Source organism: Saccopteryx leptura, chromosome 6 (genome assembly GCF_036850995.1).
Source record: "Saccopteryx leptura isolate mSacLep1 chromosome 6, mSacLep1_pri_phased_curated, whole genome shotgun sequence".
Classification (NCBI taxonomy): domain Eukaryota; kingdom Metazoa; phylum Chordata; class Mammalia; order Chiroptera; family Emballonuridae; genus Saccopteryx; species Saccopteryx leptura.
This window is the reverse complement of record NC_089508.1, coordinates 68,212,631-68,465,356: the sequence shown is the minus strand read 5'-3', so window position 1 is coordinate 68,465,356 and position 252,726 is coordinate 68,212,631. Positions and strand designations below refer to the sequence as shown.

The 252,726-nt window shown below is 39.8% G+C and overlaps 1 protein-coding gene, 3 non-coding genes and 1 pseudogene across 6 annotated transcripts; 4 read left to right on the top strand and 1 right to left on the bottom strand.

Annotated features, from left to right (window-relative positions):
• Nucleotides 1-17,548: 17,548 nt before the first annotated feature.
• DMXL2 (Dmx like 2) lies at nt 17,549-220,854 on the bottom strand. Of its 3 annotated transcripts, XM_066341820.1 has the most exons (44): nt 220,369-220,854; nt 173,698-173,823; nt 170,872-170,943; nt 167,578-167,656; nt 166,648-166,783; nt 165,552-165,618; nt 113,842-114,020; nt 110,657-110,840; nt 107,393-107,567; nt 100,394-100,630; nt 99,283-99,554; nt 97,654-98,350; nt 97,189-97,310; nt 87,971-88,060; nt 84,989-85,106; nt 79,661-79,780; nt 75,845-76,072; nt 72,254-73,930; nt 70,002-70,112; nt 65,883-66,052; nt 62,287-62,384; nt 60,251-60,416; nt 57,991-58,255; nt 52,512-53,590; nt 51,507-51,698; nt 49,917-49,993; nt 47,203-47,333; nt 44,051-44,299; nt 39,008-39,186; nt 37,440-37,570; nt 36,467-36,552; nt 35,811-36,012; nt 34,161-34,278; nt 29,159-29,221; nt 28,295-28,381; nt 28,091-28,212; nt 26,485-26,617; nt 25,761-25,821; nt 25,288-25,415; nt 24,321-24,398; nt 21,674-21,765; nt 20,948-21,000; nt 19,690-19,907; nt 17,549-18,960 (listed from the first exon to the last, which is right to left on the bottom strand). In XM_066341820.1, exons 1-44 carry the CDS (start codon nt 220,453-220,455, stop codon nt 18,751-18,753), a joined length of 9,165 nt encoding a protein of 3,054 aa, XP_066197917.1. In that variant the 5' UTR covers nt 220,456-220,854; the 3' UTR covers nt 17,549-18,750. The 3 variants fall into 3 exon arrangements, with proteins under 3 accessions (XP_066197917.1, XP_066197918.1, XP_066197919.1); XM_066341821.1 differs by lacking the exon at nt 29,159-29,221; XM_066341822.1 differs by lacking the exons at nt 17,549-18,960; nt 19,690-19,907; nt 20,948-21,000; ... (7 more) ...; nt 29,159-29,221; nt 35,811-36,012 and having other exon boundaries at nt 33,967-34,278.
• Nucleotides 206,747-206,853, top strand: LOC136377793 (U6 spliceosomal RNA). The gene has a single exon (XR_010746423.1). It is a non-coding gene; the product is annotated as a U6 spliceosomal RNA (small nuclear RNA).
• Nucleotides 220,855-227,801: 6,947 nt separating the features above from the next.
• TRNAA-GGC (transfer RNA alanine (anticodon GGC)) lies at nt 227,802-227,877 on the top strand. The gene has a single exon. It is a non-coding gene; the product is annotated as a tRNA-Ala (tRNA).
• A 5,930-nt stretch (nt 227,878-233,807) lies between these two features.
• Nucleotides 233,808-235,257, top strand: LOC136377077 (large ribosomal subunit protein eL42-like; annotated as a pseudogene).
• Nucleotides 235,258-248,474: 13,217 nt separating this feature from the next.
• On the top strand, nt 248,475-248,582 carry LOC136377840 (U6 spliceosomal RNA). The gene has a single exon (XR_010746462.1). It is a non-coding gene; the product is annotated as a U6 spliceosomal RNA (small nuclear RNA).
• The last annotated feature ends 4,144 nt before the right edge of the window (nt 248,583-252,726 follow it).

The following is a 252,726-nucleotide window of genomic DNA, read 5'->3' as shown; positions in this document are numbered from 1 at the left end:
ATTTCTCTAATAACTAATGAAGATAAGCATCTTTTCATATATCTGTTGGCCATTTGTATTTTTTTTTTTTTTTTTTTTGTATTTTTCTGAGGTTGGAAATGGGGAGGCAGTCAGACAGACTCCCACATGCGCCCGACCAGGATCTACCCGGCATGCCCACCAGGAGGCGATGCTATGCCCATCTGGGGTGTCGCTCTGCCACAATCAGAGCCATTCTAGCACCTGAGGCAGAGGTCACAGAGCCATCCTCAGTGCCCTGGCAAACTTTGCTCCAATGGAGCCTTGGCTGTGGGAGGGGAAGAGAGAGACAGAGAGGAAGGAGAGGGGGAGGGGTGGAGAAGCAGATGGGTGCTTCTCCTGTGTGCCCTGGCCGGGAATCGAACCTGGGACTCCCACACGCCAGGCCGACGCTCTACCACTGAGCCAACCGGCCAGGGCCCATTTGTATTTCTTCCTGGGAGAAGTGTCTGTTCATGTCCTCTTTCCATTTTTTTTATTGGATTGTTTGTTTGTTGTTGAGTTTTATGAGTTCTTTGTATATTTTGGATATTAGGCCCTTATATGAGCTGTTGTTTGAAAATATCATTTCCCATTTAGTTGGCTGTTTATTTTGTTGTCAGTTTCTCTTACTGAGCAAAAACTTCTTAGTCTGATGTAGTCCCATTCATTTATTTTTGCCTTCACTTCCTTTGCCTTTGGAGCCTTATGGAGCTTTGTTCATAAATACGTGTTATACTAAATCAGATATTTGTAACTCGGGTACTTACTGTGCTTAACCCTGTTGTAGCTGAAGACAATCATAGACAATATATATATATAGTAAATGAGTGAATGACTACATTTCAATAAAACTATTTATGGCCTGACCAGGAGGTGGCACAGTGGATAGAGCGTCAGACTGGGATGCCGAGGACCCAGGTTCGAGACCCCAAGGTCGCCAGCTTGAGCGTGGGCTCAGCTGATTTGAGGAAAAGCTCACCAGCTTGGACCCAAGGTCGCTGGCTTGAGCAAGGGGTTACTTGGTCTGCTGAAGGCCCGCGGTCAAGGCAAATATAAGAAAGCAATCAATGAACAACTAAAGTGTCACAATGTGCAACGAAAAACTAATGATTGATGCTTCTCATCTCTCCGTTCCTGTCTGTCCCTGTCTATCCCTCTCTCTGACTCTCTGTCTCTGTAAAAAAAAAAAAAAAAAAAAAAAGTTATTTATGGACACTGAAATTTGAACTTCAAATTTTCAGGAATTTCAAATGTCTTTTATTTTTATTTTTTTAGCTATATAAGCTATATAAAAATGTAAAAACCACCTGACCAGGCAGTGGCACAGTGGATAGAATGTCGGACTGGGATGCAGAGAACCCAGGTTCGAGACCCCAAGGTCGCCTGCTTGAGCACGGGCTCATCTGGTGTAAGCAAAGCTCACCAGCTTGGACCCAAGGTCACTGGCTCTAGCAAGGGGTTACTCGGTCTGCTGTAGCCCACAGTCAAGGCACATATGAGAAAGCAATCAATGAACAACTTAAGGTGTCACAATGAAAAACTGATGATTGACGCTTCTCATCTCCATTCCTGTCTGTCCCTATCTATCCCTCTCTCTGACTCTCACTTTGTCTCTGTAAAAAAAAAAAAAAAATGTAAAAACTGTTTTTAGCTTGTAGACTGTACAAAAAGAGGTAGTACGCCCAATCTGACCTACAGACCAGTTTGCCAAAGCCCTGGTGTGTTACAGATTAGTAAGAAGTATGTTTGGTCTTCCTCCCCATATCTGGCACAGACCTCCTAAAACCCTTAGAATTTCCTGTGATGAGAGTCAGAAATGTGTCTTTTCTTAGGTTAATGAGGAACCAACCACTCGATTGGAGAGCTGGAACTTTCAGTCCCACCCCCTGACCTTGGGAAGGAAGAGGACCTGGAGGTTGAATAGATTGCTAATGGCCATTGACTTAACCAATCATGCCTGTGCAGTGAAGCCTCCATAAAACCTCAGAAGGACAGGGTGCAGAGAGCTTCTGGGTGGTGAACACATGGAGGTGCAGGGAGCGTCCTGCGTTGGGAGAGGGTGTGGTAGCTCCACGCATTTCCCCATAGCTCATCCTATGAAGCTCCGCCACCCAGCCGTTCCTGAGGTATATAGCCTCTTGTAATTAGCTGATGATCTAGTAAGACGTTTCTCTGGGTTCTGTGAGCTGCTCTAACAAAATAATTGAACCTGAGAATGAGGCTCTGATCTATAGCAGTAGGGTCAGAAGCACAGGTGATAACCAGGACTTGTGATTGGCATCTGAATGGTGGCAGAAGAAGAGGGCAGGGCAGTCAATTAGGACTGAGCCCTTAACCTGGGGCAGCTTGTGCTATCTCTCCGTAGAGGGTGTTGGAATGGAGAGGAATTGTGGGTCACTCGGCTGGTGTCCAAAAATTGCTTGGTGTAGGGAAATACCTTCATCCATCTGGTGTCAGAATTACTGTGAGTGTTTTTATAGTGTGAGAGGAAAGGAGAAAACACAGGTGGAACCTGGGTTAAGCTCATGCTCCTTCCAATGGTGCTTATATTTAAGAATATTCTGTTGCCCACTCCTAGAGGGTGGGGTCACCATATCAACTTAAGGATTGTTGCATACATAGGGTATGATAGTTTTTCATTTTATTCAAAGCCTAGAAAAGGAATACCATAGCCGTGGCAACATCAAGGTAATCATCATGACCACATTTATTGAGTGCTTACGATGTGCCAGGTACTTTACAAAATGCATTTGTTTTTTATAGGCAGCATATATTTGGGTCCTGCTTTTTTCCCCCAGTCTGACTTTGTATGCCTTTTAATTAAGGTATTTAAACAAGGGACTGGTAAACTATAACCTGGTGGATTGCCTGTGTTTATAAATAATGTTTTAGTAAAATGCAACCACATCTATTCACTCATGTATGCATTATCTATGGCTGCTCTTGTGCCACAACACCAGAGTTTTATAGTTGCCATGAAACTTTATAGCCTGCAAAATGAAAACATTTACTCTATAGAGCCCTTTAAGAAAAGGTTTGCTGACCTTTGGTTTAGCTAGTCCATTTGCATTGGATGTGATTGCTGACATGATTGGTTTACATCTACTCTTGCTCTTGTCTCATCCAGTCTTTGTACACTTTTTTTCTCCTTTTTTTTTTTGCGCTGGATATTTTTTATAATTCCACCTTATTTCCTTTCTTGGCTTGTTAGTTCTAACTTACTGTGGTGTTGCTTCACAGTAGAATGAGGTATGCATCTTTATCCAGAGGACCTTCGAGGGATACAGCACTGCACCTGTGTGCCAGCTTCACAGCATCCCTCCCCTTCTCTCTCTCAGCCTTGGCGTTATTGCCATCACACATTCACCCACATCAGATTGCACACCAGCAATATATTTTCACTATTTTGATTCAAGCAGTCATTTTTCTGTAAAGAGGTGTTTTGGATTTTTGTTTTTTTTTTAGATTTTATTTTTTGATTTTGAGAGAGAGAGAGAGAGAGGAGAAGCAGGAAGCACAATTCACAGTAGTTGGTTCTCATGTGTGTCTTGACTGGGCAAGCCCAGGGTTTCAAACCGGCGACCTCAGCATTCCAGATCAACACTTTATCCACTGTGCCACCACAGGTCAGGCGAGAGATTTAAATAATAAGGAGAAAAGTTTTTCTGTAGTTTACCTGTGTAGTTACCAAACTGGTGCTCTTTATTCCTTTGTGGATAGCGAGACTTCCATCTGGAATCATTTCCTTTGACTCGATGACGATCTCTCACGCCCCATTCACAGTTCCCGTAGGGCGGGTCTGCTGGGATGGGCTCTTTCACTTGTACAGGTTTAAGTCGTTCAGTTTTCTTTTTTTACAAGGTGATCAGTTGTTTTTTTCTTTCCAGTTTTATTAAGATATAATTGACACATGACATTGAATTAGCTTTAGATGTACAACATAATGATATATGTATATGTTGCAAAATGATCTCCACAGTAAGTTAACATCCAGCACCTCACATAATTACATTTTTCTTATAATGTGAATTTTTAAGACCTACTCTTAGAAACTTTCAAATATACAATACAGTATTTTTAACTATAGTCACTATGCTATACATTACATCCCTGGAACTTGGAATTTCACTTTTTGACCCCGTTCATCTATTTTCCCACCCCCCTACCCTGGCAGCCACAAATCTGTTCTATCTGTGAGCTTGGCGTTTTGTTCTTGTTTATATTTCTCATATAATTAAGATCACATGGTATTTGCCTTTCTCTAACTTACCTCACTTGGCATAATGCCCTCAAGGTCCTCCATTCATATTGTGGCAAATGGCAGGATTTCATTCTTTTTTATGGCTGAGTAATATTCCATTGTATATCTATACCACAATTTCATTACCCATTCATCCATCAGTGAAGACTTATGTTGTTTCCATATGTTGGCTACTGTAAAAAATTATGCAATAGCCTGACCTGTGGTGGCACAGTGGATAAAGTGTCAACCTAGTATGCTGAGATTGCTGGTTTGAAACCCCAGGTTTTCCTGGTCAAAGCACATATGGGAGTTGATGCTTCTGGTCCTCCCCCCTTTCTCTCTCTCTCTCTCTCTCTCTCTTTCTCTCTTTCTTGTCCTCTCTCCTCTCTATCTCTCTAAAAATGAATAAAAATGGTAGAATGCGATGAACATAGGGGTGCATATATCTTTTTGAGTTAATGTTTTTCTGTACCCAGAAATATCATTGCTGTATCATGTGGTAGTTTTAGATTTAATTTTTTTGAGGAAACACTATACTGTTTTTTATTGTGGCTGCACTAATTTATAGTCACACCAACAGTGCACAAGTGTTCCCTTTTCTCCACATCTTTGCCAGCACTTGTCATTTTCTTTGTCTTTTTGATAATAGCTGTTCTGACAAATGTGAGGTGTTATCTCAATATGGTTTTGATTTGCATTTCTCTGATAATTAATGATGTTGAGCATCTTTTCATGTTCCTGCAGGACACCTATATATCTTCTTTGAAAAAATACCTATTCAGACTTTCTGCTTATTTTTTAATTATTTTTTTTGCTAGTGAGTTGTATGAGTTCTTTATATATTTTGGATAATTAGCCCCTTATCAGATATATGATTTGCAAATATTTTCTCCCATTCAGTAGGTTGTTATTTCATTTTATTCATGGTTTCCTTTGCTGTACAGAAGCTCTTTAGTTTGATGGAGTCCTATTTTTTTATTTTTGCCTTTGGTGTCAGATTCAAAAAAATTAGGACCAGAACCTATGTCAAGGAGATTACCCCTTATATTTTTTGCTAGGAGTTTTATGGTTTCAGGTTTTACATTCAAGTTTTTAATGTTTTAAGTTAACTTTAGTGTATGGTGTAAGATAGTGGTCAAGTTTCTTTTTCTTCGCATGTGCTGTCCAGTTTTCTCAACATTATTTATTGAAGAGACAGTCCTTTTCCTCCACTGTATATTTTTAGCAGCTTCTTCATTGTAAATTAATTGACCATATATGCATGGGCTCTACACTCTCTTCCATTGACCTATGTGTCTGTTTTTAGGCAAGTAACATATTGTTTTAATTTATAGCTTTGTAAATAGTTTGAAATCAGAGAACATAATGTCTTTATCTTAGTTTTTCTTTCTCAAGATTGCTTTGGCTGTTCAGGGTTTTAAGGGGTTACATACAAATTTTAGGATTGTTCTACTTCTGTAAAATATGCCATTGGAATTTTTGATATGGATTGCATTGAATCTGTGAATTGCTTTGGGTAGTATGCACATTTTAACAATATTGATTCTTCCAGTCCATTAGCATGGTATATTTTTCCACTTATTTGCTTCATCAATTTCTTTTATAAATGTCTTAGTTTCAGTTTATATACCTTTCACTTAGTTGGTTAAACTTATTACAAGGTATTTCATTCCTTTTAATGAAATTCAAAGTGAGACTGTTTTTCTAAACTATCCTTTCAAAAAATTTTCTATTGATTTGAGGGGATAGAGGAAAGAAAGAATGAGAATCAACTTGTTGTTCCATTTAGTTATGAATTCATTGATTATTTCTCTACATGCCCCGACCACGTCAAACCTACGTAAAACCTGCATGCTCAACATGCCAGTAAGATGCTTTGTCCACTGAACCACCTGGCCAGGGCTCTACATTTTTCTTTCTGCTAGTTTGTGATTAGTGTATAGAAATGCAGCAGCCTGACCTATGGTGGTGCAGTGGATGAAGCGCTGACCTGGAACACTGAGGTTACTGGTTTGAAACCCCAGGCTTGCCTGGTCAAGCCATGTACGAAAAGCAATTACTATGAGTTGATGATTCCTCCCCTCCCCTCCCCTCTCACTCCCCCTGTCGGGAGCCGTTCCACTAGTGCTAGCTAACAAGGTCACAGCAGAAGAAGATCCACAACTGCTGGTTGACAAAGTCACAGCAGAAGAAGACCAATGGCTGCTGGTTAATAAAGTCACCGCAGTGAAGACTAACAGCTGCGGGTTGACAAAGTCACTGCGAAGGAGAGGCACAACGATGCTTCCCCCTTTTGACCTTTTTGAATTAATCTGGCCTTATATCCCCCCTTTTCTGGGTGTGTGCTATCATTTATGGCACAGGGATAATAGTACCGTACTTTCCCTGTAGATTCATAGTAATTTCTTTGGAAATGAGACAGAGGGTGTGAGTTCCACAGAAAAGCCTGTAAGCCCCTTGAACTGGGCTCATAGACATAAGAGGCTGGCTATGATATCCCTCATAAAGGGTTAAGTTGGTAGGAGAACTTCTTCTCATGAATCATGTTAGAAAGAATAGATTGTGACTTATGAATAGGTAGGAAACAGTAACTATACACAGAGCACCTTTCAGCCTTCACTTAATTCATCACTTTTCCTCCTTAGCCCTTTCATGTAGTAGAATAAAGAAACTTTCCATTCTTCTTGCATACCTGACCTGCAGGTGGTGGAACATTCTGAGAAAAGTAAAGTTAAAACTTAACTAGTGTATGAATATAGTAATAAATAAAATTTGATTAGACAATAGCATCATAGGTAAGGTAGAGTTGTTATTCAGTACTGACTTTTTAGAAGTCTGTTCCAACATTGTTCTTGCTGTTCAAGTGATTGTATAACTGTACTTTGAATGACTTACCACCTGATTTATAGATGTGAGAATAGTGATACAAAAACAATGATTGATCAATGTATTCTGAATACCATGTGATTGTAACTTAGTGTGTGTGCATAAAAGGAAAGCTAGACCAGCATTTGGTAGAGATGCCTGGCAGTAAATGCTAACCGGAGAATAAAGAGAAAGAAAAGAATTCGGCTCTCTCACTCGATTCGTGCCGACGCCGTCTCTTCCTGTGGGACCCCTGGATCCTTCCCCCCGGGGCTGGACCCCGGCATTTGGCGCCCGAACAGGGACCCACAGGTAAGCCCCCCTCGTTGTCTCGGGACGGCTAGGACTCCACTCAGGGTGCTGCAGACCCCCCTGTAAGGAAGACGGGGTGAGGATAGGTGGAGGATTTCAGAACTTAAGATTTTGAGAAGTCATGGGCCATACTGAGTCTAAAGAAAGAAGACTCTTTATAGAAGTCATTAAGTATACACTTTCCCTAAAGGGAGTTAGTGTTTCCCCTCAACAAGTAGCTCGTTTTCTGCATTTCGTACAAGAATGTTCTCCATGGTTTCCAGATGAGGGAACGCTTAGTCTTGAGACATGGGCTAAGGTTGGAGAAAATCTAAAACTTTACTATGAGCTACATGGACCTGAAAGGGTCCCAGTTGATACATTTGCTTTATGGAGCTTGATTAAAGATGCCTTAGATCCAGAACATGAGATGCATAAATTTTCTAAGGCAACTGCTCCTCCAAAAGAAGAGACTCCATTAATTAGAAATAGAAGGCAGTCTCAAGATAGTACAGATTATGGAATGTCCTCTTTAAAATTAAGTAAACATCAGGATGATAGTGAAGATCATTTATCTCCATCTGATGAGGCTGAATTAGAAGATGAGGCAGCTAAATATAATAGGGATAATGAGGATTGGAATTCAAAAACAGTCTTGCCCATATTATATCCCCCCAAGACTGACAAAAAGGATAAAAATAAGGTTATTGGAATGTCTTTGCCTCTACCAATACAATCATTAGATGTTAATGAAAAGAAAAAATCATCAGGGTTAACAGGGTTGCAGAAGGCAATTCAAGCTTCTTGCGACCAAGGGGAAACTGATTTGGCATTGTGTTTTCCTGTGGCTGTGGCTGGTGAATTTGATGATGAGGAGACTCCTACATGGGAGCCGCTTTCTTATAAATTATTGAAAGAGTTGAAAATGGCTTGCAGTCAATATGGACCCACCTCTCCATATATAATGTCTTTGGTGGAAACAGTTTCTCATAATTGAGAAACAACTTATGATTGGAAACAAGTCGCTAAAGCTCGTTTATCTAGAGAAAATTACCTGCTTTGGAATGCAAAATATGAGAAGCAAGCCTCTTGTGGGGGTTGAAATGGAGGGATTTTGGCTGCCAATTGTAGCAGCTATTAGAATTTAAGAATGATTAGAGACTGAGATGAGTTTTAAAGTTGTGTTATTATCTGATTTTCTTTAGTAAATAGAAGGACTTAAGAGTTTGGAAAAATTACAATTTTTTCTGTTCTCCTCTTTCTCTTAACTCATTTTATTTCTTTCCTGTTCTATGCCTGAAAAGAGGGCAAAGGGAGCACCTGTTTGGATATGGCTAAACAGAATCTCATAAACGGCCGTTCTCAAAACTTTTTGAGAGAGAGTTCTGTTTGGTTTCTATCCACTATGTTCCAATCAGAATAGCCCTGTGTAAAGATCAAGCAGGCCATATTCTAATCTCTAAAAACCCGGGTTTCTCTCTAATTTGTCTGATTTGTCTACTTTGTCTGATTCTTGTTTGTGTTTGGTCTTTGTTTAATGTTGTCTAAATGTGATTTTTTTAAGTTCTTGCATGCAAAAATTGAATATGCCGGCTCTAATATTATAAAAAATATCATCCCTACAAATTCATAATTTTAATTGAAACAAGTAAAGCGCGCTCATTTAAATTTAAATAGTATGAAATATAAATCCTAAAGACTTGTTGATTTTGACTAAACTGCTTCAAGCTTCAGGCTGCTTGCTGCTGCTGCAGAGCATGAAGCAGAGTAGATTTACCTAACAAAGGTGTAGATTTTTTTAATATAGGAAAATAATAAAAGTCACACTAGAATTTTCCAGCTTTAATGTGTTCTTTAAATTGCCTGTTAACTAATGCAGTAGAAATGTTTTTATGAATATAGGAAAGTCATATACTGGAACTACTGCAAATCTTTATCATGCTTCTTACTTTAAAAAATTTCTTTTGAATGCTGATATATAGGATTATTCAACAGTTGAGAGACTCTGGAATCCTACAGAAAATGCTGAACCTGTTTCTCCTGCAAACTTTTACCCTCTTTTGTTTAATCCAGCTAATAACACTGTTTTGTCTTTTTCCAAATAGCTCTAGATATACAGAAATGATTTATATAGGCAAATAAGAACCCTCAAACCCCTCAACAAAATCTGAGCAAGAGTAAAAAGAAAGGTCATTTGAGCTAAAGCCTGCCTTTAAAAGGTTTTGTAACACCTTTAACATTTTTCATATTACTGGCATCCCTTACAATTCACAGAGATAAGGTATAGTAGAAGGGACTCATCAGACCCTGAAAATGCAGATTCAAAAACTACAGGAAGGTGAGTTAAGATATAGTTCCCCACATCAGCTTTTAAATCATGCTTTGTTTGTTATTAACAATCTTAATTCAGACTGTCAAGGCCACACTCGCATGCTGAGACACTGGAATCTGGATCTGGATAAGCCTAAACCAATGGCAAAGTGGAAGGATTTATTGACAGGTCAATGGAAGGGACCAGATATAATTCTAACCCAGGGGAGAGGGTATGCTTGTATATCCACAGGATGCTGACTCGCCTCTCTGGATCCCAGACCGGCTGATTTGCCATGTCTCACCAGAGGCCTCCGCTGCTACTGCTGCCCCCTCCTTATCTCCATCCTCCTCCTTATACACCACCCAGCCCGGAGGAGACTCCTGTGCCACCCACGTCACCAGTGACTTTCCAGCAAAGGCCATCAAGAAACTCTCTGTATGATCCTGTTACTCGAGTGATGCAGCGATTGTCACTACAGGAAGCTAGATGACCTCCCAATCATGGTCAACGGATGGCTCGCTCTACTCGAACTGTCAACCCACCAACCTGGGACCAGTTGAAGGCATTGACTTAGAAGGCTGATTTAATTTGTCATCGACAAAACATACATCGTAACCCTGTTAATATGTTTATTGCTATGCTCGCTGTACTTTCAGTTCAGGTACTTAATGTTGAGGTTATTGGACAAAACAAATCTTATTGGGCTTATATTACAAATCCACCATTGGTTAAGCCTGTTACTTGGGGAGGAGATGATATACCTGTGTTTAATAATCATACTAAGTTTTTGGGAGGATCATCTAGTTCTTTTATTATGCATAAAACTGATTCAAATTTCTCATTTCATGGAAAAACAGATAATGTACCCATATGTTTTATGTTTAACAATACTCGCAAGATTTCTGGGTGTTTTCCTACTACACTTAAGACTATTTTGGCTGACTCTCCTAAAAGTAATAGACCTGGACACATTACAAGAGATTTATGGTCTCTCACAATTTTAATGCCTGGAGGCCCTGACACCCATGAGTATAATCCTGTTACATTGCCTCCTAAGGAACTTCACCCATGTAAACTTTATCCTCCAAAAAGGGCAACTCAAGAGCCTTATTGGTGGTCTGTAGAGAATAGATTTGGTTTTCCCCCATGGCAAGAGTGTGCATATTCTAATTATATGAATTATACTGCATGTGCTATTAATTTCACTGTACAAGATTGGTCTAGTCCTTATTTTGAATATGATTATAGAAAATTAGTGCAGGAAATGAAAGATGTTTATAATTGGTCAAGTAAATATGATCCTTTAAATAAAATCATCACACGATGGCAGTCTACTGGATGGATACCTGCACAGCTGACTTATCAGGATGGGTCAACCACCAGGTATCAAACAAAGCTTTGGCAGCTAATTGCAGCTGCTGCACCTGCATATATGGTTAGGCCTCACCCTTATCCTGCTCAGAATATTTTTGTTCAGGCTTGTGTACAGGCTCCTTATGTACTTTTGATTGCTACAAGGAACAGTAATCTTTCTGTTAGCAATTATGATTCTATGTTTAGCATTTCCTGCTCTCGCTGTGTTTTAACAAACTGTCTATCTTATGACACCAAAGCTCAAGTCATGTTTATTTTGCAGCAGCCACCTTATGTGATGTTACCTGTTAGTTTGTCTCGGCCTTGGTATGATGACCCAGGGTTGCATGCACTACAGGCTGCTTCTGAAGCGCTTGCTCGCTATCGAGGAAAGCGATTTATTGCAGAATTAATTTTAGGAATTACTGCTCTTATTGCTATTATAGGATCTGTAGCTGCTTCCACCACTGCTTTAGCTCAATCAGTTCACACTGCAAATCATGTAGATAGTTTATCTCGTAATATATCTCTTGCCTTAGCAGTACAGGAGACTATAGATAGTAAGTTAGAAATGAAAGTGAATTCTTTAGAGGAGGCTTTTATTCACATAAGTAATGAGCTGTTAGCTATGAAGGCTAGGATGACTCTTAGATGCCATGCAGGATTCAAGTGGATATGTGTGACTCCTTTAGAATACAATCAGTCTATCATATCATGGAATAATATACAGAATCATTTGTTAGGTGTATGGAATAATAGTGATGTTAGTTTAGATTTGAGGGAATTACATCAGCAGATACAAAACTTAGGACATTCAGGCTCTTTAGTCTCTGCCTCAGAAGTAGCTGATCAATCTGTTGAAAACATTAAAAGTATGTTTTCTATGCATGGCCTGACCTCTTTGGCTACTGATATAGGCATTATAGTAGCTGTGGTAATCATTGCTCTTCTTGTCCTTCCAGTCATCTTCCGACTTTTAAATAACGGTCTCAGGGAAACAGCGGTGAAAATACAAAAGCTTTATTTAAATAATAAAAAAGGGGGAGATGTCGGGAGCCGTTCCACTAGTGCTAGCTAACAAGGTCACAGCAGAAGAAGATCCACAACTGCTGGTTGACAAAGTCACAGCAGAAGAAGACCAATGGCTGCTGGTTAATAAAGTCACCGCAGTGAAGACTAACAGCTGCGGGTTGACAAAGTCACTGCGAAGGAGAGGCACAACGATGCTTCCCCCTTTTGACCTTTTTGAATTAATCTGGCCTTATATCCCCCCTTTTCTGGGTGTGTGCTATCATTTATGGCACAGGGATAATAGTACCGTACTTTCCCTGTAGATTCATAGTAATTTCTTTGGAAATGAGACAGAGGGTGTGAGTTCCACAGAAAAGCCTGTAAGCCCCTTGAACTGGGCTCATAGACATAAGAGGCTGGCTATGATATCCCTCATAAAGGGTTAAGTTGGTAGGAGAACTTCTTCTCATGAATCATGTTAGAAAGAATAGATTGTGACTTATGAATAGGTAGGAAACAGTAACTATACACAGAGCACCTTTCAGCCTTCACTTAATTCATCACTTTTCCTCCTTACTTTTCCTCCTTAGCCCTTTCATGTAGTAGAATAAAGAAACTTTCCATTCTTCTTGCATACCTGACCTGCAGGTGGTGGAACATTCTGAGAAAAGTAAAGTTAAAACTTAACTAGTGTATGAATATAGTAATAAATAAAATTTGATTAGACAATAGCATCATAGGTAAGGTAGAGTTGTTATTCAGTACTGACTTTTTAGAAGTCTGTTCCAACATTGTTCTTGCTGTTCAAGTGATTGTATAACTGTACTTTGAATGACTTACCACCTGATTTATAGATGTGAGAATAGTGATACAAAAACAATGATTGATCAATGTATTCTGAATACCATGTGATTGTAACTTAGTGTGTGTGCATAAAAGGAAAGCTAGACCAGCATTTGGTAGAGATGCCTGGCAGTAAATGCTAACCGGAGAATAAAGAGAAAGAAAAGAATTCGGCTCTCTCACTCGATTCGTGCCGACGCCGTCTCTTCCTGTGGGACCCCTGGATCCTTCCCCCCGGGGCTGGACCCCGGCATCCCCCCTTTCAAAAAAATCAATAAATAAAACCTTTAAAAAAATGAAGACTGATCACAGCAAAGGTTGTCTACATAGGTTTTCTTCAGTAAAAAGTGAAAATTTATTTTAAAAAAGAAACGCCAACAGATTTTTGTATATTGATTTTGTATCCTGTAACTCTACTAAATTTATTAGGGTTGTTTTTTTCTTTTTTGTCTTTAGGGTTTTCTATATATAGTATTGTATCATTTGCAGAGACAGTTTTACTTTTTATTTTCCAATTTGGATGCCTTTTCTTTTGTTGCCTCATTGTTCTGGCTAGGACTTCTAGTACTATGTCAAATAAAAGCAGTAAGAGTGGCACTGATTTGACCTTAGAGGAAATGCTTTCGATTTTTCACCATTGAGCATGATATTAGCCGTGAGCTTGTCATACATGGCCTGTATTATGTTGAGATATGTTTCCTTTATATGTGATTTTTATCATAAATGGTTGTTGAATTCTGTCAGATGCTTCTTCTGCATTTGTTGAAATATAATTTTATCCCTGCATTTTGTTAATGTGGTATATCACATTGACTTGCAGATGTTGAACCACCCTTGTACCCCAAAGTAAATCCACTTATCAATGGTGTATAATCCTTTAAATGTAGGTTGAATGTGGTTTGCTAAGTTTTTGTAAAGGATTTTTGCATCTATGTTCATCACAGGTATAATGGTTTGTGATTCCCTTTTCTGTGGTGTCCCTGTCTGGTTTTAATATAAAGGTAATGCTGGCCTCATAAAATGATTTTGGAAGTGCTCCTCTTCTGTTTCTATGGAAGAGTTTGAGAAGGATATTTCACCTTTATTTTTTCTTCTTTTCCAAGTAAGAGGATGTGGGGAGATAGACAGATCTCGGCATGTACTCGACTGGGATCCACCTGGTAACCCCCATCTGGGGCTGACGCTCTCTGCCCATCTGAGGCTATGCTTGCAAACAAACTATTTTGAACGCCTGAGGAGGAAGTTCCATGGAGCAATCCTAAGCACCCAGGGCCAATGTGCTCAAACCAGTCTAGCCATGGCTGTGGGAGGGGGGTAAAGATCAAGAGGAAGGGTGGAGAAGCAGATGGTTGATTCTCCTGTGTGCCCTGACTGGAAATCAAACTCGGGACAGCCACACACCAGGCCGACACTCTACCACTGAGCCCACCAGCCAGGGCTCAACTTTATATTTTTATTTTTTAAGTGAGAGGAGGGGAGATAGATTCCCACATGCGCCCCAACCAGGATCCACCTGGCAACACCCATCTAAAGCTGACACTTGGACTAACCAAGCTATCCTCAGTGCCTGGGGCCAATGCTCGAACCAATCAAGCCCCTGGATGCAAGAGGAGAAGTGAGAGAGGGAGGGGAAGAGAAGCAGAACATCACTTATCTTGTGTGCCCTGACCAGAGATCACACCTGTGATGTGCACATGCCAGGCTAATGCTCTATCCATGGAGCCAACCAGCCAGGGCCTCACCTTTATTTATTTATATTTACTTTAGTGAGAGAGAGAGAGAGACAGTAGGAATAGACAAGCAGGAAGGGAAAGAGAAACATCAGTTCTTTGTTGTAGCGCCTTAATTGTTCATTGCTTTCTTGTATGTGCCTTGACCCGGGTGCTACAGCCAAGCCAGTGACCCCTTGCTCAAGCCGACAACCTTGGGCTTCAAGCCAGTGACCATGGGGTCATGTCTATGATCCCACACTCAAGCCAGAGACCTCAGAGTTTTGAACCTGGGTCCTCTGCGTCCCAGGCTGATACTCTTTCCACTGCACCACAGCCTGGTCAGGCACCTTTACTTTTGAAAATTATTTTCACTGGGTTAAAAGTTTTAGTTTCTTTCAGGAGATAATGTTGCTCCCCTACCTTTGTCCATCAGTATATAATGTGTCTATTTTCTCTTGCTGCACTTAAGATTTTTCACTTTACCACTGGTTCTTAAGTAATTTGATTATAATGTGATGAATGTAATTTCCTTCATGTTTCCTATGCTTGAATTTCCTTGAACTTCTTGAATCTACAGTTTAGGGGTTTTTTTCCTTCTCAAGAATGAGAAACATTTTATTAATTTTTGTGTCCTTGACATAATCATTGACACATAGTAGGTACACAATAAATATTGCATGAATACTGGCATGATAATAATATTATTCTGCCACAAACTTGTAGCATTATTGTATGCTGGCCACTAGAGTCACCTGGATGATTGCTATTTGAACTACATACTTTAACCTATTTGATTTTATGTTATGCTGAGTTGAATTTCATGACATCTCATACTGTATATGAGTCAAGATTTATGTCAAGATGTACAATGTCAAAACACTGAGTTTATATAGTTTTTATCAAAACTGAAAACTTATCTGCCATTCTTCAATTTTACCTTTTCATTCTCCTTTAGAGATCCCAACTGTACATGTATTAGGCTGCTTAAAGTCATCCCTTATCTCACTGATGCTCTGCTCATTTTCTTCCAGCCTTCGTTTCATTTTGGATAGTATCCATTGCCATTTTCACATTCACTCATCTTTTCTTCTGCAATGTCTAACCTGTGCATCTCAGCCACTGTATTTTTCATATCAGACACAGAAGTTTTTATTACTAAAAGTGTGATTTTATTTTATTTTTATTCATTTTAGAGAGGAGAGGGAGGGAGAGAGAGAGAGAGGACAGAGAGAGAGAAGGGGGGGAGGAGCTGGAAGCATCAACTCCCATATGTGCCTTGACCAGGCAAGCCCAGGGTTTCGAACCGGCGACCTCAGCATTTCCAGGTCGACGCTTTATCCACTGCACCACCACAGGTCAGGCCTAAAAGTGGGATTTTAAAAATGTCTTTCATATCTCCAGTAACATGTTAAATACTCTTCTCCAGCTTCTTGTACATTCAAAATAGATATAACTATTTTAATGCCTTTCTAATAACTTTATTGCCTGTATTATTTATGGATCATTTTTTGAGAGACTGATTTTTTTTTCTCATTATGGCTCATATTTTCCTACTTCTTTTCATGGCTGGTAATTTTAATTGAATGTCATATATTGTAAATTTTACTTTGACTGCTGTGAGTTGCAATTTAGTTATTTGAAAACAGTTTGATCCTTTCCAATTTTAGCTTTCCTAGGTGGAACTAGAGCAGTATTTTATCCAGGACTAATTTTGGCCCATTACTGCAGCAAAACTCTTCTGAATACTATACCTATGCCTATGAATTAGGAGGTTTTCCAGTTTTTTTGGTGAAAATTTATCCCTCGCTTTGTGAGTGAGATTGTCAACTCTGATCCTTTTAGGTGGCTCTTTTAGCAGCCACTAGTTTTTCACACACATGCACTGACTTCAGCAGAGCACTTCAGCAGGCGTCTGCGGTTCTCTCTATGCAGCTCTCTTTCTAGCCTTGAACTCGAGCTACCTCGCACTCCGCAGCCAGCCAGTTCTTCTGGCTGCTCAGAGAAGCCACCAGGGTCTGCCTGGTTTCCCCTCCCTAAGTTGCAAGTTGGGACAGTAACAATGCTAACACCTCAGGAATCACTGTGCTTCACTGCTTGATGTCCAGTGTCTTGAGAACCATTGTTTTATATAGTCTTTGTCTGTTTCAAGCAAGAGGGTGAATCAAGAGCCTTTTACTAATTTTACCTGACAGAGGAACTTCTCTCCATCCTTTTGAAAGCTCTCATTCTCTCAAAGCATGTAGGCTTTTCCCCCCTTTTATATAAATTTTATTTTATTTCCATTTATCTTTTTTATTCAGTGAGAAGAGGGGAGGCAGAGAGATAGACTCACACATGCACCCCAACCAGGGATCCACCTGGCAAGCCCACTAGGGGACGATGCTCTGCCCATCTAGGGCCATTGCTCTGCTACAACCAGAGCCACCTTTTAGTACCTGAGGCAGAGAGGCCATGGAGCCATCCTCAGCGTCCAGGGCCAACTCGCTCTAATTGAGCCCTGGCTGCAAGAGGGGAAGAGAGAGAGAGAGAGGGAGAAAAGGGAGGGGCAGGGGTGGAGAAGCAGATGGGTGCTTCTCCTGTGTGCCCTGACTAGGAATCAAACCCAGGACATCCACACGCTAGTCTGAAGCTCTACTGAGCCAACTGGCCAAGGCCAAAAAGCATGTAGGCTTAAAGTATCCACCTGGCTGGTAGCTTGGATCAGTTTTGCTTTAGGGAGCAGGATAATAGTTTCTTGCAAGTTTTTTCTTCTGGGTCCTCTTATCAGTGTACGTGCTCTGACCTCCCTTACTTTGGAGCAACACGAGAGCCCAGACTCAGATTTTTGAGTTTGGGGTAGGAATCAGGTTAAACATTTTATCAAATGTAAAATGATCTCAACAGTTTAAATATTATCAAAAAAAGGCCGGACCAAAGGAAGGTAAAACTCTACCAAATAACATTTATTGTTCTTTTACATTTGTATTTCACAGCCTGAACATCACAATGCCTTCAGAGAAAGGTGCTTTTATGCCATTATATTTTACTATTTACCACACAGGCATTAAGCATTCTCATTAACACGATAAGACAATTTTCTGGTAAACATTTAAACACATAGACATTGGTTTCAATATCTCAACATATTTTTGGTCATAACCAAGGAGGTACAGCAAAATATGACAATACTGGCTAATATTTTACAAGCAAATAATATTTTATTCTGCATAGTTTATACAATAGGCTGTGGTAATAAATAGTATCACCAATCTCACCAACTCTTAACTGGCTACAAAAAGCCTAACATTCATTTTAATTATGATATGAAATGCTCTATTGGTGTAGTTTCAATGTAGCCTTAAATGCTGTGGGCATTTAACCATAAACATGAAAAGAAAAATTACTGAACTGATATGATTAGATTAACTACAAATATGTCATCTTCATGTTATTACATTCTAACATGAAGGCAAATGTTTAAATAGAAAAACTAGCAGTCCAAAAGAAAATGTGAATGTGCAAATTGTGAGGAAAACATTGCATTTAAATTTCCACTCATTTGCAAGTTACAGTACCAGCTCAGTTTAAACACTAACAGGAAAAGTATTCAGCAGGAAAGAATGGAAATGACCCTGTGGACAGAGAGCTAGTCCCTGCACACCGCCACAGCTTAGGAGGGGTTTCTGGTGATCAAGAGCTGCCACCACTTGACGACTACTCTCCGTTCAGAAAAGGGCTGCAAGCATGCTTCGATCGGCAGTGAGAATAGGAAGAAAAACCTGAACCAGCAACACTTTCTCCCTTAATTTGGGACAAAGGTCCTTCTCATTATTATATCTTACTAATAATGTTTTCTGAATTGGGTTATAAATGCTGTAAAGAATAGCTATCCTTCACACATTACTAGGTTTGATATTTTAAGTATGTCAGCATGATAAACAGTACATGCAGTCATTCTACCAACCCGTGAAGGCAATACTCAGGAGAACATTCTCGTCTTCAATCAGATTCAAATTCTACAGAGATTCTCTGTGTTGTTTTCAATGGGTTCACTGCTTGGGAAGCAGAAATGCCTAATAATTACTGCAGTGTGTTTTTTAATTGAAATGTTTATAAAAATAAAGCCCCAATCTTTAAGTCTATAGAATGTCGAGAATTCTATGAGGGATGTTAAAAGCACTGGGCAAAACCCTCATCTTCAGAGTGCCGTCTGCCCCACAGGAGAAGATCCGATTGCCCTGGATGATGTCAATCTGCATGACTCCTGCCCCTAGGTTTCTGAATATGGACTGTTTAGCATGTTCATGTTTAAATGAATGAATTATACCATGGCCTGTCAGTCTCCAAACCTGGTTTAAAATAAAAACAGAATAAAAACAAAAAGTGTAAGTCACACAAAAAAATAGACCAGAAGCAAAACCATGGCCTTCCCTTTGTTCCGTTGGCCCGTCTGATCATGTGCAAGCCCAACTTTCCCATCCATTGACTCATTCCTAACAGCTGAACTAACTGGAAATAATACCATGCAGTGATTCACTTAGTGTCCTTACACTTCACTGTCCCTTAGTTCAAATTTCTCTCTTCATGTCCTCTTGTAATTTCATATTAACCACCTATACCCCATTTCTAATTCAATTACATATTTAAGTTAATTAATTATGTTCCTAGTGCTAAGCTAGGCCCTGGCAACAGAAAAGAAGAACAGTACCACATCACTTACCCGGAAACCTAACCTCAACTACATACAGCAGAGTACGGTACTGCGGGCAGAGGCAAGGAGGGCGAGGCACTGAGGAGAACTCATGTCACCACAAAGCCTGGTGTAAATTAAACTCATATGTATACTTTACTGAAGACAGAGTTCTTTAACCTGAAAGTCTAATGAGGTTAATGACCTAGTTTAGAAAGAACCACATGGAAGGAAGGGTGTCGGGAGACAATTGGTATCTCCACAAAGCTTTACTTTCTACCCTCATTTCAAACACGGTGGGGTTTTGGGGGGTTTTCTTCCCTATTAGTCTTGGCAGCAGACACAGACAACATACAGCAGTATGTTGTAACCTCTCCTCCTGACTCACCTTTATGTTACCTTCTGCTGAACCTGTAGTAAAAAATTCCTCACAGGGATCCAGGGCCAGAGCCTTAATGGCTGAGTCGTGTGCATGGAAGGTGTGAATCAGCTGTCTCTGCCTGATGTCAAAAATGTAGACACATCCCTTCCTGCCTCCCGAGATGAGGAGCTGGTGTTTTGGTGCATACTGGAGTACCGTGGCTCCCTGATCATGGCATGTGAAACCTGAGGAGGAAAAGCAAGTGCCGTTCCGAAAACATTGCTCTGTCAGCAATTTGGATCATGTATAAATACACATTTAAATAATGTAGAAATTACTGACACACTTTTCATTCTAATTTCTGTAATCCTTTAATAAGTTCCCAAACGATTTCTCTCTCAGCAATTCTGATAATGTATAAATGCACATTTAAATAATATAGAAATTACTGACACACTTCTCATTCTAATTTCTGTAATTCTATAATCAAAGTATTAAAAACGATGTCAAGAGGCCCTGGCCAGTGGCTCAGTGGACAGAGCATCGGCCCAGCATATGGATGTCCTGGGTTCAATTCCTGGTCAGGGTACATAACATATGGGTTGCTGGGTGGATCTCTGCATTTTAACATGATTAAAGCCACAAACACTAAGTGGCAAATCTTTAAAAGATGCTAAATAAAACTGGGAAATAACTACATGTTTCAAAATCCACATCAGCATAGTAAAAGACAGAAGAAATCTTTCTGTAAAAAACAAAAAGCCACCCAGCTTTCACCAAGACTGCCTAGACGAAGCATGGAACACTCTTTCAACAGCATTATGTGGAAGACAGATCATTAGAACATCAATTTGGAAAATACTGTCTTAAAAAACATTTAAATGGTAATGTTCATTCTATATTACTGTGTATATATATAACCTTACAGTAAGGTTAACTTTTATATTATGGTTAGGTTTAATTCTTTAAAATATCTCATTTCTATTGAGCTAAAAAAATACTTTGCAATTAATTCCTTACAGAGCCTTGTTAGTGACAATGGTCTCCACACCATACTTTCTGAGGAGACTACAACTAAAAATTACTCTAAGCTAGCTGGATTTCTATGCACATACATGTGCACCTCAGCAAGGTAGCCAGATAGTCTAATTAACTTTTAAAATTCATTTAAGATATTTCTCCATTGTTAGCTCATGTAATAAAACACTAACTTGATTCACTTGTTAAAATAAAACCAGGAAAGAATTCTTTCAGAGTATATTAAAAATCACAGCTCTTAACTCACCATGAATGAGACTGTTTCCAGGTGATATCAAAGTGTCCCAGAGGCATACATTTCTTATAAAGAAACAATAACAAATACATCATAAACAACTGTTCAAAGTCATCACTAGGGGCAAATTGTATTCAAGTCAAATATCTTATTGAATCTTAACTTTTTTGTTCACTCACATTTATAAAGCAGTGATTCCCAACTACAATGAGGGTAGAGACGGCTGTGTCTCATCTAAGAGTCTATCCTGTCTGTTCACACTACACAGTTCTGTCTCACATGGTCCTGTCTGTCGCTGCCATCTCATCCCCCAGCCCCATCTCTTCTGTTACCACTCCAGGAAACAGACTTGATTTTCTGAGTAGAAGGGATGCTGCTACACCCACGGGGGAACAACTGCAGGGGAATGCGAGATGTTACTCATAGGCATGTGCTGTCAATTAAAACAATGTAAGAATGATGGCTACACAGGGTCAAATATGTATTAGTTCTCTTGAACATGACAGTATCAACAGCAATACAAAGAAATGACTTGGTAGCTTTATCACAATAATTACACATGCTTATTGACAGACTAAATTAGGAGTAATTTTTGTGTTTCTCTTTGGTAAGGAAAACTAAGAATTGAGGAACAGAAAAAGTTTTTGTATTCCTGGGGGCAGGGAGAAGGAAGCCTCCTAAGAACACCTGTCTGTCTAAAAATTGCTTAATTCTTATTTTGCTTCTCTATCAACCTACCTATTGTCATTGGACTGTCCAGATGTGGCAACTAGACTTGAAGAGGTAATAAATGCAAAGTCACTTGTGGCTTTACTGTGGCACTGCCAACTCTACGGAAAACAAAATGCAACTGATGTTATCTAAAAATGCAGCAAAATGTGTTAAAGTAAAAACACACAGTTCTGCTAATAATATACTATATGTACGAGCTAAGAACAGTTTTTTAAAATAGTCTAGGATAAAAAATAAGTGATATTAAGAGGATTAGCTGTCATTTGCATATTACTTGGCTAACATCCAATAATATTTTAAAACTGGAAAGGGATAGTGAGAGGTTATATTTTTTAGAATACATAATAAAGGAATAAGAAACCAAGTACATGTACTTCATATAATTAAATGGCTTGGTTAAGTAAAGGCCCAATCAATGATTTCTAGTGCTAATGACCTCAAAGATACTTTTTTTTTTTTAGCAAGAGAGACATATACAGAGAGAGAGAAGGACAGACAGGAAGGGAGAAAGATGAGAAGCATCAATTCTTCATTGCAGCTCCTTAGTTGTTCAGTGATTGCTTTCTCATATGTGCCTTGACCAGGTGGCGACAACACAGTGAGTGACCCCTTGCTCAAGCCACTGACTTTGGGCCCAAGCCAGCGACCATGGGGTCATATCTATGATCCTGTACTCAAGTTGGTGAGCCCATGCTCAAGTCGGGTGAGCCCATGCTCAAGTCGGATGAGCCCATGCTCAAACTGGTGACCTTGGGGTTTCGAACCTCAGTCCTCAGCATTCCAGACTGATGCTCTATCCACTATACCACCACCTCGTCAGGCTCAAAGATACTTAATAAATTTAAAATAATAATGTAAATCAAAATGAACAACAACTCAAGAACAAAAACTCTTACACACACATCTATCATGAGAGCACAGCATGCAGGACTTGGTCAAGTGACCATAACCACTGCCTTCCTCACCGCCTCTGCTCCTGGCCCTCACTGCCAGGTGAAGAGTTTAGTACTCATAAAAAAAACAAGATCAAAAGTGGTCCTACAAATAATCCAGGGGCTTAGGCTGTCCCAAGCAGCCCCTAAGGGTGTCCTAGCACCATGGAAAACCATTTACTGGGCCAGGAAGAACTTTTCTTGTTGGATAAGCTGAGTGAGTAGAAGTTTGGAGGTGAGGACCAAGGAGGAGGATGTCAGGGTATTTTAATACAAAAAAATGTTTTTCAGTTTGAAATGATCATGGTACAGATCTGACTGAAGGTAAAGGACAGATTCAAGATCACTTCCATCTCTATAAAGACTTTATGATAAAGTTTACAGTGTATTGATTTAAGAGAAATATTTCATATACATAAAAACATCTGTATAATGTAGAAAAGAAAATGTGAAAATATTTTGTACTTTATCCAAACCCTGGAGGTTCAAGACTTGCTGTGTGTGTGTGAGTGTGTGTGTGAGAGAGAGACAGAGACATAGAGACAGGGACAGATAGGGACAGACAGACAGGAAGAGAGAGGGATGAGAAGCATCAATTCTTCGTTGCAGCTCCTTAGTTGTTCATTGATTGCTTTCTCATATGTGCCTTGACTGGGACTACAGCAGAGTGAGTGACCCCTTACTCAAACTGGCAAGCCCATGCTCAAGTCAGGTGAGCCTGTGCTCAAGCCAGAGACCTCAGGGTTTTGAACCTGGATCCTCTACATCACAGTCTGATGCTCTATCCACTGCTCCATCGCCTGGTCAGGCAGTTCAAGACTTCCTATAAAACCAAATATATGAAGCCAGGAGTTCCACAGAGGAGAGTAACACCTCCCATCTCTGCCCACCTCACCTTGCTGTAGGAAAGTGTGCTTGTCTGTACTGCTAAGGGTTTCACTATGATTTGGATTAATGACTAAAGCGGCCTATTAGAATTGGTTACTTGATAATCTAGTAAACAAAATTCTGGAAAATACTGGAATACAGTTGGCCCTCCATATCTGCAGATGAAAAAAAATTTTCTAAATGTCACCCTGTTGCTGACATGTATATGTAGTTAGGCCAGAGATGGTTGTATCAGTACGGAACCTGTACAGATTATTATTGTCTTGTCATTATTCCCTAAACAAATAGCATAACAACTATTTACACAGAATTTAGGTTGGATTAGGTAGAAGTAATTTTAAGTACACAGGAGGATGTGTATGGGTTATATGCAAGTACTGTGGCATCTCACATAAGAGACTTGAGCACCACAGGTCCGGAAGCTGCGGGGGTCCTGGAGCCCATCCCCCACAGACACCAAGGGACGACTCTACATGGAGCCTGTCTGCGTCTTAATATAAGTATCTACAATGAATCACTATGAAATTCTATCATTAAAAATACAAAATGGATTACAAGTATAGTAAAAATGGATCTTATGTAGGGCTATACCCAGAGAAAGCTCCTGATAATTTTCAAATATAATGGTTATCCTTCAAGCTGTGAAAAGTAAGGTTTTTTTGTTTTTTAGGTCATTTCAGTGTAAAACCAGGGCAATGATGGGCTCTGGGCTATGACTGCTAGACAGAACTGTCCCTCTCCCACCAGGTCCACCGTTGAGATTTACTGTCTGAAACAGACACTTCATAAACAAGCAGACTCTACATCCTCTGGGAATGCTGAGTGATACTTACCATGTAAGGTTTAGGATTTGCTGCAGTTTGGTTTACTTGCCAAATACTCAGAAAACCCTCTCCATCTGCAACACCACACTGTAAGAGAGGCACAAATATTAAACATGGATTCTTAATATCTGTATCAAAGGTAAAAACATTTATGGAAAGCAGACACTTAGGCCCCTCTTAACTAACATTCTGTCTATACCTATATTTCTGTTGCTGTAGTTCCTAAGAAAGTGCAAGTAATATAAATATACTGCCACCTTTTAAATGTGTTTCCACACTTATTTTACTGTTTTCCTCCAATCTTCTGTAGTTCAATTTAGTAAGAAACTAGAAGTTTTCTCTCACGTCCTTGGCTGTACTTACAAGCACCATCAAACATTCAACAGAGTTCTTTACCTTCACAGAATATTTAGTATCTTTTTTTTTTTTTTTTTTCTTACAGAGAGAGAGTCAGAGAGAGGGACAGACAGGCAGAAACAAAGAGAGATCAGAAGCATCAATCATCAGTTTTTCGTTGTGACACCTTAGTTGTTCATTGATTGCTTTCTCATATGAGCCTTGACTGAAGGGGGAGGCCTTCAAGCAGACTGAGTGACCCCTTGCTCAAGCCAGAGACCTTGGATCCAAGCTGGTGAGCTTTGCTCAAACCAGATGAGCCTGTGCTCAAACTGGCAACCTCGGGGTCTCAAACCTGGATCATCCGCATCCTAATTCAATGCTCTATCCACTGCACCACCACCCAGTCAGGCAATATTTAGTATCTTTAAGTGGATAATTAATTAACCTATAGCAAACTGCGTGGGTTTATCCTTTTATTAGGAGACAAGGGTTTATATAAACAAATACCAATAGACTACCTGCTCAGCTTAAATACGGTGTCATTGAATTTGCTTTTAGATGTAGTTTTTACTAACCTTTACTCATAAATTCCACAATTATTTTCAGATGAGGATAGACGTAACCCCCAAGAACAAACCTTGTTGCCTTGAGAATTAAAATATAATCTGGTAACTCTCGCGTTGCCGGCTTGGCGGAAACAGACAAGTTGCTGAGGTCGTGACCATTCAAACATTCGTACACTGCCATCCTGAGCACCTGTGAGATCTGAAACACAAGAGGAAAAGCAGAAAATAAGAAGTCAAAATGCTAAAGAAAGAGTTCCAATATTTTCTTATTTTAATTTTTTAAATTGATGGATTTATTTTAGGGAGAAGAAGGAACAGTAAAAAAGAATAAAACATCAATTTGTTGTTCCACTTATTTATGCATTCCCCGGTTGAGTCTTATATGTGCCCCAACCAGGGACTGAACCCACAATATTGCTGTATTGGGATGCTGCTCTAATCAACTGAGCTGCCCAGCCAGAGAGTTCCAATGTTTTCCATTCTATAAATCAACTTCAAAATGATAGTCTGTTTACAATCCTTGGATCACAAATAAAATACTTACAGTATTGATGGACTGGGTGTGAGGTCATTCTCTTAACATTATGTAGATTTCTTTTCATAAGCTTTAAAAGAAGATAATAAAAAGAAATTTATTGTGTGCAGAACAGAAGAGGTGAGGAGAGATATGTTTAAAGCCAACTCTAATTCTGATAACATTTATTCTTTCACAACTGGCTAATTACTGAAATAAACTCCTTAGTGGATTTTCTGAACCACTTAACATATGACCCTTGTCTGAACAGCCTGTGGAAGTACAGCCACTTACTGGCAGAGCCTGGCCTGTGTGGACTGGGAAGATAGTGCGCAGCTTTGTCCTGTGGTCAAGGGAACTCTCCCTGAGGACAAGCAGGAGCACCTCGAGTCTTCACAGCAGAACATGAGAATGGGACCCCTTCACCACCAGGGACTAACAACGTTACTGACACACTCCTCACACACTTCCAGTAGTTATGAACTCCTCTCTGACTCTGCTTTACCACTTTGTGCCTCTCGGTTTGCTCATCTATAAAATGATAGTGGGGGGAAATTATAGCGCCTGCCATCTACAGCTGTTGTGAGAAAAAGCATGCACCTGACACATTCAATGCACCGTATGCTAACTATTGTTATTATGGTCTGCGAACTGCTCACTGCCCCAACCATGGATCATTCCTAGGTCACAGTGATTTCAACTTGTTTTGAAGGAGTCCCTACCCAGAAACGATACCTAACAGTAGGTAACATACCACACTAGCGCCAGTACTAGTCTGTCCACTGCCCAGCCACGGCAGAGATGGATGCACCTGGTTTGCTGAGTGGGCTAATGCACTGGGTTGGTAAAGAGCTGTAGTGGAACCACGATGATCAATATCATCTGAACTGTGAAAAACATTTATGTTATTGTGAAAATTCCATCTTAACACAAATTCCAATTACAGAGCTTCTTCTTTATTTATTTATTTTGTGACAGAGACCGAGAGACAGAGAGAGAGACAGGAAGGGAGAGAGATGAGAAGTATTAAGTCTTCATTGCGGCACCTTAGTTGTTCATTGATTGCTTTCTCATACATGCCTTGACTTGGGGTTGGGGGAGGGCGACAGCAGAGTGAGGGACCCCTTCCTCAAGCCAGTGACCTTTGAGCTCAAGCCAGTGACCATAGGGTCTTGTCTATGATCCCATGCTCAAGCCAGTGACCCCATGCTCCAGCTGGATGAGCCTGCGCTCAAGCCAGCGACCTCAGGGTTTCAAACCTGGGTCCTCCACATCCCAGTCCGACGCTCTGTCCACTGTGCTGCCGCCTGGTCAGGCTACATAGGACAGTCTATTTCTTAATAAACATCCATGAGAAAAACTTAGGTATATGTACTAATCATTAGCAATTACCTTACTGGGTAATTTTTTTCCTTTAGGCAAAATATAATTTAGTCTAATGCCATTTGGTGGTAATTTTATTGCTGTACAAGTTGGAACAAATGTTTATTTTGAAGTAGTTAACAGATATTTTAGATTTATCATATACAGGAAAAGATTATATGCTCTCTTCAAGTATAGATATCCCATTCATACATTTTAAAGAAGTTTTAAAGATTTCTTAATGTAAGGTGCTGATTATCACATAAAAAATGTTAAAGTAATTTTTATGATGAGCTATATCATATTATATAGTTATATCTACCCCCCTGAAGTGTGATACTGAAATCTAGTTATATTATATACTGACAATATAGAAAATTCAACACAACAAGGAGAGAAGTTCTCATGGCACCATTTCTAAGCATATAAAATTTTCAAGAGTCTGGAGAAAAGCAAGAGGGAAGGCAAATGTGGAGGAGAAGCTGCAAGATGCAGAACACAGTGCAGTGTCCACAGCTTTACTGAAAAGTTAGGTTGCCTACATTTTTACCTGTAAAAAGGGTATGCTTAAGGAGCTAAGAAGAAATACTGGAATTTACTCAGTAAATGTGATTCATCAATCAGTCTAAAGAATACATTTGTGTATACTGCTTTTTGTTTTAATTATCCAGATTAGTTGAATTTACTGAATATTGTGTTATTCCTGACATTTCTTTGGGGTTAAATGTCAAAGTGGCAACTGTCAGCACTGGACTTCGGTGTTGGGGATTATTATGACTCAAACACTATGAATAGTTCAGGGTCTAATGGGATAAGTGTGACTAATTTGCTCCCTGATGTAAGCACTGCCTTTTATTTGCAGTTAAATCAATTATGTTTGTTTCCTACCCAAATGAAGGAAGATACAAATATACTTCTGAAGATAATTCAATGTATATAACCAATTTAACCCTTTGAAGAAAACCACATTGAAAACTGACTACATAAAACAATCAAACCTTTTGGATTCTCTGTCATATTCTTCTCCAATCCACATGTATGACTGACAGGCCAGTAGAGAAGTAACATCGAGTTCTTGTACATCATGTGTAGAAGCCAAAACAATTTCATTATGGTTTGCCTGTAAAGTAAAGGCAGAGTCAATAATTTAAGCAATTTCACTAAGAAAGAAGGACATTCTTTATAATGACTAAAGCTTTTACCTTGTTAATGGAAAATGCCATAATCATATCTGATTCCTTATGAATGACTTTTGCCTTCCCACCTGGATAGCCCAGATCAGCTTCAACCTAAAAGACATTGTAACAATTTCAGTCTTGCAGCACAGCGCCATGCAGAGATCTGCACCCCTCCAGCCTTACAAGAAGTGTAAGTAAGAAGAAATGCAGCAGCAGCAGCAAGTAAAAAGGTACCAGTAATTTTAGTGTGTTGAAAATTAGCTTTGGAATTAGGTTTAATTCTCTAATGCCCAGTAATCACCCCAAGTATAAATATTTTCATTCTGATTATAGGATACTGTCATAAAAGCCAGCATAGTTCTCACTAGTATTTATGACAGTAATGCGTCCCTCTTACCTTTTCCAAAAGAGTGCAAAGATGCTATTGTGAGAATGTGCATACATAAGATGCAAGAGTGGAAGAAAAATATATAGGAAGACAAAGAAGTCATAAAAGAAATTAAATATTTTTAAAGAAGGGTGATGAGATGGGAATAAGGAGAAGGTGAAAGGAAAACAGAAAGGAATGAAGGAGATTGATGGGAGAAAGGTGCAGGGCTTAGGGTCAAAGGTTATGGGAAGGAAAGAGGCAGAATCAAAGAGGAAAAAAAGAGAAATAATCATGTTTAAGATCAGATTGGAAAAAGTGGCTGAAGTGGAGATGGAACAGGAAGCAAGAAAGAATGGCAGGAAGAGCAGGCCAGATGCAGTGCAGAGTCTCCTAACATGTGGGAGCAATGAGTATCCTGACTAGTCAGCCAGTTGGACAAGTCATGGTTAGTAATAAGATGAGGCATTAGCCCCCTGAACTTGAAAGAATAAGCTAAATACAAGAGCGTGGAATACTACCTTGATGTGGCAATCTTCTGCTACGTAGTTTTGTTTGACCTGCTCCACATGTTCTTCTACAGACTAAGTAACACCACACCGTCACAAACACAAAACACATGCATGAAACAAAGTTATAAAGAGAATGAAAATTTTCAAATTGAAATGGCCACTCCATCACTTTAAGATGGTAGAAATGAGTTTGCAAGCTTTTCTTTGAAAAGCAAAATATCATGCAAGAAATTAAACTGAGTAAAATGTGATGTCATCAGATAAACACAACACAAAGCAAACCAGGCAAAATTAATGTGACTATTATATATATAAAGGCTATTTTAGAATAAAATTCAGTTATTTGTCTATCAGTTATATAACAAAGTTTTAACTTAAACTGCAATCTTTAAAAATAAAACTTGTATAAGCAGATGCATTCTATAATAGATTCCTATCCTCTAAAGCAGTGGTGCCCAACCTTTTTTGGGCCACAGACCGGTTTAATGTCAGAAAATATTTTCACGGACCGGCCTTTACGGTGGGACGGATAAATGTATCACGTGACTGAGACAAGTGTCAAGAGTGAGTCTTAGACAGATATAACAGGGGAATTACATCTGTTACAGGTCTTTTTTAAAAATAAAACATCGTTCAGACTTAAATATAAATAAAACGGAAATAATGTAAGTTATTTATTCTTTCTCTGTGGACCAGTACCAGTCCGCAGCCCGGGGGTTGGGGACACTGCTCTAAAGGGTTTTTTTCAACTACAAATTAAAACTACTTATTTCTAAACACACATTGAACACACTGATAATTATTCACTCTTACAGGAGTATATGAAGAGACAGAAATTAGAATTCACATCAACCATTTACATAATCATATGATTTTTTTCCTTGTTAGAAGTAAATGTTTGATAAAATGAGTAATGGGGAAAAAAATCACACCAATAACTTGCTCCTGGTTCAGGCATGGCTACAATCAGAAGTAATATTTCTGCTCCGCTGTGGAAACCTCTGAAGGTTTGATCAGATCAATACATTCCTTCTAATGCCTCTTGAAGTGGCTATTTTACTGAAAGCCACGAGGGGCAAATACTCTGGCCATGCCTTCAGCGCTAGCCATGGGCTGCGGCCAAACTGCCAAACAGCCTGCTTGCCTGTCATCGAGGACCTGCATTTGCCACATTTATCGATTTCACAAAAACCTGTTTTATGAAACAGACTTCTTTAATATAGTCAATGGGTTAAACTTTCAGAAGAACACATCTAGAATTTCAGCATTTCTCAGAAGAATGTTCTTTTAAAGTCATTTTTTTAATTAGCCAATACATTAGCACTTTTATGATTAGTTTGCCAATTTTATAAATTAATTCATTGAATTTACCAAATTTATTATCAAAGTCATATTTAATAATTTAAAAATATAAAATTCTCTTAGTAGATGGGTAGATTTAATAATGTTGCACATTTCTGAACTTAATGACCAGTTTATATTTTGTCTTAATGGATTTAACATTTTTTTCCCTAATGAAAACAACTTTTCAGTAGATCTATACTATTCAATACAGTGGCCACCAACTATATGTGGCTACTTAAATATATATTGAAATAAAAAAATTCAGTCCTTCAGTCACACTAGCCACATTTCAACTGCTCAATAACCACATGTGGCTGATGACTACTCTATTGTAAAGAACAGATATAAATTTCCATTGTCACAAAAAGTTCTATTTAACAGCACTGGACAAGAACCAATTCAACAATTTAAAATTCAAAAGGTACAAAAGGGTACATGATAATTCTTCTTCTATCCAAACTCCCCAGCATGTACTTCCCTTCCTTAGAGCCAACCAATGCTTACAGAGTATTTTAAGAAATGGCCTATTTATCTCTGTCCTACCTCCCTGTTCCTGAGACCCTAGGCTAGTAGAAACACAGCAGAGAACACAAGCTTGGCTGCTGATCCCAAGAGCACAGAGACTGACGGCGTAAAGCAGGGGTCTCAAACTTGCGGCCCGCCAAACAATTTTGTGCGGCCCGCAGACTAATCCACGAAGTTCAAAATATTTTGGATAAAATTAAGTAAGCCTAGGGGCCTACTTGTATTTGCCGAAGGGCTGTGATCTTGCTCTGCGGCCCACATGCTGAGTTGAGTTTGAGACCCCTGGGTAAAGAAAGGGAGCAAAAGGGCAGGAAGAGGGAGAGCCTTAGTTAAGGAAGAGGGAAGCTGAGAGGAGAGATCAGAACCTGAAGGGTAAGACAAGAGTCTGAGGGCCCTAACAATCTAATCACCTGGATTCTCACAGTATTCTGAATAACAGAAAATCCTTCAATGAACTGGCTTTCTGTGAGTAAGAGAGCTCTATTTAAACAAGAATTTTTTGTTATTTTTTTAAAGATTTTTATCAATTTGAGAGAGAGGAGAGAGAGAGGGGGGGGGGGTGGAAACAGGCAGCATCAACTCATAGTAGTTGCTTCTCAAGCCTTGACTGGGCAAGCCCAGGGTTTTGAACTAGCAACCTCAGCATTCCAGGTTGACACTTTAACCACTGCGCCACCACAGGTCAGGCAAATATCTTTTATTTTAAATCTATTTCTTAGATTTCTGTATCTTGTTTTATGGCATTTGGACTCAGCATCACTATAGGAAATGGTGTCAACAGTAGAGTAAATGAAAGAGGAAATAAATTTGGCTCTGTGATTCCTCTAACAAATCTTGCATCAATTATTTCAATATCATCAGGGGATTTTTTGTTTGTCATCAAAAAAGCTTATAAGATACAAAATAATTTAGATAGTTCAATCACCGAATTCCTCATTTAACTACATAATTTTTAAATCCACAAAGAAAATAAATGACTGTTCACAAGGGGTGACCACAATTACCATCCAGGTAAGTGGGTGACTAGAGAAAAGAATGAGTTGGGGAGGTTCCGCTGCCCTAGGCATGGGGGGAAACTGAGAAGTAGTTCTGTATTCACCTTGGGAAACTGAAATCATGTACTGTCCCTCTCGGTTTTCACTTTCCTAAGTGAAATATAACTCACTTTTCTTTTCTCATAAATTTTGTTTGCCAAAACTTTAATCCCATCTGATACTCTACCCTGAGAACACTCTCCCAGCTGCCCATTATCTCACTGAATGGCCAAATAAACTGGAATGCTCATGTAAAAGATCTACGTACCCCTCATTTTATAAATAAGATATCATTTTAAGTTCTACAGTGCCAGTCTCCCAAATTACTGATTCTTCTTAAATCCAGAACAGTATTACATTACTAATTTATACATGTGTCCGTAAAGTCATGGAGCACTTTTGACCAGTGCAAAGCGGTGTCACAGGAAAGCAACAAAAGACGATAGAAATGTGAAATCTGCACCAAATAAAAGGAAAACCCTCCCAGTTTCTGTAGGATGATGTGGCAGCATGTGTGCATGCGCAGATGATGACGTAACACCATGTATACAGCGGAGCAGCCCACGGCCATGCCAGTTGAGATGTGGACGGTACAGAGGAAAGTTCAGTGTGTTCTGTGGCTTGCTAAATTCAAATCCGTGACCAAAGTGCAATGTGAATATCAGCGCGTTTATAACGAAGCGCCACCACATAGGAATAACATTACTCGGTGGGATAAGCAGTTGAAGGAAACCGGCAGTTTGGTGGAGAAACCCCATTCTGGTAGGCCATGAGTCAGTGATGAGTCTGTAGAGGCTATACAGGATAGCTACCTAAGGAGCCCTAAAAAATCTGTGCGTGAGCCCACATCGAACTGCACTAAATAGGTATGAAACTGGGAGAGTTTTCCTTTTATTTGGTGCAGATTTCACATTTCTATCATCTTTTGTTGCTTTCCTGTGGCCGGTCAAAAGTGCACCATGACTTTACGGACACGCTGTATTTAGGTTAAAAATCACTAAGCAATGTAGAAATCTCTGCTTCATTTTGTAAAAGCAATCTTTCTGCATTTTGAACGTGGTATTTCTATAGTTTACTCTCTCACACAAAATATTCTGAATTTGTTGCTTCTAAAGTATATCCTGGTCATTTCTAAAAACTAAAATAATATACTTTTAAAGGGCTATATTATTTTTAATTAAATGATATTCATAGTATCCTATTACAGAGTATACTCATTTATATATTAAATTCCCCAAACCATCCAATCACAACACTTACTACATGTAAAAAGCCCAATGGCAAATATAAAGGAAGTACAAACTTTCACTTGTGTATATATAAGGTCTACCGGAAAGTTCTGTCCGTTTCTATCACAACAAGTTTTGACACATAAGCACATTTATTTGGCGCATGTGTGCCTCTCTATTTTTATCACTTAATGTATACATACTGACGTAGCAAATTAACTAAAACAAAGTTGATTCACGTTAGTCTATGTGTGAAGCCATAGTGTACCCATGGCTACTGATAAAGTTCATTTACGCCACTGTAATTTTTACGAATTTCAACAAGGAAGAAATGCTACAGAAGCATGTCTGTCGCATCCACCATATTCCCCAGACTTAGCACCCACCGACTATCACTTGTTTTTGTCCTTACAAAATTTTTTGAAGGGCAAAAATTCAAAAATGAAGAAGATATCAAACAAGCACTGGTTCAATTTTTCGCATCAAAAGATAAAACATTTTTCAAAAATGGGATATACAAATTGCCCTCACACTGGCAAGAAATCATTAATAATAATGGCAATTATATTATTTAATAAAGTTTATTGACAGTAAGAAAAATTTGTATTTTGTTTTATTCCAAAAACGGACAGAACTTTCCGGTAGACCTTATATGATTTATCAAGGACCTATGTTGTTTCATTGTTATGAAGTGGAAACTGTAAGTTTTTAACCTTAAAAAAATTTATTGTAGTTTGGTAAACTATTACCTATGATGTATGAAAGATAGTAAGTTCCAACCAAAAAGTAAGTTTCAAAATAAATCAAGCACAGAATTTGTTAGAAATATTAAAGAAAACTAAACAAAAATCACAATAGAAAAATATTTTTTCAAAATACCTCACTCTGCTTTCTTTTCTTAGTGAAAATATATCTAATAAATGTCTCTTGAAGGACTTCTTGTTTAACAAGGAAATGCCAAAGTCGTTTGACTGGAAGTGCAGAAGAATCCCGGGATCTATAAAGACAATCAACATAGCATGCTTTTTTAGTTTATAGGAAATGTGTTTCATATTTGCAGGTACTATTTTGAAAAACCTCCATTATCTATGGTAAAGAAGATATAGCAGCCCTGGCCGGTTGGCTCAGCAGTGGACCGTCGGCCTGGCGTGCGGGGGACCCGGGTTCAATTCCCGGCCAGGGCGCATAGGAGAGGCGCCCATTTGCTTCTCCACCCCCCCCCTCCTTCCTCTCTGTCTCTCTCTTCCCCTCCCGCAGCGGAGCGGAGATGGCCTGGGCGCTGGGGATGGCTCCTTGGCCTCTGCCCCAGGCGCTGGAGTGGCTCTGGTCACCGCAGAGCGATGCCCGGAGGGGCAGAGCATCGCCCCCCTGGTGGGCAGAGCTTCGCCCCTGGTGGGCGTGCCGGGTGGATCCCGGTTGGGCGCATGCGGGAGTCTGTCTGACTGTCTCTCCCCATTTCCAGCTTCAGAAAAAGTAAAAAAAAAAGAATAAAAAAATTAAAAAAAGAGAAGATACAGCATTAAACTTAACAAATTTTACAATTTCACTTTTAATTTTTAGTTCTTCTAAAAAATCTAGCAATTAAGTCTCTAACTACAGGTTCCCTGAATGAACAGATTGAGTTGAGAGTCAAATGAATCTCTTATTCTCTTTTTAAATCATACTCTAGGTTGGTTCTGTTGGTTAAAGCATATCGCCAATGAAGTCACAGGTATCATTTCTAACATCCTAACAAGCTAAAAAGCCCTGTTCTTTCAATCTTCTGAGCAATACTCTAATCATGACCAGCTGCTTCAAGAAAGAAAGCATGCTGTTTATCGACAGCAGCCCGTATGAACATTTCATTGATCAAAACATCAATGAAAAACAATGTTTACTGTTAAATTACTGACAAAAGGTAAGTAGTACCTTGTTTGCATATGTAAATTACTGTATTTTTTCGCTCCATAAGATGCACTTTTTCCCCCCAAAAGTGGAGGGGAAAATGCCCGTGCATCTTATGGAGCAAAAAATAACAGTATTTTATTAAATATTTTAACACACCATTTGGTTCAGATTATTTTTTTTCTTATTCTCCTCCTTAAAACCCTAGGTGTGTCTATGGTCAGGTGCATCTTATGGAGCGAAAAATACAATACCTCAAAGAATTTCTGTAAGTGTTTTTAAAATAATAACAGATAATAAAGATTTTTCCCTGAATACAAAATGTCTACTGAATTATAGGTAATACTGGGAAAAAGTTTTCCAACAAGATTTCTTATGTTCCCTTAGAATATATTGTTAGAAACAGAATTACAGGTTCAAAGTTATGAATGTTTGGAAGGCTACTGGCATATTTTGTCAAACTGTCTTCCATCCAAGTCCTAACCAGGCCCACCCGTGCTTAGCTTCCAAGATCAGATGAGATCAGGCGCATTCAGGGTGGCATGGCTGTAGACACCAAAGTGTCTTCCAGAAAGATTAAACCAAGCCACACTCTCATCAGCATTAAAAAAGCATTCTTACTAAAAAAAAAAAAAGCATTCTTACTTGAATGGTGTATTTTCAGGTTCTAGCATTGCTTTATTTCGAAGAATAGCTGGGCCAGCTCCTACTGAAAGGTCAGTTGGATATGTGTTGATATAGTTAGGGGGTGGACCTTCAAATTGATTCATTTTCTCTTGCAGGATGTGTTCCCAATTCTCCAAGTTTTTGATCACAGCAATACCTAATGGTGATGTTACAGGCAACTCTAAAAAGTGATAGAATAGGTCATTTTATTTCTATAAAAAATGTTGATCATCATATATTTATCAAATCTGAACTTATACCCAAAACTTCTGAAAATACAAATAAATCTGAAAGTTAATTAATCTAATTCTAATCTAATGTTAATCTAATTTGGATTCTTAATTCTTTCAACAAAGCAGAAAGCTAGCTCTATAAAATGAGCTGAGAAAATGTCTAGCTTCTCCATTCTACTTTTTTGCTTTATCTTTTGATCTTCTAGGAAGACGGCAATTCTTGCTATGTATTTAAAACCATAGACCGAAGCCTAAAATAAACAAGACCTCTTAAATCTCCAATGCAGAAATTTTTTTTAGCACCAAATGCTCTTTTTGTAAAGAGCATTTGAATTTTGTAAAGAAAAACATGATGGTAATTTATTATATTTATTAACATTAATTTTCAAATTCCAAACTTACCAGAGAATTCCAATCCAGCAATAGGAAAGAAATTCTTGATATTGTGAAGTATTAGCTTAACCATTGCCAAATGCAGAAGAGCCCAGCTGTTCAAGGGGGACAAAAAAAGTTATACTTAATTGAATAAGAAAATCATGAGCAAAGCACAGTAATGATCCCTGTTGACTATTTAGACCAATCGCCCCCCCCACACACATAAAAAAGCTGGCTTTTTCTAACAACTTATAATTTTACAAAGGCACATGTATAGTCTTTGAGAAGAAAAGATATGCAACAATATATTACACTTAAAATATCTGGAAATTACTTGATAAAAAAAATTTACTACAGCCTGACCAAGCGGTGGCGCAGTGGATAGAGCATTGGACTGGGATGCCGAGGACCCAGGTTCGAGACCCCGAGGTCGCCAGCTTGAGCACAGGCTCATCTGATTTGAGCAAAAGATCACCAGCCTAGACTCACGGTCGCTGGCTCGAGCAAGGGGTTACTCGGTCTGCTGAAGGCCCACGGTCAAGGCACTTATGAGAAAGCAATCAATGAACAACTAAGGTGTTGCAACGAAAAACTAACGATTGATGCTTCTCATCTCTCCGTTCCTGTCTGTCTGTCCCTGTCTATCCCTCTCTCTGACTCACTCTCTGTCTCTGTTAAAAAAAAAAAAATTTACCAGTCACAGGGAATCTAACAGCACATCAATAAATTATATATAAGTTCTAATAACACAACAATAGGTTACATATTTTTCCTTCACTAAAAATGTTTGTGTTTGCATCTGAATGTAAGCTAGTCTTTGAAACTAGAGGTGAAAGACATGCTGTACTCTCTGGAAATTTATTTCAAAGGTACAGAATCGTAGGCTAAAAACACAAGTAAGTTTTTGTATAAGTACATGATAATGTTACTTAAAATTAGTAATATGAGGATTTTCTACAAAAGAAAAAGAAAATAAGAAAAAAAGAAAAGCCTTATTTACCTATAGGAGTCTGGATCTTGGTGCTCCTGTATTTGTGTGTCTGAAAAAAAAGCATCATCTTCTTCTTCATCACTGTGAATGCTTTCATCAGAATCATATATAACACCACTATCAGACAAAGGGAGAAACGGCTGCAATAAAAGGTAAAGGTGTTTTTAAATATATATAGTTAGGTTTCTTTTGTCCTAACAACACTGGGAGGAGGCATGACAGGAGATGGATTCCCTCTTGCACACTCCCAGCCAGGTGGCAACAGCACTAACACATAAAGAGGGAAATTTTGATGGATGGTGATGAACTCAAAAAAGGAAAGTGCTGAAAAGCAAGTGACGCACCCAACATGATCCTAAATGGGATATAATGGATCTAGTCCCTGTGCGGATTCCAATCCCCAGAGATGTTTCCTCTGCACTGGAGAAACAGAGATGTGTCACAGAGCCACACCATGTCCTGAGAGTCTAACAGGTGAACTGTGCAGTCTCTTGAACTCCGTCTTGTTTGGGCCTTCTGTTCTCAAGGCCTTCAGGCTAACAGCTCTGCCTTAGACAAGCTAATCATTAGAGGAATCCAGTTTGGGGCTTGAGATTTTAAATTATATATTAAATAAATAGCACCTCCTGTTTTCCTTTCCCTTGACATAAAAGAAGCCTGAACTCTGTACTTCCTTAGGATGAATTTAAGGATTAGGGCTACCATCTTCTCAGTTGGCACCTTCTTGATCAGGTAATCTTAAACTCTGATGTTGAGTTTTGCCCTATTGAAGCACTGGACTTTGGTAACAGTAAAACCCTAAATATCTCCTTCTGCTCTAATTCCATGCTGACCAAGGGAACTATGATAATCAGATAAAGGGAACTGAGATGGTAGATACAAGTATTCCAGGCATGAGAAAATGATGATGTTGACTACATGTTAATAAACTGATTTCTGACCCTGGCCGGTTCGTTCAGTGGTAGAGCATAGGCCCAGCATGTGGAAGTCCTTGGTTCAATTCCCGGCCAGGGCACACAGAAGCACCTATCTGCTTCTCCACCCCTCATCCTCTCCTTTCTCTCTCTCTTCTCCCGCAGCCAAGGCTCCAATGGAGCAAACTTGGCCCCGAGCACTGAGGATGGCTCTATGGCCTCACCTCAGGTGCTAGAATGGCTCTGATTGCAACAAAGCAACACCCCAGATGGGCAGAGTATCCCCCCCTGGTGGGTTTGCCAGGTGGGTCCTGGCTAGGCGCATGCAGGAGTCTATCTCTCTACCTCCCTGCTTCGCACTTCAGAAAAATAAAATTAAAAAAAAAAACCCAAAAAAAAACAACAAATGACTGAAAATAAACTGATTTCTGGCTTACACCTAAATCCCATATGATTTTAATTTGTCTCATCCACATCAAGTATCTAATCATCATCAAGTATCTGATCATCCCTGAATGACTATTCAATTTCTGGACTTGAGAGATTAAAATGTCTAAGCTAGGGTGACTCAGTCTAGAAGCTGCGCCATCATTCCTATGTGATGTGTGTACAAAAATTAACAAAACAGACACACTTAAAACCTGTTTTCCTCACATCCTTTACCTTTGCAACAAAATAATCCCACATACTAAGTTCAGGAGGAATAAATTGTTCTTTGTAAGATGGTCTTTCTGCAGGTACTGGTGGTGGGGTAGCATCTTTTACAGGCCTTCCAGGGACCAGCATTCGCATGTTAAATCTCCTCCGGTGTTTATCTATGTCTTCAGAAGGAACAGGAGGTGCTGAATAAAAAGAAAAGAAAAAATTTTTTTATTTTCCATGATTAACTAACTTAATGACTTAGCTTTTATTTTCTTTCCACTTTTGGCAAGTTTTAGTTTAGACTAAATTACTCACTTGCATCTAAAGAGTTTAGTGCCTCTAAACCAGGGGTCCCCAAACTTTTTACACAGGGGGCCAATTCACTGTCCCTCAGACCATTGGAGGGCCGCACTATAAAAAAAACTATGAACAAATCCCTATGCACACTGCACATATCTTGTTTTAAAGTAAAAAAACAAAACAGGAACAAATACAATATTTAAAATAAAGAACAAGTAAATTTAAATCAACAAACTGACCAGTATTTCAATGGGAACTATGCTCCTCTCACTGACCACCAATGAAAGAGGTGCCCATTCCAGAAGTGCAGTGGAGGCTGGATAAATGGCCACAGGGGGCCTCATGCAGCCCACAAGCCGCAGTTTGGGGACCCCTGCTCTAAACTCTTCTAGTTACTGCACCAGTGCTCCAGCACACAAGGATATCTTCCCATGAAACAGCCTTTGTGCTATACAGAATAAGGATTAAAGTAATTCTAGGTACTAAATAAAGGGTGTATTCACTAAGTCATAAGAAAAGTGCCTGAGTGATTATTTCTGGCAAGTGTTCAAGAAAGATTCACTGAATATGTAGGACATAAAACATGCTTAAAAGAAGGAGAAGTTCAGCGTGATAAGAGAAAAGGACACCAGAAATAAATGATAAACGGTTTGGGTAAATAAGAAACAAACTACTTTTGCCAGACCGGCATCAGGGAGGGCAATAACAATGACAATCTAGAGTTAGGCCAGGACTAGATTGTGGAAATGAAGTTGGAAGCTCATCCTATGGGCATTTGCGCAAAATCGTCTAGTCACAGGATGAGATATGGTCTTTTTGATCAATGAAAGAGGAATGTGGACCAAGACTACATAAGGGTCTGAACTAGTACTGTGGGTGGTAAAGACTGAGAGCAAGTATTAGATAAAAAGAATACATCAAAGAAATGTCAAAAAAATTCAAGAACTCACTAGATATGGGAGAGGCAGAAAGAAGCTAACCATGCAACCCATACAGCTAGCTCCCCAGCATAGATGACAATTCTATCTCAACTCCTCCTTCTTCCACACCCCATCCCACACAATTCACCAACAATCATCAGTAACTCCACATTATATTCAGAATATGACCACTTTTCACTCTGCCTAGGATTACGACCCTAAACTAAACTTCCTTTAACTTTTTCCTAATTTAGGTGAAATTTACATAAAATTAATCATTTTAAAATGTATAAGTGAGCGTCATTTAGTACATTCACACTGTTATGCAAACAATCTCTATTTAATTCCAAAGCATTCTCATCACCCCAAATGAAAGACCCATACCCACTAAGCTGTCACTCTCCATCCCTCCCTCTCTCTAGCCCATGACAACCACTAATCTGCTTTCTGTCTCTCTGGATATTTCATATAAATGGAACCCTACAATATGTGACTTCTGTGTCTGGCTTCTTCCACTTAGCATAATATTTTTGAGGTTCATGCTGGTTGTAGAATGTTTTAGCACTTCAGTCCTCTTTTTGGCTGTATAACGCTCCATTATATGTGCATGCCACATCTTGGTTATCCATTCCTTTTTTTTTAAGCCCACTTGTGCTGGATAACTGACATTTAGGTTATATATATACTATGTGTCCGTAAAGTCATGGTGCACTTTTGACCAGTCACAGGAAAGCAACAAAAGACGACAGAAATGTGAAATCTGCACCAAATAAAAGGAAAACCCTCCCAGTTTCTGTAGGATGATGTGGCAGCATGTGTGCATGCGCAGATGATGACGTAACACCATGTATACAGCGGAGCAGCCCACAGCCATGCCAGTTGAGATGTGGACGGTACAGAGGAAAGTTCAGTGTGTTCTGTGGCTTGCTAAATTCGAATTCATGACCAAAGTGCAATGTGAATATCGGCACGTTTATAACGAAGCGCCACTACATAGGAATAACATTACTCGGTAGGATAAGTAGTTGAAGGAAACCGGCAGTTTGGTGGAGAAACCCCGTTCTGGTAGGCCATGAGTCAGTGATGAGTCTGTAGAGGCTATACAGGATAACTACCTAAGGAGCCCTAAAAAATCTGTGTGTGAGCCCACGTTGAACTGCACTGAATAGGTATGAAACTGGGAGAGTTTTCCTTTTATTTGGTGCAGATTTCACATTTCTATCGTCTTTTGTTGCTTTCCTGTGACCAGTCAAAAGTGCACCATGACTTTATGGACACACTGTATATTCTTTTTTATTATTTTTGACAAAGAAGAGTCAGAGAGGAACAGACAGACAGGAAGGGGAAGAGATGAGAAGCACCAATTCTTCACTATGGCACCTTAGTTGTTCACTGATTGCTTTCTCATATGTGCCTTGATGGAGGGGAGGGGGCTGCAGCAGAGCGAATGACCCCTTGCTCAAGCCAGCGACCTTGGGGTCATGTCTATGATCCCATGCTCAAGCCAGCAACCCTCCAATCAAGCTGGTGAGACCACGCTCGAGTTGGCAACCTTGGGGATTCAAATCTGGGTCTTCTGCATCTGAGTCCAATGCTCTATCCCCTGCACCACCACCTAGTCAGGCTGACATTTATGTTAATGCCAGTTTGGAGTTATTTTAAATAAAGCTGTATAAAGATTTATTTACAAGACTGTGTGAATCTATGGTTTCATTTCTTCTAAGTAAATAATTAAAAGTGGAACTGTTGGGACCTAAGGTAAGTGGGTCATAAGATAAATTTATAAAAATCTCTCAAACTGTTTTCCAGAGTGGTTGTACATTTAACACTCCCACCAGTAATATATGAGAGTTCCAGCAGCTAAGCATCCTTGCTAACACTTGTACCGCCAGTCTTTCTTCCAGGTTTACTGAGAAATAGACATGTACCATTATATAAATTTAAGGTGTACAGCATGATGGTCTCTCTGATTTACACATATTGTGAAATGATAAAATCCATTCATTCTTGATGGTAACCCACAATCATCTTTTAAGTGGACTGTAACAATAGCCTCCCACCCAGACTTCCTACTTTTATCTTGTTTCACAGTCTATTCTCCACACAGTAGCTAGACTGGGTCTTCTGAAAACCTAAATCAGATTATGTCACCTCTATGCTTAAAAACCTCCAGTAGTTTCCTATCTTTCTTTAGAAGAACAACTAAAGTCCACACCATGATCCATGAGACCCTAAATGACCTTGCCCCCAGCCAGCTGTTATTTCTGAGTGCCCCCCCCCACACACACACAATAGCCATTCTGGCCTCCTTTGTAGTTCCTAGAAAAGGCCAAATTCAGTCCCACCTCATGACCATTGCCCTCCTTGCTCCGTCTGCCTGGAAGCTCTGCACGGTGTGATCACTGACTTCCCTAAGACTCTGCTCAGATGCTTTCTAATCAGAAATGTGTCTTCTGACTACCCTAACTAAAGTGCCCTCCTCTCCTTTTCCTCCCTCATCTATCTCCACTATCAGAGTTCTTATCACACCTGAAATATTTATTTAACTTAACCTCCACTAGATGTAAGCTTCCTGAAGGTAAAGGATTTGTCTGTTTTGTTCACTCTGAATCTCCAAAGTAGAGAAAACTGTGTGGCAGATAGGTGTTAAATGAATGCAAATATGAATGCATACTCAAGATTTTAAACTTGATGAATGAATTACCATAAAAAAGAATAAAAAATTCAGTAAAAGAAGTGATTTTGGGGGAAAACTTTTAAGTACAAAGTAGATTACAGCAAAGTAGGAAGATAAAGTCATCCACATACAATGGAGGAGAAACAATGGGAGTTGGTGAGATCTCCTCCCTTATTTTGAGTTACATACCAATGTAGTCATTTAAATCGAGCTTGGGAGTAAGGGCACAAGTTATAATCTGTGCCATTAAACTGTGCCACTGATTGCTCACCTGTAATATGAGCACTCCTAAGGATAAATTAATATGATTTTGATGTTTCAGCACCAAGATGGAAACCTTTCCTAGGCATTAGTCTTGATCTCACCATATCCTACCATCTTAAAAAGTAAGATGGAGAATATATTCTAGTCCATAAGGAAAACACACACACACACACACACACACACACACACACACACACATACACACACACACGGAATAAATAAACCAGGTGCATGAGTGAAACAGCTATCTTGTACATGACCATAATAAACTTAATCTGAAACCAACTACTGGTATGATCTATAATGATTAGGAGGATTTATTAAAACCTTCTTTCTCAAAGGTAAGGGGATTAAAAAGTACAAATTGGTAGTTATAGAATAGTCACAGGGATGTAAAGTACAGCATAGGGAATCAAGTGAATAATATTGTTATAACTATGTATGGTGTCAGATTGGTTCTAGATTTATTGAGGTGAACACTTATAAGTTATAGAAATGTCTCATCACTAGGTTGTATACCTGAAATTAATGTAATATTATGCATCCACTATAATTTGAAAAATAAAACAATTTTTAGAAATCTTCTTTCTCTAATTAAAAACTATCCTTTCTCTATAGGGTCTTGCTCCCTAACATTGTCTCCTCACTTGCCTTTACTGTTCTTCTAATTCTTTTTTATCCTTAAATTTTTCCTGGTATCAGAAATTATTCAGCTGAAATTACTGTATCTTATTCTACTGAATCTTATTCTAACATGAGTTTAGTTAGTTACCATCCTAACAAGAGTGATTATACTTTAACCATTGCTGAATTTCAAAATAAAAAAAATTAAAAATCTTAAAATGTTAAAAAAAAATCTTTCACTTTAACAATGGTAGTCACATTTACATACATTAATCTTACCTGAAATATTTTCTGATTGTCTTTGAGGTTTCACAACAAGTTTCACACCTCCTCCAAAAACAGCAGCCCACATTCGATTATTTAACGGGTGGGCTGCAAGTCGAAACAATTCATTGGAGGAATTTGTGGCAAGAGCATGTATCAATAAACTTAAGTAAACAGCAACAACAGCTTCACACAACAAGATGTTCAATTTTGGCTGTTCTTCATCTTGGGCTGAACTCAAAAGATTAATAAGTGAGCTCACACCTGTAAGGGTTAAGGTATCACAAAAAGTTTATCAGTATAAAGCTCCAGAATGAAAAAAAATTCCAAATTTGCATAACCAAAATGATGTACCTATGTTATATGGAATATGTACTTCCATAACTTGAGCAACAAAATAAATAATGATAGGAATGGCTTAAAATCTATAAAACAAAATAAGAATCCATTATTCTATACTGGTATAAGAAATGAGCAAGAAAATTAATTTAAAAGGGAAGAAGGGAAAGCTCTTCCTTACCTACAATTTCTGCATAATTTCAACTAATAAGTAGAAGGAATAATAAAAATTAGAAAATTACCATCTATTGACTCCCACAGTAATATCTGATTCAGGTAAGAATCATCCCTACATGCTAGAATTATGAGTAAAGTATGACATTTTACACATACTCAAACTGTCTGTTCAAATGATACTTATTCATTGCAAAGGGAAAAAACAGAAACTTTTACAAAGGAGAAATCTAGCAAAAGATATACTTTACTAAATATCAAAGTGAATAACACCAGTAATGGACCAATTGACATTATGTGTTCCTTGAAAGGCACAATATCTCTTTTGTAGAATTCTCTGCCAAAAACAGATAACCTGAATCTAATAGTAAGAAAACATCAGATGCCTGCCTGGTGGTGGCACAGTGGATACAGCATTGACCTGGGACACTGGAGTCCCAAGTTCGAAACCCTGAGGCTTGAGTGGGGGCTCATCTGGCTTGAGTTCAAACTTACCAACATGAACGCAGGGTTGCTGGTTTGACCACAGGATCATCAACATGATCCCAAGGTCACTGGCTTACAACCCAAAGGTTGCTGGCTTGAGCAAGGGTTCACTGGCCTGGGTTGAGCCCCCCAGTCAAGGCACATTTTAGAAGCAATCAATGAACAACTAAAGTGACACAACTACAAGTTGATGCTTTTTATCTCTCTCCATTCCTGTCTCTCTCTCTCTCTTAAAAAAAAAAAGAAAGAAAAAGGAAAGAGAAAACATCAGAAAAACAAAAATCAAGGGACATTCTAGGAGATAATTGACCTAGTTCTCTTCAAAAGTGTCAAAGTCATGAGAGACAAAGAAAGAATGAGGAACTACTTCATATTAGAGGAAACTCATGAGAAATTACAACTATATGCTGTATGGACATTTAGTGGGACATACAGAATAATGTGAAAAAAATCTATAGATTACAGTATTATATCAATATTAAGATGCTGACTATGATATGCTATGTTTATGCAAGAGAATGTCTGTTTTTAGGAAAGACTGACACATTTAGATTTTTTTTTTTTTTTTTTTTTCTTTTCATTTTTCTGAAGCTGGAAACAGGGAGAGACAGTCAGACAGACTCCCGCATGCGCCCGACCGGGATCCACCCGGCACGCCCACCAGGGGCGGTGCTCTACCCCCCAGGGGGCGATGCTCTGCCCATCCTGGGCGTCGCCATATTGCGACCAGAGCCACTCTAGCGCCTGAGGCAGAGGCCACAGAGCCATGCCCAGTGCCCGGGCCATCTTTGCTCCAATGGAGCCTCGGCTGCGGGAGGGGAAGAGAGAGACAGAGAGGAAAGCGCGGTGGAGGGGTGGAGAAGCAAATGGGCGCTTCTCCTATGTGCCCTGGCCGGGAATCGAACCCGGGTCCTCCGCACACTAGGCCGACGCTCTACCGCTGAGCCAACCAGCCAGGGCGACACATTTAGATTTAAAAGGTCTCCATGTTTGCAATTAACAAATATTTAGAAAAAATACACATATATACACACACAAAGTGAGTGACTGAGAGGAAAGGAATGAATAATAAAGATGTATAAGGTTAACATTTGGGGAATTCTGGGTAAAAGTTATAGAGAAATATTTTGTACTATTTTTGAAACTTTTTATAAAATCTAAAATTATTTTAATAAAAATGAACACGAAAACAAAATATTCTATAAACATATATAAATGAATTTTAAATACACACATGGAGTTTGTCACTTCTCCAGCCACTCTTCACAATGATCACTTACATGTAAACTCAGAGTCATAACGCAAATAGAGTAAAACTTAAATGACACAGCAGACCAGAAAAAGCTATTAAGAGCGTAGGGATGATTTGAGATGCTAATCAGAAAAAAAAACAGACTAACAGCATAACATAGATGCCACAGAATGATCATTCTATCTTAACATATAAACTCATAATTGTATTCTCTCTAATATACCTATGAGAATATCTCTGTAATATTGCTTTCTATGACCCTAATTCAGAATTTCTAAGCATAAGAAAGATAGTGTGTTCACCATTATGAAAGATAGTAAACCTTGCTTTTTTATTATTTATTTAGTTTGTTTTTAGAGAGAGGGGAAGAGACAGACAGGAAGGAAGAGAGATGAGAAGAAGCATCAACTCATGGTTGCATCACTTTCATTGTTCATTGATTGCTTCTCATATGTGCCTTTACCAGGGGGCTCAAACCAAGCCAGTGACCCCTTGCTCAAGCCAGCAACCTTAGGCTCAAGCCAGTGACCATGGGATCATGGCAATGATCCCACACACAAGCTGGTGAACCCGTGCTCAAGCTGGATGAACCTGCGCTCAAGGCAGCAATCTCAGGGTTTTGACCTGGGACTTCAGTGTCCTGAGTCAATAATCTATTGATAGATTGAACCACCACCAGTCAGGTTAAACCTTGCTTTTATTAATGCTAATAAACACAGCTGCTTTTTAAGTTTCTCAACTTTCTGAGTCTTCAGATAACATTACAATACTTAATCTGTGGCAGAAAACATCATCAAAAACAAAAACCATTCACCAAATCCACAAAAAACAACTTTTAGGAAAACAGCTGGCAGCTTTTTTAAAAAAGAATTGCCAAATAGAAGATTTTTAAAAAAGAAAACATTTAAATTCTCACCAGGCCACTGAGCAGGAGAAGAGTTTGGTGTTGCATGTTCTTCAATGCTTTCTGTTCTTAGTCTTCGACGATCACTTAAAAGAAGTCCTTGATATGCCATTCCTGTAAACTGATTTCCTTCCGTTTGACTGCTAAAATCAATATAAGGGTTCAGTTATTTATCATCCTAGCCAAGATAATAAGCAATTGCATTTTATACATATTTATAATAAAAATATTCTTAAAACTCAATTCACTGCTCTAATAAGAATTTTAGAAAGTTCTTGGCCCTGGACAGTTGGCTCAGTGGTAGAGCATCAGCCCAGCATGTGGATGTCCTGGATTTTGCTTTCTGGTCAGGGCATACAGGAAAACCGCCAATCTGCTTCTCCATCCCTCCCCCTCTTGTTTCTCTCTTTTTCTTCTCCTCCCCTCCTGCAGTCATGGCTCGATTGGAGCAAGTTGGCCCTGGGCGCTGAGGATAGCTCCATGGCCTCCACCTCAGGCACTAAGAGTTCAGTTGCTGAGTAAAAGAGCAATGCCCTAGATGGGAAGAGCATCACCCCCTAGTGGGTTTACTGGGTGGATCCCGGTCGGGGCACATGCAGAAGTCTATCTCTCTGCCTCCCCTCCTCTCACTGAATTAAAAAAAAAAGTTCTTGAAATTAGTTTCAAATGTTTATAGATTTTTAAAATACAAAATTTTACTATATTGGGCAATATCTTTCCTACTGTCATTGATTTGTATTTTTTTTAAAAGTCTGAGGTAAGGAGACTGCTGTTGGTACTAGTATATATGAGAAAGTTTCAGGGTACAATTTTGATGCATTTCTTAGCTCTGCAAAGTTGTGAAAGCTTAACCATGAATTAAAATATGCACTAAACTCTGGAGAATCGTATTTTATAAATACTTAATTCTAAAGCCAAAATATACCTAAATACTTGCTTCCCTCATCTTTAAAGAGCTGAAGAAAATACAAAAGCAAAAGTAAAGCTGACACCCTTGAGAGTTAATCATAGTTAAGGGATAGAAAATGCACATTAAAAAAAATTATTTAAATTCTCATTTGGTGCCATTTTAACCAGGGATTCGTAACAAACAAGTTGTCTTTGAGCATCAAGATGACCACAGTGAACTAAATAAACATTTTTTATTTACATTTCCAAGTCTGTGGAATACTTAGACATGACTTCATTAGGTTAAAACCAGAATACAGGCCACTTTGAGAGAGTAATTTTTTATGCAATAAAAATCTTTCCATAAAAGGCTGCTGAATTTGCAAGGAAAAAATCTAGACATATGTTTAATATAAATTTAGTACATCTATGTATATTACAAACATTTCATTTATTAATTTAACTCATTTAAATGTGGGTCATCTTTCCAAGTGATGCAACTTTTATTACCTACACAATCCTAGTTATTAAAATGCAAAATATACACTGATGAAGGCAATTTGACATTTAAAAAAATTCAAACCATTACTTCTAATTGATATCACTTCCACAGGCTTTTATATGTAAATGAGTAAGTAAAATTGATTTTAATAATTCAATGTTAGGAATGTACCTTTTCATTTTGTTTTGGGTTTTTTTGTTTGTTTTTACAGAGACAGAGAGAGAGAGTCAGAGAGAGGGATAGACAGACAGGGACAGACAGACAGGAACGGAGAGATGAGAAGCATCAATAATTAGTTTTTTGTTGCACATTGCGACACCTTAGTTGTTCATTGATTGCTTTCTCATATGTGCCTTGACCATGGGCCTTCAGCAGACCGAGTAACCCCTTGCTTTAGCCAGTGACCTTGGGTCCAAGCTGGTGAGCTTTGCTAAAACCAGATGAGCCTGCGCTCAAGCTGGCGACCTCGGGGTCTCGAACCTGGGTCCTCCGCATCCCAGTCCGACGCTCTATCCACTGCTCTACTGCCTGGTCAGACACCTTTTTGTTTTTTAAAAGTACTTCCTCTTTCCAGCCCTGGCCGGTTGGCTCAGCGGTAGAGCGTTGGCCTAGCGTGCGGAGGACCCGGGTTCGATTCCTGGCCAGGGCACACAGGAGAAGCGCCCATTTGCTTCTCCACCCCTCCGCCGCGCCTTCCTCTCTGTCTCTCTCTTCCCCTCCCGCAGCCAAGGCTCCATTGGAGCAAAGATGGCCCGGGCGCTGGGGATGGCTCTTTGGCCTCTGCCCCAGGCGCTAGAGTGGCTCTGGTCGCAATATGGCGACGCCCAGGATGGGCAGAGCATCGCCCCCTGGTGGGCAGAGCGTCGCCCCATTGTGGGCGTGCCGGGTGGATCCCGGTCGGGCGCATGCGGGAGTCTGTCTGACTGTCTCTCCCCGTTTCCAGCTTCAGAAAAATGAAAAAAAAAAAAAAGTACTTCCTCTTTCAAGTTAAAACCAGTTAAATAAAGTCAATACAATGCTAAAAGAAATATTTCCTAAGAAAAAAATTAGAAAACTTATTTTTAAAAATTATTTTTGATAGTACTTTTCTTTTCGAAAACAAAAAGATGGTGATGGTGATAATTTCCATTTACTATTTGTCATTTTCTATGTCTCTGTTGTTACTAAATGACAGCTAAACTAAACAAATAATTTGTTTTCATTCTCTCTCATCTGTTAAAGTAAACATGGCAGTCATATTTGAGGATTTTTCAGTCCCAGGAAATAGAACCTTAAGAACTCTGGAGCAGTTTAATATTTTTGCTGTATTAACACTATTTTGGGTGATATTTTTTACCTGTAGCTATGACTGTCACATAATGCTTGGTAAATTGATGCAGAAAGTGATGCTGCTAATGAATGAAGTGTGTGCACCTAAAACCAAAACAGCCAAAATTACATTTTGTACTAACATTTCTACACAACACTAACATCTTAAAAATAAGAAAATACCCAGGAGACTAGCAATATCATAAGACTAGATCTTCCTATATGAGACTACTAACTGTACTTTAAAACTTCTAAAATAAGACTCACCCAAATTTATATGCATGCCCAAACAAGGCTAATTAATTTAACTTGCTGACAATTAGCTTAAAATGTAACATGCAAAAAATAAAGCAGAACCAAAATAAGTATAGACATTTCAAAACTTTTATTTAAACCTGCCTTATGAAATTCTCCTTGAGGAAAAGACTTGATCTTATCAATAAGAATGAATTAAACATTTATGAAATATATCAACCAGTCTATAAATAGCTGATGTTCCAGAAGAAAATAAATAATTTATAAATACTTAGTATTTATGAGTAGTGCATAGTCTTTAGAAAGTTTAAAAATTATCAACATAATATAAAATCCATATCCTAAAATGCCATAGTGAATCAACATCTTCAGACTCATAAAATCTTAAAATTTGAGGGGCTTTAGAAAAAGTTTCATACTCTGAAAGCCTTATCCAGATTTTCAGGAATTAGAAATATTTACTTAGGGCCCTGGCCGGTTGGCTCAGCGGTAGAGCGTCGGCCTGGCGTGCAGGGGACCCGGGTTCGATTCCCGGCCAGGGCACATAGGAGAAGCGCCCATTTGCTTCTCCACCCCCACCCCCTCCTTCCTCTCTGTCTCTCTCTTCCCCTCCCGCAGCCAAGGCTCCACTGGGGCAAAGATGGCCCGGGCGCTGGGGATGGCTCCTTGGCCTCTGCCCCAGGCGCTAGAGTGGCTCTGGTTGTGGCAGAGCGACGCCCCGGAGGGGCAGAGCACCGCCCCCTGGTGGGCAGAGCATCGTCCCTGGTGGGCGTGCCGGGTGGATCCCGGTCGGGCGCATGCGGGAGTCTGTCGGACTGTCTCTCCCCGTTTCTAGCTTCAGAAAAATACAAAAAAAAAAAAAAGAAATATTTACTTAGAATTTATATGCATTTAATGCATTCTTTTCAAAACGGGGTATAGGTTAATTGCCCCTAATTACCGCACAGCAAACACAATCATCAGGAAAAGAGTTACAAAGATACTTTCTCTGGGACTACTTATGACAATCATGATTTCACAATATGATGGCGAAGGCAAATAGTCATAAATTTCTAACTTAATGGTCCATTTTAGGGGAATGGAGAATCTATAGGAATATTAAGTGGCAAGAATACTATCTAGAGAATTAATTTTATTACCAAAAGAGAATCTGCCTGCTTCAAAGAAAGACAACTCCAGAAGTAAGAAGAATCTTAATCTTAAATTACATTCACTGGACAAATAATCTTAAAGTGATCAGGAGTGAGTGAGTAGCACATAAGACCACTTTACAATATTTCCTCTAAGTTCAGATTGAAAGACAGGTAAATATAATTACCTTCTCAGGGTGTGCAATATCAAATGATCATAAAATTTACATTACCTTCACATCTGCAATACTGGGATGAGGTGGTGTTTTCATCTGAGCAATAGTATACAATATATCATGGATGTGATTATTTAAGTACAATACAGGATTAGCTATGACTGTTTTTGTTGATGCAATACTTGCTGAAAGCAGAGGTAGGGTGGTAGGTAACGGTAGTGGAGACTGCAGCTGCTTCACTGTTGTTTCCTGTAGGTAACAGATTATTTTTTTCAAAGCAGTTAAAATGAAGGAGAAAAAAATTAAAGTCATCTGATAAAAATGCTGGTGATTAATATTTAAATATAAGATGCATAATAATGTACTTATACCACCAGTCCACAAAAATTTATAGAGCACTGATTACATACCAAGTGCTATGCTAGGTACAGAAGAAAAGATGAGTGTGACATAGATGTGCTCTCAATCTTTTAAGCCTACTCCTAATTTCCAAAACTTTAGTCTAAAAAGACCTATGTAGGCCCTGGCCCGTTGGCTCAGCGGTAGAGCATCGGCCTGGCGTGCGGGGGACCCGGGTTCGTTTCCCGGTCAGGGCACATAGGAGAAGCGCCCATTTACTTCTCCACCACCCCCCCTTCCTCTCTGTCTCTCTCTTCCCCTCCCGCGGCCAAGGCTCCATTGGAGCAAAGATGGCCCAGCGCTGGGGATGGCTCCTTGGCCTCTGCCCCAGGCGCTAGAGTGGCTCTGGTCGCGGCAGAGCGACACCCCGGAGGGGCAGAGCATCACCCCCTGGTGGGCAGAGCGTCGCCCCCTGGTGGGCGTGCCCGGTGGATCCCGGTCGGGCGCATGCGGGAGTCTGTCTGACTGTCTCTCCCCGTTTCCAGCTTCGGAAAAATACAAAAAAAAAGACCTATGTAGATTATAAATATCTATCTCCCATAAACAGAGGAGTTGAACATATTTATTTAGATTAACTAATAAAAGGAGCTTTTAGAGCTATAACTTTAGAGCTATTGAAATTGTTCAAATAAACAAGGTTAAAAAAAAAATGGAAGTTCATACCTGCTGTGATTCTTGTAGCAAAAATTTGAGTTCCATCCTGACTGAGGCCAGACCACCACCCTGGGCCCCATGAAGGCTACAGTAACTAAGAAACACTCTCAGGAGATCTTGGTTTTTCTGTAACCACAACTTTCGTCTTTCCGCATGCTCTCGTTTAGCCTGCAATCTTCGTCTTTCTATTTGGTGGCGCTCATAGGAATCGATATCTGGTTTGTCCACCATTTCTTCCTGACCCAGTAGATCACTCTCTCCTTTAGAATATGTTCTGCTGGCATATTCCTTAATAACTGTTTCATGATTACATATTTCATGCAAGGCAGCAATTTCCTTTTCAAGCCAGTTATAGAGTTGAAATCTGAGTTTTCCTCCATCTACTTCATAACCTGTAGCCAGTGTTCTTAGTTCCGTCATAAGGATCTTTAAACAAGCTCTGAATTTGAGCTGTTCAGCAATCACATCAACTTCAGTGTCGCCTTCAAGACTATCCTCTTCCTGAGGAGTCAGTAACATATTAGGGTCTGATGCTTTCTGATGTTGTCCATCTTTTCCCCTGACGTCTGTACTTTTCATTACTAAACCACCTCCAACTTCTTCCTCTTCTTCTAAGGCACTATCATGATCTTCGCCCCAATCAAGATTAAGAGGTTCCTCATCAATTTTTACTACTGGCTGACTCCAATCGAACTGTGATGAAGTGACATTTGACCAATCAATGCCGGAACTGCTCTCACCATCACTCAGAGATTTTGATTCTGAGGGTACCTCACCCATCTTTTTAGAAATGAAGTCAGGCTGATCTTTTTTTGCAGGTAAAACAGATAGTTTGGTAACTCTGGGAATTTTGGAGAGTACCTCCAAGGCTAAAACAGGACATCCAACTTTAAAATGAGCATTTGCAGTGGTAAAAAATAATTTTCGTTCTATGAGGTTAATTTTATCAACAAAGTTTTTCTCAGTTTTGAGACCTAAGGTTGTCAAAGTTCCTTCAGGAGAGGTGAGGTTTCTTCGAATAAGCAAAGGATGGGTTCGAAGGTAGTTGTAGAAACTAAACACCACTGGGTTACAAGATTTGATGATAACTATAGAAATCAAGCAGAAAAATCAATCACAAGGTACTGTTAATCTGTATTTATTAAAGAATTAAATATGTCAACATTCCTCAAAATAAAGGATACTGGAAACATTAACTTAGGGTAAGTTCAACTATAGTACATCCACATAATCAGTAAAAGTAAGACTACATAGCTGAAACAAAAAGAGTTTTCCTATATGCTGCTATGGAGTGATACCCAGGGTATATTCAAGTAAGAGATGGTATTAAAATGATATATTGTAAACTACCTTTATTTGAGAAAGTAGAGAGGCAATACAAACACTCTCATATCATTTAAGTGGAAGAATCACACACAACACACATACACACACACACAAAATTTTTATTTGTTCCCTAAAAAAGGAAAGGAAGAACAGGGTAGAGAGATCAGAAAAGACTAGATTTTTCTGAAAATAAGTTGGTACTATGTATTTTACATTAAAACCAAGTTTATATTTTATATAACTTTAAAAGAAATTCAATTTTTTTAAAAAATTCACACAAAAGCAAAATTAATGATTTGTGTATCAAGTTGGTAGCATTAACCACATAGAGAGAAACTATAAGGTCACTTTAAAACAAGTCATTTAACTATACATCCCTAGTGGGGTATTTCATAAAAACAAAAACTGCAAAAAAAGAAAAAGCTTTAACTGCTCTCAGTAATGTTATTATGAAAATATTTGTATCATCATTCTGAAACTATTATATGCATATTAAGTAGCAGGTAGTTATGTTAATGCCGTGAGAATCCAAGTTTTTCATTATAAGACACAAATTTTAAATCGAAGGAGAAAGAACACTATAATCTATATTTCAACTTGATATTTTAGTGTAAACTCATGAATTCTCAAGGGAAAAAAAAGTTTCTCCTAGCTCCATTCATTGAAATAGCCTAGAAATAATGACCAAACCAATAGCAATGAGAATCCCTGTGCCCAGGCCGGGGTCTCTAAATATATATCATTCCATACTAAAAGGAACCAGGATTCTTTGAAGAAATGGCCATGCAGGAAATGTACAAAGTGAGAAACATCTTGGCAAACAGGAAACACAGAAAGTATCAGGGAATAATGTCAAAAGGATTTGGAAGCTTGAAGAAGCTCACATTGGTTATAGATGGGATAACCCGAGCATTGAGAATAACTGCGATGGATTAAAACACAAATCTACCTAAATCTGTGAGTTCAAAATAATCTTTACAAATATAAAATCTAATTTGTCTGCTTTGTAAGATGCTAGGGAGCCAAGCTATTATTTTGAAAATTGATAAAAAGAATCAAACATTTATGTTCCCTTCACCATATATACTACTGGACTTGAGCATAATCGAACAGTAGCTAAGGGAGAAGATACTCTGAGAAGTATACCAGCTCATAATTAGAACATCATCATTTATAACCATTAATGAAATAAAAAATCTAGGTAATGATCAGTGATGGCTGTTAATATCACAAAAAGCAAAACAAACTGACAAGTCCCCTGATGGATACCGCCTATGAAATATTTTCCGCCAAAATATCTGATAAAAGCCTCTAGAACCTTAATTGCCACGTTCTAGGAAATAGAACACAGGAAAAAGAAAAGTTAAATGACACAACAGGGACACAATCAGCAAAATCCAAGAAACTACAAAATTAACCTGATTTATTGTATGTGTGACAGAGAGAGAGACAGAGAGAGGGACAGATAGGGACAGACAGACAGGAAGGGTGAGAGATGAGAAGCATCAATTCTTTGTTGCAGCTCTTTAGTTGTTCATTGATTGTTTTCTCATATGTGCCTTGACTGGGAGGCTACAGCAGACAGAGTGACCCCTTTCAAGCCAGCGGCCTTGGGTTCAAGCTGGTGAGCTCTGCTCAAACCAGATGAGCCTGCACTCAAGCCAGTGACCTCAGGGTTTCGAACCTGGGTCCTCTGTGTCCAGTCCGACACTCTATCTACTGCACGACCACCTGGTCAGGCAACAACCTGACTTACAGATACAGGAGATCCTGGGGTTACAACAGTCTCATCACACAATATTTCGAGTTTACAACGCTCACTCCCATAAAAACTTTAAAATATTGAGACATGAGTGTTTCCGCTTACACCGTTAACATCGTACTTATGGACCACATGGGTGAACTAGTTTGGTTGTGTGCAGCAGAAGGATACACAGTAATGTGGTACATGAGTGAGGAAGATAGAAACCCCAGAATCAAAGAGATTTACTGCCAAGGGTTTGGCAGAAGATTTTTATATGGTGATGGATGGATTAGCAAAATTTCAGACTGAGGACCCCAGTGCTGACAGACTCAGTAAGATCTACAGAGCTATTAAGGATGCCTTGCAATGCTACAGGCAGATTTTGGAAGAGAAGTCATCAACCTTCCAGACTAGCCTGGAACGATTTTTTAAGAAGGTAGAAAGGCCTCCAACAGATCCTATACCCCCTCTATCAGCTGCTTCTCAAAATGAAACACCTGTAGTGCAGGTAGAATCACCCCCAGCGTCTCCTGCATGCTCCTTAGGCAATCCTGATTCACCTGACCCAGTATCTCCAACACCTTCTGCAGGTTCTCCTGCCTCTCCAGCTTCCTCCTCCCAATAGGTCACTCTCTCCCACCTTGCTATGCCCCTTCCAGTGTGCAAGCCAACCACAGGAATAAAGGTAAGGAATTTTTTTTACACTCATTTTTTGTCATTTTTTTTCTGTTACTATAGTACAATATACAGTATATTTATGTCCTTTTCCTTTTTCTGTGGCTTAGTTGTGTTTTTATGTTCTAGATTATGATTTTACAACTGTGTTAGGATAGTTAGTGACTTAGGCTAGAGTGTGTTTCAACTTACACCAAAATTTGGGTTAGGTCACTGTTGTAGAAATGAAACTGTGTTGTAACCTGAAGACTCCTTGTAAATAGAGGAAAAACTATGGATTAAAGTAGACATAACCAATCACAATATAGAGGCCTCATTTTAGATCTTGATTCAAATAAATGACCTGTATAACATTTAATGAGATAACCAGAGAAATCTGCACACTGCATTTTATGATTACTAATAGAATTTCTTTATAATGTTATGTTTTTTAAGAGTCCTTAATTTTTAGAGATGCATGTTGAAATATTTACAGATGGTATATTGGAATATGCTTTAAAATAAAATATGTTGAGAATGGGAAAGGGTGGAAAGGATGAGGTATATATGACACAATGCTGGTTATAAGTTGATAACTATTGAAGCTGAATGATGAATTAGATTTTCATATTATATTATATACTCTTTTGCATATATTTGAAATTTTCCACAATACATTTTTAAAAATTAACCGGAAAACATTAATAAGTTGAGCCTTCCTTCTATAATAATTACCTGGGTAACTCAAATATTTAGTTTGCCTCTAAAGGTTTTCTTTTTATTTCTTTCCTTTAAACATTTCTTTGTAAAGAAGTAAATATTGGGCCTTAGTATCTTCCACATAAGCTATTTTAGCATTTAAAAACAAGTAATAAAAATATACGGCGTGAAAATTATAACTACACAAAGTACAAAATAAAAAGTAAAATTTTAAATCTCTCTATTCCTATTCCCAAAACGTAACCAATGACCAGTATTGTTTCCTGTGATTTGTTCCAGGAAACAACACGAAAAGGAGAGGGAGACCAGACACTGTGTGAGTGCATTCATGCATGCATATGTGATACATGTATGTACAATGCAACAAGACCCACATTGCTCTGCATTTTGCTTTTTCCACTTAATAATATAGCACATATTTTCATATCAATTTATCTCATTTCTAATGGCACTGTTTCTATACTACGGCTATATTATAATTTATTGAGCTATTCTATTGATAAATACTTAGAAAGTTCCATTTTTTAAATTATTGCCAATAATCTGATAAATACCTTCTGGGTGCTTAAAAAATCTAAATTATTTGGAATAAATAAGAGTAAAGAAAGTTTAGCTCATAAGAATAAAGTTTTTCCAGGGCCATCCTCTAAACCAATATGTGTAACAGCAAAAATCTTTTCTATTAAAAAAGAAAAAAAACTGATGATGTAATAAAATGGAAAAAGCTATATAATCCTTCAGTGCAACAGATATAAAATTAGACTTAGCATGATAATCATATTTTATAAACCTCGATCTATCGATCTGAGAGTAAAAACATGCATAAAATCCTCAGCACTATTCAATATAATTAAAAAAATGATTGATTCAATTGCAAACAGTGACTAACCCTTTAGTCACACAAGAAATTTTGATAATTTCTCAGTTGAAAAGTAAATCTAGTAATAATTGTGTTTTTTTGGTTTAGGTTTTGATCCAAGTGAACATTAGCCAGAAACTGTCTTCTTTTAAGAAAGAATAAAAGAAACTTATAAAATATCCTACCTTGATGATGATCATCCTCCTTTGGTGTTTGTTCCAATAACGTATCCAAGGCTCGGGTGTAATCTTTCACCACCCAATAGGCAAGACTACGCAGGAAAGGGTCAGGATGTAACCTTTTGCAATCAAATCCTGAGCCATCCTTTTGGCAACCCAAAACCTTCTGATTTAGGATGGATATATAAGTGGATGAAGTCTCAAATTCAGATTCATATAAACGGGCAATAACCATGGCTAGCTGAATATCTTCCATCTTTTCAAGACACACCTGTAAATTTTAATATTAAGAAATACTTATTTAAGATAGTTATTTAGAGATATAAAATATCCCACCAATAGTATCCTGAAATTATCTATCATTTATATTTCATAGTGAAAGGACAGAGTCCAGAGGTTGAAGGGTAGTTAAATGATTGCCTGACAGGAGATTAAGAATAACAAGTAAGAAATCTGAATTTAGTAGCTTCCAATCTAGAAAAATTATTTATAAAATAAGCATAAAGCAAGGTATATCAACATTATCTCAGACTTAGGTCAATTTAAATTTGTAACATTCATTTTTAAATTAAATGCCTATTATGATATTTGAATTTATATACATCAGTTCCTCTTAATTTCCAAATATATTTCCACTTAAACATTATTAATATTTTAAAAGAACCTTCTACTTATATAACAAATAATGCAGGAAATGAAGCCACATATTTTATTTTACTCTGAGTTTATATTCTACTGTAACTACACGTCTTGAGATTTTGAGGTCATTTAGTCAATATGAGCTTATCTCAATCAACATGTCTCTTCTTTGCCTGAGTATTTTCTAGGCTAAACTTCCCATTTTAAAATTATAAACATTTGTTTTTGTTATTTTTTTTAAGATTAAATAAATTTAATAAAATGAGCCAAGAATGCAGACAGTGTACATGGAAAGCCAATTTAATATAGTTTTAAGGAAATCAAGGAGGGCTTCCTGGAAAGAGGGATGTTTAATTTAAAGGCATTTATACCTGGTAAGAAGAGTGGGCAGATGGGAAAGATTTCCTAGCAGTGGTTTTTGGATGTGATTTAGGTTTCATAAACTAGATGTACTTTCATAAGAATTGAAAGGCATCTGCATGGTGCCATGCATAGTAGAACATTGCTAATTTTCCTGCAATGTGTTACAGCAGGGGTCAGGAACCTATGGCTCACGAGCCAGATGTGGCTCTTTTGATGGCTGCATCTGGCTCACAGACAAATCTTTAATAAAAAAATAATAATGTTAAAAATATAAAACATTCTCATGTATTACAATCCATTCATTTCCTACCACTCATGTTCATGGTTGCGGGTGGCTGGAGCCAATCACAGCTGTCCTCCGGGACAAAACCAAATTTTTATTGGATAATGCATAACATACACGGGTCATTGTATGACTCTCACGGAATTACATTTTAAAATATGTGGCGTTCATGGCTCTCTCAGCCAAAAAGATTCCCGACCCCTGTGTTACAGTATCCAGGCACCAGCTCTGGAGTCAAGAGGCAGGGTGCAAGTGCATGCCACTTATGTTTCAAATAAACATTTGTTATTTCACCTGAGGTAATTTTGAAAATAGGACTAATTCTAAATGTGAAGTCCTTTCACTTTGTTAGGTATTTCCTATTCCTTCTATCATGTATTATTTCCAGTTCTGTTTTTCCCTCACCCATCTGCATTGTTAATAATGATAGTAAGTACCCTGAGAGGAAGATAACATAAACAAACAAAACATCTGTAATTACTCTCTTAACCAGCTGCCAGGATTCTGTATCAAAAAAATGCAGTTTTACTATTCACATTTATTTTCCAATATCTAAAACACCTACAATATAAAACAGTATGAATTACAATTTCAGTTCCATATCTATGAATACATTTAAAAGAAAAAGAACTTAAGGTATCTGCCAGATAAGGAGACTGTGATCTATATATACTTTAAAACTAGTTCAGAATCACAAGATGGCCAGAAAGAAGATATTCATAAACCATTTTCTGCCATTGTTTCATACATTTATACTTGAAATACATATACTTATCTTAAAATGAAATATTCCTATATAAAAATTTTTATTCGTTTCTCTATTTATAATTTCATTTTTCAGAGTGCCACCGTTTAAGCTCAATAACTTCTGTAGTTATTCTGTCCTTGCACACATATGACAAAAAATTACAGTCTCCTCTACAACCTTTTCAGGTTTTCAATCTCATGCAAGTACTGTATAGCATATCTTCTGATTTATACCTCTATAGCATCTTTCAACGAACCAGCTAACAAGAAAAAAGCAGCAGATTGTTCAAAGCGTTGTTTTCCAAGTAAAGAGAAAGCATTTTTCAAAGCAGCTTTACGCCATCGATCTTCATTAAAGTTGTGGCTGAAAAATGTTGTCATTTTTTCATCATGCTGTGACCTGGAAACCAGAGCATAAACATCAGTAGTTAAATCAAATTTTAATTTTTTTATTTTTATTTATCATTTAAAATTTTTTTTTGTAGCGAGAGAGAGACAGAGAGGGACAGGCAGGAAGGGAGAGAGATGAGAAGCATCAACACATATTGTGTCACTTTAGTTGTTCATTGATTGCTGTCTCATGAATGCCTTGAACAGGAGTCTCCAGTCAAGCCAGTGAACCCTTGATCAAGCCAGTGACCTTGAACTTAAGACAGCAACCTTGGGCTTCAAGCCAGCAACCATTGGGCTCAAGCCAGTAACCATAGGTTCATGTTTATGATCCCACACTTAAGCCAGATGATCCCACACTCAAGCCGGTGACCTTAGGATTTCAAACCTGGGACCTCAGTGTCCCAGGTCGATGCTCACCACCCGGTCAGGCCAAATTTTAAATATTTTGAATCCTTTACAGAATGTGTGAAAATGAAAAATAAAAACCTCAAATATCTACCTAAAAAAAGAACAATAGGCCCTGGCCGGTTGGCTCAGTGGTAAAGCGTCGGCCTGGCGTGCAGGAGTCCCGGGTTCGATTCCCGGCCAGGGCACAAAGGAGAAGCGCCTATCTGCTTCTCCACCCCTCCCCCTCTCCTTCCTCTCTGTCTCTCTCTTCCCCTCCCGCAGCCGAGGCTCCACTGGAGCAAAGTTTGCCTGGGCGCTGAGGATGGCTTTGTGGCCTCTGCCTCAGGCACTAAAATGGCTCTGATTGTGGCAGAGCGACGCCCCAAAATGGGCAGAGCATCGCCCCCTGGTGGGCATGCTGGGTGGATCCCAGTCGGGCGCATGCGGGAGTCTGTCTGACTGCCTCCCCATTTCCAGCTTCAGAAAAATACCAAAAAAAAAAAATTAAGGAAAAAAAAAGAACAATAACTTCAGTGATAAGTATTTATTATCAAGCTTCTTTCACTTCTAATAAGCTCATCCTAGGTTACATAAATAGGAAGCAAGAGCATTTTTTACTTTCCAAAGTACTTTTATCAACTTGTGGGGTTTTTTTCTGAAGTGAGAAGCAGGGAGGCAAAGAGATAGACTCCTGGATGGGCCCAACTGGGATCTACCCAGCATGCCCACTAGGGGTCAGTGCTCTGCCCATTGCAACCAGAGCCATTCTAGCACCAGAGGCAGAGGCCATGGAGCCATCCTCAGCGCCCGGGCCAACTTTGCTCCAATGGAGCCTTGGCTGTGGGAGGGGAAGAGAGAGATAGAGAGGAAGGAGAGGGGGGGAGTGGAGAAACAGATGGGTGCTTCTCCTGTGTGCCCTGGGCTGGGAACTAAACCCAGGACATCCACACGCCAGGCCAATGCTCTACCACTGAGCCAACCAGCCAGGGCTATCAACTTGTTTTTTGGTTTATTTTTTTTATTTTTTATTTATTTATTCATTTTAGAGAGGAGAGAGAGGGAGAGGGAGAGGGAGAGGGAGAGGGAGAGGGAGAGGGAGAGGGAGAGGGAGAGGGAGAGGGAGAGGGAGAGGGAGAGGGAGAGAGAGAGAGAGAAGAGAGAGACAGGGGGGAGGAGCAGGAAGCATCAACTCCCATATGTGCCTTGAGCAGACAAGCTCAGGGTTTCGAACCGGCGACCTCAGCATTTCCAGGTCGACGCTTTATCCACTGCGCCACCACAGGTCAGTATCAACTTGTTTTTTAATAACATCCCACTTTTTAGGTAAACTGAAACAGTATTTACCAATTTTTTTAAAGGAAAGGAACCAAAGCATCAAGTAAGCTGATCTGATCAAGCCTATATATCTAAATACTTTCAAAAGCTTTAAGGTTTCTAACTCACAGCATAATCTTCATTCAATTAAATTATTAAGCTTTGAGGCAACTTACCTAAACAGACCCCACACTACTGCTTTCTTCTTCATCGCAAGGTAAAATAATGCAGCATCCAAGGCATCATTGTTCCTTTGAAAAGAAGCTTTGGCAACCTAAATGGTAAATAAAATGTTATATTAAATTAACCATTTGATTAAAATCTTATAACCAACTGAACAATTAATGCTTCCTTGCTATTTCCGTGGTTGATACAAACTATGGAGATGGGAAAAGTTGGCTCTATCTTACAGTCTACAGTATTTTATAATATATGTTCCTCCAGACAATCATTTGCATACCAGTAATAATAAAATAAAAAAATAAGCACCTTTCATTTATCTTATTGAACTACCACAATCCATGAGGCACTATTGTCACCATTTTACATATGAGGTGACTGAGACACAGAGAGGTTAACTGAATTCCTAAAGTCACAAAGTAAGGGGTAGAAAAGGGATCAGAACCCTGAAAGTAATAAAACTAACATAGGAAACAATAAAGAAGGCAGAATGAATATTCAATAGATATGACTTTTTCTTGAAAATTAAACATTTTTTTTTTCTTTTTTGTGACAGAGACAGAGAGGGACAGATAGGCAGGAAGAAAGAGAGATGAGAAGCATCAATTCTTCATTGGGGCACCTTAGTTGTTCATTGATTGCTTTCTCGTAAGTGCCTTGACTTATGAGAAAGGGGGCGGGTGGCTTCAGCATACTGAGTGACCCCTTGCTCAAGCCAGCGACCTTGGGCTCAAGCTGGTGAGCCTTGCTCAAACCAGATGAGGTCAAACTCAAGCTGGAGACCTCAGGGTGTCGAACCTGGATCCTTAGCATCCCAGTCCAACGCTCCATCCACTGAGCCACTGGCTGGTCACGCAACATATTATATTTCTTAATGTTTATAAAAGTTAAAATGGTAACTTCTATGGTATATGTGATTTCACAATTTAAAGCTTGCACCTAATACTAATACAGACATCTGTGAATAAATATCAATTACATACACACATTTATATTATAAGCATGCTTTTCTGGTATTTTTCAATCAAATTTTGACAATTCTGAAGGATTGCTACATTCTCTCTGACATGTAATTAAACAACAGAAGGTTGAAGCTCCATTACTTTAAAGGGATTACAGATTTTAGTTCTTAAAAATGTCATGAGAAAAAGTCTTAATGAGCATATAATTTTCCTTGTATTATAACTGATAAGCTCCTTTGAGTCATATAAGCAAAGTTGCTGAGTATACACAGACCCAATCAACTCAGTGTAAGTTTAAAAATTAAGTTAGTAACATTATATATAATTATATTGTTTCGAACACAATATCAAATAGACCACATCTTATTTTTCAAATCTACTATGTAAATCACTAAGTTGAGAGGCATAATAATAAAAACAATGGATTTTTTTTTTAGCTCACATTGATAGGGAAGCAGGAAGCTACTGAGGCATGGGGGAGAGGGGAACTGTACCATGAAAATGCTTTACTCTCAATACTCTTTTCTCTTCTCCCATTTTAGTATTTTCTCTGCCTTTAATCACTTAACTTAGTATTTCAATGTTTTGTAATATTAAGAGAAATTTTTATTCAACTTCAGCTAAGGATTTATAATACACATCTCAAGGCAAAAAATTTACATAACCTTTTGATTTAATTTTGAGAGAAATTACTTGTGGAAATAAATCATATGTATATATCAGAAATATTTAATTATAATAACACAACACATAGTTGACAAAAAATTGAAGAGATCTCTGTAGGCAGTATCTGAAATATTTCAAACAAAATATGCCCTTTTTTTGTCCATTGCTTTGGGACATAAAAAATGTCATGCAGATACTGTGTTATTTATATAATAAAACAATTAACTTTTCCTATATACCAGAAATAAGATTTATCGGTTGGTGTGAGAAAAATTCCTTGTGACATTTGTGCCTATTTTAAGAGGAGAAATACAGATATCATACTGCTACCTTGCATGTAGGTGGAAAATGACACTTTTCTACTCACACTTCAAACTGTGATCTGAAAACCATGAATACCAGAATCATAGGACATTAATCAAGAGGAAGCGGCCACAGTCCCACCAGCCTACCAAATGAAATGGGAGCAGAACTGAAGGATATGCATTTTTAATAAGCCTGCCAGGTGATTCTTCTGACACTAAAATTTGAGAATTGCTACTATATTAGAATAAATTCCTCTTGGGAGAAATACATTTGATATTTCATAAATGTAGAATCATTCATTTTACTTCAGGAATTTCAATGGACTCCTAAAAGTAAACAATGAATGAGAATGCCACTTTCCTAACCCTGACAGAGTCGAATGGGTACAAACTAAATCTAACAATTATAACTAATGGGCTTTGGGCTGGTTACCTAGCCTCTCTGAGTCTTAGTACCATCAGGTGAAAAATGGAGACAGGACTGACGAGACGATGAAATAATTTTTGAAAAGCAACCAGAGCCAAACCTGACACACAGTAGGTGCTCAGTAACAGTCTCTGCAACACTGAAAGAACTTTCAGCTTCCACTTACAATTTTTAAACAATTTTTTTCCTAAAAGGAATATACCAGAAAATTGATTCCAAATACCCATTTAAAAATTTATAGCATGTTTTATTTGCTGCCATAGGTATGTTTTTCAAGTACACACAAATCAAAACTTAAAAAAAAAATTTCCCTTAATTTGAGAGAGAGAAAGGAAAAGAAAGAAGCATCAACTCATTGTTCCACTTATGTGTTCCATTTAGTTGTGCACTCACTGGTTGCTTCTCGTATGTGCCCTGACCAGAGATTAAACATGTGACCTTGATGCACCAGTACGGTGGCTGTGTCTACTGAACCACCCAACCAGGGCCCCAAAATTTTTTATTGAATCTATTTTACATATGCACAAGAAGTTTGCTGTTTATTAATCTAGCCATGCAGAGAATCCTTTAAACAAAAGGAATGAGTTTTCTATGCAATGTATATAACTGACAAGTACTTAAATTTACTTTCTAAATTTAGGTTTTTGTAGTTTCTTAAATTAGAACACACCTCAAAGGATAGCAGAAAATATTGCTATTCCATAAGTATTATAAACTCAGTATATATGACAAAAGATAATTGATATATAACATTTTATAAAATTCAAGTTTTGAAATTTCCAAAAAATTTTTATTTAAGAAATTTTCAAGATCTCAAGATATACAAAATAATTCCTCATTACAGGTTTTCTGAAAGATACTATTTCTTATCCTTCAAGAAAAGACTTTTTTAAGTTCAAAATCCAATGAAGTAGCTTGATCAGTGTTGATGTAGTGGATAGAGCATCGACCCAGGACACCGAGGTCCCCAGTTTGAAAGCCAGAGGCCAGCTTGAGTGTGGGATCATCAACATGATCCAAAGGTCACTGGCTTAGGCAAGGAGCCACTGGCTCTGCTGGAGCCCTCCAGTCAAGGCATGTAGGAGAATGAACAACTCAAGTGACTCAATCAATGAACAACTCAAGTGACACAACTATGAGTTGATGGCTCTCACCTTTCTCCTCCCTCTCTTTCTTTCTCCCTTCTCTGTCTCTCTCTCTCAATTTTTTAAAATCCAATGAAGTAAACTTACCTTTTCAATGCATCTTCGAAGAGTGTTAATATTCCTGACCCACCAACCAATTCCCATAGCTCTTAACTCAGACCACTGAGGGTCTCCTCTCTGAATTGCGGGAATCATATTAATCAGTTCTTCCTCAGCCTCAGAATGAAAAGCCCAAGCAAAGTGGCACGTAGACACACCTAAATTAGAAATATAAAATAATAACCTTCAGAACTATGTCAAAACAGAGCAAAAACAATTCTTCACATAGTCATGTGTTCATTTATTTGGAAATTCTCAAGCAGAAAAAAGAAGAAAAGGAAGTATTTCATCTTTCAGGATTTTAGACTATAAGCTTCTAAATATAGTATGAGGGACAGGAATATACAAGTCAAAATCTCTCTTTCCTAAACAGATTTGCTTTTGTTCCCCTGCAGGAGAGAAATACAAAAACTTTTACTCATTGGAAAGATATTTGAATACAAAGCCATTCATGTACACAGACCAAATTTATCAACAGTGAAAGCTTTGGTTAAGTCAAAGTATCTTGGCCTATACGCTTGGGTGGGTTTTTCAATTTCGCTCGCTTGCGGACCATATCCTTTAGTACTGAATACTGAAAACTGCCCTCTTCATCCCTCTGGCCAAAGAGCTAAATATCACTTTAAAGGAAGCTCTAAACTTCATGCAAGTTCTAGGGAATAACAGGTAGGAGGTACAGTCCTCTGCATTTAGCACCTTGATTGAAAGTAGTTTAAAGCTGCCTAATATTGATAGGACATGGCAAACTATTTTGCCCTAGTAGAAGGCTGACAGCAATCCAGGCTATATTAAGAGGCAACAAAATGGGTTTAGTGACACCATTAGACTTGGAAGTACAAATGAGTTTATTAATAGTTTAACTACTGATGACACTTAACTTTTTTTTAATTTTTAAATTTTAGTTAGAAAATTAACTTTAATGGTGAAATTGATCAAGAAGAGTACAAAGGTTTGGGCAAACACTTCTACAGCATTTGAACTGTTGATTATGTTGTTGTACACCCATCACTCAAAGTCAAATCATTTTCTGTCACTATATATTCCATCACCTTAGACTTGATAACACTTTATTATTCTGCTTAGAGCAGAGTGAAGAGGAAACATGAGGGGACTGGACCACACAGAGTGGTAACAGATACTGAGAATACTGGGAGGAACCCTGAAAAGCCTAGGAAAGAAGCCAAATTAGTCAAAGTAGTCTTCTACGTGAAGCGATTTTGTAAACAAAGAACTGTCTGGGGTCAATGTTGGTCACGTTCCAACACTGGCCTCTCAATACTACAAGGCCATCAATACTACTACATACAATTTTTTTCATTAACAACTATATAGTTTATAGCTTTTTGAACAATTACTACTTCAAAATAATTCCTTTCAAAAGTATAATGGAAAAAACTGTTATGACCATTTTGAATAATCTTGCCTTTTAAATTTCCTATTGCTAACATTCATATACAACTGTTTTGAAATCATACCACAAAAATCAATGCAGAAAGCCTTGACTGCCACTATAAATTTAGAGGAAAAAATTAACAAAATTTAATAATATCAATTTATAGTTTTTCAGAACCTAAAAGGCAGATTAATTTTCTCATTATTTAAATCTTGTCTGAGTTAAGATAGAATTATTAAATCAAATAACTGACACATTGCTTTAGAAATTGCTACTATATAGCAATGCAAATGCATACTTTTTTGACATAAAATTTATAATATAAAAGAATGATAAACAATATATTATATTCTATAACCTTAAATGAAACTCAATTAAATTTTTGAAAATACACATAGGCATGTAAAGAGAATTAAGCTAAAAGAGCAAGATAAAGAGCAGTGAATGTATTTGGAAACCTAACTATTAGAGGTGAAAAAAGGTATTAGAAAGAAAAAGACAGAGGCATCCATTTTTAATTGTTGACCAAAGGCAGGCTATTCTTTGCACTTTATCTCTGTTCTTCTTAGCCTTTCTACCTATATATTGGCTACTTATCGTTTTCCCTGAAAACTGTTTCCGGTACCATCACCTATCCCAGTCCTTTCTCATCTCCAGTGTTTGAACTGTATTAAAGGGAAAATGAAATTTGACAAAGCTTTAGAAATTTAAGGTGTTTTAAATCTCCCTAGACAACACACACAGTTTGCATTAATTAAATGAGTTGGTACCATCTGACTACCATTTAAGATTAAAATTTAAAAGAACATTAAGACAACATTTTTTAAACCCATCCAAATGGCATAAATTGTTTAAATGATAACAAAGTATTGGCAATGGGTTGTTCTGGCATCATCAAACACTGCTTCTGAGAAAATAAATTAGTAGTCTTTCAGACTAGCAATACTTATCAAAAGTTAGTAATTTTCAAGCCCTGCCCTGGCTGGTTGCTCAGTGGTAGAGCATCGGCCTGGCGTGTGGAAGTCTGGGGTTCGATTCCCAGCCAGGGCACACAGGAGAGGCGCCCATCTGCTTCTCCACCCTGACCCCTCTATTTTCTCTTTGTCTCTCTCTTCCCCTCCCACAGCCAAGGCTCCATTGGAGCAAAGTTGGCCCAGGCAAAGAATGGCTCCATAGCCTTCGCTTCAGGCACTAGAAGGTCTACTGTTGCAATGGAGCAACACCCCAGATGGGCAAAGTATTGCCCCCTGGTGGGTTTGCCAGGTGGATCCCAATCAGGCACATGCAGGAGTCTGTCTCTCTGCCTCCCTGCTTCTCACTTCAGAAAAATACAAAAAAATTTAAAAAAGAATTTTCAAGCCCTATGATTCAGTAATTCTACTACTAGTAAACTAATGTGATGAAATAATCAGATATATACATAAATATTTATATGATGTAATAAGGTCATTCATTACAGTGATAATTCAAATGGAAAAAAAATAGCAAAATGTGTTCAAAAACAAGTAATTGGATAGATTAAATATAGTTTAGACAAATGACAGAGTATTTGACTACTGTATTTTCAAAGTACATGTACTGAGGATAAAGGGTACTAGGGACAAGAATAATAAACTGTGAAGCCTGGTATTCTAAGTCCCACAATACTATAACGCATATTTGAAGGAGGTAAGTCAGTCCAGAATGCTGATTTCAAAAAAAATGTAGCCTAATGAAAACACTGCACTGAATTGAAACTCTAATTCAAGCTCTATTAATGAATAGCCCTATATTTTGGGCAGGTCATTTCAAATTGTTTCAACTTTTTAATCTGTAATTAAGAGTTGATATAAATCCTTATGTCTCAAAGCGGTGTGTGTGGCACTATGCAGGATTACTATACGGGAGACAGTCCTGAAACAACAGCTTTACTTGTTAGTAAATAACTTAGAACATAATGTTTATATTAAAATAAACATAAAAATTAATATGTTGGGCAAAATTTACAGAATTTTTAAAGAAAAGGCATCAAATGTCAAAGAAATTCAGGACCACGTTGGGTTACATCAGGTATTATCAGGTTTACTGCTAAGCTACTAAAACTTTATTGAGGAGTCTAAGAAACTAAAATGGATGAGTAAAAGTCACAGAATAGAGCTGAAAAATACACATAAAAATAGTAAGTGGAGCCCTGGCCAGTTGGTTCAGTGGTACAGAGTCGGCCTGGCGTGTGGAAGTCCCAGGTTTGATTCCTGACCAGGGCACACAGGAGAAGCGCCCATCTGCTTCTCCACCCTTCCTCCTCCCCTTTCTCTATTATCTCTCTCTTCCCCTCCCACAGCCAAGGCTTCATTGGAGCAAAGTTGGCCTGGGTGCTGAGGATGGCTCTGTGGCCTCCGCCTCAGGCACTATACAATGGCTCCCGCTACAGCGGAGCAACGCCCTAGATGGGCAGAGCATCGCCCCCTGGTGGGTATGCCGTGTGGATCCCGGTCAGGTGCATGCGGGAGTCTGTCTCACTGCCTCCCCGCCTGCTTCTAACCTCAGAAAAATACAAAAAAAAAAAAAAAAAAAAAAATAGGGGAAAAAAATAGTAAGTGGGTACTATGTGAGTGGAAGGTCTTAGGTCTAGTGATAGGTATATAGATATGATTTACATGATGCTTCTACATAAATATAAACACACCAATCACATTCTGAATAAAAGTTGTGCAAAGGTTCAAACAAGTACATACCTTGATGAAGTAGCTGTACTCGGTATAAAGGAGGCAGTGATGTCAGAAGGCATGTGTGCAAGCGCATAGCTAATAGGTATCTCAAACCACACTCATCTAATGTGTCTCTTCCTGTAATGTAAACAGAAAATATGTTTAAGGAAAAGGAATGCAACAGGTCACAAACCAAACAAACGTAAGAAAATGAATAAATTTATTATTGGTAATTCACACAAAATATATAAGATAATTTTAAATATATTCCTCTGTGAGTACTTTAATGTCTTTACATAGTGTGACCAGGGAAGAACACTTCAATAAGATGACATTTCAGCAGAAATCTGAGGAGGCAAGGGACTGCGAAAACATGCACAAATCTGGAAGAGCATTCTACACAAATGAAACAATATGTACAAAGACCCTGGAACAGGAATGTGATTAGTGTGTTTATGGGACAGCAGAGGCCAATATAGTAGAGTGGAAAGAAGTACAGATCACATAGGGCCTTGTAGACCATCGTAAGGATTTGGCTTTTACTCTAAAGTGAGATAGGCAGCCACTGGTATATGCTGAGCAGGGGAAGAGATTTAATGTAATTTTGTTTTAGAATAATCACTGGTTCCTACATGAAGAACAGACTGAGATAACAAAAATGAGGCAGTTCAGGAAACTTTGTCAATAATTAAGCAGGAGGTGACCGTGACTTGGACCAGTGTGGTAAGAGGGGAGGTGCTGAGAAACAACTGCATTCTAGATACAGTAGAACTGACCATTATTCGCCAGGGGGCTGGATATGGGGTATGAGAGAGTCAAGAATGCCTCTGAGCTGTCTCACCAGAACAAATGGAAGAACTCATTTACTTAGAATCCATTTAATGAAATGTACAACTTAAAGCTGTCTCACCAGAATGGAAGAACTCATTTACTTAGAATCCATTTAATGAAATGTACAACTTAATCTCTGAGTTTCAGTTTCCCATCTGTGAAACAGAGATATTCACTCTGCTTAACTACCTAATGATACTCTAGTGACCAGGATGAGCCATTTTCATATTGCCTAGCCAATGATACAGTTTTGTATCAGGAAGTCTAAACTATTTTTCATAGATTGTAGCATGCCTGCTTTCTTAATGTCCCAGAGTAAAAACTCTAATGCACGTTAAGTTTGTACCAAAAGCTTAAGGCTACTCTAGGAAAAATGTTGCTCTATTGCATACAAATTCATAATGATTAGGATTAATTAAATTAACATGATTAGGAAATAAGTATGGATAAAACCCTCTAAGGTCTCCAGTTATTTTCATCGATACAAGGGAAAACTTTGGGGATATATTTTAAGAGTATAAGCCTCCTTAAAGATATATATTCCAGGTGGCTTTGAGGAACAATCTTTTTTACTTAAATTTGGAAATTTTATAAAATAGTTAAAGAATACAGGCTTGAAGACAACAATTTATCCACATATGAACCCCAGTTCCAACTTGTCTAATATCACTGTGATATTATATGTCACTTAATCTTCCCAAGAATCAGTCTTCATCTATAAAATTAAATATAATAGCTACCTCCTAGAAGACTGTTGTGATAACTAAATATGATAAAGTATATAAAACTCTCAGCACATAAAACATCTCCACAATATTAATTGTTCCCTTTGTTAATGACACTATTTAGCATCAGAACAGTTACCTTCAACTATGTGCATGAAAGAAAATGCAATCTAGTTTCAGGAGGTAGCCAAAAATCTTCTGGTTACAGAATGAGTTAAGCAAGACATACATTACATTAAAATATGCAAAATCCTCTTTATCAAAAAAGACTTTTTGGAGAAAACTGGGTAATTGAAAAAATTATTTATATCTAGAATGATAAGATGAACAAGTTGAACCCATGAAGTATATATAAACCTCATGGCTCAATAGTAAAATTAACAAATGGGCTATTAATAGGATTAAAAGTAAATAAATAAATAAACCATAGAAATCAATCTGAAAAAGCAGAAGACTATATCCAAAATCCTACACAGGTTTCAGGGAGACACTCATGCAGAAATGCACACAGATATCACGGACCCATGAAGTCCTATGTGTATATCACAGCCTACCCCAACTGTCCTTCCTTTCACAGCTAATCACATTGAATAATATAGTAGTAACTGTCTTTTAAAGGTCTCTTAAAGAAAGACTGCAATTTAATATGAATCATTGCTTAAGTAGGTAATACAAGTAGTTCTACTAATGATAACTTTGTAAATTTTTAGTGAGAATATTTACCTGAGTAACTCTTATCTCTGTTTTCATCAAGCTCAGTACTAGTGGTAGCCACTGTATCAGCCAAGGCTACAAGGAACATCTGCTCCAAACGGGTAAGGCCCGGCAGACTCGAGTGCATAAGATGACTTGAAAGCACCCTCGCATGTTCTTGGCCAAAGTAAGCTGGTCCATATTGGGAAAGATTTATTACTTTGGATTTATTTTCTCTCTTTTCTGGCTCTAAATCAATATCATCTGTTGTTATATCCTGTACTTGGAACAACTCTGAATACTGATCCTCTGGTTGGCTCTCAGTATGATCTTCAGAGCTCTGCGGTATTTTTGTACTTTCTTCTGAAACTCTGTAGGTTGTATCTTGATCTGCAGCAAGCAATGCATGTAATGGTAGTGGAGGAATAGAATCTATCTCAGTGTAATCTCGAGTACCGTCTTTTCCTATGGTGACTGTATCCTTTGCTGTACTGCCACTTACACTAATGGTTCGAGAAAGATGTCGCTTAGTTCCTTCTCCAGCATCAGCATCTCTAACTATTGCAACTTCACCTGCAATACATTTAACTAAATGAGAGAGAATAGCTTTAGCCCTGCGAACTTTCCCTAAGTCCATCAGTTCTAACAGTTGAGTTGGATGATACTGTGGGAGAGTAGGGGAAAGTACATGTGCAGCCTCAAATAAGCCACCATCTTGAACTACAGTTGGTGAACAAAAAACATCATCAGCAACAGCTGTTCCTTCAACAATACTTTTTCTTGATAACATACTAGATTTATAAGCAGAATGATCTTGTATTGCAGTCTCTTCTGCATCAGGAGTATGAGCTTCCGTGTCTCCGAATTTGATACTATGCTTCCACTGCGCATATACATGCATTTCACAATCCATTCCTACTACCAATATTCCATCTCTTACCCAAGAGAGAGATACAGGCAGTGAAGGTGTACCATCAACAGAAGACACTAAGTCTATAGATCTAAGAAGAACCCATCTTGACCTAACTCCTTGCTTGATACTACCACCTAGTGGTAAAGTGATGACAGCTACTCCATCTTTACTGTTGGTTTGTTCAGTCACAATCCCTGAAAGCCGCCCATACATGAAGATATTAGCACCGACCCCCACTGTGAGAATGTGGGAGCCATCTTCTTTTGATACCCAATCCAAATGCACTAAATGCTTGATATTGGGAATGAGATAACTATCCTTGCTCAAAAGGGCATCTGATTTGCTGTACACAAACAGATTACTGTCGACACTGATTCTTGAATCAAGTACACTCCCTACCTTGACCAAGTCATCAAGATGAATTGTTTGTTCTAAAACCCATTCTGACCCTCCCGTAGATTCACATTCAAATATGCAAACGTGCATGGAAAATTCTTTGGAAACAAAACCATTGTGCTGGATAGGTTGTTTGTAAGCCACTGCAAGGCGACCTGTGTATGAACAGCTAACAGCAACTGGTCTTCCCACAATGCTCACTGTACTGCTATTATCTTCCCCTTCATCATTCATCAAGGGCCATCTCTTCCAGTGATAAGTTTCCTTCTCATCACTTCTACATTGTAGGTTGGTTTCCATACTACATTTCCAGAAGCGTACTTTATTGTCAGAACAAGTTGTAACCACTAAATAAGGTGCAAGGCACACTGGATAAATTGAAGAAGAACTCAGATGGCCTTAAAAAAGAAAAAGCATACAGTCAGTCAAAATAATAGAACCAAAAATAATATGCCAATAATCAAATTCTGGAATGTGATCAATCCAAAGTCAATATAAGTTTCTTCAGAATAATTCTGCAGTCCCCCCTTAACTAGTGCCTGACACAATGTCCATTGTTCAAGGTATCTACAGAAGTATTGAACAGCCCATTTATGAAATAAAAATATGTAATAATAATCACTTAATTTGTTTTAAGGTAATTAAGCTTAAATGAGGCAAATATTTCATTAAAATAAATTCCAGTTAATCCTTAATAAATAGGTCTGTGATCTGCTATAATTTTGATATGCCTTTGCCACAGCAGGCCCCACTGGATTGTCATTCTCTAGCTTTTATCACTTTCATCATAGATGCTTATGTAATCTTCATGATTTGCTCTTCAAATGTCCCCAACCTGCCCTCAAATAATACAGACCCTAGACCAGCCCCTACCATGAAAATGTTTTCAGACAGCTAAACGGACCACTAGATCTCACCCTTTTTACCAGGTTTAATTCACACTCTCTTAACAATGAACCAGAACCCTCACATTTATTCCTGGCTGCCAAAGACTAAGACTGCCTATCTATCATCTTAGACTTGAGATGTAACAGCAATATAATAATATAGGGGTAACAGAGATTAAGATCGGGGTCAGAGACCTGTATTCAAGTTCCAGTGCACTGGTATCTTCATAACAGTGGAAAACCAAATTAAACATCTGAGCTTGTTCCATCTAAATAATGTTACCATTTCTTTTGGAGTGTTACTGTCAAATAACATATCTGAAAGTATTTTATAAAGCTCCTGAAAATTATAATTTATTATCAATGCTAACAAACTTATTTAAGTATATCCCAAACTTACCAAATATTTTTAAAAATGAAAAAACTGGCCTAGATCTGCACCTGCCACAAAAGCCCAGAGTTAACACTTAATGTGATCTTTCCAACTCTGAATTCAACCCTGTCTTAGGGATGAGTAAGAGAACCCTCACACTCAAAATCATTTACAAGTAACTGGAATATAGTCTTGAATCTCCAATTTCAGTTCCCCAAAAATACTACTCTAGGAACTCCTCCATTATAATTCTTCAAGTGACAGATCTTTTTTTTTTTAAATTTATTTATTAAATTTAATGCAGTGACATTGATAAATCAGGGTACATATGTTGAGATAAAACATCTCTAGATTATTTTGACATTTGATTGTGCTGTATACCCCTCCCCCAAAGTTAAATTGTCTTGTCACCTTCTATCTGGTTTTCTTTGTGCCCCTCCCCTCCCCCAACCCCTCTCTCCTTCTTCACCCCATCCCCCCTCCCCCCAACCCCCACCCCCCACCCCTGTTGCCATCACATTCTTGTTCATGAAGTGACAGATCTTTTTAAATTTGTCTTCCAACCCTGCCCTCCAAACTATCTCCTACACCTTGTTAAAGTCAGTACAATTATGGACTAGCCAAACTCTAGTTTTGTATCCTACCTTTTTTCACCAAAGTATCTGCCAACTCTAGTTCAAACGTACTTAATAAAAGTGAGACACGATTAGCATATGATAGAGGAAAAGCCTTAATTTAAAAAAAATAAGCTTCAATGATTCACAAATTAACATATTTGTTCTTTACAATTTTGCTATCATAGTATTTCTTTTTACACGAAGTCATACTGCAGACAAGAAACTTCACATTAAAATATTCACACCATTTTGTCAAGTTGATTACATTAACCACAGAAAATTATTCCTTATAAAGATGTTTCTAAACAAATATATCATTCCTAAAAATTAAATCTTTATTTTAATGTTCATATAGCGTATTTCAGAAGAGTCCATGCATTTTATCCAATGAAGATCACGCTGAGGTACAACACCCTGGTCTTAAAGGTACCTTACCTGCTGAAGGTGTTGCTCTTATTACTTCAATTCCTTCTGGGAGATCAAGAGGTTGGCTATACACCAGTCTAGAACTCAGAATAAGCTTACTAGCAGTTTGGAGATTGGCAATGGAGGAAGAATGCGACATGGGGCTCATACTGGGAGAGGCTTCTGGAACAGAGTCTGTGTTCTTCTGTCCCGGGACAGAAAGTAGACTCTCTGATGAAATACCTTCTGAAGCTTTAGCTTTAAATCACAAAATTATGAAATATATTACTATCATCACTATATACATCAAATAGAATACATTTTGTTATCATTTTAAAAACACGGTTTCTTAAAAGTACTTTGGAAACAAGATTACTTTTCAGACTTTGCTCAGCTACCTTGATAATTAAAAATATATGTATATATTTTTAACTCTTTTACTCTTTCTTAGCATCTCCATCACAGGGACAGTGTCAGGGAAGAATCACATTTAAAAACTAGAAAAAACCTTAAATTTCTAATCTAATGTTCTCAACCTTATTTTTAATTGATTGATTTTAGAGAGACAGAGAGGGTAGGGTGGAGAGAGAGTTTTTTCTCCTTTTCATTTGTTGTTCCACTTATTTATACAGTCACTGGTTGCTACCTGTATGTGCCCTTACCAGGGATCAAAACCACAACCTTAGCGTTTTAGGATGAGGCTCTAAACCACTGAGCTAATCAACCAGGGCTTCAACCTTTAAAACACATAAAAAGCTTGAGGAATTTGTTAACATAAAAGTTTTCTGTGCCTAACTACAGAGACACTGATTCAGCTACTTTGGGGTAGATCCCAGAAATCTATATGAATAAGCAGGCCAGGTGTTGCTGAAACAAATGGACTCAAACTTGGAGAAATAACAAGGTTACTGCCTTACTTAATAAATAAAGAAATTTAAACTTGAAGACCTTAATGATTTTCCTTAGGTCATATAATTAGCTGTGACAAAGAGAATACTAAAATACCAGCCTCTTAAATATTAAGTGCTGAAACAAAATAATGATTTCAAGAACAAATACAAAAAAATAGAAGTATCAGTTGACTGGCTTCTTCCAAAGAGTTTCAACCTTTCACATCAGAGTGAAGTGTAAATCTCTAAGCAGATTATTACCTCTGCTTCTGCTACATATGAGGGCTATTTTGCATTATATTTATTTGTATGTGTGTCTCCCCCCGCCCCCATTAGACTGGATTCATCAAGGGCAAGGATGATGTCTTATTGCTTTGTACATCTGAAAAGCACCAGAATACCAAGTGATAATAATCAATCATCCCCTTTTGCTGTTGGCAAACATTAAATATGTCACTCTATTTTATAACGGCAGACCATTCAAGAAGAAATATGAAAACTTTTTTTGTTAAATAGAATAAGACTACAAACTTGAATAAGTAGTCAGAAGACAGAAGTACTATTCCTGGCTCCATCACTAACTAGATATGTTTCCTTAGGCAATGCACTTCACTATCTCTGGCTATTTTCTCATCGGCTAAAAAGATTGAACTACATTTCTCTTCCTAAAACAGGCAATTTTCTAATATATATCTAATATTAAGAAAGAAAATAAGAGCAGAAAAAAAGCAAAGGCTTTAGAGCCAGAGACCTGATTTTGAAACTTGGTTTTGTGACAAGCTAAATGCAGGACTTGGTCAAGTTACCTAACATTATTTCATCAGTAAAGTGGGAACAGTATCTATCTTACATTTATACTGTACCTATCTCAGTGACTGGCACCTAGAAGAAATGCAACATGTTCCTTCCCCGTCTAAATTTAAGCCTATCATTTTAAACTCTGCCAGGATTTTCAACACACTGATAAACTCAAGTTCTAGCTGTGAACGGCAATATACACTAAGTAAACTCTGCTGTGAGTGTTAGAACCAAAAGATAGTTGCTTTCTGTCATGTAATGCCATGAATGAACTCCAAAGGCTTTGAAATAATTTTTGGATTCCTGCTGTCTCAAGATTAGCCTATACTAGCCACAGGTAAAAAATGTTCTATCAAATCATTGGGCTTCTTTTTTTTTTTAGATTGACGGGGGGGGGGGGGGGGGGGGGGGAGAAGAGGGTAGGGGGAGGAGAGGGAAGCAGCAACTCACAGTAGTTGCCTTTCATATGTGCCTTGACCGGGCAAGCCTGGGGATTCGAGCCAGCGACCTCAGCATTCCAGGTAGACTCTCTATTCACTGTGCCACCAAAGGTTGGGCATGAAATAAATTCTTTTAATGACTCAAATATTTTGCATTAAATAGTTTACAAAAGATTCATTTTGATATGGCTATCTATGTAGCTCTTTAAGAATTATCTTTCAGGCCCTGGCCGGTTGGCTCAGCGGTAGAGCGTCGGCCTAGCGTGCGGAGGACCCGGGTTCGATTCCCGGCCAGGGCACATAGGAGAAGCGCCCATTTGCTTCTCCACCCCTCCGCCGCGCTTTCCTCTCTGTCTCTCTCTTCCCCTCCCGCAGCCAAGGCTCCATTGGAGCAAAGATGGCCCGGGCGCTGGGCATGGCTCTGTGGCCTCTGCCTCAGGCGCTAGAGTGGCTCTGGTCGCAATATGGCGACGCCCAGGATGGGCAGAGCATCGCCCCTTGGGGGGCAGAGCACCGCCCCTGGTGGGTGTGCCGGGTGGATCCCGGTCGGGCGCATGCGGGAGTCTGTCTGACTGTCTCTCCCTGTTTCCAGCTTCAGAAAAATGAAAAAGAAAAAAAAAAAAAAAAAAGAATTATCTTTCAGAAAGTAAAAGTTTGTTTTAAAAAGATCTATGATCATTTCTTTTTTGCTTCATACTATACATTTTCTACTTTGTTAAGAAATTAATATATATGTTAAAAAGCATGCCTGAAATAATTTTTTATCAAGGTTGCATTTCCTAAAGTGTTACAAAAACAGTTCTACTTATGAGCTTCAGTTCAGATGCTCAACCATATTGTTCTAAAAAGCAAATCTGCTTCTTCTCTTAATGCAAAAGCTAATGTACATTGTATCAGAAGGCATTATATATCAATATTATCTAACAACAAAGTATATACAATAGTAATTCTATAGCTAAAGGGACTTATAGAGACATAGTATCTAGAAGAGAGTCACAGTAAACATTAAGTACTGATGAAAGAAATAAGTCAGTATTTCTTTATGCCTAACATGTCCATGGTTTTAGATTAACCTGTTTCATTAATGATTTACAACGTGATTAAAAGTTCAGCATACACATACTTCAGTTCATCAACCTCAATTTACAGTTCTAGATCTTCATTTAAAAAAATTAAGTAAACTAGCCTGACGAGGTGGTGGTGCAGTGGATAAAGCGTCAGACTGGGATGTAGGGGACCCAGGTTCGAGACCCTGAGGTTGCCAGCTTGAGTGCAGGCTCATCTGGCTTGAGCAAAAAGCTCACCAGCTTGGACCCAAGGTCGCTGGCTCAAGCAAGGGGTTACTTGGTCTGCTGAAGGCCCATGGTCAAGGCACATATGAGAAAGCAATCAATGAACAACTAAGGTGTCACAACGAAAAACTGATGATTGATGCTTCTATCTCTCTCTGTTCCTGTCTGTCTGTCCCTATCTATCCCTCTCTCTGACTCTCTCTCTGTCTCTGTGAAAAAAACCCCGAAACAAAACCCTGGGCTTGCCCAGTCAAGGCACATATAGGAGTTGATGATTCCTGCTCCTCCCTCCTTCTCTCTCTCTCTCTCCTCTAAAAAAGGATAAATAAATAAAAATAATTTTAAAAAATTAAGTAAACTAAAGAATATTCAATAAAATAATATTTCACATCATCTCTACATAAAAATTAGGGTACAATTACTTACTTAAACATGGCTGTACAGATTTAAGATGAAGGTGCCACATATGGAGAATAGAGTTATTATTGCTGTCCTTTTCAATTACTACTAGAAAGAACTTTTCTGAAAATGGTGGTGGGCGATATCCTGTTGTTTAAAGGAAAACAATATTTAAATTAATACATTTCTATAACATTAAAAACAGACATTTTTATAAACATCTCTTACTATGCATAGAGGTTGGGAGGAAGAAGGAAGAATAGACATTTAGAAGCTGTTTTATATAATCTTTGTGCCAACAGTTAGACAGTTATCAAATACTAATGGGGCTACATCAAAAGTATACAAAAGCTGCCTGGTCTGTGGTGGCGCAGTGGATAAAGAGTTGACCTGGAATGCTGAGGTCGCCAGTTTGAAACCCTGGGCTTGCCTGGTCAAGGCATATATGGGAGTTGATCCTTCCTGCTTCTCCCCCCCTTCTCTCTCTCTCCCTCTCTAAAATGAATAAATAAAAAAAGTATACAAAAGCAAACATGAAGGCACACCTATTGGTCAAAGACGGGACAATATGAGCATCAGAGAGTAAAAATGAATACACTTAAACACATTGACTATAGAAAAAAAAGAAAGAAAACATGAATTCATAAAAATACCAAACAAGAAAGAGAGGGCACACAAGAAAAATGGAAAAGAAGAAGAAAAAATGAAAAGAGGAGAGAAAGGCAGAGCAGGATAAGAAAGTGACAGCCACACAGAGAGCCACAAGGGCTGGGCGGCACACGTGCCACGCCAGTTTCACTGCACGCCCCCCACATATCTGGGACAGTAACTCCTTATTTGAAAAATTGGCAATTAAGAGAAAAAAATAAAATAAACATTTATCTTGTTTTTCCTCTATAAAAGAGCATTTAAAAAAATTCATGGTGGGAGGGACAGTGTTAGTGATACAGAAGGGACATTTCAGAAATAGACAATATTTTTGAAAAGATATTTTTTAAAATTATTTTTTTAGGTGAGAGGAGGAGAGATAGTGAGGCCAACTCCCACATAAGCCCCAACCGGAATCCACGCAGCAACCCCATTTTGGGTTGATGGGCAAGCTATCCTCAGTGCCCGGGGCCATGTTCAAACCAATCGAGCCACTGGCTGCTGCAGGGGAAGAGGGAGAGGGAGAAGGGAGAAGCAGATTGTTGCTTTTCCTATGTGCCCTGATCAGGAGTCAAACCCAGGAAAGACATTATTTAGGGGCATAATTTTCCCTGTTCTTCATATATATAAGTAGTACTCTTCATATATAAAAATGAGATCTACACAGGACAACAAAACTTTCCTTAAAAATGAAAATCCATAATGACAATTTAGTGGCAATGAGCAGTGCTTGGGCTCAGACTGTCTCTAAATCGCATTCCTCATCAAAAGAAACAGTTTGGAGCGAAGATTCCATTCCTGTTAAGGACATCTACAAGAGGAGCCAGGAACATACACTTGTGCCTGAAAGAAAGTAAACCACCAAGACCAACAAGGCTGTGCCAAAAGGATTCCGAGGACCAGCTTGAAAGAACCCTCACCAGTCTAATACAGGAAGATGTGAGCAATAAAAACAATGACTGTAAACTGACTGAAATATACTAAGAACATCTATATCCATGAGTAATATGACATAACAACTAACTAGGCAGAGAAATTCCTATAAAATAACTTTCTCTAGCCTAACCAGGTGGTGGTGCAGTAGATAAGAGCGTCAGCCTGGAACGCAGAGGATCCAGGTACAAAATTCCAAGGTCACTGGCTTGAGAACAGGCTTATCTGGCTTGAGAGTGGGCTCACCAGCTTGAGCGTGGGGTCGCTGCCTTGAGTGTGGGATCAAAGACATGACCCCATAGTTGCTGCTTGAGCCCAAAGGTCACTGGCTTGAAGCCCAAAGTTCCGGGTTTGAGCAAGGAAGGAATCACTTGCTCAACTGGAGCCCTTGGTCAAGACACATATGAGAATGCAATCAGTGAATGACTAAGGTGCCTCAGTGAAGAACTGATGCTTCTCATCTCTCTCCCTTCCTGTCTGTTCCTGTCTGTCCCTCTCTGTCACAAAAAAAGGAGTGTTTTAATCTAAAGTAGGCCCCCTTTATGCTCTCATTAACACTGAGTTGTTTTAGAGAAAGTTTTTTTGTTTGTTTGTTTTTAGCAAGAGAGACAGAGATAGAAAGAGGGACAGATAGAAACAGACAGGCAGGAAAGGAGGAGATGAGAAGCATCAACTCTTCACTGTGGCACCTTAGTTGTTCATTGATTGGCATTCTTGTATGTGTCTTGACCGGGAGCTCCAGTTAAGCAAGTGACCCCTTGCTCAAGCCAGCAACTTTGGGCTTCAAGCCAGCGAACATAGGGTCATGTCTACAATCCCACGCTCAACCCAGCGACTCCTCATTCAAGCTTGTGAGCCCGTGCTCAAGCCAGACAAGCCCACGCTCAAGCCAGACAAGCCTGCACTGAAGCAGACGACCTCAGGGTTTCAAACCTGGGTCCTCTGCATCCTAGTCCAACACTCTCTCCACTGTGCCACTGCCTGGTCAGGCTAGGCCTTTTGATATATAAAACTAGAAAGCAAAGAAAACACAGCGTTATCACAAATACACCAAACCCTGCCATTATAGCTCATTGTGATCAGATGAAAATAAATGATTGTTGAAATGCAAATAAATAAGAGATTATTGATATATAAACCAATAGCTATTATATAGGCTTTTTCTTGTTCACCAAACACCGACAGAAGAAAAAATAATGACAATTGCACAAGATGGTTCCTATGGCCTCTATCTGCAGACAGCTTGCAAAAGCATTTACTTTTGATATCTCAGGTTAGAGTGGATAACTGCTACTAAGAATATTAATGGTTACTAAGACATTATATAACAAGATGTATATGCCACCTTGTGGTAAAAGATTGAATATATTAATAAAATATCAATATATTAATATGAGACTTGAAAGTTACACGGGCCCATAGAGGGATGAATAAAAATACGTACCAACTTTATATAACTATTGTTTTCTAGTAAGTTGACATGTACGTACTGTTAGAAATAGCATGATGAATGGTAGCTAGGTTTGTTGGAAAGCATATAAAAAAGTTAAACCCAAATAAAGGTAAAATGCTAAGGAAAAGCATATTTTTAAATTTAAAAATTTTAAATCTATAAAATAGTAGAAAATAATCTATAAAGTAATACTGTTAAGCTATAGTGATAGTAAAATAAAACATGAAAGCTGAATAATTTATGGCTCAGTGGCAGAGTGTCAGCCTAGCGTGCAGGAGTCCCGGGTTCGATTCCCGGCCAGGGCACACAGGAGAAGCGCCCATCTGCTTCTCTACCCCTCCCCCTCTCCTTCCTCTCTCTCTCTCTTCCCCTTCCGCAGCCTAGGCTCCATTGGAGCAAAGTTGGTCCGAGCGCTGGGATGGCTCTATGGCCTCTGCCTCAGGCTCTAGAATGGCTCTGGTCACAACAGAGTGATGCCCCAGATGGGCAGAGCATCACCCCCTGGTGGGCATGCCGGGTGGATCCCAGTTGGGTGCATGCGGGAGTCTGTCTGACTGCCTCCCCGTTTCCAACTTCAGAAAAATACAAAAGAAAGAAAGAAAGAAGGAAGGAAGGAAGGAAGGAAGGAAGGAAGGAAGGAAGGAAGGAAGGAAGGAAGGAAGGAAGGAAGGAAGGAAGGAAGGAAGGAAGGAAGGAAGGAAGGAAGGAAGGAAGGAAGGAAGGAAGGAAGGAAGGAAGGAAGGAAAAGGAAGAGAGAGAGAGAGAGAGAGAGAGAGAGAGAGAAAGAAAGAAAGAAAGAAAAAGAAAAGAAAGAAAGAAAGAAAGAAAGAAAGAAAGAAAGAAAGAAAGAAAGAGAAAACTGAATAACTTATATAGAAGAAAAAGTTTGATATACTATATAAAAAATACACAAAAGGGAAAAAATTACTGGTCTGAAGGGTGAAAAGATTTTTGAGCTAATAAGCCTCATAGAAGATAAGAACTCTTTCTGATTTTCCACTAAAGGAAATTATCTGTAGAAATTCATTAGAAATACTTTCCTTAAATGTGTATACACAATTCCATGATAAAAACTACACTAGGAAAATTAAATATGTCCATAACCAAATGAAATAAACTATCTGAAAACTCTTTATAAAGTAAAAAAATTCACCATAGAAAGTGAATTATTAAAGTAAAATATGTCTTTCCTACTTTTAAGTAGAAAGTATTCTATTCAATACAGAATATGGTAGTTTTATAATCACAGAGTTATACCTTCTAAAGGAACATTTTATGCAAAATATTAAAGTTTAAAGTAAACTTCATATGGTTTGTTTTTGAAAGGGCTTATGGAGAACAAAAAGAAAAATGTTACATATTCAGAGAAAACGGTAAGACAGTACCATTAATTCACAGCATACCTGAAGTTTCTAGCATACGAAACAATGTATCTTATACCCTATACTCAACAAGAGTCTGTAGCAATTTATTATTATATTTTGCACTTATACTAATATTAATTGTTTTGCTTGAGATACCATAGGGAACTTATTACCATTCAGAACAATTTAATTGTAGAGTTAAACAATTACAATTATTTTTTTAAAAGAATTAAACTAGATTTCATAAATAACATTTCTTTAATTTAATTGAACTTGTTGGGGTTAAAATTTTATAGGTTTCAGGTGTACGATTCTATAATACATCACCTGTATATTGCACTGTGTGTTCCCTACCCCAAGTCAAGCCTCCCTCCATCACCATCAAACCCCCTTTCACCCTCCTCTACCCACCTACACGCCCTTCCCTCTGGCGATCACTGCACTGCTGACTGTGTCCATGAGTTTTCTTCTTCTTCTTTGCTCAATTTCATCACCTTTTTCACCCAGCCCCACAACCCGCCTCCCTTGCCTTCCCTCTGACAGCTGTCAGTCTATTCTCTATGAGTCTGTTTCTATTTTGTTTGTTAATTCATTTTGTTCATTAGATTCCACATGAGTGAAATAATATGGTACTTGTCTTTCTGACTGGCTTATTTCACCCAGTATTAATACCATCCAAGTTCACCCATCCTATTGCAAAAGTTAAGATTTCCTTCTTTTTTATGGCCCAGTAGTACTCCATAAATAACATTTCTTCAATGAAACTGTCTTTCAAAATGTAATTTCAGCCACATGCCTTCTAAATATACAAACAAGCAATTCTGACAGAACTGGTATATTTGCTAAAAATTATGAGTATGATGTGAAAATCTTGTGATATAAAAATCTGTAATCAAAAGCTTTCTGGAGATCTTTTTTTTAAGATTAAGGTTAGTAAACTCAAGACTATTAAAATACCTTGTGATGGCTGGAAAAATACTGCTGTTTCCTTTTTCTCCAAATCTTCCTTATGTGGTTTATATCCTATAATAAAGTCTTCTTGAAACACATGAAGCAACTGTGTATTTGAACCACACTACAAATATGAAAAAAGTGAAGTTTTTAATTTTTGAAATTCCTTAACTCCTATACACCACTACCCCAAGAACACTAATGAAGAAGCAATAAATCTCTAACAACTCTTACTCTTTATCTACTAATTGGAGAGAAAAAACAAAGAAAAATCATTAGAACTGTCTGGGGAGAGAAAAGTCCTTCAAAGATGCTACAGCCAATAGCAGAATGAGGAGGCTCAAATGAAAACAACAGGTCTGCTTCTCAAAAAAAAACAAAAAACAAAACAAAACATAGTTTAGTGGTCTATACCTCTGGGCTAGAAGTATCAGGTCTCACTCATGCCAGTCTGGAGGAGGCAAAGCTAACTACATTAGACACACTAATACAGAACTTCTTTGGTTTTCCTAATTCTACTCTGAAAATATTTATAAAAAACCAAAACCCAGAAAGGTTCTCAAAGTACTACCAGTAAATCTGCCTGGTGGGAATGATGAGGAATCCTAACAGGCAGGGATGACAAATGTCTGGAGAAACGTACTTACACATAACTAGGATTTCTAGAAGGTGGAAGGCATCACTGTCAGCAGTTGTGCTACACGGTCATGTTTTTGGACCAGAGAAGAGTGAAAACAATCACAAATGGCGACTCAGAATCGCAAAAATTAACAAATTAAGAAAAGGCTAGATCCAAACAAAAGCCTACTATAGAAGTGTGTAAGAACAGTTAGATAGCTGTTAAGTAGAAATATGAAAAAAGTCTTCATATTCATAGGATAAAAGGTCCCTTACTCAGAGAAAACGATTAAATGAAATAAAGGGAAAGAGGTACTACTGTCTTCACAACTACATAATCGTATAGTATACTGGGCACAAACCCAGAATGAATTTTAAACTTTATTATTTATAAAAAGCCTAAGTCATTTATCAGTGCTTAAGGCTACCAGCCCTTGTATTTTTTATTATTGATTTTAATTTATTGTGTTTACATAGATTCTAGCATTGCCCCGGATGCATCCCGCCTCCCCTGTATTCCCCTCAACATCTCCCTTGTCCCCCTCCCCATAGTGCCCTCCCCCTTTCCCTTCAGGTTTATCCCATCCTATCATCCCCTTTCCCTCTGTCCTCTTTTCCTCTGGTCCCTTTAATCTCTCTTCTGTCTCAATTCCATTCTTCAGTTCACATTGTTCACTGGATTCCTCAAATGAGTGAAGTCATATGATATTTTTCTTTTTCTGCCTGGCTTATTTCATTTAACATAATAGTTTCCATGTCCATCCATGTTGTCACAAAACGTAAGACTTCCTTCTTTTTTCATGACCCCATAATATTCCATTGTATATATGTACCACAGCTTTTTAATCCACACGTCCACTGACGGACACTTGTACCAGCCCTTGTATTAAAGGTAACCACTGCTGCCCTGGACGGTTGACTCAGTGGTAGAGCATTGGCCCAGCATGTGGATGTCCCAGGCTCAATTCCTGGCCAGGCACACAGGAGAAGTACCCATCTGCTTCTCTACCCTTCCCCCGCCATCTCTTCCCTTTCTGCAGTCATGGTTTGATTACAGCAAGTTGGCCCCAGGCACTGAGGATGGTTCCATGGCCTCTGCCTCAGGCACTAAGAAGAACTCAGTTGCTGAGCAACAGAGCAATGCCCTAGATAGAGCATCACCCCCTACTGGGCTTGCCAGGTGGATCCCGTTTGGGGAAAATGCAGGACTCTGTCTCTGCCTTCCCTCCTCTCACTAAATTAAAAAAAAAAAAGGACTGTCACTACTAGGAAGGAAAAAATTGTGAGCAGATATGAAGTGAAAAGCAGAATGCCAGTGACTATCATCAATTCACAGTCTAATATTCTATAGTAAAGAGTAAAGAATGAGCTAAAGTGGGGGATGAATTTAGTACAAACTCCATTAAAAATTAAGACATCTATGGGAATGAAGCCAGTCCACTCTTTTATATATATATCTATATCCCTATAGAACAGAAAAGGAAATCACAGGATAAATTTGTAAGGCATCATACTAAGGGACATAAAAGTTAAGGATTTCCTAGGAGGCCTTAGTAATTTGTGTCTGACATCCACAGCTCTGTTGCCAAGAACTGATGTGGTAATTTTTCTACATGGTGAAAATTATTACATTTTTTCCCCTAAAAATGTGCAAGGCACCATGGAAAACTAATGACATCACTATAGTTGTTTCTAAATATGGTTGGCTCTTTGTTCATTTCCTGTTTGAAAATATTGGTAACTTTCTCACTAAAGTAATCTTTTTTATATATTTAGAATGAATACATTATTTCTCTCTCTTAGTCCATAAACATGATCCTGAAGAAACAAATATCCTGAGAGCCAGAATGAATTCACAAACTCCCTATAAGGAGAAGGTCCTCATTCCCTCAGTAGGAGCTGGGGAAGAATACTGGCTATACAAATAGACCCGTGGGTCAAAAATAAATGTATATTTTGATCCCATTTTCATCTGCATTTTAATGGACCTCATGGAAATACCTAATATTCAGCCTAACAAGGCAAACACTCTACAGATGAAGTCACCCTCAACTGAGTTGAAATGAGTAATAATATAGTAAAAGAGAAACTGCAAACCAAGCATCTGTGCAGCTGTCTTGTATTCTCCCTCACGGCTTCCCTAACTGAATCAAATGATCTTTACATAAGAAAATATGGTTATAGATACAATTCAGCTGGAATAGAATAATTCTCAGATCATTAGATTTTTTTCACTACAAGAATCAAGAGAAGCTGGCTGTATTTCATATCAAACAAGAAAATTATTTTGAGAATGAAATATATCATATGGCATATAAAACACTGGGATGCAGTATTATTAATATCACCAGTTCAGAAGCATGTTTTTACTTGGTTGGTTATTGCATCAAGCTCAATAATGCAGCCAGGTCGAGCAGTAGATTGCTGGCTCACGATATTAAACACTTCTCCAATAAGTTTCTGTAAATAAAAAACACAGTGTTAATAATAAAAAATGTATGAATCTACTGTCAACATGATATAGCATCTCAGACATTAAAGGCCCTTCTAAATTAACTGATAAACAATGACAATTCAAACATTAAAAGAAATATTTCAACTTGTTATAATCAGTCTTATTCTCATTTTTTAAGTAAATTAAGCAGTTAGAAAAATCAGTAGGTTTATGTAAACAGTGTATAAGCTCAAGGCATCTGTAGTAGTTATCTTAATGTGTCTTCTCCATTTTGCAACCTTAAAGCTCCAAGACAGACATTTAGATACTACTCCTGAAGAAACTGCTTTCATTAATGCCAGAAAAATAAAAATTATAATGAATTTTGTTTTTGGTATAAATGTTTAAACTTAAAATAATAATGTCAGTTTTAATATATTTACTTTGAATTTGAAATTCTATCTAACTACTTTAATGTTCTAAGGGCAAATAAACCATTAAAAAAATAAAGAGCCTGACCAGGTGGTGGCACAGTGGATAGAGCGTCGAACTGGGATGCAGAGGACCCAGGTTCGAGACCCCAAGGTTGCCAGCTTGAGCACGGGCTCATCTAGTTTGAGCAAAAGCCCACCAGCTTGACCCCAAGGTCGCTGGCTCCAGCAAGGGGTTGCTCAGTCTGTTGAAGGCCCGCGGTCACGGCACACATGAGAAAGCAATCAATGAACAACTAAGGTGTCGCAACGCGCAACGAAAAACTAATGATTGATGCTTCTCATCTCTCTCTGTTCCTGTCTGTCTGTCCCCGTCTATCCCTCTCTCTGACTCATTCTCTCTGTAAAAAAAAAAAAAAATTAAAAACAATAAAGAGGCCCTGGATGGCTGGCTCAGTGGTAGAGTGTCCACCCAGTGTGTGGATGTCCTGGGTTCAATTCCTGGTCAGGACACACGGGAAAAGGACCCATTTGCTTCTCTACCCCTCCCCCTCTTGATTCTGTCTCTCTCTCTCTCTCTCTCCTCCCTTCCCACAGCCATGGCTCAGTTGGAACAAGCTGGCTCCGGCCCTGAGGGTGGCTCCATGGCCTCTGCCTCAGGTGCTAGAAGAGCTCAGTTGCTGACCAATGGAGCAATACCCCAGATGGGCAGAGCATTGCCTCCTAGTGGGCCTGCTGGGTGGACCCCAGTCGGGTGCTTGCAGGAGTCCATCTCTGCCTCCCCTCCACTGAATAAAAAAAATAAAAAATAATAAAAAAGATAAAATAAAATAAAAATAAAATAAAATAAACTCGGAAACATGATTATAGGGTAAATAGTCTTCCTTTTGCCTCTGGATCTGACATGATGCATAATGACACTGTTAGATCCTGTCTTTATTTAAAATGTTGGCATCTTCTTCATCATGAAAATTTTGCTTTAATTTTGATTGTTTAAAATATTGCATTAGGCCCTGGCCGGTTGGCTCAGTGGTAGAGCGTCGGCCTGGCGTGCAGAAGTCCCAGGTTCGATTCCCGGCAAGGGCACACAGGAGAAACACCCATCTGCTTCTCCACCCCTCCCCCTCTCCTTCCTCTCTGTCTCTCTCTTCCCCTCCCGCAGCGAGGCTCTATTGGAGCAAAGATGGCCCGGGCGCTGGGGATGGCTCCTTGGTCTTTGCCCCAGGCGCTAGAGTGGCTCTGGTCGCAACAGAGCGACGCCTCGGAGGGGCAGAGCATCACCCCCTGGAGGGCAGAGCATCGCCCCCTGGTGGGTGTGCCAGGTGGATCCCAGTCGGGCGCATGCGGGAGTCTGTCTGACTGTCTCTCCCCGTTTCCAGCTTCAGAAAAATACAAAAATATATATATATATTGCATTAAATTGGTATGTCTCTTTTTTTGTTGTTGTTAATAAGTTTTTTTTCTAGATTTTTCTGATTTTTGGAGAGAAGAGAGAGACGATGAGGGGGTAGCAGCAGAAAACATCAACTTAGTTGCTTCTTGTATGTGCCTTGACCAGGCAAGCCCAGGGTTTCGAACTGTTGACCTCAGCATTCTAGGTGGACACTTTATCTACTATACCACCAAAGGTCAGGCTAAATTAGTATTTATCTTGATTACTGTTCTTTGGCACTCCCTTAAGTTTTTTTACCCAAGGTGAGTGCCTCATTCACCCTAATTCCAGCCCATCTGGAAGAAATATGGCACTAGGTCTAATCCCACAAAACTTGCTTGGGTTTAACCAAGTAGCTCTTCATCTGAAAGGAGGTGGCTTAACAGAACAGCAGAATGCCATTCAAGGAACAGCACCAGCCAGGGGATAACACCTTATATGAGGGGTGCTGTTGTCCATGCTGATGATCAATAGGATGCCATTACTTCATGGCTAAGTCTGCAAATCAAAGGGTGGAGATAGAAGTAACCCTTCTCTATCACACCTAATACCCTACCTATAGAACTTTTTATTCCTGTCTCCACAGTCTTGGGTTCAATATGTCTAGAGAATGCTAGTGCTCAAAAAAAACAAAATATTCTGTCAGGGAACACGATCAGAGGTCCATTATACTGAAAGAGCTGAGACTGGCCCTTGATGATTTTTTTAACTCCTGCTATTTAACCAACATGCAGAGAAGAGTGACTGGTCAGGGTGACTGATCCTGGTTTGTTACAAAATGAGGACAAGAAAGACTGACACTGAAGAAATTTTTGGTATTCCCATAACCTATTTTAAAAATTGACAGGAAACAGCAGCAACTAAAAAAGGAAAACAAAAAAAACAGGACCTCGCATGACCAGGTGGTGGCACAGTGGATAGAGTGTTGGACTGGGATGTGGAGGACCCAGGTTCGAGACCCCGAGGTTGCCAGCTTGAGCGTCAGCTCATCTGGCTTTAGAAAAAAAAAAAAAAAGCTCACCAGCTTGGACCCAAGGTCACTGGCTTGAGCAAGGAGTTACTCGGTCTGCTGAAGGCCCGCGGTCAAGGCACATAATGAGAAAGCAATCAATGAACCACTAAGGTGTCGCAATGAAAAACTGATGATTGATGCTTCTCATCTCTCTCTCCGTTCCTGTCTGTCTGTCCCTATCTATCCTTCTCTCTGACTCTCTCTCTGTCCCTGTAAAAAAAAAAAACAAAACAGGACCTCAAAAGACCTGGATCCCATGGTAATGTTTGGGCCACTCCACCAGGTTTAAAAAGGAAAAAATAAGCCCAGGCCAGGGCACATACAGGAACAGATCTATGTTCCTGTCTTTCTCTCTCTCTCTTTTCCTCTCTCTCCAAAAATCAATAAATAAAAAAAAATTTAAATGAAAGAACAACAAAACAAAACACCTGAGGCACTAAAAAGTATCAGAGAATGCTATGATTATTCAATGTTGACTTTGTGACTATCTATAAACACAGGGGCTAGGACAGTTTTCCTTTGTGGTGTTTCTTTTTTCCCCAATTCCCCTACTGTGACAAGTACTGATGGGACAGCTACAATTAAGGTTTCGAGTAGTATTTATTATGCCTGAATTGGCATCACTACATAAATGATACAATACCAAATCGGAATTTTGTGTCTCCTCTTTTTCTAATTATTTTTATTTATTCATTTTAGAGAAGAGAGAGAGAGAGAGAGAGAGATAGGGAGAGAAAGAGAAGGCAGTGAGGAGCAGGAAGCATCAATTCCCATATGTGCCTTGACCAGGCAAGCCCAGGTTGACGTTTGATCCACTGCGCCACCACAGGTCAGGCATATCTCCTCCATCTTGGAGATAAAAGTTTCTTCATCTAAAGAACAGAAATAGATGCTAAGAGACAAAAATTGTGGACTTTGCTGGCTGTTCTTTGTCTGCATCTAAACCTTGATCCATTCTCCACCCTCATCTGCCTTGTTCTGTACTACAAGAGGCTAACTTCTGAACTCTATCAACTAGCTCCCAGGCCTTTTTTAAGGAGGAAGGTAACTTTATAGTGGAAAAGCCTGGCAAACACTACTTTGGCCCTATGATCAAGGTTAACATTATCAGTGATAAGTCACATTGATAACATGTACCCATTCTAGAATGTGATGAGAAGGGTACTACATATCTGTGGTATTCCCTAAAACTCATGAATCCAGTCTAACCATGAGAAAAATTGCAGACAAACCCATATTGAGAGAAAATTCTACAAACTATCTGACCAGTACTACTCAAAACTATGGAAGTCATTAGAAAGAAAACTGATGAAGAAACTTTCACAGATCAGAGAAGACTAAGGATTCGTGATACTAAAAATAATATGGTTTTCTGGACAAAATCCTGGAACACAAAAAGGACATTAGTGGAAATATCAGTTAAGTCTCAATAAAGGCTGGAGTTTAATTAATTATATCACACCAATAATGGTTTCTTAGTTGTGACAAACATATCCTGGCAATATAAAATGTTAACAGTGGGGGAAACCAGCTGTGGGGTATTCTAAGAACTCTATTTGATACTTTTCTGTAAATCTAAAACTATTCTAAAATAAATTTTTTATTTAAAAATTAACTAAGGCACTAATGCCTGGCTTGTGGTGGTGCAGTGGATAGAGCAACAACCTGGAATGCTGAGACTGCCAGTTCAAAATCCTGGACTTGCCTGGTCAAGGCACATACAAGCAACCACAGAACTAAAGTGAAGCAATTATGAGTTGATACTTCTCGCTCTCATCCCCCTCCTCTCTCTGTAAAATCAATAAATAAAATCTTTAAAAATAAATAAATATATAAAAATTAACTAAGGTATTGAATAAATTATTGTTTTTAGAGTACAGACAAAAAGGAAAAGATAAGATTAACAGAGGCTGATAGTTGAATGTTAATAAAGTCCAGAGAATAAAGAAATAGTTTCCTACTTTGTCTCTGATCTTCCATTTCAAGAATATAGCCTGCTAAAGTAGAAAGAACCAAAAATTTTCTACAATAAATAACTATTACTTCTTAACCTTAAAAAAAAAAAATGGAGCCTGACCAGGCAGTGGCGCAGTGGATAAGAGTGTCAGACTGGGATGCGGAGGACTCAGGTTTGAAACCCTGAGGTCGCCAGCTTGAGCATGAGCTCATCTGGTTTGAGCAAAAGCTCACGAGCTTGAGCCCAAGGTCACTGGCTTGAGCAAGGGGTCACTCAGTCTGCTGTAGCCCCTCCCCCCTGGTCAAGGCACATACAAGAAAGCAATCAATGAACAACTAAGGTGCCACAACGAATAACTGATAATTGATACTTCTCATCTCTCTCCCTTCCTGTCTGTCTGTCCCTATCTGTCCCTCTCTCAGTCTCTCCCTGTCTCTGTCACAAAAAATAAAAAATGGAAGGTTTAAAGAAAAAAGTACCTTGGTAAAGTGAAAGTAGAACACTAAGATAAATAAAGGAATTCAAGAATGAATCTCACTGCTCTAAATGAATTTATATTTTCTGGAAAAATATTACCCAGGTTAGGGAAATTTTGCAAATGAGATCAACGAACAACAGAGGTTGTTTTCTGAGAGATCATGGGGAATGTCACAGCCAAAAGACTAAAAACAGGCAAGTGTTCCAATTTTCAAAAAGAAAAACGAAAAGTGCTTAATGTCTATTTAGTACAATGTTTAGTCATCAAGAGAGATCAGTTACACACATTCAACCAGCTATTTATTAAAACAATGATAACATATATATTTGACTTGTTTTTTCACTGCAGCAGAAGATTTGACAGGGTGTATTTAATTTCAACAAAGTACATAACAAGCTGTCTCATGAAAATCCTTGGGACAAGCTGGAGAAATATTCCAGATAATAAAAATGGAGGAGAGCAAATGTACACTATTAGACTCTTTACACCTGCCCTGGTTAACATTGCAATAACTGACATAGATAAATATGTAGTTACAACATTCATCAAATAGACTGGTCCTGTAAGTTGAAAAACAATAACAAATATCAGAATCTGGTTTCAAAAATATACTAAAAGTTGTTAAGTGGAGCCTAGTGAGATGAAATGTTAACAGGAAAAACAGGTCTATATTTGGGCCCCTAGTACAAATGCACAAACACAGAATGGCTTATTGGCCAAAAACACAAAAACAAAAAACTTTGGGATATTTAACTGAGAGCCAGCTCAATATGAATCATTAACATACAAAGAATGTGGCGTGACTGCCAAAACATAATAGTATCTGATGAAAGAAGCTGTAATACCACCATACTCTAGTGTTCTTTAAAAGCCCAAAGAATACAGATACACTGAAACCTGCCAAGAAGAAACCTAATCAGGGTCAGATGTTTTTACAGAGAAATACAAGGGTTCAAGATAGCTGTCTTCAAATATGTGAGGTGCTCTCATATGTAAATAATATTACACTCATTCTAAACGGAATCAGGACCAACAAATAGAATTTAAGAAATACAAATGTAATTTTGATATAATAGTGAAGGTAATTAAAAAACCGAATGAGCTGCCTTTAGAGTTGAGTTTCCCTTCTTGGAAGGCAGACGACAAATTGGCTGGAATGTGGTAGAGGGAAATAAAGCACCAGATGGCTGGTTAGATTAGGTGACCTTTAAACCATCTTCTAATTCTATCATTTTAAGGTGCTAGACTTTCTCTATGCCAACCTTTGGCTCTAGTCTAACTGGTTTTCTCACTGTTTCTGGACCAACCTTATTTATATATGTTCTTTCCTATATCCACAATTACTTTCAAGCCACTCTCCCACTCAGGAAAAGAGTAAGAATTTGTCTTTCTAAATCTTATCCATCCATCACAAATGAATCCAAACAGTGTTCTTAATAAAGAATTCTATACCTACCCTAAACTGATATCTCTATTCTCTGAATCATGAAATACTTCTAGTGCCATCTGTGTGGCAATAAATTACAAACTATCCTCAGACACCTCTTCTTCTGTCTTAAACTGTTATTTAAACATTTTAAATCATTTATCTCCTCAACTAAATTAAAAACTCCTTAAAGGCAGACCCTGAAACTTATACTCTATGCCCTACACAGCTAGAGGAACAAGGTAGACACTCAAAAATAGTCTTTGGTTTTCAATATTGGAAAGATTTTTATTAGAACAGTTGTTTTATAAAAAGGCATGTTTAATAGGTAAATAGAAAATTTACTATTCAAATATGAATATTAACTAATTCAGACTAACTTCCAGTCCAGATACAGAATAACCAGAGTACAATGCTGCCTCCCACTGGTAATATACTCTATGAGAGTAAAAAATACTCTCATAGCATTTTTTTTTTTTTTTAAATAATGAGTCAAGCACCTGACCTGTGGTGGCACAGTGGATAAAGTGTTGACCTGGAATGCTGAGGTCACTAGTTGGAAACCCTGTGCTTGCCCGGTCAAGGCACACACAAGAAGCAATTACTATGAGTTGATGCTTCCTGTTCCTGCCCCTCTCCCTTTCTCACTCTCTCGCTCTAAAAAATCAATAAATAAAACCACTTAAAAAAAAGATATATTCATGTCTGACCTGTGGTGGCGCAGTGGATAAAGTGTCGACCTGGAAATGCTGAGGTCGCCAGTTCGAAATCCTGGGCTTGCCTGGTCAAGGCACATATGGGAGTTGATGCTTCCAGCTCCTCCCCACCTTCTCTCTCTGTCTTTCTCTCCCTCTCTGTCTCTCTGTCTACCTTTCTCTCTCCTCTCTAAAATGAATAAATAAAATTTAAAAAAAAGATATATTCCTATAGCCTAACCTGTAGTGCAGTAGATAAATTGTTGACCTGGAATGCTGAGGTCACCAGTTCAAAGCCCTGGGCTTACCTGGTCAAGGCACATTAAAAAAAACAACAAATTGATGCTTCCTGCTCCTCCTCCCTCCCTTTCTCTCTCTCTCCTCTCTCTAAAATCAACAAATAAAATCTTTAAAAAAACAAAAACAGGCCCTGGCCGGTTGGCTCAGTGGTAGAGCGTCGGCCTGGCGTGCGGGGCACCCGGGTTCGATTCCCGGCCAGGGCACATAGGAGAAGTGCCCATTTGCTTCTCCACCCCCCCTTCCTCTCTCTCTCTTCCCCTCCCGCAGCCAAGGCTCCATTGGAGCAAAGATGGCCCGGGCGCTGGGGATGGCTCCTTGGCCTCTGCCCCAGGCGCTGGAGTGGCTCTGGTCGCGGGAGAGCGATGCCCCGGAGGGGCAGAGCGTCGCCCCCTGGTGGGCGTGCCGGGTGGATCCCGGTAGGGCGCATGCGGGAGTCTGTCTGACTGTCTCTCCCCGTTTCCAGCTTTAGAAAAATACAAAAAATAGATAGATAGATATAGATAGATAGATAGATAAAAAACCAAAAACAAACAACAAAACACCTGACCTATAGTGGTGCAGTGAATAAAGCATTGACCTGGAATGCTGAGGTTGCCAGTTCGAAACCATGGGCTTGCCTGGTAAAGGCACATAGGAAGTTGATGCTTCCTCTCCCCATCCCCCATCTTTCTCATGCTCTCTCTTGCTCTCTTTCCTCTCTAAAATGATTAATAAAAAAAAAAGAAGTCCTTGGTCCGGCTGGCTCAGTGAACAGAGCATCGGCCCAGTATATAGACATCCCAGGTTTGATTCCCAATCAGGGCACACATGGGAAGCGAACATCTACTTCTCTCCACCTTCCTCTCCCTCCTCTCTTTCTCTTCCCCTCTTGCAGCCAACTGCTCGACTGGTTCGAGCGTCAGCCCCAGGCGCTAAGGATAACTTGGCTGACTTGAGCACTGGCCCCAGACAGAGGTTGACAGGTAGATGCCACTCAGGGCACATGCAGGAGACTGCCTCTCTATCTCCTCTCCTCTCACTTAAAAATAATAATAATAATGAGTCAAGCTCATGAAAGTTCAAATGTTTCAACCTAAACATAGATCTTGGTAAAGCTGCCTTAAAACCATTTTTGAGCAAAGAAAGATTAACAAAACCAAACTAAAAAAAGTAAATATAAAGGTCAAGAAGAAATTGTCATATTTTAGAAAAAGAAAAATGTATTTCTTTAAATGTAAAAAAGAACTGATGTATTATATGCAGACTGTAATTTTAATTCATATAACTAAGAACACAAATAAAAAACAAAAAAATTTGTCATACAGAGCCCAGAACATACGTTCACTTTCTAACCACCAACTAACAAATAAAGACCCTAGACAAAGTATTTACACAAGAGAATTATCAGATTAGCTATGTTAATAAAGATTAGTAAATAACTTACTGAAGATTCTGGATCTGACAATTCATCTAGTAATTTCCTTGCATCTACCACAGCTTGATAGAGTCTGAGATTTTTGCCATCAGAAGCAACAAAGCAAGCACTTGCAGAATTGCAGTATGTGCCTAAGAAAGTATAAACATTTTGTGTTATAATGTAGTTTATTTTAATCATTGGCTGAAGTACAAAAAACAACTATACTTTTCTTTTCAGGCATAACCATGCTCAAGAATCATAATTAAACAGATATAATAAATGGGCACAAAATTATTAGCAAAAAATTTCAACAGAAAATAAATTATGAGAGGGAAAAGATTAAAAACAAACATCTAGAAATTCTAAATGTAAGTCTGGTGCCTACATTCTGAATACTTACTTAAAATCCTCCTAATAATGACAAATATAAACCATTCTATGGATAACAACTGTTTAAAGCTTTTATTAAGTTCACAATTAAAATGAACTTACCAAGACAATAGCTGGGAATAAGAGTTGGAAGCCAAGCTACATTAGAGAAGGCTGATGTATGTAAGGAGTTAATTCGAGCCAATTCTGAAACTCCTCCTGTGTATGACAAAGGTCCTATTGGGTCTACACGCCATAGAATAAGTTCACTGTAGATTGCATTTGGGTCATGAAATGTACGCGTAGCTGCATTTCTAAGAGGTTGTTTTGAGGAACCTTTTATGTGTTTTATAGGATCTGTTATTCTACTTAATTTATTGACCGAGTCCCACTGACAATCTGATTCAGGAGTCAACAAAGCATTATGATGAGATGATGTCAATAACAGTGGTAAAACTGAATGACACGCCAAGTCATTGAGGTGAAATCGATGACCACAATATCTAAATTTGTGAGATACAGTTAGAACAGTGGTAAAGGCAGACTTAACAGCAAAAGTGACTGCCCATTGATTTAAAGAACCATCTATGTGTTTAGAAACCATCATTACTGTGGGAGCTAAAATGTTCATATTTGTACCACGTGAACTATAGTGTGACTGTGATCTGTGAGGACTTCCAATAGCCATCATCTCTTGGTGTAACAGAGTGGAGTGAGACTCTTTTGTAGTATTTGTACAGGCATACATCATGATATTTTTACTAAGAGAGCTTGCGTCACCAGAAGGAAATGCAACAGGAATCCGAGAAGAAAAAGAAACCTGAAAAACACAATGATTCAGTGTCAGTAGTCGTCTGCCTCCTCTCAAAAAGTCTTCCAAAAATACTTCTATTTTCAAAAGCTAAATCTCAGCTTTCTAGCAAAAAGTATCTTTTTCAACCTTTTATGGTCTAATCCAGGGGTCCCCAAACTTTTTACACAGGGAGCCAGTTCACTGTCCCTCAGACCGTTGGAGGGCCAGACTATAAAAAAAACTATGAACAAATCCCTATGCACACTGCACATATCTTATTTTAAAGTAAAAAAACAAAACGGGAACAAATACAATATTTAAAATAAAGGACAAGTAGATTTAAATCAACAAACTGACCAGTATTTCAATGGGAACTATGCTCCTCTCACTGACCACCAATGAAAGAGGTGCCCCTTCCGGAAGTGCGGTGGGGGCCGGATAAATGGCCTAAGGGGGCCGCATGTGGCCCACGGGCCGTAGTTTGGGGACCCCTGGTCTAATCCCTTTCCTGGATTTATGCAATATATTGATATTCATAGTGCAGAAAGAGACTGAAGAAAAAAAAGGAGCACATATAAATGATCACAATTACAAATCTAAACTTGAAAGAGATAACAGATAAAGCCAGCTAGGTTTAGTTAATAAACCCGGGGCCTAGGGAGAGGAAGACTCATCATGAATTACATTTTTAGTTTATTCAAAATATTGCAAAAAAATATGACAAAACCTATATTCAAATATACAGTATCACATTTCAAAGTCAAATTCATTTTACTTTGAATTAACCAGGTTTGTAAAATTTGTGGTCATTGATCACATATTGTGATAGCAATACAAGTATTCTCTTCTTAGTTGCTTATTAAAAACAAAATCTTTTAATAATTCTAAAAACCTGCTAAATCTGCATACCCTTTTATCAATACATGAAATGTACTAATTGCTTTATCAATAAAATATACCTGGACTTGTCTAAATATTCCAGGATTATATTCATCCAAATACTTTATGTGCCACACTAGAAAGGTACCATCTACAGGGTGTATAGTAAAAAGCATGTCAGGATTCTTATTCCATTCAGTTAGCAGCATTTCAATCTTCCGATCAAGCAGGACAGTAGGCAGTGGCATTGGTGCACTAGGTCGTGAATAGGTTCTAGGACTTCCCTCTCGTTCTCCATCCTCATGTTCTGATGATCCTGTACCTGCCTCAGATTCTCTGTCCAGAGATAACTCTGAATCAGAAAATAAATATATCAATATATAAGAATTTACCAGTACATATTAATAATACTATATAAATTCATTTATATACTAGACTATAAATAAATAGTATACCATCTTTACATATTATAAATTCCTTTTCCAACTTATGGTCAAGGAAAAAACAAAGAAGGAAACTATTTTCTGGTCTGAACTGAAAAATTACTATATTTCTTTTTTCTTCTTCTTCTTTTCCAAGTAAGAGTAGAATTTCTGCATGCACCACAACTGGGATCCACCCAGAGACCCCTATCTGAGGCCATGCTCTGCCCATCTAGGGTTGTGCTTGCAACTGAGCTATTTTTAGCACCTGAGGGGAGGCTCTACAAAGCATCCTCAGTGCCCAGGGCTGATGCACTCAAACCAATCAAACCATGGCTATGGGAGGCAGAAAGAGAGAGATGTGAGAAGGGCAGGGGTGGAGAGGCATCAGATGGGCACTTCTCCAGTGTGCCCTGACTGGGAATCAAACCCAGGACATCCACACAGGCCGATGCTCTACCACTGGGCCAACCAACCAGGGCCTCTATTTCTTACTTTTGGATAAAACCAAAATTTAATTCACACTATCATTATTACCATTAGCAAAGCCTATTTCCCAAAAAGGGATATGGTTTCCAAAATAATACATTACTCAAAGCAATACGTTATAACAAAGCATATAGAATTAAATGATAGATATTTCATAAATATTTGTGGAATGAAAAAGTCATAAAGAAGAAGAACAGGAAGAAAGAATTACAAACTACAAGTGACACCACAAAAACATGTTAACTTGAAAACAAGAAAAACCTAAACACAGGACACTAACCATGGTCTAATTTCATATGTAAACCCATCTCTCTCTCCTGTGAATGCTCCTCATCTTCTCTATCTGCATCATCACTTTCATGATCTTCCGGCTTTTCAGAAAGTTTTCGTAATTGCTGCATAAATATCTCAGTAGACAACGTAAAATGAAATTCCTTGTTGTTTAACCAATGAACGACAAAGCCGCCATTTCCATCATCAATGTTAAATACAGTGCCAACCAAGGCATTTGGAATATCTGTAAAAACAAAAAAGGTAAGATTTCAATAAGAATTCTTAATGTCTTATACCCAGTGTGTATTTTACAGAACATCTCTATTTGGACTAGCCACATTTCAAGTGCTCAAACAGCTACACGTGGCTAATGGCTACCATATGGGATGGCACATATCTAAAGCCACTGCTACAGTTGGAGGAACCATACTAAAGATCATCCTTTTGGAACTGTATTTACTGAATATCCTCTTTTTATAAACATTTAAAAATAAAATGTACACTCTGAAGCAATAGATTTCCATTTCAATAAACCATGACTGTAACTTTTTATAACTATAGTTCTACCAGCAATGTAATGAAATTTATAGGCCTTCTCATATGTTTTTCATGCAGAAAGAAAACAATGTTCTTAAATACAGGGGGTCCTAAGGTTAAAGCAGTCTCGACATACAATCTTTCCAGCTTATGACACTCACTCCCATAAAAACTTTAAAAAATTGAGACTGGATTGTTACAGCTTATGCCGTTAGCATCGTACTTATGGACTACGTAGGCAAACTAGTTTGGTTGCACGCAGCGGAATACTACGCAGTATTCTTTTTCTGTGGCTTAGTTGTGTTTTTATGTTCTAGATTATGATTTTACAACTGTGTTAGGATAGTTAAGTGACTTAGGCTAGGGTGTGTTTCGACCTACACCAAAATTCAGGTTACGTCACTGTTGTAGGAATGGACTGTGTCGTAACCCGACGACCCCCTGTAGAAGCTTTCAAATATGCTTTCACCAACAGTAGACCCACCTCAAAATACTTCTCAGCCACAAGGGACAAAAGAACAAAAAGAAAATATGCAGGTTAAAAGAAAATTATCTATCCCTCAGCATAAGACAAGAAAGTCTATGACAGGAAAAAACAAGATATGCTGAGATATAAGGAAAACTATGCAAAAATATATTTAGATAAAGTCATAGAGAAGAATTGAGAAGAAAGAATAACAGTGAATATATAAAGTGGTAAAATCACAGTAATTAACCAGACCGCCACCACTTGTGTTTCAGGGTCAAATAAAGCTCAGTTTACTTAGAATCAACCCTTGCTATATTCTAGACCAGTGATGGGCAATCTTTTGAACTTGGTGTATCAAAATACCGAGCATAACTCGGGTGGTGTGTCACTTCGAGAACAAAAACCATAATTTCGCAATATTTACAGTTTTAAATTTAAAAATGTATAATTGTAATATATAACTGTATTTAATAAACCAAAAACTATTTAACTTACCTGCTTAGTGACTTCTTTGTTCATCTGTCAGTTGGTTTCTTTTGTTGGTCTTGATATTATTTAACTTGTGTGGGGTGCTGTGAACTAAGATAAGTGAGGGGGAGGGGAATTTTGTAACTAACCTGCCTATTAGTGACTTTTTTGTTGCTGAATTTCATTGGCTAAATCTTCAACTGAAGGTTGGTATTTTGTACACTTCAAGCCCAAGCAAGCGCTACTAACTTCATCAGTCAGTCTGTTTCTTTTGTTGGTTTTGATATTATTTAATGCTGAGAATAAGGTCTCACAAAAGTATGTAGAGGGAAAAATTATGAGTAAAGCCATTGCTATACTTTTCAGGGTGCTAAAAGTTCCACCCTAGAAAAAACCACCACAAAAACACATGACTTAAAAAAGGTAGCAACAGAGGAAAGAAGTATGGAACACAAACAAACAGAAACAAATGATAGAAAAACAAAAGAGAAGAATCAAACTAGATACAAAACTAACAGAAAGCAATTTATAAAATGGCAGTAGGGAACCCACAAGTGTCAATAATTACACTAAATGTAAATGGATTAAACTTACCAATAAAAAGACACAGAGTAGCAGAATGGATTAAAAAAGAAAATCCAACTATATGCTGCCTACAAGAAACACATCTAAGCAACAAGGATAAAAACAAATTCAAAGTGAAAGGCTGGAAAACAATACTCCAAGCAAACAACACCCAAAAAAAAGCAGGTGTAGCAATACTCATATCTGATAATGCTGACTACAAGACAGAAAAAGTACTCAGAGACAAAAATGGTCACTTCATAATGATTAAGGGGACACTGAATCAAGAAGACATAACAATCCTTAATATATATGCACCAAACCAAGGAGCACCAAAATATATAAGACAGCTACTTATTGACCTTAAAACAAAAACCAACAAAAATACAATTATACTTGGAGACCTCAATACTCCACTGACGGCTCTAGATCGGTCATCCAAACAGAGAATCAATAAAGATATAGTGGCCTTGAACGAAATACTAGAACACCTGGATATGATAGACATCTACAGGACACTTCATCCCAAAGCGACAGAGTATACATTTTTCTCTAGTGTACATGGAACATTCTCAAGAATTGACCATATGTTGGGCCACAAAGACAATATCAGCAAATTTAGAAAAATTGAAATTGTACCAAGCATATTTTCTGATCATAAAGCCTTGAAACTAGAATTCAACTGCAAAAAAGAGGGGGAAAAACCCACAAAAATGTGGAAACTAAACAACATACTTCTAAAAAATGAATGGGTCAAAGAAGAAATAAGCGAAGAGATCAAAAGATACATACAGACAAATGAAAATGAAAATACGACATATCAGAATCTCTGGGATGCAGCAAAAGCAGTAATAAGAGGAAAGTTCATATCACTTGAGGCCTATATGAACAAACAAGAGAGAGCCGAAGTAAACCACTTAACTTCACACCTTAAGGAACTAGAAAAAGAAGAACAAAGACAACCCAAAACCAGCCGAAGAAAGGAGATAATAAAAATCAGAGCAGAAATAAATGAAATAGAGAACAGAAAAACTATAGAAAAAATCAATAAAACAAGGAGCTGGTTCTTTGAAAAGGTCAACAAAATTGACAAACCCTTGGCAAGACTCACCAAGGAAAAAAGGCACAGGACTCAAATAAATAAAATCCAAAATGAAAGAGGAGAGATCACCACAGACATCATAGATATACAAAGAATTATTGTAGAATACTATGAAAAATTATATGCCACCAAATACAACAATCTAGAAGAAATGGATAAATTCCTAGAACAATACAACCTTCCTAGACTGAGTCATGAAGAAGCAGAAAGCCTAAACAGACCAATCAGCAGGGAGGAAATAGAAAAAACTATTAAAAACCTCCCCAAAAATAAAAGTCCAGGCCCAGACGGTTATACTAGTGAATTCTATCAAACATTTAAAGAAGACTTGGTTCCTATTCTACTCAAAGTCTTCCAAAAAATTGAAGAAGAAGCAATACTTCCGAACACATTTTATGAGGCCAACATAACCCTCATACCAAAACCTGGCAAGGATGGCACAAAGAAAGAAAACTACAGACCAATATCTCTAATGAATACAGATGCTAAAATTCTAAACAAAATACTGGCAAATCGAATACAACAACATATTAAAAAAATAATACATCATGATCAAGTGGGATTCATCCCAGAATCTCAAGGATGGTTCAACATACGCAAAACGGTTAACGTAATACACCATATCAACAAAACAAAGAACAAAAACCACATGATCTTATCAATAGATGCAGAAAAGGCTTTTGATAAAATACAACACAATTTTATGTTTAAGACTCTCAACAAAATGGGTATAGAAGGAAAATATCTCAACATGATAAAGGCCATATATGATAAACCATCAGCTAACATCATATTAAATGGCACTAAACTGAAGGCTTTCCCCCTTAAATCAGGAACAAGACAGGGTTGTCCACTCTCTCCACTCTTATTTAACGTGGTGCTAGAAGTTCTGGCCAGAGCAATCAGACAAGACAAAGAAATAAAAGGCATCCATATTGGAAAAGAAGAAGTAAAGGTATCACTTTTTGCTGACGATATGATCCTATACATCGAAAACCCGAAGGACTCCACAAAAAGATTATTAGAAACAATAAACCAATACAGTAAGGTCGCAGGATACAAAATTAACATACAGAAGTCCATAGCCTTTCTCTATGCCAACAATGAAATATTAGAAAACGAACTCAAAAAAATAATCCCCTTCACGATTGCAACAAAAAAAATAAAATACCTAGGAATAAACATAACAAAGAATGTAAAGGACCTATATAATGAAAATTACAAAGCATTGTTAAGGGAAATCGAAAAAGATACAATGAGATGGAAAAATATTCCTTGTTCTTGGATAGGAAGAATAAATATAATCAAAATGGCCATATTACCCAAAGCAATATACAAATTTAATGCAATTCCCATCAAAATTCCTATGACATTTTTTAAAGAAATGGAACAAAAAATCATCAGATTTATATGGAACTATAAAAAACCCCGAATAGCCAAAACAATCCTAAGGAAAAAGAATGAAGCTGGGGGCATTACAATACCTGACTTTAAACTATATTATAGGGCCACAATAATCAAAACAGCATGGTATTGGCAGAAAAATAGACACTCAGACCAATGGAACAGAATAGAAAGCCCAGAAATAAAACCACATATATATGGTCAAATAATCTTTGATAAAGGGGCCAACAACACACAATGGAGAAAAGAAAGCCTCTTCAACAAATGGTGTTGGGAAAACTGGAAAGCCACATGCAAAAGAATGAAACTCGACTACAGCCTGTCCCCGTGTACTAAAATTAATTCAAAATGGATCAAAGACCTAAATATAAGACCTGAAACAATAAAGTACATAGAAGAAGACATAGGTACTAAACTCATGGACCTGGGTTTTAAAGAACATTTTATGAACTTGACTCCAATGGCAAGAGAAGTGAAGGCAAAGATAAATGAATGGGACTACATCAGAATAAAAACTTTTTGCTCAGCAAGAGAAACTGATATAAAAATAAACAGACAGCCAACTAAATGGGAAATGATATTTTCAAACAACAGCTCAGATAAGGGCCTAATTTCCAAAATTTACAAAGAACTCATAAAACTCAACAACAAACAAACAAACAATCCAATTAAAAAATGGGAAGAAGACATGAATAGACACTTCTCCCACGAAGAGATACAAATGGCCAACAGATATATGAAAAAATGCTCAGCTTCATTAGTTATTAGGGAAATGCAAATCAAAACTACAATGAGATACCACCTCACCCCTGTTAGATTGGCTATGATCAACAAGACGGGTAATAGCAAATGTTGGAGAGGCTGTGGAGAAAAAGGAACCCTCATTCACTGTTGGTGGGACTGTAAAGTAGTACAACCATTATGGAGGAAAGTATGGTGGTTCCTCAAAAAACTGCAAATAGAACTACCTTATGACCCAGCAATCCCTCTACTGGGTATATACCCCAAAACCTCAGAAACATTGATACGTGAAGACACATGTAGCCCCATGTTCATTGCAGCACTGTTCACAGTGGCCAAGACATGGAAACAACCAAAAAGCCCTTCAATAGAAGACTGGATAAAGAAGATGTGGCACATATACACTATGGAATACTACTCAGCCATAAGAAACGATGACATCAGATCATTTACAGCAAAATGGTGGGATCTTGATAACATTATAAGGAGTGAAATAAGTAAATCAGAAAAAAACAAGAACTACATGATTCCATACATTGGTGGAACATAAAAATGAGACTAAGAGACATGGACAAGAGTGTGGTGGTTACCAGGGGTGGGGGGAGGGAGGACAGGGGGAGAGTTAGGGGGAGGGGGAGGGGCACAGAGAACTAGATAGAGGGTGGCGAAGGACAATCTGACTTTGGGCGAGGGGTATGCAACATAATTTAATGACAAAATAACCTAGACATGTTTTCTTTGAATATATGTACCCTGATTTATTAATGTCATCCCATTACCATTAATAAAAATTTAATTAAAAAAAAAAAAAAAAAAGTGTCTGGTAATCGGTTCCAGGCACTCCAAATTTCCTGTTCGTAGTGGCACTCCTCTTGATTCTCCAAGCAGCACCTTTCCAGATTCTCAAGCTTTGACCTAAAGTCGACAAACACCTGAGCCCAGATGCTGTCTTGAAACTCTGCAAGTTGCATCTTATGTAAATTAAAATGGCTGCCGCTATTTCTAATAGCGGGAAACGGCACCCATAGCACAGGCCCTCGCTTCTCCCTCACTTATCTCAGTAATGATGGTCAATTAGAAATCCACGACACCCCAGAACAGTAGATTGGATGATGGTTGCTGCGGTTATGTGTTGCTGGTAATGGTGATCACAGGGTCTCCAGAGATGTGTCCCCGGCATTCCACTGCTTCCTGTTCCACCAGCCGGAAATGAGGTCAAAGATTTCCTAACGGCCTTACCGGAAATCCCAGAACTAGACACTCTGTGCAGGAGTTCTGTTGTTTTGGCCTACAGACCTCCGGCACAGAGTTGTCTACACTACAGCAAATGTTTTATCCTCAGCTACTGCACCTGGCCATGTATGAGCCAAGGATGAAACGTCCTTCTCAGCATGTGGCCCCATACTTCTCTGGTATGCGGCCGCATGTCATTGAAAATGGCTATGCATGTCAATGCTGACACACGTGTCACAGGTTCACCATCACAGTTCTAGACAGACCAAGGTGTTTAAAAATATTATCTGAAATTATACCTTGAGAATCACATAGTCTATATTTAAGAAATGGTACCTTATATTACATTTCTAGTCCAATAATAAATATTTTAAAAGAAAACATGGAATATTAACATAAAGAACAGGTTTATAAAAACAGACCCACTTTTCTATTTATTTACTGTATTTCAGCATATTTATAAGAAAGAAAGCTTTACTATCCTTTACCTGTGGCAGGATTGATGCTTGCTGCAATGTGAAAATGGCACAGGGCATTTGCATGGTGTGAAATGTGTCTTTGCACTTCATGCATTGTCATCTGATCAGGCATTGATTCAGTGTGAGTTACAAGAACAGAAGACCTCCTTTGCCCTTTTCTTAAATTTTTCAAATGGTGTATTGTCTAAAATAGAAAAATCATTGCTAAATCCAACTTTGGAAAATCTAATAAGTGCCAACCAAAGTATTTTCGATTACTAAGGATTTTATAATCTTCCTCTCTATAAAACTTGTTTTAAAGGGAACTCTCTTACCTACAATAGAACAATTCCAAGTATATTCTCCATAGTTCTTGCATATTTTATAGTTCAAGGGAGAAGTAGCACCCAAAAATACTTCTTGACGTTATCTACAAAAACCTCTATTAAGATTAGGAGTTCGCCTGACCAGGAGGTGGCGCAGTGGATAGAGCATCGGACTGGGACGCAGAGGACCCAGGTTCAAGACCCCGAGGTCGCCAGCTTGAGCATGGGCTCATCTGGTTTGAGCAAATCTCACCAGCTTGGACCCAAGGTCACTGGCTTGAGTAAGGGGATACTTGGTCTGCTGAAGGCCCATGGTCAAGGCACATACGAAAGAGCAATCAATGAACAACTAAGGTGTCACAACGAAAAACTGATGATTGATGCTTCTCATCTCTCTCCGTTCCTGTCTGTCTGTCCCTATCTATCCTCTCTCTGACTCTCTCTCTGTTTCTTTAAAAAAAAAAAAAAAAGATTAGGAGTTCAAAGTCTATCTAGTGTTTTCAGTACTAAGATGAAATTTATAATTCATAAAAGAAAAAAATTTTTCACCAATCTTCCCACCAGGAAGAATATTTCTCCTCAAAATTTCATTTAGAACTAAATAGCCAAACAGTCTAACATATAATCTCTATTATAAAGAAGAGGGTACAAAAATACAGAATAAGGCGAACCTAGCCAGGAAAGACCTCATCGTAGTGCTGTCCAATGAATTTGTTTAAATTAAGATATGTCTAGCCTGACCAGGTGGTGGCGCAGTGGATAGAGCATTGGACTGGGATGCAGAGGACCCAGGTTCGAGACCCTGAGGTTGCCAGTGCGGGCTCATCTGGTTTGAGCAAAAGCTCACCAGCTTGAGCCCAAGGTCGCTGGCTCCAGCAAGGGGTTACTTGGGTGTGCTGAAGGCCCGCGGTCAAGGCACATATGAGAAAGCAATCAATGAACAACTAAGGTATTACAATGCGCAACGTAAAACTAATGATTGATACTTCTCATCTCTCTCTGTTCCTGTCTGTCCCTGTCTATCCCTCTCTCTGACTCACTGTCTCTGTAAAAAATAAATAAATAAAATTAAAAAAAAAAAAAGATATGTCTATATGATAAAAATTCCCGGCCGTGGCTGGTGGCTCAGTGAGTAGAGCTTCAGTCCAGCTTCTGGATGTCCCAGGTTCAATTCCAAGTCAGGACACACAGGAGAGGCGACCATCTGCTTCTCCCCCATTTCCCCTCTCTCCCTCTTCTCCTCCCACAGTCAGTGGCTTGCTTGGTTTGAGCATGGCCCCAGGCACTGAGGATAGCTTCGTTGGAGCACATCAGCTTCAGGTGCTAAAACAGGTGGTGCATGCAGGAGTCTGCTTCACTATCTCCCCTCCTATCATCTAAAAAAAAAAAAAATTCTCTACTAACATATTCAATCATCTGAACTATTTTGACACAGGGCCCTCTCACTCTTGACCTGATTTCTTCTCCATACCATAACCCTACCTCATAGTACTTCCTTATCCTGTCACTTAAGCCACCTCCCCCAATATCATGCCATTCTATTCCTCTGTTCCTCACATCCAATCAAATAAAATGTAGCATCATCTCAAGTCTTTCTCCACTAAAGTAACACATCCGATCAGGTCCTTCAATTTCTGAAGTCCTTATCTCTTTTCATATGGAAAACAGTATCAGTTCTATGCTGTGTCCTCTGCCTCTGGTTGCCCTGTTATGAAGTTGCTTATTTCTCTGCCAACAGAGATAAAATGAATATTAGAAACCTCCTGTTCCAAACTGCTTTATCAAATTATTTTCACTCCATCTTTGACATTTATCATTAGTTATCATTAGATTTGGTACAGCTGGTGTAACGTTGACTGCTTATTTTCTCCTCTAAGAATGCAGTTAGGAGTTTCATAGGAAAGGATGTCAGAAAGCAAAACAGATCATAAGTCACATAATTAGGCTTTTACCATTAAAAACAATTTTAACATTATTGATAAAATTACTAAAGTGTAGCATAAATTTGTCAAATCGCTGATCATACATATTTATATATTTTTTCTTTTTCTTTTTTTTAATTAGTGAAAGTAGGGGAGGCAGAAAGAAAGACTCTCACATGTGTCCCGACCTGGATCCACTGGGCAAATCCCCTATGGGGTGATGCTCTGCCCATCTGGGGTATTGCTCAGTTGCTTAGCAACCAAGCTATTTTTAGTGCCTGAGGCAAAAGCTATGGAGTCATCATCAGTGCCCTAAGCCAACTCGCTCAACCCAGTTGAGCCATGGCTGTGAGAGGCTGGAGAAAGAGAGGGAGAAGCAGTTGGTTGTTCTCCTGTATGCCCTAATGGGGAATCAAACCCAGAACATCCTCATGCCAGGCCAACGCTCTACCACTGAGCCAACCGGTCAGGGCTTATATTTTTGCTTTCAGATTATATAGCATTTAGTAATTCAATTTAACTAACATTTATAAAGCAATATATTAGGTACCATAGAGGATACAAAGAAGTTTAAAAGTCCTTAGTCCCTAAAAGCTCATATATAATTTAAGATAAAATACATTATAAATTATTATAACCATGTAAATTAAGTACTGTCCCACTAAATGTCAATCAATATCAAAACGAAATACAACTTAAACTGTGCCAACATCTTCTTTTACTTTATGCTTTAAATGATGAGAAACGACATTTACATGTTTTACTAATTAAAGCTGCTTACTGCTATAGATTTTCACATTTGACACACAAAATGAAAGAATTAAAATTATATTTACCTAAATTACAAGTCTGAGATGATTATTATCTGTATTTGGCTTTGAAGTGGCATAAAATGAGTAATTTAACAAGCACAAAATAAGTGAGATTTCTTTGCTATTAATTTTATCATTACATGTACTCTGTACATTATCTGCATCTTAGTTTATAAATTCCCACCAGATACACATATCTTCAAAATTCATTTCCTATCTTAGATAATACAGTACCTCAAGGGCATGCTGTATTCTGTCTTGGTGCTTTCCAGCATGAGTGAGGTTGCTGGCAATGCTGGACGTGGTAGTCTCACAAATCTGCTCTCCCAAAAGACAGTCTTCTGGTAACAATGTTTCTGCCCAGAGCCGGCAGACACCATCATGGCATGACGTTAACAACACATTACAGACAGAACCTCTAATGAGAAAGAGAAATAAAAGTTACCTGGAATATCAACACCATCAATTCATTAAAGGCTATTGATATTTTGGTTCTTCACATATAAAATGACATCAGCGCAAAACTAAATGTATGACCTATGTGTAACTATTTTTCTAATAATGGAATGGATTTCCACTATTACACACTTTCATCAAACCCCATTTACTACCTGCTCATATTTGTAAGGTGGGAAGTTGGATATAGGGCTACAATCAGTTACCATAAAATAGGAACAACCGATATATCCCTGACATTCACCTTAATTCACTAAAATCACACCTTGAACTGTAAGCTAAATGACAGTACAGTATGCTTTCAATTGCTTTAAAAAAAAGAGTGCTCAATTAAAGAGCCTAAAATCATACACAGTATTACCTGTGAACATCACACAAATTAGGAAATGGTCTTGTCAAAGGAAAATGAAATTAATGCCAGATTATAAATGTGCTGCTTGAAAATGAGGCTGGAGAAATATTAGTATCTTCTACACATAACAAACAAAAAGCATATGAAAACCTAATCATTTCAAATTACAGAAAGACCATAGTAAAAGATTATTAAAAGTAATTAAACTCCATCCTGGGTGGTTGGCTCAGTGGTAGAGCGTCAGCCCAGCATGTGGATGTCCTGGGTTTGATTCCTAGTCAGGGCACACAGAAGCAGCAACCATCTGCTTCTTCACTCCTTCCCCCCCCCACCACAATCTCTCTCTCTCTCTTCCCTTCCCTTCAAGCCATGGCTCAAAGTTCAAGCGAAGTTGGCCCCGGGGGCCTAGGATGGCTCCATAGCCTCGCCTCAGGTGCTAAAATAGCTCAGTTGCTGAGCAATGGAGCAGAGGCCCAGACAGGCAGAGCATGCCTGGTAGAGGGCTTGCTGGGTGGGTCCCAGTTGGGGCACAGGCAAGAGTTTGTCTCTGCCTCCCAGCCTCTCACTTAATAAAATTTTTAAAAAGTAATTAAACTCTATGGTTTAGGGTAGTAGTTGCATCATTTACATCATCCTTATAATCTAGATGATTACAAATAAACAAACGGACATCTTGAGAATATAATTTCAAACTATAAATCAATTTCAATTAAGTTAAAATAAGCAAAAATGTCACAGCATCAACCAGCTGACATGACTTAACTCCTGGTCATGAAAAAACAAAAAAATTCTTCCTTTTAAAAAACATTTACAGGCCTGACCTGTGGTGGCGCAGTGGATAAAGCGTCAACCTGGAAACACTGAGGTTGCCAGTTCAAAACCCTGGCTTGCCTGGTCAAGGCACATATGGGAGTTGGTGCTTCCTGCTCCTCCCCTTCTCTCTCTCTCTCTCTCTCCCTCCCCCCCCCCCTAAAATGAATAAATTTTTAAAAAAAATACAAAAAAATACAAAAAAAAAAAACATTTACAGAGCATTGGCCCGACGTATGGACATCCCAGGTTCAATTTCCAGTCAGGGCACACAGGAAAAGTGACCATCCATTTCTCTCCCTTTCCCTCTCCCCCTTCTTTCCCTCTTCCCCTCCCACAACCAGTGGCTCCATTAGTTCCAGCATCAGTCCAGGCACTGAGGATAGCTCAATTGGTCCCAGTGCCAGCCTCAAGCACTAAAAATAGTTCAGCTGACTTGAGCATCGCCTCAGACCAGGTTGCTAGGTGGATCCCAGTCGGGGCACTTGCAGGAGTGTCTCACTATCTCCCCTCTCTCACTTAAAAAAAAAAGTTTACATAGAATTTGAGTCAGTCAAAAGTAAAAGTATTTTATGTTTTCAATAGATGCTAATAACAATAAACCTTTTATTTAGATGCTAAAAATGCAAAAATTTCCCATGTTACCATTGACTGAGCACTTCTATAATATGTGCTGTATTTTCCATCAGTTGTAAACAGTTCTCAGATTTTTTTTTTTTTTTTTTCTGAAGCTGGAAACGGGGAGAGACAGTCAGACAGACTCCCGCATGCGCCCAACCGGGATCCACCCAGCACGCCCACCAGGGGCGATGCTCTGCCCACCAGGGGGTGATGCTCTGCCCCTCCGGGGCATTACTCTGCCGCAACCAGAGCCACTGTAGCGCCTGGGGCAGAGGCCAAGGAGCCATCCCCAGCGCCCGGGCCATCTTTGCTCCACTGGAGCCTTGGCTGAGGGAGGGGAAGAGAGAGACAGAGAGGAAGAAGGGGGGGGGGTGGAGAAGCAAATGGGTGCTTCTCCTATGTGCCCTGGCCGGGAATCGAACCCGGGTCCCCCGCACGCCAGGCCGACGCTCTACCGCTGAGCCAACCGGCCAGGGCCCAGTTCTCAGATATATTTAACAAATGAAATAACCCTCCCCCAAGAAAGAATACAGAGTTCTAAGCAAGCTTTTATAGAATTGTATATATGATACAGAAATCATTTGTATGAGCTGTTTTGTAGTTTATTTAATCTTCTAAATATTTTCAAAAGATGCTGCAACAATGAGGAAAAACTTATAACAACAATAAATCTTTTGAGAAGGTTCTGTTTATAGCTCTAAAAAAAACTTGTCCATTTTACACACTGTATATGACAAGCTTTCCCACCATGTGTATTACTCACGATTTATTTGTTTTATTTCCCCTCAATGTGTGCTTTCCTGTTACTTGCAAACATTTCCTTCCTAAAACCTTCAGCTACTGCTGCTACTATTAACAATACCAGCTAATGCTGCCGGAGTACATCCTATGCACAAAGGCCTGTACTTAGTGTTCAGGTGCACTAACACATTTTAGTCTCACAACTCCCTGAGGTAAGTGCTATTACTACCCTCATTCTCCAGAGAGAGAAACTGAGGCAGAGAGAACTTCAAACATTTAGTCAAAAGTTTATGAGGCTAGCAATGACAGCAGCAGGATCTGAATCCAGGCAGTTGCTCTTAATTGCCACCATGTCAATTCAGTAGAAGAAACTTTGTTTTCATTATTTGTATAAACATGTAAGTATACAAACTGAAGTCTTAAGATACATTTTTCTAACCTGGGCATATACTTGCTCGTTTTACGCCATGAAAAACCTGTCACGGTTCGAGGATGTGCCAAGTAAACAAAGGAAAACTGGGCAGACACTTCTCTCCTTTTCCCCTCATGATCTTCCTGAGGTATGATTGAGGACTTCCATCCAGTCATAGGGTACCAGACTTTCAAAAGACAATCGTCCTGCAGAAATATACAGGTCAGTATAAATTAATTAGTACATACACAATTCAATATTTAAGTGGTTTGAAGAGGCTCTAGAAATTAAGGTATATATAAAAAACACTAATGTGTGATCTATATATATGCACTACTACAAAACTAATGTGTACTATATGTATATAGTACAAAACCAAATCTAAAATGATATTTATTATTCTAAAGAATACTACTCTTGAAAAATACATGGACTATTTGCTCGGTATCAATCTCCTCTGCATAATGGTGGCTTTCAAGTAGAGGCCAAAGCCGAATTCCACCATTTAAATATGCATGGGTAACTATAGAGGAAAGATTCTGAAACCAGATGCTAATCCCTTGGATAAGATAAATAAGAAAGATGCCACATTATCAGTCACTGTTATCATCCTTTCCTTTTTAAAGAGATCTGTAAAGGGGAAACAAACCCCTTTCAAGGATGAATTGTTTCTTACTCTAAGTCAGGAATCAGCATACTTTTCCTGTAAAGAGCCAGACAGTAAGCTGGCCTTTGTGGACCACGCAGCCTCTGACAAAGATTCTTCGTGATTTGTCTTACAACCCTTTAAAAATGCAAAGCCATTCTTAGTTCATGGGCTTAGTTTTCTGATCTTTACTCTAAATGATGAGAAGGCATTTAGGTAGTTGTCAGGAATCACCTCTATGCTCACTTAAGTATTTAGAGGTATAACGATAGGCACTGACTTAATCATTTTTACTTAGTGTAACAATTTTGTTAGAGGCCTATATAATTGAACCTTATTTAACAGACACTATCTACTTTATAGTGCTTTATCCTCAGTGGTAAAAAGTGCCTTAAGAAAAATAATAAAATGTTGCCTGACCAGGCGGTGGCGCAGTGGATAGAGCATTGGACTGGGATGCGGAAGGACCCAGGTTCGAGACCCCGAGGTTGCCAGCTTGAGCGTGGGCTCATCTGGCTTGAGCAAAAATCTCACCAGCTTGGACCGAAGGTCGCTGACTTGAGCAAGGGGTTACTCGGTCTGCTGAAGGCCCACGGTCAAGGCACATATGAGAAAGCAATCAATGAACAACTAAGGCGTTGCAACGAAAAACTGACGATTGATGCTTCTCATCTCTTTCCGTTCCTGTCTGTCTGTCCCTGTCTATCCCTCTCTCTGACTCTCGCTCTGTCTCTGAAATAAATAAATAAAAATTAAAAAAAAAAAGAAAAATAATAAAATGTTATCATTTAAGCAAAAATATCCATCTCTAAGAAACAATGAAATTACATAGTATTCCTGAAAGTGTGTATGGGTACAAATATTTTATCTGGACTAGATAAACACTTCTGTTTTTTCCTCCTTGATATTCATTCTCAATTTATACTGAGTAATTTATGTTTCCAATAATGTTTCATTTATTTGGATATTTTAATTATATAGTGTCTCCTTAAGTGCTCACACTGAGACAACAACTTACCAATTAATGTACTAGATGCTTTCCTCCAAATACCTTCTTCACCTTAGCATCATTTTCATCTGACCAAATTTTCTGCACAATCTATGGCAATGGTATTAGACTACGTACCATAAAAACCCTTGAGGTACCTCAGTACCCTCTCCCCAGGAGTCATTAAGTATAGACAGAGAGACTCCACAGGCAGATGGCCCTCTGACACCTTTTCCCATTCCCAGCAGCCTCCCCCTCAAAGGAAGCAGCCCCACTTTCACCTGTTACCACCTAAAACTTAAAAACCACACAGAAGTCAAGCAAAAGTCATTAACAGGAAGATAGCTAGAAAACTCCCAACTATTTGAAAACTAAATAAAACACTTTTACATTACAAGGGAAATTTTAAAATATATTGAACTGAAAGAAATTTAAAGCAAAGCAAAATTTGGGGCTTGCAGCTACATTAGTACTTAGAAGGAAATGGATAGCTTTAAGTGCTTATGTCAAAAAAGAACAGTCTTAAATCAATGGTCTAAGCTTCTACCTGAAGCAGCAAGTAAAAGAGCCAAGTGAACCCACAGGAAGTAGATGTAAGGAAGAATGGAAACCAATGAAATAAAATACAAAAAATACAGAGAAATCAACAAATTGAAAAGGTTTTTTTCTCTGAAAATCAATAAAATTGATAATTATCTAGAGTGATCAAAAATATTTACAAAAAAAAGAAACCACAAATTACCATTATCAAGAATGAAAGAGGGAAACATGACTACAGATCCTAAAAATGTTAAAAGAATAATGAGAATACTATGTACAATTTTATCCCCATAAATTCAACAATTCAGGTTAAATGGACAAATTCCTTTTAAGACGACTCTGAGAACTGACAAAGGAGGAAATACAAAACCTGAATAGCTCCACATCTATTAAAGATGTTGAATTCACAATTTGAGATCTTCTCATTAAAAAATAAAATGAAATTTGTTTTGTTAAATTGTTTCTACAATTAAATCCTAGACCTAAAAATGGTTTCAGTGATGAATTTTACCAAACATTTAAGGAAAAAACAACACCAATCCTACCTACAGAAACTGTTTCAGAAAACTGAGGAAAGGGACCCATTGTAGAAGTACAAAACCAGACATAGACATAAGAAAACTTTAAATGAATATTGTGAACATAGATTGAAATGTCTTTAATGAATTATTAGCAAACCTAAGCCAGCAGTAATATACTTCAAAAAATCATTATCAAGCGGAGTTTATTCTAGCAAAGCACTTTAACATTTGAAAAATAATCACTATAATTCACCACATTAACAGAATGAAAAAGAAAACCTATACAATTATCTCAATACAGTTGACCCTTGAACAATATGGGGGTTAAAAGTGCCAACACCCACCTTCACAGACAAAAAAAGTGTTTAACACTTTTTAAATTGATTTTAAAATTTTTTTTAATTTATTTATTTTTTACAGAGACAGAGAGTGAGTCAGAGAGAGGGATAGACAGGGACAGAGAGAGATGGAGAGATGAGAAGCATCAATCATTAGTTTTTCATTGCGCGTTGCAACACCTTAGTTGTTCATTGATTGCTTTCTCATATGTGCCTTGACCGCAGGCCTTCAACAGACCAAGTAATCCCTTGCTGGAGCCAGTGACCTTGGGCTCAAGCTGGCGGGCTTTTGCTCAAACCAGATGAGTCCGCGCTCAAGCTGGCGACCTTGGGGTCTCGAACCTGGGTCCTCTGAATCCCAGTCTGATGCTCTATCCATTGCGCCACCGCCTGGTCAGGCTTAAATTGATTTTAGAGAGACAGCAAGAGGAGAAGTGAGAGAGAGAGAGAGAGAGAGAGAGAGAGAGAAGCATTCATTTGTTGTTCCACATAGTTGTGCATTCATTGCCTGCTTCCCATACCTGCCCTGACCAGAATGAAACCTGCAACCTTAGCATTTTTAGACGACACTCTAACCAACTGAACTACCTGGCCAGGGCCCTCTGTATAACTTTTGACTCCCCTAAAACTTCAGTTTTCCTCACTATCCCTGGAGTACTGGTTCCAGGTGCACCTGCAGATTCCCAAATGCAGATTGAAAATATACAGACTGACCTGTGGTGACCCACTGGACAGGGCGTCAACCTGGAGCTCTAAGATCACTGGTTGGAAACCCTAGGCTTAACTGGTCAAGGCAATATGAGAAGCAACTATGAGTTAATGCTTCCTGCTCCTTCATCCCTCCCTTTCTCTGTGTTTCTCTCTCTAAAATCAATAAATAAAATGTTTTTAAAAGAAAAGAAAATACACAGTTTTCAATCTGTGGTTTGTTGAATCTGTGGATGTGAAACCCTGGGATACTGAGGGCTGACTGTATAGTTATTGGAAAAAATCCACATGTAAGCAAACCCATGCAGTTGAAACCCATTCTGATCAAGGGTCAAATGTATATATAGAAAAAGCACTTGACAAAAGTAAACATTAATTAATGGGAGAAAAAATGTTCTCAGCAAACTAGGAATGAAAAGAAGATTCTCAACTTGTTCAATTGCATCTACAAATTACACATAACTGTGAAAAACTGAATGCTTTTCCCATAAAATCAGGAGCAATAGCCTGACCAGGTGGTGGCGCAGTAGATAAAGCATCGGAGTGGGATGTGGAGGACCCAGGTTTGAAACCCCAAGGTCACTGGCTTGAGCAAGGGGTCATTCTGTCTGCTGTAGCCCCCGGGTCAAGGCACATGTGAGAAGGCAATAAATAAATAACTAAGGTGCCTCAACAAAGAATTGATGCTTCTCAACTCTCTCCCTTCCTGTTTGTCCCTCTTTCTCTCTCTGTTTCTGTTACAAAAAAAAAAAAAATGGGAGCAATACAAGGATGTCTGCTCTCATCAGTTCAATTTAACACTGTATTAGAGGTCCTAAAACTTGAAACAAATTGGGAAATAAAAATAAAAGGCATTATTAGGAAGAAAGAAGTGAAATTATCTTTATTCATAAAATCCTAAGCAATCTACCAAAAAAAGCTAAAACAAGTAAGCAAGGTCATAAGACTAAAGATCAGGCCCTGGCCAGTTGGCTCAGCGGTAGAGCGTCGGCCTGGTGTGCAAGAGTCCCGGGTTCAATTCCCGGCCAGGGCACACAGGAGAAGCACCCATCTGCTTCTCCACCCCTCCCCCTCTCCTTCCTCTCTGTCTCTCTCTTTCCCTCCCGCAGCCGAGGCTCCACTGGAGCAAAGATGGCCCGGGCGCTGGGGATGGTTCTGTGGCCTCTGCCTCAGGCGCTAGAATGGCTCTGGATGCAACAGAGCGACACCCCAGAGGGGCAGAACATCGCCCCCTGATGGGCGTGCCGGGTGGATCCCGGTCGGGCGCATGCGGGAGTCTGTCTGACTGCCTCCCTGTTTCCAGCTTCGGAAAAATGAAAAAAAAAAAAAAAAAAAAGACTAAAGATCAAAATTCTAATATAAATTCTATTTCTCTGTGTCAGTAAAAACTGGGAATGTAAATTTGTTTAAATTCATTTACATTAGGAAGATAAACTTGATGAGTTACGTACAAAACATGTACAGTAAAAACCAAAAACATTACTAAGAAAAAATATCTAAATAAATATGGATCCAGAGATCAAATGATACTGGTGCCAATTCTTCCCAAACTGATCTATAAAGACTCAATGTAAACATAATCAAAAATCACAGTAGGCTTTCTCACTGAAACTGACAAGTACACTAAAACTTATATGTAAATCAAAGGACCAATACTACCAAAGATAGTTTGGGAAAGAAAAAGAAGAATAAAGTTATAGGACTTAAAGTACCCAATTTCAAAACTTACTATAAAGCTACAGTTATCAAGACAGCACATTATTAGCATAAGGATAAGTACACAGATCAATGAAACCAAACAGAAAGGCCAGAAGAGTTGCACACACATATGGAAAATTGGTTTTCAACAAAGTTGAAGGTTATTCAATGGAGAATGGCATCTTTTCAAAAAAATCTCTCTGTAGTATCTTGTTATTCATTTGGAAAAAAAATTTACTTCAAATCAAATACAAAAAACTACCTCAAAATGTAAAGCTCAAAACTATAAAGCTTCTAAAAGAAAGCATAGTATAATATCTTTGTGACTGAGGTATACAAAGGTTTCTTAAATCTAGGATACAAAAAGCACAGACTAATACAAAAAAGTAAAAACTTGAACCTCTTCAAAATTAAATTTATCTGGGCCCTGGCCAGGTAGTTCAGTTGGTTAGAGTGTCATCTTGATATGCCAAGGTTGCAGGTTTGATCTCCAGTCATGGCACATACAAGAGTCAACCAATAAATGCATAAATAAGTGGAACAACAAATTGATGTTTCTCTCTCTCTCCCTCTTCTTCCTCTCTCTCTGTCTAAAATCAATGAATCGATAAAATTTTGTTTAGAAACTTCTGCATCTGACTTATGGTGGCACAATGGATTGTTGACCTGGAATGCTGAGGTCGCTGGATCAAAACCTAGGCTTGCCCAGTACATACAGTAAAGACACATATGAGAAGCAACTATGAGTTGGTGTTTCCTGCTCCACCCCGCCTTTCTCTTTCTCTCTCTCTCTCTCTAAAACTCAACAAATAAAATCTTAAAAAAAGAAAAATTCTACATGCCAAACAAAAAAATAAAAAGGCCAGTCACAGACTGGAAGAAAACATCTGCAATGCATTGATCTTTCAATTATACAAAATACAAAAAAAAAATTCTTACAACCCAATAATAATGACAAAACTAACCCAATCTTTTCTTGGGCAAAAGATGAATGAACATTTTATGAAAGAAATTATAAAAATAGCCAATAAGAAGATGCATAGCATCATTCGAAGCCGGGGAACTATAAAACTAAAACTATAAAACGCACTACACAACTATTATTGATAGAATGACCAATGTTAAAAAGGTTGATGATACCAAGTGTTGGCAAGAAAGTAGATCAACTAAAATTATACAGTTGCTAGTGGCATGTAAATGATGTAACTTTAGAAGGGCTTGGCACGTTTTTGTAAAGTACTATATGACAACCAATTCCACTACTACGTTTTTTTATTCATGAGACATAAAAACAAATATCTACACAAAGACTTCCAAGTAAAATTGGTCACAACAGCTTTATTCATTTTAGCCTAAAACACCAAACAATCCAAATGTCCATCAAAAGATAAATGGGTAAACAGTTGTGATAATCCATATGATGGAATACAACTCAGCAATAAAAGAACGACTAATACACAGAACATAAACGAATCTCAAAACCATTGCAGTAAGTACAAGAAGCCAGACACAAACGAGTACTTACTATACGATTTCATTTATATAAAACTCTAGCAAATACTAATCAAATCAGTAATGATAGAAAGCAAAGTAGTTATTATCTGGCACAAAGGGTGAAAGTGAGAGTAAATTGGGAAGAGGTAAAAAGAAACTATCTGAGATCACAGAACTGTCCTATAATATGATAGTGGTGGTGATTATGTGGGTCTATAAATTTTTCAAAATTCATTGAACTGTACATTTAAAAATACATTTCATGGCCCTGGCCGGTTGGCTCAGTGGTAGAGCGTCGGCCTGGCGTGCAGGAGTTCCGGGTTCGATTCCCGGCCAGAGCACACAGGAGAAACTCCCATCTGCTTCTCCACCCCTCCCCCTCTCCTTCCTCTCTGTCTCTCTCTTCCCCTCCCGCAGCTAAGGCTCCACTGGAGCAAAGTTGGCCCAGGCACTGAGGATGGCTCTGTGGCCTCTGCCTCAGGCGCTAGAGTGGCTCTGGTCGCAACAGAGCGACGCCCCAGATGGGCAGAGCATTGCCCCTGATGGGCGTGCCGGGTGGATCCTGGTCGGGTGCAGCAGGAGTCTATCTGACTGCCTCCCCGTTTCTGGCTTTGGAAAAATCCAAAAAAAAAAAAAAAGAAAAATACATTTCATGTATGCTGGCCAGTGGTGGCACAGTGGATAGGCATCAACCTGGAGCGCTGAGGTTGCCATTTCAAAACCCTGGGCCTGCCAGGTCAAGGCACATATGATAAGCAAGCAATGAACAACTGAAGTGAACCAACTATGTATTGATCTTCTCACTCGCCACCCCCCTCTCTCCTCCCTCTGTAAATCAATTAATAAATTCTTTTTTAAAATATTTTATATTAATTATACTTCAATAAAGTTAATTATAAAAAGGGAATAGCTCAAGATTAATCTACAAGAATGTACATTTTTAATAGCAATAGAAAAATTGGGACTTTGCTGTTCATTAATAGTTGTCTGGTAGAGTTAAATTAAAGTACATTCATTCATAATGGAAAATTACATCATCTATAGAATACAAATACATATACTGGCCCTGACCAATTTTCTCAGTGGATAGAGCATCAGCCCTACATATGGATGTCTCGGGTTCGATTCTCAGTCAGGGCACACAGAAGAAGCAACCATCTTGCTTCTCCTCCCTCTCCCCCTTCTCTCCCTCTTCCCATCCCATCCTGCAGCCAGTGGCTCCACTGGTTACAGCAGTGGTTCTCAAACTTTTTGAAGTCAGGGAGCTTTTAAAATCCTACAAATAATTGTAAGGCGCAATATATACAAATTTCTGAGAAATATGTTATAATAATTAAGTCAAATATTAAAGAAAAAATATCAAGTCCAAGCATGCTTTTATGGTAATTAAATAAAATAAATATGACAAAATTAAATTTATTCTGACATTAAAAAATATTTTTATGTTACATTTTTTGAGTTATGCTTTTTAGAATTCGCAGAAAAGAAGGGTTAAAAATTTTAAAAAGTTATCTTTTTATATATATAAATACATTCTTAGTAAGATTTAGTAAATTTGGCAGGTCCTGGCACGAACGTGTTAAGTATTTTCATTCTTGTGTTTATGAGAAACATGAGCCTGATGTGTCCTAACGATTTCTTCAATGTTTGGGCATATATTTGTAAAGCAAACTCTCATTTCCTTGTCAATACATTGAAGAATTCCTCTCTTTTTACTCTTAATTGAGTGCAGAAATCCCCCACCATACATATCATCTTAACTTTACACCAAACAAAGGATAGAAGAAACTTGCCTCCAGTCTTTCCAGGGAACATGGGGGGTAGTGTAAATAATCCAGCACCACAGCTTAACAGCCTTTTGCAACCTAATCAGGCAAATGAGGTGAGGGGTTGGGCAGACTGTCAGCTTACAGCCCCACACCTCTGTCCCCCAAAAATCTAAACTCCAAAAACCCTGTTGGTTTTTTGGTCCCCAACAGGCACATATTTTTCTGAAATGCCATAGGGCGCACCTGGAAATCTTCTAGGGCGCACCAGTGCACCCTGGTGCACATTTTGAGAACCACTGGGTTACAGCATCACCCTGGGAGCCTCAGGTGCTAAAAATAGCTTGGTTGATTTGAGAATTGGCCTTAGGCAGTGGATCCTGGTAGGGCGGATGCGTGAATCTGCTTCACTATCTCCTCTCCCCTCACTTAAAAATAAAAATAAATAAAAAATAAAAAGAACACAAATAAATAGACACAGCAATCGATAAATGATATACTAAGTGAAGAAAACAGCTTAAAGAATAAGATCTTACTGCAGTGTGTGTACGTACGTACACACACACATACCTATCTGGCTTACAAAGGCATCAAAAAGTCTGAAAGACAATAGATTAAATAGAAAACAGTGGCCATTTTTCTATTTGGGGTAGGGCCATTTTCAGTAAAGGATATTCACTTTCACTGTGTTTTTTGTAATAAATACATATTATGTTTTTTGAAAAATAAAGATATTTTCATTTTAAACAGGGAGAAAGGCTGATAAGCTAATCCTGAAATAACCAAACACAATCTACGAACAAAAAAGCATCCTCAAGAGGAGGGAAGGCTTCTGGGAACAGTCTGCAGCCTCCTCCTTTTCTTCCTAACAAAATCACTCTCCCCCCAAATTCTTCTCATTCTAGCCCTTAGGAAGCCCTGTTTTTTACTTAAAAGGGTAATCCTCTATTAAAGAAAATACATTTTTGGAGCAAACAATACTTTATATCACTTTCAAATTTTAGAAAAAAAACAAATGTTACAGAAAGTGTTCAGACATAAACTTTATTAACAGAATTTAAATTATCACCTAGCAAGCAAACTGCTCCCAAAATAATTTTTGACCCAAAGATGTAATCATATATCTTGTAGGGATACTTTAATAGGGTACTTTAATAAATAAAACTTTAAGCCCAAGAAAAATTTAATTCACCATACTTATAAAACATAGAATCTTACCACTGAAAGTGCTCAATGAACTGTAATACTAAAAATCATTCAAGTAATTGGGTTTGAGTCCCACAACATGAACCAAAACCCTATCGTGTGGAGCAGAGGTGGTGGAAATGTCTTCTAGTGGTAGACTGGTTACCATCTGTTTCATCAAGTCAGACAAACTTGACTTGATTAACAGAAGCATAACATATTGTGGAGGGGAACATACCAACAGTACAAAGTTAGTTTCTGTTCTTTTTATCAAGAGAATTTTCATTAGATATAGTATCATAACAAAAACATGAAGAAATAAGCTTTATAAATCCATAACACACTTTATGAACCCCTCAAATCACAGTACTACCCCAGTAAGGCTTTCCTATCTTTCCATAAGAATTATCAAACACTTAGCTCTTAGGAAAATTGACTATAAGAAACTTAGGTAAACATGACTAATACAATGAAGAAAATATTCTAATCAATTGCTAAGTTTGTGTGCAATAAAAGTTCAAAGAAGGGAGATGGAGTACACAAATAGAATTGCTTTTAAGGCACTTATGATCTATTTGCCTCATTTAAGAGGATGTGCTTTTAGTCATTATTTCTATTTGAACTACAAAAGTATCTTTCAGATTCATTAAAAATAAAAGTTCAAATATTTAGAAAATGTTTAGACAATGAATACTGATCACTTTTCATGAGTAATTGTTTTTAAAGTACCAAGTGACCTTTTTAAAAGACCATGTATCCTAAAATAGTCTCCAAGTCCAGCCAGCTGTGATACACAACTAAGGCAGACATCACACACTGGGGAAGCAAGTGGAAGTCATCAGAAATATGAAGAACATGAGGGAAATTACAGAAAGGGAAGAATCTACAAAATAAACAATACTTTCTATAAGTATTTTAACAGTCCATCAGTTTCATTTAGGGAAGGGTAGGTATCCTGTCATTTGTGTCAATGTACTATTCTTAATTCAACCCAATTACATATATTTCAACATATTTAATAAGAACCAGTAATTACATTACATTTGATCATGTCCAGATACATACATATATATATATATATATATACATATATATATATATATATATTTTTTTTTTTTTTTTTTTTTGGTATTTTTCCAAAGCTGGAAACGGGGAGAGACAGTCAGACAGACTCCCGCATGCGCCCGACCCGGATCCACCCGGCATGCCCACCAGGGGCAACGCTCTGCCCACCAGGGGGCGATGCTCCTCTCTAGCGTCTGGGGCAGAGGCTAAGGAGCCATCCCCAGCACCCGGGCCATCTTTGCTCCAATGGAGCCTTGGCTGCGGGAGGGGAAGAGAGAGACAGAGAGGAAGGAGGGGGGTGGAGAAGCAAATGGGCACTTCTCCTATGTGCCCTGGCCGGGAATCGAACCCGGGTCCCCCGCACGCCAGGCCTATGCTCTACCGCTGAGCCAACCGGCCAGGGCCAGATACATATTTATTAAAGAGTCAAATTTCACTAAACAAATTTAGTGACTTTCAAATGCATTTCAGAAAAAATCGTTCTATAACATACAAATAGATCATGGTGGACTGCCTGTGCACTGTAGAATGGTCACATGATTCAAACAACCAATATAGTATTCACTGAATACAGGCACTGTGGAAACTGCTGGGGAGGTCGGTGAAACAAGGGAAGAAACAAAGACAACAAAATATATATTGTGGCCCTGGCCGGTTGGCTCAGCGGTGGAGCGTCAGCCTGGCGTGCAGGAGTCCCGGGTTCGATTCCCAGCCAGGGCACACAGGAGAAGCGTCCATCTGCTTCTCCACCCCCCTCCCCATCTCCTTCCTCTCTGTCTCTCTCTTCCCCTCCTGCAGCTGAGGCTCCATTGGAGCAAAGATGGCCCGGGCGCTGGGGATGGCTCTGTGGCTTCTGCCTCAGGCACTGGAGTGGCTCTGGATGCAACAGAGCGACGCCCCAGAGGGGCAGAACATCGCCCCCTGGTGGGCGTGCCGCGTGGATCCTGGTCAGGCGCATGCGGGAGTCTGTCTGACTGCCTCCCTGTTTCCAGCTTCGGAAAAATGAAAAAGAAAGAAAAAAAAAAAAAAAAAATATATATATATATATATATATATATATATTGTCTACTTGCACACAGCTTCTACTCTAGAAGGGAAAACTACAGTAAATAAAAATGCAAATTATTGTTTTAATTATAATGATGATAAGTGCTAAAAAAAATACTATGAGAATATTTAAGAGACTTGACATTGTCGGAAGGTCAGAGGTTTCCTTCAAAAATTGATATTTAAACAGAGTGTTGAAATACATGTAAGATGACCAGGCAAAAAATCAGGAAGGATGAGCATTCTCTATAGAGACTAGCACGTGCAAAAGCCTGAAAGCAGTAAAGAGCTTGGCATTTTCCAGGCTCTAAGAGGTAGCTCCCCGCCCCCCATATGAGAAAGCAGAAAGCAGTTAACGAACAACTAAAGAGTCACAACAAAGAGTTGATGCTTCTCATCTCTCTCCCTTCCTATCTGTCTGTCCCTATCTGTCCCTCTCTCTGTGTCTCTCACTGTCTCAATAAATAAACAAACAAATAGATAAATAAATAAAAGGTCATCAGCAGGCATTAAGGTGGGAAGGAGCTGGAGAGCCACATTGGCAGAAAGCCTCACACATGGTAAGGATTGTGGTCTTTTATTATGAGAAATAGCACTCGTGAAAGGATTATGAGTAGGAGAGCAGTATGTTCAGGTGACGCTGGCTGCTGTGAGAAGACAGGATTAGAGGATGGTTGCCGGACATCCAGTTAAAAGACTCATGTTAGGGTCCAGATGCAAAAAGATATAAACTTGGTTAGAGGCAGCAGAGGCAGAGAAGCGAAGTTTCCCCTTGAAGACCTCAGCTTCTTTCTATGACCTCAAAGATCACTAGAATCCTATGATCATAAAAGTGGTTACGTTTATATTTTAATTAATGCCAAGCAGGTAGGCTTGTCCTTTCTGTTGGAATCCATGGGAGTCCGAAAGACCAGAGTAACAGGCTTTATTGAAAGGAAGAAAGGAACCCTGCCGGGCACTTCTCCTGGAGAAGAGCACGGGTTACAGACTAGGGGCGAGTTATGTAGTGTTTGGGAGAGCCTGAGGGGATACTGAGGCAAAAGTCCTGGTATGTCTGGAATGCTTCTCCTTGGGGGGCTTCGAGCATGTGGGTGTTGAATCAATAGTCCTGTTATGTCCGGAGCCCCTCCTTGGGGCGGGTTGTCAACTTTTTGGTATTCCTCTGTCTCAGGGTCATTAGTCCAGTAAGGGTGAGGTCTGACAGATAAGCAGAACATCAAGAGGGCAGTTTGGAATTCATGTATCTATCACTTTCTACACAGGATAAAACTGTTCTCCTGTGTTTTCTAGATCATTTGACAAAATTACAACTATTCTCTCCTTGAATTTTTTACCTTTTGATTTCTCTAACATCACATTTTCCTGTTTTCCTTCTTAATGGGCCTTCCTCTCAGCATCCTTTGTATATGATTCTTGCCAGCTTTTTTCTACTTTTTAATTTTTGAGGATTATGGGACTTTGTAAAGCCAGCAGCCAGGGCCAGGGCTGCCATCACAGCAGCCGCCTGGCCCATGCGGGTTCGCATTGGATTCGGACAGTCGGTAAAGAAACAACGGAGCCAAAAACTGATGGGCCATAGTCTTTAATTCTAGCTTGCACCCGGCGGGCAAGTAAAAATACACACTGGGCTCCAAAACCCAGTCACATTCAGTGCTCACAAAGCTACTGACTTATCCGAGTTTCCTAGAATCAAAGGTTTCTAGCTCACCAGACTTATTCACCTCTGTTCCCCATCTCCTTCCTTATCCCAAATATAAACTCTACACAAACTGGCATCTCACTCAGCACTCCACCATCTTGGCTGCTTCTCCACGTGGCCTTTCTCTGCTCTCCTCGCTTCTCCTGGCCTCCTCCACGTGGCCTTTCTCTGCTCTCCTCTGCTCTCCCTTCTAATGATAATCTCAGGAACCAAGAGTGCCAGCCCTCGTGTAGTCTACCCCCATTTTATATTGTAGCTTCACAACCTCTAATCCAATATACAAAATAGGGAAATCTCTAATACAAAGTCACTTCTGAGGCATGATTGGATTGTACCACCCCACATCAAAACGGGTGGGAAAGGCTTAATCCCAAAACCAAGCCCCAGGCTACAAGGATTCTATCTGCTCACAGAGACACACATTAATATCACCTGGGCGACGGCCTCCTCGTGGGTAGCGTAATCTTTAACAAAGTGAGCATAATACATTTTATCTGCCCAACACCCACTTACCTTCAGTGCTCACAAAGCCACTGATTTATCCAAGTTTCCTAGAATCAAAGGTTTCTAGCTCACCAGCCTTATTCTCCTCAGTTCCCCATCTCCTTCCTTATCCCAGATACAAACTCTGCACAGACTGGCATCTCACTCAGCAATCCGCCATCTTGGCTGCTTCTCCTGGCCACATGGCCTCTTTCTGCTCTCTGCTCTGCTCCCTCTGCTCTCTCATGCTAATCATCCCAGGAACCAAGAGAGCCCAAGCTCCCATTCTGCCCCTATTTTATAGTGTAGAAATCCAAACCTTTAATCCAATATACAAAATAGGGAAGTCTCTAATACAAAGTCACTTCTCTGAGGCATGTTTGCATTGTACCACCCCACATCAAAAAGGGTGGGAAAGGCTTAATCCCAAAACCAAGCCCCAGGCTACAACGATCCTCAACACACATTAATATCACCTGGGCGACAGCCCCACGTGGGCAGCGCCATTTTTAACAAAGTGAGCATAATACATTTTATCTGCCCAACAGACTTCATCCTGAGCCTCATTCTGTTTTCCATCATACATTTTCTCCCTAGTTAATATCACCCAGCCCATAACTTTAAACACTGTCTTTTGGCTAATGAATTCACATTCCCTATCTCTAAGTCTGACCTCTCCAGGAAACTCCTATCTTATCCTATATGACATCTTAACCTGGAAGCATCTGAAACTTTAACCTAGCCACTATACTCCAGCTCTCCATTGTTCTTTAACAAGCCCCGTTAATTCCTATATCAGAGCATTTGCATTTCATGTCCCTTGGCTGAAAGTACACTTTCCTCTTCACACAATCTTCTTCTTTCTATTATTTAGTTATCAATTTAAAGTCTTTTCTCCAGAAAAATCTCTCTGAAGATCACCTACTCTTACAGACATCAAGTCACACTACTACACCATCCTGTGTTAATTTTCTGGATAGCACTTATTAACATGATATTTTTTCTGTCTTTTCTCAAGTTAAATTCCATAAGGACAGGAACGTTGTCTGTCCTCTTCACTATTAAATTGTATGTAGAACTGTTGGGCAGATAAAATGTATTATGCTCACTTTGTTAAAGATAACACGAGGAAGCTGTCGCCCAGGTGATATTAATGTGTGTTGGGGTGGGCTAAAGGCAGGCGGAATCCTTGTAGCCTGGGGCTTGGTTTTGGGATTAAGCCTTTCCTACCCTTTTTGATGTGGGGTGGTGCAATCCAATCATGCCTCAGAAGGTAACTTTGGGTTGGAGACTTCCCTACTTTGTATATTGGATTAAAGGTTGTGAAGCTACACTATAAAATGGGGGCAAAACGGGACTTGGCTTCTTGGTTCCTGGGATGATTAGAGGAGAGAGTAGAGCCAGCAGCAGAAGGAGGCCACGTGGAGTAGGCCAGGAGAAGCAGCCAAGATGGCGGAGTGCTGAGTGAGATGCCAGTTTGTGTAGAGTTTGTATCTGGGATAAGGAAGGAGATGGGGAACAGAGGTGAATAAATCTGGTGAGCTAGAAACCTTTGATTCTAGGAAACTCGGATAAATCAGTAGCTTTGTGAGCACTGAATGTGACTGGGTTTTGGAGCCCAGTGTGTATTTTTACTTGCCCGCCGGGTGCAAGCTAGAATTAAAGACTATGGCCCATCAGTTTTTGGCTCCGCTGTTTCTTTACCGACTGTCCGAATCCAATGCGAACTTGCATGGGCCGGGCTGCTGTGATAGTGGTCCTGGCCGTGGCTCCTGGCCTTACAAGAACAGTTCAAGATTTGTGGTAATGTTCAAAAACATATTTGCCAAACAGTAAAGGTTGTTCATTTCAGGTAAAATTTCAAATTACTTTTCCCTACAAAATGTACTGTCAAATAGAAAGAGACAGTTGTTCATATGAAAACAATACAAGAATAGACTCTGTTTCACACACTCACAACTATAAACCTACTTTTGCCCATTCCTGTGTATATAAGTCTGGAGGTCAAGAGAGAAGTACAGGCAATACATACAAATTTGAAGACATAAGATGAGATTGCCAAGGATATCCAAATGGTCAGAGTAGAGATCCAAAAACTAATCCCTGGGCATTGCCAACATTTTTTTTAAAATTCTTTTTTTTTTTTTTTTTTTTAGTGGCAGAGACAGAGAGAGGGAAAGACAGACAGGAAGGGAGAGAGATGAGAAACATCAATTCTTCGTTGCAGTTCCTTAGTTATTCATTGATTGATTTCTCATATGTGCCTTGACTGGGGGGCTACAGCAGACTGAGTGACCCCTTGCTCGAGCCAGCGACCTTGGTTGGGCTCAAGCTTGTGAGCCTTGCACAAACCAGATGAGCCCGCGTTCAAGCTGGCGACCTTGGGGTCTCGAACCTAGGTCCTCCAAGTCCCAGTCCAACTCTCTATCCACTGTGCTACCGCCTGGTCAGGCGCCAACATTTAAAAGTAGTGGAGACAAGGTGATAACAGCAAACTAAGAAGGGGCAGCCAGAGAGTTCATCAAAAGTGTGTGTTGTGCCCTAGAAGTAAACTAAAGAAAGTGTTAAGGTGGAGAAAGTAACCAACTGTGTTAAATCATGCTAATAGGTTAAATAAGAATTAACCACAGGATTCGGCAACAGGAACTCACTGGGGGCCGTTTCAGAGGAGTGGTGGTAAGTAGGCACCACAGAAAATGAAAAGAAAATCTTGGAGACAACAACTATAAGCAGCCCTTTCAAGGTGCTATGAGGAGGGCAGGGAAATGTGGCAGAAGCTGAGAGAGGTCAGGAGAGAGTTTTTGTTATTGTTGCTATTTGCTTTAGAATAAGAAAGATTATAGCATATTGATATGCTATGCTATATTAGTCAGTTTGAACTGCCATAACAAAATAACATAGACTAGATGGCTTAAACAAAGAAATTTATTTTCCCAGAGACTAGAAATCTGAGGTCAGGGTACCAGCATGGTCATGTTCTGGTGAGAGCTCTCCTCCTGGCTTGAAGAAAGTCATTTTCATGTGGTAGAGAGAAAATAAGCTCTTTGGTGTCTGTTCTTTTAAGGGGCCTATTTCTATGATGAAAGCCACCCTCATGACATCCAATCTTTTTTGTGTGTGTGTGAGTGTGTGTGTATTTTTCTGAAGCTGGAAACGGGGAGAGACAGTCAGACAGACTCCCGCATGCGCCCGACCAGGATCCAACCGGCACGCCCACCAGGGGGCGACGCTCTGCCCACCAGGGAGCGATGCTCTGCCCCTCTGGGGCGTCGCTCTGCCCCTCTGGGGCGTCGCTCTGCCGCGACCAGAGCCATCCCCAGCGCCCGGGCCATCTTTGCTCCAATGGAGCCTTGGCTGCGGGAGGGGAAGAGAGAGACAGAGAGGAAGGAAGGGGGGGAGGGGTAGAGAAGCAAATGGGCACTTCTCCTATGTGCCCTGGCCGGTAATCGAACCTGGGTCCCCCGCACGCCAGGCCGATGCTCTACCGCTGAGCCAACCGGCCAGGGCCATGACATCCAATCTTAATTACCTCCCAAAGGCCCCACCTCCAAAAACCATTACATTGAAGGTTAGGGCTTCAACATAAGAATTTAGAAGGGACATAAACATTCAGTTGTCCATAACATATGCTAATGTGATGCCCAGAGGAGAAAACTAATTGAGAAGGGAGGAGACAAGTGTAACAGTGATGCCCCTGTGTAAGCAAGAACAAATGGCATCTAGTACATAAGAGAAGAAACTGGCCTTGTATAAAATCACAGCTGGTTCCTCCATGGCAACACAAAGGAAGGCACAAGCATAGAAAGATGAACAAACATAGGTGGGAACTCACCAAAGTGCTCTTCTGATTGCATCTATTTTTCAGACAAGAATCCATAGTAAACAAATGCTGAAGTGGGTGAGTGGACTGTCATAGGAATCTACGAATACCCAGTGGCACAGAGCTTTGGTTACTTTCTCCACCTTGAACACTTTCATTACTTTACTTCTAGGGCACAACACACACTTTTGATGAACTCTCTGGCTGCCCCTTCTTAGTTTGCTGTTATCACCTTGTCTCCACTACTTTTAAATAGCTACAGAGAACACACAGAGTCCATGCAAGGTGAGAAGTCAGATCAGAGGCACTTGCATAATGCAAAAATAAAAAATAAAAATAAATGCTATGGTCTAGCCCTAGATGAAATGATGAAATCAAGAAAATAAGAAAAACCTCTTGGAAAAGATGTTGTGGTAAGGAAGGGTCCATCAGTACCTGAGCTCTGAGTAGAGGAAAACAACTGCACTGGGCTATTATAGCTGAAAAACTGGCCTCAGGCTACCCAAACTCACACTTTCTGTGTGGCACAACTTCCAACCTGAGAATTTAGTTTGAACTGGGTGTGCCCCAGGTGCCTGGTACAAGCTACATAAACCTATTTTGAAAGAATGTACACTTCACACAGGCCTCAAAGAATCCCCACAAATGTACTTGCAATAAGTACTGTCTCAGAGAAATATAAAGCTAGTTTATATGGTGCTTTGATATCCAACACACCTGGATAAAAGTCTTGGCTCTACTTTTTTATTAACTCTGTGTTCCCTGGGAATTTTTCAAGCAGCAGTTTCCCCTTCTATAAAATAGGGAGAGTATTGCCTACTCCATAAGCTTTTTGAAAGCTCAGTTTCTGGTATATATAATAACTCTCAATAATTGGTAATTGCTATCATTACAGCGTTAGTAGTTATTATTCTAACTATATATTACTTATAAATTTTACTTAATAATGCAAAATCAAAGTTGTCACCACCAATAAAGTACTCTTGCACCATCTAACCCTACCCTAAAAATAGGTAAACTTAATTCTAATCTATTCTCTGGACAACCCATGCATAAAAAAAATAAATCAAAATAAAATTAGTAAAATTTATGTTTAAAATAATAAAAAGAATACATATCAAAACTTATGGTACAAAAAACAACTTATGGGATAAAGCTAAACTTAGAGAGAAACCTACACTGTTAAGTGTATATGCTACAAACAAAAAAAGGCTGAACATTATTCTAAAAGAATGTAGGGGGCCTGACCAGGCAGTGGTGCAGTGGACAGAGCATCGGACTGGGATGCAGAGGACCCAGGTTTGAGACCCCGAGGTCACCAGTTTGAGTGTGGGCTCATCTGGTTTGAGAAAAAAAAAAAAAAAGCTCACCAGCTTGGACTCAAGGTTGCTGGCTTGAGCAAGGGGTTACTCGGTCTGCTGAAGCCCCACGTCAAGGCACATATGAGAAAGCAATCAATGAACAATTAAAGTGCCACAACAAAAAACCGATGATTGATGCTTCTCATCTCTCTGTTTCTGTCTGTCCCTATCTATCCCTCTCTCTGAGACTCCCTCTCTCTCTGTCTCTGTTAAAAAAAAAAAAAAAAATAGAACTAAACAAAAATAAAGCAAAGAGAAAACAAACATACAATATATAGGTCTATCAAACCAAAAGTTATTTCTTTGAAAAGACTTACAATATTGATAAACTCTTAGTGAGATAAATCAAGAAAAAAAGATATAAGGCACAAATAAACAATATCAAACTTTTTTAAATCATATATGCATTACAGATATTTTAAAAATAAGATGTTCGGTAAAATTTTATGTCAATAAATTTGCAAATTTAGAAAAAATTGGCAAATTCTCAATAAACATAACTCACCAAAACTAACATATAAAAAAAGAAATATAAAATCTGAATAGCCCTATAACTATTTAAAAAATTAAACCCAAGGGGATTCCAAGATGGCAACAGAGTAGGCAGATATTCCAACTGCCACCTCCCAGGACCAAATAGAATTACAACTTAATTTAAGAACAATCATCTTGAAAAACCAACTTTGGACTAAAGGAAGAAGAGTCTATAACCAAGGATCACAGAAGAAGCCACACTGAGACCCGTAGGAAGGGCGGAGACACAGAAAGGGCTGCCCGCACCCAGGGTGAGCAGAGGGTCCAGAGGGACTCTCACTGCAGGGAGGTTCACCCTGACAGGGGAGGGTCCTTAGCCCCAGAGCGTATAAGAGGAGTTCACACAGCATTTAGCGGTGAAAAGAGCTGAAGTTTCTGTCTGTGAGAGGGAAGCTCTTGGAGATGCAGGCTCCATCTTAAAAGGCCAGTAAAGAAAATCTTGTTCAGGGACACTTATCCAGAGCTGCAGCAGAGGGAGGGCTGAGAGGTCTATAGTCATGTGAGGCGAGTGTGAAGTTGTGACCCAGGAAGAGACACTGTGGGGGATGGCCACCAGAGCTCCTGTGCCTAGTCATTGTTATAGTAATATGTTATAGTAATTAAATATATAGAAATATAAAATATATAGAAAAATAAGTTAGGATATAATATTAAAAGCCATTAAGGCAAGTAAATAAGGCTACGCCCTCTGGGCAAGAGCTAATCTAGTGTGTAGAGATAAGACAGTCAAGGCCACAACCTCTGTGCTGGGCCCAGTTAGTGTGTGTGTCAAATGATACCTAGAAAGAAAGAGCTCCCTGCGAGGAACTCCCTAAAGAGGGCTTGATGTGATAATCCCATACATTAATACCTGTTAGAAGGCATACGCCAGAAAGGGTACTTAAGCTGAGAGGGCCCCAGCTGCAGTTAGTTGTCCAGACTCCAATGTTGAATGTGGATTGTCTCCACACCACTCTGACCAAGAACAGCTGAGAGCAGCATGACGGGGCCCCATTAAGCTGTACCTAGGCACACCATAGGATCTATAATAAACTTCCTGTGTGATTCTTTTTTTTTTTTTTGTATTTTTCTGAAGCTTGAAATGGGGAGGTAGTCAGACAGACTACTGCATGTGCCCGCCCAAGATCCACCCGGCATGCCCACCAAGGGGTGATGCTCTGCCCATCCGGGGCATTGCTCTGTTGCATCCAGAGCCACTCTAGCGCCTGGGGCAGAGGCCATGGAGCCTCCCCAGCGCCCGGGCCATCTTTTGCTCCAATGGAGCCTTGGCTGCGGGAGGGGAAGAAAGAGACAGAGAGGAAGGAGAGGGGGAGGGGTGGAGAAGCAGATGGGCGCCTCTCCTGTGTGCCCTGGCCGGGAATCAAACCCGGGACTCCTACACGCCAGGCCGACGTTCTACCACTGAGCCAACCGGCCAGGGCCCTGTGTGATTCTTGCAACTAACTTGTGTAACAGTCGTGTCTTTCCTCCGATGGCATTTGGTCTTGGTACCAATCAAGAGTAGTCTCGAAGAGGCCGCCAGCCCTGCCGTTAAGCAGGAGTGTCCCACAGCATGGGGAAGTCAAATCGGGGATGCCTGATCGACACAGAGCTCAAGCTCTACTGGGACAGTCCTTCGCCAGTACTGCAGTCACCATCTTTCTTGGGTGGAGCAGTCCCCTCTGAGTGGCATCAGCCTGGGGTAAACAACTGCCCTGTCCTCAGGGGTCTCTCCTGCCCCACCCCATTAAGACCTGGTCGTTCTGAGAAGACAGGAAGCAGGGGCACATCAGTGACTCAGTTTCCTGGTGTTGAGGCTGGAGCTTTCCCTTCGCATGCTCCTGAGTCTATGACTGGTGATTTCACCTTACAGGAGACTCAGTAGAAACTGTTCAGACTGTGGGCAGACCACACTTCTGGTTCTCAGAGGCCACACCCACAAAACTCCTGGGGCCCACGTTACTGAGGTCTGTGGAAAAAGTCTGGACAGACTGACACCTGGAGCCAAGCCACACCTACCACCATTCCTAATCCCTGAATTTCCCCAGGCTCTAGCCAGGGGTCCCCAAACTTTTTACACAGGGAACCAGTTCACTGTCTCTCAGACTGTTGGAGGGCCGCCACATACAGTGCTCCTCTCAATGACCACCAATGAAAGAGATGCCCCTTCCAGAAGTGCAGCGGGGGGCCAGATAAATGGCCTCAGGGGGCCTCATGCGGCCCACGGGCTGTAGTTTGGGGACGCCTGCTCTAGACTCTACCAGAGGTTTTTCAGTTGCTGATCCCAACAAGCAGCCAGCAGACAGAGGCTGCAGGAAGCAGAACTCAGGGAACCTTGGCCTTTTGTGGACCTTCCCCCAGACTCAGAGTGAGTAAAAGCCAGCCTAGGTGTGTGACTTGGTATTTCCAGGTACATCTGGGACCAGCAAAGGCAACCACAAACTCTGGATTTCTCATAGCTCCAAGACAGGCAGTGTCACCCACTGGTCTACGCCGGGGTCCCTCCACGGGGGCTCAGGGCTGGCACATCCAGTGGCCAGCTGCAGAGAGCAACTAACAACCCTTGCTGGTGGCATGTCTAAGCCCTAAGAAAGGGCTCCTCACAGCTGGCCCAGCTGAGGAGAGTTCTGCTTTCTGTGGTCAGCATAGGCACAGCAGCTCATGTGTGCTGGACAGGCCACCCTGGATATCCTGCCCCACTGGGCTAGATTCCACTGGGGGAAGGGAGAGAGGCTTGGAGCATGGACATTCAAAGTATGGGTCCCCACAAGCCTACTGTTGGGTCTGGTCAAGGGGCTTAGCCACTTTCTGGAGGGATGCAGTCATCCCCAGGGGAGGACTCTCTCAGTCTTCCTCCCTGAGACCAGGGTCTCACCAGCTGGAAGAACTTCTGCAGAGGGGACTTTTGGCCCCACTCAATCTAAAACTGCTGCTCACCTTGCTGAGGAGAAATAAAATTTGAGTATCTAGCAGTGGCTGAGGGATTAGGCTCTGGAATAGGGGCCACTTTCCCTGTACTGAGCTCCTGACCAAGAGACCCCTGAAGTAGGGGTCCCACTAACATTGTATTCCCAACCTCAGCTGCCCTAACCCACCAAGCTTGCAACCTGTAGATGGGTTGGATGGATGAGGCCAGTCTGAGCCCACACCACAGTCTTTCTACAGAAGACTCTGTGAGAGCTGCAAGAGGAAGTGGAGCAGCTGAAAAGTGGAGGCAAATCTTACACAGCTTGGGGCTTTTACAGAGCTGTTGTCATCTCTAAGCACGAGGAAGCGAATTCTTATTTACATATTGGCCCCTCCTACATTACCCAGGCACAGGAAATGCTGGACACAAACAGCAAACAGAGCAGTAGCTCCAGACAAGTAGCCCACAGCAGCTTACAAACAATGGCTGGCACGAAACCATGAAGACCTAGAACCAACACAACCAGTAGTGGGCAGCAAATAACACCAACACTAGACTCAGCTAGCTACAGAAGCATCACAGCCAAAGGAAAAGTCCAGCAGGCACCAGACACTGCGGAGAATAAATAAGCCAGCCCAACAGGACAGACACTGCACAGTGTCTAATATACATGATCAAGGTTGACCGTTAGAGCCAGCCAGACTGAAGGGATAACCACACCCACGAAAGGACCAACTGCATTCAATTCTCACATCAACAGAAGGGTAAATACTACTCTCAAGAACCATTGCTAGAGCAAAGAAATCAGATGGCCTGGAGGTCAGTACCACTGAGCTCATCTTCCTCATAAAGATACCACAACAAATTTCAAAGTCAGACAGCGCTACCTAATAAAAAGACAAAATGGGCAAAGAAATACAATCCAAATGAATCAATGAGAGAAATCCCCAGAAAAAGAATTAAATGAAATGGAAGTAACCAAACTACCAGACTCAGAGTTTAAAATAATGATTTTTAAGATGCTCAAGGATCATAGAACAACAATGGATGGTCACAATGAGAACTTAAAGAGATAGCAATCATCAAAAAGGACACTGAAATCATAAAAAAGAACCAGTCCGAAAGGACAAATAGAATATCAGAAATGAAGACTTTATTAGAAGGAATCAAGAGCAGGCTGTATGAAGCAGAGGATCAAATCAGCAATTTAGAGGACAACATATACAAAACCACTGAAACAGGGCAACAAAATGAAGAGAGGTACAAAAAGACTAAAAAACTCGAAGAGACCTCTGTGACAACATGAAGAAAAACCACATCCATGTCACAGGGGTTCCTGAAGGAGAAAAGAATGAACAAGTGATAGAGAACCTGTCTAAAGAAATCATAGCTGAAAATTTCCCTAAATTGATGAAGGAAAAGTCACACAAGTTCAAGAAGCAGAAAGAGTCCCATTAAACAGGAACCCAAGGAAGCCTACACCAAGACACATCATAATTAAAATGCCAAAATTAAGAGACAAAAAAGAATACTAAAAGCTGCAAGAGAAAAGCAGTGAATTACCTACAGAGGAGCCCCCATAAGGATGACATCCGCCTTCTCAACAGAAACACTTGAGGCCAGAAGGGATTGGCAAGGAATTTTCAAAGTGGCACAAAACAAGAACCTATAACCAAGACTACTTTATCTAGCAAGGCTATCATTTAAAAATGGAAGAAAAAATAAAAGCTTCCTAGACCAAAAAAAAAAAAAACCTCAAGGAGTTCACTACAACCAAACCAATGCTACAAGAAATGTTAAGGGGCCTGTTGTAAAAAGAGCAAAGAAAAAGAAATTGAGAGAAAGAGGATTGTAGATTTAAAGAATAAAATAGCAATAAATAGGTACATATCAATAACCTCAAATGTAATGGATTAAATGCTCCAATCAAAAGACACAGGGTAGCTGCATGGATAAGAAAACAGGACCTCTACATATGCTGTCTACAAGAGACCCACCTCAAAATAAAAGATACACATAGACTGAAAGTGAAGTGATGGAAAAAAAATATTTCATACAAATGAAAATGAAAAAAAAGCTGGAGTAGCAATACTTACCTTTGATAAAATAGCCTTTAAAACAAAAGCTAAAGGGATAAAGAAGGTCACTACATAATGATAAAGGGAGCAATCCAACAGGAGGATATAACCATTGTAAATATTTATGCACCTAATATAGGAGCACCTAAATATATAAAGCAGATTTTGATGGAAATAAAGGGCGAGAGCGAAAGCAAAACTATAACAGTAGGCAATTTCTATACCCCACTAACATCAATAAATAGATCCTTCATACAGAAAATTAACAAAGAAACAGCAGCCTACGTGACACACTAGATCAGGGGTCTCAAACTCAACTCAGCATGTGGGCCGCAGAGCAAGATCACAGCCATTCGGCGGGCCGCACTAGGTCTACAAAAGGCAACTGTTACGCAACACTTTTCTGTGTCACAAAACGACCAGAAACTGTAGTTCGTGGATTAGTCTGCGGGCCGCAAAAAATTGTTCCGCGGGCCGCGAGTTTGAGACCTCTGCACTAGATCAACTGGATTTACCGTAATTGTTATCTTCAGAACCTTTCACCTCAAATCAGCAGAATAGATATTCTTTTCAAGTGCTCATGGTACATTTTCTAGGACAGACCACATGTTAGGACACAAAACAAGTCTCAATAAATTTAAGAAGACTGAAATTATATATCAAGCATCTTTCTCTAATTACAACATAAAACTAGAAATCAACTACAATAAAAAACTGAAAAACATTCAAACACTTGGAGGCTAAATAGCATGATATTAAATAAAAAATGGGCAAACAATGAGTTCAAGGAAGAAATAAAAAATTTCCTTGAAATAAATGATAATGAATGTACAACAATCCAAAATCTATGGGACACAGCAAAAGCAGTCTTGAGAGGGAAGTTCATAGCATCACAGGCATACCTTAAGAAGAAAAAGCTCAAATAAACAACCTAACCCTGCACCTAAAAGAACAACAAATAAATCCCAGAAGAAGTAGAAGAAAGGAAATAATAAAGATTAGAGCTCAAATAAATGACATAGAGGCTAAAAAAAATACAAAAGATCAAGATCAATGAAACCAAGAGCTAGTTCTTTGAAAAGGTAAACAAGATTGATGAACCTTTAACCAGACTCATCAAGAAAAAAAGAGAGAGGACTCAAATAAAATCAGAAATAAAAGTGGAGAAGTAACTGACACCACATAAATACAAAGGATTGTAAGAAAATGCTATGAAGATCTATATGCCAAAAAATTAGACAACCTAGGCAAAATGGATAAATTCCTAGAAACATATAATCTTCCAAAACTCAATCAGGAAGACACAGAAAACCCAAAGAGAATGATTACAACAAATGAAATTGAAACAGTTATCAAAAAACTCCCGCCTGACCACACAATGGCGCAGTGGATAGAGGATCAGACTGTGATCTGGAGGACCCCGGTTCGAGACCCCGAGGTTACCAGCTTGAGCACGAGCTCATCTGGCTTGAGCAAAAGCTCACCAGCTTGAACCCAAGGTCACTGGCTAGAGCAAGGGGTTACTCAATCTGCTGAAGGTCTGCGATCAAGGCACATATGAGAAAGCAATCAATGAACAACCAAGGTGTCAAAATGAAAAACTGATGATTGATGCTTCTCATCTCTCTCTGTTCCTGTCTGTCTGTCCCTATCTATCCCTCTTTCTGACTCTCTCTGTCTCTGTAAAAAAAACAACAACAAAAAAACACAACTCCCAGCAAACAAAATCCTGAATGGGATGGCTTCATAGGCAAATTTTATCAAACATTCGAAGAACTAGCACCTAGCCTTCTCAAGCTATTCCAAAAAATTCAAGAGGGAAGACTTTCAAGGTCATTTTATGAGACAAGCATTATCCTCAATCCAAAATGAGATAAAGACACTACAAAGAAAGAAAATATAGGCCAATATCCCTGGTGAACATAGATGCTAAAATTCTCAACAAAATATTAGCAAACCGGATCCAGCAATACATTAAAAAGATCATATACATCATGATCAAGTGGGATTTATTCCAGGGAAGCAAGGCTGGTACAATATTCACAAGTCAATAAATGTGATTTATAAACAAAATGAAGGATAAAATTTATATGATTATATCAATAGATGCAGAAAAACCATTTGATAAAATCCAGCACCCATTTATAATAAAAACTCTAAGCAAACTGAGAATACAGGGAACATACCTCAACATAATAAAGGCCATATATGACAAACTGAAAGCCAACATCATATCAGTAGGCAAAAATTAAAAGCAATCCCCTTAAGATCAGGAAAAAGGCAGGGGTGCCCCCTTTCACCACTCTTATTCAACATAGTTCTGGAAATCCTAGCCACAGCAATCAGATAAGAAGAAATAAAAGGCATCCAAATTTGAAAAGAAGTGAAACTGTCATTGTTTGCTGATGACATGACACTGTATATACAAAACCTAAAGTCTCAGTCAAAAAACTACTAGACCTGATAAATGAATTTGGCAAGGTGGTAGAATATAAGGTTAATATTCATAAATCAAATTAGTGGCATTTTTATACACCAACAATAAACTGGCAGAACAACAAATTAAGAAAACAGTCCCCTTCACTATTGAAACAATGACAAAAAATAAAGTACCTAGGAATAAATTTAACCAAGGAGGTAAAAGATTTGTACTCAGAAAATTATAAGAGATTGAAAAAAGAAATCAGGAATAATATAAACAAGTTGAAGCATACACTGTGTTCATGGATAGGAAAACTTAACATCATTAAAATGTCTATACTGGCTCTGGCTGGTTGGCTCAGCAGTAGAGCGTCGGCCTGGCGTGCAGGGGACCCGGGTTCGATCCCCAGCCAGGGCACATAGGAGAAGCGCCCATTTGCTTCTCCACCCCCCACTCCCTCCTTCTTCTCTGTCTCTCTCTTCCCCTCCCGCAGCCAAGGCTCCATTGGAGCAAAGATGGCCCGGGCGCTGGGGATGGCTCCTTGGCCTCTGCCCCAGGCGCTAGAGTGGCTCTGGTCGTGGCAGAGCGACGCCCCGGAGGGGCAGAGCATCGCCCCTGGTGGGCGTGCCGGGTGGATCCCGGTCGGGCGCGTGCGGGAGTCTGTCTGACTGTCTCTCCCCGTTTCCAGCTTCAGAAAAATACAAAAAAAAAAAAAAAGTCTATACTATCCAAAGCAATCTATAGATTCAATGGAATTCCCACTAAAATACCAATGGCACACATCACAGGTCTAGAACAAATATTCTAAAAATTTATATGGAACCAAAAAAGAACCCGAATAGCCTCAGCAATCTTGAAAATAAAGAATAAAGTGGAAGGTGTCACATTTCCTGATATCAAGTAATACTATAAGGTCATTATAATCAAAACAGCTTGGTAGTGGCCTAAGAACAGGTATACAGATCAATAGAACAGAACAGAGAACCTAGAAATAAATCCATGCAATTATGGTCAATTAACATTTCATACAGTAGAGTAAAAACAGTCTCTTTAATAAATAGTGTTGGGAAACTGGACAGGTACATGCAAAAAAATAAAACTAGACAACCAACTTACACCATTCACAAAAATAAAATGGATAAAAGACTTAAACGTAAGTCACGAAACCATAAACATCTTGGAAGAAAACATAGGCAGTAAACCCTCCGATATCTCTCGTAGCAATATTTTTGCTGATATATCTCCACGGGCAAGTGAAATAAAGGACAAAATAAACAAATGGGACTATATCAAACTAAAAAGCTTTTGCACAGCTAAAGACAATAAGAACAGAATAAAAAGACAACTCACACAATGGGAAAACATATTCGCCAAAACATCTGATAAGGGGTTAATAACCAAAATTTATAAAGAACTTGTAAAACTCAACACCAGGAAGGTAAACAATCCAATTAAAAAATGGGCAAAGGAACTGAATAGACCAGGGGTTCCCAAACTACGGCCCGCGGGCCACATGCGGCCCCCTGAGGCTATTTATCTGGCCCCCGCCGCACTTCCAGAAGGGGCACCTCTTTCATTGGTGGTCAGTGAGAGGAGCATAGTTCCCATTGAAATACTGGTCAGTTGGTTGATTTAAATTTACTTGTTCTTTATTTTAAATATTGTATTTGTTCCCGTTTTGTTTGTTTTTTTACTTTAAAATAAGATCTGTGCAGTGTGCATAGGGATTTGTTCATAGTTTTTTTTATAGTCTGGCCCTCCAATGGTCTGAGGGACAGTGAACTGGCCCCCTGTGTAAAAAGTCTGGGGACCCCTGGAATAGACACTTCTCCAAAGAGGACATACAGAGGCCCAATAGACATATGAAAAAATGCTAAACCTCACTAATCATCAGAGAAATGCAATTAAAGCTACAATGAGATACCACCTCACACCTGTCAGAATGGAGCGCTCATTAACAAATCAACACAGAATAAGTGCTGACTAGGGTGGGGAGAAAAGGGAACCGTCCTGCACTGCTGTGCTGGTGGGAATGCAGACTGGTGCAGCCACTGTGGAAAACACTATGGAGTTTCCTCAAAAAATTAATAATGGAACTGCCTTTTGACCCAGCTATCCCACGTTTAGGAATATATCCTAAGACTCCCAAAACACTGATTCAAAAGAAGATATGCACCCCCATGTTTATTGCAGCATTGTTTCCAAGAGCCAAGATCTGGAAATAGCCCAAGTGTCTGTCAGTGGACAAGTGAATAAAAAAGCTGTGGTACAGCCTGACCAGGTGGTGGCGCAGTGGATAGAGCATTGGACTGGGATGCAGAAGGACCCAGGTTCGAGACCCCGAGGTCGCCAGCTTGAGCGTGGGCTCATCTGGCTTGAGCAAAAAGCTCACCAGCTTGGACCCAAGGTCGCTGGCTCGAGCAAGGGGTTACTCGGTCTGCTGTAACCTCACGGTCAAGGCACATATGAGAAAGCAATCAATGAACAGCTAAGGTGTCGCAACGAAAAACTGATGATTGATGCTTCTCATCTCTCTCCGTTCCTGTCTGTCAGTCCCTATCTATCCCTCTCTCTATAAATAAAAATTTAAAAAAAATTAAAAAAAAAAAGGCTGTGGTACATATACACAATGGAATACTACGCAGCCATGAAAAAGAAGGAAATCTTACCTTTGCAATGGCATGGATTGACCTGGAGATTATTATACTAAGTGAAATAAGCCAGGCAGAGAAAGAAAAATATCGTATGATTTCACTTATATGTGGAATCTAATGAATATGGTGAACTAAGGAAAGGAATAGAGACAGAGGTGGGGTCACAGGGAGCAGAGGGACAGCTGTCAGAGGGAAGGGGAATGAGGGGATGGGATCAGAGAAGGTGAAGGGATTAGTGAAATTATACATACATAACACATAGATACAGATAACAGGACAGCAAATCCCAGAGGGAAGGGGGGAAGAGAGTTAAGGGGAGGAGGACAAAAGGGGTATAATGGCGGGCCATGGTTGGGGGGTGAGGGTGTTATATTGAGTGGTACACTTGAATCCATGCTAACACAATAAATTTTAAAAATTAATTTAAAAAACCCATAATAAATAAATAAATAAAATTACAAAAAGAAAAATTAAACCCCACAGCCTGGACACAGAGCATCGGACCACCATACAGACATCCCAGGTTCAACTCCCTGTCCGGGCACATAAGAGTAGCAACCATCTGCTTCTCCACCTCTCTCCTTCTCTCCCTCTTTCACTCCAGCAGCCAGTGACTCACTGGTTCAAGCATGGCCCCAGGCACTGAGGATAGCTTGGTTGGTCTGAGCATGTGAGCCTCAGGTGCTAAAAATAGTACTCGAGCATCAGCCCCAAATGAGGTTGCCAGGTGGATCTCAGCTGGGGCACATGAGGGATTCTGCTTCATTATCTCCCCTCTTCTAACTTAAAAAAAAATTAAATTAAATTAAACCGCACAGCCTGACCAGGTGGTGGCACAGTGGAGAGGGCGTCGACCTGGGATGCTTAGGACCCAGGTTAGAAACCCCAGATCGCCGGCTTGAGCATTGGCTCATCAGATTGAGCATAGTGTCATAGGTATGACCTATAGTCACTGGCTTGAGCCCAATGTTGCTGGCTTGAGTAAAGGGCCTCTGGCTCAGCTAGAGCCCCCCAGGACACATATGAGAAACCAATCAATGAACAACAAGGTACCGCAACTATGAGTTGATGTTTCTCATCTCTCTGTCTTCTAGATGTTTCTCATCTTCTCATCTCTTCTGTCTGTCCCTATCTGTCTCTCTCTCTAGAAAACAGAAAATGATAAAACACTACTGAGAAAAATAAAAAGATCTAAAATAAATGAAAGAACTATGTCACGTTCATTGATGGGAAGACTCAATTATAAAATATCACTTCTCCTTGCCTGTAGTGGCCAGGAGACAGAGTATTGACCTGGAATGCTGAGGTCACCAGTTTGAAATCCTAGCCTTGCCTGGTAAAAGCACAAACAACAAGCAATCAATGAACAACTAAAATGAAGCAACTATGAGTTGATACTTCTCACTCCCCCCCTCCTCTTTGTAAAATCAATAAATAAAATCTTAGAAAAGAATCACTTCTCCCCAAACTGATCTATAGTGTCAATGCAATACTAATTAATATCACAAGGGGTTATTTCATTTGTTTTGTAAAATTTTCAAGCTTATTTCTAAGATTAATACAGAAATACAGAAGGCCAAGAATAGATGATTTTAAAGAAGAAAAACAATATGGAGGGCTTCCTCTAGCAAACAGCAAGATAATTTCAAAGCTATAGCAATTAAGACAGGTGACACATTGGTACAAGGAAAGACCAATGGACTAAAGAAAAGAACTCAGACACAGACCCACACAATATGAGCACCTGATTTTAGGACAAAAGTGGTCATACAGAGCAGTGGAGAAAGAAGAGGCTTTTTCAATAAATTGTGTTGGACAACTGAATATCCAGATAGTAAAAATGAAACTTTATCTATTCTTTTTTTATTATTATTCATTTTAGAGAGAAGAGGGAGAGAGAGAGAGAGGAGACACAGAGAGAGAGAAGGGGGGAGGAGCTGGAAGCATCAACTCCCAAATGTGCCTTGACCAGGCAAGCCCAGGGTTTCGAACTGGCGACCTCAGCATTTCCAGGTTGACGCTTTATCCATGCGCCACCACAGGTCAGGCCGAAACTTTATCTATTCTTTAAACCACACCTAAAAATTATTCTGCATGGATTTTAGACAAAAATGTGAAAGGTAAAAAATAAAAGGTACATCTGACCTGTGGTGGTGCAATGGACAGAGCATCAACCTGGGACACTGAGGTCCCGGGTTCAAAACCCTGAGGTCTCTGGTTCAGAAACTCGAGGTTTCCGTGCACATATGAGTTGAGCCTGGGCTTTTCAGCTTGAGCACGGGGTCACTGGCTTGAGCATGGGATCATTGACATGATCCCAAAGTCGCTAGCTGGAGCCCAAAGTTGCTGGCGTAAAGCCCAAGGTCGCTGGCTTGAGCAAGGGATCTCTGGCTTGGTTTAAGCCCCCTGTTAAGGCATTTATGAGAGGCAATCAATGAACTAAAGTGAATCAAGTACAAGTTGATGCTTCTCATCTCTCCCTTCCCTCTCTTTCTCTCTCACTCTCTCAAATCATTAAAAAAATAAAAATATCCAGAGACCAGAGGCTCTTTACCTGAGATCTTCTGACCCAAAGCGCCAGTGGACAGAATTCAATATATAAAATACATCAACTATATACTCTCATGCCTTAGCATTTTAATTCCAACTAACAGCATCTACATCTCCCTGAATGAAGTATTCTAGGAGCTGTGTGAGTACTGAGAATTAACCCCCTGCCCTCACCAGCCCTCAACCAATGATTAACATGGGTGGAGAATATGTGTTAAGAACATGATGTTGTGGTCCTGGCCAGTTGGCTCAGCGGAAGAGCGTCGGCCTGGCGTGCGGGGGACCCGGGTTCGATTCCCGGCCAGGGCACATAGGAGAAGCGTCCATTTGCTTCTCCACCCCCCACCCCCTCCTTCCTCTCTGTCTCTCTCTTCCCCTCCCGCAGCCAAGGCTCCATTGGAACAAAGATGGCCCGGGCGCTGGGGATGGCTCCTTGGCCTCTGCCCCAGGCGCTAGAGTGGCTCTGGTCGCGGCAAAGCGACACCCCAGAGGGGCAGAGCATCGCCCCCTGGTGGGCAGAGCGAGCGTTGCCCCTGGTGGGTGTGCCGGGTGGATCCCGGTCGGGCACATGCTGGAGTCTGTCTGACTGTCTCTCCCCGTTTCCAGCTTCAGAAAAATACAAAAAAAAAAAAAAAAAAAAGAACATGATGTTTGTAAAGAACACTGGCTCCCAGAGTTATCCAGAGATTTAAGCTTATTAATCACCTGCATGATAACATACTCTTTACTAAGCACCTTCACTTTGCAACCTCAAATCCAGTATATTTCCTTGTGATCATTCCCCATATTTATTATTTATATTCAAATTCTTGTTTTGGGATCTACTTCTTCAGAAATCAAGAAAACTAATACCCAAAATTACCATGAATTTTAGTGGGGGAAAAAACAATTACTTTCCTATTTTCATAACTGCTAATTATGAATTAAATGCTAAACTTTAGTTATGATATAAGCAAACCAAAGTAATATGAGCAGTACATGTGACTTTGTCTAAAATAAAAATCACAGATGACAGTATTTATATTATGGTTCTTCAGCTATCTCAAAATACTTTGCATACTCCTCACTACTCTGAAATTGTGAGTTATTACTAATTTACTGCTGAACTACTACACATGATTGCAGTTTTTTTTTTTTTGTAAAGTTGTACATTCCCTCTGTTTGTACTGTCATCAATTGTTGAGCAACTGCTTCTGTACCAAGTAAGTATTCAGCCAAAAAAAGTTGAATGTTCTACAACTAGAGATGAACTCAAAAGCCTTGGATAAATCCTGGTGTTCTTAGAAAATCTATCCTCACCTTATAATTATAAAGAGTAATATAAAACTTTTAATTCTATAACAACAATACAAATTCACTTTAATTCATGATTTTAAATGTAATTTTTTGTTATCGACTATACTAAAAGTACATGATATCTATTATCACACATTTTTAATATCTTGAATCTGTATTTTAATAACTATATCATTTTATAAATACAAAACTATGTAAAACTAAACATTATATTATTTGAGAATTCATACATGTGACACTATAAAAAAATAATAAAATAAAACATAAAATTAAGGATTCTGGTAGCCTGGATGGGAAGGGAAGGAGGCAATGCAAGCAGGAAGATAAAGAGCCAATTAGTATTATGTTTTTTGTCTCAAATTGGGTAATGAATTCATGTGTATTTAATTGTTATATCTTGTATATTCATGAAGTATTTATAGTTTAAAAAGGAGTACTCCTAGGGGGCGGCAAGATGGCGATGGAGTAGGCGGACATACCAACTTCCACCTCCTAGAACCAAAGTGGATTACAACTTAATTTTAAGAACCATCATCTGGAAAAACCAACTTTGGACTAAACTAAGAGGACTCTTTAACCAAGGAACACTGAAGAAGCCACACTGAGACTGGTAGGAAGAGTGGAAATGCGGAGAAGGCTGCCCAGCTCCCAGGCATGAACTGCAGCCCAGAGACACTAGTGTGGTGGGAAGTGAGTTTAGTGGAGAGGGGAGGGTCCTGAGCACCAGGAACAAAGCCCTAGCCTGCAGCATCAGAGCCTAGAAGAAGCATATGGACAGTATTTAGCTGTGAAACAAGTCAGGATACTGTCTGTGAGAAAGAGACAGATTTCTCAGTCCCAGGATTCGTCTTAAAGAGACCACACAGAAAACCTCTTTCACAACCACCCACCCAGGGCTCTGGGGAACAGGGAGAGATGAGAGGACCAGAGTAGCAGGAAGAGAGTGTAATCTAGGAGGCACAGGGAGAAACACTTTGAGGGACAGCCACCCTAACCCCTGGGCTGAGTCACCCACAAACCTAAAGTGAATATTTTCCCTGGAACCAGCAAAACCAGCAAAGGGAAGCAGGACACAAGCCAAACAAGCTCTCCCACGGCACTCAGAGCAGAGTTGCTTAGAAGGAGAAAGCCATCAGGAATACAGTATTGAGTGTTAGGATCTGAGCTCCATTGCCCCCACCCACACTGCTGAGGACTTGCTGGAGGGCGGGCAGTGGTGGAACGAGGAAGCGCAGTCTCATCAGCAGGGGTGGAAACCAGGAAGCCACAACTGAGACCCAGTGTGACCTCAGTCTAGCCCAGCAGGGGTGGAAGGGGCACACGAAAGCAGTCCGGCCTGGATGCAGGGCCAGGCAAGAAAGAGTGGTTGCAACTGCAATCCTGCCCGAAGGGAAAGAAAAGGCTGGGAACAGCAGAGACACTCGGCTAAGCATGGAGCCGGGCTTGTGGCCCAACAAGTGAGCAAAGCTCTGCCATAGGGGGGCGGGGTGAAAGCTGGGGAATAGGGGGAATCCCACAGCTGAGCATAGGTGCGCAGCCTTGCCCGAGGTGCCAAGGCTTGCAGCCCCACCCACTAGGGCAGGGAGAAGGCCGAAGCCTGCCAGGGCTTGCAGCCCAGGCACGTGAACACAGCCCCTCCTGTGGAGGAGAGGCAGAAATCACAGTGACAGCTGCAGCAGGACAGTGCCAGCAATGCCCATACCCTAACACCTGAGGCAGCTGCAGAGGGAGTGGTAGGCCTACAGACAGACCACATCTACGGAACAGAGGCCACACCCATTGAACTCCTGTAGCCACACCCTTCTTATACACAGACAGAATGGGAAGGCAGAGAAATGTAACCCAAATGAATCAAGAGAAATCCTCAAAAAAGGACTTGAATGAGTCAGATATAACCAAATTACTGAATGCAGAGTTTAAAATAATGATTGTTAGGATGCTCAAAGATCTTAGAACAACAACAGATGGACATAACAAACACCTAAATAGATAGCAAGTATAAAAAAGAACATTGAAATAATAAAAAAGAATCAGTCAGAAATGACAAACACAATATCAGAAATGAAGACCACAATGAAAGGAATTAAAAGCAGGATGGATAAAGCTGAGGATTGAATCAGCGAGTTAGAGGACAAGATAAACAAAAGCATGGAAGCAGAGCAGCAAAAGGAAAAGAGTCTCAAAAAGTCTGAGGAAACTCTAAGAGAGCTCTGTGACAACATGAAGAGAAATAACATCTGCATCATCGGGGTTCCTGAAGGAGAAGAGAAAGAACAAGGGATAGAGACTTTGTTCAATCATATCATAGCTGGAAACGTCCCTAAACTGATGCAGGAAAAAGTCACAAAAGTTCAAGGAGCACAGAGAATTCCACTAAAGAGAAACCCAAAGAAATCCACACCTAGACACATCATAATTAAAATACCAAAGCTAAGAGATAAAGAGAAAATATTAAAAGCTGCAAGAGAAAAAGAGGCTATTACCTAAAAAGGAGCCCCCATAAGGATGGCATCCAACTTCTCAACAGAAACACTTGAGGCCAGAAGGGAATGGCAAGAAATATTCAAAGTAATGAAGAACAAGAGCCTACAACCAAGACTTCTTTATCCAGCAAAGCTATCGTTTAAAATTGAAGGAGAGCCCTGGCCGGTTGGCTCAGTGGTAGAGCGTCGGCCTGGTGTGCAAGAGTCCTGGGTTTGATTCCCAGCCAGGGCACACAGGAGAAGCGCCCATCTGCTTCTCCACCCCTCCCCCTCTCCTCTCTGTCTCTCTCTTCCCCTCCCGCAGCCAAGGCTCCATTGGAGCAGAGTTGGCCCAGACGCTGAGGATGGCTCTATGGCATCAGTTCTCAACCTGTGGGTCACGACCACAGCGGGGGTCGAATGACCAAAACACAGGGATCGCCTAAAACCATCAGAAATACATATTTTATTTTAAAATGTATTGTATAATAAATATGTATTTTCCGATGGCTTTAGGCGACCCCTGTGTTTTGGTCGTTCGACCCCCGCCGGGGTCGCGACCCACAGGTTGAGAACCGCTGCTCTATGGCCTCTGCCTCAGGCGCTAGAATGGCTCTAGTTGCAACAGAGCAACGCCCCAGATGGGCAGAGCATTGCCCCCTGGTGGGCATGTCAAGTGGATCCCAGTTGGGTGCATGCAGGAGTCTGTCTGACTGCCTCCCCATTTCCAACTTCAGAAAAATACAAAAAAAAAAAAAATTGAAGGAGAAATAAAAAGCTTCCCAGACAAAAAAAAAAAAAAAAAACCTCAAGAAATTCATTACAACCAAACCAATGCTGCAAGAAATGTTAAGGGGCCTGTTGTAAACAGATCAAAGGGGGGAAAGAATATAGCAAAGGAGGAATACAGCTTTAAAGAATAAAATGGGGAAAAAAACCCAGAAGCGGACGTCACGGAAATGGCGCCGAGAGCAGCGCATCCGACAGATCTCCCCAAAATCTCAACAAATTTATCAACTAGAAACAGAAAAATTTATCCTCGGAGCATCCCGGAGTTCCACACACACACTGAAAGTGAAAGGACTGTTGCCAAGGAGGGAATACGCCTGTGGTGAGTCAACCCATACGTGCAGCTGCCCACGCCACGGTCCGGAGAGTCCTGGCCACCGGAGTGCACTAAGAAGCCGCACGCGCGCCCTGTGCCGCGGTCCGGGGAGTCCCGGCCACTGGCGTGCACTGAGAAGCCGCGCGCGCCCCCGTGCCGCAGTCCGGGAGGGGCGCCAAACCTGTCTTTCCTAGTCGGGAGATTCTCTCCGTGGGCGGGGCACCTCACCCAGCCATTCAAGCGTTGGGGGAGGGGCGCGCAGGCAGCCTGAAATACTCTCTGGAGCATAGCTGTGGATCCAATCACTGAAATTAGCTTAACCCACGAAATCTGCGCACCCACAGGGCTCTAATTGATAAGATCTCTCCCAGTTCAGCGATCCAAGACAAGAGGCATAATATTTTTCAGTGCCTTTCGCTAAAGGGGCAGGGGCAACTTCTGATTGACAGAGCCTCCATATTCAGGGATATACCTAACAAGAGGGACTTGGCAGATATTAAGATCTATACAGCAAGCAGCGAATAGTGCATCTTCTTCCCAGCCAAAACAGGCTACAAAGTGTGGAAAGCCTGGGTTGAGTGGTCCAACTGAATGGTAGGCGCTGAACAGTCACCTTGACAACAACTGACTCCCAGCCCCGCCTGATTACACTGGAGGCTCTGACTGCCAGAGCCTTACCCAGAGCCTTGCGCTGAGTGAGCATAGAGTGGGGATTTCCCAGCTCTTTGAGCCTCTTACTCCCCAGACAAAAGCAGTGGCAGCCTCATAGCTGGATCACCAGGCTGCTAATTCAGGAAGGGGAGACTAGGGGAGAGACTCCAGGAAAGCAAACTCTCTCATTGTTGGACTCTGCAAATGCCAACAAGCCTTGACTACCAGCGAGACTAAAGCCAATTATATGACATTGCCATAGAATCCCATCAACTGCAAATCCCTACCTAAGCGTGACACAGGGGCAGAATCTGGGGTACAGAGTCACCGACCAGGAAGAGGGAGAGAAAAGAAAAAGGAAGAAGTTAACCTCTCAAAATCAAGAAAAATCCAGTCTTTATAACTTGTTCCATTAATTCTTCGTTGTTGTTGTTTCTTTCTTCTTTCTTATTGCCTTTATTATTATTTGTATTTCCTCCACCTCGGTCCTTTTATTCTCTGCCCATCTTATGCTACCCTTTTCTTGAACTACACTACCCATGAGTGTTACATTTTATTTCTTTGCTTCATCCTTACTCTTCTTTAGGGTTACACTCCAAAACCCTTAACTCTCACTCTCTCCCCTTTTGTTTTCTTTTTGTTTTTTTTGTTGTTGTTTTTTCCCTTTCCTTTTTTTCTTCCTTCGTTTCTCTCTTTTTCTTATTTTTTCCTTTCTATTCGTTTCTTCTTTTCTCCTTTTACTTTTCCTCCCATTTAATCCTCAATCACGAACAAATTATTTAATTTGGGACTCAAGTTTTTTTGTTTTTTTGTTGTTGTTTGTTCTTTTTTTTTTATTTCCTTTTCTGCTTTTGTTCTTGGTTTTCCTTTATTAGTTTGTTTTTGTGGCATTTTGGGTACGTTTTACATTGCTTTTTAACTCCCTAGCATTCCTCCCAACCCAAAGTCTCCATTGTATTTAGTCTTCGCTCCACTTAATACAACAGATTTTTACTTATTATTTTTATTTTTTTCTTCTTTAAATATTATTATTTTTTTCTCCTTTTTTCTGTTTCCCTCTTATCCCTCTCATTATATCTCTTAGTCGACCATCACTTAAAAGCAAATCATTTTATGCTTGTCTAAGATATTCTCCCTTTTTTTTTTTTTTTTACATTTAGTAGGTCCCTACTCCCTTTTTTGCCCCTTGAACTCTTCACTCCAAATCAGGCCCTCCGTTATAGGCAGTTTTTGTTCCATTTAGCATAATATAATTCACAGGTCATCACAATATTTCCCTAAAGAGGTGAGAGGAGGGGAGGAGAAGAAAGAAAAAAGGGGGAAATAATAAATTATTACTTTTTTTGTGTGTGGAGTGTTTTCCCTTTTTTTTCCCCCCCTTTTTATTCTTTATTAATTCTAATTAACACTATCAACAAGACCACCTTCAGATGCCAATAAGAAAAAGGAAATCGATTATTATGGATACAAAAGATAGAGAGGTAACACAAATAGATGTGGGAAAATCTATGGAGAAAAGATTTAACATATTGTAAGCCTTGGAGCCAAATGACAGAGAATTTAAAATAGAAATCTTAAAAATACTCAGAGATATACAAGAAAACACAGAAAGGCAATTTAGGGAAATCAGAAAACAACTCAACAATCACAAAGAATATATTACCAAGGAAATTGAAACTATAAAAACAAATCAAACAGAAATGAAAAACTCAATTCACGAACTGAAAAACGAGATAACAAGCTTAGCTAATAGAACAGCCCAGACAGAAGATAGGATTAGTGAAATAGAAGACAAGCAACTTGAGGCACAACAGAGAGAAGAAGAAAGAGACTCAAAAATAATAAAAAACGAGAAAGCCCTACAGGAATTGTCTGACTCCATCAGAAAGAATAACATAAGAATAATAGGTATATCAGAGGGAGAAGAGAAAGAAAATGGAATGGAGAATATACTCAAACAAATAATAGATGAGAACTTCCCAAGCCTGTGGAAAGAACTAAAGCCTCAAATTCAAGAAGCAAACAGAACACCGAGTTTTCTTAACCTCAACAAACCCACTCCAAGGCACATCATAATGAAGATGACACAAACCAATGACAAAGAAAAAATTCTCAAGGCAGCCAGGGAAAAGAAGAATACAACATATAAAGGAAGACCTATTAGATTATCATCAGATTTCTCAGCAGAAATTCTATAAGCTAGAAGAGAGTGGACCCCAATATTCAAAGCCCTGAAAGAGAGGAACTTTCAGCCAAGAATACTATACCCATCAAAGCTATCCTTCAAGTACGAAGGAGATATAAAAACATTCACAAATACAGAAAAGATGAGAAAATTTATCATCAGAAAGCCCCCACTCCAGGAAATACTAAAGGGGGTTTTCCAACCAGATTCAAAGAACAAAAGAAAACAAAACCACAAGTAACAGCTCCACCAAGAAAACAATAAAACCAAACTTAAACTGTGACAACAAAAGAAAAAAAAGGGGAGAAAAGATGAAGATTAACAGTAGCAAAGGACGATGAAGCGCAGAAATACTCATAAGAAAGGGTACTACAATGAATATGGTAGGTACCCTTTTCATTACTTAATGGTAACCACCCTTGAAAAAACCACCACAAAAACACTTGACTTAAAAAAGGTAGCAACAGAAGAAAGAAGTATGGAATACAAACAAACAAAAACAAACAATAGAAAAACAAAAGAGAAGAATCAAACAAGATACAAAACTAACAGAAAGCAATTTATAAAATGGCAATAGGGAACCCACAAGTGTCAATAATTACACTAAATGTAAATGGATTAAACTTACCAATAAAAAGACACAGTAGCAGAATGGATTAAAAAAGAAAATCCAACTGTATGCTGCCTACAAGAAACTCATCTAAGCAACAAGGATAAAAACAAATTCAAAGTGAAAGGCTGGAAAACAATACTCCAAGCAAACAACACCCAAAAACAAAGCAGGTGTAGCAATACTCATATCTGATAATGCTGACTACAAGACAGAAAAAGTACTCAGAGACAAAAATGGTCATTTCATAATGATTAAGGGGACACTGAATCAAGAAGACATAACAATCCTTAATATATATGCACCAAACCAAGGAGCACCAAAATATATAAGACAGCTACTTATTGACCTTAAAACAAAAACTGACAAAAATACAATTAATACTTGGAGACCTCAATACACCGCTGACGGCTCTAGATCGGTCATCCAAACAGAGAATCAATAAAGATATAGTGGCCTTAAACAAAATACTAGAACACCTGGATATGATAGACATCTACAGGACACTTCATCCCAAAGCGACAGAGTATACATTTTTCTCTAGTGTACATGGAACATTCTCAAGAATTGACCATATGTTGGGCCACAAAGACAATATCAGCAAATTTAGAAAAATTGAAATTGTACCAAGCATATTCTCTGATCATAAAGCCTTGAAACTAGAATTCAACTGTAAAAAAGAGGGGGGAAAACCCACAAAATTGTGGAAACTAAACAACATACTTCTAAAAAATGAATGGGTCAAAGAAGAAATAAGTGCAGAGATCAAAAGATATATACAGACAAATGAAAATGAAAATACGACATATCAGAATCTCTGGGATGCAGCAAAAGCAGTAATAAGAGGAAAGTTCATATCACTTGAGGCCTATATGAACAAACAAGAGAGAGCCGAAGTAAACCACTTAACTTCACACCTTAAGGAGCTAGAAAAAGAAGAACAAAGACAACCCAAAACCAGCCGAAGAAAGGAGATAATAAAAATCAGAGCAGAAATAAACAAAATAGAGAACAGAAAAACTATAGAAAAAATCAATAAAACAAGGAGCTGGTTCTTTGAAAAGATCAACAAAATCGACAAATCCTTGGCAAGACTCACCAAGGAAAAAAGACACAGGACTCAAATAAATAAAATCCAAAATGAAAGAGAAGAAATCACCACAGACATCATAGATATACAAAGAATTATTGTAGAATACTATGAAAAACTATATGCCACCAAATACAACAATATAGAAGAAATGGATAAATTCCTAGAACAATACAACCTTCCTAAACTGAGTCATGAAGAAGCAGAAAGCCTAAACAGACCAATCAGCAGGGAGGAAATAGAAAAAACTATTAAAAACCTCCCCAAAAATAAAAGTCCAGGCCCAGACGGTTATACTAGTGAATTCTATCAAACATTCAAAGAAGACTTGGTTCCTATTCTACTCAAAGTCTTCCAAAAAATTGAAGAAGAAGCAATACTCCCAAACACATTTTATGAGGCCAACATAACCCTCATACCAAAACCAGGCAAGGATGGCACAATGAAAGAAAACTACAGACCAATATCTCTAATGAATACAGATGCTAAAATACTAAACAAAATACTGGCAAATCGAATACAACAACATATTAAAAAAATAATACATCATGATCAAGTGGGATTCATCCCAGAATCTCAAGGATGGTTCAACATACGCAAAACGGTTAACGTAATACACCATATCAACAAAACAAAGAACAAAAACCACATGATCTTATCAATAGATGTAGAAAAGGCTTTCGATAAAATACAACACAATTTTATGTTTAAGACTCTCAACAAAATGGGTATAGAAGGAAAATATCTCAACATGATAAAGGCCATATATGATAAACCATCAGCCAACATCATATTAAATGGCGTAAAACTGAGGACTTTCCACCTTAAATCAGGAACACGACAGGGTTGTCCACTCTCTCCACTCTTATTTAACGTGGTGCTAGAAGTTCTGGCCAGAGCAATCAGACAAGACAAAGAAATAAAAGGCATCCATATCGGAAAAGAAGAAGTAAAGGTATCACTTTTTGCTGATGATATGATCCTATACATCAAAAACCCAAAGGACTCCACAAAAAGATTACTAGAAACAATAAACCAATACAGTAAGGTCGCAGGATACAAAATTAACATACAAAAGTCCATAGCCTTTCTATATGCCAACAATGAAATATTAGAAAACGAACTCAAAAAAATAATCACCTTCACGATTGCAACAAAAAAAATAAAATACCTAGGAATAAACATAACAAAGAATGTAAAGGACCTATATAATGAAAACTACAAGGCATTGCTAAGAGAAATAGAAAAAGACACAATGAGATGGAAAAATATTCCTTGTTCTTGGATAGGAAGAATAAATATAATCAAAATGGCCATATTACCCAAAGTAATATATAAATTTAATGCAATTCCCATCAAAATTCCTATGACATTTTTTAAAGAAATGGAACAAAAAATCATAAGATTTATATGGAACTATAAAAAACCCCAAATAGCCAAAGCAATCCTAAGGAAAAAGAATGAAGCTGGGGGGATTACAATACCTGACTTTAAACTATATTATAGGGCCACAATAATCAAAACTGTATGGTATTGGCAGAAAAATAGACACTCAGACCAATGGAACAGAATAGAAAGCCCAGAAATAAAACCACATATATATGGTCAAATAATCTTTGATAAAGGGGCCAACAACACAAAATGGAGAAAAGAAAGCCTCTTCAACAAATGGTGTTGGGAAAACTGGAAAGCCACATGCAAAAGAATGAAACTCAACTACAGCCTGTCCCCATGTACTAAAATTAATTCAAAATGGATCAAAGACCTAAATATAAGATCTGAAACAATAAAGAACATAGAAGAAGACATAGGTACTAAACTCATGGACCTGGGTTTTAAAGAACATTTTATGAACTTGACTCCAATGGCAAGAGAAGTGAAGGCAAAGATAAATGAATGGGACTACATCAGAATAAAAAGTTTTTGCTCAGCAAGAGAAACTGATATCAAAATAAACAGACAGCCAACTAATTGGGAACTGATATTTTCAAACAACAGCTCAGATAAGGGCCTAATATTCAAAATTTACAAAGAACTCATAAAACTCAACAACAAACAAACAAACAATCCAATAAAAAAATGGGAAGAGGACATGAACAGACACTTCTCCCACGAAGAAATACAAATGGCCAACAGATATATGAAAAGATGCTCAGCTTCATTAGTTATTAGAGAAATGCAAATCAAAACTACAATGAGATACCACCTCACCCCTGTTAGATTAGCTATTATCAACAAGATGGGTAATAGCAAATGTTGGAGAGGCTGTGGAGAAAAAGGAACCCTCATACACTGTTGGTGGGAATGTAAAGTAGTACAACCATTATGGAAGAAAGTATGGTGGTTCCTCAAAAAACTGCAAATAGAACTACCTTATGACCCAGCAATCCCTCTACTGGGTATATACCCCAAAACCTCAGAATCATTGATACGTAAAGACACATGTAGCCCCATGTTCATTGCAGCACTGTTCACAGTGGCCAAGACATGGAAACAACCAAAAAGCCCTTCAATAGAAGACTGGATAAAGAAGATGTGGCACATATACACTATGGAATACTACTCAGCCATAAGAAATGATGACATCAGATCATTTACAGCAAAATGGTGGGATCTTGATAACATTATACGGAGTGAAATAAGTAAATCAGAAAAAAACAAGAACTACATGATTCCATACACTGGTGGAACATAAAAACGAGACTAAGAGACATGGACAAGAGAGTGGTGGTTACCAGGGGTGGGGGGAGGGAGGAAGCAGGAGGGAGGGAGGGAGAGAGTTAGGGGGAGGGGGAGGGGCACAGAGATAACTAGATAGAGGGTGACGGAGGACAATCTGACTCTGGGTGAGGGGTATGCAACATAATTTAATGACAAGATAACCTAGACATGTTTTCTTTGAATATATGTACCCTGAATTATTAATGTCATTCCATTAACATTAATAAAAATTTATAAAAAAAAAGAATAAAATGGAAATAAACTACATATCAATAATAACCTTAAATGTAAATGGATTAAATGATCCAATCATAAGACATAGGGTAGCTGCATGGATAAGAAAACAGGACCTATACATATGCTATCTACAAGAGACATACCTTAAAACAAAAGATGCATATAGACTGAAGGTAAAATTATGGAAAAAATATTTCATGCAAATGGAAATGAAAAACAAAGCTGGGGTAACAATACTTATATCAGACAAAATGGACTTCAAAACAAAGGCTATAGTAAGAGATAAAGAAGGTGAGTACATAATGATAAAGGGAGCAATCCAACAGGAAGATATAACCATTATAAATATCTATGCACCTAATTTAGGAGCACCTAAATATATAAACAGACTTTGATGAATATAAAGGGCAAGATCAACAGCAATACTATAATAGTAGGGAATTTCAATACCCCACTAAGATCACTAGATAGATCTTCAAGAAAGAAAATTAACAAAGAAACAGCAGAGTTAAAGGACACACTATATCAACTCGATTTAATAAATATCTTCAGAACCTTTCACCCTAAAGCAGCAGAATATACATTCTTTTCAAGTGCTCATGGTACATTCTCTAGGATAGACCACATGTTAGGCACAAAGCGGTCTCAACAAATTTAAGGAGATTGAAATCATATTAAACATTTTCTCTGATCACAATGGCATAAAACTAGAAATCAACCACAACAGAAAACTGAAAAATACTCAAACACTTGAGAACTAAATAGCATGTTATTAAATAATGAATGGGTTAACAATGAGAATAACAACTCAAAATTTATGGGACACAGCAAAAGCAGTACTGAGAGGGAAGTTGATACCATTACAGGCATACCTTAAGAAGCTAGAAAAAGCTCAAATAAACAACTTAACCCTGCATCTAAAAGAACTAGTAAAAGAACAGCAAGTAAAGCCCAGAGGTATTAGAAGGAAGGAAATTATAAAGATCAGAGTGGAAATAAATGACATAGAGGCTAAAGAAATAATACAGAGGATCAATGAAACCAGGAGCTGGTTCTTTGAAAGGGTAAACAAGATAGATGAAACTTTAACCAAACTCACCAAGAAAGAAAGAGAGAGGACTCAAATAAATAAAATTAGAAATGAGACAGGAGAAATAACAAATGACATAACAGAAATACAAAGGATTTTAAGAAAATACCATGAAGAACTGTATGCCAAAAAATTAGACAACCTAGATGAAATGGACAAATTCCTTGAAACATATAATCTTTAAAAATCAATCTGGAAGAATCAGAAAATTTGAATGACAACAAATGAGATCAAAACAGTTATTAAAAACTCCCAACAAACAAAAGTCCTTGGCCTGATGGCTTCACAAGTGAATTCTACCAAATATTCAAAGAAGAACTAACTCCCATCCTTTTCAAGCTATTTCAAAAAATTCAAGAGGAAGCAAGACTTTCAAGTACCTTTTATGAGGCGAGCATAATTCTGATTTAAAAACCAGGCAAAGACAACACAAAGAAAGAAAACTATAGGCCAATATCCCTGATGAATTTAGATGCTAAAATCCTCAACAAAATATTATCAAACTGGATCCAACAATATATGAAAAAAATCATACACCATGATCAAGTGGGATTTATTCTGAAGAGGCAAGGCTGGTACAATATTTGCAAATCAATCAATGCAATTCATCACATGAACAAAAGGAAGGAGAAAAACCATATGATAATTTCAATAGATACAGAAAAAGCATTTGATAAAACCCAGCACCCATTCATGATTAAAACCCTCAGCACAGTGGAAATACAGGGAACATACCTCAACACGATAAAGGCCATCTATGACAAATCCACAGCCAGCATCATACTCAATGGGCAAAAATTAAAAGCAATCCCCTGAAGATCAGAAACAAGGCAGGGGTGCCCCCTTTCACCACTCTAATTCAACATAGTTCTGGAAGTCCTAGCCACAGCAATCAGACAAGTAGAAGAAATAAAAGGCATCCAAATTGGAAAAGAAGAGGTAAAACTATCATTATTTGCAGATGATATGATATTGTATATAGAAAGCCCTAAAGTCTCAGTCAAAAAACTACTGGACCTGATAAATGAATTCAGCAAGGTGGCAGGATATAAAATTAATACTCAGAAATTGGAGTATTAATTTTTATACACCAACAATGAACTGTCAGAAAGAGAAATTAAGGAAACAATCCCCTTCACTATTGCAATCAAAAACATAAAGTACCTAGGAGTAAATTTAACCAAGTAGATTAAAGACTTGTACTTGGAAAATTATAAAACATTGATAAAAGAAATCAAGGAAGGCTCTGGCCGGTTGGCTCAGCGGTAGAGCGTCGGCCTGGCATGCAGGAGTCCCGCGTTTAATTCCCGGCCAGGGCACACAGGAGAAGCGCCCATCTGCTTCTCCACCCCTCCCCCTCTCCTTCCTCTCTGTCTCTCTCTTCCCCTCCCACAACCAAGGCTCCATTGGAGCAAAGTTGGCTCGGGCGCTGGGGATGGCTCTATGGCCTCTGCCTCAGGTGCTAGAATGGCTCTGGTTGCAACAGAGCAACGCCCCAGATGGGCAGAGCATCGCCCCCTGGTGAGCATGCCGGTGGATCCCGGTTGGGCGCATGCAAGAGTCTGTCTGACTGCCTCCCTGTTTCCAACTATAAAAAATACAAAAAAAAAAAAAGGAAAGAAAAGAAATCAAGGAAGATATAAACAAGTGTAAGCATATACCGTGCTCACGGTTAGGAAGAATAAACATCATTAAAATGTCTATATTACTCAAAACAATTTATAAATTCAATGCAATGCCAATGACATACTTCAAAGATATAGAACACATATTCCAAAAATATATATGGAACCAAAAGAGAACACGAATAGCCTCAGCAATCTTGAAAAGGAAGAATAAAGTGGGAGGTATCACACTTCCTGATATCAAGTCATATTACAAGGCCATTGTACTCAAAACAGCCTGGTACTGGCATAAGAACAGGCATATAGATCAATGGAACAGAACAGAGAACCCAGAAATAAACCCACACCTTTATGGACAACCGATATTTGACAAAGGAGATAAGAGCATACAATGAAGTAAAGACAGCCTCTTTAACAAATGGTGTTGGGAAAATTGAACAGCTACCTGCAAAAAAATGAAACTAGACCACCAACTTATACTATTCACAGAAATAAACTCAAAATGGATAAAAGACTTAAATGTAAGTCATGAAACCATAAACATCTTAGAAGAAAACATAGGCAGTAAGCTCTCTGACATCTTTTGCAGCAATATATTTGCTGATTAATCTCCACGGGCAAGTAAAATAAGAGACAGAATAAACAAATGGAATTATATCAAATGAAAAAGCTTTTGCACAGCTAAAGACAATAAGAACAAAAAAAAAGACAATAAGAACAGAATAAAAAGACAAACTACACAATGGGAGAACATATTCGACAACACATCTGATAAGGGGTTAATAACCAAAATTTATAAAGAACTTGTAAAACTCAACACCAGGAACGTAAACAATCCAATCAAAAAATGGGCAAAAGAAATGAATAGACCCTTCTACAAAGAGGACATACAGATGGCCAATAGGCATATGAAAAAATGTTCCATATCACTAATCATTAGAGAAATGAAAATTAAAACCACAATGAGATATCACCTCACACCAGTCAGAATGGCGCTCATCCAGAAAACAACACAGCATAAGTGCTGGCAAGGATGTGGAGAAAAGGGAACCCTCCTGCACTGCTGGTGGGAATGCAGACTGGTGCAGCCACTGTGGAAAACAGTATGGAGATTCCTCAAAAAATTAAAAATCAAACTGCCTTTTGGCCCAGCTATCCCACTTTTAAGAATATACCCCAAGAGCACCATAGCACTGTTTCAAAAGGAGAAATGCACCTCCATGTTTACGGCAGCATTGTTCACAATAGTGAAGATCTGGAAACAGCCCAAGTGTCCGTCAGTGGAGGAGTGGATTAAAAAGCTGTGGTACATATACACAATAGAATATTATGCAGCCCTGAGGAAGAAGGAAATCTTACCTTTTGTAACAACATGGATGGACCTGGAAACTATTACACTAAGTGAAATAAGCCAGGAAGAAAAAGAAAAATATCATATCACCTCACTCATTTGAGGAATCCAATGAACAATGTCAACTGAGCAACAGAACTGAGACAGAGAAGAGATCAAAGGGACCAGAGAAAAAGAGGACAGAGAAAAAGGGGATGATAGGATGGGATAAACCTGAAGGGAAGGGGGGAAGGCGCTATGTGGAGGGGGACAAGGTAGATGTTGAGGGGAATAGGGGGAGGGGGAGATGCATTCAGGGCAACACTAGAATCTATGTAAACACAATAAATTAAAATCAATAAAAAAAAAGAATTATGGACTTAACACTTCTGGGAAGATGTGGTTTTCTCTATTTTTCTCATTTAAATATACCTAAAAGTCCTGCACATATGTAAAATTATATATAACTTTTACATATATTATGTTATATAACATGATATATAACAATTATATATATTATATATGTTTTATATGTATAATATTATATATAAACAATTCAAACTGTTGGGTTTTTTTACTGTAGGTAAGGTGAAAAAAAAAAGTAATCCTAGAATAAGGAAAAAACTCTTGAAATTTAAAAATTAATAGCAAGAAATAATTATTCCAGAGTTTAAGCTGGAAAAATACACCCCAAAATTAAACAAAGACATATAGAAATTTAAAAAATATTGGGGTTTTTTTATTATTCCATTGATTTGAGATGGGGTGGGGATGGGAGGAAGGGGAGAGGGTGGAAGAAGGAGCAGAGAGAGAGAGAGAGGCATCAACTAATTTTTCCACTTAGTTATTCCATTTAGTTGTGCATTCATTGGGTGCTTCTTGTATGTGCCCTAACTGGGGATCAAACCAGGAACCTCAGCATACCAGGACCACGCTCTATCTACTGAACGGCCCAACCAGGGCCTGAAATTTTTTTTTTTTAATTAAAAAAATGAAAAGATAGAAAAAGAGATGAGGAAAAAGGAAGGATCAGTACAGAGGATCCACATCTAAACAAAAGGAGAACCAGAAAGAGACAAAAGACAACATGAAAGGAAAAGAACAACACAAAAGAAGTAATATAATCTCCCTACCCTGGCCAGTTGGCTCAGCGGTAGAGCATCAGCCTGGCGTGTGGAAGCCCCAGGTTCAATTCCTAGTCAGGGCACACAGGAGAAGCGCCCATCTGCTTCTCCACCCTTCCCCCTCTCCTTCCTCTCTGTCTCTCTCTTCCCCTCCCGCAGCTGAGGCTCCATTGGAGCAAAGTTGGCCCAGGCACTGTGGATGGCTCTGTGGCCTCTGCCTCAGGCGCTAGAATGGCTCTGGTCGCAAGGGAGCAATGCCCAGATGGGCTGAGAGCATCGCCCCTGGTGGGCATGCCAGGTGGATCCCGGTCGGGCACATGCGGGAGTCTGTCTGACTGCCTCCCCGCTTCTAACTTCGGAAAAAAATACAAAAAAATAAAAATAAAAAAGTAATCTCCCTGAACTAAAGGATATGAGTTTTCCAATTAAACAGGCCCACCAAATTACCTACACATAAAAGTCTTTATCCCACAGAGATACACACTAAAATATTTATAGATGACTTCCTACACCATGACATCATCATGAAATTTCAGAACATTGGGGATAAATCTGAAGATTCTTAAAGCCTTTATAAGCTGAAGATGGGGAAATATAGTCATAATGGCATTTTACTCCTTGAATGGCAACATTAGAAGCTAAAAAAGGCAATAGAACTATGACTTAAAAAATTCTGGGCAAAAGATATTTTCAACCCAATTCTCTGCCCAGCCAAATCAAGCATAAAACAGAAGAAATTTTTGTTCAGATTTATAAGGCCTCAATGCATTTTTTCACATTCAACATTTATAAGGAATCTACTAGAGGATATTCCCACAAAATAAGGAAAGAGGAAGATAAATGACACTAAGAAACAGGAAATTCAACCAAGGAAATAATCAAAGACAATTTCCGGAGACTGCTAAAAGTAAATCCCAAAATCACAGCTCTACCTTAGACTTGGAGAGAACTAAGCCAGGCTGGAACAAAGAGAACACACATCTCCAAGATACCTCCTCTTTGGGATTATAATGAGAAGATACAAAAACTGTCAGAGGTTTAGGAGATGAATTAGGTACATAGAAAACTAAGCAAATAATAAAACAAAGTAATTATAAACACCAAAGTAATTATTCTGTGAAGAATATTCTGCATAATCAATAATGCAAACAATACATACTGATATATGCAAAATTATGAGATACCTAGATCAGTAGATGGGAAAAAGGGAAATGAATATGTATATGTGTTAGAAGTAAAGATAGGTTTGGAATGATCAGCTAGAAAACTGAAGTCTCAGCTGCCTTAGGAGGAAGGCAAGAGGTGATACATAAAAATAAAGAAAGAAGAACCAGGAAATGAGAGCAAAAGCAAGTTGTTTAGGAATATGAGAGGAAGTACCAAAACACACAGTTTGACAAATAACTGCCTCCAGGAAGACGGGAGTGATTCTTTTCATTGTGACTCTGTTTTACTTTTAAATTATGGACATGCACTATTTTCAAAACAAAATTAATTTTTTAAAACAGACTTTTTCTAAAAGGTTATATAAGAAGAAGAATAAAAGCCATTATTTCCTAAGTGCCTACTGCCTATGGGAAGCATACCTGATCGTTTACAAATCTATCACTATTCCTCAGGCCACCTTTGCAGAGTAATATTATCCTAATTTTACAGATGAGAAAACTAAAAAGAAAAATAGGAACATTTTTGTTCTGTTTCTTTTATGTTTTTTTTGGTCCTTTTACCTTTCCAGCAGTAGCAAAATATTCACCATCAGGGGACCATTCCATCAAATGTACAGACACTGAAGTTCTAAAAATAAAAAAAATTAAAGAGTTAACATTTTTGAAATCTGGAAAACTATATATAAACGGTTAAAATAATATTTTTAACATCATCAGAACTAGAGTATTTTTAACTCTCTAAAAATAAAGTATTTCAGCTCTGGTGGGCTGGTTCAGTGGTAGAGTGTTGGCCTGTCATATGGACGTCCCAGATTCGATTCTTAGGGCACACAGGAGAAGTGACCATCTGCTTCTCCACCCTTCCCCCTCCCCTTCTCTCTATCTCTCTTCCACTCCGCAGCCATGGCTCTATAGCCTCACCTTAGGCGCTAAAATAGCTCAGTTGCTGAGCAAGAGCAATGGCCCCAGATGGGGAAGAGCATCACCGGGGGAGGGGGCTTGCCTGGTTGATCCCAGTCGGGGCACATGCAGGACTCTCACTCTGCATCCCCGCTTCTCACTTAAGAAAACTTTTAAAAATAAATAAATAACGTATTTCTCCTCCCTAAAAATACGAATTAATTAAAACTAATGGTGTCACTCTGGGTGTCCAAAAAGAAGTGCAATTAACATAAATGATATCTCTACCTACAAGTCCCACCACCAACATCCTAAATATATATAGCATGTTAATAACTAAGCTCATCATCTTCCTTGGCTAATTGGTCCCCTTCACATAATGCATATTGTTGATAGTTCAGCCATCCATCTACTTAAAAAAGTGGCTGGCAACTTTCACATCTTTCTCTCCTACCACAATCACGTCTCTTCCATTAAGGAGTAATTCCTATGTACCAACCCTGTCAACCCCAGTCCTGAGGTTATACTATAAAATATTTTGTCCTTTTCTTAATCAACTATAGCATAGATTGAAGGATGATATGATAATGAGTTCTTGTTAGAAAAATTCTACTCTATAGGCTTCTAAATGCAATGGTAATTTAGAAAAATAACGATGATTGTGACAGGATATTAAGATGACTGTGAAAGGGAACATACACATACTTTAGGAACTTTTTTTAAATTAATAAACATGACAAAAGAGTTAGACACTAACTTGCACTGCCAGATGCATTTCCAATCGTTTAAAACAAGAGGAATTTTATTATCAATTTCTTCCTCTTCTTCCAGAATGTCATCTCCTGGAGGAGCCCACAACTGAATAGAATCAGTTGCTGTCAACAATCTGTTATCTGAAAATTAAAGAATGTTCTCATGAATAAGCAAAAATTATCTAGAGAAAGATACATGTGGTCTTCTAAATTATATTTTGAAAAATAATATTGCACAACACTTGCAGTATATCCATTTAAAAGTTGTAAGAATTCACTAAACAATAAAGAGTAGTTATTGGGAGAAAACTGAAAATAAAAAACTGCTTTACTGGTGAAGAGCTATTATGTATCAGGTTAACCTTTAAAAAAGAAAAAGCAGAAGAATAAAAAAAAAAGCCCAAGAAATACCAAGAAATATCAAGATGTAAGGTGTAATTAAAAATTAATGACATTTGTTTTTCTATTGATATATAAAATTCACCCTCATTAACTGTGAACATAAACAGCGACAAAGGCCATTATCATTAGAGATTTCTAATTTTTCAAAATTAAAGACAGTAACTTCCTGAAGTACAAATAACAACACAAGATAGGTTTTGTTTTGTTTTTGATCCTGTTTAATTTCTTACTTTCCTTTTTAATAAATACAGTTAAGGGTAAAATGCAGCACATGTTCACTAAAGGAACAAATCATCACTGTTTTTAAAATAAATATTCAAAGACGGGGGTAAGGGGGAGGCCAGAACTAATAATAAATAAATTTAGCACTGTATGAAGCAGTTTATACCAAGAAGAAAAAAGTATACTCATTCACACTAGCAAAAACATAAATACTATTGGTCATTTTTATTATGAGACTATATCACATTGTAATCATACATTTAAAACAAATTATTTACTTTTCATAATTTTTAAATATAATCACTGAATACCTTGAGGGTCCCATGCTAAATTGTATGTCACAGAACTCAAAAAAAATTGCCCAGTTTTAAGCCACTGACACTTGAGTTGCTGAAACATAAAGAGAAAGAAAAAGGTATATTTTTAAAATAATATCCACAAACACTACCATTTCATCATTTTCTTCAACTTAAGACCTTATGATCTAAAACAAAGATGTAAATATTTCACTATTATTTTCAAAATACTGTTTTAAACAGAAAACTTCCAAAGGTTCCACTTACTTTTTATCCTACCATATCTAGTTGCTCGCCATGCCCAAACAAAGCATGTTCTGTCAGGCCTTCTTCCATACCTACAAACACATTCTTACACTTAAAATATCCAATCCTCTCTTCAACTGCCAATTCCTATGCTTACATCAAGATCTAGCTAAATCGTCACCTCTGCTGTGAAGCCTTTTCTGACATCCTAGCAGCACTCATATATCATTATAACATTGGTCACACTAAATTATTATTTGTTCATATGTCTGATTCTCCTATGACATCACAACTCCTCTAGGGCAGAAATTATGTCTTTTGTGCTGTAATGAATGGTTAGTATGCAGATATTCCAAAAATGTTTACAAAAATAAATTCACCTTAGAAAGAAGTGCAATGCCTAAAATAAAACTAGATAGACCTCCCAAAAAGTCAAAAAATTTGAATTATCTAATATATAAAATCCACAAACCTGACCTATATTATATTTATTTAATATATAAAATCCACAAACCTGACCTATATTTATTTAAATAATTTCCATCCTTTTTCCCTATTATTTTCATTCTAAAAGGTAGAGAGAAGATTTAAAGGTTAAAAGTCAAAGGCCTTTACCATGAAATATAGGTTCTAGGTAAAAAGAAGTTTAGATATTTCTTTGTAGTAGATAAATATAAAATGACCTTTTGTGGAAGTATTCTGCAATGTAAAGCTATGTGACCTTAGGCAAATTATACATTAACTGCATGGACAACAATATTAATAAATGGTAATTCCTTCTCTCTTTACAATATTTTTAGTATATTTAACAATTAAATATTTTACTCAAGATTTGACTGGCAGAAGCAGAATTTTAGATTATAACTGCAACTTGAATTTTATTATCCAAAACTAATTTTATATTTTTTATTCACGGAAAATGTTTTTTTTCTACCACAGTCACAATTGTATTTTAAATACTGTTGAACAAGTGTATTTCAAAGTAATTATTAAATAATTTCTAAAATGATTAACCTCCCAATATACTCTTTCCTTTAGTATTTCTTGGAATATAATCTGTGAACCAAATACATAGCAGAAATTTAGACAGTGAGGCCTGGAATTTGAATTTTTAGTAAGTACTCTAGGTCAGTGGTCCCAACCCCCGGGCCGCGGACTGGTACTGGTCCATGGGCCATTTGGTACCAGTCCACAGAAAAAGAATAAATAACTTACATTATTTCCGTTTTATTTATATTTAAGTCTGAACGATGTTTTATTTTTTAAAGTAACCAGATTCCCTCTGTTATATCTATCTAAGACATACTCTTGATGCTTGTCTCGGTCACCTGATACATGTATCCGTCCCACCCTAAAGGCCGGTCCGTGAAAATATTTTCTGACATTAAACCGGTCCATGGTCCAAAAAAGGTTGGGGACCACTGCTCTAGGTGACTCTTATTTAACACACTCTAAAATTTATTATCCATTATCATAGGGAAAGACTAATATTTTAAATGGTATTTTTTAGAAGTTCAAAAAGAAATTCAAATATGTACATTTAATGAAATATCAAAACCACTTCTTTTAATGTACTTAAGAATATATACTATTAAAAATTACTGGTAAATATATACTCTTGGAATTCAATTGTACATTGGCAGTTTTGACTGAGTAATGATGGAGTTCTAATTCATGTAGTGGTTTTTAAAGGGGTTAATAATCCTAATAATATGAGATTTTCTGAATATTAAGTAATACAGCACACAGAATGAACCTTAATAGACTACTGAGCTGCTAAGTGAATTTACCTAAGCTCCTAACTCCATTCAACAAATATTTATGAGACTCTGATGCTCCAGATACATTCTAAAGCAGAGGTCGGGAACCTTTTTGGCTGAGAGAGCCATAAACGCCACATATTTTAAAATGTAATTCCATGAGAGCCATACAATGACCCATGTATACAATACATTATGCATTATCCAATAAAAATTTGGTGTTGTCCTGGAGGACAGCTGTGATTGGCTCCAGCCACCTGCAACCATGAATATGAGCAGTAGGAATTGAATGGATTGTAATACATGAGAATGTTTTATATTTTTAATGTTATTATTTTTTTTATTAAAGATTTGTCTGCGAGCCAGATGCAGCCATCAAAAGAGCCAGATCTGGCTCGCGAGCCATAGGTTCCCAACCCCTGTTCTAAAGTATCTGGATTCTAGGGTTGCATCAGTGAACAAAAAACAAAAACTAAGCCCAGCCCCCTACCCCCATGGAGCTTACATTCTAAACAGTAAACAATAAATAAGTAAACAAGATAAGCACTACACAAAAGTATTAAAAATAGAAGATGGAGGTTAGAATAAAGGTGGTAAATGCAAGTGACAATCTTTAAAAGGGTAGTCAAGGTAGAACCCATTGAGAAGGTATTATTAGCAAAAACTTAAACTCTAGGGCCAGCTCCTGTTATCTGCAGGAGCTGGCCCTAGAGCTATCTAGAGAAAGAATATTCCAGACAAAGAACAAGCAATGCAAAGGCCCTAAGATAGGAGAATAACTGTTCTAAGAACAGTAAAAACACCAGCGTGGCTGGAATGATATCAGAGAGAACAGAATAGTAAGAGATGAGCTGTGAGTACTAGTAGTAAGTGGGTGCTGGGGGGAAGAAAAGCAGCAATCCATTTTAAGGCTTTCTGACTTTGAATCTGAGGGCAATATGAAGCCATTGTAGAATTTTAAGCAGAGAACTATCATAATCTGCTCTGTTGAGAACAGAGAAGGATAGAGAGAAGGATAGAAAACAGAGACTAGTAATCTAGACAAGAGATAACAGTAGTTCAACTTGGGTACATCCCAATTAACAAGGTAAATTTCAATTAGCAATATTCCAGAAAACTAACTTTCTACAAAGCATAGGGATATATTCCTAGTGCATATAAAAGGTCTTACCCCAAAGCATCAGACTAACTTCACATTGATATTCCAGACCACCTTCAGCACTAACCCTTAAGGAGCTCTTTCTCGCTATCACTTCATTCTAAACTTAATTCTTAAAGTTTTCTACTATCATTTAATACTTACACAATTTCTCTTATGAGAATTTACACCCAAGGGCTCAAAAATACAAACAGCATTACCATACGAAGCTGCAATCTAAAAAAAGAATAGACAAAGCATTAATATTTAGGAAAAGAAAAAACAAAGATAACCTTGTTTTCACAATAATGTATAAACTAATTACGTATAATACAACCCCAATACAGTATTCGTGGTTTATTCCTTTCCATAAACATAACTGGAAGAGTACTGAACTTAAGAAACTCTTCTCTCTTACCATAAATTCAGTAGGCTTTATTGCACATATCAAATACAAGGCTGACCTATTCAAAGAAATCATTGCTTTCTACAAGAATTTTTATCTTGTCAAGATAGAAATAACTTTATTAACAAAAACACATTTCAATGGTACATCTGTCAAAAACTTTATAGTTAAGTAAATATAATATAAAAACCATGAGAAGTAGCAAAAGACATCAAAAAGTAACAGGTATTAAAAATATATCAAATAAAATGACATTAATGATAACATCAAACAAAATACCAACTGGGAAAACCAGCTAGAAGGAATACAGAAATGGACTAAGAAATCAGAGAGATATCAGCTGCAACTGCAGGAGAAAGAGTTGCTACAGACATCTGCAGTGGACTTAGCTAGCTATGAATTTGGGGACCGGGAGGACTCTGCTCTAGGTCATATACCTGCTATGAAGGGATATAAATCCCTCTGTTCCTAGAAACTACCAGAGCCTGCTTTCCAATAATTCCTTGAAGCCATTTCCCAGTTCATCCTCCTTTTGACAAGAGGAAATCAACTACAGGGAACAGACCAAAAACCATCCCTTCTGACACATCTGGACCTATCAGTTAACTCATAAAACTAAATTATGTATATATATTAAGGCCAGCCAAAAGGTCTACTGTATTTTCAGGCTACTCTCATGCCAGAAAGTGATTTTAACTGTTACTTAATATATGACATTCTTTCCAAGAAACAGCTTTTAATCCACAATGGTGGGAGGAAGCTACTTAAAATGCCTGGCTGAGGTAATACTTAGGGACAAAAAGGGTTATGAATGATCACTTCAATATGTCAATGAATGAGTGAATGATTATAGATGACTAACACAGGTTATAAATGTGAAAGGCCCTGGCAGGTTGGCTCAGTGGTAGAGTGTTGGCCCGGCATATGGATGTCCCAGGTTCAATTCCCAGTCAGAGCACACAGGAGAAATAACCAACTGCTTCTTCACCCCTCCCTCCCTTCTCTCCCCACCCCAGTAGCGATGGCTCAACCAGTGATTGGTTGGAGTGCATATTCCCTGGGAGCTGAGGATGGCTCCGTGGAGACTCTGCCTCAGGCACTAAAAGTAGTTCAGTTGAGAGCATGGCTTCAGATGGGCAGAGCACTGGCCCTAGACAGGGGTTGCCAGGTGGATCTCAGTTGGGGCACGTGCAGGAGTCTGTCTCTCTATCTCCCCTCCTCCCAGTTGGAAAAGAAGAAAAATAAATTAAATAAATAAGTAAATGTGAGAGTATCACAAGGACTGGGGATAAAGGAAATAAAACATAATACATCAAAGATGTCACAATTTTGCCTTCTTTACTTTCAACCAGGTAAGAAAAAGTAGAAACACCAACGTCTTACATACTTTTTTAAAACTTTGCTCGCAGATAATGTTTATTGTGATTATCATCACCTAAATAATTTACTAAAATTAATCTCCGACAACTATTGTCCATCTCTAGGTAGGTTTAAAGCTACCCTGTTGTCCCTAAGGAGATGAGTAATAAAAAAGTAATGAAAGAAATTTGACACTTTCAATGTTCCCTAAAAAGTAAACAATGCTAGCTTAAGGAAAACAATGAGAAAAAAAATCAGAAAAGCAATAAACAAATATCAGAAAACGATAGGAAATCCAGTGTGCAATATTAGGTCAACTGTATCACTGGATTGTCATATTACAGTACGTTTACACAAATACTAAAGCTTGATACCAGCAGCAGAGTGAGACAGTAGAAATGGCATAATTTATTATTTAACATAAGTTTGCATGATTACTATTTATCACCATGAATATTATGATTTAACATATCCTTGATAAAATTTATTACTCAGTAAAGAAAAATTTCTAGAACACTAAGACTGTTTAAATTATTACAATTATTATAGCAAAAAAATCTCATTTTCATACGCTTGTAGAGCCATTCAACTCTGCTATTAGCCTTACTGAATTGCTAGAGTATACAATATGCTCTATTTAGTTTACATATAACCAAAATTTGATGTACATTATGCTTGCAATTTTGGAGAAAGGATACATGTGGTGAAATTTTAACTATTTCAAAACAAACCCTCTTTTAAAGTCTGAAAGAATGGATTTTAAGATTCTTCACTCAACAAATAAACTTTTATTAAATTAATAGAAACTTTATAAAGTGACAAATATTATACTAGACACTAACAACTTGCTAAATTTGATAAAACTTTACTGTTATTGTAATTTGGGAGATAAGGGGTACTAGACGGAGAAAGTTTACTTCCCTATTGGTTTACTGTAATAGCTGCTAGAATTATTAACTGGCAGAATATCAGTGCCCACAGGATTGTGAGGCCTACAGATCTTTCATGACAGAATATATCTGTAGAACAGTTAATTATCACATCATCAACTTAATCACTCTTTAAAATTCCTATACAACCAATCACTTCTGCCCCCTCCTAGAATAGCCACCTAAGCAAGGTACATTTATAGAAAATTGTAGGCAAACCTTGTAAAAAAAGATAAGAATATTCTGAGATTGTTAAATATATTAAAAGCTATTTAATAAAGTAATTAAATCCCTTACTCTTCCATGTTGGTTAGAACACTCCACACAGCTGACTTGGATGTTTCCATGCTTAGCACCAGGAATGATCTGCACACATTCAAAGTCACTTGCCAAAATAACAATATCACAGCCTGATCCATATGCCTAAAAAAAAAAAAAAGTTTATGTAAGATATGTAACTTTTGAATTATTATATATATAATAGTTAAGCTTAGATTTTGTTGCCATAGTAATGTATACTTTGACACATTTTACAGAAATAGTTAATGTAACAATTTTAATATCAATTTCCAAAAAAGAATGTTAAAAGTCACATAAAAAATGGGGTAATAACACTCCATGAATTACCATTCAACAACTGTTACTAACAGGAAAAGGTTTCTTTCAGTTCTGAAACACTACAGCCTCTATCCTGCAGGTCATAAATCATTCTGTTTAGAGAGCCAAAGCTCATCTCAGTAAACCCTAAAAAATAAAACCTTCATCTGAAAGTAATAAGACATTGAAGGCTGTAACTGTGTTCCCAGGGTTCAAAGCAAGCTTAAGAAAGATAGAAATCAGATGGGGGGTGGGGCCAGGATCCAAGATGGCCATAGAATAGGTGGAAGATACAGACACCTCCTCCTGGCACCAAACTGCATTTACAGCTAACTTACAGAGCAATGACTACCTGAAGGACAGCTGAACAAAAGAATTATATCCAAGGATTCATTTTAAAAAACTACACAGAGACTGGTAAGAAGGGAGGAGACATGAAGAAGGCTGGCCCCTGCACCCAGGTGCGGTGGCTGAAAACCTGGAGGGATCTCAGCTGCAAAGATCCCCCTTGAGAAACATGGGGTCTCAGTCCCAAAGAAACCCCCCCAAACTAGAGCACAAGGGCCGGGAAGAGAAGCCTACATAGCATCGGGCAGTAAAAATCAGCAAGGACTGTATCTGTTGAAAAGAGGAGGGAGTCTGCTAGAATTCCAGGGGCTCTCCTAAACGGCCAGTGTACAGGAGCCCACTCTTGGGCACTCCACTCACCTGGGGCTCTGGTAGAGGGAAGGCAATTCCGGGCATATGAAAGCCATAAAGAGAAGAGATCTGGGTGGCATGGCTCTAGGGAGAGATCTGGAAGGTCGGCTACTGAGGTCTTGGTCCTGAGTCAACACACACCACCCTCAAGCGCCATTTCCCAAAATCAGGCTCTCCTACACTTACAGCATATGCTGGCAGTGAGCTAACCTGGTCCTCCAAATACTGGCAACACTACCTTGCCAAGTTCGAGTCCGGCAGAAAGGACTGTTGGCTGCACCCAAAAGGGACCTGTGGTGTGTTTTTTCTCTAGAAACTTAAGGCAAACTCTGATGATCATTGAACAGTGTGGTTTCAGAATGGGGGTAAATTTTTCCCACCTCCTGTGGGTTCTGCAGGCATGCCCAACAGAATACTCCCTTTTCAGGGTCTCTGGCTGCACAGCTGTGGAGCTAAAGGAAGATGTGTAGCTTGCTCCCCTCCCACGGGCCTGTGCCACCCCCAGTGAGGGGCTTCCTTGAGCTGCATTCCCAAATCCCACTGGCCCTGACCTGTTGAACTCAGAGCTGGGACCTTCAGCATGACCCCTCTGGAGCCTCCTCTTAGGTTTCTGGTGGCACGGCTACAAAGACAGGGTGAGGCATGCAGTTCATTTCCCTTCCAAGAGCCACGGCCACCCTCAGTGGAGGGCTGCCTTGATCTCTTGCTCCAAGTCCTGCTGGCCTTGTCCTGCTGGGCTCAGTTCCGCAGGGAAGGGAGTGGTCTGGAACTAGGACATCTGGCTGAGGCCTCATCGGGGTCACTGGCCGCACAGCTGCGGAGCTAAGGGAAGATGTGTAGCTTGCTACCCTCCCGTGGGCCAGTGCCACCTCACAACAAAAGACTACCTTGATCTACTTTTATACGTCCCATTAACCCTGACCGGCTGGGGTCAGTTCCATGGGGGTAAGGTGGCTCCACTCAGAGCTGGAACATTCGGAGTGCATCTCCCCTCAGAGGCTCCAGTCTGGGGTTTGAGCAGGCATGGCTACAGAGCAAAGGAGAAGAGTGCGGTCCTCCCCTCTCCTGTGGCCGAGCCAGTGCCACCCCCAATGGAAGGCTTTCTTGATGTCTTTGCCCAAGTCCCAGTGGCCCCATCCTGCTGAGCTTGCTTCTGCAGGGGGAACATCTGGCTGCACCCAATCTGAACCTGTGGTGTGTTCCTCCTAGGGGAGCTACAGCTGGAGACTTTAGCAGAGACTGAGTTGTATGGGCTCTGAGGTACAGACCAGATTCTCCCCACTGAGTGCCTGACCACACTGCCCTCAAGTAGGGAACCCACTAGCCCCGTTCTCCCAACTCAGTCGCCCCACCCTATCAAGCTTGAGCCATCTGGAAGGATCAATGGGAACAGACAGCTTGAGCCCACTCTACAACCCTTCTTCATAAAACTCTGGAGGGAGCTCAGGACACTTCAGAGGGTTGTGGAATAACCAACAGGTAGACACCAACCTCAGGGAGAGTCGGACTTTTATTGATATGTCCCCAGCTGAGAGTTTCAGGAAGCTGAGCCCAGTATACACCTGGACCCTCCCACACACACCCAAGCCAAGTAGACATAACCACAAATATTCAGCAGCAAGGTAGCTACAGATAGGTAGCCCAAGGCTGGTTACACACCGTGTCTGTCATCAACCTGCACCAGAGCTTTGGCCAAGGAGAACCAAAACCAATATACCCAGTGGTGGGCTTCTTCAAACCACACCAGAGCTCACCTGATGGGTGGTGGTGCAATGGATAGAAGGCTGCCCTGGGATGCTGAGGTCCCAGGTTTGAAACTCTGAGGCCAGTAGCTTGAGCACAGATTCATCTGGCTTGAAGCCCAAGGTCACTAGCTTGAAGCCCAAGGTCACTAGCTTGAGCCCAAGGTCACTGGCTTAGCTGGAGCACCCAGTGAAGGCTCACATGAGAAGCAATCAATGAACAACTAAAAGTGCCACAGCTATGAGTTGATACTTCTCATCTCTCCCTTCCTGTCTGTCTCTCTCTCTTGCAAAAAAACCAAAAAACCAAAAAACCCCACACCAGAGCTCAATTCAACCACCCATACAAATGGCACAGCCAAAGGGGGACTTCAGAAAACACAGACCTAGCCAGGAACAACTCTGTCTCAGGAGGGCAGCCCCTGAACAGCAACTCATACATGGTGAATGAGGTCTGTCCTTATACTCAGCCAGCCTGACAGTTAACACTAACCACAAACGGTCCAACAGCATTCAAGACTCAACTACAATAGAAGAGGGCACATTACCCATATATGAATCATTTCTGAAGCACCTAACTCAGGTGATCAAGAAGATTGGAACAGCCTGACCAGGCAGTGGCACAGTGGATAGAGTGTCAGACTGGGATACCGAGGACCCAGGTTCGAGACCCCGAGGTCACCAGCTTGAGTGCGGGCTCATCTGGTTTGAGCAAAAGCTCACCAGCTTGGACCCAAGGTCGCTGGCTTGAGCAAGGGGTTACTCGGTCTGCTGAAGGCCCGCAGTCAAGGCACATATGAGAAAGCAATCAATGACAACTAAGGTGTCGCAATGCGTAACAAAAAACTAATGATTGATGCTTCCCATCTCTCCGTTCCTGACTGTCTGTCCCTGTCTATCCCTCTCTCTGACTCTCTCTCTGTCTCTGTAAAAAAAAAAGAAGAAGAAGAAGAAGAAGAAGAAGAAGATTGCAACAATGAGACCCACAGGCACCTAAGCTTGAGGGTCATAGCAGAGATCTGCCTAATACACAAACACAAAAAGGCAGACAAAATGTGGAAACAAAGAAATTTTCTCCATATGAACAAACATGAGAAATTGCCAGAAAATGAAAGCAACCAAAAAACAACATACAGAGTTTAAAACAATGGTTGTAAGGATGCTCAAGGATCTTAGGGGAAGAATAAATTATCTCAGTGAGAACTTACACCAGGGGTCCCCAAACTTTTTACACAGGGGGCCAGCTCACTGTCCCTCAGACCGTTGGAGGGCCGGACTATAAAAAAAACTATGAACAAATCCCTATGCACACTGCACATATCTTATTTAAAAAAAAACAAAACGGGAACAAATACAATATTTAAAATAAAGAACAAGTAAATTTAAATCAACAAACTGACCAGTATTTAAATGGGAACTATGCTCCTCTCACTGACCACCAATGAAAGAGGTGCCCCTTCCAGAAGTGCGGCAGGGGCCGGATAAATGGCCTCAGGGGGCCGCATGTGGCCCGCAGGCCGTAGTTTGGGGACCCCTGACTTACACAAAGAGATAAGTAAGCACTAAAAAGAACAGAGAAACCATTAAAAAAGAACCAATCCAAAATGAAGAATTCAATATCTGAATATATTAGAAGGAATTAACAGCAGGGTAAGTAAAGCAGAGGATCAAATCAGTTATTAGAGAACAAGATTAATAGTAAGCACCCAAGCAAAGAATCAAAAAGAGAAGAAAAATTTTAAAATAAGGAAATCTAGGGGACCTCTGGGACAAATCAAGTATAACAACATCCACATCATAGGGGTACCAGAAAAAGAAGAAGGTGACTTGTGGTAGTGCAGTAGATAAAGCATTGATCTAGAATGCTGAGGTCACTGGCTCGAAACCCCAGGCTTGCCCAGTCAAGGCACATACAAAAAGCAACCACTATGAGTTGATGCTTCCTGCTACTCCCCTCTTTCCTTTCTCTCCTCTAAATCAATAAATAAAATCTTTTTTAAAAAGAAGAGGAAGAATACAGTAAACAAGGGAAAGAGAATCTGTTTGAAGAAATAATGGCTAAAAACTTCCCTAACTTTGTGGGAAAAAAAGCACACAAGTTCAGCGATCACAAAGTCTCAATCAAGATGAACACAAAGAGGCCCACACCAAGATACAACATCATTAAAATGCCACAGGTTAAAAACAGTGGAAGAATCTTACAAGCAGCAAGAAAAGCCTGACCTGTGGTGTTACAGTAGATAAAGCACTGACCTGGAATGCTGAGGTCACAGGTTTGAAACCCCAGGTTGCCCAGTCAAGGCATGTACAAGAAGCAACTACTACAAGTTGATGCTTCCCATTCCTCCTTCTATCATTCTCTCTCTCTATGAACTCTAAAATCAATAAATAAAATCTTTTTTAAAAAAAGAAAGAAAACAAGCCCATTGACTATTGCAACAACAATAATAAAACAAATAAAGTACCTAGGAATAAATTTACCAAGGAAGTAAAAGATCTGTACTTGGAAAATTACAGGATACTGAAAAAAGAAACTGAGGAAGATACAAATAAGTAAAAGCATATACTGTGTTCATGGGTTAAGAATTAACATCATTAAAATATCCATACTGCCTGACTGGGCAGTGGGACAGTGAAGAGAGCATCAGACTGGGACATGGACGACTCAAGTTCAAAACCCTGAGGTCGCCAGCTTGAGCATGGGCTCATCTGGTTTGAGCAAGGCTCACCAGCTTGAACCCAAAGTCACTGGCTTGAGCAAGGGGTCACTTGGTCTGCTGTAGCCCCCCGGTCAAGGCACATATGAGAAAGCAATCAATAAACAACTATGGTGCTGCAACGAAGAATTGATGCTTCTCATCTCTCTCCCTTCCGGTCTGTCCCTACCTGTCCCTCTCTCTGTTGCTGTCACACACAAAAAATGTCCATACTTCCCTGGCCAGTTGGCTCAGTGGTAGACTGTCAGCCTGGCATGTGGATGTCCTGGGTTCAATTCCTGGTCAGGGCACACAGGAGAAGCACCCATCTGCTTCTCCACACCTCCCCCTCTTCCTCTCTCTCTCTTTCCCTCCCACAGCCATGGCTCCAATGGAGCAAGTTGGCCTCAGGCACTGAGTATGGCTCCATGGCCTCCGCTTCAGGTGCTAAGAAGAGCTCAGTTGCCGAGCAACAGAGCAAGCCCTAAATGGACAGAGAGCATGGCCCCCTAGTGGGCTTTCCAGGTGGATCTCTGTCGAGGCGCATGGAGTCTGTCTCTCTGCCTCCCCTCCTCTCACTGAATTAAATAAATAAATATGTAAACAAATAAACAAACAAAACATCCATGCTACCCAAAGCAATATATAGATTCAACATAATTAAATTACTGCCTGACCAGTGATGGCACAGTGGATAGGCATTGACCTGGAATGCTGAGATTGCCTGTTCAACACCCCAGGCTTGCCCTGTCAGGGCACATACATGAAGCAACTACTATGGGTTGAGGCTTCCTGTTCCTCCCTCCTTCTCTCTCTCTCTTTCTCCTCTCTAGAATAAATAAATTTTTAAAAAAATACCAATGGCTGCCTAACCAGGCAGTAGCACAGTGGATAAAGCACTGTCCTGGAACACTGAGGACCCAGGTTTGAAACCCCGAGGCTGCCGGCTTGAGCATGGTCTCACCAACTTGAACACAGGGTCACCAGCTTGAGTGTGGGATCCTAGACATGACTCCATAGTCAAAGGCTTGAACCCAAAGGTCGCTAGCTTGAAGTCCAAGGTCGCTGGCTTGAGCTCAAGGTCACTGAATTGAACAAGGGGTCACTGGATTGGCTGGAGCCCCCAGGGCAAGGCACATATAAGAAAGCAATCAATGAACAACTAAGGTGCCGCAACTATGAGTTGATGCTTCTCATCTCTCTCCTCTCCCATCTGTCTGTCCCTGTCCGTCTCTCTCTCTCTCAGTAAAAAAAAAATTAAAATTAAAAATACCAATGGTGGCCCTGGCCAGCTGGCTCAGTTGTAGAGCGTCGGCCTGGCGTGCAGAAGTCCCGGGTTCAATTCCCGGCCAGGGCACACAGGAGAGGCGCCCATCTGCTTCTCCACCCCTCCCCCTCTCCTTCCTCTCTGTCTCTCTCTTCCCCTCCAGCAGCCAAGGCTCCATTGGAGCAAAGACGGCCCGGGTGCTGAGGATGGCTCCTTGGCCTCTGCCCCAGGCGCTAGAGTGGCTCTGGTCGCAACACAGCAACGCCCCGAAGGGGCAGAGCATCGCCCCCTGGTGGGCAGAGCATCGCCCCCTGGTGGGCGTGCCGGGTGGATCCCGGTCGAGCGCATGCGGGAGTCTGTCTGACTGTCTCTCCCCGTTTCTGGCTTCAGAAAAATACAGAAAAAAAAAAAAAAAACCCAATGGTGGCCTGACCAGGCGGTGGCGCAGTGGATAGAACGTTGGACTGGGATGCAGAGGACCCAGGTTCGAGACCCCGAGGTCACCAGCTTGAGCGCGGGCTCATCTGGTTTGAGCAAAAGCCCACCAGCTTGAACCCAAGGTCGCCGGCTCCAGCAAGGGGTTACTCAGTCTGCTGAAGGCCCACAGTCAAGTACATATGAGAAAGCAATCAATGAACAACTAAGGTGTTGCAACACGCAATGAAAAACTAATGATTGATGCTTCTCATCTCTCTCCGTTCTTGTCTGTCTGTCCCTGTCTATCCTTCTCTCTGACTCACTCTCTGTCTCTGTAAAAAAGAGGAAAAAAAAATACCAATGGTGTATTTCACAGATCTAGAACAAATATTCCAAAAATTAATATGGAACCAAAAAAAGAATGCAAATAGCCTCAGCAAACTTGAGAAAAAAGAACAAAGATGGAGGTAGCAAAATATCTGATATCAAACTATACTACAAGGCCACTGTAATTAAAAGAGCCTGGTACTAATATAAGAACAGGCATACAGATCAGTGAAACAGGACAGAGAGTCCAGAAATAAACCCACACCTTTATGGTCATTCATATTTAACAAAGGAAGCAAGAGCATACAAAGGAGTAAAGACAGTCTCTTCCTTGTGTTAGGAAAATTGGAAGGGTACTTGCAAAAAAATTAAATTAGACCACCAACTTACACCATACACATTAACAAATTAAAAATGGATAAAAGACTTAAATTTAAGTCACAAGACCATAAAAATCCTAGAAGAAAACATAGTAAAATCACAGTCATTTCTCATAGCAATATTTTTGCTGATTATCTTCTCGGGCAAGGGAAACAACGGAAAAAATAAAGAAATGGGATTACACCAAACTAAAAAGCTTTTACACAGCAAAAGAAACCATCAATAAAATGAAAAGGGAATCCACATAATGGGAGAACATATTTGCCAATGATACATCTGATAAGGGGTTAATTTCAAAATATATAATAAACTTATACTATTTAACACAGGAAAGACAAATAACCCAATTAGAAAATAGACAAAGGATCTGAATAGACTTCTCCACAGAGGACATACAAATGGATAACAGAAAAGTATCACAATATCACTAATTATCAGAGAAATTCAGATTAAACTCACAATGAGATATTACTCCACACCTGTCAGAATGGCTCTCATCAATAAATCAACAAACAACAAGTGCTGGTGTGGATGTGGAGAAAAGGAAACCTCACTCACTGATGGGAATGCAGACTGGTGCAGATACTCTGAAAACAGTGTGGAGTTTCCTCAAAAAATTAAAAATGAAACTGCCTTATGACCCAGCAACCCCACTTCTGGGCATATATCCCAAGAAATGTGAAATACTATTCAAAAGAATATACTGTTCACAAACATTAGGGGATATTTCAAAAATGAATATGAAGCTATCTAATGTTTGTGAGTAGTATATATGAACGCTATGTTCACTGTAGTGTCATTTACAATAGGAAAATGTGGAAACAGCCCAAATGTCTATCAGTAACTAAGTGGATAAAAAAGCTGTGATACATTTACACAATGGAATATTACTCAGCCAGAAAAAAAGGAAATTTTACCTTTGTGACAACATGGATGAACCTGAAGATTATTGTGCTAAGTGAAATAAGCCAGTCAAAAATAAATAAATATCGGCCCTGGCTGGTTGGCTCAGCAGTAGAGCGTCGGCCTGGCGTGCGGGGGACCTGGGTTCAATTCCTGGCCAGGGCACATAGGAGAAGCGCCCATTTGCCTCTCCACCCCCCTCCCTTCCTTCCTCTCTGTCTCTCTCTTCTCCTCCCACAGCCAAGGCTCCATTGGAGCAAAGATGGCCCGGGCACTGGGGATGGCTCCTTGGCCTCTGCCCCAGGCGCTAGAGTGGCTCTGGTCGCTGCAGAGCGACGCCCCGGAGGGGCAGAGCATCGCCACCTGGTGGGCAGAGCGTCGCCCCTGGTGGGCGTGCCAGGTGGATCCCGGTCAGGCGCATGTGGGAGTCTATCTGACTGTCTCTCCCCGTTTCCAGCTTCAGAAAAATACAAATAAATAAATAAATACCATAAGATCTCACTTACATGTGGAATCTAATGAACAAAATAAACTGATGAACAAAATAGAAACAGAGACATGGACACATAGAACAGACTGACAGCTATCAGAAAGAATGGGGGCTGGGGCACTGGATGAAAGAAGGTGAAGGGACTAAGGAAAAATACATACATAACACACATAGACACAGACAACAGTGTGGTGACAGCCAGAGGGAAAGAGGGTCGGGCATAAGTGGAGGTGGGCAAGGGAAGGAGGGGAATGGGGACAGAAAGAGATTTTGCTTGGGGCAACGGGTGCACAATGCAGTGTGCAGATGATGTTTTATTGAGTTACACTTAAACCTGTATGGTTTTGCGAACCAATGCCACCTTAATAAAGTCAATAACGCATTTTCAACACAATTCCACATGGCTTAAAGAGCTAAACAGACATAAACCCCCAAGACAGTTACATGCACCAAGGCGAAGACCAAACTTAAACTCATCAACTCCCTGCCTAGTGGTGAACAACATTTCACAATTTCCAAAGTGCTTTATAGTTATAGCCTTTTCTCAACAAAGTGAATCCATGATGCAGCCTTCCTGTCCCCTCCTCTCAGCCTTACCAGGCATGAGAAAGAGAGGAACACAACCCAAAGTGGTTTCACACACATACACAAAAGGTTAAAATAAATTAGATTTATATAAAATGTTGGTAAATATGACTGGAAAATAAAATAGAACACAAAATTAAGTTCCTGGAAAATTCTCATTCAACATAACTATGAGTAAATAACCACATATTTCTTCCTACTGCCACACTTCTTGGTGTATACTATTACTGTTTTTGAAACTGTGAATTTTATGACATAAGGGATAGAGAGTGGGAAATTTTTTTTCTTCTAAACTCAACTCATGATTAAAAATATTCCAAACAACCTAATAATCTAATTCGCAAGTGAAAAAGGCCATTAAAAGCAACATATAGGCCCTGGCCAGTTGACTCAGCAGTAGAGCGTCGGCCTGGCGTGCAGGAGTCCCAGGTTCGATTCCCAGCCAGGGCACACAGGAAAGGCGCCCATTTGCTTCTCCACCCCTCTCCCTCTCCTTCCTCTCTGTCTCTCTCTTCCCCTCCCGCAGCGAGGCTCCATTTGAGCAGGGATGGCCCAGGCGCTGGGGATGGCTCTGTGGCCTCTGCCTCAGGCGCTAGAGTGGCTCTGGTCGCAACAGAGCGACGCCGCAGAGGGGCAGAGCATCGCCCCCTGGTGGGCATGCCAGGTGGATCCCAGTCAGGCGCATGCGGGAGTCTGTCTGGCTGCCTCCCTATTTCCAGCTTCGGAGAAATAAAAAAATTTAAAAAAAAAAAGCAACATATATATAAAATTTATGAGGTAATATTTTTTCTCACTATATCTATACCCTTAAACAATATGGTCATGTCCTACAAAATATAGATATCCAATAATCAGGGCCAACATATCCGAACAGCTAAGTCAGTGACCTATGCCCTAAAGAGGTCCAAATACGGCTGCTAATGAAAGAAGGAAATAAAGATTGAGAGCAGATAGAAAGATAACACTACTTCTACTGGCTACTAAAACTTGCAATGCTGCCAAAATTCTGCTGTAACTACTACGAACCATCTCAACTCATATTTACAAATTTTCAGCCTGACCAGGTGGTGGCACAGTGGATAGAGCGTTGGACTGGGATGCAGAGGACCCAGGTTCGAGACCCCGAGGTTGCCAGCTTGAGCTTGGGCTCATCTGGTTTGAGCAAAAGCCCACCAGCTTGAACCCAAGGTCACTGGCTCCAGCAAGAGGTTACTCGGTCTGCTGAAGGCCCGCAGTCAAGGCACATATAAGAAAGCAATCAATGAACAACTAAGGTGTTGCAACATGCAACAAAAAACGAATGATTGATGCTTCTCATCTCTCTCCGTCCCTGTCTATCCCTCTCTCTGACTCACTGTCTCTGTAAAATATAAATAAATAAAGTTTAAAAAAAAAAATTTACAAATTATCAGAAGTTCACCAAAATAAAAACAAAAAAGTTTAAGCAAGGGAAATATAGGGGGAAATCACTTAGAGGAGTAAACACCACTTACATTCTTATACACAAGGCGTATTTGCTATACCAGGGGTCGGGAACCTTTTTGGCTGAGACAGCCATGAACGCCACATATTTTAAAATGTAATTCCATGAGAGCCATACAACAACTTGTGTACATTACTCATTATCTAATAAAAATTTGGTAAAAAATAAATAAATAAATTTTTTTTGGTGTTGTGCCTGACCAGGCAGTGGTGCAGTGGATAGAGCATTGGACTGGGATGTAGAAGACCCAGGTTCGAGACCCCAAGGTCACCAGCTTGAGAGCAGGCTCATCTGGTTTGAGCAAAAGCTCACCAGCTTGGACCCAAGGTCGCTGGTTTGAGCAAGGGATTAGTCAGTCTGCTGAAGGCCTGCAGTCAAGGCACATATGAGAAAGCAATCAATGAACAAGGTGTCGCAACAATAAAGTGATGAATGATGCTTCTCATCTCTCTCCATTCCTGTCTGTCTGTCCCTATCTATCCCTCTCTCTGACTCTCTCTGTGTCTCTGTAAAAAAAAAAAAAAAAAAAAAAAAAAAATTGGTATTGTCCCGGAGGACAGCTGTGATTGGCTCCAGCCACCTGCAACCATGAACATGAACGGTAGGAAATGAATGGATTGTAACACATGAAAATGTTTTATGTTTTTAACGTTATTATTTTTTTTATTAAAGATTTGTCTGTGAGCCAGATACAGCCATCAAAAGAGCCACATCTGAGCCCTGGCCGGTTGGCTCAGCGGTAGAGCATCGGCCTAGCGTGCGGAGGACCCGGGTTTGATTCCCGGCCAGGGCACACAGGAGAAGCACCCATTTGCTTCTCCACCCCTCCGCCGCGCTTTCCTCTCTGTCTCTCTCTTCCCCTCCCGCAGCCGAGGCTCCATTGGAGCAAAGATGGCCCGGGCGCTGGGGATGGCTCTGTGGCCTCTGCCTCAGGCGCTAGAGTGGCTCTGGTCGCAATATGGCGACGCCCAGGATGGGCAGAGCATCGCCCCCTGGTGGGCAGAGCGTCGCCCCTGGTGGGTGTGCCGGGTGGATCCCAGTCGGGCGCATGCGGGAGTCTGTCTGACTGTCTCTCCCTGTTTCCAGCTTCAGAAAAATGAAAAAAAAAAAAAAAAGAGCCACATCTGGCTCGCAAGCCATAGGTTCCCAACCCCTGTGCTATACCATGCATTTAAGAAAGCTGAGCTCAGCCTGACTAGGCGGTAGCACAGTGGATAGTGTCAGACTGGGACAAAGAGGACCCAGGTTCAAAACCCTGAGGTCACCGGCTTGAGCACAGGCTCATCCAGCTTGAGCACAGGTTCTATAGGATCATAGACATGACCCCATGGTCGCTGGCTTGAGCCTAAAGGTCACTGGCTTGAAGCCCAAGGTAACTAGTGGGCTTGAGCAAGGGGTCACTCACTCTGCTGTAGCCCCCCAGTCAAGGCACATTTGAGAAAGCAATCAATGAACAACTAAGGAGTCGCAATGAAGAACTCATGCTTCTCATCTCTCTCCCTTTCTGCCTGTCTGTCCCTCTCTCTCTCTGTTACACACACCAAAAAAAGCTGCGCTAAAAAAAAATACTGACTAGATAGGCAGAAAAAATGTTTATATCAATCATTATGTTAATCTTTAAAACTATATTATCAAAATAACCTTACCCTTGAACAACATTTCACAATTTCCAAACTACTTTATAGCATTATCTCAGTAAAGCGGATTGATGGAAAGCGCATAGACTTTATCTAGTTTGGAATTTCAGAAGCAGGGTGTGTCATCATTATGTAGTACGTACTGTGATCTGAAGCAAGTTACTTAAGCTCTCTGAGCATTTTTCCTTGTGGTAAAATAGAAGAACTAATACTTATCTTTTAGGATAATTGTGAAAATTAAAATAGAAAATCTAGTTGCATAGTGCTTAAAATACATCATTCAATTAAGAAAAGAAACAGTACATGATGTCCCAGGCCTGGGCTGGAGGCTGGGAATACAAAGCCGCAACACGTGGTCCCAGTATATCAAATGGGAAGATGACCAAGTGACTCACCAATCACAACCAAATAACAAACTGCCATAACAGAGGTATACACAAAATACTATCAGAAGACAGAGGTTCCTCAATAAATGTAATATTACCCCTGGTTTAATCTTTACAACATATTTGGAAGATATGACCAATATTATTGTATAAAGAGTCAAGTTCATTGCAGCATTGTTTATAAGAGCCAACATCTGGAAATAGCCCAAGTGCCTGTCAGTGGACAAGTGGATAAAAAAGCTATGTTACATTTACACGATGGAATACTACATGGCAGTGAAAAAGAAGAAAATCTTATCTTTTGCAACAGCATGGATGGACCTGGAGAGTATTATGCTAAGTAAAATAAGCCAGGCAGAGAAAGACAAATATCATATGATCTCACTTATATGTGGAATCTAATGAACACAATAAACTGGAACAAAAAAGAAACAGGGGCAGGGTCACAGGAAGCAAGTGGACAGTGTCAGAGGGAAGGGGAAGAGGGGATGGAATCAAATAAGGTGAAAGGATTAGCTAAATTTTATATGCATAACACATAGATACAGACAACTGGGTAACAATTCCCAGAGGGAAAAGGGGGTGGGAGACAAAGGGAGTGAAATGGAGTTGGAAAGAGACTTTGAATGGGGTATGGGGGGACATAATGCGGTGGGTAGAGGGTGTTATATTGAGTGGGATACTTGAAATCATATCAACACAATAAATTTTTTTTAATTTTTTTAAAAAGTCAAGTTCACTGCCCTGGCCGGTTGGCTCAGTGGTACAGCATCGGCCTGGCGTGCAGAAGTCCCGGGTTCAATTCCCGGCCAGGGCACACAGGAGACGCGCCCATCTGCTTCTCCACCCCTACCCCTCTCCTTCCTCTCTGTCTCTCTCTTCCCCTCCAGCAGCCAAGGCTCCATTGGAGCAGAGATGGCCCGGGTGCTGGGAATGGCTCCTTGGCCTCTGCCCCAGGCGCTAGAGTGGCTCTGGTTGCGACAGAGCGACGCCCCAGAGGGGCAGAGCGTCGCCCCCTGGTGGGCGTGCCGGTGGATCCCGGTCGGGCGCATGCGGGAGTCTGTCTGACTGTCTCTCCCCGTTTCCAGCTTCAGAGAAATACCAAAAAAAAAAAAAAAGTCAAGTTCACTGATTGTCCCAGGATCACACAGTGAAGCGGAAGATGTTCAAACTCAGGTCCTTACAATTCCTATGATCTTTCCCAACATTACTTGTGAAAAGACACAAAGTATTCCAGATAATTATTAGTACACTTGCTTCACTAAAGGTGGGCCATCTCTAGCAACTGCTACTAAGGACAAATAGGCTCTCACTGCTCAGTCATTAAAAAGGATGTTTACTCTTCCCTAGATATTCATAATTGCCAGATCTTTTCCAGAGGACATGTACCATACTTCTTACCTATAAGGAATCTTGCCATTTTTCTGATCTTGCAATAGTTCTCAAACCTGCCTGCATCAAAATCACTTACAGAACTTATTATAATAATACATTAATTGTTTGGTCCCACCCCAAACTTACTAAATCAGAATCTTCATGCATAAAAGAATCTGGCAAATATATATATATATATATATCAAAATTTAAATACAATATATATACCCTTTGATCAAGTAAATCCCTATTTTACTCTACAAGCACACTTTAAAAAGTTTACCAAAAAATACACAGGATATTCAGTGTCTCACTATTTATAGCAGCAAAAACTGAAAATAACCATACCATTCATCAATAGGGTAGTTAAATAAGTAACTATACACTGCAATACTATGCAGCTACTATAAGTTTAGAGACCGCCCTGGCTGGTTGGTTAACTCAGTCCATTAGGAGCGACGGCTGGAAACAAGGTTGCAGGTTCGATCCCCAGTCAGAGCACACACCAGAAGCAACCAAAAGATGTATGACTGAGTGGAATAACAAATGCTTTCCTTCCCCGACCCCTCTCTCTCTCTTCCTCTCTCTGTCTCACTAAAAAAGCAATAAAAATTAAGCCCTGACCAAATAGCTTGGTTGGCTGGAGCATCGTCCCAGAGCAGAGGTTGCCATTTCAATACCCAGGTCAGGGCACATTCAAGAGCAGCTTGATGTTCCTGTCTCTCTCTCTCTCAAAAAAGAAGTTTAGAAACCAATGGTCTAAAATGGTCTCAGATCCCTTATCAAACTAGTAATTACTATCATAATGGAACAATTATGTCTGATACTGGTTTCCTATTGAACTATACTTAGGCAATGCCTGCCATTTTAGATAATAACCATGGTCACAACTAGAACAGAACCCCCAAACTACTGAACACTAAGAACTTATAAAAGTACAAAGGAATAATATCATTATTCTTTACCTTCTCTAGAAAGTCTAAGGCACAAATAACCCAAGTGTGGAAGAACAGAGAACTCATAATTAGTCAATACTGAATCACATGCATTCTATAACTGAAGGCTCGTAAGATTTTAATGATCTATACCAACATGTGTTTAATGCCCGTCTGGTTCCCAATACTGAAAGATCCATCAGAACAAGGAACATGTCCTTGTTTACCATTGTAGTCCTAGCACCTCGCACATAAGCAGCCCTCAATAAGTAACAGAATAACAAGCAAATGATTCAAAGTCTTCCTAATGTCTGGCTCCAGAAGCTTAAGTACTTAGAACCTTGGCCAAAGAACATGGAGTTCAGATAAGCTGACATAACCTAATAATTCAGCCAAGGATGACAGTAGCTACAACAGGAAAGAGATTTTGGCTGATTATTCAGTCTAACAGTTACTGAATACCTATTATGACAGAAAGTCTGCCACGGTCTTTAATAACATTGTATCTTCACAGGGCTCCTTTTAAAGATGGAGAAAAATGTTTTAAGCCCAAGTTAACGTGAGTGAGGATTCATTTGCTTCATTTGCCCTTGCTCTTCCCATTGCAACACTTCTATTCAATTAGATGTTTTATTAGGGCTAGAAGGCCCATGTTCATCTTTGTATCCTAAGTTATTTACCACAGCCAGAGTAAGCACTCAGTCAAGACCAGTACTGTGAAAGTTTATACAAAATCTATAATTCCTCAAGAGATTACCACTGTCTCAATTTTTGGTCAAAATCAAATTTGTTCCATCCTCCTTTTCCAGAATTTAGTTTAACCAGAGAAAGAATTAATAGTTCAGGAGGAAGAGAGTGCTCACTGAGACTACAAGCAAATACTAAAATGACCCCAGAGAGTATGGGATGTGGGCTCCTTTGTACCAGGTAAATGAAATATCTCTAACTTAGCTGAGTTAAACTACTCCACATGTGGGAAAGAGGCCACAGGTTCATTACAAGGAAGCAGAAAAAAGGGCACCAAACACACCTTTTCTGGAGCAAATGGAATCCCTTAAGCAGGCTGTGCACTTTTGGGTTCCTAGTAGAACTGCCCCTGTGCCACTGCACAAAACAACAGTGTCTTTTTTTCTTTTTCAGGAACAGAGAGAGGGATAGATAGGGACAGAGAGACAGGAATGGAGAGAAATGAAAAGCATCAATCATCAGTTTTTCATTGCAACACCTTAGTTGTTCATTGATTGCTTTCTCATATGTGCCTTGACCGTGGGCCTTCAGCAGACCAAGTAACCCCTTGCTCGAGCCAGCGACCTTGGGTCCAAGCTGGTGAGCTTTTTGCTCAAGCCAGATGAGCCCACACTCAAGCTGGCGACCTAGGGGTCTTGAACCTGGGTCCTCCACATTCCAGTCTGACACTCTATCCACTGCGCCACCGCCTGCCTGGTCAGGCAACAGTGTCTTGCACTTACAATAGTACTGACCTATAAAACATTTTATCTCAAAGTCAAGGAGGTTGGGACCAAACACATAGATAAAGCCCAAGAAAAGAGGGGATAAAATACCCTTTTCTTCCATTCATGTGCAAGGATTTCTATTACAGAAGGACTGAGCTGTCCTTGTGATAATAAAGAAGTCACAGATGGTCTCAGAAGGTCTCTGAATTCCTGGAAATTATATTTAAAGTCACACGAATGTATTTATTTTCCCTGGGTCCACATCTCCTTAGTTTGTCTAAAACAATCTCTTCCTTAGACGAAGTGTGTCATATTATCCCACAATAATTATACAGGAGCTAAAAACTAGAATATTTGTTACTACTACGACTCTTCTGTTTTTAGCTGTGATATCCAAAACTTCATTAGAAGAGCCTTGCCAAGTAGTTGAGGCTGAAAAACAAAGTAACTCTCTTTTTTTTTCTCATTAAAATGTTACACTTGATGAAAAAAATTAAATATTTTCTAAATTCATAAAGCACTCTGAATTAACATATATACTATCATTATCTTAATAACATATTGTTGCCTTCTCTACAGTGTTTAATGTTATTGTGAACAATAATTAAGTGCATCCAAAAAGGCGTAACACACTCATTGTCTTCTCTATAGTTTTATATATAATTGTCTTGACTATATTACTTTCAGAAAAGTAAATATTCATATTCTACAGACACAGTTCTAATTTATCAAATTTCCTTTAAATCTTAGACAAAGTGTAAAGAAAAAAAATACTTTTTTAAAGATTTTATTTATTGGTTTTACAGAGAGAGGGGGTGGGGTAAGTGAGAATTATCAACTCATAGCTGCTTCACTTTAATTGGTCATTGAGTGTTTGTCGTATGTGCCTTGACAAGGCAAGCCCAGGATTTTGAACTGTGACTTCAGCATTCCGGGTCAAGGCTTTATCCACTGCACCACCACGGGCCAGGCAGAAATAAAATCTTTTTTTAAATCTTAAAGAAACATGACCTTTCCTATTAGATAAAGAATACAAAGAGATTAATTAAATCGGTATAATTATATTGGCATTTTCTAAGTAGTAGCTGAATATTTAACATCCTGGTAGTTACAGGGTCAAAGTTTGAGGTCACTGACAGCTGCTAAGAGATGTGTCTAAATTTAAAAGAAAAAGCACTGATGAATCAGGTGGTATCAAATATGTCGAAAGGTTTAGCTGCATCAGTGGTAATCAACCTGGTCCCTACCGCCCACTAGCGGGCGTTCCAGCGTTCATGGTGGCAGTAGCGGAGCAACCAAAGTATAAATAAAAAGATAGATTTAACTATAGTAAGTTGTTTTATAAAGATTTTATTCTGCCAAACTTAGCAAAAATATGACATAAAGTACTTGGTAAGTAATTATTATTACATGCTTTAACTTGCTATAACTCTGCTTTATAAATTTTATAAAGTAAAGTTACTTCCCTACTTTATAAATCACCATTACTGTGGAACCAGTGGGCAGTTAGAAAATTTTACTACTAACAGAGATACAAAAGTGGGAGGTAGGTATAAAAAGGTTGCCTGAGGCCCTGGCCGGTTGGCTCAGCGGTAGAGCGTCGGCCTGGCGTGCGGGGGACCCAGGTTCGATTCCCGGCCAGGGCACATAGGAGAAGCGCCCATTTGCTTCTCCACCCCCACCCCCTCCTTCCTCTCTGTCTCTCTCTTCCTCTCCCGCAGCCAAGGCTCCACTGGAGCAAAGATGGCCCGGGCGCTGGGGATGGCTCCTTGGCCTCTGCCCCAGGCGCTAGAGTGGCTCTGGTCGCGGCAGAGCGACGCCCCGGAGGAGCAGAGCATCGCCCCCTGGTGGGCATGCCGGGTGGATCCTGGTCAGGCGCATGCGGGAGTCTGTCTGACTGTCTCTCCCCGTTTCCAGCTTCAGAAAAATACAAAAAAAAAAAAAAAAAAAAAAGGTTGCCTGACCGGACAGCACAGTGGATAGAGCATCAGACTGGGATGCAGAGGACCCAGGTTCAAGACCCCAAGGTCTCCAGCTTGAGTGCGAGCTCATCTGGTTTGAGCAAAGCTCACCAGCTTGGACCCAAGGTCGCTGGCTCGAGCAAGGGGTTACTCGGCCTGCTGTAGCCCCATGGTCAAGGCACATATGAGAAGGCAATCAGTGAACAACTAAGGTGTCGCCATGAGGAACTAATAATTGATGCTTCTCATCTCTCTCCATTCCTGCCTGTCTGTCCCTCTCTCTGTCTCTATAAAAAATTAATAAATAAAACAAAAAAAGGTTGACTACCCCTGATCTACGTTGACAAAGTGTAGTGTTAGCAAGAATATTCTACACTAAGAATGTTACTATTAAACTCCCACCTTTCCCTGAGAATGAGTTTTGATTCATGTAAATGTGTTCATTCTTCTACAAATGAAGGCATATGTTAAGAGTTAAAAAAAATAATTACTGAAAAGAGGTGTTTATTGTACTATGCATTCCTAATTTCAGACTGCAATAATCTTAGAAGTTGGTTATTAATCCCACTTTAATAAAAATATAAGAAAATAAAAGTTCATACGATTTAATTAAAGTTCTAAGTTATAAGGTAAATATGAACCCCAACATGGGGTGCAAATACAGGTTTCTTTATACTGTTATTTTTGTTCTTCTCACTAGTTAATTATATAAATTCATTTAAATTCTTCATTTTTGCTGTAATCTTTGCTCTATTCACAAACAAAACACTAAAGAGAAGACAGGGCTTTGATAGTTACTTGGTTGTACCAACTCATCTTTGAGAAAACACTATTAAAGGGGCAATAAAAAATCCTACAACCAAGAACACAAAGCACAGATTAACAAAAATTTTCTAAGCAAACATCCCTTCCCTCTCTTCATTTTAGTCACCTAATCAAAATATTAACTGCTATGATGCTCTCAGAATTAAAAATTAACTTCTAAAGTGCACAAATAGGTTTCCTTATTAGGCTACAACTTTCAAATATTAATTATCAATTAAAGCCATCCATAAGGTAAATAAACCATTTTAAATGTCTAATTTTAATGTTTTCAATTAACAAGATTTTTTTATAAAGAAAATAACACGTGTACTATATTTAAAAACTAAATAGAAAAATTAAACCACCTTCTTATCCTTGACCACCTCTTTTCATTCCCAAGGAACAATCATTTAAAACTTACCTATGGGCTCTGGCCTCAGCAATAGAGTGTTGGCCCAGCATGTGGAAGTCCCGGGTTTGATTCCTGGTCAGGACACTCAGGAGAAGCGCCCATCTGCTTCTCCACCCTTCTCCCTCTCCTTTCTCTGTGTCTCTCTCTTTCCCTCTAGCAGCCAAGGCTCCACTGGAGCAAAGTTAGCCCAGGTGCTGAGGATGGCTCCATGGCCTCCACCTCAGGCACTAAAATGGCTCCAGTTGCATGGAGCAATGACCCAGATGGGCAGAGCATTGCCTCCTAGTGGGCTTGCTGGGTGGATCCCGGTCGGACGCATGCGGGAGTCTGTCTCTCTGCCTCCCCTCTTCTCACTTCAGAAAAATTAAAAAATAAAATAAATAAAAAATAAAACTTCCTAAAATGTTCAGTGTACACACAAGTGTATCTACGTATAAATCTTTTTGCAACATGAAGGGATTATGCTATACACAATTCTGCAACTTTTTCCCACTTAATTAACAATATATCTTGAGCCTGACTGGTGGTGGCACAGTGGATAGAGCATCAACCTGGGACACTGTCCCAGGTCCGAGACCCTGAGGTCACTAGCTTGAGCACAGGGTCATCTGGTTTGAGCACGGGCTTGCCAGCTTGAGCACAGGGTCGCCAACTTAAGTGTGCAATCATCAACAAGATCCCAAGGTCACAGGCTTGAGCAAGGGGTAATTGGCTTGGCTTGAGCCATCCAGTCAAGGAACGTATGAGAAGCAAACAATGAACAACTAAAGTGACATAACTACCAGTTGATGCTTCTCATCTATCTCACTTCATGTCTCTCCCTTCTTCTCTCTTTCTCTCACCAAAAAATAATACATCTTGAAAACCGTCCTTATTAGCAAAGAAGGAATTACTTCATTCTTCTTAATTATTGCATAGTATTCCATTTTGTGGCTTTGTCATAACTAATTTAGGTTGTTTCTAGTCTTTTACCATTGAAACAAACAAAAGAATGCTTCAATGAACATCTATGTTTAAAATATATTATGGCCCTGGCCAGATATCTTGGTGGGTTAGAGTGTGGTCCTAAAGCACAGAGGTTGCCGGTTCAATTCCCAGGGTACATACAGGAACAGATTGATATTCCTATCTCTCTCCCTTCCTCCTCTCCCTTTCTCTCTTGCTAAAATCAATAAATAATAATTATTTATAGCCTGACCAAGCAGCAGCACAGTGGATAGAGAGACAACCTAGTATGCTGAAGACCCAGGTTCAAAACTGCAAGGGCATTAGCTTCAGTGTGGGCTCATCAGCTTAAGTATGTGTTCACCAGCCTGAGCATGGGATCACAGACATGACCCCAAGGTCGCTGGCTTGAGCAAGGGGTCACTGGCTTAGCTGGAGTCCCCCAACCCAGTCAAGGGTCGTATGAGAAGCAATTAATGAACAACTAAAAATGCCACAACTATGAGTTGATGCTTCTCATTTCTCTCCCTTCCTGTCTCTCTCTCTCTCTCTCTCAAAAAAAAAAAATAATAATAATAATAATATACTAGGCATATGTGTGCAAGTATACCCATAGGATAAATCCTAAAACATAATTTGCTGGGTCAGTGACTAAAATTTAACTGCAAATTGGCCTCCAAAAAGATACTTATCTTGGGTATAAAAGTACCTACTTCACTTTTCCACTAAAACTAATCATCGTTAAATGTTTTAATCTTTCCAGTCCAACAAAACCTATCAATTCCCTGTTTTTCTTTGTATTTTATTAGAAGGAATATTGAGCGTCTTTTCATGTATTTATCAGCCATTTATAGTTATTTCTCTGCAAACTGCTCATATTATTGGTCCATTTTCAACTGGGTCTTTAGTCTTATTCTTCTTCTACATTATTTATTGAATGTATCTTTTGTCATATATATTTAACAAGTTGTCTTTCTACAAGTTTCTACACAAAGTCAAACCCAGCCCTGGTCAGTTGGCTCGGTGGTAGAGCATTGGCAGAGCATGTGGATGTCCTGGGTTTAATTCCCAGTGGTCAAGACACACAGGAGAAGCGACCATCTGCTTCTCCACCCCTCCCCCTCCTCCTTCTGTCTGTCTCTCTCAACCTCTCTCTTCTCCTTCCACAGCCATGGCTCGATTGAGTGTATCAGCCCCAGATGTGAGGATGGCTCCATAAAGCCTCTGCCTAAGGCACTAAAAATAGCTTTGTTACAAGCATGGCCCCAGATGGACAGAGTGTAGACCCCAGATGGGGGTTTCCAAGTGGATCCAATCAGGGCGCATGCAGTAGTCTATCTCCTCTCCTCTCACTTGGAAAAGAAAGAAAAGAAAGCTAAACCCTTACCATTATCGACTACTGCTATCACCATCACCCCCCAAAATAAATAAGCCTCCTGTCATTCACATATGTCTATACTACAGTTAGAAAAAGGCACAGAGGGTAGCTGAATAAGTAGTTCTCCTTTCCACATGACTAAAAACACAGTTTACTGATATGATTAATTCTAATAGCCTAAAGTCCAATCAAGAATGCTGAATGACCAAACTAAATAAATTAGAAACTAAATACATAATATTCAAAAATCTTACAGCAAAAAAATTTACCTAAGTGGAGCAATGTTAGAAATTACCTAATAATGACTACTTGTGTCGTAACCAAGGGGACTGTTCCTTTTAGAAAACAACTCACATCACTTGAAAAATTAAGAGACTACTTATAGCCTGATCAGGCAGTAGCACAATGGATAGAGTATCAGACTAGGATGTGGAGGACCCAGGTTCGAAACCCCGACCTTGCCAGCTTGAGCATGGACTCATCCAGCTTGAGGGCGGGGTCGTTGGCTTGAGCATGGGATCACAGAAACGACCCCATGGTCACTGGCTTGAGACCAAAGATTGCTGGCTTGAAGCCCAAGATCACTGGCTTGAAGCCCAAGGTCACTGGCTCAGCTAGAGCCCTCCAACCCCCCAGTCAAGGCACAATTAATAACAAAGGCACTGCAACTACAAATTGATGCTTCTCATCTCTTTCCCTTCCTGTCTGGCCCTGTCTGTCTCTCTCTCTCACAAAAAAAAAAAAAAAAAATTAAAACTTTAAATTTAAAAATAAACATTTATTAGTCAAACACTAGCCAATTTGGATAACTTACTAACAAAATGGAGCTATAACAACTTCTAAATACTAAGAAAAACAAAGCCACCTGTACTCCAGACTAATCCTATTTCTATATCCTTGAAGAAAGAATGGTTTTTTTTTAATTTACTCATGTGGCCCTGGCTGGTTAGCTGAGTGGATAGAGCGTCAATCCGGCAAGTGAACATTCCAGGTTCAATCCCTGGTCAGGGCACACATGAGAAGCAACCATCTGCTTCTCTCCCTCTCCCTCTACTCCTTCTCTCTCTCTTCCCCTCTTGTTGCCAGTGGCTCCACTGGTTCAAGCGTTGGCCCCGGGCACGGAGGATAGCTCAGTTGATTTGAGCATTGGCCCCAGACAGGGGTTGCTGGGTGGATGCCAGTGGGGCACAGGAGGGAATCTGTCTATCTCCCCTCCTCTCACGTAAAAATAAAAAAAAATTACTCATGCTAGTATCATTTAAAAATAAAATGAGACCTTGCAAAGAGAAATCTGTAATAATTAATTTGCTCTAATTAACCATTACAAAACCAGCTCTGTATTCCAGTTGGCCTACATTCTCGTTCCCATTAAGGTAGGTCTGGGAGTAGAAACCAAAAATCATCTCTCTTATAAATACATTATGTCAGTTCTGAGAATAAACCATACGAAGTATTAATTATCAAAATTTTCTACAGGAAATCATAGTAGTACTGGTAAAATAAAAATGAGCCCCATGGACTGGCTAGCATGTAGAAAACCTAGAGGCGCCTTTCAGCCTCTAATTTGTTCTCTAAAGCTTCAAGTGTACAAAAATTTGCCTCATAGAGAATAATAAAGTAAAATACTACTTTTTAAAATGGCTACTTTAGCCTGACCTGTGGTGGCACAGTGAATAAAGTGTCAACCTGGAATGCTGAGGTCGCCGTTTCAAAACCCTGAGCTTGCCTGTTCAAGGCACGTATGGGAGTTAATGCTTCCAGCTTCTCCCCCCATTCTCTCTCTCTCTAAAATGAATAGGACCTTTAAAAAATAAAATAAAATGGCTACTTTAAAGAAATTAAATTACTAAAAAGAGAGAAAATAAGGAACCCAGTATTTTGATTCTTAGTTGGTTCTTAATATATTTTACATTTAAAAGAATTTTAAAGTTAATAGTATATTATTAACATATAGCAATATTAATATATGGGGTTTTGGTGGGGGGGTTGTATTTTTCTGAAGTTGGAAACGGGGAGGCAGTCAGACAGACTCCTGCATGCGTCCAACCGGGATCCACCCGGCATGCCCACCAGGGAGCAATGATCTGCCCATCTGGGGAGTTGCTCTGTTGCAACCAGAGCCATTCTAGTGCCTGAGGCAGAGGCCAAGGAGCCATCCTCAGCACCCAGGCCATCTTTGCTCCAATGGAGCCTTGGCTGCTGGAGGGGAAGAGAGAGACAGAGAGGAAGGAGAGGGGGAGGGGTGGAGAAGCAGATGGGCGCTTCTCCTGTGTGCCCTGGCCAGGAACCGAACCTGGGACTCCTGCACGCCAGGCCGACACTCTACCACTGAGCCAACCGGCCAGGGCCAATATTAATATATGTTTATGACAACTTCCAATTATTTTGTAACTACTGAACATTTCCAGAAAATCACTTAAACTAAGTGTTGCGCGAGCTGTGGTGGCACAGTGGATAAAGCACTGACTTGGAATGCTGAGGTTGTTGGTTCAAAACCCTGGGCTTGCCCAGTGAAGGCACATACAGGAAGCAACTACTATGAGTTGATGCTTCCTACTTTCCCCTACTTTCTCTCTCTCTCTCCTCTCTCTAAAAACTAATAATAAAAAAATTATTTTTAATTTAAACTGTTAATATTTAGACGGATATGGTCCTGATAGTGTTAAAAAAATATTTCCCAAATAGATCACTATTAAACTATAATTAAACTTTTTCTTTTTTTTTTTTATTAAGTGAGAGGTGGGGAGGCAGAGAGACTCCCACATGCTTCCAGACCAGGATCCACCTGGCAGGCCCCCTCTGGGGCAATACTCTGCCCATCTTTGCCCATTGCTCCGTTGCTCAGCAACCGAGCTACTTGAGTACCTGAGGGGAGGCCATGGTGCTATCCTCAGCGCCCGGGGCCAACTTGCTCAAATGAGCAATGGCTGCTGGAGATGGGGGAGAGAGACAAAGAGAGAAGGAGAAGGGGGAGGGTGGAGAAGCAGATGGTCACTTCTCCTGTGTGTCCTGACCAGGAATCAAACCCAGGACTTCCACATGCCAGACTGATGCTCTACTGCTGAGCCAACTGGCCAGGACCTGTAATTAAACTTTCAATATAGTACATATAATGGAAAAAAATACATTACTGAAAATCTAGTGGTGCTAACAGTGACTATAACAATGGGCAACTCATAATCTCTCTTTGGATGTTTCCTTTACCAGTCAAATGAAAGATTATGACTAGATCACTTCTGAGACCCCTTTCAACTTTTAAGCTGTAATTCTAATAAGTTTGCACAAATTTGCTTCAAAAAGTCCTGATAAAATTATAAATGACACAGTGTGCACTATTTTACATAGAGCTCAACTTAGTGTTTTTTATTTTGTGACTCTATCCCTTACCTACAGCTGACAGGACACCACGATGGCCCAGAATAATGACCAGTGGCTAACAGCCAGCTGGGAAAAGATGAGCTATGCCAACCCAAGTCCACTCCAGGGAATTTAAACCAAAACAACAACAGTTAGCAAGATGAGTTGAGCTGAAGTCATATATAGTCAGGGATAAGGCAGCCATTAAAAACCATGTGCTTGGCCCTGGCCAGTTGGCTCAGGGGATAGAAGATTGGCCCAGCATACAGACATCCTTGGTTCGATTCCCAGTCAGGGCACACAAGAGAAGCAACCATCTGCTTCTGTCTCACTCCTGCTCCCTCTTCTTTCTCCCCCTCCTGCAGCCAGTGGTTCAACTAGTTCCAGCCTTGGCAGGGCACTAAAAATAGCTCAACTGATTCTAGCATCAGCCCCAGACGAGGGTTGCCAGGTAGATCCCAGTCAGGGCGCATGCAGAACTCTGTCTCACTATCTCCCCTACTCTCACTTAAAAAAAAAAGGCAAAAAAAAAAAAAAAAAAAATATGTGCAGCCTCACCAGTGGTGATGCAGCAGATAAAGCGTTGACCCAGAACTCTGAGGTTGCTGGTTCGAAGCCCTGAGGTCACTGGCTCTGAGCAGGAGGATTATCCACACATGATCTCACAGCTCACTAGCTTGAGCCCAAAGGTCACTGGCTTGAGCAAAGGGACACTGGTTGGCCCTGATCAAGGCACATACAAGATGCAATCAATACACAATTAAGGCCCCGGCCGGTTGGCTCAGTGGTAGAGTGTCGGCCTGGTGTGCGGAAGTCCAGGGTTCGATTCCTGGCCAGGGCACACAGGAGAGGCGCCCATCTGCTTCTCCACCCCCCCTCCTCCTTCCTCTCTGTCTCTCTCTTCCCCTCCAGCAGTCGAGGCTCCATTGGAGCAAAGATGGCCCGGGCGCTGGGGATGGCTCCTTGGCCTCTGCCCCAGGCGCTAGAGTGGCTCTGGTCGCAACAGAGCCACGCCCCAGATGGGCAGAGCATCGCCCCCTGGTGGGCGTGCCGGGTGGATCCCGGTGGGGCGCATGCGGGAGTCTGTCTGACTGCCTCCCCATTTCCAGCTTCAGAAAAATACAAAAAAAAAAAAAAAATACACAATTAAACTACAAGTTGGTGCTTCTCACTCTCTCTCGCCTCTATCGAAGGAGTCAACGTACAACTAAAGTGAAAGCAACTATGAATTGATGCTTCTCATCCTCTCTCAAAAAAAAACCAAAAACACCCAGCTGTAGTTTGACATTGAAACCACCAGCTTGAAAATTTAATGTATACAAAAATAAGAACAAGCTTCTGAGAAAAGAAGTATTATAAAATCCACAAGGAAAGGCAGTCTTGATTCTATCAACTTTTTAGTTCCAATCACTCTGAAACCCAATTGCCCTTCCTTAATGATGCATCATGTATCCTGAAGTAAATCTTGTTTTTAACTCTAGTTCATCTGTCCTTTGCCTTGACTGGAACCAAAACTGGTACAAAGATGGGATATTCAGAGCAGGACTTCAAAGAAAATGCAAAATTGGCCTGCAATGAGGATGTAGGTGGAAAGCTAGCAAAATGGGATGTATAATAGAGACACAGGACTAACGTCATCTGTGATCCTTTGGGACCCAGAATACATACCTCGAGAGAGTAATGCTTTGGAGCACCAGATAGCCAAATGTAGTTTTTCAGCCTTAAATAAAGAATGCCAAAAAGCAATGAGCAAGAAGAGTATGGTGCACATGTCACTCTCATACACTCAAGTATAAAACCATATGGATTTTCTGTAAAACAACTTGGTAATATGAATTAAGAGACTATAAAGAGATTTAAGTACTTTGATTCATTAAGTCTATTTCTAGGTTTCTAGCTTAAAAAATCATTCAGACATTCAAACAAACTTTACAACTGGTACTAAAATATTTATTGCAGCATTATTTAAAATAATTTTTAAAATGGGAACCACCTGAACATCCCATTCTAGAAAAATTATGCTTTAGTATGTCAAGTATACTGTCCATCTTACATATGTTTCTAGGCAAAACTGCTCCACCCAGTCCTTCCAAAAGGACAGCCGTGGCAGACCACATGACCAACGTTCACTTGCCAACAACTGACTGGACCAAGGTTAACATTTGACTCCAAAAGCCAAGAATTTCATAATTCAAAAGCTATAGGCTGGCCTGCACAGATGCTGAAATTATCAAAAACATTAAAGTGGCTAGTATAAAAATGCTCAAAGTATATATGTGAACACTTACAAATCAGTAATCTAGGCTTCCATCTTTTGGGGTTTTTTTATAAAATTAAATTTAACAGGTTGACACTGATCAACAAAAGTACACAGATTTGGGGTAAACATCTCCACATCATTTGGATAGTCAATTACATTGTATACCCATCACCCAAAGTCAAACCATCCTCCATCACCTTATATTCATCCCTCTTTATACTGGCACACCAGTCCCCCTCCCCCTCCCCCACACCCTCCTACCCCTAGTAACCACTGCATTCTTATCTATGTCCATGAGTCTCAATTAGGACTATATCAAACTAAGAAGCTTCTGCAGAGCAAAAGAAACTGACAACAAAACAGACAGCCAGGCCCTGGCCAGTTGGCTCAGTGGTAGAGCATCAGCCTGGTATGCAGGAGTCTCGGGTTCAATTCCCGGCCAGGGCACACAGGAGAAGCACCCATCTGCTTCTCCACCCCTCCCCCTCTCCTTCCTCTCTCTCTCTTCCCCTCCCGCAGCCAAGGCTCCATTGGAGCAGAGATGGCCCGGGCACTGAGGATGGCTCCATGGCCTCTGCCTCAGGTGCTAGAATGGCCCTGGTTGCAACAGAGCAACGCCCCAGATGGGCAGAGCATCGCCCCCTGGTGGGCATGCTGGGTGGATCACGGTCAAGCGCATGTGGGAGTCTGTCTGACTGCCTCCCCGTTTCCAACTTCAGAAGAAAAAAAAAAAAACAGAAAGCCAACTATACTGCTCACAAAAAATAGGAGATATTTCAAAAATAAATATGAAGCTATAAAATATCCTCTAATTTTTGTGAGAATTTATAGGAGATGATATTTGCAAACAACAGCTCAGATAAAGTGTTAATATCCAAAATATATAAAGAACTCACAAGCCTGACCAGGCAGTGGCAAAGTGGATAGAGAGTCGGACTAGGATGCAGAGGACGCAGGTTTGAGACCCCGAGGTCGCCAGCTTGAGTGTGGGCTCATCTGGTTTGAGAGAAAAAAAAAAACAACTCACCAGCTTGGACCCAAGGTCACTGGCTTGAGCAAGGGGTTGTCTGCTGTAGCCCCATGGTCAAGGCAGATATGAGAAAGCAATCAATGAACAACTAAGGTGTTGCAATGAAAAACTGATGGATTGATGCTTCTCATCTCTCTCCATTCCTGTCTGTCTGTCCCTATCTATCCCTCTCTCTGACTCTCTGTCTCTGTAAGAAAAATAAAAAACAGAATATACAGATTAAAAAAAAAGAAAAGATTAATTTTGCCTGACCTGTGGTGGCACAATGGATAAAGCATCCAACTGGAATGCTGAGGTCAACAGTTCAAGACCCCCGGTTTGCCTGGTCAAGGCATATACGAGAAGCAACTATGAGTTGATGTTTCCCGCTCCACTGCCCCCTTCTCTATCTCTCTCCTCTCTCTAAAATAAATAAATAAATAAATAAAATTTTTGGAAAAGATTAATTCCTCCAAAACAGAAACTACAAAATCATACAGGAGATGAAATACATTACCTATATAGTCCTTTAACTATGAAAGTCATCAAAATGTGTAGTTAAAAACGTTCTGAAAAACTCCAGGCCCAGATGGTTTCATTGGCAAATTCTACTAACATTTACAGGATAAATGATACCAATTCTACATGATCCTTAACAGAAAACAGAAAAGAAACACTTCCAAACTCCTTTTTTAAAACCAATTATTACAATAATACTGAAACCAAATTAAACAAAAGGGGGGAAAAACCATGAATCAATATCCTTAATGAACACAGATGCAAAAATGCTCAATAAAAATATAAGCAAATTAAATCCACGCACATGTAAAAAAGATAATACACACCATAACCAAGAGGGGCTGATACAAGTAATACAAAGGTAATTCAATTTGCAAAAATCAATGTAACCTACCACATTAACAGTCTAAAGAAGAAAAAACACATGACCATATCAACTGATGAAGGAAAAACTTTTGACAATATTCAAGGTCTCTTCATGATAAAAAACTTTCTGCAAAAAAATAAACTGAAGAAAACATTCTCAACCTAAAAGGCATCCACAAAAACAAAAAACAAAGCCTAGCACTAGTCAGTGCAATAATACAATAGTGCAAATTAAACAAGAATGAAGGATTAGCAAATGGATTAGAACAGGGGTCAGGAACCTTTTTGGCTGAGAGAGTCATGAACGCCACATATTTTAAAATGTAATTTCGTGAGAGCTATACAACAACCCGTTGTATGTTACACATCATCCAATAAAAATTTGGTGTTGTCCTGGAGGACAGCTGTGATTGGCTCTAGCCACCCGCAACCATGAACATGAGCAGTAGGAAATGGATTGTAATACATGAGAATGTTTTATATTTTTAATGTTATTTTTTTTAATAAAGATTTGTCTGCGAGCCAGATGCAGCCATCAAAAGAGCCACATCTTTGGGGGGGGAGCCACATCTGGCTCGCGAGCCATAGGTTCCTGATCCCTGGATTAGAAGAAACCTTCCAGAACACTGCAGAGAAGGATAAAACCAAAATACAGAAGAGACAATATTAGACACAGAAATAGAGTAATTAAGTCTGGTACATGTTTAATATACAGTCATATGAGCTTAAGGACAGGGATACGTTCTGAGAATGCGTCATTAGGTGGTTTTACCATTGTGCAAATAATAGAGTACACTTACATAAACCTAGATGGCACAGCCTGCTACACACCTAGGCTGTATGGCTTAGCCTTTTGCTCCTAGACTACAAACCTGCACACATGTGACTGCACAAAACAACACAGATTAAATCAAGCACAGAGAAAATGATGCAACAATCAAGAGAAGCAGTAAACACAAGACATAGCAGAATGCGGCCAGTGTAGCACGGCCTCCTATTTACAAACCCTTTTACATAAGTAGAAAGAGTACACTCTAAAATAACAATAAACAATATAGTAAATATACAAACCAATAACAAAGTTAGTTATTGTCATTACCAAGTATTGTGTATACTGTACATAACTCTATGTGTTATACTTCTATACAACTGGCAGCGAAAGTTTGTTTACACCAACAACACCACAAACACATAAGTACTGTGTTGCACTACAAACAGAACAGCTGGCCTGACCTGTGGTGGTGCAGTAGATAAAGCGTCGACCTAGACTGCTGAGGTTGCCAGTTCAAAACCCTGAGCTTGCCTCGTCAAGGGACATGTGGGAGTTGATGCTTCCTGCTCCTCCCCCTTTCCCTTTCCCTTTTCTGTTTCTCTCCTCTCCTCTCTAAAATGAATAAAAATTAAAAAAAAAAAAAACAGCTACCACATCACAAGACAATAGGAATTTTTCAGCTCCATTATAAACTTATGGGACTACCTTCATATAAGCAGTCCATCAATGACGAAATGTCATTATTGAATGCATGACAATACTAGTCTCATGAGGCCAATGAGACAGAGGCAATAGCTGTATAGATACTAGCTGAAAATTTTCCAGATTTGATGAATTATATCAATTCACAGATTTAAAGATTTCAAAAAATCCCAAACAGGACTGAAAAAAGAACACAACATAAACTTCTGAAAGACAAAGAAAAAATCTTAAGAGCAGCAAGAGAACAATATACAACTTTTAAAGAAGTAACAGGCTATGTGGGGTGGTGAATAAACATTATAGTATACAGATGATGTGTTGTGGAATTGTGAGCCTGAAACCTGTATAATTTTGTTAGACAACTGTCACCCCAATAAATTCAATTAAAAAGAAAGTAGTAGACTAGCAACTGACTTCACAACAGAAGCAGTTAAAGGCCAGAAAACAAAAGACTGATACCATCAAGATGCTAAAAAGAAAATACTGCCATCCTTGACTCAGCAAAAATGTCTTTCAAGAATAAAACAAAATAAAGACATTTTCAAACAAACAAAAAGTGACATTTGGCCCTGGCCGGTTGGCTCAGTGGTAGAGTGTAGGCCTGGCGTGCAGGAGTCCCGGGTTCAATTCCCAGCCAGGGCACACAAGAGAAGCACCCATCTGCTTCTCCACCCTCCCTCTCTCCTTCCTCTCTGTCTCTCTCTTCCCCTCCCGCAGCTGAGGCTCCATTGGAGCAGAGATGGCCCGGGCACTGAGGATGGCTCCATGGCTTCTGCCTCAGGTGCTAGAATGGCTCTGGTCGCAACAGAGCGACGCCCCAGATGGGTAGAGCATCGCCCCCTGGTGGGCATACCGGGTGGATCCCGGTCGGGCGCATGTGGGAGTCTGTCTGACTGCCTCCCCGTTTCCAACTTCAGAAAAATACAAAAAAAAAAAAAAAAGTGACATTCAAACGCCAACAGATCCACCCCCAAAAAATTTCTAGGTTCTCTAAGAAGAAAATGATCCTAAATGGAATGTGAGAGATGTAGGAAGGAATGAAGAGCAAAGTCACAGTAAATATGTAGGTAAATCTACAAAAAGCATTGACTATGTAAAATAATAATGTCTTACAGTGTTTATAAATATAGGCAAACATCACAGAAGGATAGATAATAATCAGGAAGAGGATAAAAAACAATGCAAAGGGTTCTTATATTGTCTGGAAAGACTATAAAGCCTCATCAAACTGATAAATCACATGGTAACTAAAGAACACATGCTGTAATTTCTAGGGTAGAAACATACTTCTAAATTATTTATGAGTTAGGGATTTAAAATATAGCTTTGTAGTATGCAGATATAGTAGTAGGTTCTAAATATGTAAAACATCCATAAATGCACACAAAGAAAGACTGGAATGAGCTAAGCATTTATCTCAATAAGTTTGGAGGAAAACAGCAAAATTAATCTAAATAAGAAAATAATGAATTAAAAATAAGAGGTCATGTGCTTGCTTCAGCAACACATGTACTAGAATTGGAACAATACAGAGAAGATTAGCACAGCCCCTGTGCAAGGATGACATGCAAATTCATGAGGCATTCCATATTAAAAAATAATAATAACAGTTCATGAAATAGAAAATAAATATATAATATAGAGAACAGTAAAGTTAGAAGGAGGTTATTTTAAAAGATGAATAAAGTTGATAAACGTCTACTGAAGAAAATGAGAGAGCACAAATAACCAACAGCAGTAATGAGAAAAGAAGCAACACAACAGATGCTGCAGACCTTAAAAAGATAAGAGGTTACTGTGGACAACTTTACACTAATGAATTTGGAAATTTATGCAAAAGAATAAATTCTCAGAAAAATAACAGCCCAAAATTCATTAAGGAAAAAAGTACAAATAAACATTCTCAAATCAGTAATACAAGCCACCTCCATGTGCCCTCGGTCCAATTTACCAAATGTTAAAAGGGATTTTTCTCTGGATTGCACCCTAACAGATTTATCTTTCTTCTACATGTTTCAAATTATCTACAGTGGCATATGTTACTTTATAAATTTTAAGGATGAAAAAAGGACTAGGATCCTGACCTGTGGTGGTGCAGTGGATGGAACATCAACCTGGAACACTGAGGTTGCCAGTTCGAAACTCCAGGCTTGCCTAGTTGAGGCACATACAACTATGACTTAATGTTTCCTGTACGCTACCCTCTAAAATCAATCAATGAGTTGTTGTTTTTTTAAAGAAAGAAAAAGAGAAAAGGACTGGAAGGCTTGAGTCCTAGTTTTAATTCTGCCACAGGTTTCCTTCAGTTCCTAGACATAAAATTCCTTTAGTAGATCTAAATTGTAAAACATTTCATTTCATGTACCAATTTAACATAAAGATGGAAATTAATCCTACTACTTCAAAATAACAAATTGTCTTGTTTCTATATACCAATCATATACAAATGGCACTATTAAATACTGCCCAAAAGAAGAGCTACAGTTCAATTATCCTATAACCAAAGCCATCACTTTGGTGGATGTCCCCCAATTTAACCAGTTTAGAGCTTATAACATACACCATGTCTTCTTGTGCACATTTAATAGCTGGTTTGCCTCAAAGGTATACGCAATGCCTAGGCACTCAAATATTTTTGAATAAAAGATAACCAGGCCCTGGCCAGTTGGCTCAGTGGTAAAGCGTTGGCCCAGTGTACGAAAGTCCCAGGTTTGATTCTCAGTCAGGACACACAGGAGAAGCATCCATCTGCTTCTCCATCCCTCCCCCTTCTCTCTCTCTCTCTATTCTCCTCCCTCAGCCATAGCTCAATTGGCTTGAGCAAGTTAGCCTTGGGTGCTGAGGATGGTTCCATGGCCTCACCTCAGGTGCTAAAAAATAGCTCCAGTCGCCATGGAGCAATGGGCCCAGATGGGCAGAGCCCTGCCCCCTAGTGGGCTTGCTGGGTGGATCCCAGCCAAGGCACATGCAGGAGTCTGTCTCTCTGCCTCTCCTCCTCACACTAAAATAAAAAGAAAAGAAAACCATAACCAGGAAGTTACGTTAATCAAAATTCTACTGGGAAATGGAAACTTTCCTTTTCACTTTCCTTTTTATCTTCCATATATAAACAGTTTGAATTGTGAATTTTTTAAAATGTAGATATTACACTAATACTAATACTCCTTTGGCTGAATTCAGTTTACTACCAAGTGGGAAAATCGCCTCAAACATGTCTTGGTCAGGCTCCTTAATTTTCAATTCCAGGCCCAACTTAGCTGACTGTTAAAACATGTACTTTCTTTTTTCTATGTATTTTATATTTATTTAGAAAATTAATGGAGTAACACTGATGAATCAGAGTACATAGGTTTCAGGTAAACATTTCTATAACATCTGAACTGTTGATTATGTTGTATACCCATCACCCAAAGTAAAATCATTTTCCATCACCGTATATGTGTCCCTCTTTACTCCCTTCCGCCCCACAACATGTAACGCTTAAAATACAGAATCACTACACCCCAGGTATTTGGTTAATCTTCAATTCTTTTATGCATTAAAGTCTTTCAAAATCATAACTGAGGAAAATTTAAGAACCACTTGATGGGCAGGGAGTGTGTCAATTCCTTTCAATACATTAATATATATATTCCATCCTTGAATTAAACCAGAAAAGCAAAGCTTTACACCTAGATTGTATTATATCAGCTATCTCTGCACCCATCCTATAAAATTCATTTATCTAAAATATAAACTTGGCCCTGTACAGATGGTTGAGTGAAGAGAGTGTAAGCTTTGTGTGCAGATGTCCTGGATTCAATCCCTAGTCAGGACACACAGGAGAAGTGACCATCTGCCTCTCTTCCCTGCCCTCTCTTCCTTCTCTCTCTCTTCCCATCCCACAGCCAGTGGATCAATTGGTTCAAGCATGGCCCCAGGTGCTGAGGATAGCTCGGTTGGTCAGAGTGGATCTGATCATCGGCCTCAGGTGCTAAGGATAGCTCAATTGATTTGAGCATTGGTCCCAGATGAAGGTTGCCAGGTGGATCCTGGTTGGGGCACTCCCAGGAGTCTGTCTCTCTATCTCCCTTCCTCTCAAATAAATAAATAAATAAGGACTGATGCCATCAACCCATCAACAGGTATTACAAAAAATAGCCTTATAAAAGTGGTCACTATGGGCATGTCCTCTTTGAGGTACAACCACTCAAATATCCTTTTCAAGTGAATTTTCTTTCTCCTAATTTCTAAGAGACTGCACAAGACTTCCAACCAGAGTAATGGAAAGCACCAGTTCCATTGGGGCTAACTGGCTGAGCCAGTTTCCAAGGCCCCTTTTCTCTGACCTTCCAGTGAGCTGACAGCCCCACTTTGGCTTAGTTCTTTCCCCATAAAGTTTCAAGAGCCAAAGCAGCCCCACCTAGTCTCCCTACTGTTGCTTCCTCTATCCTAGGCCCTTCCTTGCTTTACTATCCTCGGTTGTAATAAACATACTCTCAAAATAAAAAAAATAAAATAAAAATCGTGGTCACTATGTTTACCATAAGAATACTTTGTATTACACTAAGTGCCCTTTACCTTTATTAACTTACTGGGTACTTTTTTATACCCAATATATTTTTGTTCTAGGTACTAAAGAAACATCAGTAAAGGGCACTAAAAGCATGTGGGTCTTTTTTCTGACTGGAAAAAATAGAATTTGAAAGTTTTAAACAAGGAACTAACAAGATTTGATTTAGTCATGAGACACATACATTTCAGTAAACGATAGACTGAATATATGACAGTGGTCCTGTAAGGTTATAATTAAGCTAAGAAATTCACCTGACCTGTGGTGGCGCAGTGGATAAAGCATCACCTGGAATGCTGAGGTCACTGGTTCAAAGCCCCAGGCTTGCCCAGCCAAGGCACATATGGGAGTTGATGCTTCCTGCGCCACCCCCTTCTCTCTCTCTCCATACTCTAACATGAATAAACTTTAAAAATTAATTTAAAAAATAATAATTAAGCTAAAAAATTCCTATAGCCTAGTGATGTTGGAGCCATGCTTATAGTGATGCTGGTATAAACAGACCTACTGCACTGTCAGTTGTATAATAGTGTAGCATGTACAATTACATATAGTACAAATAATAATAATAAACAACTATGCTACTGGTTTATATATTTACTATACTTTTTATTGTTATTTTAGAATATAGTCTTTCTACTTATAAAAATTTTGTTTAAAACATTTTGCCATGTTATGCTGGCAACAGCCTCTATCTTTATGTTGACATCCTCTTTTGCATTTACCACCTCTCAGCTGCACCATTTACTCTTGTGCTTGATTTAATCTCCTGTTTTCTATAGTAGCATGTCGTATGGGTTTGTAGCCACTACACCATATAAACTAAGTGTTTTGCAGGCTAGACCATCTAGGTCTGTATAAATATATGATGGCACAATGACAAAATCACAAATGATATATTTCTCAAAATGTGTCCCTGTCATTAACATTAAGTTGCATGTAATACTGTATTTTAACAGAATCATTCTGTTAATCATTCTGGCTACTATGTTGAGAACAAACTGAAGGAGGATAACATCAAAGCAGACAAAGCAAGTAGACCTGTTAAGAGCCGACTGCCATAAGGCCCTGGCCGGTTGGCTCAGTGGTAGAGCGTCGGCCTGGCGTGCAGAAGGCCCGGGTTCGATTCCCGGCCAGGGCACACAGGAGAAGCGCCCATCTGCTTCTCCACCCCTCCCCCTCTCCTTCCTCTCTGTCTCTCTCTTCCCCTCCCGCAGCCAAGGCTCCATTGGAGCAAAGATGGCCCGGGCGCTGGGGATGGCTCCTTGGCCTCTGCCCCAGGCGCTGGAGTGGCTCTGGTCTCGACAGAGCGACGCCCTGGAGGGGCAGAGCATCGCCCCCTGGTGGGCAGAGCGTCACCCCCTGGTAGGCATGCCGGGGTGGATCCCGGTCGGGCGCACGCAGGAGTCTGTCTGACTGTCTCTCCCCGTTTCCAGCTTCAGAAAAATACAAAAAAAAAAAAAGAAAATATCATGACTTAGGATAAATTAAATTAAATGTTATACTCCTGGGAGGGCTCAATTTTTAGAGGAAGTGGCCTAAAAGGAACATATCTCCAACGATAATCTAAGAGGATATTATTTATGGCTTTCTAATCATCCCACCAAATTATCATATAGAAAAAAAACTAATCATATAGTACATTGTTTAAAGGAGTCTCGCTCTATTCACTGACCTCTTTATATGTACTAACTTCTCTATCAGAGAAATATAAGATAACCATCATATTTTTTTAGGTATTAGGATGAGGGAAAAGGAGAGTGTTCAAGGAGCCCTTAGCAATCATGAAATGAGATGGCTTGAGAATAAAAAGTACAGGCAATTGGTTTCACATGTATACATCAAGTCTTAAGGCTACATAAACAATATCTAAGTAAAAGAAAATACAGTCTTACCACCTGGATAATCTAATCTGCACCTGCTTTCTCAATAATAGGTCCAATCCTGTTACATCATGAATCAGGGTTCCAGAGCAAAAATATAACGCAAAGGGGTTCCATAAACTCAAAAAGGTTGAAAATTCTAAAACTCCTATTAAAATATTAGGCTTCCAAACTTGTTTTAAAAAATAAAATACAAGTTAGAAGAGCCTTACTAAATCTGAATTACAGAGATTCTCCATTATCCCTTTTTAAATACTGCTATGCTTTCTATCATAGAAGGAAATTAAATTGGTCAGGCATGACTTCTTTTTCCACTCTGCCACTGTGGTTGTAACCCAACACCCTGTGTTCTTTTCGATGATTAAATACTGAGAACTCTGATTTGTTCTAAAAATTTCCCAAGATCCGAATTAATATACTGATTATAATTTATAAAGCCATCTTTCAAATACCCCAAATCTTAAGAACAGAAAGTACAGGAGTAAATATTTAGGGGTTGGAGAACCTGAACACCATTACACAGGCCCCATCTTCCACTCCATTCTGCATGTGACAATCCCAAGCAACCAGCAGTAACCAGATGCTGAGGATACAGTCATAATAAACAAGCGCCTCCTTCTCAACTGTGAGCCCAAGGACCCACTACTTCATAAACTCTCTCTGTGGCTTATTCCCTGAGCCAGAAAGGAGTTCAGGCTCCCTGTCAAGTCTGGCCAACAGTCTTGTACATACAAGTGGAGGGGAAGTACACAACAGCCTCCAGACTTAACACCTTCACTACAAGCACTTTGTGTTTCTGGTCTCTGGTCCATTTTCTCTCTTGCTCCTTGGTAATCTTTTAAAAAGTCAATATAATCCTCTTTTGAGGTCTGATTACTTAAAAAGAGAATCTAATTTAAGAACCTGATTTTATAGATGAAAAACCTAAAGAAGTTTAAGTAATTTAGCCAAGGTCATATTAAGTAGTTGGTCTCTGACCTCCCATTTCTAGGGAGGCATTATTTGAGACTATATCAGGGTTTCTGGGTAGCTGCTAGGCATCTTCTCACTATAAGGAGAAAAGCTAATTAACAACCTACATGAGAACATATGAAAGAATTTATAGCCCTGGCCAGACAGCTGAGTGCAGTGGCTTTCAACTGCCGGTCCACGGGTCCGCCAGAAATTGCAGACGCACCAGTCCACAGACCAGCAGTTGAAAACCACTGGGTTAGAGAATCCTCCTGACAGGCCAAGGTTGCAGGTTCATTCCTGTTCAGGGCACACAGAAAAATCAGCTAAAAAATGTATAAGTGGAACAACAAATCTCTCTCTCTCTTTCTCAAATAAATAAATAACATAAAAGGTTCTTTTTTTGGTGTAAACCTGTGCTTTATTGAGATACTCATTCTCAGGCCATGGAGAGAAGATGAAACTTGACAGTATCTGTGAGAGCCTATATTTGGGGTACATATAAAAATTAAAAACAGTTTATTAGCCATAAAAAAGCAACTGGGGCCAAGCTAAGTGAGGTCCTCTCTGCCTTCCCAACTCCCCCCACACCCCAAGAAAGAGTTCTTTAAAATAAAGAAAGAATTCATATAACCTCACACACACAGTAGGGCAAAAGTAAGTTTACAGTTGTTCCTACGGAAAATCAATAAATAATACAAGAATAAACTCTGTTTTAGTACTCAGAACTATAAATCTACTTTTGTTCCACCCTGGACACCTACAGGCTAACACCAAACAAGCCCACAAACGATAAAATATGTCAATATAAATAAGAAGCTACTCTCCAAGAAAAATGGGCCAATTTCTCTTTGAACTCTAGCCCATTCTAAATTCTTGACTTCCGTCTACCCCTTTACTCTCAGCAAAGGCTATCAATAGGTGTGAGAGTTGTTAAACCTATTGATAACCAGCCAGTACAGAAGCACTTTTCTGTCTATCTCTCCTCAATTTCCCTGCTGAAAGGAATCTATTATGCTTCTTGAATTCCCACCAGAATTTAAATACCTCACAATACCACACAGCTTGCCTGCTGTGGTTAATTAAGTACATGTCTTAATTCTAATGACTACCAGGTTCTTACATTTCTTTAATAAATTCACTGAAATCAGGACTAAATTTTTTTGTTCCTTCTTTTTTTTCATCTTCACAGAGCCTTGCACTCCTATGTGTTCAACAAATATTTCCTAAATGTATAAAGAGGCTGATCATTTTCAAAGTTTGGAGTTACCATAATTCTAAGACTGGGATATTATACTATGATAGAATTAAAATATATCTAAATGCCAGAAAAAGAGGTCATACAACATTATCTTCTAACTTTTAAAGTCTTTTCATTCATTACTAACTTGGTGACTCTAAGAAAAAAACACCACCAACAAAAGTCAAGAAATACCAGAATACAGGTATGTTTTCCTAAAACAACTATGAATAATGTTTACAGATTATATTTTTCAACATTCTAAGAGTGTCTGCTATTTAATAAAGAAGTTCTGTTTTATTTTAATCACTTTTATAATGGAATTTATCCTTTATATCACACCATTACTTGGCTTTTGTCATCCTTGCCACCCAGGAAGACCTAATACCACTGTCTTTCTAAATGTCAATATTGTGTGAAATCTTTGATCTTCCCAATGACATGAGATCTCTTTCATCTGCCTTACAATATAATTCTGTACATCTTCTTTTATCTCTGCCAGTATATCATAAGTTCCCTGAGAGTGGAACTAATTTTTATAAACTTTGATTGATTGATGTGCTAATTTCATATCATATTAGAACAATATCAACTACCCCTATTGGAATAACATCAACTGCGCCTATCTGCCTGAAAATACAATCAGCACCCCTTAAGGCCAGATGTTAAAAAATTTTAAATTAGATTAATAATCATGGCCCTGTCTGGTTGGCTCAGTCCCAGCCTGGCCATGCTGAAGTCCCAGGTTCCATCCCTCATCAGGGCACACATGAGAAGCGACCATCAGCTTCTCTTCCTCTCCCTTTCCCCCTTCTCTCCCTTTTCTCCTCTTGCTGTCAGTGGCTTAACTGGTTTTGCATCAGCTCTGGATGCTGAGGATAGCTCAGTTGGTCTGAGCAGTGGCCTCAGGCTCTAAGGGTAACTTAGTTTATTCAAGCATCTGTCCATGATGAAGGCTGCTAGGTAGATCCTGGTCGGGGTGCATGTGGGAGTCTCTCTATCTTCCCTTCTCTCACTTAAAAATAAAAGGAAAATAAAAAAAGATTAATAATCATCATGTACCATTATTTTTAATTAAAATTTCATGCTTACAAAAAAGACAAAATAGTATTTAAGGACTATTTTTCAGGAAAATAATAACATAAATGAGAACTCTACACTATCTGCTGCATTAAGCGTTAACATTCACTTATCTGTAAGAATGTCTATAGTTAGAGAGTTGGTCTCAGATGCTGAGGATCCAGGTTTGAAACCCTGAGCTCACCAGCTTGAGCATAGGATCGCTGGCTTGAGCATGGGATCACAGACATGACCTCATGATCACTAGCTTGAGTCCAAAGGTTGCTCACTGGCTTAAAGCCCAAGGTCACTGACTTGAGACCAAGGTCTCTGGCTTGAGCGAAGAGTCATTGGCTTAGCTGGAGCCCCTCAGTCAAGGCACATATGAGAAAGCAATCAATGAACAACTAAGGTGCCACAACAAAAAACTGATGCTTCTCATCTCTCTCTCTTCCTGTCTATTTGTCCCTGTCAGTCTCTCTCCCTGTCTCTGTCTCTCTCACTAAAAAAAAAAAAAAAAGAAAATACAACACAACAAAGCTCATACAGATCATTGTCTCCTTGGACTATCTGGGACCTGACTTTTTCAGGATAACAGTTTTTCCAGAACTTAGATCTACACTGAATATAACAGAATGATCAAAAGGTGATATATACAACTATATTTATAAAATCACAATTGTTTTAAAAAAACCTGCTGTCAAAGCACAAGTGAAAACCACCATAACTCATATGTTAGCACAAAAACTATACATCAGGGGTCCCCAAACTTTTTACATAGGGGGCCAGTTCTCTGTCCCTCAGACCGTTGGAGGGCCGGACTATAAAAAAAACTATGAACAAATCCCTATGCACACTGCACATATCTTATTTTTAAGTAAAAAAACAAAACGGGAACAAATACAATATTTAAAATAAAGAACAAGTAAATTTAAATCAACAAACTGACCAGTATTTCAATGGGAACTATGCTCCTCTCACTGACCACCAATAAAACAGGTACCCCTTCCAGAAGTGCGGTGGGGGCCGGATAAATGGCCTCAGGGGGCCGCATGTGGCCCGCGGGCCGTAGTTTGGGGACCCCTGCTATACATAGTCACTAAGACTGTCCACTATAAACTGCACCACCATTTCAACACAGCACATATTGGGCCACAGTGACATAACCAAGCAATCATTCATCACACTACCCACCACCCACCAAGCACAACACAATATACACTGCTCACAAAAATCAGGGGATCAGGAAACAGGCAGGTACTCCAGTACTTTCAGCCTTTTGTATAGTGCATTTTTACTAATGAAATAAAAGTTGGTTTTGCATCTCATTTGTATAATCGAACAACTTTCTTTGACTTGTCGTTTGCTTTTCTGATCTTGTTTAATCAAATAAAAACAAATGCTATTTTTATTGCTCATATTCATTTTGAAATATCCCCTAATTTTTCTGAGCAGTATATATAACACTGTTTTCCAATTATGATGTCATAAACTCTTCAACATCCACTTAGAACAATTGCTTTTCAAAAACCATCTGTTTAGAGACTCCTAAAGAAATGATCTACCCTATTTTGAAAAGGTCCTCAGGATATCATTAGCTAAGAACCACTGGCTAACTACAAGACAGTCTTCCATTCTACAATGGCCCATCTTGACCACACGCCACACACCACCACCATCACCACCACCACCACCACCCTTTCCCACCCTTCAGAGCAATAACTCCAATGGAAAAGAAACACAACAGAAAAAAGCCCACCAGACCAGATCACAAGACTTTCATTTCAGTCCTGGCTGGCCCCATTTTTAGCCATCTGACCCAGAACGAAAGGTTTTCCATCTGATTGTTATGGCACGTTCTATGTAAAGGAGTTTTACCGTTAAATTTTTTTAATTTTTACCATACTGATATAGGCATTCAAATACTTGTTAGTTAATTCTAGAGTACTTAAAAACAGCTTGTTCTCCTTTCTTTTAAAGTAAATCTGTTCTTTCAGAGTCCAAAAGGTCATTTCTAGTTCAAGGCAAAATTATGACTGGACCGGTGCACTCAAAACTAAGATATTAAATGAGAAATCAGTGTTACAAGCAGGCCTCCTAAGCCAGGTAATTTTCTTTTTTTCTTTTCTTTTTTTTTCTTTTTGTATTTTTCTTAAGCTGGAAACGGGGAGAGACAGTCAGACAGATTCCCGCATGCACCCGACCAGGATCCACCCGGCACGCCCACCAGGGGGCGATGCTCTGCCCCTCCGGGCGTCGCTCTGCCACGACCAGAACCACTCTAGCGCCTGGGGCAGAGGCCAAGGAGCCATCCCCAGCGCCCTGGCCATCTTTGCTCCAATGGAGCCTCGCTGCGGGAGGGGAAGAGAGAGACAGAGAGGAAGGAGGGGGGGGGGATGGAGAAGCAAATGGGCGCTTCTCCTATGTGCCCTGACTGGGAATCGAACCCGGGTCCCCCACACGCCAGGCCGACGCTCTACTGCTGAGCCAACCGGCCAGGGCCCAGGTAATTTTCTGAGTCATATTTGGGAAATTAAAAAGTCAGGATTCCCCTGACCTGTGGTGGCGTAGTGGGTAAAGTGTCAACCTGGAACGCTTAAGTTGATAGTTCAAAACCCCGGGCTTGCCTAGTCAAGGCACATACAGCAAGCAACTACGAGTTGATGCTTCCTGCTCCTCCTCCTACCTCCCTCTAAAAATCAATAAGGCCTGACCAGGCGGTGGCACAGTGGATAGAGCGTCAGACTGGGATATGGAAGGACCCAGGTTCGAGACCCCGAGGTCGCCAGCTTGAGCGCTGGTTCATCTGGTTTGAGCAAAAGCTCACCAGCTTGAACCCAAGGTTGCTGGCTTGAGCGAGGGGGTTACTCGGTCTGCTGAAGGCCCACGGTCAAGACACATATGGGAGAGCAATCAATGAACAACTAAGGTGTCGCAACGAAAAACTTATAGCCGCTAGCAGAGTAGCGCAGCGGAAGCGTGCTGGGCCCATAAAAATCAATAAAAAAAATTGTAAAAAAAAGGTCAGGATTCTCTTGTTGCACCATAAAAATGTAGGCTAGAGTAAGAAGATCAGTATATCTATAATAGTAAGGCAAAACGAGAAGCATATATAATTTAATGTAAAGATGGCAGATTATCTGACTAGTTTAAATTTCATAATACAGCTATAAAAAACAACTGCATATTGTGAAATGGTGAAATGGTACTGGAAGAAAATTATCTCAGCAGCTGAGTGAAGGATGAACTGAAGTGATCAGATGACTGTCAGGAAAACCAGTTTGGAAGTTCTCATATTAAATAATACAAATTAGGTTCTATAATAAGGTGGTAATTAAGGACATGGAAAGGGAAAATCTGATAAACACTGCACACAGCTAGACTTGGTGACAGGTTTGAATTAGGGAGGTGGCAAAAGATCCGAAAATGATTCCAAGGACCTGGTAATGGGTGGCCTCCAGCATAACCAGCACTCATAGTTCTTGCATTGGCTTTCCCAGACTGCATCTGAATCCACCTGAGTACTATATACCAGCCCACAGTGAGACACAGATCCAATTTAGATGAAAACAGAAAACTACCGCCACAACAGTGTTGAAATACCCCCTAACCCAGGGGTCGGGAACCTTTTTGGCTGAGAGAGTCATGAACACCACATATTTTAAAATGTAATTCTGTGAGAGCCATACAACGACCCGTGTACGTTACACATTATCCAATAAAAATTTAGTGTTGTCCCAAAGGACAGCTGTGATTGGCTCCAGCCACCCACAACCATGAACATGAGTGGTAGGAAATGAATGGATTGTAATACATGAGAATGTTTTATATTTTTAACGTTATTATTTTTTTTATTAAAGATTTGTCTGCGAGCCAGATGCAGCCATCAAAAGAGCCACATCTGGCTTGCGAGCCACAGGTTCCCAACCCCTGCCCTAACATCTGCTCCTCTAACCCTGAAGAACTTCTTTCCCACCTACACAATTGAGGGAGAAGAAAATTTTATTCTCTACGCCTCAAACAGTCTCTACAGAATTGAAATCCAAGCTCAGTACTATATGGACCTTTTAGATCACTTGTACACAAAACACAGATGACAGCATTGATAGAGAAAGGTGTAACAATGTAAGTCAGGCAAATTATATTTTCAAAGGGTTCAATCTCAACTGGAACAAAGCCAAGTTAATTACATTTAAAAATTAAAATGGCCAAAAAGCAATCTTATAGTTATTTTTAATGTATCACAATGACAGATGAATTCTGTTCCAGAATGCACTGTGCTACATGATTCTGCAGTTTTGCTGGAGCTTTTCTGATTTCTGCAGCCTTAAAAACAAACCGTTAGAAAGCAGACATCAGATCAGAGTGTTTCCCTTGTCTAAGAAGCATACCATTATGCTATTTCCAATTTTATCAAGCAGATGGTATCAATAACAATGTATATTTAATCGAGGTCTCACTGCCTACAGTTCTTTCTAAAGAGGACCATGTATAAATTTAATACAAAAAAAAAGGAACTCACGCCAATCCATGGGAGTCTAGGGATGAAAGCTCTAGAGCTCAGTTTGAATTAGCTATAAGAACATCCCATTCGCAAAAAGGACTGATCCATCCATGCTCCTCGAGAAACGTACCTTTTCATTTAGATTTTAAAGAGATTCTAACACATTACTGTTTACACACTCTTTACTCGCACAAACAAGAAAAGCAGTGCCATAAAATTTCACATTGCCTTAGCTTAAGGACAAACTAGTCTACCTTGCGAACGGATTAAAATATTACCTAGGAAGGTTACCAAACTGATCTCGTGATAAATAAGAGCCCTCCAGGCCACTGTCACGCGAACCCATCCATTCTAAATTTTTCAGGGGCAGAGAAAGAATTTTTCTATTTTCTAGTGGGAATTAAGGTTCCGCATATCGGGCGAGAGAGTCTCGGATCGGGTTTAAAGCCCCAGGCTCCAACGTCTCTCCTTGCTGCCCTAACAGAGCGCCCAAGGGGAGCCAAGCGCAGTAGTATCGCCTCCACGCTCCGAGACAAGACCAAGTAAGTCTCTTGGCCTCCACGCCCAGAGCAGGTGCAAAACGGGAACTCTGGGGTTTCAGCGGTTGCAACCATCTTCCTCCACCGCAGACCCGGGAGCTCCCTAGAAAAGGAACCTTCCCGTCTAGCTACCCCGAGACCTGTCTGCTGAGGGTGGACAGGAGGGTGGATTCCTAATCCTTTCCCCTGACGGGTAATTACCTACACCCTCCTCAGGACTCCCAGGCCCACACCCCATCCCCTTAATTGGGCTGCAGAGGGAGAGCGGGTGGGGCCCGCCAACCTCTCGTGGCCCCCGGGGGAGCGTGGGCCCGGGGAAAGGGGCTTCGGCCCCCGGGTCCGGACCCCGGTCTCTCCCCACGGGCTCCCGGCCGCCACTCACCGTGAAGGGGACATCCCCGACGCTGCCCACGGAGTAGCAGTTGTCTCCAGGGTTGACAGCACCGGTGAGGACCTGATGCAGATGCATGTCCGGGGCCGGGGCTGGCCAGGAGAATGCACGAAAAGCTCGACGAGCCCCGCGCCTGGCCCTCCTCCGACCGCGAGAGCGTCTTGCGCGGCGGCTCCGGCTTATCGCCTCACTCCCCTTTCCCTCGCCCCCGCCTCGTCCCTGCCATGGGAGCTCCTCAACCGCCGACGCCGCCCGGATCGCCGCTCGGGTGCGGAAATGCCCGGATGCTCCCACTGTCTGCTGCACCGGCGCACAAATGCGGGAGGAGGACACCGGTGCATGTGAGGCGGGGGAGCGCCTGGGGGAGCGCGCGGGCCGGGCGCGTGCTGGAATTGACGCTCCGCCCGAGGAAGATGGGCGCGACGGTCAGGGAAAAGGTAACCCCTCCTCCTGCCCCTGAGCTTTTAGCTCAGCCCTCCTTCCCAGCCCCACGTTTGCGCGTGCGCGCGCACTGGTTTCCAGGGCAATTGCGCGCGCCGTGCGGATCCTCGGCCCGGGATTGCGCGCGCAGACGTGCGGGAGTTCCCTCGGCGCCTCCGGCAGCAGCCGCTGGGGGCGGGAGCTGGACGAGGGCGGGCGGAAGGCCGTTCTGGGCCAGGCAGCTGTCCAACTCTGGGGAAACACCGCCGGGCGTGTTTTGCTGTTTAATCCACTCACAAGTGCACTGGGTGATGGTCAGTGCAGTTGACTCAAGAAGACTTCCGTCACCGGGAAATTCCACCCCGGGAAATCTTAGATCCCTAAGAGCTTTTTCAAAGTACATTGCATAAGATATTTTATTTTATATAAACAATTAAAGGTGTCGTGAAACCGGAGGTGCCATACTACCTTGACAGCAAATTATTTTGCCCCCACTTTTTGTCAGCCTTGTTCTAGTAAAAGCCCCCTAGAGACAACTGATTCCTCTAGAGTAGATTCATTTTTTCATGCGTGGTGCCATGGATTCGCAGAATCTCCTGGTTTTTCCAGACTACTAAACTTTTTTTTTTTTCAGGGACAGAGAGAGAGTCAGAGAGAGGAATAGACAGGGACAGAAAGAGATGAGAAGCATCAATCATCAGTTTTTCCTTGCGAGACCTTAGTTGTTCATTGATTGCTTTCTCATATGTGCCTTGACCGCTGGCCTTCAGCAGACCGAGTAACCCCTTGCTCAAGCCAGCGACCTTGGGTCCAACCTGGTGAGCTTTTGCTCAAACCAGATGATCTCGCGCTCAAGCTGGCAACCTCAGGGTCTTGAACTTGGGTCCTCTGCATCCCAGTCCAACGCTCTATCCACTGCACCACCACCTGGTCAGGCAAGACTGCTAAACTTTGAGTAATGACACAAGGATCGGATCCCTACTCCAGGTCAATTCATCACAAATTTTTTTATCCTATATTATATATAAGTCAGTAGTACAAAGAAATAAAGAGGGGAAAAAAAGTAGAAAAGATAGGAAGGCACAACTATCTATAAAATTAGGCAGAACGCCAAGTGTTGTGATTGAGACCCAAAAGTCTATTCATAACGGAAAAGGAAGAGTATTTTTGACAAGGATGTGTCAGAGGAACTAAGATTGATGTTTGAGGTAGGGAAAAGAAATGATTAAGGAGATACAGGTATCCAAGAGGTAGCTTGTGGCCTGCCTGACGGTAGAGTCTTTTTGTTTGTTTTTGTTTTTATTTTTGATTTGTTTTGTTTTGATTTTGGAGGTAGAGTTTTTAATGCTCCACTAAGAAGCTTAGATTTCATTCTGCTTGGGAGGAGGGTGGGTTCTTTCATAAACTGCTTCAAGAAGATGACTTTGGCCTGAACAGGTGGTGGCTCAGTGGATAGAGCGTCAGACTGGGATGCGGAAGACCCAGGTTCGAGACCCTGAGGTCGCCAACTTGAGCGTGAGCTCATCAGGTTTGAGCAAAACTCACCAGCTTGGACCCAAGGTCGCTGGCTCGAGCAAGGGGTTACTCGGTCTGCTGTAGCCCCACGGTCAAGGCACATATGAGAAAGCAATCAATGAACAACTAAGGTGTTGCAATGCGCAACGAATAACTAATGATTGATGCTTCTCATCTCTCCATTTATGTCTGTCTGGTCTGTCTATCCCTCTCTCTGTAAAAAAAAAAAGAAGAAGAAGAAGAAGAAGAAGAAGAAGAAGAAGAAGAAGAAGAAGAAGAAGAAGAAGATGACTTTGCAGCACAGTGAGGAGGGTGGGGAAGATTGGAGGCAAAGGTTTCGCAGGAATTGGTAATCTGTTCCGTGGAAAGGAGAAGGAGTCAAAAATAATCCTGATGAGCTAGGGCATTTTCCTTTTCATTTAGTGGCTTAACTGTTCCCCTAGTCAGCCAGCCTAGAAACCACAGAACCACTGTTGGCTTCTTTCTCTCTTGCCCATATCTCAGGATTCATTTTCAAAGTCCCTAATTCATACCCCTCATCCCCACTGCCATTTGCCTTTATTTCAGATCTCATCATTTGTCATTTAATTACCATAATAGCCTCCTAACTAGTTTGCCTCTCCAGTACATCCACCACAATGCAGCCAAAAAAAAACAAAAACATTTTTATTTCTTTATTTATTTATTTTAGAGAGTGGGAGGAGAGAAAGGGAAACATCAATCTGTTGTTCCATTTATTTACGCATTTATTGGTTGAATTTTTTTTATTTTACCATTGATATGAGATAGAGAGAGAGAGAGAGAGAAGCATGAAATCCTTGTTCCATCTAGTTGTTCCATTTAGTAGTCATTGGTTGCTTCTCATATGTGCCCTGACTGGTGATCAAACCTGCGACCTTGGCTTATCAAGATCAACTCTCTAACCCACTTAGCTAACTGGCCAGCACCAGAGAAGTCTTTTAAAGGAAAAATTTTCCTCTGCTTAAAATCCGCACTCCCTACAGGTTAAAATCTGAACTCCTTATCTTGATTGACAAACCTGTTCATTCTAGTTTGTCTAATCTTTTCATCTGAAGCTGTTCCCTTGAAGACACTATGCTCTAACCCAGTGGTCCCCAACCCCCGGGCCGCGAACTAGTAGCGGTCCATGGGCCATTTGGTACCAGTCCACAGAGAAAGAATATATAACTTACATTATTTCCATTTTATTTATATTTAAGTCTGAACGATGTTTTATTTTTTAAAAATGACCAGATTCCCTCTGTTACATTCGTCAGACTCACTCTTGACACTTGTCTCAGTCACATGATACATTTATCCGTCCCACCCTAAAGGCCAGTCTGTGAAAATATTTTCTGACATTAAACTGGTCCGTGGCCCAACAAAGGTTGAGGACCACTGCTCTAACCCCACTGAGTTATTTGCTGTTTCCAGAGCATGCTGTGCTCTTGAAAGCCAGGAGCCACAGCCACCATCAGAGCCGCCTGGCCCATGCAGTTTCGCAATTTGATTCAGACAGACGGTAATGAAACAACGGAGCCAAGAACTGGTGGGCCATTACCTTTAATCCTAGCTTGCACCCATCAGGCGAGAAATACACATATTGAGAAAACACTTCCCTTTCCATTCAGGGCTCCAAAAGCCACTGACTCATCCGAGTATTCCTGGAATCAAAGGTTTATACCTCACCAGCCTTATTCACTTCTGTTCCCCATCTTCTCTCTGTACAGACTATGCACAAACTGGCTTCTCCTTCACTCCACCATCTTGGCTGCCTCTCCTCTGCAATGGTGATGGCAGGATCTGAGCGAGAATGCCCCAGTCTGCCTCATTTTATAGTGTAGAAATTAAAGCCTTTAAGCCAATATACAAATAAGGAAGTCTCTGATACAAAGCCACTCATCTGAGGCATAAATGGGATTCCTTGTAAGAGTGCACCACCCTACATCATGCAACAGTCAGGGGGTGTGGGGAAAAGCTCAGTTTTGAGAAGATCTTAGTATTAAAAGAGTGGGAGCCTGACCAGGCGGTGGCGCAGTGGATAGAGCATCGGACTGGGATGTGGAAGGACCCAGGTTCGAGACCCTAAGGTCGCCAGCTTGAGCGCGGGCTCAACTGGCTTGAGCAAAAAAAAAAAAGCTCACCAGGCCCTGGCCGGTTGGCTCAGTGGCAGAGCGTCAGCCTGGTGTGCGGGAGTCCTGGATTCAATTCCCGGCCAGGGCACACAGGAAAAGCGCCCATCTGCTTCTCCACCCCTCCCCCTCTCCTTTCTGTCTCTCTCTTCCCCTCCCGCAGCCGAGGCTCCATTGGAGCAGAGATGGCCCGGCGCTGAGGATGGCTCTGTGGCCTCTGCCTCAGGCACTAGAATGGCTCTGGATGCGACAGAGCAACGCCCCAGAGGGGCAGAGCATCGCCCCCTGGTGGGCATGCCGGGTGGACCCCCTTCGGGCGCATGCAGGAGTCTGTCTGACTGCCTCCCCGTTTCCAGCTTCGGAAAAATGGGAAAAAAAAAAAAAAAAAAAAAAAAAAAAGCTCACCAGCTTGGACCCAAGGTCACTGGCTCAAGCAAGGGGTAACTTGGTCTGCTGAAGGCCCATGGTCAAGGCACATATGAGAAAGCAATCAATGAACAACTAAGGTGTCACAATGAAAAACTAATGATTGATGCTTCTCATCTCTCTCTGTTCTGTCTATCCCTCTCTCTAACTCTCTCTGTCCCTGTTAAAAAAAAAAAAAAAAAAAAAAGAGTGGGAAAAGCTTAGTCTTAAAACCAAGCCTTCGATTATAAGGACCTTGCCAGCCTACAGCCTGTCTCCCACATCCAATGCAAACTATAAGCAAGCAAACATATATATCATATTTACAAACTTATTTGACTAACAGTTCTCTTATGCTTTCTTGTCTTGGTTCATGCTCTTTTCTCTGTCTGAAATGCCCTTCTTCCTCCTCTTCCTCTTCCTAGTTCTCCTCTTCCTCCTCTTCTTCCTCCTCTTTCTCCTCTTTCTCCTCTTCCTCTTCTTCTTCTTTTTTCCCTCTCCCTTCTTCCTTTTCCCTCCCCCTCTTCTTCCTGCCTTTCCCCTCCCCTTCTCCTTTTTAATGAGCCCTTGAGCAAATCAAATTAGCCATCATAATATAAATCCTCTTTTTGACCTGGCAAACCACAGTTTACTTTAAAAGTCACCTGTTCATTAAAGCCTTCTTTGTTGTTGGGCAAATAAGTTTGTAAAATCTGTATTTTCTGGTTTTGTTCACTTTTATTGTTAAAAATGGCACTGCCCAGGTGATATGGCTAGTTACCTTTCTGCTTGGGAAGGAGCTTGGTTATGCTAATGTGTGCTGGAGGAGGGATTGTCTCACCAAAAAGTTTTCATAGGAGGATCTAGGAGGTCATATTGAGAGAAGAGACCATGTTGTTGCAGAGAGAGCAGGCAGCCAAGATGGCAGAATGCTGAAGGAGAAGCCAGTTTGTGCAGAGTTTGTGTAAAGAGAAGGATATGATAAACAGAGGAGAATAAGGCTGGTGGGGCCTTTAATTCTAGGAAAACCCAGATGTGTCAGTAGCTTTGTGAGTGCTGAATGAGTGGGTCTTGGTGCCCGAGTGTTTGTTTTTATTCGTTGGCTGGTACAAGTCTAGAATAAAAGGTAATGGCCCACCAGTTCTTGGTTCTGTTGTTTCATTACAATCTATCTAAATCAACCTGCACAGACCAGGTGGCTGTGATGGTGGCCACAGCTACTGGCCATCCATTTGTCTACCCCCAAATACCTTGAGGCTTCCTCCTGTTTAAACACACATATCTCATAGCAATTTGTCTGTTCTCTTCTACTTGGGTTTCAGAAATTTCAAGTCAGGACCAGTATTTTATTTTCCTGTTTCCCCAGTGCCTAAATTGTAGTATGTATCTTATTTGCTGACATACAAAATTTGAATTTGAGAATACCCAATTCTGCAAGAAAAATTTATGGGATAAAAAGTAATTTTCATTATACATGCATTTATTTGTATCTCTGAAAATGTTTAATTGATTTTACAGTGGTTTTGTGGAGGAAAGTATTATATGCTTGTGTTAATATAATATACTATGTACAATATATTGGGCTCTAGGAAATCACAGTTTCTATGTATTTAATTATATACTATTAACCATGAATAAAGAGGTACTAAATCTCATAGTTAAAAGAAACATATAGTGGAAATATAGCACACTACAACAACACACACAAAATGATGGGCAAATGAAGCCCTGTACTATGCGTGAAGTACCATGAAGGCAAATACTAAGGTGACCAATCGCCCTCCTTTAGGAAGGACAATCCTTCTTTTGTAAGTTCTTTCCTCCCTCGAAAAGTGTCCTCCTACATGTCCTCCTTTTTTACAATATATTGGAAGACTAATCTGTAGATGTCCAATTTCGATCAATGTGAAGTTGATCCATTGTGTGTGATGTGACGTGTTTGTGTTTGACATGATGATTCATCGGGGATCAGTACAGTGCAGCGAGACGCGATTATGAGACCAATGCGCTCTGCCCGGGAGACCTTGAGAGAGCGCGCGATATACCGAGCACACAACACACACAACATTGTAGACTCACAATTATTTCTTTTTCAGTGAATATTCAATCATAGACAGGTAAGCACAATTCACATTTTATTAATTCATTATTTATTTAATAATTTCCAAATATGTATAATTTTATTTACAAGTATTTTCCCAAAATTTAATTTTTAAAGTAGAAATCCAACCTCAAGCCATATCTATTAATAATGCATTTTGATTAAATGTTGCATAAAACAGACTTTTTTAAATTAGAAAATGATAAATACACTCGAATATCACTCCAAATTAGTGGTTTTGTTTGATATTTAGTTTTGTTAATTTAGCTTCCGGAAAATTCACCTACCATGATGTAACATTTTCAGTTCCTAATGTGCTTGCATCATTCATGTAGCTCTGTACTTTATTTTTAATTTTTAATTTCATTTAAGGGATGGAAAAATCAAAAAAGAGAAAATGCCATTTCAACGATAAGTTGAAAAAGGAATTTCCATTCCTCATATCAGAGAAAGATACCATTATTCTCTGCAATATTTGCAGCAGAGAATTTTGTATTGCAGTTGGGAGCAGAGCAGCAATAATGAAACACTTCACCACCAACAAACATAAGCAATCATTAGATGCATCAGCTTCCTGTTGTAAAGTAACAAGTTTTTTTAAAACTTCAAATTATTCTGAAGATGAAAAACAGTTGACTGCAATGGAGGGAACATTTGCATTTCCTACCATAATTCACAAAGTTTTTGTAGTATGGATTGTACAACTAAATTATTGAAAAAGTTTCACAACGCAAAATTTTTATGTGCCAGGACAAAATGCGAGGCTATTTTGAAATCAGTATTTAAAAATTACTGTGACAAAATACAGAGGTCTTGGAAACTGCAGCATTTGTAACAATTTTATCTGATGCATCAAATCATAATGAAATTAGGCCCTGGCCGGTTGGCTCAGTGGTAAAGCGTCTGCCTGGCGTGCAGAAGTCCCGGGTTCGATTCCCGGCCAGGGCACACAGGAGAAGCGCCCATCTGCTTCTCCACCCTCCCCCTCTCCTTCCTCTCTGTCTCTCTCTTCCCCTCCTGCAGCGGAGGTTCCATTGGAGCAAAGATGGCCCGGGCGCTGGGGATGGCTCCTTGGCCTCTGCCCCAGCGCTAGAGTGGCTCTGGTCGCAACAGAGCGACGCCCCGGAGGGGCAGAACATTGCCCCCTGGTGGGCAGAGCGTCGCCCCCTGGTGGGCGTGCCGGGTGGATCCTGGTCGGGCACATGCGGGAGTCTGTCTGTCTCTCCGTTTCCAGCTTTGGAAAAATACAAAAAAAAAAAAAAAAATACAAAAAGAAAAAAAAATCATAATGAAATTAAATTGTATCCAATAATAGTAAGATATTTTAATGTTACCAAGGGCATTCAAGTAAAAATATTACATTTAGAATCCATTGAGGACGAAACTTCTGAAATTTTGTCAGACCATCTATACAGAGTAATAAATGTAAACAATTTAAAATCCAAAGTTGTTGCGCTAATGGCTGACAATACAAATACAAATTTTGGTGAGCAAAGATGCAAAGGGGTGAATAATATATATGTAAAATTACAAGAGTTACTCCAAAAGAGAATACTAGGAATAGGTTGTAATGCACATATTTTGTCAAATGCAATCACACAGCGTCATGTGCTATGCCAATTGATGTAGAAGTAATAATAACTACAATTTATTTGCATTTTAGTCATTTTACCATTCATGTTGCTACTTTAAAACAATTTTGTGCCTGACCAGGCGGTGGCGCAGTGGATAGAGTGTCAGACTGGGACGCGGAGGAACCAGGTTCGAAACCCCGAGGTCGCCAGTTTGAGCGCTGGCTCATCTGGTTTGAGCAAGGCTCACCATCTTGAACCCAAGGTCGCTGGCTTGAGCTAGGGGTCACGCAGTCAGTTGTAGCCCCCAGTCAAGGCACATGAGAAAGCAATCACTGAGAAACTAAGGTGCTGCAATTGATGCCTCTCATCTCTCTCTCTTCCAGTCTGTCTGTTCCTCTCTCTGTCTCTCTCTGTCTCTGTCACACACAAAAAAATTCTAAAGAAGTAAATGTTGAATACAAAAAATTTTTAGGATATTCAAAAGTTAGATGGCTTGCTCTAACACAGGGGTTGGGAACCTATGGCTCGCAAGCCAGATGTGGCTCTTTTGATGGCTGCATCTGACTTGCAGACAAATCTCTTTTTTTTTTTTAATTATGCATACCTTTTTTTTTTTTTTTTAAGGAGACAGAGAAAGTCAGAGAGAGGGATAGACAGGGACAGACAGACAGGAACGAAGAGATGAGAAGCATCAATCATTAGTTTTTCGTTGCGCATTGTGACACCTTAGTTGTTCATTGATTGCTTTCTCATATGTGCCTTGACCACGGGCCTTCAGCAGACCCAGTAATCCTTTGCTCGAGCCAGCGACCTTGAGTCAAAGCTGGTGAGCTTTTGCTCAAAACAGATGAGGTCGCGCTCAAGCTGGCGACCTCGGGGTCTCGAACCTGGGTCCTCGGCATCCCAGTCTGACGCTCTATCCACTGCACCACCACCTGGTCAGGCAGCAAATCTTTAATTAAAAAAATAATAACGTTAAAAATATAAAACAGCCCTGGCCGGTTGGCTCAGTGGTAGAGCGTCGGCCTGGCGTGCAGAAGTCCGGGTTCGATTCCTGGCCAGGGCACACAGGAGAGGCACCCATCTGCTTCTCCACCCCTCCCCCTCTCCTTCCTCTCTGTCTCTCTCTTCCCCTCCCGCCGCTAAGGCTCCATTGGAGCAAAGATGGCCCAGGCGCTGGGGATGGCTCTGTGGCCTCTGCCTCAGGCGCTAGAGTGGCTCTGGTCGCAACATAGCGACGCCCAGGATGGGCAGAGCATTGCCTCCTGGTGGGCAGAGCGGTCACCCCTGATGGGCGTGCTGGGTGGATCCCAGTCGGGCGCATGCGGGAGTCTGTCTGACTGTCTCTCCCCGTTTCCAGCTTCACAAAAATACAAAATAAATAAATATATATATATATATATATATATATGTAAAACATTCTCATGTATTGCAATCCATTCATATCCTACTGCTCATGTTCATGGTTGTGGGTGGCTGGAGCCAATCACAGCTGTCCTCCGGGACAACACCATATTTATATTGGATAATGCATAATGTAATGGGTCATTGTATGGCTCTCATGGAGTTACATTTTAAAATATGTGGCGTTCATGGCTCTCTCAGCCAAAAAGGTTCCCAACCCCTGCTCTAACACCTGCTATAGAGCATGTTCTACAATTATTTGAGCCTCTCCATTCATATTTTTTAAGTTTAGACAAATGTCCTAAAATCCTGGAATCATTTTTCAATAATAAAATATCTGAGATATTAATGTATTTTGTACATAATCAAGCATCTATTTTTCACAAAACGATTCAAAAGATTGAAGGTGAACACATTTCAGCTACAGAAGTTAGTCTTATTTTGAATGACTTTATCCTTCAATATAAATCTTGTTTTGAAGAAAATTTTCTTCCTTTAATTATAAAAAGAAAATTGTCAAACTTAGAGGAATCAAACCTGGGCATAACAGAAAAGTTTATCAAAGAAGTGCAGAATTTTTACCAGACATGTTTTCAATATTTCGAAGAATGGTCTGAAACAAACATCATGGGAAATAAAAGTTTTCAATGGTGATTTTTTACTACACCGCAAGTATACTGAACAGGTATTGAATCTTGCCTTGAGTTTTTATCTAAAGAAATGCCAAACATCAAAACAGACGACAATTGTCTCTTTGAAGAAATTAGAAGACTGAATGTATATTTAAATTCTAAAAAATTAATACAATGGGAAAATGAACACGTTGAAACTGATAAAAGATGGGTGGAAATATTCAGCCATTTCAAAAATGAACATATTCCGCCTGACCTGTGGTTGCGCAGTGGATAAAGCATCAACTTGGAAACGCTGAGGTTGCCGGTTCAAAACCCTGGGCTTGCCTGGTCAAGGCACATATGGGAGTTGATGCTTCCTGCTCCTCCCCCACCCCCCCATAATAAATAAATAAAATCTTTAAAAAAAAAAATGAACATACTCCATGTGAAAATTTATTTATTCTTGTTCAATTTACATTGTGCTGCCCTGGAACTGATGCATCAGTTGAAAGAATTTATTCAATTGCTAATGATTTTTGACAAGTGAGAAATCGAGATTGAATGTTGATACTCTAGCTGCAGCACTTGCCCTAAAATTCAATATGAAGGATATTTCTTCAGATATTTCCAATATATTGTTACAAGATGATACATTGACAAAAAGTATTCATTCAATGGAAAAGTACTCATAAAATATTACAAATGTTTTTATTATGCATTTATCATTTATAGTATTATTGTTGCAATGAATAAAATGCTTCTTTTATTTATGATATTGTTTTCTTCGATTTATTTTTGTCCTCCTTTTCATTGTAAAAAAGTTGGTCACTGCCTGACCAAGTGGTGGCGCAGTGGATAGAGCATCGGACTGGGATGTGGAGGACCCAGGTTCAAGACCCCGAGGTCGCCATTGAATGCGGGCTCATCTGGTTTGAGGAAGGCTCACCAGCTTGAGCCCAAGGTCGCTGGCTCAAGCAAAAGGTCACTCGGTCTGCTGTAGCCCCCCCGTCAACACATATATGAGAAATCAATCAATGAACAACTAAGGAGCCACAACGAAGAATTGATGTTTCTCATCTCTCTCCCTTCCTGTCTGTCTGTCCCTATATGTTCCTCTCTCTGACTCTGTCTCTGCCACACACACACACACACACACACACACACACACACACAAAAGTTGGTCACCTTACAAATACTGGTTCTAGCATCTTGGTATTAGCAACTAAAAAGCAAGCCACAATATCAAATACATATGAGAGAATTTCTATTTATACAACATATATCAGTTTGTTTGTTTGTTTTTTGTTTTTGTTTTATTAAGTGAGAGGCAAGGAGGCAGAGAGGCAGACTCCTGCATGCACCCCGACCAGGATTCACCTGGCAACCCCATCTGGGGCCAATGCTCAAATCAGCCGAGCTATCCTCAGCACCTGAGGCCGATGCTCAAACCAATCAAGCCACTGGCTGCATCAGAGGAAGAGAGAGAAAAAGGTAAGGTGGAGGGGTAGAGAAGCAGATGGTCACCTCTTTTGTGTGCCCTGACCACAAGAGAAAACAGAACATCCACATGCTGGGCCAATGCTCTATCCATGAGCAAATTGCCCAAAACCTTGTGGTTTTCTCTTAACAGTTACCAAAGCTAAATATGGCCTGCTAAGTAGTAAACAGACCATTTTATTCTTCTAGAGAAAGCAATTAGTTTTTCTGGCATGGTAGATGAAAAAAATAAAATTTTCAATAGGGAATAATAAATTAATCTAGTCTTACACTTAGAGAATATAATGAATTTACTATTGTTAAAAAGAAAAACTGCCTGACCGGTGATGGCACAGCAGATAGAGTATTGACCTAAGATGCTGAGGTCCCTACTTTGAATACTTGAGTTTACTGCCTTAAGTGCAGATTCACCAGCTTGAGCATGGGGTTGACAGCTTGAGCATGGGATATTGAAATGATCCCGTAGCCCTGGCTGCTTGGCTCAGCAGTAGAGCGCCCGACGTGTGGAAGTCCCAGGTTCGAATCCCAGCCAGGACACTCAGTAGAAGCACCCATCTGCTTCTCCACCCTTCCCCCTCTCCTTTCTCTCTGTCTTTCTCTTCCCCTCCTGCAGCCAAGGCTCCACTGGAGCAAAGTTGGTCCAGGTGCTGAGGATGGCTCCAGGGCCTCCACCTCAGGTGCTAGAATGGCTCCGGCCACAAAGGAGCAACACCCCAGATGGGCAGAGCATTGCCTCCTGGTGGGCATGCCAGGTGGATCCCAGTTGGGCGCATACGGGAGTCTGTCTGACTGCCTTCCTGCTTCTAACTTTGAAAAAATACAAAAAATACCAAAAAAATAAATAATAAATAAATAAAAAGAAATGATCCTGTGGTTGCTGGCTTGAGCCCAAAGGTCGCTGGCTTGAATCTCAAGATTACTGACTTGAGCAAGGGGTCACTGGCTTGGACTAAGCACCTCCCCACCAGTCAAGGTACGTATGAGAAGCAATCAATGAACAACTAAAGTAAAGCAACTACAAGTTGATCCTTCTCATCTCTCTTCTTTTCTCTCTCTCTTACTAAAAAAAAAGGGGGGGGGAGGGAGAGAGAGAGAGAAACCACAGGCCCAAAATGGTGTTGCTTGTACTAAAAAGCCCATGATACCAAATCTAGATTTAGTAACTGATCTAATTGTAGTTTCAACCTTTCCCAGAAACATAAACTTAGTCAACCTGGTCAAGCACCAGAAAGGTAATCTGTTCCTTGGGCCCTCTTCATTCTCCACTACCACCACCACCTATAGAAAGAAGAAGGAATTTGCACAATAAGAAGAACCCTGCCTGATGTCCTGCCCCAAAATAATCCTTTCTTTTCTTTTGTTAATAACTTCTTTGCCCCTCTCTTATTCCTTTAAAAACTTTCCATTTTGTACAACCCCTTGGAGCACCCTCTAGTTGCTAGATTAGATGCCGCCCAGTTCATGCTGTCCAATCACTTAATGAAGCCAATTAAATCTCCAAATTTACTCAGTTGAATTTCAATTCTTAACACTATGTTCTTCTGGTTGTTGAGAGAAAAATCAGTTATGTTAATGCCAGGCAATATGGTATTGAGATCACCAAAAGTACTATGCAGCACTCTTAGGGATGGACTGACATGGTCAGAGGACTGGATTCCCTAACATCACACCCCTGAAGAGAAGTGAAAAGGGGCAGGAATCAGCACCTCCTCATGATACCCCTTCCTGTATGAAAGAATTCATTTTCTGGGACATAAACAAGAAAGAAAGTTTAAGAGGTCTTGCTCCGATGGTGATGGTAGTGAGAGGTATGCATGTGCCTGGTGGAGGGCGGGTGCACACATGGATTAGGTTGACAAAAAAAACCTGAAGTTCTTATTTGATTTTCCTTTTAATCTAGTTCTAAATGTTGCAAGCATATTTGTATAGGAATATTATTGTGACCACATATAAAGCAAGATTTTAAAAATTGTTCATGAACAAATAAATATTCAAGATATATTAAGGTTTGTTGTGTTTTTTTAAAGAGTAGAGCCTGACCTATGGTGGTGCAGTACATAGAGTGTCCACCTGGAATGCTGAGGTCGCCAGTTTGAAACCCTGGGCTTGTCTGGTCAAGGCACATATGAGAAGCAGCTATGAGTTGCTGCTTCCTGCTCTTCCCCCATGCCTTTCTCTCTCTCTCTTCTTTCTTTATAAAAAATAAAAAAATAAAATCTAAAAAAATAAATATTGAGATCTACTGTCTGTATTGTGAGGTCAGTTGGCAATGGGGGAAGGTCACAAAAGAAACTGCCCGGAGCCCTTTAAAAAAGAACTACTGTCTGTCAGCCAATGAAATTTCGCCATATTATATCAACCCGATCACCCTACCAACGTTATAAATTACCCCCAAACAGGGGAGGCAGTGTGACTTCTCTGGCCCAGAGAACCAGAGACCAGAGAACCTCGTCCGGGATATGCTCTACTATATAAAGCTTTTGCTATTCCACACTTCATGGCTACGCCCTTCTTTCTTTCTCAGCGGGGAAAATAACTTACATGTATGATTTCCTCTGCAATACAGTTTGCCCCAAGGATAGTTTGGTTGGGTAGAGCATTGTCCTAAAGCATAGAGGTTGCCGGTTCAATTCTTGGTCAGGGCATATACAGGAACAGATCAATATTCCTGTCTCTTTCTCTCCCTTTTTCCCCTCTCTCCCTCTTCTCTTACCAGTGGCTCGATTTGTTTGAGTATTGGCCCTAGGCGCTGAGGATAGCTTGGTTGAATTAAACAATGGCCCCAGATGGGGGTTGCCAAGTGGATCCCAGTTGGGGTGCATGCAGGAGCCTGTCTCACTAACTCCCCTCCTATCACTTAAAAAAAATAAAAAGAAAAGAAAAAAGAAACAACTTTCTGTGCCAATAGCACTCTCACAAATATGATGAGTTTTTCCTAAAACCCACCAGACTTTCTGTAAGAAGTATGGCAAGCATTGTCTCCACAAAATAACACAGTGCAAGAAGGGCAAGGATTCTCTGTATGCACATGGAAAGCAGTGTAATGACAGGAAGAGTGGCTATGGTGGGCAGACTAAGCCATTGTTTTGCAAAAATGCTAAAACTACAAAGAAGTCTGTGCTGAGGCTTGGATGCATTGAGCCCAGCTGCAACTTAAGAGATCGCTGGCTATTCCAAAATGCAAGCATTTTGAACTGGGAGGAGATAAGAAGAGAAAGAGTCAAGTGATCCAGTTTTAGGCTTCATATTTTGTTTTATTATGTGTCAATAAAACCTTGAGAGTATATTCACTTCCAAATAAAAAAGAAGAAGAAGAAAGAAACAACTAACTCACAAACAGTCACTTGCTAAGTCATATCACCAAACCAAAACTTAATAAACTAACCAAGTTGTAGTTTCGTCCTCTTCCAGGAGTGGAATTTAAAACAATCAGTCTAGAACAGTGGTTCTCAACCTTTCTAATGCCATGACCCCGCAATACAGTTCCTCATGTTGCAGTGACCCCAAACCAAAAAATAATTTTGGTGGCAACTTCATAACTGTAATTTTGCTACAGTTATGATTCGGAATGTAAATACCTGATATGCATTATGTATTCTCATTGCTACAAATCAAACATAATTTAAACATAGTGATTAATCACAAAAACAATATTTAATTATATATTGAGAAATATTTATTACTAATGGACCTCCTTACCTAGTGTATTGGGGCTACCATTCCGTAAATAGCTGCTTAACTAATGGATCTGTTTTTTCCAGATTAGTGGCAAGTTTTCTATATAGAACAGTGTGAACTACATCATAGGATACACTGCAGTTTCTGCACAGCATGGTATCTTTCAGGGCTCTTTCACACTATAAAGCAGCGGTTTCTGCAGTGGAATCCACATCTCATTTATTTCAATGGGAGATCCGTGGATTCCTCAGAAGAGAGATCCCCTGTACGGCAGAAATGCAGTTCCAACACATTTCTTCCTCTCCTATTCAAGTCAATGGGAGGCCGCAGCAGAGTCCGCTCAAATATAGAGCATGTTGCTGAATTTTTTCCACGCTAGAACTTTTCCTAGAGCAGAAAAATTCCAAAGGTGGAATCCGCCACCCCCAATAGACTTCTATAGGAGGCAGATCTTTTACACTGCAGAATCCGCACAGCAGATTCCTCAACATGCTCTATATTTGAGCGGAATCTGCTGTGGCCTCCCATTGACTTGAATAGGAGAGGAAGAAATGTGTCGGAAACTGTCATTTCTCCGCCTCTTATTGAAATCAAAAGGAGGCTACGGAGGATTCTGTGGTAACCTGAGATTCTCGGGAGCTCTCTTCCACAAAATCCGCCGCACTCCCAATGAAATCAATAGCAGGCGGATTCAATGCCAGAACCGCTGATTTCAGCAGTTTCCTCATTCAGAATATGGGAAAATAGTGGGAGATATGGGAGATAATTATACATTGGGGAACAGTGTGAACTACATCTTATAGTGGTCTCTTATAGTATAAGACTGATGTAGTTCACACTGTGTAAATGTATGGTGCTTTGTGTAAGTGTAAGCTGCTTTGTGTACTGTGTAATGATTACACACAAAGCACCTTACACTTACACAGTATTGTGTGTATGGTCTGTGTACTGTTTTTACATTATTAACCTTTTATACACCAGCAGGCTGTCTTGCAGGCTCTCTTGGCTCTCCGCCTCTTGCCTCCTTGCCTCCTAGGCTTCTGTCCTCCAGCGCTTGCTGCACCCACTCACTGATGATGTCAGCAAGCCAGGACACATGTAATGCGCTGCTATGGACTGTGGAGCATTCCCTGCCCCCCCCACTTCCCCCACCCCTTAGGCCCCGGAGGGATGATGCAATCATGTCTGCGCATGACCGCAGGCATTCAGTTTGGAACGCAGGTCCATAACGGCGTGCATTCAAGCTGAATAGCGCTGCTGCAGACAGTAGCTCGGCTTCTCAGCGGCTAAAGCCATTTCCGATGGCTTTAGGCGACCCCTGTGTTTTGGTCGTTCAACCCCCGCTGGGGTCGCGACCCACAGGTTGAGAATCGCTGGATTAAATGTTTTGGTTTCTACACTATAAAGTGGGGGCAGATTGGGATCTTGCTGTCTCTGGGTTCCTGAGATTAGCATTAGAGGGAAGAGCAGAGAAAGGCCACATGGAGGAGGTAGGAGAGGCAGCCAAGATGGCAGAGTGCTAAAGGAGAAGCCAGTTAGTGCAGAGTTTGTGCAGGAAAAGAAGATGGGGAACAGAGATGAATAAGGCTGGTGAGCTAGAAACCTTTGATTCTAAAAAACTCGGATAAGTCAGTAGCTTTGTGAGCACCGAATGAGTGGGTTTTGGAGCCCAGTGTGTGTTTTTACTTGCCCGCCGGGTGCAAGCTAGGATTAAAGATAATGGCCCACCAGTTTTTGGCTATGTTGTTTCATTACTGACTGTTCAAATCTAATGTGAACCTGCACTGGCCAGGCAGCTGTGATGGTGGCCACCGCTACTGGCCTTACACCAGCTAATTAATAAACTCCTCAAATTTCTTATGTAACCTGCCTGGTGTCTCTATGTAACCCATGGATTAAGGTACAGTACTTTACAACACGATAGCCATGGCTCATTCGAGCAAGTTGGCCACAGGCAATGAGGATAGCACCATGGTCTCACCTGAGGTACTTAAATAGCTCGGTTGCTAAGTAACAGAGCAATGGCTCCCAGATGGGCAGAGAACTGCACCTTGGGAACTTGTTGGGTAGATCTCAGTCAGGGCGCATACGGGAGTCTTTCTGCCTCCCTGCCTTTCAGTTAAAAATTAATAAATAAATAAATAAATAGAAACTAGGAAATTGTGCTCATGATTAGTATTTTGTAACCTATGACAGTTTTCCTATTGCAGAATTAAATTTTAAGTGTGAAGATAAGTGGCTTATAGAATGTTTCACTATTTTTAAAATACAACACTTTTCACAAATGTACAAAATTTCAAACAGCAGTGCTAATACCATATCTAAATTGGTTTTAAACATGAACATTTCAGTGGTTTCTTTATATTCTGAATAAGCCTACCAAGAGTATATGTTGGGATACGTAAAGGGTTCAGAGACTCTACTAGGTTTTGATCTTAGAGCTGATATAGTCCTAAAACAGTGTCAGGCAACCTAACCCCAAGATCTCATCACCTTTGAAAAGTGGTTGGTATGGAGCCAGTGTAGTTCTCAGACTTATATTCCTTTTAAGCATTGGTGGACAAAAAGACAGACCCACCACATCTCCAGTATCTTTTTTTTTTCTTTCCAGTATCTGTAGTATTTTTCTTCCCTTTCTCAATTCAACTCTTTCTTAAAACCCCAGCTTAAAATATCACATCTTAAGTGAAATCTTCCCTTCCCTGTGATATCAAATAAATTGATCCCACCTTGTGTTTCTACAAATCCTTTTGCATCCATTAAAGCAGGGGTCCCCAAACTACGGCCCGCGGGCCACATGTGGCCCCTTGGGGCCATTTATCCAGCCCCGTCACACTTCTGGAAGGGGCATCTCTTTCATTGGTGGACATTGACCATCTCATTAGCCAAAAGCAGGCCCATAGTTCCCATTGAAATACTGGTCAGTTTGTTGATTTAAGTTTACTTGTTCTTTATTTTAAATATTGTATTTGTTCCCGTTTTGTTTTTTTACTTTAAAATAAGATATGTGCAGTGTGCATAGGGATTTGTTCGTAGTTTTTTATATAGTCCGGCCCTTCAATGGTCTGAGGGACAGTGAACTGGCCCCTGTGTAAAAAGTTTGGGGTCCCCTGCATTAAAGGATCACATTGTTTCTATTAAAGTATACTTTTTCAGAGTTCAAAGTGATATACCCATACAAATATAAAATGAAATTTTGCCACAGATTTTATTCAATTCACTCATTAATGAGAAAACCAATAAGATGTTAAGCAGAGTAGTTCAGCAAAAAGAAAGAAAGAAAGAAAGAAAGAAAGAAAGAAAGAAAGAAAGAAAGAAAGGAAGAAAGAAAGAAAGAAAACTAGGAAGATGTTAAAACTAGTTCAAATGAGAATTTGACTTACAGAGATTTATGTTCTCTATCTGACAAAGTTTATTTGCATTGTTATGAGCATGAATTATTTGTATTTCTATCAGTTTTCTAAAATTTAACTTCTACTGTCACAGAGTTTTAAAATAAACTAGAAATCAATCAAATAGAATCAGATAATTCATAAATTTCTTCTAGCTAATACCAAACACTCCACTAAAAGACATCCAATAATTTATTTTGACCACTTCCATGTCTTGGACAATATTTCTTGAACCATTATAGTTTGGATATCTGTGTAAAATTCTGCTAGAATATGAGCTCAAAACTAGATTTTTAAATACTGGTTCAATACTAAGTTTCTCTTGCTAGACACCAAGAAGATTCTGGGGCTACAGACATAATACAAAGGCAGAAAAATATCTTCTCTGATTTCAGGGACCTATTTAGTACATATTAAAGGTATGTAAACAAATATTTTTCTACAATATATGTGATGTAGTTTAGGAAGATTAATTTGTGACATTTATAAGTAAGACAGAATTAGGAGAGGGGAACAATTAGAATTATTCCTAGGAGAGAAGTGATTCCATACATCCCTAAGGTAAAACCCACTCAAGACTTACCTACTGATAATTCAGTTCAACCACATACACAAAAAAGTGTTTGGGAGCCACTCATTATAGGCATATGGGGAACAGGAAGACTGAAGAAGCTGAGATAATATTTATAGTAATAGAGAGTACATTATCTTTAATGTTTGCAACTACCTAACTACCTATATGCTTTTTTCTGAACTCCTTTATATAAATGAGGAAACAGAGTACATTGAGGTCATACAATACTAAAATCTTGGCTTCTAGGAGCTGAGAGTCCAATGAAGTAGAAAAAATACAAAACCACACAGTCACAGACACTACAATAATGGTATTAAGAACTACAGGTAAATAATTAATTATGACAAATGTAATAGACCCACTTTGGGTTGCCAATCCAAGTCATACACCTTTCTGCAAAAATGTCTCCATCTACCTTTTCTGCTATAAAGGAAAACCGAACTGACCGCGTTTGTTCCACCTGGTCGCCACAAAGGCTTGCAGCCAGCTGGTTGGATCAAGGTTATATGCCTACTCAAATAAGAACAAACATATAGACTGGCTGGCAGAGCCAATCAGGTTCCTCTCTGAGCTGAGAATAGAAAATTGGGACACAGAGACCTTCAGTTGATTCATGGTGGGTGGAGGACCAGTTTCATGCCTACCTCATTTTATGGAGCTTTATTTTATTACACTTCACAGATGCTGCTTTTTCTTTGTTTTCTTTTTCCTTTTTTTTTTTTTTTTTACAAATTGAAGGCAAGACCCTCCACCAGCAAAAACATTATGACTCACATAATTGCAGCAGTCTGGAACCAAACCCACAATATCTCCGAGGTACGCCTGTGTTACTTCTACCTTCAATTTCCCCTGTCCCAGCTCCATCTTAAACACCTCGACCAAATTGAAATTATGTAGAAGAAAGGGATGGAGATGAAGACGTATTCTAGACTCTCCTATCTAGTCCTCTGTGTTCATGGCATTTCTTTTCACTTTGTAATTCACTGTTTTGGTTTCTTTCCAAGTGAAAATCCAAGTTTACTGAGAAGGAATCTGGATCTCTCATTTATTTATCAGAAACAAAAGGGTAATTCTGAAAGATTAGATAAATTTTTTTTTATTTCATGTCATCTAAGATGACACTGATTTTAAGATTATGGTTATTTTATTGACTACAAGGAAAAAACAAAAACTGCCAATTAAACTGACACATTGCTTTCTTCTTACTAAGGGTATTTTAATTTATTGAAAGATCTCTTTGTTTTTATCAAATTTATCTCTCTTGGGCATACACCCAAAAAGAAAATATAAGTAAAATTAACGAGTGAGAATTTTCTAAAACTCACTTTTATTCAGACTTCAACTCTTCCAAATCACTCTTCAACTCAGAATTGTCAGTGTTGGGTTTTCCCCCACCATATCATTCTCTGTGCCATCAAAAGCATTAGTGTTGCAGAATTGCTACAATACTGTTTCATTATTGACTCTGGGATTTTCTCCAAACTTCTGAAACCCATTGTAAAGAATTGATGCACACGCTCAGGCAACAACTATGTCATGATAGTTGCCTGAGCAACAGTGGCAATAGGAAGCAAGAGGAACCTGGGGCTCTGGTTCCTTCATGTCAGTCCATTGCAGAAACATCAGCTAGAGAGCCAGTTAAAATCTAAGATTATATGGGTCCTACTCTTAGAGATTGTCTTTGAGTAGGCTCATGTAAGGTTCCCCTGGTATTTAGACAAGTAACACAAAGACTAGTGAAACATATTAGGTTCAAAACCTAGGTCTACCTACCATTTGCCGGTTACTTGATCTTGAGCAAATTAACTTTGCCACACCCTAGTTCTCTAGTCTGTAAAATGGGGGCAATAGTAGCACCTATATGATGAGTTATTGTAAGAATTAAATAAATTGCCTGACAAGGCAGTGGCGTAGTGGATAGAGAGTTGGACTGAGACGCAGAGAACCCAGGTTTGAAACCTAAGGACACTGGCTTGAGCACATGCTCACCAGCTTGAGCGCAGGGTTGCTGGCTTGAGCTTGGGATCATAGACATGACCCCATGGTCTCTGGCTTGAGCAAAGGGTCACTTGCTCTGCTGTAGCCCCCCAGTCAAAGCACATATGAGAAAGCAATCAATAAACAACTAAGGAGCTACAACAAAGAGTTGATGCTTCTCATCTTTCTCCCTTTCTGTCTGTCCCTATCTCTCCCTCTCTCTGTCTCTCTCTCTCTGACTCTGTCACAAAAAAAGAAATAAATTAACACATATAAAACACCTAGAACACTGCTTAGCACAGAGTAAGTGCTATATAAGTGTTTCAGATAAAATTTAATAATAATAATTCAAAAAAGTATTAAATTTCACCTAACAAATACATCTGTATCACTAAAAGTAACCAAAGGACCATTTATTGAACATTTATTATGAACCAAGTGCTCAAAAATTGGCATTTCCCCTTTGCCTCATGTGTTTGGAGAATTGAATAGAAAGTTATACTAAAACTGTAATCTAGTTCTTGCCTCCTAATTAGATCAGCAGAAAAGGTGTCCATATCACTGAGCCCTCTCAGGCAAACACTCTATATCTTTTCTTTAAACACTGTATATCTTTTATAGTGATAGAACTTCACTTAATAAAGCATGTGATTGGAATGCTTAATGCCAGGCTTCTTATGTGAGAGTCAGTCCTCACAGCAGGCAGGGGCCTTGCTTTTGGCTTCAGATTGGGATTGTTTTGTTTTTGCTCACTTCTGCTTTGTTTTGTTTTCATTTCATCTTGTGGTGGGTCCTGTATTTCTCCTAAATTTGTCTCACAGACAGGAAGGTGTATCCCTTGGTTCCAGTTTGCCACAGTTGGGGAAACAAGCCTCTGTGCATTGTGTCCTTGTCTGTGGTGATTTTTTAAGTGCCTTTTGTCTATTCGTTATATTTTTACTGCTAAGCAGTTCTCCAATGCATGAATTTGGGAATTTATATACTTTGTTGATGAACATACATTTATTGGAACAGACACCATTTTATTAATTTTCAGTGAGAAATGTGACAGGCTGGTGGCCCAGACAGTGGAGTCAATCTGACCAGTATGTGTTCTCCTCGTGGATTCATTACATGGGAAGCTAAATCTTCAGAAAGTGTCTGTATGAGTCTGGAATCCAACAATAAAGGGAATTTGTTACATGATTCAAATAGCCAACTCTCAACAGAGATATTCTGTCAGGAGACTTGACGTTAGGCTGGGTGAGTTAGGCCAATACTGGCTCAGAGATTCTCCTTCGTTTCTCCACAACTGATTCTAGAGCCTTATGATTGACACATCTTCTCTTTAGACATATTAATTTTAGGCATTTTCCTCTTTAAGAATATGCTCTGACTGTCTCAGCTGTTGATATTTAGTTAAATTATCTGAAGTGCCACCTTCCTTCTTCTCCCAGTTCTAGTGTAGAGGACTTCCCTGTTACCTTCATCTAAAGCATCACCTACAGAATTTAACCCATAAGGGTGGGTTGATGGTTCTCCAGCCACCTGGAGGAGTCATGTGAAGTCAGTCCCCCTCTTTGCCTTACTCTGAAGGTTTGGAAGAAGATGTTATTAACATTGTCAAATTTGCCTGACCAAGTGGTAGCACAATGGATGGAGCGTCAACCTGGAATGCTCAGGACCCAGGTTCAGAACCCTGAGGTCACCAGCTTGAGTGGAAGCTCATCTGGTTTGAGTGCAGGCTCACCAGCTTAATCATAGGTTGCTCGCTTAAGTGTGGGATTATAGGCATGGCCCCATGGTCACTGGCTTGAGCCCAAAGGTCACTGTCTTGAAGTCCAAGGTCATTGACCTGAGCCCAAGGTCACTGGCTTGAGCAAGGGGTCACTGGTGTGGCTGGAGCCCCCCATCAAGCCATGTATAAGAAACAGTCATTGAACAACTAAAGTGCCACAACTACGAGCTGATACTTCTCATCTCTCTCCCTTCCTGTCTCTGTCTCTCTCACTAAAAAAACTAAAAAATAATAAAGTTGTCAAATTTGTAGATGGCTAGGGTAGCTGACAAGGGAGCTAATTAACATCATCAAAATGCAAAAAAAAAATTTTTGACAGAAAATAATTTTGTAATGTGGAAATTATATGCAATTCAAATTTCAGTGTTTAGCCTGACTGGTGGTGGCACAGTGGATAGAGCATTAACCCAGGACACTGAGCTCTCCGGTTTGAAATGTCAAGGTCACCATTTTGAGTGTGAGCTTGCTAGCTTGAGCACAGGACCATCGACATGATCCTAAAGTCGCTGGCTTGCAGCCCAAGGTCACAGACTTGAGCAAGGGGTAACTGGCTTGGTGAGCCCCATGTCAAGGCACACTGAGAAGCAATCAATGAACAACTAAAGTGAAGCACCTGCAAGTTGATACTTCTCATCTCTCTCCTTTCTCTCTCTTTCTCTCAAAAAAGAAAAAGAACAATTAAAAAAATTCACTGTCCAGAAATAAAGGTTTAGTGACATGCATCACACCCATTCATTTATGCATTGTCAATGGTTGCTTTGGCACTCTCACAGTAGAGTTGAGTCGTTGCCACAGAGATGATATGGCCCACAAAACCTAAAATATTTACTACCTGTCCATTTATGGAAAATATTGACCTCTGATATAAGGCAGCAAGTCCTGCCAATATCTAAGGAAAGAATGTTCTGGGAAAGAAAATGGCAATAGCAAAGATCAGGACTTCGGTTGACTTGTGTTCAAAGAACTGTCCAGAAGGCAGTATGGCTGCAAGGCAGTGAGCAAGCGGAGACTGGTAGAAGATGGCAGGAAGTGAGAGCAGAAAGGACGTATGGGCCAAACCTTCTTGGCGTAAGGATTTTAAGTGAGATAGAAAGCAGTTTAAAGGGTTTGAAAAGGGAATGACATGATCTGACGGTTGGCTGCTTAATAGACTGAAGGACAGGGGTTCTTTAACCAATGTCTTATGGATAGATAAAATATATATATATATATTATCACTAAGTTTTAACTGCAATTTAATATTTAATTCAATTATGAATATAGCCTACAAAACACAGTGACATTTTCACCAACAGAAATCACAAATAATTCTTTTTTAAAAATTTGTTTTTAATTTAAAAATTAAATTTAATGCGGTGAATTGATCAATAAGTATATCGGTTTCAGGTAAACATTTCTATAGCATTTGAACTGCTGATTATGTTGTGTGACAAATATTTCATATCATATCACAGTTGCTGCAATTATCTTGAAACATTTTTTATTAATATCTCTACATAGAAATTATTACTATACTTTCTACTATAGATTATGTATGCATTAATAAAATATATAGATATATATTACTATACTATATAATATATCTATACTATACATACATATTACTATATCACAAATTTGTTTTTTAGTTATTTTAAACTGTTTCATATGTAATTTTTCCTTGTTCAATGCAATGTGTTTTAGTTCATGTATTTAAAACCATTCTTCTGGACTATATATGCATGACCAGCCTGCTAAAGAGGTCCAGGAGAGGCAAGGGATGGAAGGAAAGGGAAGCATTAGAAAGACTATGTTGGAGAAAAGAGGAGTCAATGGACCCAACATAGCTATTTTAATCTGCCTGGCACATAGTAATCACTAAATATGTGTAAATTATTATTACTATTATTAACATTTTGATGTATAGCCTTGTAGTGTTATAGCTGTGTGTGATACATGCTACTTTGTGATCTGCATTTTTTACTAAAAAATACATTTGACCCTTGAATAACATGGGTTTGAACTACACAAGTGTACTTATATGTAGATTTTTTTTCAGTAAATGTACAGTCAGCCCACTATATTCCTGGATTTCATATCAGAAGAGTCAATCAACCACACATGAAACAGTCTTTTTGATCCATTGTCGAGACTCCAGGGATGCAAAGGGCCGACTGTATGCATTGTTCTACACCATATATAAGGACCTGAGCAACCAAGGATTTCGGTTTCTGCAGGGGGTCCTTTATTTTTGTTTTTTGGGAGTTTTTTGTTTTTTTGTTTTTTACAGAGACAGAGAGAGTCAGAGAGAGGGATAGATAGGGACAGACAGACAGGAATGGAGAGAGATGAGAAGCATCAATCATTAGTTTTTCGTTGCGACACCTTAGTTGTTCATTGATTGCTTTCTCATATGTGCCTTGACCATGGGCCTTCAGCAGATGGAGCAACCCCTTGCTCCAGCCAGTGACTTTTTTTGGGGTCCAAGCTGGTGAGCTTTTGCTCAAACCAGATGAGCCCACACTCAAGCTGGCGACCTCGGGGTCTCGAACCTGGGTCCTCCGCATCCCAGTCTGACGCTCCATCCACTGTGCCACTGCCTGGTCAGGCTGCAGGGGGTCCTTTAACCAATCTCCCTCAGATACCATAAATTTGGGGGGAATCAAAAATTACACACAGGTTTTTGAGTGTGCAAGCTTGGCATCCTTAACCTTCACATTGTTCAAGTGTCAACTGCATATGATAAGCATCATTCTTTGTCACTACACATTTTCAGTATCACTTTATTATTTTATTATTTTTTTATTTATTCATTTTAGAAGAGAGGGAGAGAGAGAGAGAGGAGAGAGATAGAGAGAGAAGGGGGGAGGAGCAGGAAGCATCAACTCCCATATGTGCCTTGACCAGGCAAGCCCAGGGTTTCGAACTGGCAACCTCAGCATTTCCAGGTCGACACTTTATCCACTGTGCCACCACAGGTCAGGCATCAGTATCACTTTAAAGGTCAAAGAGTAAGTACTTAATTGTAGAGGTGTATCATTATTTATTCAATTCATCTTCAATAATTGGACACTCACAATCTTGTTTTTTCTGATTATGAAAAAAGAAAACATGATACACAGCAACGTTAAAACTTTGCACGTCCATGATTATTCAGGATGTATTATTACTTGTGTACCAGATGCGCAATTCAGTCTCTTGAAGATTTCTACTTTAACTTCCCGCCTACTTGGGATTTCATCTTTCCTCCTTGGCTCACATATACATGAGCAACACTCTGAGTTAACCCTCCTGTTTCAACCCAAGCCCCAGAAATGTACATATACCCTTTGCTAGTCTTCTTACATGGAATCAAAGCAACAGGCACTCAAAATAAATTCTACCATCCACACGGTGGCAGTATTTCCTAAACGTTTCTAAATGATATCCGGGAAGAAATAAGTACCTTCTCTTATTTCAAGAGTACTTTCCATGTAAACACAATCCCATAAAGTGATGTCCAATGTCACATGAATGGAAAAAGGTAGGATTGTTTCAGCAGATACTCACTAGGTCAGTACAGAGGTATGGTAATTCTAGAACTTTTCTTAAGGGGTTGCTTCAACAAATAGCTTCTTTTAAAAAGCTAACGTTAATTTTTCTCATTAAAATATTAAGTTGCAGACATTTTTTTTAAATAGAGGAAAGAAGTCACATATTTTTACTCATGTAACCCGTTAATATATTATATTCCTTTCTGATCCTTCTTTCTCTAAGCGTATTGTTATAGTTGTAATTAAACGGTGCATGAAATTAACTTCTATTTCCTCCTAGCATTAATCACACTGAAAGTTAATATATTGAAATAAAATGTATTAAAATGTTAAAAAGACTTATTTCTAAGAGAGGTGGTTAAAAGTGATTATCCCAGAGAGTTAATTAAAGTGGTTTTCCCTGTTCTCTACCACATCACCCCTTTGGGGTTTCATCTTTCCTCCCTGGCTCACATAAATATGAGCAACTGTCTGAGTTAACCCTCTGGGCTCAACTTAAGCCCCTGGGGTTTTCCTTCACTTATCACAATCTATATTTTTCTATCTGATGTATTTTATTGTTTTAGTTCAAATTCTCTGAAAACAAGCTCTAGTGTACAGTTGTGTGGAGAAGGTTTATCGGGGACTATAAAGAAGAGAAGAAGGCAAGCCCTGGCCAGGTAACTTAGTTGGTTAGAGCATCATCCCCATATGTGGGTTTGATCCCCAGTCAGGGCACTTAAAGAATCAACCAATGAATGCATGAATGAGTGAAACAACATATCAATGTTTCTCTCTCTTTCTCTCTCCCTTTCTCTCCTTAAAATCACTAAATTAATTTAAAAAAAAAAAAAAAGAAAAAAGAGAGAGAAGAAGGCAGCTTTGGGTTGAGGGAGAAGCTGGCTGCAACGCTGAGGAGGCCTCAGCCAAGCCTATCAGAGCTCTGGAGCTAAGAGCGCTCTTGAGACTTGTCCAAAATTGAGATAAGGGGGCCAGGCCTTTGCATGTTCACATGACCTAGTCATTGGCCATGGACCAACCCCACAGAGGGGGTGCACACTTGGGCAAGGCAGTTCCCAGTGAAGGGGGAGTGGCAATCTAGGAAGGGCACCAGTCTACTGTACATTTACTGAGATATTATTTGTATCACCCCTAAAATGGAAGCACCATACAGGCAGAAGCCTCATCTGTCTTGTTTAGTATTTCCAGTATTTGCTCATTAATATATAGATATAAATACAAATATAAACAATCCTTTGTTAAATATTGAATGAAGAGCAGTGGAGAGAGTTTAGGGCATCTGCCAATGGTCTTCCAGTTAGTGAGTGGCAGAGCTGGGTCTCCACGGTTCTCCCTCCAGTGCCCATACTCCTAGCTCTTAACCAAAACACACAGGGGTTCCTATGCACATTTAAAGCTTTCAGAAGGAAGTGGGCCTCTAAATCTGAGAGATCCCCAGGGAAATCTGAAATGCAAATGACAGAGAGGCCAGCTGAGTCTACTCCGATCCCTTGCCACCCTACAGACTGATCTTCTAATGTTTCATTTTAAATAGGACGAATTTCTGGTGCTCGTTTTGGCAGCACATACACTAAAACTGGAGCACTGCAGGGGAACATTAACACGGCCCCTGTGCTAGGATGACATGCAAATTCATGAATCATTCCATATCTTTAAAATATAATTTTTATTTTTTTTTTGTATTTTTCTGAAGTTGAAAACAGGGAGGCAGTCAGACAGACTCCTGCATGCGCCCGACCGGAATTCACCCGGCATGCCCACCAGGGGGCGGTGCTCTGTCCATCTGGGGCGTCTCTGTTGCAACCAGAGCCATTCTAGCGCCTGAGGCAGAGGCCATAGAGCCATCCTCAGCGCCCAGGCCAACTTTGCTCCAATGGAGCCTTGGCTGCAGGAGGGGAAGAGAGAGACAGAGAGGAAGGAGAGGGGGAGGGGTGGAGAAGCAGATGGGTGCTTCTCCTGTGTGCTCTGGCCAGGAATCGAACCCGGGACTCCTGCATGCCAGGCCAATGCTCTACCACTGAGCCAACTGGCCAAGACCTAAAAAGTAATTTTTAAAAAGAAAGGATTTCGCCTGACCAGGCAGTGGCACAGTGGATAGAGCATCGGACTGGGATGCCAAAAACCCAGGTTCGAGACCCCGAGGTCGCCAGCTTGAGCGCGGGCTCATCTGGTTTGAGCAAAAGCTCACCAGCTTGGACCCAGGGTTGCTGGCTCGAGCAAGGGGTTGCTCAGTCTGCTGAAGGCCCGCAGTCAAGGCACATATGAGAAAGCAATCAATGAACAACTAAGGTGTCACAATGCACAACGAAAAACTGGTGATTGATGCTTCTCATCTCTCTGTTTCTGTCTGTCTGTCCCTGTGATTCTCTCTCTGTAAAAAAAAACAAAAAAAAAACCCTAAAAAGGAAGGATTTCTGTGCTCTAACAATGGGTTTTCTATTTCCAAGATTGTCACACTTTTATTTATTTATTTTTTTAAAGATTTTATTTATTGATTTTAGAGAGAGGAGAGAAAGGCAGGGAAGAGGAGCAGGAAGCATCAACTCCCATATGTGCCTTGACCAGACAAGCCTGAGTTTTCAAACCAGAGACCTCAGCATTCCAGGTCGAGGGTTTACCCACTGTGCTGCCACAGGTCAGGCTCAAGGCTCTCATACTTTAAAAAGTATGAAGCCTGACCAGGCGGTGGCACAGTGGATAGAGCGTCGGACTGGGATGCGGAGGACCCAGGTTCAAGACCCCAAGGTCGCCAGCTTGAGCGTGGGCTCATCTGGTTTGAGCAAAAGCTCACCAGCTTGGACCCAAGGTCGCTGGCTCAAGCAAGGGGTTACTCGGTCTGCTGAAGGCCCGTGGTCAAGGCACATATGAGAAGGCAATCAATGAACAACTAAGGTGTTGCAACGCACAACAAAAAACTAATGATTGATGCTTCTCATCTATCTATCTGTCCCTGTCTATCCCTCTCTCTAACTCTCTCTCTGTCTCTGTAAAAAAATAAAATAAAAACTTGTTTAAAAAATATGAAAATAGCCTGACCAGGTGGTGGCGCAGTGAATAGAGCGTCGGACTGGGATGCAGAGGACCCAGGTTCGAGACCCCGAGCTCGCCAGCTTGAGCGCGGGCTCATCTGGTTTGAGCAAAAAGCCCACCAGCTTGAATCCAAGGTCGCTGGCTCCAGCAAGGGGTTACTCGGTCTGCTGAAGGCCCGCAGTCAAGGCGCATATGAGAGAGCAATCAATGAACAACTAAGGTGTTGCAACACGCAATGAAAAACTAATGATTGATGCTTCTCATCTCTATCTGTTCCTGTCTGTCTCTGCCTGTCCCTCTCTCTGACTCATTCTCTGTCTCTGTAAAAAAAAAAAAAAAGAAAAGAAAAGAAAATATGAAACCAACTTTGGGCAAATGAGAGAAAGAGGGGTAACATGAACCTACTTAGCTTCCATATTCATTCTGAGTATGAATGCAGGTGAGAAACCTGCTGTACCCTTGTTACTGTCCACTGTCTGCTTTCATCACATCAGATGAGTACAACATCTGATTGTACACAATAGATTTTATTAGTGTAGGAAGTGTAGGAAGTGTAGGAAGACTCTGGACATGGCTTCAACAATTAGTGCAAAGAATTTCGTATTTGCAAGTCTACAGGAAAGACAATATTTTCAGCCTCTCAGAGGAATTGTGCTAAGCTGAATGCTCAGAGTGACACAGTCTTTTCAACTGTTAAAGCTGTTTAATTACATGTTTCGAGTAAAAAATCAGTCTGACTTGTTTAATTTAAATGTACATACAGTTCATTGATAGGCATATGGGCAGGGAGGGAACCGGTTTGGGGAGGTGGCACCTAAAACTTTTTAAATGTTTGAGGCCCTCTTTTCAAAAAAAAGAATAACAATATGAAATTGTAGTATTGTTGTATACCAAAAGGTGAATAATTACTTGAATGAGCAAAGAAATCATAGAAAATTACACATTTAGAAAAGCTAACAAATACCAAAAACACTATAAAATTTTAAAAAATACATAACATTTTCATTAACTGCCTGACATACCTGTAATACTCTTTCTTCTGCATATTTATGGGCTTCAAGTTTTTCACATGATATTAAATTTTTTTTTTTTTGAGAGAGAGAAGAAGGGAGAAAGAGAGACAGAAACATGGAGCTAGCTGTTCCTGTATGTGCCCTGACCGGGGAATCAAACCAGCAACCTCGGTACAACCTCCATGCTCCAGAACAACGCTCCAATCAACTGAGCTATCCAGCCAGGGAACGTGACATTAATTTTATAGTATCAATTTCTATAGAGAAAATAGAAGGAGCAGTCAATCTTTCCTATGGCATGATGATCAAAACTTGTTTTTTATTTTTGATTGTGATACATGACACATACATTTTCATACACATGCACACATACACTCTTAGTACTGCTACAGATTTATTTTATGCCTCACAAACACAGGGATTCTAATAAAAATCTATTGTGTAAGGAAAAAAGGTATATATGTAAAACTGTTTATGTAGCATTAGCAAATATATTATGAAAAAGAGAGCTTCCATTTTGACTAGATATGGAGAACTGAATTTTCCATTTATTTATTCATTTAAGCAAAAGAAAGAGACAGACAGACAGGAAAGGAGAGCGATGAGGAGGAGCATCAGCTCATAGTTGCAATACCTTAGTTGTTCATTGATTGTTTTTTCATATGTGCCTAGATGGGGGGGAAAGGTCTCCAGCTGAGCCAGTGACACTTGATCAAGCAAGCAACCTTGGGCTTCAAGCCAGTGGCCTTTGAGTTCAAGCCAACCACTATGGGGTCATGTCTATGATCCCATGCTCAAGCTGGATGAGCCTGCGCTCAAGCCAGTGACCTTGGGGTCTCAAACCTGGGTCCTCAGAGTCCCAAGCTGGCACTCTGCCCATTGTGCCACAACCTGGTCAGGTTGAATATTCCATTTATAATTTTACACTTCTGAGTGTCAGCTCTGGCTCAGTGTGGTTCTATCTTTTTACTTTCAATTTTTCTATGTCTTTTTATTATTATGATTGATTTTAGAGAGAAAGGAATGAGAGAGAAAATTGTTGTTCCACTTATTTATGCACATGTTAGTTGATTCTTTTTTTTTTTTTTTTTTTTTACAGAGACAGAGAGAGAGTCAGAGAGAGGGATAGACAGGGACAGACAGACAGGAACGGAGAGATGAGAAGCATCAATCATTCGTTTTTCGTTGCGCGTTGCAACACTTTAATTGTTCACTGATTGCTTTCTCATATGTGCCTTGACCGCGGGCCTTCAGCAGACTGAGTAACCCCTTGCTTGAGACAGCCACCTTGGGTTCAAGCTGGTGAGCTTTGCTCAAACCAGATGAGCCTGCACTCAAGCTGGCGACCTCGGGGTCTTGAACCTGGGTCTTCCACATTCCAGTCCGACGCTCTATCCACTGCGCCACCGCCCAGTCAGGCGTTAGTTGATTCTTTATGTGCCCTGACCAGGAATCAAACCCATAAGCTTGGCATATGGGAACAACGCTCTAACCAACTGGCTACCCTGTCAGGGCCAACCTTTTTATGTCTTTATATTTAAAGCATGTATCTTCTGAGCAGCATATAGTTAGGTTGCTTTTTTTCACCCAGTCTGATCATCTTCGCCTTTTAATTGAAGGGTTGACTCTATGTGCATGCTCTTCAGGTTGTACTTTCAGCAGCATTGATCATCCCCAAGTCACTCCATCATACCGATGACTTTGTTTCTCATCCACTACTGACATGCTTTGGTGCCAGAAGCTGTAGGACACATT

What these genes read in the sequence shown, in the direction of transcription:
- DMXL2 (XM_066341820.1), bottom strand. Translation starts at nt 220,455, where the DNA reads ATGCATCTGCATCAGGTCCTCACCGGTGCTGTCAACCCTGGAGACAAC. An exon ending in TGTCAGATCCAGAATCTTCA is followed by an intron (nt 88,061 to 97,188) that starts GTAAGTTATTTA and finishes TTTTATTTACAG; the next exon opens with AAACTTATTGGAGAAGTGTT. An exon ending in ACACCCAGTCCATCAATACT is followed by an intron (nt 25,416 to 25,760) that starts GTAAGTATTTTA and finishes CTTGTGTTTCAG; the next exon opens with ATCTCACAGGTGCTCAGGAT.